Source organism: Neoarius graeffei, chromosome 28 (assembly GCF_027579695.1).
Source record: "Neoarius graeffei isolate fNeoGra1 chromosome 28, fNeoGra1.pri, whole genome shotgun sequence".
NCBI classification, from domain to species: Eukaryota; Metazoa; Chordata; class Actinopteri; order Siluriformes; family Ariidae; genus Neoarius; species Neoarius graeffei.
In genome coordinates, this window is record NC_083596.1 from 48,004,666 (window position 1) to 48,293,023 (window position 288,358).

Consider the following 288,358-nt stretch of genomic DNA (forward strand, 5'->3'; position numbering starts at 1 on the left):
CATACTTTCCACCGGCACCCTGTTGACCAACAGTACCAGAGGCGGTCGTTGTTAACCCGGGCCCCGACCGATCTGGTATGGTATTTCTCTTTTCAATCCGCATATTAGATTTGGCACAGTTTTACGCCGGATGCCCTTCCTGACACAACCCTCTCCAATTTATCCAGGCTTGGGACCAGCACCAAGAGTACGCTGATGCACCCCCAGTGGCTGAATCCCTCTCTCCGATTATATAAATTTTATAAATGAAGTTAAGGACTTCAGTTCTCAGTTCACGCAGGTTGTCTTTATGCTGTGTGCATTAACATGGCTTACTGCTGTTAGCTTAAAGAGACTAAACGCTCGGCCGAATCAACTCTTCAGTGCTTTTTCAAAACATGGTGTGATTGTTACTCAGAGCGAGTGATGGCAATTATTCTGTCTACAAGCACTGAAACCTGTTAAAGCTGTGATTTATGTTTATTGTGAAGTGTCAGTAAATGTTATGTTACTGTTCATTTCAGGAAGAACACAATTATGAGTCCCGTCTGATGAAAATAATCCAAAAAAGGTGAAACGGTGCTTTGACACTCGTTCAATAGTCAACTATTCCATCCAGAGGAATCCTGGGAAATTTTATATTTTTATTCTGATATGATTCTGTATGAGATTCTGATGGAGTCTGGCAGTGGTGTGTGTTATATGCTGCATGTTGTGTCTTTTACTTGACATGGTAAACGTCTCTGCCTCCATTATTGCAGTGCAGTGGGGTTACGCACAGGAGCATTGTGGGAAAGAAACTGACGGATTGAAATGGAATCCATAGATGTTCTTAAAAGGGGGAGATAGAAATTTTATCAGTTTTTCCATTGACAAAAACGTAGTGGATAAATACGTTTAGTTGGATCACGTGTACCACTATCAGCTAATGGCATCAGCTCTCTGATGAGCACAAGTTATTCCTGTGGTACAGCAGAGCAGATTTTTTTAGCCTTGAACAGATGGAAGGACAGATTCCAGATGTGGTTAGTGAGTTTGGTTATTTTTAAGTATGTTTATGTTCATTAAGCTAAAAATTTGTGAATAGGTGGTAGAGGGGCAACGATCACTGGAGGAGTAGCACCTTTCTGGTTGGCCATTTTACATCTAGTCATCCCAGACTGGTCTCCCCATATCCAGTGTCGTGTGAAATGCAAAATAGGCTGACGCAACATCATGGCCCACCATCTAGCCTTCCACATGGCGAAGACCGTCTGCTGTGTGTCCATGTTGGCGCCCCTGGTTTTTGCAGAATGCAGCGGATCTATGGGAGTAAACCCCGTAAAAAAAATTGGAGTCAGTCCCTACTTGGGTCAGCTCACTGGCCCTTCAACAATCAGCCTCTTTGAACAAGATGTGGTGATGTGTGCGACTTTGTCTTTCCACTCCATAATCTACTCATCGAGGAACACGAGCATAGAAGAGGGCAGCCTGCTTGCCCACTGCCTGGAGATAGAAACCCCTTGTTGAAGAAGAAACCTTTATTTGTCACATGCACACTTTCAAGCACAGTGAAATTCATCCTGTGCATTTAACCCATCTGAAGCAGTGAACACACGCACACACACACTCACCCAGAGCAGTGGGCAGCCACACCAGAGCGCCCGGGGAGCAGTCAGGGGTTCGGTACCTTGCTCAAGGGCACCTCAGCCCAAGGCTGCCCCACATCAACCTAACTGCATGTCTTTTGAATTGTGGGGAAAACCGGAGCACCCGGAGGAAACCCACGCAGACACGGGGAAAACATGCAAACTCCACACAGAAAGGCCCTCGCCGGCCGTTGGGTTCAAACCCGGAAACTTCTTGCTGTGAGGCGACCGTGCTAACTACTACACCACCGAGCCGCCCACGGTGGAAACCTTTATCCGCTATGGAGCCGAAAACAATACGTGGTAGGCTACACGCCAGAGCGTAGAGCCGCCGTATATGGGTTCCATCTGTCTCAACACCTCCAACTGTCACTTGTGTCACAAAATGATCATTCTTTCATTTTCCATTGTAGCAGGTGGCATCATTGTTTCCAAGTCTATGGATAAGATGTTAAAGATCATCACAGAGGTCATCGAACTGTTCTGAAACTAATTGTTTTCACAAAATAAGAGTTTGTTCAGGGCACTGAGCCACTTCTCCCAGAGGATTCCATTCAAACAGAACAACCTCTGGTCTCCCCTCGAAAACCCCACAGCTGTTACACCTTTTCACCCAAAGACTGCAATCTCCCCTTTTAAGAACATCTCTGTGGAATCTCACTGACTGATCAGAGTCGTTCATGTAAACGTGATCTGAAAATGCTTTCTGTGTTTCTATTTGATCCCTGAATTAAAATGTAGTGAATGCAATAAGTTTATAAAATATCAGCCGTTACCATTAGTGTGAAGTTGAGTTATTTACTTACCGGTGAGAGAGGTCCGGTGTAAAACAACAGAGAGAAATGTAATGTTAGATAAAATACAAAGAGAAAAACTGATGATTTACAGTCAGAATAGCTGCTAAACAATCTTCACTCTGTGCTTTCAGTACAAAGATGTTCAGCTACAATTTTAACCATTTTAATAAAATATAACAACAGACAGTGAATCATTATAAATAGTTGATATTCAAACAATTAAATGCTTCATGGAGTGTTTTTTCTCAGTGCAGTAACACATATCTGTGATCAACTGTTGAATAAAACACTCCAGATGAAGTGAAAATGCTGAGCATCGCCATATTTTAATCACATTTCTATCTGTATCGGGGGAAAATACAGACAAGTTCTACTGTCTTCCATAAATGTCCATGTCTCCATGTTTCACAGAAGTGCTGGTGTGATTTGGATCAGGATCAGTTTTCTTTTTACTTCACACTTTCCTCTTTTCATCTCTCTGCTACAGCTTAGTCTTCGTCTCATCTGTCCATCATCTACTTTTTAGCAAACTGTAATCTGCTCCTTTGCTCCTGAAGCTTATTTTGCTTATTAAAGTGATATTGAGCCAGTCACTGATGTGTAAAATTTAAAAAATGAAATGAAATGATTCAAAAACTTGTCATTCATATTTATACAAGCTGCTGTTTTTCGGCCCTTGTGCAGGTGTGTAACAGAGTGAAAAACACACTTACTGTTGATTCAACTAAAATGAACTTCACTCCTCATTAGCACCCTGTATACTGAACCTCATACTGAGTGTGTGTTTCATGAACTGAGATGAGAAGCTCAGATGATGATGATGATGTTGAGTTTATGCAGTGTGGAGTTCAGGAACACTTACTCATCTCTACTGTAATCTCCTCTGTTCTGTCTCCATCAGTGACCTGACACAGGTAATGTCCTCTATCTGAACTTTCACAGTCTCTCAGCAGTAAGGAGACGTTTCCTGTCTCCAGCTCCTGAGTGATCAGACTCGCTCTGCCCTCGTAACCTCTCCCCTTTGTCTCCTGTCTGTTCTTATAGACACAAACACAGTCTGTGCCCTTAAACCACCGGATCTCCATGTTAACAGCACTGACTTCAGGAGACAGACGGCATGAGAGAGTGACAGCAGAGAGATTATACAACTCTCTCCGACTGGGACCAATGAGTTTAAACTCATCTGTGTAGGAACACACACACACACACACACACATCAGTTTCATCTTCAATCAATAATTGTGATAAATTTATCTCTGGAAATGTAACTTACTGCTTGCAGCCGCCATCTTTATCTCTTCCTGTCAGTTCAAACTAATAAAATCCTAAACACACACAGAAAGAGAGAGTCATCCTTTTAAACCCACTCACACACACACACATGGTTAGAAAGCGCAGTTCCACAGTGTATTTTAGAGGATTATTTGAACAGATTATTGAGCCGTTGGTGACTAACACGGACTTTAGCATGATGCTAACTCCTCTTACCTTTTCTGTTCCTCATATAAACAGATCTGCTGCTTTAGCTGAAGTGGCTTCACATTTCAGAGCGGCTCATATTCAGTCTTTTCATCTTTACACTTTAAACACCGTGTTTAAATAAATATCACCTGTTTACACACATATACATACCTTCCTTTTTAGTCCTTTACAGCAGGAAGTGTAATGGCGCAGTTACTTTTTTTCTGAGTCCAGAACTACTTTCACTTTCAGCTTCATTCCAGAGCCCCGCCCCTTCACCTCTGATAACCCCGCCCCCTGTGCTGCACATGATCAGTTCGTTATCATCCATGTATGTCCTGATCAATAATAATAATAATAATAATTTCCCAGGATTCTCCAAAGTTTCAGCAGCTTCTGAGTTCTCAGTCCAAATTCCACCTTGGGAACAGACTGTACTCTGGTCTCACATTTATAAATTTAGGACTCGTGTTCTGCATTCATGTTACAGAAACTGGCTTAGAATTAAGAAGCATAAAACACATCCACTCCGGTTTTTATTTTAGAAACAAATAACATTTTGAGAAACAGAACAGCGTCAGACACCAGATTAAGGAGGAAAAGTGACACTGTAACTGGCCACAAAACATGAACAGTAGGCTGTCATTGTGAATGTTTATCATGTTTTAGTCTGTGATTTCAGTTCCTGCATATGTTTTGATACACTGTGTACAGTATGAAGTATTTAATGTGAATTCTTGAATCTGATTGGTCAGAAGGAGTTGATTGATTTTCTATAACAGCAGCTCTGACAGTAGTGCAGCTGCAAATCACTGGATTACCTTCAGGTATCTATCTGTCTTTATATTTATGTCCCTGTCACTCTTTTTTATGATCTATCTGTGTAGATCAGTTCTTCTGTTGATCTTTTTGTCACTTATTTATGAACACATCCATCCATATTCATTTACTTTAGTTTAACATTTACAGAATGTGTTCCAGTGTCAGTTCTTTAAGGTAAAGCTGTTTCTTTAACTTTTCTTCCATGACTTTTGTTCTGCTCTGTACAAGTGCAGATGTTGCCCCCTCGTGGACGATCTAAGTTTAGTCAGTATGACGTAGTTACAGTTGTGGATGATGAACCACCCAGTGGATATTTATTGTATTTTTATGACTGCAGGACGTGCAATTGAGTAAAGCGTGGAGTTTGTTTTTATGCCCTTTCTTGCCATCACGGCCACAAAGCCTTCAACTTTAGTGGGACCTGAACCCACAACCTTTGAACAGCTTCAATCCTGAGCCTCGAAGGCCAGCGCACTATCCATTGCACCACAGAGCCTGAAGGCACACCTAGCATTAATCCTTTTGCTCAAGAATCACTGGTGCTATTTTGATGACATCACCCAATTTTCAAAGTTTGCCCACTGTTCATGAAATAAATAAAATGAAGTTACCTCTGTGGAGTATTTCCACTTCCTGGACACTATAATCACCCAGGACCTTATGTGGGAGATGCATACCTGCTCTCTCACCAAGAAAGTACAGCAGAGGATGTACTTCCTGTGGCAGTTGAAGTAGTTCAATCTGCCAAAGACAGTGATGGTGGACTTTTACACCACCATCATTGAGTCCATCCTCACCTCCTCTATCACCGTCTGGTACGCTGCTGTCACTGCCAGGGACGAGGGTAGACTGCAGCGCATCATTTGTTCTGCTGAGAGGACAATTGGCTGCAACCTCCCGTCTCTTCAGGACCTGTACAAGTCCAGAACCCTGAGGAGAGCAGAAAGGATTGTGACCAATCCCTCTCACCCTGCACACAAACTTTTTGAACCACTCCCCTCTGGTAGGAGGTCACAGTCCATCTCATCTCATCATCTCTAGCCGCTTTATCCTGTTCTACAGGGTCGCAGGCAAGCTGGAGCCTATCCCAGCTGACTACGGGCGAAAGGCGGGGTTCACCCTGGACAAGTCGCCAGGTCATCACAGGGCTGACACATAGACACAGACAACCATTCACACTCACATTCACACCTACGGTCAATTTAGAGTCACCAGTTAACCTAACCTGCATGTCTTTGGACTGTGGGGGAAACCGGAGCACCCGGAGGAAACCCACGCGGACACGGGGAGAACATGCAAACTCCGCACAGAAAGGCCCTCGCCGGCCACGGGGCTCGAACCCGGACCTTCTTGCTGTGAGGCGACAGCGCTAACCACTACACCACCGTGCCGCAGTCACAGTCCATTAGAACCAAAACCTCATGCCATAAGGCCAGATTTTCCCCCCACGGCAGCTGGCCTCATCAATAAGGTCAGAGACCGCACTGACACTAACCTCACACATCTGTGACATTAATGCACTTTGTCTCTGAATTACAATTTTGCACATTTCAAGCCCATATCATACATCTCCATTCTGTGAACTTTTATTGCACATTCCGGCTCACGCTGTACAGCTTGGCTATTGACTTAAGCGGCTACACACATTCTCTTCCTTTCACGCACTCTCATCATATCTCTTCTCCATCTTAATCATCATCATGTGACCTATTTTTGTACGTCCCAGACATACTGTCCAGCTTGGACTCCAACAACTCATGCACATACCCCTTAAATATGTCAACTTTTCAAATTTGTATATTTCAGATTCTTCTATTTCTTATTCTATGTCTATAGCTACTTTTTGTTTTTGCTAAATTCTTCTATCACAAAAGCAAATTCCTTGTATGTGAGAACGTACTTGGCAATAAAAATTGATTCTGATTCCAATAAAATAAAACCAGAACACCACAAAACTTCACAAGGTGAAACTCCCAGCATGCGTCAGGCCATTACTGTGTCCAAAATTGTGCCTAGGAGAGGGTGATATTGCTGAGGACCGCCTTTGTACTAATTGTGCTAATTCCTTTTACAGTTATAAAATGGCCGAACTCCCTAACTTGTGAACAATTTCATGAACAGGGTGTGTTTTGGATCTTCCAACAATCTGATTTTCTTCAAAGATCTTCAATAGCCATTTATTCCTAAATTCCATTTAAGTATGAAGTCAAGTACATGTCAAAATACAAATGTCATACAGAATACAAATACATTGTCAGAATTGATGGTTCTCGGATTTTCCAGTGTTGTGGAGCAGTTTTTCAGCTGTAATTTGGACTATTTCATTAATGTGGCATGGTGTTATGTTCCACTCCACAAAATTTCCCCTGAGAAACAGCTCCAATTACCATTTTTCAATCACCACTAAACATTCGGCTGAAATTCAGGGCAAGTTTCAACGCAAGACAGTAAAACCCATCATTGACCATCTTTTCTTTCTGCTTGAGTTTTTATTTATTTTCTATGACAATCTATTAATTCTAGTAATGAAACGAGTACATTGTGCATGAACACAGTAGTCGGCGTAAGAAAGTGTCAAGGGTCACAAAACAGTAGTAGCTCGTCATGCACATTTTTTGAACAAATACTTATATTAAATTTTATGAACTTTTCTAATGAGCTTTGACTGTTAAATAAAATAATGCTCCTTCCGTCTGGTTTTATAAAACAATTTTAAGTAAGCATTACGCCCGGGAAACACTGACAATCTGAAGTGAAGATTTATCAAAAAGTAATACAATTTCAATTTTGTCAAGATTTCAAAATGGGTTATTTCACTCATGCACTCTCTGTACATTAAGTCAAGTCAGTTAACATTTTCAGTATCCAGATAAAATCAAGCAGGTCAGCAGGACACCTAAAACATGATCTGTAATGAACATAGTCAGGGAAGAAAATAAAAAACAAACACCAAAAAAAAAAAAAAAATCAATAACTGCGCCGCAAAACAAAACCTAAAAATATACTGAAGATCTGCAAAAACATTCAGGTTGGGGTGTTAAACCATAACTCCAAAAAGAACTGCATCTGAAAATCAGTAGTTACAAGATTGATGTTTTTGTCGTTATGTTACAGGCTGTGGGTATTTGTCTCAGGATATCGAGCAGAATTTATTGATGAGAACAACGTGGTTTGAACTGCCCGTCTCAAATCCACTTCTTGAATGTCACTTTCGGCTGAATACAATTCAGTCTTTAAGATGAAATGGTCACTCGTGCCTCGGATGTTATCAAGCTTGTGAGCAAACCAGCATTTACTCCTTGGTGTGGATTCTGAGCACCAAGCAATAAAGACCTGATCTCATAATACAGGTCATCATAACTGCTCAGAGTGGACAAGAATGAGTCTTCATACGTGGACGACCAGTAGAGCCAAGTGAAAGGCATGTTTAGCCAAGAAGCAAGTTGACGAGTGCTGACCAGAGTTCTCTCCGAGCATATGTACTTGAGCATCATTCTGCATTTCTTCTGATAGCAAATCAGCTCGGTCCTTAGGGAAGTCCTTCATCTTGCGGGTTACAATCACCAAGTCTGTAATGGCTCACGCGAGAGCCCTCGGGTATACTTACAAGAATGGTGTCGTCTTCCTTGACTTAGAGAGAACAAGTGGCTGGGTGGTGTCCAGGTTGGGGTTTTCGATTGCGCATCACGTTCAAAGAAGGTACCAAGCGGGACGATAGTTGAGGCGGGTGCGGCTGATGTGTTGAGATGTACGTTGTATATGTATATGTAAAAACTTTGCTTGGATTCTGTCACAATCAAATTTCTCATCTTTTAAACATAATACCTAGACAACACTGAAGTTCTGAACTGAAGAACCTTCAAGAATATTAGCGAAATTTATTAGTTCAACTCGTTTCACTAACGCACTCTGGGTATTAATATCAAGATAATTCATCTGTTCAGTTAACATTTTGAAAGTTCATGTAAACTGGGGGGAAAAAAAAAAAAATCACAGCAGGATCAAGCATGTGTGTTTCGTATTACACTGATTTAATTTGATCAATCGAATATATTGTTGGAAAAACAGAAGGCCTATAAATGCTCCATAAAAACAACAAAAACCCTTATACTGAAGAAGGAAATTAGTATAATCAAAATAATTCAAACACTTTCAACACTGTGTGTGTTAAGCAAAGTGTGATTTCCAGCAAAATGTGGACATGGGGACAGACTTGGAAATTAGTAGACAAAGATGATTTGATTGTTTTCCCCCTTAGTTATGGTTTACGTGTGGTTGGGTCAGGATCTCAAGAGATAGAAGAGAACTCCTTCAAAAGAACATCCTGGCTCAGAGTGTTGAGAGAAACATTCTTCCTCACGTTCAGACTGATGGAGCGCACCAACTCCTTAAAGAATGCTGTTTCTCTGGGCTGCTCTGAATAGCGCTCGAACTGGTCCAAACCATCCTGCAGCTTCAGAGTCAGTGTGTCGTAGTTGGAGCGTACCACTTCCAGCACCTGATCTTCTGAAAGTTGGGAGATATGATTCACGGCAGCATAGGACTCGATCTTTGGGTTGAAATGGTTGATGATGGCTCGGACATTAACCAGAGCATGGGTGACTTTACTGGCCGGCTCCTTCCACTGGCCGACGTTAGTGGAGACCCTGAGCACCATGCAATAAAGGTTATCAAACACCTGGTGCATGCGTATGATCTCGTAATACAACTCATCGTAACTGCTTGGAGTTGGCAGGAACGTGTCTCCGTACGTGATGAACATGTTGAAGAGATGGACAACTTGTAAAGCCAAGTGGAAGATGTTGTGTTTAGACAACAAGGTGGTTTCATTTGACAGCAAGAATTTCAGCAAGTTAATCAGAGCCGACCAAAGTTCTCTCCAAGTGTAGTGCAGTCGAATCCTGCACTTCTTCTGATAGCAAATGAGCTTGTGAATAATCTGAACGCATCGCATGTAGAGATCCATAGGAAAGTCCTTCATCAAGTGTGTGACGATGAACTCGACCATCAGATCCAAGACGGCGCACGCCAGAGGCCGAGACGGGATGTTCTTGTCTGCCGCTTTCTTTCTGTGCCTCATCGGCATTCGATGCAAGTTTACTCGAAAGTTCATGTTGTCGTCATGCAGGAAGGCATCAGCGTACTGGTCTTCGGCTATACACGTGAGGATGATGAGACACAATCGGGCGCTGTTGAGTCTGTGTTCGTCTTTGGTGTCTTGCATGACGATGGAGGAATATTTGAGAAACGTGATTAGCAGGTTGCTCGTTTGAAGGTTGGGGTCCAGCGGGAGTTCAGGGTTGTGCATCACGTCTAAAGAAGGAGGGGTGGTACCAAGCGGGGTTGTGGGTGTCGTCGGCGTGGGCGTGACTTGTGTCACCGCAATGTCGATCTCTGGATGACTTTGTGCGAGAACAGTAATGAAGTTCCTGTTCAGATGAACTGCCTCGTAGAGAGCAAGCAGGATAGCTTCATTAGTCTGCACCGACAGCTTCTCGTCTGCATCAGCAATGAACATGCTGCCTACCATGCTGGTCAGCGTGGAAAAAAATCCTCCATGGTTGTCCTCCTCTTTTTCTTTGTACTGCCTGTTGTATTCTGTAAGAGCCTGCTGGATAACCATACCCATACCCGCCAGAGTTGGTTCATCATCCACTATGGATAACTTCACAATGTAGGGATTCACGGATTCATATTTCCTGTAGTTCACCAAGAGAGCCAAGAGAACCACAGCATCGTAGCCATGCTGCGCTCTGCTCGAAACGTCAGACAAGATCTGTAAAATGGCCTCAAATATGCTGTTGATCATGACGTATTCCAGGATGGTATTCTGACTGATATTATCCGTCACCGTAACCAGACAGAGTAACAACTTTAGGCACAGGCTCTTCAGGCTCTCCGAGCCATCTCCGCAGAGCAAACTGTCCAGGCTTTCCATGAGATCCTTCATCCTGAGCTCAGCCTTGTCAAAGCCCACCAGCATATTAATGATATCGAAGCCGGTAGCTGATTTGTTTTTCTGATGCACACCTCTAAAGAGTGCGCAAAGAGTCTGCAGAGCGTTGACTACTTTAATCTGGTGGTCTTCTTCCAAAGCCTGGACGCAGTGATGGAACAGGCTGTTGATGTTCTCCTTAATCATCATCACTTCATCTCCCTCCAGAACCTCCAGCTTGTTTTCCAGATACTCCAGGTTCACCTTCATTAAGAAGAGCTCGTCCCAGAAGCGAGGGTTCGCCTTAGCAGGGTCGACTTTCGTGAAAATTTCATCGTACATCAGCACCACCTTCTCCTTCAGCGGCTTTTTAGACGACGACGTCCTTTTTAACAGCCCCGTTTTCTTCTCCTGAGACATTTTTCTCCCTGCACTGACACTTTTACATCCACTTTAAACTTGTTTACTCATGACCAGTGCTAAGCGCTAATTCCGTCTCGTCGTAGGATTTTTTTTTCACTTCCGGTCTCAGTGAGAGGAAGGTTCTTTTTCTCTGATTGGTCGGCAGCGACGTGACGTCATCATTCCGCGATTTCCATTTCAGGACAATTCAAAATGGCGGATTGATAATAAAACGTTCACGGTTTATTTTTGTTGTTGATGGAAATCTGTCTTGTAAGTTGCACTGGTTATTTTAAGCACATTAATGGAAAAAAATATATATATATACACACGTTTTTTTAATGTTTATCATTGCTCGTGCACGTTTTCTGGAAGTATCAATTGAACGTAAGCTCGTGCGAATTAGCTTGCTAGTTAGCCTGCTAGGTTAATTAGCTTGCTAGTTAGCTCCATGTTCTCATTATTCCGCTCTGAGGTGATGAAATAAAGGAGACTAAATCGACTTAATTTTGAATTTGCTCGTCCTGTTGTGGGTAGTTTAGCTCGCTAGCTTCGTAGCTCGGTGTTAGTTAGCTCGCTAGCTATTTAGTTAGTTAGCTAGCTAGCTACCTTGCTAAACTAGTTAATGCTTTACCAAGGAGATTTTTTTATGGTTTCCATAGTAACAGCAGACATGGACACTTCTATAACAGAAACAGATTTAAAAGTAATTATTATTTTTTAAAATCTAACAAGCAAAGATAAAATGTATAATTGTTGATATGAAGTTTTCGAAGAGGAGACGTTTGTTTAGTCTAGTCACTTGTATCTAGGACGTTCCACAATATTAATTGTAACGATAAACGGATAAAAAAAAGTATGTCCTGTAATAGGAAAACAGTAATCATGTCAAGATGCTGAGACTTTCACTGGGAGTGACAAAGTTGGACAGGATTGAAAATGAGAAATGTTAGGGTAGTATCTCACTGGGCTACGACAGCCTGCGACTAGTTGGAGACGCAACAGTTGCGGTAAAATATGCGAATCAGCGACAATTTTCACTTGGATTCACACTGAATTGATATTCGCATGTTTTATTGCAGTTGTTGTGTCTCCAAATAGTCGCAGGCTGTCGCAGCCCAGTGAGATACACTTGCACTTCTTGTCTCACGGAAACCGACTTGAGAAGGGTTCATGACGGCTTTGCGGCTATTTTGAGAGAAATTTTGTCGCACAAATTTTTTGGAACATGTTCAAAATTTCAGCGACGAAGGAGCGACACTTTGCGACTCGTGCGAGGAAATTGAGAAGCCCCGCGAATGTTTCAAGACACTTTTGAAACTCTCGCGAATGACGTTCGGAAGCTGTCGCAGCCCAGTGAGATACTGGCTTTAGAGGGACAGGACATGTAGGACGGGTTGGAGAGAAAGTGAGAGAGGTGAGATTGAGATGGTTCGGACGTGTCCAGGGGAAAAGAGTGCTGGAGATGAAGTTGCCAGGTAGAAGGAAAAGGAGAAGGGCAAAGATAAGATTTATGGATGTGGTGAAGGAGGACAATTGGTGCTACAGAAGAAGATCTGGAAGGAATCCTGAACGGGAACAGGCGAAAGATGAAGAAGAAGAACGCTTTCACTTCATCACACAGTACTGTTGTTGATTAGTTTCCCATGATAGCGCAATGTGAAGTTTTTCATTTCGCAGTTACATGATGTTTAGAATTAGGGCTGCAGACTTTTAAGCTTGGTTTGATTATTTTTCTGTTTTTGTATCGAACCATACTCTGTACTTGTTGAATAACGAAGGAACAGCTGTGAAACCAAACACACATTGTCTTGTTGCGATAAGCAATCTTCCATCCAAGATGGCGCCGCAGACGGCTGCCGCGGGACTTTGCTCTCTCATACTTCTGTACTATGAAAGGCTAAGTCGAACCGGAGTCACATTCCTTGTGTGTGTAACATACCTGGCAATAAAGTGCTTCTGATTCTGATAAGCAGAGTTTTGTTCGAAGGGTGTACAAACTTTTTTGCATTTCATTATATATTTGTGAATTTGAAAAATGAATTAATAAAGGAGTCTTAGATTAAACCTTACAGATTTAACTGTAGGACATGCCTCATCACTTAAGAGACAGTGTGATGATGATGATGATGATGATCTCCTTTGCTGTCTTTTCACTTAGTCATTATGGCAGACAAAAAAAGCAAGTCGACAGCAGTGAAGAGGGTGCTGACGAAAAAAGAGCAGGAGGAGATCAAGAAAAAGGTCGGTATCGAATGATTTAAAGAACCCTGGTGTAATTGATCTCTCTACTGATGCAGCACATGATTAGTGACGAGGACAACCTTTTCTAAAATTTGCTTCATGAGTTGGGAGATTTGTTTTTAGTTTTCTAGGATTACACAGAATGTCTTCTTCATCCAGGAGGAAGAGAAGGCTGCTGAAGTGTTCGAGGAGTTCTTGGCATCTTTTGATGGCAGCGAGAAGAGCGGAGTGAAGACGTTTGTTCGCGGGGGAATTGTGAACGCCACGAAAGGTTCTGGAACTGATCTGCGAGAAATATCCTCATATCATATCATGATGCACTTCTTTTCAGATTACATAACACTATAGTGTTGATAGAATACCAAAAAGATTTAGGGTTACGTTATTTAAGAAATGGGAGGCCACGCCTTTATCATTGTGATTGACACACACAGGTTACAGAATTCAAATTTCTTTCACTGTGACTGACACACAGAGGCCACGCCCCTTTCACCTCAATAGAGAGATACAGAGACCATGCCTCCTCCTCTGATTCTGTGATCAATCTCCATTCACTTGGACTGGCACACAGAAGCCACACCTCTTTCACTATGACTGATGCACAGAGGCCATGCCTCTTTGATTGGGAATGACGCACACATGCACAGGCTACGCCTCCTTCAGGGTGTGTGTGCTGTGTGATTTTTAGCTCTATGCCTTTCCTCTTTGCTCTACAGATGAGGAGGCAGCAGAGGTAAAGAAGAGTAAACTCTACAGACCCTCCTCGAAATTCAACCCCGTTTCTCAGAATGCGTCGCCATCGTCTGCCGAGTCAAAAAGATCTGTGAGTATCTGACCAGCACTGAGGCCTGAAGCTACATCTGAAGGTTTTGCACATTCTAGTTGTTTTTGAAATTGAGAATGCAAATCAGAGTCCAGGCGTAACAGTTAGGCAAATCTGCTGAAATTGTTCAGGATGAGCTCTGGCCAAACATACGCCAGCTTGTAGAGCCTGGGATACACTCGCGCTACATCACTGTTAATTAAAAAAAAAAAAAGATAATCACATCATCTCAGAACTTCTCCCCTTCTGCCAAGGTTAAATAGTTTCTGATGATAAATGGCCTTTTTAAAATTGACTTGAAGCTACTTTTACTAGAACGACTGTATTCTACGTTTATTACCACAGCGCTATTAAATTCTCCGTCCTGATTGGTCCAAAGGTGCTGAATTATTTTTTTCCTGATCTACTTGTTCCTAATACATTATCGTTTCTATAGTGATGATTTGCACAAGGACACGGGGTCTGCTAAACGCTACACGTAAATGGGTTAAAAAAAAAGTGGAGAAGTTTTCTGTAATGAGACATTTATTTCATATTTACGGAAGGAGCCTTTGGTGTCCGAGGTAAAGCTGTAACGTGATGTCCACCATGGGAAAGTCTTCAGAACGGACGAGTTTGTGGTTTCTAGGTAACAAGGTTAACACAGGACAAAAAAAATAAAAATTTGATGAGGCCATTATTAAAAAATGTTCTGTTTCCGGTCCACCGGCCGGGTGAGTGCTGTTTGTGCGGTTGAAATTTTTTTTAACACCGGTTTTTCGACATTTTTTTTCGGGTTCGTAAATCTAAAATCGAACTTGACATTTACGCATTCCGCGCAGAATATAGAATCGAATCAGCTCTGCGCATGCACCGTGCGGCACAAAAAAATGGCAGCCACCATGAAGGAAGGACATCCGGAGTTTTCAAACATTTGCTTAAGTGTGAAATCGCAAAATGGTATTCTAGCGAACAACAAAATAGTAAAGATTCAGAAAAACAAATCATTCAGTGATCATTTTAATAGTGTAATTTCATCCGAACTAGGCCTAACGGTTGATTTAGAACTACAAAAAGTCCGTGTGTCGGACCATCATAAACCGTTACTGGAAAATTCGTTTGATCTTGATCCATCCGAGACGTTACAAACAGCTTTTGAGTTTTGTTATGCGAAATTCATTACCTACTTTGTTAATGACCCTGACAGATCTGTAGGAGAACCTAATAGATCTTAATATTTTATTAAATGTTTCTGCTTTTGTAATAAAGTACTGAAAGAAAAAGCAAACACAGCATTGCAATTTCTTATCCATATATAAATAAAATCCCTCCCTCCCTACTGAAAATTTTTTTGCTCACCCGGTGGACAGGAAATGGATTTTTTTTTTAAGGATGGCCTGACAGGAACTTCACAATTAAATATAACTATAAATGGACAAAAATGTAATTCTGTAATAAAAAAAAAATTGTAACTCTTGGCAAATTGCTGTGGTTTAAGAGGAATAAAACACTTCAGAACATGCCGTTATAGGAAAGTAATCGACTGCGGTGTTGATGTAGCACACTGAAACCTGTGATGTTGCATCGTGCGCGTTTATCATACTGTGAATATTTCTGTCGCAGGTCAGTAAAAGGAAAACCGAAGAGAAGAAGAAGAGCAACCTGGAACTGTTTAAAGAGGAGCTGAAGCAGTGAGTGTTGCACTCGACCTTTTAAACACGCATGCCTTTTCCTGTTTCTCTCAGCGCTTCTGTTGTGTCTGAATAATTGAAAGGTGAAGTGATGCTGCTGAAGAGACAACAGCGGAACGTTTGGCCTAACCCCGGCCCCAGGCTACATGCGATTTATGCACAAGCACTATGGAACTATCAAACACTATAATCGTACGATAACAAGCACGCTGCCTCGCTGTGTAGAGATTTTGGGCGGGGTTTTAAAGAATGTCCCGTTTCTAGGCATTTAACAATCGCACAGTTTTGAAGAGAAAGCATGTGATTTGAAATATTTCCATACATCTGGTTCTGATATGGTTAGTTTTTTCATTCCAGGCTTTTGATTGTGTTTTTTCTGACCACCCAGGGCTGCCAGTCGGAACTGAGCTGTTTTGTTTTTTTTGATTAAATGGTAAATTATGATGGATGTAATTTTAAATAAAAGAGGTGTGGATAGTTCTAAGGAAGCAGAATACCAAAAAAAAAAACCAAACTTTTCAGGCTAGAGATACTCTTACAAAAATACAAACGGCTCCTTTAAGACAAAGTCTGTCCAGTGGACCTTTCTCTCCTGAGAATTTCAAATAAAACAAGTGTTGCCAGGCAAAACGAACCTTGCCGGGTAGCACTGATGATGAATATGAAGGAAGATATTGTGAAAAAAAAAAAGGTCCCCTATGGGTCCATGTGGCTACTGTTTATAAATAAAATAATTTTCTAATCCCATGTCCATACAGTAAATATAGCATATATATATTTACTCTGAGGCAGTAGCCACAAAAAAAGAAGCGTAATCTAAAATTGAACAATTTAAAAATCACAGAAATAAAATATAGACCCTTTTCAGTCACGTGACCTTCGTAAACGCGACCACCATTTTGGACATGTAGCGGACTTCGGCTCAAATTGGTTTGAATGCGAGGAAGGCGACAAACGGAGAACATACAAGAAAAAGGAGCGAGATGCAGAAAACACCTTCGCTATCCAGCGACGTAGGGCATTTACAGGGCGAGCAGAGGGAGAAATAACAACAGTAACGACACATTAGCAACGCCGTACAGAAATACCGGTTTATGGCACGGACCCTTTCGGTTCTCGCTCATCTAGCTGCTACAATGACTGCTTAGACTGCAACAATAATACCTAACACACATTTAAGTATCCGTCGTAAAGACGTGAAACTCGTCGAGTGACGAGTGTGTTCATTGATAAGCTAACACGATCTAAAAGTAGACATACCATCACACTGCCCTGGCGCTGTGTACAGTTTACCTTCTATGGTTTGTGCACTCACTATTTGCCATCACTTTCTCCAACCCAGTGTTACAGATTACAGGGAACAGCCTGGATTTAAGAGACAAATACATGTTCCTCTTATTTTGAACACTTAGCCCATGTTTACATTAGACCGTATCAGCGGATTATCAGATTAATGTTTTTAAAACGATTAGTGTGCACACAGCAACGCCAATACACGATTCGTCTGCACACAGCAACGCCGATACACGGATACGCTCGGCTCCGCAGGCATCCTGCGCTCCAAATCACTCCGCCCTGAACAGCGAGTGCCCTCTGGAGGGTGCGCACTCCGGCCCTGCGCAGCTCACAGAGCGCGCGAGTGAAGTGCACGAGCCACGATTCGGGACTGATCTGCTGTGTGTGTGATCCCAGCGCAGATCACTTACCACTCGCAAGTGGAAGGATGGCAAGCCTAAAGACAATCTTTTTTTTTTTTTTTTTTTTGTTACATAGTCAAGAGAGGTGTCGGATCACTGGATCCAGTGTAAATAGCTGCCGGAGCCAACGCCCGAGGTTCCGGAGCGCGCTCCGGCTTGCTCCCCCTCAAATTAAGCGCTGTTTGTAGGACACTGCCTCTGATCTGTCCTACAGTCTACCAACAGCAAAGGAACACAACGCTAGCTAATGTCGTTAGCTAATAGCTACTACAGAAGAACAAAGAGGTTACAATGGGTTATTTTAGCCTATTTGGTTACACACTCGCCGCCACAGAATGTTAACAGCAATGTAATGCCTTTTCTGGCTAATTTTATTCATCTTGCCTCCAACAAAGTGGTCACTACACAAGCGTTGGTATGCCGAGGGCTGCCAATCTGTTAATGGCCGCTATCCATCTTCTCCGTCGGGATCCGATAAAATGATAAACCTTGCCTTGTTTGTTGATGGTTACTACATCCAGGTGCACAACAATATAGTGGCATGATGGAAGTCTTGCTGAAAATAAACACTTTCTTTGCTGCCGTTCCTCAATGTTGGCTGTGGTAAACTATTGGTAGTACACGTCCAAAATGGTGGCCGCGTTTGTCGTGACGTCATGTGAAAAGGGTCCATACCAAGTGTCTGTACTTTTATATTATTCTACTCGTACAGTTCTCGAAACTGAAACTTCCAAACCGAGGCTGACATACACACACTGTCGCCATGACCCAAACGCTTATTTCCCGGACATGGCCCAGCACTAGAGCTCAGTGGAATGCACTTTCCCTCTGTAATAAGCATAAACATGTCGGAAAGTGATTTCTTTCGTCCATTTATTTCGAATGGTGAATCAAATTGTATACACTCACCGGCCATTTTAATCGGAACACGTGTATGCGCAGTGCACTATTGTTACACTCTTACATTCTTACAGCACGATGACGTAGTGGCTACCACGTCTATAAGAGGCAGTAGACACAGCAAAAACGATTTTGACCTTTTTGGTGACCTTGACCAAATGACCCTCAAAATGTTGGAGGTTCTATTTGAGACCAATCCTGAAAGTTTCATGAAGATTGATCCAGCCGTTGTCCTGTAATATAATTTACAAAAAAAGCTACTCCGTAGCAGGCGAGGTAATAAAATTTCACCGACACGGCTTTAACGCCGACGAAGAAAAATGACGGATTATTTTTGCAGGAAGTTTGTATAAAATAATTGACACACATTGTGATGTAGTTATCGTTGTGATTCCTTCCATCTCTGTTGCAGGATACAGGAAGAGAGAGAGGAGCGCTGCAAAAGGAAGAAAAACGACCCAGGAGGAGCGCACACTGATCTTGACCTACCGCTAACACGGCGGTCAAGTGAGACCCCACCCCCTCCTAAACACGCACGCACACACTTCTTACTACTCCAGTACTGAATGCTTTTCAAGCTTTTGTGCACTTAAAATAATAATTATTAAAGAAATATAAGTAAAAGTAAAGCCTTTAAATAACATTTGTGTCTAATTAAAATTATGCTACTGATTTAATGCAACATTTAATATTAAAAAGAATGTCAAATAATTAATAACTAAAGAAAACGAGCCTTAATTTTGACTGAAAATAAGTGTTATATCTGATAAAGAAGTTATTACTTTCATTGGACAGTTGACTGAGCAGTTTGATGACCAGTTTGCTCGTTATTTCATGACAAATTAGAGAGAAAAGATCTGGAAATGATTCCAAGTGTTGAATTTGCATTTGGCTGCTGTTCAATATGTGGTCCAAAGAGGTATTAATGCAAGTGAACGAGGTCATCTTCAGGCTAAAAAAGCAAAATGGACCTATCGGAGAGATGGCAGAAACTTTAGGAGTGGCCATATCAACGATATGGGAAGTTCTTTAAAAGAAGGAATGCACCGGTGAACTCAGCAACACCAAAAGACCACAGAAAACAAGTAAAGTGGATGATCACAGAATTCTTTCCTTGGTGAAGGAAAAACCCTTCACAACATCTTGCCAAGTCAAGAACGCTCTGGAGGAGGCGGACATATCATTGTCAAAGTCTACAATCAAGACACGCCTTCATAAAGGTAAATACAGAGGGTTTACCTCAAGATGCAAACCTTCAAGAACAAAAAGGCCAGGTTGGACTTTGCAAGAAAGCCTGTCTGGTTTTGGAGCAAGATTCATCTCATCTCATTATCTCTAGCCGCTTTATCCTGTTCTACAGGGTCGCAGGCAAGCTGGAGCCTATCCCAGCTGACTACGGGCGAAAGGCGGGGTACACCCTGGACAAGTCACAGGGCTGACACATAGACACAGACAACCATTCACACTCACATTCACACCTACGCTCAATTTAGAGTCACCAGTTAACCTAACCTGCATGTCTTTGGACTGTGGGGGAAACCGGAGCACCCGGAGGAAACCCACGCGGACACGGGGAGAACATGCAAACTCCGCACAGAAAGGCCCTCACCGGCCACGGGGCTCAAACCTGGACCTTCTTGCTGTGAGGCGACAGCGCTAACCACTACACCACCGTGCCGCCTGGAGCAAGATTCTTTGGACAAAATTTAAATTGTACCAGAATGACAGGAAGAGAAGGGTACGGAGAAGGAAAGGAAGGGCTCGTGTTCATGTGTCAAAACACGGTGGACATGTGAACGTGTGGCTACCAATGGAACCAGGTCGCTGGTGTTGATTGATTGATGTGACTGCTGATAGAAGGATGAATACTGAAGTGTATAGAGATAAATATACTTTCTGCTCAGATTCAGTCAAATGCTGCAAAACTGATAGGAAGGCACTTCGCAGTACAGATGGACGACGACCCAAAACGTACCGTGAAAGCAACACTAGAGCTTCTTAACAAATCCGACTGAGCTGCTTTTCGCTTACTGAAGGTAGAAAGACCCACAAGCAAGCAACAAACGGAAGGCGGCTGCAGTAAAGGCCTGGCAAAGCATCTCAAAAAGGAGGAAGTTCAGCATTTGGTTATACCCAAGGGTTTGAGATTCCAAGCGGTCATTGAGTGCGAAGAATTCGTGTCCAACTATTAAAAATGATGCGCATATTTTTAATTTCTAGCTTGTTCAAGTACTTATGGACCTGACTGTGTTTATAATTTTGGTTATTTTAATAATAAAAAATATTTATGTATTTTTATTATTTTAAAGAAGCTATGATTTGATGTGCATGACAGTTTATCGTCAGCCCAGATCTTATTGTTCTAACAGGCTTTGTGTTTATAACTCGTGTGTGTGTGTGTGTGGTAAAAGGCTGTTTTTGGTGTTTTTTGCAGTATTTGATGACGATCCCACAGTGCCCTCGACGACTAACCTTTATATCGGCTGCATCAATCCCAAGGTAGGCACGATATTCCTTGATCTTGCATGCATGACGGCTGCGTTCTCCAGTATGCGTTTTATCGTGTGCTCTGGTTTGCGTAGATGACAGAGGAGATGCTGTGTAAGGAGTTTGGGAAGTACGGCCCGTTAGCCAGCGTTAAGATCATGTGGCCTCGGACGGAAGAAGAGAGGACCAGGGTGACCAACCGGGGCTTTGTGGCCTTCATGACACGCAAGGATGCGGAAAGGGCGCTGGCCGCTTTAGATGGTAACTGACGTTATTTTACTGATAAATTGTTGAAGGATGACGGGATGACGCAAACGTGGTCAGTTAGCCATGACGTGTCTCATTAAATTTGTATTGTGTATGGAAATTACGGAAGCTCTGACTGGGCGTGTCTTGATATCGGGAATTTGGATTGTCAGCTTGTCATGTATGGAAGTCTTAAAGTGAATTTAATGTCCTGAAACCACACTTTTTTTTTTTTTTTTTTCTCCTTGGACAAAGCAGCAGTCATTATGTTGATTGACCATGTGTTTTCGAACTATGGCTGATCCAAAAGGCCATAAATTAATAGAAAATCAATAAACTCTGCCAAGACTGAACCGGAAGATCCTGAAGGGGTGCATGACACCACACGTGTAACAAAAGGGGTGTTCACACGGCACATATTTGCATCGATGCTGCACCGATGTATTTTGTTGCGATATATCTTACACCGGTGTAAATTTTGTGGAGCGTTCACATGTCACAAACCTGCTTACTAGAGAGAAGCATGTTAGCACCGGTGCAGCCCCACTTGCGTTCACACGGCAGTTTTGGCGACCGTGCTATATGATAGTAATAATGCGGAAATGAAATATGCGCATGCGTGAAAATGTACTTCCTTTTCCCGGTTGTCATGGCATCATCAAGCGCCGGGAGAACAACGTGGATGAAGACACCAGTGTTGAACAGTGTATGTTCAAATCCACCAAAATGCACTTAAAACCGCCCAATCTGGCAACACTGGAAGACACGCAGTTCTGTTGTTGTTGATAGTCGCCATTTTGGAAGCGCAAAATACCAGGATGCAAATTATGCAATGCCCGTATGTAATCAGCTCTCCTCACGCGTAGCGAGTCTACCCCTGTAGCGTTCAGACGTCCCGTTTTATATCGGTGCTGCCCCGCAAACTAGCATTTACTCCGGAGTACATTTCTTAAACCACCTCCCGAGCAGGGTTGGATTTGCACCGGTTTAAGCAGCTTTCAGGGGCTACACCGGTGTAACTTTGTACCGTGTGAACGCTCTACCGGGGCAGCCCCGGTGCTACACCGGAGTAAAAGTTGCCGTGTGAACACCTCTATTGATCCAGGTATCAATTTAATTCCCGTCCGCAGCAGTGGTTAGACCAGTCTCAATACGGAATCACGTTTTGGAGAGAATTCTGAAAGTGATTGGGATTCTTGTATGTCGGATGAAGGGCCAGATGATGATCAAGGATATTCCAGAATAAATGGTTATCTTCTCGAGCCCCCAAGACGAGTAACTGCCAGTTCACTCAGTTCATGACAGTCCCGCTCACCGCCGATAGCGCACCACCAGCCAGAGAGAATTGGAAACACAGATTGGTTTGTGGATTTTTATTCTAAGCTGGCTGCTGCAAAATACAGGGGAAATATTTACATGTTCCTCAATGAATGCAGAAATCTAATCTTTTAAAACGTACACTTTATTCAGTGTAATTATTGAAAGAAAATATGAAGTAGGCGATAATGGGGGAATCGACGAACTGTTCAAATGTATTAAATAACGGGCTACTTTTTTCCCCTCCAGTAATTCCCATGTGGTCGTTCTGGTGGTGAATCAGATTTGTTAGTTGGCGACACCAACTCTGCCCACTTCGTTTGCACAAACCTCACCCACTGTCGCTTTAGATTGGTCTCGTTTCTCGGAAATTTGTGAACCAAATGTCCTGTTGTTTATGGATTTGAGCATCCAAACACAATGCAGCACTTTTTCACATTGTAAGATTCCAACAACAATATCCAATTTCAGCGAGTAAACAAGCATGAACCGAAATGACCAGGGTTCTATGCGTGACGTCATGCGAGATTAACCCTGGGGCAAGGCTGCCTTTTTCTAGGATCAGGAAGCCGCAATTTATCGATTAGTTTTGTGTTTGATAATAAAGTAACAAATAATTATTTTTTCCCCTGCTTTATTAATTAATTTTGGTCATTACTCACGATAATCTATATAATTTAATTTTAAAGCACGACAGTAAGGCATTACATACACTTTAAAAAAAAAAAAAAAAACCAGCAACCAGCCCCTCCTCAGCGGGAGTATGTTCATTCTCGTTATTCCTGATTTCCCTGCAGGTAAAACGGTGATGGGTTTTGAGATGAAGCTGGGCTGGGGGAAGGCTGTGAGAATCCCACCTCAGCCCCTGTACACTCCTGTAGGAGTGCTGAAGCCCACAGCTCCGCCTCCTCCTTCAGGCCTGCCTTTCAACGCCCAGCCACGAGACCGCTTTCGCAACGACTTCTCCAAATCCCGCGGCCGCTCGTCTGAGGATTTCTACAAGGTAAAAAGAACAGCTCAATGCTCAGGGGCGTGGCATCAGTCGTGCCACACCCTTTCAACTGTTAAGTGCTTGATGAAGTTTTGAGAAGTATTAGTATCAGAAGCAAGATGAATTTATTCAAGATTAGTTCAGCTGTGTAGTTGTTCACCCCTCACCCCAAAAAGTTTCATTTTCGATCTTGGAAATTGCATTATAGAAACACGGTGTAGGTTGGATGTCTTCAGTTTTTAATCATTACGAAACAAGGAACTACAAAGAAACATTTGTAAAACGTTATTATAGATGTGTCCAAATGTGTTTAAGATATGAAAAGTTGAAATCAGGCATATGAAACCATCTTAGAGACGCTCTACTCTTTTACTCATTAATCCATGCAGTAGATTAGCAATTTATTATTATTATTATTATTATTATTATTTTTCCTCTCTAATCATTTGTCCATTGCATATACAGTGGCATGCAAAAGTTTGGGCACCCTTACTGAAAATGTCTGTTACTGTGAATAGTTAAGTGAGCAGATGATGAACTGATCGCCAAATGGCGTAAAAGTAAAGACGACACCTTTTCTTTTCAGCGTTTTCTGCAAGATTTGTGTATTATTTTTGTATTGTACAAGTGGAGAGTGAAAAAAGAAAAGGAACACCATGCGAAAGTTTGGGCACCCCAATACATTTGAGTTCTCAGGTAACTTTTACCAAGGTTCCAGACCTTAATTAGCTTATTGAGCTGTCGCTTGTTCAAATTCTTTGTTAGGAAAGGTCAGATGATGCTGATTTCAAAGCTGTATAAATTCTTGGACTCCTCAAACTTGTCCCTAAAATCAACAGCCATGGGCTCCTCTAAGCAACTCCGTCGCATTCTGAATAATAAAATAATTGATGCTCACAAAGCAGGAGAAGGCTACAAGAACGTAGCAAAGCGTTTTCAGGTAGCCGTTTCCTCAGATTGTAATGTTATTAAGAAATGGCAGTTAACAGAAACAGTGGAGATCAAGGTGAGGTCTGGAAGATGAAGAAAACTTTCTGAAAGAACTGCTCGTTGGATAGCTAGAAAGGCAAATAAAAACCCGTTTGACTGCAAAAGACCTTCAGAAAGATTTTGCAGACCCTGGAGTGGTGGTGCACTGTTCTACTATGCAGCGACACCTGAACAAATATGACCTTCATGAGAGAGTCATCAGAAGAAAACCGTTCCTGCGTCCTAGCCACAAAATTCAGCGTCTGAAGTTTGCAAATGAACATCTACATAAGCCTGATGCATTTTGGAAATAAGTCCTGTGGACTGATGAAATCAAAATAGAACTTTTTGGCCACAATGTGCAAAGGTATGTTTGGAGAAAAAAGGGTGCCAAATTCCAGGAAAAGAACACCTCTCCAACTCTGAAGCATGGGTGTGGATCGATCATGCTTTGGGGTTGTGTTGCAGCCAGTGGCACAGGGCACATTTTACTGGTCGAGGGAAGCATGGATTCGAATAAATACCAGCAAATTCTGGAAGCAAACATCACACCATCTGTAAAAAAGTTGAAGTTAAAAAGAGGATGGGTCCTACAATAAGACGATGATCCAAAACACACCTCAAAATCTACAATGGAATACCTCAAGAGGCCCAAGCTGAAGGTTTTGCCCTGGCCCTCACAGTCCCCTGACCTAAACATCATTGAAAATCTGTGGCTAGATCTCAAAAGAGCAGTGCATGCAAGACAGCCCAAGAAACTTGTAGAACTGGAAGCCTTTTGCAAGGACGAATGTGTGAAAATCCCCCAGGTAAGAACTGGAAGATTATTATCTGGCTGCTAAGTGTTTACAAGCTGTGACGTTTGCCAAAGGGGGTGTTACTAAGTACTGACCAAACTTTTGCTGCGGGCCCTTTTCCTTTTTTGTCATTTTGAAAATGTAAAGGATGAAAATAAAAAATAGTTTTTGCTTAAAATATAAAGGGAATGAGTCATCTTTAACTTTATGCCTTTTGGAGATCATTTCATCTTCAACTTGCTGAACTGTTCACTGTAACAGCAATTTTGACCAGGGGTGCCCAAACCTTTGCATACCACTGTATCCTTGGGTAAGTGGTATTAATTGTGCTTCACATCCATAATAACTCTAACCTTGACATGATTAGGATGAGGACAGTGAGAATGTGTTGCAGTATTGTGTATGGTTTTATTATTTAACAAACATAAACTTACGTTATTGTTTGTATCTTCATCACGTGGTTTGACGTCACGAACAGACTCTGTACGACGCCGTAGTGACAGTGGTTATCCCATCAGAAAGGTACACGCTCTTTATCCATTTAATATCACAGCATGATTCAGAAAAAGCACACACACACACACTCAGACAGAACAATAGTCTTAGATGGCAATGACTAACATTAAGGTATATAAGGTACATTCTATTTAATAAATGACTGTAATTACTGTTCTAGTGCTGCAGTGCACACACACACACAACACACACAGTGTAAGTAAGGCGTAGATGAATAACCCCCTGCAATGTTGAGTGAACACATTAGAGAGGACTGTACGGCAATCGGGACACACACTAGATACATGATGTATAAGGTTAAGTTCCTTTTCATATCAAAATCAGCCTCACAACAAGATGCCTCGAAATTGCAATCAATAAAGAATAAAGCTGTCAAATTCAGGCGCTCTGCATTTTAACAAGGGAGTAAACTGTTACACAGTACCCCTCAAAAAAAGATTAAATAATGGACCATTTTGGAGACTAATATTAACCGACACCCTGTAAGCCCTGCCCACTCATCCCCATCTCACACTCTTGTTCATCTCGACTCAATTTTTATCCCCCGCTGGCCGAAAGGCCCGAAGGGGGATTATGTTGTGGCGATTTCCGTCCTTCCCGGGAAGAGTGCTCACCTTCTGAAATAAATTCCTCTCTCAATTTTTGGAGGAATTTCACCAAACTTGGCAGGGTTCTTTGTTATATGTCGATAATACGCATATTATAATTTCATTAACTTGGATCGTGTTTTACCAGAGTTACAGCCCTTGATTAACAAAATTATAATTTGACAATTTCATGAGCGTACACATTCTTCTGAAATCAACTCCTCTTACAATTTTTGGACGAATTTCTCGAAGCTTGGCAAAAGGCCTTGTTATACGATGGTAATACGCAGATTGTGATTTAATTTCGTTTATGAAAATTTTACCAGAGTTTTGAGTCTTGATTAAATAACTTTGAGAATTTCATGAAGGTGTACGTTCTTCTGAAATCAACTCCTCTCACAATTTGTGGAGGAATTTCACCAAACTTGGCAAAAGGCTTTCTTATGTGACAGTTATACGCAGATTGAAATTTCGTTTAATTTGGGCCACACCAATTCGATTAGTTGGTTCTCGGAATCGCCGCTTGAAGAAAGTGCAAAATGAAAATCAAACTCCCGCCAACAGAAAAGGTCACGTGACGTCGAAAACCAATCAAATCGCCCCTTTCACTTTCGATAAAGACTTGTGGAAGAAACATGCCTGTGGAGGGGAGTCCTGCAAAGCCTGTGTTTGTGATTGTTAGGATATTCAGCGAACAGAAGCGTAAAATCTTTGACAGGTGTGTTGAAATTCTGTTTACTGGTTTGCCTGTATTGTTTGGTCTATTTCCACCGCTAATTTTACCATCAGAGCATTTTTTTTTTTTTTTTTTTGCCTGCTCGCTTCATATTTTTCCTGAAAAAATCTGAGAACCAACTAATTAAATTGGTGTGGCCTTGGGCAAATTTTACCAGTTATGCCCTTGATTTATTAACAAACTTTGGCAATTTCATCAAGGTGTGCTTGCTTTCTGAAATCAACTTCCCTCACGATTATTATCCCCCGCTGGCCAAAAGGCCCGAAGGGGGATTACGTCGTAGCGACATCCGTCTGTCCCGGGAAGGGTACTCACCTTCTGAAATCAACTCCTCTCACAATTTTAGAGGAATTTCACGAAACTTGACAGGATTCTTTGTTATATGTCGGTAATACGCGTACTGCAATTCCGTTCAATTCAGTCGCATTTTACCAGAGTTATGGCAGAGGTGCCAGCAGGGGATATTGTGCTCTCGGAGCAGTCTTATTCTGAAATTGAAAGATTCTGCCTTGCTTTCTGTCAAGGAAAATGGAGAACATTTCAATATTTTAGCAAATATATACTTAAATAAATGTATACAGAGAGATACAGTATTGTGCAAAAGTCTTAAGCAAGCTTTTTTTTTCATAAAAGCTTTGATTTTTTTTTTTAAATAGATTTCTATTTTATGACTTCTACATTATTGAGTCAAAACATTACAAAAACATTTTAGAGTTCCAAACATTTGTTTTCCAGCACAAAATTAAATGTTACAGAAAAAAAAGCCTGTATCTGAGCAGCATATTCCATAAGGGAGCACTTTTCAGATAAAAAAAAAAAGTAAAGTCACTTTATTGGTCTCCCTAGGGAGAAATTTAGCTTGGAGTCAGGGAACATTGCTGCATCAAGAAAGGGACACAAACACACATCTAATTAACTAAAAGAACATATGTGCAATCCGGCATTTTTGCTCCAGGTGAACTGTGCAAATTAAAAATCCTAACATTGATACATACAAACAGTTCAAACGAGTACCATAAATACATTCATACATACATACAAACATACCGACCTAACATCCACTCAAATAATATCCATACATGCATACCTATTCATACATCCAATCAATAACATCTATACATTCCTAGATATCTCACAAAAATTAATACCATTCCTACAGTCATATATATCGGGTGGGCAGAAAAAAGTGATACCCCTGTTTAATCAAGAATAACTCAAAAACTAGGCTATGCATACAAACTAAATTTGGTACATGTCATGAGCAGCTAGTTTTAGTCAAGTGGTGAAATTTTCAGCCAAAAATATTCATTAACGCAGGAATAATGAGGAAATACAAAATTCAGGTAAAAAAATGCAATGCCAGACGTTCTTATTGTGTCATCCAGTGCATCTACCAGTGCGTCTGCTGCCTGATGACGTAACGTCTGCGCGTGGCAGTCCCTATAACCTAAACATTCTGAACAGCCTGGTTTTGGAGCATTTGATTTTGTAAAGCCCTTGAGAGAAGTCATGGTTTTGAGTGAAGAAGATAAAGCTGTTGTTAAGGCCTGTGTGGAAGAGAAAGGCTGGGGTGCTAAGTGGCTAATAAAGGAGTTCCCTAGGAAACAGTGGAGCATTGCTACTCTTAACAGGTGGATTAAAAGAATTAAAGAAACTGGTTCCACAGATAGGAAGCCAGGCAGTGGACGACCTCGAACAGCTACAACTGATGATAACAAGGCCTGAGTTGAGGAGCTCATCGCATCCCAGGAGGACCAGCCAGGGTCACATAAATCTCAAAGACAAATTGCGCACGATTTGAACATCAGTCGTACTTCTGTTAGAACCATTACCAAGGAACTTAATTTGAAACCATTCAAGAGAATCAGGGTTTCAAGACGTGATACTAACGTGAAACAGAAGCAAAAGACTCGCAGCCGGAATTTAAACGACAGGTATTCAGCCAAGGATGTAAGACGGATGGTGTTTACGGATGAAAAGGATTTTACATATGAAGTTGCACGCAATAGACAGAACGATAGGGTTTATGGAAGAAAGAAGAATGACATTCCTCCCACAAGACTCTACCATGAAACTTCAAGGTTTACCAAGAAAGTCATGGTGTCGGCTGGTGTGTCTTGGAATGGAAGAACTAACATCCACTTTATCGATACGAACAAAGTGAAGGTGAACTCTCAATCTTGCATGCAGCTGTTGGAAAATGGACTTCTGCCAGATTGCAGACAACTCTATCCAGACGACACGTACATTTTTCAGCAGGATGGGGCCACCTCGCATATAAGCCGCGTTACCCAGGAATACCTAGAACAGAACACTCCAATGTTCATAAAAAAGGATGAGTGGCCCCCACAGTCACCTGACTTGAATCCAATGGACTACAGTGTTTGGGATTCGTTATCCGAAAAAGTTTATGCCGGAAGGACGGAAAAGTTCACAGAACAGGAACTGAAGGACAAGATAATAGAAAAGTGGGATGAAATATCAGTTGCTGAAATTCGAAAGTCCATATCTTTCTGGAAAAAGAGACTTCGATTGGTTGATTCCGAGGATGGAGGCCATATCGACCATCTTCTCGATTAAAGCCGTGGTAAGTAAATAATAAGTCAACGTCTGGCATTGCATTTTTTTTTACCTGAATTTTGTATTTCTTCATTATTCCTGCGTTAATGAATATTTTTGGCTGAAAATTTCACCACTTGACTAAAACTAGCTGCTCATGACATGTACCAAATTTAGTTTGTATGCATAGCCTAGTTTTTGAGTTATTCTTGATTAAACAGGGGTATCACTTTTTTTCTGCCCACCCGAGATGTATATATCAGGGTTTTTTCTAGAAAAATTTAGTATGAGGGCGCTCACCATGGCGAGGGAGCGAAGCGGGGGGGAGATGGTGCCGGTTGTCCACCCCCGCCATGCAAAGCCTTTGAAAAATGCTCCAATGGGATATTCTGAGGCTATCTGAGAGGGAAATTGTAACAAATTGTCTGTCAACATTGAAAAAGAAAGAAGTAATCTTCTTCTGCCCCGGACAGTCTTTGGCTTTCTTCCGTTTCGTGGATGACATCTTTAAATGCCCAAGTGTCAACAAAAACAACTCGCGAACTACTTCTGTCAAAAGCTCCCGCGCTGGTGGGTGAAAGGTCATTCAGTCTCGAGAAATCTCGCTCTACAAGTCAGCTGACCTTGTATGTAACCCATGTCAAATCTCGCGAGAGCAGCCGCGACAAGTAAACAACTAAACAACATGGTGCCTCAGTCTGGAAAACGCCAATTCGGATTGTTTTTGCACCGTCTGGCGGTGTATCTACTATGATTGATTGGAATATTTTTGGAGCAATTATAACGTATTTGATGATCAGACACATTGTCACGTAGTGTTGCTGGGATGTTTTCACGGAGTCAGTAAGGGGGCACATGCTGAGAGTAAGAGGGCGCAGCGCCCCTGTTCCCCCGTTTAGACGAAAGTGTGTGTGTGTGTGTATGTGTATATATATGTGTATATATATATATATATATATAACTAAATATATAAAAAAATCTCCTTCTCACCCCCGGTGGGGGGGGGGGGGGGGTATCCATGTCATCCTCATGCTCGGGTCCTCTACCAGAGGCCTGGGAGTTTGAGGGTTCTGCGCAGTATCTTCGATGTTCCTAGGACTGCGCTCTTCTGGACTGAGGCTTCAGATGTTGTTCCTGGGATTTGCTGGAGCCACTCTCCCAGTTTGGGGGTTACTGCTCCAAGTGCCCCCACTACCACGGGGACCACGCAACCCTTGACTTTCCACATCCGTTCCAGCTGCTCTTTCAACCCTTGATACTTCTCAAGTTTCTCATGTTCCTTCTTCCTGATGTTGGCGTCAGCTGGGATTGCCACATCTATCACCACCACTATGTCTGGTTGGTTAGCCAGGATCTGTTTGTCAGTCTGGAAGCTGAAGTCCCACAGAACCTTGGCCCTGTTGTTCTCAGCCACCTTCTGTGGTATGGCCCATTGGGACTTGGGTACTTCTATTCCATACTGGTTGCAGATGTTCCTGTATACTATCCCAGCCACTTGGTTGTGCCTCTCCATGTACGCTGATCCAGCTAGCATCTTACACCCTGCTACTATGTGCTGGACTGTTTCAGGGGCTTCTTTGCACAGTCTGCATCTTGGGTCTGATCTACTCTGGTAGATCCTGGCCTCTATGGCTCTTGTGCTTATGGCCTGTTCTTGTGCTGCCATGATTAGTGCCTCTGTGCTGTCTGTCAGTCCTGCATTATCCAGCCACTGGTAGGATTTCTTGATATCAGCCACTTCCTCTATCTGACGGTGGTACATGCCACGTCGGGGTTTGTCCCTCCAGGTTGTCTGTTCCTCCTCCTCCTCTGCGCTCTCATCAGGGTTCTGCTGCCTGAGACATTCACTTAGCAGTTCATTCTTTGGGGCCATCTTTCTGATGTATTCTCGGATTTTCGATGTTTCATCCTGGACCGTGGTCTTGATGCTCACTAGCCCTCGGCCTCCCTCTTTCCGCTTAGTGTATAGTCTCTGGGTGCTGGACTTGGGGTGGAACCCTCCACGCATGGTGAGGAGCTTTCTAGTCTTGATATCTGTGGCTTCTATCTCCTCCTTTGGCCAGTTTATGATACCAGCGGGGTATCTGATGACTGGTAGTGCGTACATGTTGATGGCTCGGACCTTGTTCTTACCATTCAGCTGACTTTTCAGGACCTGCCTTACTCTCTGGAGGTATTTGGCTGTGGTTGACTTCCTTGTGGCCTCTTCATGGTTTCCATTAGCCTGTGGGATGCCAAGGTACTTGTAGCTGTCTTGGATATCACCTATGTTGCCCTCTGGTAGGTCAATCCCCTCAGTCCGGATCATCTTGCCTCTCTTTGAGACCATCCGGCCACACTTGTCCAATCCGAATGACATCCCCATGTCATCGCTGTAGATCCGGGTGGTGTGGATCAGCGAGTCTATTTCTCGCTCATTCCTGGCATACAGCTTGATGTCATCCATGTAGAGCAGGTGGCTGATTGTTGCCCCACTACGGAATCGTTACTCGTAGCCGCTCTTCGTGATGATCCGACTGAGGGGGTTCAGGCCTATGCAGAACAGCAGTGGTGATAGCGCATCTCCTTGGTATATGCCGCACTTGATGTTGACTTGGGCAATGGGTTTTGAGTTGGCCTCTAGGGTTGTCTTCCACATTTCCATTGAGTTCTGGATGAAGGTCCTTAGGTTCCTGTTGATCTTATACAGTTCCAGACATTCCAGTATCCATGTGTGTGGCATTGAGTCGTAGGCTTTCTTGTAGTCAATCCAGGCAGTGCACAGGTTGGTCTGTCTCTTCTTACAGTCTCGGGCGACTGTTCTATCGACCAGTAGCTGGTGCTTGGCTCCTCTGGTGTTACTGCCAATCCCTTTCTGTGCCTCGCTCATGTATTGAGCCACATGCTTACTCATTTTTGCCGCAATGATGCCTGACAGGGCCTTCCATGTTGTGCAGAGACAGGTAATTGGCCGGTAGTTGGATGGGATGGGTCCCTTCTGGGGGTCCTTCATGATTAGGACTGTCCTGCCTTGGGTTAGCCATTCTGGGTGGGTCTCATCCCTCAGCAGCTGGTTCATCTGTGCTGCTAGGCGTTCATGGAGTGCAGTTAGCTTCTTCAGCCAGTACGTATGGATCATATCGGGGCCTGGTGCTGTCCAGCTCTTCATCTTTGACACTCTTTCTTGGACGTCTGCCATTGAGATGGTTACTGGTTCTTGTTCTGGGAGGTTGCTGTGGTCAGCTCTTAGGTCCACTAACCATTGGGCATCGGTGTTGTGTGATGCCTTTCTTTCCCATATGTCTTTCCAGTATTTTTCCACCTCAGCTCTTGGTGGGTCTGAACGGTTGTTGTTCCCCTGCCACTGAGAGTACACCTTGGCTGGTTCAGTGGAGAACAGCTTGTTTATTCTCCTGGCCTCTCCCTCCTTGGTGTATCTCTTCAACCGGGTGGCCAGAGCTGTTAGTCGCTGTTTGGCAGTTTCGAGTGCCTCTGGTATGGAGAGTGAGTTGTACTTCCTGGGTGCCCCTTTATTCACCATGTTCCCTTTCTGTAGTTCAGCTAGCTGGCTAACTTCTCTCCGTGCTGCCTTTATCTTGGCCTCTAATCGTCTCTTCCATGGTGGATACTGTTTATGTCCCGAGCCCACCTTGTGTCCAAGCATCTCCATGATTACTGTTGCTGTACTGTGTATCAGCTTGTTGGTCTCAGTGATGGTTCTTGTGGAGATTGTCTTCAGAGCAGCATTCACATCTACTAGTAGATCTTCTGAAGGTACTTGGCAACTCGGCTTCGGTATTCGTCGGGGGCTCCAGGTTTCCAGTTGGGTCACAATCTTCCTTCTCAGGTCAGCAGCTCTTGTGTTGAGGCTGTTAGCTGTTGGGGCTTGGTACCCAATCTCTGGTTGTGGGGATGATGATGACATCGCCCCGCTGACCTGTCTTTCTGGCTCCCCCTTGCCGTAGCATCGTTGTTGTATTTCATTAATCTCTAGTTGTGATAGTAGATTTCGATTACGGATGTTGGAACACTGGGCTAATAGCTGTTTCTTTGTTAGCTGTTTCCTTGATTGTGGGTTTCGAAGTATCCAATGGTCCCACATTCGCTGCATGTATCCCCTCTCTCTGGGATTGCTTGTATAGTAGCATTCCAGCAAATCCGTATTTTCTGTCCTCGTCCATCGATGTTTTGTTCCAGTAGCCCATTTCTCATCAGTTTGCCCTGGTTCCCTAGCAACTGACGCAGACCTTGTTGACCCGGGCGACGTCTGAGCCGGTATGACTCTATCATTTATGTCTTCACTCATTCCTGAGGTAGGCTGATGTATCATGAGGGGTCTTGCCTAAGGACCCTTACTGGATGATGATTTGAACCCTGATCTCCTGCGTCGTAGTCAGTGAGCATTACCACTGTACTATCCAGCTGTGTGTATGTGTGTGTATATATATTACATTCATTCATACATTTCCATACATGTACAAAAGAGCCATAGTTCTAAATAACCTGTGCAAAATAGCCAAAAAAAGATAACACATTCTAGTCTTCCATCTATGCATACGTACACCATCCATTTATTAGCCCACATACATTCACCTCTGATCATTCAGAAACTTAATTGAAAGAGGGATGAATGAATGTTTATACCTGTTATAAGAAGCCCTCCTCCATGTCGCCAGCAGAGCAGCGCCATCTTGTCAGAGTCAAAGAAAAAACAATGACGGCTACTGGAAAATTTTTTCAGTGTAGAAGAACTGTGGCTGGTTCTGCAAGATGCTCAGTAAAACTTGCAGCTCGTTTCCTTATAAAACTGCACTCATTGTATCTGAGCCTATTATTATTATTATTATTATTATTATTATTTATTTATTTATTTTTATTTATTTATTTTTTTAAAGAAAGGGGAATTTCCTCTTGCACCAAATTGTGGCTGTTTCATTTATTATGGCTTATTGATTGCTGTTTATTGTAAAAAAAATAAATAAATTTATAAATGTTAACATTTCATTTCATTATTTTTAAGCCGTTTTTGGTCGACAGCATTTTTTAACGTGCCTAAGACTTTTGCACAGTACTGTAGATTTATTAAGAATTCAAAAAAAATCACATTTCTGAAAATAGCTGTAAAAAAGGCAGGCTTTTTTGTCCAAAAGGGAATTTAAAAAAAAAATCCAAGCAAAAAATATTACCTCGAAGGTATGTTCAATATAGCATCTTACAAGTAATTATTTTAGTGATTTTCAGTATGCGCGTGCACCATCTGGTGAACTCAGGCTTTTAAAATGTTTTGTTGACCATTTTAGAAAATTAAACATTAAATGCTGTATGATTACTGTTTTTATGCATTAAAATTTTGGAGGGAAGGAAATCGTCCCACAAATTCACTCGCGGCTACGTTTTCTCACTCCAAATGACATTTGGCAGCTTAAATATTGGCAATGATTTATACAAAATAATTATTACAGCTATTTAAAAAAAAAAAAAAGTATTAAATAAGCACATTCTTGATCACCTGGCTGGAGGTGTGTCTCTTGCATAAAACTGTGGACCGAATGGGTATCAGGGTGAGACAGAACTGACACATTTATAGACGACTGGATGAAGGAGAGAGAGAGAGAAAGAGAGGGAGGAGCGTACACTCATTCATGCTCTCATATCCTTTGTCTTTTGTGCGGCCAGGAACCTGCTGTGCCTCATCCACAGGATGATTGAGTTTGTGGTGAGAGAAGGACCCATGTTCGAGGCCATCATCATGAGCCGAGAGAAGAACAACCCAGACTTCAGGTGAGTGGGGATGCGAGGGTGTTACTGTTTCTGGGATTTTATTATTAAAGCATTGCGCCTTTCAGGCTAGAAGATGCATTTTTCCAAATCTAGCAGGTGCTGTAGTGTATACAGTAATTCAGAAATCTTTCAGAACTTGAAAACTTATCAGAACTCCAAAAACTATTTCAAACTCAATTTTCAGAACTTAAATGTTTCTGGAACTTGGAACCTGTTCAGGGTGAGAGAGCTCAAAATTCAAGAACCGTCAGAACTCGACTCAAAATCTTGTTCAAAACTCAAACTTTATTCAGAGTTCTACTTTTTGGACTCCAAGAACTCGAGAAATTTTATTCAAGAACTTGAAGAATTCAAAACCTTTAATTTTAATTCCAATTCAGGACTCAAACTTTTCAGAAATAAAAGAAAACCCCTTAAAATCCAAGAACCTTCAGAGCTCAAACTCTTGTTTTAGACTCAAGCTTTATTCAAAGCTCAACTTTTCGAAATTGAAGAACTTTCAGAACCAAAAGCATATTTCAAACTGAAAGCTTCAGAACTAAAAAATTTTTAGGACTCAAAATCTTTCAGATCTCAATTTCCTGAATTCAAAATCTTTTTCGGAGCAAGAAAGTGGTTTTGTTTGTTTGTTTAAATAACTTGAAATTTATTCAAGTTATATGGTCATCATAAACCATAGGTACTAAAGAAGGCAACTGGACTTGCTTGAAATCCTTGAAGATGTTTCTCCTCTCATCCGAAAGGCTTCTTCAGTTCTGTCTGACTCGTGGGGAGTTCCAGATGTTGATCCTCTAGTGGACCAAAAGCAACCCAAAGGAGAGTTGTTGAGATCACGTGGGTCGTTGACCCTCTCGGTCATCCTGTAGGCTGTTAGACCCATGTGACCTCAGTGGAAACCTTTTTCTTTTAACTCCGATTCAGAACTCAGCAAGAAAAGAACTCCTTTGGGTTGCTTTTGGTCCACTAGAGGATAAACACCTGGAACTCCCCACTAGTCAGACAGAACTGAAGTCTTTCGGATGAGAGGAGAGACGTCTTGAAGGATTTCGAGCAAGTCCAGTTGCCTTCTTGTATGGTTTACTTCCAGGAACCTTTCGCTCCAGCAAAAAAAAAACCTCACAACTTGTGCTTGGCTACTTCCTGTATTTTGCATTGGGCCAGAATGCATCACTTCCTGTAGTGTAGTGTAGTGGGTGTGTTGATCCCGGGGTAGCATCTTTTAGATGTAGTTAAAACGTGAAATAAATAGAATTTTTTTTTTTCTCTCCCCTTCCACTGAACTGATTTTGTCAAAGCAGACAGAATTTAGGGCCGAGTGTCTCATGTTTCACGTCACCGCTGATCCGGAGAACACATTCATATGTCTCGTAACTTTTCAGTTTAATTATAGATGAATTAGATGCTGATGTCTGTTTAGTCACAGTGTGTGTTTTTTGTTCATTTTACAGATTTCTGTTCGATAATAAGTGTCAGGAGCATGTGTACTACAGATGGAAACTCTTTTCTATCCTGCAGGTACGTGTACGTATATACACACACACACACACACACACACACACACACACACACACACAAAAACCTGCTCCATCAGCTTCATTTCTTTTTCATGAGATTGAAACCCCTTTCTCTTTCGCCACCATTTTTTATTGTCTCGTGCTCTTTTCCTCATTCTTCCTTGTCCTCACACTTCCTTTCTCTCCACCCTTCTCTGTTTCTCTGTCTATCTGTCTCTTGTCAATTATATCTTTCTTTCTCTGCACCACTTCTCTCTCTCAGGGTGAGAGTCTGAATGAGTGGAAGACCTCAATGTTCCGAATGTTCCGGGGCGGCTCCCTCTGGAGGCCCCCTGTCCTCAATCCCTATCTCCATGGTGACGAGGAGCCTGAGGAAGACCCTGCCCCTTTCCAGGAGGAGGAGCTAAAGAAAGGGCAGCTCAAACCTGAGTATGTGTTGCGTTATAACGCTTGTGTTAGAAACACATCGGGAGATTAGTCATGCAATGTGTGTGTGTGTGTGTGTCAGGCACAGGGAGCAGCTGGAGGTGTTACTGAGGGGTTTAAGTCCCCGAAGGGTGGAGATTGGTGATGCCATGCTCTTCTGTCTGGAGAGAGCAGAGGCTGCAGAGGAGGTGGTGTCCTGCATCGCTGAGTCACTCTCGATGATACAGACACCACTGCAGAAGAAGGTACACACGCATGCGCACACACTCCCCCTCCCCCCAGTCCTCATCTGTGTCTCACACACCTGTAAGTCCAAACGATTGGCCCACTTGAATTCTCTGCTCTTACAGCTTCAGTTCCAACTCACTGTTTTTTGGAACATGTGTATCGAGCAAACATCACTTTGTCATGCAGGTTGCGAGGCTTTATCTGGTGTCGGACATCCTGTACAACTCCAGCGCCAAGGTCTCGAACGCATCCTACTACCGCAAATAGTAAGAGCCGTCTCTTAATCTGTTCTCTTCCATACAATCGTCTGCACTTCCGTGTAATTTGGGAATCTGTACGCGTTGTTCATGTGCAGCTTCGAGTCAAAGCTGCCGCAGATCTTCAGCGACATGGGCGAGGCATACCGGAACATCCAGGCCAGGCTGCAGGCCGAGCAGTTCAAGGTGAGCGCAGAGTCACGGAGGAACCGTTTCACTTCATTTCAACTCCTCTTGTTGGCTCATGAGTTCTTTTCCCTCTTTCTCTAGCAAAGGATCATGGCTTGCTTTCGTGCCTGGGAGGACTGGGCCATCTACCCGGAATCCTTTCTCATCCAGCTGCAAAACATCTTCCTGGGGCTCATCAAACCAGGAGAGGAACTGCCTGAAAGCACGGAGGTGACCGACGAACTCGAGTTTGTTACTTTTTCCACAAGTTATAATTGGACTGAAACTGTGTGGTGTTTTTTTTTGTTTTTTTTATGGGGCTGTCAAATACTGCTAAAAGTTGGTTGTGAAATTTAATTAACATTTAGTATGTAAATGCTAACAAGATTAGTCATATCTAACCCTGAAAGATCAAAATGCTTTCTTAATTAAGGAAGGAGAAGAGTAATTTGCTTAATTAAGAAAGCATTTTGATCTTTCAGGGTTAGATAGAAAGGAAGGAGAAGAGTAATTTGCCTGGACGCCTCCCTGGGGAGGTGTTCCAGGCATGTCCCCCCGGGAGGAGGCCCCGGGGAAGACCCAGGACACGCTGGAGGGACTATGTCTCTCGGCTGGCCTGGGAACGCCTCGGTGTTCTTCCCGAGGAGCTGGCCGAGGTGTCTGGGGAAAGGGAAGTTTGGGCTTCCCTGCTTAGACTGCTGCCTCCGCGACCCGGTCCCGGATAAAGCGGAAGAAGACGAGAAGAGTAATTTGTTTTATTTTATTATCTGATCTACATAAATCAGATGGAAAATATGCCACCCCTGCTGACCTGAGAGCACGGCCAATTTTGCGTTCTTGAGCTCCTGGCCACACATGATGGGGCGAACGCTTTTCTGTTACGCCATTCGAGAGCCCAGAAGTTTTTTTACATAGTAACTCAGTTGGTTTGATCATCACAAGTGCAGTCTGGGTAACGTATTAACCCCACCCCCACGTCTCTTGTAGGCCGCCTCTCCAGATTTGGACGGCGCTCCTTTAGACGGCGTCCCTCTGGACGGGACAGAACTGGACGGGACGCCACTAGACGACCTGGATGGTTCTCCTATGACCTGGGATCCGTCGTCCATCGACGGTGTCCCAGTGGACGATATCGATGGTGTCCCGCTCGGCCCTGTGATGGACGACATCGACGGCGTACCATGTGAGTTTGACGGAAATCTGTGTGTTTAGTGTATTATTTTAAAACAAGGCTGCATTATGATGAACAGAATGACCAGTGGATGTTTCCTCTATCCATTCAAACCATCACGTTTGGTTCAAAGTAGAATTGTAGCTCTTGTTGATTCAGATTTTTTTTTTCTCTCAGTGGACGAAGGCTTGGATAAGCCGCTACCGAGCATTGCCTTGTCTAAGTGGGAGCGAGTGGATGACGTGGAACAGTCGGGTAACTACAAACTCTCTTCAGACCTTCATCCTTATTTCATTACCGCTCAGTTTTGACTCTCCTGTTTGATCTCGCAGCAAAATCCAACTCCGAGGACGAGCTGAGTGCGAGGTAAAAGTCTCCTCACCTCATAAAGAGTCATTTCTTTGAACCTACTATCTTTTTTTTTTTTCCTTCAGAGAATAGACCGGTTTCTCTGTTAGGACTCGAGCATTTAATCTCCTGCTCCGTAATCATTCAAACCTTGAATTCATTAATCTTTCATTCGTTAAGTGGTGTGAAGGAGAATGAAGCGGACTCGGATGACGACAGCAGCAGCGACGATGCGGCAAGCCCCAGCAGGTTTGAGGGGGCGGAGTTTAAAAGCAGCCTGCACAACTTCGAGATGTCTGAGAGCAAGCGGACCCGTCTCCGAGAGCTGGAGGTGAGAGATGCGAGACGCACTCGGAAATGAAGTGCGGGCTGAAATACCAGCAAGGCGATCATCATCAACAGGCAGGAGATCTGGACTAAAGTTTTTAGCAGAGCCCTACACATAAAGAAACCCATCGAGTTGTTTTCTGATGGTTTTGGTCCTGTGCGTGCCTAGTACCAGTCATACACACCGCCTAGTGGCCAGTGTTAGTAATTACCAGTCTTATAATACATAGGGCCAAATTACTCAATTCTGATTGGTCAATCAAGGAGGGCTTTTTTTCCTTAACACTGGGCCGTATTTCTGAAATGTTATTGGCTAGTTCGTTGCTTGGTTACGGTTACAAAAATTAGCAAATTTTGTCAACAAAATGGCTTTCGTGAAGAAGTTCCAATAAAATTTTGTAAACCACTTTCAGAATCCTCGTGTCGTGTCGCCGTGTCATGATGAAAGACGCTTTAGAAACTGATTCAAACGTGCAAGATCGTCTCGCGCCCTGATTGGTTCACAAAACGTGAATGACAAATGTTGTGAACTTGAAGGCTTCCGAAGTATGAATTTGGCCCTATATATTTATAAACAAGTAATCGTATTATTAGTTTAATAATAATTAGCTATTAGTTTGTTTATACTGTTTATTTCATGTTTATCTGCTATACCTCAAGTGCCCTTGACTGTTTATTTTAATGTCCTTTTGCTCCAGTGTGTGTGTATATATATGAGTGTTTTTAGTCTATTTCTTATCTATAGTGTTTATATTGTTTATTTCAATTATTCTATTTTTATTTATTGCATTGCCTGTTTGCACCGTGGGTCAGAGAGGACTGAAATTTCATCTGTGCTGTATGTTGAGCATGTATAGCATATTTGATAAAGTTGACTTGTATAATTCCTTGTAAAATTAAGGATCAATTTCACTCATGACTTCAAAATTTTGAAATTGTCCGAGTCGTTTTCAAAACTTCAAAATCACTCGTGAAATTAATCCTTAATTTTACTCGGCCCCATACGATTACCTATACATACGCGCTGCCTTGTGGCCAGTGTTAGTAATTACCAGCCGTACACGCCGCCTAGTGGCCAGTGTTAGTAATTACCAGCCGTACACGCCGCCTAGTGGCCAGTGTTAGTAATTACCAGCCGTACACGCCGCCTAGTGGCCAGTGTTAGTAATTACCAGCCGTACCCGCCGCCAAGTGGCCAGTGTTAGTAATTACCAGCCGTACACGCCGCCTAGTGGCCAGTGTTAGTAATTACCAGCCGTACACGCCGCCTAGTGGCCAGTGTTAGTAATTACCAGCCGTACACGCCGCCTAGTGGCCAGTGTTAGTAATTACCAGCCGTACACGCCGCCTAGTGGCCAGTGTTAGTAATTACCAGCCGTACACGCCGCCAAGTGGCCAGTGTTAGTAATTACCAGCCGTACACGCCGCCTAGTGGCCAGTGTTAGTAATTACCAGCCGTACACGCCGCCTAGTGGCCAGTGTTAGTAATTACCAGCCGTACACGCCGCCTAGTGGCCAGTGTTAGTAATTACCAGCCGTACACGCCGCCTAGTGGCCAGTGTTAGTAATTACCAGCCGTACACGCCGCCTAGTGGCCAGTGTTAATAATTACCAGTCGTACATGCCGCCAAGAGGCCAGTGTTAGTAATTGCCAGTCCTTACACGCCGCCTAGTGGCCAGTGTTAGCTGGTAAAGAAATAAGAGGCTGGCTATGATATAAGAAAATTCTACAACCCAGAAACAGATGGGACCTCCGGTTTTAGGCAGTACCTAAATCTATATATTAAATTAGTGTGTGTGTGTCAGGTGAAGGTGATGAAGTTTCAGGATGAGTTGGAGTCGGGGAAAAGGCAAAAGAAATCCAGTATGAGCCTTCAACAGCAAGTTCAACACTACAGAAACAAACTGCTCCAGAAGGTAGGGGTGTGTATGTGTGTGTGTATATATATATATATATATATATATATATATATATATATATATATATATATATATATAAAAACATGATCAGCTGTCTTTTTTTTTTTTTTTTTTTAAATCAGAACATTTCTTCACTCATGATCATTGGTTTGTTTTTGTTACAAACTGTCTTTTTGTTAAAGTCATCGTCCTCTCCGCAGGAGTTCGATAAGGACGAAGAGGAAAAGAGGGAGAAGTCATCGAGCAAGCAGAAGGACAAGGTGAAGAAGGAGGACAGGAGAGAGAGAGCCGAGGACAAGAGCAAAGGGAAAGAGCGCGATAGAGAGCGGGACAAGGAGAGGGATCGAGAGAGGAGTAAGAAGAGCGAGGACCGAGAGAGGAGCAGGGGACGGAGCCGGGAAGGAGAGGACAAGAGAGAGAGGTACACACGGAGCATGTTTCTTGCTTGAAATTTTATTGAACCCAGTGATCATAGTGATAGTTTAGTTTTTGTCCCATTAGTGTTGCTTTTCTTCACTGCTGAAGCTTTTGCAACTAAACAGATTTTTTTTTTTTAATAAATAAGTAGTTATACTTTTTTTTGTGATGTCAGAGTTAGCAAATTGCTGTGGTGTACAGTGGTGCTTGAAAGTTTGTGAACCCTTTACAATTTTCTATATTTCTGCATAAATATGACCTAAAACATCAGATTTTCACACAAATCCTAAAAGTAGATAAAGAGAACCCAGTTAAACAAATGAGAAAATATTATATTTGTTCATTTATTTATTGAGGAAAATGATCCAATATTACATATGTCAGTGGCAAAAGTATGTGAACCTCTAGGATTAGCAGTTAATTTGAAGATGAAATTAGAGTCAGGTGTTTTCAATCAATGGGATGACAATCAGGTGTGAGTGGGCACACTGTTTTATTTAAAGAACAGGGATCTATCAAAGTCTGATCTTCACAACACATGTTTGTGGAAGTGTATCATGGCACAAACAAAGGAGATTTCTGAGGACCTCAGAAAAAACGTTGTTGATGCTCATCAGGCTGGAAAAGGTTACAAAACCATCTCTAAAGAGTTTGGACTCCACCAATCCACAGTCAGACAGATTGTGTACAAATGGAGGAAATTCAAGACCATTGTTACCCTCCCCAGGAGTGGTCGACCAACAAAGATCACTCCATGAGCAAGGCATGTGATAGTCAGCGAGGTCACAAAGGACCCCAGGATAACTTCTAAGCAACTGAAGGCCTCTCTCACATTGGCTAATGTTAATGTTCATGAGTCCACCATCAGGAGAACACTGAACAACAATGGTGTGCATGGCAGGGTTGCAAAGAGAAAGCCACTGCTCTCCAAAAAGAACAGTTTTGACGAGTTTTGCTCGTCTGCAGTTTGCTAAAGATCAACTGGACAAGCCAGAAGGCTATTGGAAAAATGTTTTGTGGACGGATGAGACCAAAATATAACTTTTTGGTTTAAATGAGAAGCATTATGTTTGGAGAAAGGAAAACGCTGCATTCCAGTATAAGAACCTTATCCCATCTGTGAAACATGGTGGTGGTAGTATCATGGTTTGGGCCTGTTTTGCTGCATCTGGGCCAGGACGGCTTGCCATCATTGATGGAACAATGAATTCTGAATGATATCAGCTAGTTCTAAAGGAAAATGTCAGGACATCTGTCCATGAACTGAATCTCAAGAGAAGGTGGGTCATGCAGCAAGACAGCGACCCTAAGCACACAAGTCGTTCTGCCAAAGAATGGTTAAAGAAGAATAAAGTTAATGTTTTGGAATGGCCAAGTCAAAGTCCTGACCTTAATCCAATGGAAATGTTGTGGAAGGACCGGAAGCAAGCAGTTCTGTATGGAGGAATGGGCTAAAATTCCTCCAAGCCGGTGTGCAGGACTGATCAACAGTTACCGCAAACGTTTAGTTGCAGTTATTGCTGCACAAGGGGGTCACACCAGATATTGAAAGCAAAGGGTCACATACTTTTGCCACTCATATGTAATATTGCATCGTTTTCCTCAATAAATAAATGACCAAGTACAGTTATGTTCAAAATAATAGCAGTGTGTTTAAAAACGTGAGTAAAGCTCAAAATCCTTATAATAGTTTTTATTTCCATGCATTGGGAACACTGCACATTATATTCTACATCAAAACATGAAGAAAAATGTATCAATATTTTAATTACTTTACAGAAAATGAAGAAAAATGAACATTGGGCTGTTCAAAAAAAATAGCAGTGTCTGCATTTTTCATTACAAACTCCAAATATTTACTGTATAAACTGAAAAAATCTTAAGGATTTAGTATTCCTGTGAATCACTAAACTAATATTTAGTTGTATAACCACGGTTTCTGAGAACTTCTGGCACCTGTGAACAGGTATTCCAGCCCAGGATGATTTGACAGCATTCCACAATTCCTCTGCATTTCTTGGTTTTGCCTCAGAAACAGCATTTTTGATGTCAGCCCACAAGTTTTCTATCGGATTAAGGTCCGGGGATTGGGCTGGCCACTCCATAACTTTCATTTTGTTGGTCTTGAACCCTGATGCTGCTCGCTTACTGGTGTGTTTGGGGTCGTTGTCTTGTTGAAACACCCATTTCAAGGGCATTTCCTCTTCAGCATAAGGCAACATGACCTCTTCAAGTATTTTGATATATGCAAACTGATCCATGATCCCTGGTATGCGATAAATGGGCCCAACACCATAGTAAGAGAAAAATTCCCATATCATGATGCTTGCACCACCATGCTTCACTGTCTTGAGAGTGTACTGTGGCTTGAATTCAGTGTTTGGGGGTCGTCTGAAAAACTGTCTGCGGCTCTTGGACCCAAAAAGAACAATTTTACTTTCATCAGTCCACAAAATGTTTTTCCATTTCTCTTTAGGCCAATCGATGTGTTCTTTGGCAAATTGTATCCTCTTCAGCACGTCTTTTTTTTAACAGTGGAACTTTGCGGGAGCTTCTTGCTGATAGATTAGCTTCACACAGGCATCTTCTAATTGTCACAGTACTCACAGGTAACTTCAGACCGTCTTTGATCACCCTGGAGCTGATCATTGGCTGAGTCTTTGCCATTCTGGCTATTCTTCGATCCATTCGAATGGTAGTCTTCTGTTTTCTTCCACGTCTCTCTGGCTTTGCTGTCCATTTTAAAGCACTGGAGATCATTTTAGCTGAGCAGCCCATCATTTTCTGCACTTCTTTACAGTATACGTTTTACCTCTCCAATCAACGTTTTAATCAAAGCACGCTGTTCTTCTGAACAATGTCTGGAACGACCCATGTTTCTCAGGTTTTCAGAGAGAAATGGATGTACAACATGTGCTGGCTTCATCCTTAAATTAGGGCCACCTGACTGACACGTTTTTTCACAGAATGAACTCACTAATTAAACTCCACACTGCTATTATTTTGAACACGTCTCTTTCACTTAATTATTCGATTACACAGACTCAGGAGCATGCATATCATGAATGTTGGGTCTGTTGGTTTTCTATGACTCTACTACACCTACTGGTAAATTATTTGCCATGTAGTAATATAATTTCCACCAAAAACAGTGATTGATCTGGTTAGTCGTGTTGGACTGCTATTATTTTGAACACAAGTGTATATCTTTGTCTCATTTGTTTAACTGGGTTCTCTCTATCTACTTTTAGGACTTGTGTGAAAATCTAATGTTTTAGGTCATATTTCGGTCACGGAGAGAGCATGATGCTCTCGCGGAAGGCGGTCGCATTTCTCTGCCTCTCCCTTCCCTTATCTTCCCTGCTTCTCCTGTCTCGTCTGTCTAGTGTCTATACTTTTGAGAGACTCTCTCCATACTGCTCTTCAAACTAAAAACCATGGAATTGATAAACTGGTCTCTTCATGCAATTGACACAATCTTCTCGACGAGAAGCCTGGGTTCAGGGGAACCGGCCTGTCCTGCCGGAACGTTCGCAGCTGGCTACATGATGGATGTGTGGGAGCGGTGGCGGGTCGTGCGCCTGGCGGCTCTTTCTGTGGAGGACATTGAAGACCTCTACCTATTCGGAACCATGATTACAGGACTTTTGCTGATTGGATTAGGCATTGCCCTGGTTTATCGAGGAAATCAGAAAACGGTGACCGCTGTCCACAGCCCCATGAAGCTGCCCGACATGGTTGAAGCGGTGGGCAGAGCTGTCGGCACTCAGACTGTGGCTATTCAGAACTTGAACCGCAACATGGATAACATCATGGAGAAGCTTTTGGCTTTGCAGAGGAAAATGGATTCGATTCGGAGACCAGAATGGACGGAGTAGTTGTGTAAAGGAATGCGTCTACTCGCCCCAAGACCAAACAATACCAATCTTATCTGCTTTTGGCTCCCTCAGACAGCACTGGCCTTGGTCAAGACCGTTGCTGGGGCAACAATCCCCCCCCCCCCGGAGGTCACTGCTGTTAGACTCTCTCGTATTCCTCCCCCTCTTCCCGCGGTCACCGCTTTTACCCCCAGTATGACAAGTCGGTAAGTGCCATCTGGCTGCAGGACCAGACTGCTTGTTTGCGCTGGGTTACCTATACCTCTGCCCTCTCCCTCACCCCCTTCCCCCTCGAGTAAAGTGTACTGTTATTTTTGTGCTGAGGTGCTTTTTTCTTAATGTTCCCACACTGCACTCCCCCCAGGAGCATAGTGTGGGGGTTGCTTTTTTCTCCTCCCCTTCCCTGTCTTGTCTACTCTCCCTGTGTCAATTGTATGTATGTGTATATGTACGGACAGGTTGACGGTTAATTTCGCTGGTACTTGTGAAAATAAAGGGTCATTCATCATATTTATGCAGAAATATAGAAAATTCTAAAGGGTTCACAACTTTTCAAGCAACACTAAGAGGATTAAACACTTCAAGATGTCCTTTCATAGTGACCCTGCGTCATACCACTGTATCGATGGTTATTTTCCTATAACAGCACCACACCACTTGTCTTATTCCTTACATATTATATTAGTGTGTGGACGAATATAAATGTGCTGGATCTCTGCATTTAGGACACGTTCCCGTTCGCCGCGGAAGTCCAAGCGTTCCCGTTCTCCATCGCCACAGCGCAGGTCCAGACGCTCCTCGTCCCGATCTCCACACCGCTCGCACAAGAAATCCAAAAAGAGCAAACACTGACCTCTGTGACCTTGTGTTTCTCAAGCAGCTCGGTGGATTGCACCCACGAACTGCTCACCCCCCCGTAACACTTCACAACTGGGCTCAGGCCAGGAGTTCTTGTCTGTGCGTCTCCCAGAATCCTCCTCTTCATGGCTGCTCTGGTTCTAGACAAGGCATCGGCCCAAGTTTTTTTTTTTTTTGGTTTGTTTTTTGTAAAATGAAGTTGAAACATTGATTTGTACAGGTGTCTTAGTTTTGTTCTTTTAAGGAAAGTCCCTCTGTAAAGGTTTCTGATGATCGGTCTCTTAATCTTTACAATAAACAGCTCGTGGTGGTAACTGAGTCAGATGGTGTGGAATCCAATCTCAGTGCAGGAAGAAAGTTCACAGGGGGGACAGTACAGATGTGTATCTGGTCCTTGTCAAAAAACTTGACACTCAGAACATGCAAATCAGAAACGCCCATTTCCACTGGAAGACTGGTGTAGTAATGAGTTTATTCCTCTAAAGGAATTAAATTGAACATTTGTGTGTGTGTGTGGGGGGGGGGGTTATAAACTGGTTTACCACTGAGGAATGGCCCTCAGCCGGTCCAGTGTCTAATTCAAGAATCTTGCATTTAGAGAACCACTTTACAGTTTGGCGATTTCTTTAAGACCCTGTTTGTCTCAAAAAAAAAATCTTAATACCGTTCTTGTCCACTTACTCAAACATTTGACCAACATTTGTACATCCAGAAATCTGGACTAAACCTGGCCACTCTAGCAATGTTTTCAGACACATAACTGGTGGAACAGGCGTGATCCAACACACTCTCGCTGGAGGGCAGAGTCTTGGAGATAATTCATGAAGTTGCCTGCTCTATGTTCTTTTAGAAACTCTTAAGTTGATATAACGGTAGGGCTTGACTGGTAAAAAGTTGCCATTGTATTTAATTCCATTTAAAACATTTTTTTATACTGAATTTTCCCCCCTGCTAAAAAACAGACAGACCCAAGCACTTACTGAAGACTTTTTTAAAAAAAAGTTGACAAATACTTTGTTGACCCAAGATTTATCATGTTACATTCGAAAACCATTATACTTTTATTCTTTAATGAATCCTTTAATTAAAAAAAGTGGTTCAATTATTTTTTTTACAAGCATACAGTAACACTGATAGAGACAAATCTGAAATGGTCTTAGGAGCTCAAACACAATGAACAGGACCCGGTTAGGAATTTGTGAGAGTGCAGGGCTCCTAGCTTACATCACTCTGATCAGACATGAATCTGTAATTTATGATATGTGGCTCATACATAACATTCAACACAAACAGGAGAGAGAGAGCGCGAGAGAGAGAGAAACAGCAGCATGGCTTGGGGTTGTAACAAACTGGATAATTCAACTTTTGTCCATTCAGTCAAAATTTCCTGAATATAACATCAGCTCCCAGGAGAGGGGGAAAAAAAAAATCTTCACCCACAAACTTGTCAAGAACCCAACAGCAACCAAAGTGTTTTCTGACCAACACAGATGCCAAAGTCCTGATCGGAGCACGATGTGAAAAATTAGCAAGGTAACTGCGAACGGAACAAAAACGCAGCTGAGATTCAGCATTCATTAACGACAAAAAAAAAAAAAAACTGCAGCACCTTTGGACCTTCTAGCAAGCCCACTCTGAACAGGCAGCGATCAGATTTGACGAATACTTTGAGCAACCTGTTTGATGACGTTAAATGTGGCCCTACGACTTATTTTAGTTTCTGCTGTTAAAACTGAAGTCTCGTAACGCAAGCATTCCGTCACCCGTGGACGTTTTCTTTTTGCTGTTGAGCTCTGGTGCGTTTTTAACAAGCCTCATTTATCAAAATGGATACAAACCGATTTGTTCGCACCAGAAATACACTGCGCAAGAAAATCCAGTTTGGAAATGTGTTCGTATGAAACTTACGTCCAAGTGGTGAAGAGATACTGCGATTTTATTTACAGGCTCCGTTGTGGAGTCGAGTTCAAATTGCTTATTTATTTCAATTACATACTCGAGCACAATGAACGTTTTAGGAAACTTGGTCATACTGAGGACTTGAAAGAAAGCAATTCCAAAGCAAACCCATAAATCTAGCCGTTCAATTAGGACAAAAGTAACGGCACCCTGGAACAGGTGGATGGGTGAGCATGCGTCCATTGTTGTGATGTGCTGCAATGGCTGAGCTGCCTTATTGGAAAATTTAAATGCATGGCAAACGTTTCAGAGGTGCTCTTTCACTGTTTAATTGCTTTTTTTTTTCTTCAGCTTTGCCTTCTTTGAAGTCTTGTGGGCGTGACTAAATGCGAAATGTAAATCAGCTGTACCGTGAGCACACCTAGTAAATTTCCAACTAAATGGTGGTCAATCACAAAGGAGGAGGAGTGCGAAGAAAATTTCTAAATATGACGGCCATCTTTGGTTCCCTGTACGTACAACTTAATGGAAAGTTTGATATATGAGGCTCGTTGTGTGTTCTGTTGCTCCAAGTTAGCTTTAACATTTTAGCTCCCCCTCCAAAAAAAAAAAACCTCGTTTGTAAAATTAATCGCTGCCTGTCAGGAAAAAAGCAAGATGAAAGCGAACAGAAGTGTGTCGTGGTCCGGATATGTTCCTCGATTTTCCTCAAAGTCTTCCACCATGTCCACTTCCTGGGTCCCTGTTCTCTGCACAAAGGGTGGGGCTTGACAACGTCCCCATTCTCGCCCCCTCTCAGAGCACTCACCGGAAGCTGACTGGTAAACGAAGGAGGAGCTGGAGGCGGGGTTTATAGCCCTCAGATTAAAGACATACAATAAAGTGATGCTCTTGGAAACGTCTCTGTTTTTAAAACAAAGCTTCTTTTATAAAGTCTGTCAGATTAAAAGCTCTTAGTATTTTTTCACGTTGACGAACACCTTGATTGCGCCTGTGAAGTCGGCGGAGAGGAGAACTTCCGTGTGATCTGTTTTTAAAGCTCCTAGATGGAAAGAGAGGCGGGAAAAGTTTAATATCGTATATGCTGTATGAAAGCCGGGCAATGCAGGTTGCCAGGGTTACCTGACGGGATGGGCTCCGATTCGTCTGCGGCGTCGCTCTTGCACTCTGTTTCGGGTTTCTCCGCCCCCGGCTCCTGAGGGACAATCAGATCCGGGTGTGGCGCAAAGATGGCTGACGTCACGACTGCGTTATGGGCTACGAGAAACGTTTACCGTGAGAAATTTTACATGAAAGAAAGGACTGGATGAAGAATATTTTCAGACGCCAGCCATGTTGGATAATTGTTCTACCGTCAAAGCCCTGCCTCAAGACTGAAATGCATCAAACACTTCCAAGTTATGCAGATGACTATAAATTTCGTGCTATTTTACAAAAAACAATGCCATTTGAATTAAATATACTTTGACAGACCGTCGTCTTTCATAGTAAAGGAACTTTCATTTCTGCTCAGCTTACCTTTAATGCCTTCCCAGAAGTCATTGCGGTCTCTTCGTACAGAGGTGAATTTGCTCAGGTCGTGGTACGTGCTCCAGATGTACACGTATTTATCCTCCGAGCCGCTCACGATGAATGAATAATCATGACTAGGAGAGCAGGAAATAAGTCCCGGTTACAGAAATGAGCACTAATTCATATTTCAGAGGACACTAGTACTATTCAGATGGTATTCCATTTCCAAGCACATTGTATTTATAAGTGGGCGTGTCTTCATGACAGCACACATGCTCGTTACAAATCCAATTAGACTGTTTCGATTACAAGTTTTTTTTTTATGGGGGGGGGGTCCATGCAAGTTGCACTTGATCAATCGCAGGTCACGTAACATAGCTTGACCTTTACATATCCCACAACTAATTATTCCCTCGCCTGGGACGGCGTCCACCAGGGGGCGAGGTATTGTTTTCAGTGGGGTTTCTTTGTTTGCTAGCAACATTACAGAAAAATGGCTGGACCAATCTTCATGAAACTTTCAGGATAGCTGGGCATCGGTCTCAAATAGAACCTCCAACATTTTGAAGATCAAGGGCACCAAAAAGGACAAAATATATATTTTTTTCACGATATCTTCCTTCATATTCATCATATTTAATTCAAACCAATTCCAAAATGTTCATCTTTTAATTCCGCTTCCATTGATATGCTACATGATGGGGTATCTCTCAGTTTTCTTCGTGGTTGGGGGTCAAGGTCATTGCGAAAATTTGCATACTTTCCATTAAAACTCAAACGGTTAGAGATGGAGAGATAATCATTTTCAACATACAGGAAGTCATGTATAGGCTTTCATTTGGCACCATGACTTTTGACCTTGGGTGACCTTTTGTTTGTGCGCGCGTCTTAACAATCGAGCATCGAGACGGTTGCACGGATTGGCTTCAAATTTTCAGGATAGGTGAGCAATGGGCCGTAGCTTACCTGATTAAATTTTGGGGGTGATCAGGTCAAGGTCACCGGAAAGGTCAATCTTTTGGTCAAAATAGCATATTTTCCATAATAACTCAAACGGTTGACGATAAACAGATGTGAACATATAGGAACTCCCATATGGCCTTTCATTTGGTGCCATGATCTTTGACCTTGAAAGGTCAAACTTAAGGTCACGGATTTTCAGCAGGCTGGAACTTAAACAGTTGATAGTAGACAGATAATTTACAGGACGTGCCATATGGGCTTTCATTTGGCACCATGATCTCGGACCTTCAGGGACCTTGAAAGGTCAAACTGAAGGTCATGAGTTTTCAAAAGGCTATAACTTTAAAATGGCTCATTACAGCCAGATGTTTAGCATTATCAACATATGAGAAGTACCATATGAGCTTTCAGTTGCCACCATGACCTTGAAATGTCAAACTCAAGGTCATGGATTTTCATTGGACTATAACCTGACAGCTGATGATTGAGAAATATTACCATTATCGACATAAGTGCTGCCGGGCAAGGTTTGTTTTGCCTGGCAACACTTACTATTATTTTTTATGCGCCATCACTTTAAAGGAACAGTTCACCGTACTTCCATAATGAAATATGCTCTTACCTGAATTGAGACGAGCTGCTCCGTACCTCTCCGAGCTTTGCGCGACCTCCCAATTAGTCAGACACGCTGTCACTCCTGTTAGCAATGTAGCTAGGCTCAGTATGGCCAATGGTATTTTTTGGGGCTGTAGTTAGATGCGACCAAACTCTTCCGCATTTTTCCTGTTTACATTGGTCATATAAACCTGTGACGTGAAAAAAGTTCAGTTACACAAATTGAAACGTGGCGATTTTCTATGCTATGGAAAGTCCGCACTATAATGACAGGCGTACTAACACCTTCTGCGCGCTTCGGCAGCGCATTGATATCTGAGCTCCGTATTAATGCGCTGCCGAAGCGTGCAGAAGGTGTTAGTATGCCTGTCATTATAGTGCGGACTTTCCATAGCATAGAAAATCGCTACGTTTCAATTTGTGTAACTGAACTTGTTTCATGTCACTGGTCATATAAACCTATGTAAACAGGAAAAACGCGGAAGAGTTTGGTCGCATCTAACTACAGCCCCAAAAAATACCATTGGCCATGCTGAGCCTAGCTACATTGCTAACAGGAGTGACAGCGCGTCTGACTGACTGGGAGGTCGCGCAGAGCTCGGAGAGGTACGGAGCAGCTCGTCTCAATTCAGGTAAGAGCATATTTCATTATGGAAATACGGTGGACTGTTCCTTCAAGGGCGTCGCTCCTCACCTGAAGCTCGCTTTGATCTGACTGCTGCTGTTCACGTAGCCTTTGTACTTCATGGACAGCGACAGGTCTCTCAGGTCGTACAGACGAATGCGAGAGTCGTTTGACGTCACCAGGATCTGAAAATAAAACCGTCTCATTTCACAACAAACGTTTACAGCAGTATGTAATTTAACACTAAACACGTGTCTGAAGCGTGATTAAGACTGCCGTGCTGTGGTACCTTATTCTCTCCAGGCAGAGGCTCGATCCCAGTAATTTTGCGACCCACACGGTTCCTCCCCCTGGTGGAGCGCACGTGGATCTGCGTGTGGTACTTAAGGCGCTGGTGGATAAACAAACACAAGAAAATAAAACAAAACTATGGCTTAGAGATGGCACGCATCAGATGGTGTGTATGCGCAGAAACTTTCCCAGAGCTTATCATCGTAACCAAGCAGGAATTAAATCTGGAATGGAACGTTCAGCAAAGCTCACGAGGTGTCCATAAATTTCCTACTACAGTGAAACACAGACCTCTGTGTCGTAGAAAATGCAGCGTCCGTCGTAGGTGCCGATGACTGCGTATTTGCCGTTCTGGCAGAAGTTGGCTGCAGTGATGAGGCGCGTCTGGCCGTCTACCTCATTCCACAGAGCCACCTTCTTATCCGGAATGTTCCACAGGCGCAGCTTACCGTCCAGAGAGCCGCTCAGAAAATACCGGTCGTCCTACACGACACAGAACGGACACACGTTACCACTTCCTCATTCACACTCTCGGTCACAGGCGTCAGGATTGGACACGCACTCACTCTGGGATGGAAGGCGATCGCTGTGACGAAGTCGATGTGCTGGAAACAGCAGAGGCACTCCCGTCTCGATATGTGCCACAAGCGCACCGTCTTATCCATGGACGATGACAACAGGAAGTAGTTCTGCGGAGACACGAAGGCGTCAGTCAGTATTGCGATACAGTACGGTGGCACGATCTTGGCTTGTTTCTCGTTTTCGTTGCTTTTCTACTCCTCAGGAAAACAAAAATCAGGGGAGAGACAGAAAAAGAGAGAGAGGAGTTGGTGTCAAAATGCTCACCTTTGACCAGGAAAGATCGAGGAGGTCAGCTGTGTGGCCTTTATACTTGCAGAAGGGAACCTGCCTGAAGGGAACGTTTCTGTCTTCAAGGTCCGGGTCCTCCACCGCTGCTCCTGTCAGCTGGCGCACAGGAAAGACACATCTCGATTTATGTTTCTATTTACAGCATTTAGCAGACGCTCTTATCCAAAGGCTTAAAGCTAGACGGCCTTTCGATTTCATCACATCGGTGAAATTTAGTTCCCTCTGAAATTTGGTCACTGTGATATGTTTATCTCAATAAATAAATAAAAGCCTATTCTGTGGCTACCTGGAGCAAAAAGCCCAAGACCGTGATGCCTGGAGATCTCTCGTCGGCAGCCTATGCCCCATGAGGGGCAGTAGCCTTAAAGGGATAGTTGGGGATTTTTGACATGAATCTGTATGGCATCCCCATCAATAGTGTCATGCAAACACACTGACTTACCCCTGACAGCATCCTGTGAGTCCAGTTCTTGTCCAGTTTTGGTCCAGACGAAAGTTGTCCGGCAAGTTTGTTGGGGTCACGAAAGTAAAACGTTTTTCATCTCAAAACAGTATGTGTTCAAAAGAGTGATACATTTGCATCACAAAACCGTTGCCAAATAAAAAGTCAGACCTCGAAATCGCTTGGCACTATTTTCTCTCCCTTCTTATCACTGCGCGCTGCCGCCAGGTGACAGCCACGGCTGTTTCATTCATTGTTTACTAGTGATGGGAATTTCGGCTCTTTTGGCTCTTCTTACTATAAGGAGCCAGCTCTTTCGGAAGATTTTTTATAATTATTTCTCATGACTTGTACATTCACATATCAATGCAAATTAACACGAAGGGATTTACTAGACCAATTTATATCTGGAACTATTTTCAGCCACAGCACAGGCAAAGCACTGCTGCAGGCGCAAAGACACCACGCAGCGCCTGAAAACGGGTGCGCAGCGCCTGAAAACCCGTTTTCAGGCGCTGCGCGGTGTCTTTGCGCCTTCCTTTTCCTACCTATTCCTTTAATTGCTGCAATTAACTAGTTAATTCTGATTCTATTTCTCCTCTCAGTTATAATCTGTCCTGCTTTTGAAAAGATCCTCTCTGGGGGGACAGATGCTGCCACTATACACATCCTCCGTGCCATCACGTGTGTAAGCCGTGGATAGAGTGCAGCCTTGGTCTCCCACCAGCTTAGTGGGTCTGCGTTTCGCTGTCACCTGGCGGCAGCGCGCAGTGATAAGAAGGGAGAGAAAATGGTGCCAAGCGATTTCGAGGTCTGACTTTTTATTTGGCAACGGTTTTGTGATGCAAATATATCACTCTTTTGAACACATACTGTTTTGAGACGAAAAACGTTTTACTTTCGTGACCCCAACAAACTTGCCGGACTACTTTCGTCTGGACCAAAACTGGACAAGAACTGGACTCACAGGATGCTGTCAGGGGTAAGTCAGTGTGTTTGCACGACACTGTTGATGGGGATGCCATACAGATTCATGTCAAAAATCCCGAACTATCCCTTTAAGCAAGTACTCTGTGGCTGGGAAGTTATTTAATTTGAGAGGATTAAAGCAAATAATGTGCGTGAAATCGCTCGCTCCGCGCAGTCGAGCAGACAGAGGAAGTCCGTGTGCGTGCGCAGGTTTCCCTTTGAGCGTGCACGGACAGTTCCATCATTCTGTCGCTAAACGAACAGCTGATCACACCGAGGTGCTCGCTGAGCGCCCATATTTATTAGTTTTGGTCCTAGGGCTGCACAATTAATCAAATTTAATCGAAAATCACGATTTTGGCTGCCACGATTAAATTAAATGAAAACCGCGATTTATTTCCATTTAAAATGCGAGCTCTGCTGCATATCTGATCAAGCACTTTTTGACCAGTACTCCGCCAAACCATTAGGGGGCGAACCGACGCATTTAAGGTTTCATTACTCCGCCTAAATAAGCAAGCAAGCAAGCCAAGTGCGCAGAGCTTCAGTGCGGCGGTATCTTCTTCAAGGGGTGATAGCGTGAGAGTAGGTAACAGATTGAGGTGAGAGAGAAAAGCTAACTATTGGCCCTTTTCCACTACCCTTTTTCAGCTCACTTCAGCCCGACACGGCTCGCGTTTCGACTACCAAAAACCAGCACGACTCAGCTCGTTTCAGCCCTGCTTAGCCCCTAAAACTCGCACCGTTTTGGAGTGGGGCTGAAGCGAGCCAAACCGTGCCGACTGAGGCTGGGGGCGTGAGCAGACACTCCCCTGTGCACTGATTGGTGAGGAGGCGTGTCCTCACATGCCCACACACGCCCCGCGAGCGCGCTGGGATCTGTAAACACCGCAAACCCGGAAGAAGAAGAATTACGAATTACGAGAATTTCTGAAGCCTTATGCGCCTCGCCTCATCTATACGCTCTTGCCAGTATCTGTTGGCGTTGTCGGTGACAACAAGCCACAGCACCAAGACCAGCAACACTAACGACTCCATGTCCTCCATGTTTATTGTTTACTATTCGGGTCGTGAGACTACCGCTTAAAAGATCACTGAATCAGTGACATACAGAGCATCGTGGACGAGTTCGCGGAGCGCAAGGCTCGCCGTATGCCCTTCAAATAATGCGCGCAGTAGGCTATTGATGTTTTATTATGAGCCATGTACAGTATGTCGCCGAATGTTTTTTTGTTTGAGTTACATGTTCGTTTGAAGGACTTAATGTACAAAATAACATAGTTGCACCCCGTAGTGTTGAAATTGGTAAACACAGTGCATTCAGTGAGGTTTGCACCGCCCTCCTTTTATTTCTGACTCTTCCTGTCACCACTCTGAGCGCTCATTCGTATGCCCTTCAAATAATGTGCGCAGTATAGGCTATTGATGTTTTATTATGAGCCATGTACAGTATCCTAATGTTTTTTGTTTCTGAGTTACATGTTCGTTTGAAGGACTTGATGTACTAAATAACATAGTTGCACCCGGTAGTGTTGAAATTGGTAAACACCGCAGTTGCGGACATTTTGTAGCCTAAAATGATGTTATGATAAGCTTTAATAAAGGGCCCGGTCATTTGCCCCGCCCCCGGCCCGGCTCTGACTTGTTCCGCCACTGTCACTGATGTCACTGTTTGCGCTGCTTAACGACATCACCTGACGTCCACCCACTTTCGCTAACTCCACCCAATGTGTCCACCCACTTCCAGCCAGCACGGTTCAGCGCGGTTGTAGTCGAAATGCAACTCCAACAGCCCCGCTCAGCTCGACTCGGCACGGCACGGCTCAGCCGCGTTTGTAGTGGAAAAGCGGCTTATGTCGGAACAACAGAGTCCATCTGCGTCTGAAGAAGCAGGCGGAGGTGAGGAGGAGTTCGTCCCTCGAAAGGGCTCAAGTTCTGTTATTTGGACGTATTTTGGATTCAGCCTCAGTATAATGCTATGTAATTGTTGCAATTGAGTTTTCAGTTCCTTCATCCTTTGGTAATTTCTTGGATAAATTTCATTTATTTGTCATTTGGAAATCAGAATTTCTCTTTTAAAATCTCATTCTGCACTGAAAGCTGTTCATATTGTTTGTTTGAATATAGCGAAATAAAATTTAAGTGATTTCCCTAACATCAAGAATAATCGTGATTAATAATCGTGATTACAATTTTGATCAAGATAATCGTGATTATCATTTTTTCCATAATCGTGCAGCCCTATTTGGTCCTGCGTTTCCTTTCCTTCGTATAGAACATACTGGAACGTCTTTTCTTCTCGCTTTCTTTCCGTTACTGTAGTCGGTCTTTCACGTTTCATTCGCACACTCGCGTCCTCCGTTTTTCTCTCCCGTTTCAAATCTGTATCCCACAATGCCTTGCGCGAACGGAGAAAGCCCACCACGTGACGAGATGTGATGCATGACGTAGTATCTTGTATTGGGTCATGGTGAAGCAGGAAAAAAAAATAGCGGAGAATTTAAGGTCACGTGGCCTTAAATTCATTAATTGTTCTATTTGGAAAAAGCTAATAAAATTGGAAGTCTGATTTGAGTTCAGTAGCTTTCAGTCTGCTAAACAAAAATCATAGGCTGTCGGGGAAAATTATTTTTATGACCTACACTTAAAATCTGAAAGGCAGTCGAGCTTTAAAACGTCTCAGTTATATAAAGATTCTATATTTTTTCCAGTGCATATAAGAAAGAGAGTGCTGTGTGTGTCTTACCCCTCCTTCAGTGTCAGACTTGGAGGAGCACAAACTCTCTTGAGAGGGCGAAGGTGAGACGCGACCTACAGCAAGAGAGTAAAATAATCAACAGTGAAATGCTGTGACGAAGCAGAGTTGCTTCGACTCACTGAACAATTTATTATTTTCCTTTCACAGCACACTGAGCCTCGCGCTGCACAACGGCGGTGTGTGTGTTCGTTTTTACCTTCCGTGTTGTATTTGATCCTCATGTTGTTAAAGTAGTCGTAGGCGTTTTTTAGGACCCAGATGCGAACCACGTTGTCCTGACCGGCTGTAGCCAGGAGCCGGCCGCAGTGAGAGAACTTCATCGTCCAGACCGCTCCCTGAACAACACACGACACGTTATTTCAGCGTCATCAAGAAAACAAACGGCGTACTTCACATGCCCCACCCATTTGGTCTGGTTCCCTCCTCCTCCTCACCATGTGCTCTCCGCTGAGGTCCTGCACCACTCGGATGTGGTCGAAGTCAAACGGACCCTTGAACCCGTGCGCCGCTTTGAATTTGACGGGCCGCGTGTACGGCATGCCCTCGTCATCGCTGGAGGATGGCTCGTCCTGCTCCGAGTGGAACACCTCGTCCCGGACACTCTTCACCTTGTTCACCGCGCGCTCGCCGTACTCCTCCGCGAGGTGCTTCGCCCGCTTCACCGACTTGCCCAGGAACTTCTTCAGCTGGGTTCTGCACGAGGAAGGCAAAAGAACAGGAATAAAAAAGAGAAATCAAAATAAAACGATCATGTGATGAACATTCAATTTTTTTTTTTTACGTTTTCTGTCTGAGTTTTCCTCCGTCCGAGTCGGTCAGCGGCGGCTGACTCTTATCGTCGTCGTCTGACTGAGCGGCGTCGTTCCTGTGGAGAGAGGACAGAATCAGGCTGTAGAACTAAACTTTCTCAAGCGCACAGTACAACATGATCACGCTGGGTTGTTAACGCTCGCCTTCAGTCGTGATTAGCCATTTTGGGAAGAAGTACTCCTTTAAATTCCTTCAGTGCGGTTAAAAATAAAGGAAACAGAAGAGATTAGCGGTGGCGCTTTAGGGACGCAGCCATGTGTTACTGCAGTTCTGCTGTAAAATGAGGACAAATCGGCGTGTGGAGAATGGGATTACGGATACATTTCACTCTGGAAAAGACCCTGGAGACACGGCGCGACAGATATACGGTCCAAAAATTAAAGGCGTGACGGGGAAATAGCTCGTCGCCTTGTTTTGCTGCACTGATGTTACTCTGAGGACTTTTAAAGACGTCTATAAAACCGCAGCTCTTTCCCTATGCCTCATGGTTCAAGTCTGGATTTTTATTCTAAATTGGGTCACGCTCGTCTTCGGGGGGGTGGGGGCCAAAACAAACGAACCTGGCTTTGTCATGTGACTTTTTTTTTTTTTTTTTAATTGCACACTAATCTAAAAGATACGTGTACTGGAGTTCAACAAACCTTTCCATGATTACGTGTGATGAGAAATCGGATGTGGTGTAAACAGTGCACTGGGACTAAGGCTAGTCAATACGATACTAAATACTGTATCGTGATAAACAACTCGCGATACGTTTCCTCTCACATAGCAGAGGTACCTGACAATATCAGTTACATTTTTATATAAATGTTTAGTTTTTTAAAATAGCTGATTAGAAGCAACTTCTGTAATGTGTCTCAAGTCTTTAAAGTAGAAATTAGGGCTGGGCGATATGACTATCACGTCACGATAAACAATTCAGCTGACATTAAAAACACAAAACACAACTGCCTTCGCATAATTCCATTTAGTTAAGAAGAAAAAAAAGTAATGGATTATACATCTCAGAAAAGAGTATCGTGACATTGTTTATCACGATATCGATATCATATGATCATCTCGCCCAGCCCTAATAGACATCATATAAAAGTAGCATTGTTCTCAGCTTTTTTTTTTTTTTTTTAAATGCAACTACTGTTTGTTAGCAAGATGTTCTGTATCAAAGAAATGGCTTCGAGTATCGTGTTAGGATTATCGCTCAGTGTTTAACGTGAACCAGGTGCAGTATGGGTAACATGGTAGCCGTACGTGATGTACTCCTTGGTCCTCCTCATGATGTGCAGCGTGAGTGGGTTGATTCCAGCTGGGAGTTTCTCCTCAGCCTGGTTCAGTGGGATCTCCTCTCCCGTGTCCAGGTTCTTAATCATCACGCTCGCCAAGATCTCCTACATGGACACAGAAAACCGTGAAGAATGACTGGAGATCGAACACCTCTCTCTCTCTCTCACACACACACACACACGCACCTCATCAGTGAGCTCTCTGCCCGAGTTCGAGCGCGGTCTCTGGGGCCCAGGAGTTTCACTGCCACTCGGACTGGGCTCTCGATCATCAGTTTCCTACACACAGACGCACGTTTCCACGAAATCAGAGCTCGTTCGTTTTGAACAACTGAAATGATGATAATATAACAATAAAATCATCACGGACTCTGTGCATGATGTAAAAATTGCAGGAGCAGCTCACCTGCGCAGTCACCACTTTATCCCCGCTGGTGGCGCTAGCGAGGTCCAGAGAGTGCTGCAGCTCTTTCGTGAGTCCTCTCACGCTGGAGTTGGGAGTGACCAATCCGCACAGCTCATCTGCTCCCTCTACAGACACTGACCAATCACAGCACAGCTTATTTTAATATCGTATCTGGCTCAAGTTCACCTCAAACGACAGATCACATGTTTTAATAACAAAATAACAGACGTCTCACCTTCCAGCTGCGTGGGCCGAAGACTTTCCTGAGATTTTTTCCCGGTCGGGAGAGAGGGACGTGCCGGGGGTGGCGGCCTGGGGGGTGGAGCTACGCCGGGAGGTGGTGGTCTCGTGGGAGGAGTTTTCTTGGTGCTCGCTACGATATCCGGCTCTACCGTAATCTGCCTGGGAGGCTTTGACGGGACGGAGGAGTCCGACTCCAACTTGTCTCCGAGCGGCACCTGATCCAAGATGTCCGCCGTTTTGGGCGTGTCCGTGTCGGCGGATTGAGCCGGCCCCAGAGCGCGCGTGATATCCGGAGGAGGAGAAATTCCTTCCTGAGATGCCTGAGCTCCATCGGCAGCCACTTCCTGTGTGTCCTGCAACGTCACTTCCTGTCCGACATCACATTCGGCCGGAGCTAGGGGAAAATCCGGAGCTACTGGAGGGTCCGGAAGTGAGGGGGTGGAGCTTTTTTCTTCACTGCTCAGCAGATCCTCCTCGACTCCGCCCCCTTTCTGACTCTCCTCTATAATACTGTCAATGATCTGGAGACAGAGAAGCGGACGGATTAACGCGGATCTTCGAAGGACGCCGTTTCCAACCTATGGGAAATAATCTCTACGAGAAAAGACGCGGGTTCTGACTGATCCAAACTGCTTATTTGTTGCGCTTAACAGAACAGATATAGTGCAGCTAGTTACATACATCGCAAATAACATGTTTCGCACATTACTGCATTATTATAATATTAATAATGAATTCATCATTATGATTTGTCCATATTTAATCACCCAAACATCAAACACATGCATCCCTTCGATTATTTAAGAGCATTTTATTGGCTAACAGCTGCTACCATGAGAAACAGGATTAACCAATCAGGACTGGGCATTTTTCCAGTTTGAAAGCTACTCCCTATGGCTAGCTAGCACTCCAAGCTCAGGGATATCGAAGCGACCAAGTGTGAAAGCACACAAGGTGTAGATCTAATTTTATTTTTGGTGGAACCGTCAGAAAAGAAAAAAGAATTTTCATTTGTACCCTTGTTAACGTTACTAATACGGACGTACTGCGTGGTGGAATATTATATTGTGCTTTAAATAATAAATGTCTGGTTTTATTTCCTCATCCTCTATGTGAAATGAATTCCTGGCTACGCCGCTGTCTCCTGGGAAACGGGACGTCAGTAGCACTACTAAAGAGGTGCGTGTTTATTAAAGAAACACTACAGGGTGTCTGAAAGCTCCACTGTAGCAACAAATGTGTCTTTTGTTGTCAGATGGAGCGAGCTTGGGACTCGGCCAAAACGCTCATGGATCAGAGCTCTCAGAGTCTGAATCACACACACACACAGGAACAACGCTGTAGAGCAGCATCGTGTTTCACTGCTTACAGACTAACATTCAGCCGTATTCGTGATCAGTTCATCTCTCACAGATACAGATGGAAGGGAGAAACAAGTGTAACCTGGAGAGAGTCGTCATGGCGAGGCTCTGACGAAGCACTTTCTTCTTGTACTGGATTCTCAGGACCCTACAGACAACCGGAAGGAAAAAGGCAGATTAAAAACGCGTGTCGTTATTTACTGTGCTGATTAACAAGCCACACCCACTTCAGGTTCAAGTCCGAATACAGTAATGCGTCGCAATAATAAGATACAGATTGTGTTAATTACACGCCTACTGTAACGACTGCTTTGTCATTCTGACCACCTGCAGATAAACATGTAGTGATGACGCCGCAATACTGGTTTCAGCAGAAATCCTGACACGGTGAACATTTGAGACAGAGTTAGATTACGGTTTGAGCGAGATGTGCTCATTTCAACATGCTGAAACGTGAAATGGTGATCAAACAAACCCGAACCAAGTGACATCATCTTTACCTGAGACTGAGGAAGAACAAACTTCGCAGGTGACCTGAGGAAACAAAAGACAACACGACACGTTTTAGAGCCTACACTCAAATTGATTTTTTTTTCTTTTAAATTAGGAAAAAAAAAGGAGTATATATATGAACGTCATGGCAATATTAGGATTTCAGCGATTTCTCTGAACTCTTCTTTTATGTGGATTGTATACTCTTACGACTGGCCTCTTAACTTCCTATTAAAAGATGACGATCGATTACACCAAGTACTTTCTCTGTGCCAACATAAAAAGGGCTGGTTCGATCAACACACAGTACAAATAGGAAAGACCTAAACTGTCCCCTTCAGCTCAGAGGGAATTGGTTCAGATGGTCAGGAATCACCAAAGCACAAGGCTGGCATCAACTGGAAGCTGCTGGAACACCAGCGTCAGTGTCTACAGTCAAGCGAGTTTTATATCGCCGTGGACCGAGAGGCTACCGTCCAAGAAGAAGAAACCTTTATTTGTCACATGCACACTTCAAGCACAGTGAAATTCATCCTCTGCATTTAACCCATCTGAAGCAGTGAACACATGCACACACAGCGCCCAGGGAGCAGTCAGGGGTCAGGTACCTTGCTCAAGGGCACCTCAGTCCAAGGCCATCCCGTATTAACCTAACCGCATGTTTCTGGACTGTGGGGGAAACCCACGCAGACTTCGAACCCGGAACCTTCTTGCTGTGAAGCGACCGTGCCGCCCGAAAGAAGCCCCTGCTCCAAAATGAACACCTTCAAATTGACTCAAGGCCACACGGGTCAGGAAAAAAACCTTCTGGAGGAAAATTTTCTGGTCAGATGACACACACACAAAAAAATAATAATAATTATATGAACAGGCGGCACGGTGGTGTAGTGGTTAGCGCTGTCGCCTCACAGCAAGAAGGTCCGGGTTCGAGCCCCGTGGCCGGCGAGGGCCTTTGTGTGTGGAGTTTGCATGTTCTCCCCGTGGGTTTCCTCCAGGTGCTCCGGTTTCCTCCACAGTCCAAAGACATGCAGGTTAGGTTAACTGGTGACTCTAAATTGACTGTAGGTGTGAATGAGAGTGTGAATGGCTGTCTGTGTCAGCCCTGTGATGACCTGGCGACTTGTCCAGGGTGTACCCCGATAGGATAGGCTCCAGCTTGCCTGCGACCCTGTAGGACAGGATAAAGCGGCTAGAGATAACGAGATGAGATGAGATTATACGAACACTGTACCAACTCTTATACATCATGCTTTGGAGCTGTTTTGCTCACAGTGTGTCGACTCTCATGATTCACCTAAAAGATCCGACTCAAAGAGCCGACTCTTTTGGCAAATCTAAAGACAAGAGTAAAGGTCATACAGAGATGTTCCTGGACACTATACTCGTGTTAGCCCTAACGTATGAACATGTTTAAACGATTTATTATTCTTCAACACACCGTTTTTACATATTTGAAGCAGCTTTAATGAATAACAGGAGTTTGTTTTGTGTGAACTCGAGTTTTATCTTGTTTTAACCAGTAACCTGTCAGGTGAGTTGGAGACTGATAAAGCCCTGCACTCGAGCAGAGCCTTGCTGTGCCTCTTTTATAACGCAAACAGCTCAAAGATAACCAAGTAAATAACAAATAAAAGGCCAGGCTTATAGAACGAGTCATGATATCAGCTTAACAGATAACAAAAACCACAAGAAGGAAGTCCAAGTCACGACAGGAGTTAATATGAATTAGAACCGCAAGGGCTGCGTTACAAAACACCTCTCTAACGTCCATCAAGTGCACTAGACAGCGCGCGGACGCCATGACGTCAAACCCTAAGTAGTGCAGCTGGGTAGATCGGAAAGCTCGATTTGGCATCCAGCCTAGCTAGCTCGTTTTGCAGCATAATTAGCCACTATTTTTTTACACGATAAAATTCGCAGCGGTTGTCAAACCTTTTCTGAGCTGATGTCAGGAGTGTGTACTCACACATTCGGCGACGGAGACAAGTTGACATCCTCCGCTGCGTCATAAAATTCCTCGGCATCACTCGTATCCGACGCCATTTACAATTCGGCTAGCTTAGCTCCTAGCTAGCTAGCTAGCTACCTACACAAACCAAGGCCTCAAGCTGGATTTAAAGAAAATGTCCAATTGTATTTATTTAATTTCTTTTTAAAGAAAGTAAACAAATAGAAACTTCTTCCAAGTCTCCTGTGACTTGCCTAATTAGCACAAAGCTAGCTTACAGCTAGTCAATCACCCAATAAGAAATAATCGGAGAGGCCGCTGTCACTGCCCGTCTTGCACTGCGCACGCGCACCATTTTGACGCATGCGTACGAGTGACAAATGACAGCCGCCCACTAACCAGCCTGACGAGCGAGGTTAATACGCTGACGCGGTCGCCATATTGGAAAGGGCCAGCCAGATTCGATTGTGAATCAAAACCTACTCTGATAAAACTGGCTGTAATTCGGTTTGTGTTCATTTGACTTCGAAAAGCTTTGGTCAGCTACACACGTCATAAATTTCTCGATCACTGAAATGACATAAATGTAAATACGCATGCACTGAATTTGACATCTAACTCCTGCAAATTGTCCTCAAATCAGTGGTCCGCAAGCGACATGTTCAGTTTCCAGAAATGATCAGGAATCAGGATGCTAGTCTTGAGCAAATCAGCAATGACAAGCAAAGATTGTCGAGTAAAATTATCCAGCATAATGATATAAACAGTAAAGTGTTCTGTATGGTAATGCAACTTAATGATGAATGCAAGGTAACAATAAATGGTTAAAAAATATATACAGTATGTTGTGTTACTCAGTTACAAATCGGATCTGTTGGGGAAAATAATGAACACAGGGATGGTACCAGAAACTGCTTCATCACACAACCCGAAGTTGATTATTTTTCGATAAAAGCACAACCTCAAGGATTTTATTTTTTAATGGTGCAGTTGGTAAGATTTGTGGAACAATAGGCCTTTAATGGGTGGCACAGTGGTGCAGTAGGAAGCACTGTCGTGCGTTTGGACATGTCAGTCCTTTCTGTGCAGAGTTTGCAAATTCTCCTGTTCCTTCCTGTGTGGGTTTCCTCTGGGTGCTCCAGTTTCCTCCCACAGTCCCACTTCGTCCTATACAAAGACATGCGGATTAGGTTAACTCGCTTCTCTAAATGACCCATAGGTGTGAATGTGAGTAGGAATGGCTGTCAGTCTCTCTGTGATCAACTGGCGACCTGTCCAGGTCGTGCCCCGTCTCTCACCCAAAGTCAGCAGGGATCAGCTCCAGGTCATCTGCAATGGAATGGATAAGATGGACAATCTCAAATGGTTTGAACTGAATTGAATATGACTTGGAATGGTTGTTTTACTCTTTGAGTCCACCCCCAGTTCATCCCATGTCAACAAAGCTCCATCTGCAAAGCTAGAGTTAGCATTAGCAAGGACTGTCATGACATCAATGATAAGATAATTCAGCTGCTTGAAAACCAAGTTCCTTGATTGTCCTTTGTGTCCGAAGAAGACTTGTTGTGTTGTGTGATTCATTTGTGGCTTCTCATGTGGCTCTGCAGTCCAAATCTGGAAGCACAGAGTCTTGAACAGATGGAGCACTGGAATTTCGATGCTGTGACAGATGTTGAAAGGCGTCTCTCTCGTGCCTCGATGAGTCTCTGCCGCCATTTGTCCTCAAAATGTGTGCCAGCGACTTCTGTCACTGGCTGCGGCCTCCAGTTCTCTGGGCTCGATGTCGCACCACTGGAGATTCCCCTTCAAGGTGTCCTTGTATCGCTTAAGCCAGTATCTCACTGGGCTGCGGCATCCTGTGACTAGTTGGAGACACAACAATTGCAATAAAATATGCTAATTAGTAACAATTTTCACTTGGAATCACACTGAACTGATATTCGTATATTTTAGCGCAATTGTTGTGTCTCCAACTAGTCGCAGGCTGTCGCAGCCCAGCTTTCCCTCGGCAGGCAGGGAAGTAGAGGAAGCCTCATGGAAACTGACTTGAGAAGGGTTTGCGACGGCTTTGCGACACCGGTGACACATTTGCGGCTATTTTGAGAGAAATTTTGTCACACAAATTTTTTTGAACATGTTCAAAATTTCAGCAACTATGGAGCAACACTTTGCGACTCACGTGAGGAAATTGAGAAGCCCCGCGAATGTTTCAAGACACTTTTGAAACTTTCTCGCGAATGACGTTCGCAAGCTGTCGCAGCCCAGTGAGTTACTACCCTTAGCGACAATTTTCACTTGGAACCGCACTGAATTGATATTTGCATATTTTATCGCAATTGTTATGTTTCCAACTAGTAGCAGGCTGTCGCTGCCCAGTGAGACTCGCACTTCCTGTCTCACGGAAACTGACTTGAGAAGGGTTTGCGACGGCTTTGCGACACCTGCGACGCATTTGCGGCTATTTTGAGAGAAATTTTGTCGCATGAATTTTTTGAACATGTTCAAAATTTCGGTGACGACGGAGCGACACTTTGCGACTCATGCGAGGAAACTGAGAAGCCCCGCGAATGTTTCAAGACACTTTTGAAATTCTCTCACGAATTACGTTCGCAAGCTGTCGCAGCCCAGTGAGATACTACCCTGACGTGGACGACCTTGCTTCCTTCTGCCATCCACAAGCTGACCATACAGCAACTGGCAGGGGATGCGATGGTCTTCCATCCTGATGGCGTGTCCCACCCGACAGAGTTGAGATTTAACCAGGGCCAAGTTACAACTCAGTAAACAAACAGTTCTCATCTCATTATCTCTAGTCGCTTTATCAAGCTGTCGCAGTCAAGCTGAAGCCTATCCCAGCTGACTACGGGTGAAAGTCGCCAGGTCATCACAGGGCTGACACATAGACACAGACAACCATTCACACTCGCATTCACACCAACGGTCAATTTAGAGTCACCAGTTAACCTAACCTGCATGTCTTTGGACTGTGGGGGAAACCGGAGCGCCCGGAGGAAACCCATGCGGACACGGGGAGAACATGCAAACTCCGCACAGAAAGGCCCTTACTGGCCACGGGGCTCGAACCTGGACCTTCTTGCTGTGAGGCGACAGTGCTAACCGCTACACCACCGTGCTGCCCCTAAACATACAGTTTCTCCTCATAAATCCTTAATACTTGTATTTAAAATTTTTAGCATCTCCCCCCGCAACGTATTGTATAGTGTTTCTATATTTTATATTTTTATTATCGTGTTTTTTATTCTCTAATCTGTCGACTGAAAAAGCCCTGCACAAAAATTCCAATGTGTCTGAACTGTTGGTTTATGCACAAATGGCAAATAAAAAAAGACCTTGACCTTAAATCAAGCGTGTCTATAAAATGACTGACAAGATGTCAAAAACATTCCGGACCGGAAGACAGGTTTCCAAAGTTTTTTTTTTAAAGCTGTCTAATCCAGTTTTTTTTAAATAATTTTATATGATTTTCCACATTATTTGTACGATGAATAAATGTTTTAAATTAGTAATAAGTAAGAAATACTGAGCAGTTCTAACTATTATTATGATAATTATGATGATTATTATTATTCCTTTGGCGCTTGTTGAATCCACCAATCGCTGAACCGCATCGCAACTTCTTTTGGCAACGGAAGTTTTGAGCGGCTGATGTTGAGCGACAGCCGAGCGAGCCAATCAGCAGCGTGCGCAGCGCGGCTCCGTCGATGCCGACAGCCAATGAGAATAAAGAGGGCGTGTCCGGCTGAGCTCCATGAGTGGAGTAGGTTTGAGGGGTTTAAAGAAGAAAACAAGGGCGAACCCCGGGGCGAGAGGTAAAGAATTCATGCTTATTAAAAGTTTGCGGTGTTTTCCCGGACATGTCGGGGGTTTAGTCGGAAAGGCAGCGTGCTGTGCTCGTTCCCAGGTGGAGCAGACCCTGCTAATGTGTGTGTGCTACAGAGCTAAACGGAGGAGTCCTCACAGGAACCGAGCTGGGTTTATTTTTCACCTTAAAGCCTCTCCCAGAGCGCGAGCGCTAATTAGTGACTCATTTCCTGTAAATAAATAACACGAATTTTTAATTAGAAGTAATTATTTACTAAATCACACGCATTTCTGTAGCGGTGGTGTTCTGTTTGACTGTTGAGCCTGTTAGCCTAGCCTGCTAACTTTAAGAAGTTGGGAGTAATCATGAGCAGATATGTCGAGATGAAAAATGAGATCAGATTATTATTTTCATAGTGTCACACACACACACACACACACACACACACACACTTCTGTTGGATATCAGGCATGATGGTGGTAGCCAGTGTCATGTTTGATTTTAATTCGTTACAAAGTACACAAATACACAAGCTGTTGTCTTTGCTCAAACTTTTTCCAGATCCTGTTCTAATCCCGGGACAAGAACATAATCTATCCAGTGTTTTATTTCTGAATTTTCCACAGCAGGGACCAGTTACACAAAGTTAAAACGGTCCTGATTTCGCAATATGTTCCTGATCTGGGACATTCCACCGAATGGGTGCCATTTGCTTGTAGTACCACTCCCAAATTAAACTTTAATTTATCTTTTCAACACTAATTATAACAACACACACATTTAACTATTCAAAACGTGTATTGGTCAACCTCAGGCTAGGTTATTTATTTTTTTTACAAGGTTTGGAGCCATACCTGTCAACTTTGAGGTTTGAAAAAAAGGGATATTTCCCAGATTTTTAACTCAAAATAAGGGAAAATTTCGGAAAGTCATACCCTTCACCAAAAGTGGGTGTGTAGTTGAATGGGGGGCGATTTTCTATCTAGTATTTGTGATTTCCTGTACTCTGGTGCATGTTGGTGATAGCCAAGACCCAAACTCAATATGCTTATGGTTTATAGAGTGCATTTGTGAATAAACTATATTTATTTTTATTTGCTTTCAGTGGTACCAATTATTTCCCAAATTAAGGGCTAAAATACGTATCTTGTGTTAAAATAAGAGAGGTCAATAAATTCAATTCCATTGCAATTTATTATGGTTTTACCATAGTCATGGCCTCGGAACACTAGATAGATAGATAGATAGATAGATAGATAGAGTAATATAAAATATTAAACCAAGAGTGATTTTAAAATGGGTAAGTTTCAGATAGAAAATAAAATAGACAATGAGTGGATAAAACAGTTAATACACCAATTAGTTTACACTAGGCTATTTATGAGGTCTTAGCCAGGACATACTTAATGTAAACATGTATAGCTTACCTTTGATTATTTGGGATGCTTTCGTTTTCCCCATGGAAAATTTCTTGGCGATGGAAGAATCTGGGAACATTCCAGCCACGCACTTGTTGAAATCATCAAAGAAAGAGAGGCTAATGTTTTTCTTAGCTATTAGCATCGCCATCTTCACCTCAGACCTAATCAGTGTTGCCAGATACTGCTGACGTTTTCCAGCCCAAAATATGTTCAAAACCCGCCAAAATGCACTTGAAACCTCCCAACTTGGGCGGGAAACCGCCCAATCTGGCAACACTGGACCTAATCACTTGTTCAGCCTCACCTCCGGACGTAGTTATGTAATTACTGATGCCTGAGAGGGCGGGGACGTGAATGGCCCGACTTCCTGCTGTAAACTCCTGTCAGAGGCGCGTCATGAATTCTGGACCTACCGACTTTTTTATATTGTGAAAATACGGGACTTTTATATAATGTCAAAATACGGGATATTTTCGGGAAAATAAAAAAAACGGGAAGACAGCGGGAAATAAGTCAAAATAAGGGATTTCCTGGGAAAAACGGGAGGGTTGACAGGTATGTTTGGAAGTCAAAGATGGCTGCATACTCTTTTTTTTATATGAGTAACAGGACTGAGTTTTTAGCCTAGGATTAGCTAATACATGGAATTAAACCACATGGCGTCATCGCTAATAGCATGACCACACTTGGCACATTCTAGTGATTTACCAAAAATCTGTATTTTTAAAATAAACACACACATCATCTAAGAAACAATTTAAGTAACAGGACAGTATGTTGACATTGACCTTATCAGTCAAAGTAGTTAAAAAAAAATCATCAAAAGTAAATGAGAGCACTAACTTTTGGTCTTCCCATGGCCTTCAGAAGACACAACTGATTTATGGAATGTTCCAGATTTGTCAGATGGGGGTAATATGTTTTGGTAACAGGACTGAGTGAAAACCCAGGGACACGACTAAAATGTGTATTTTAACTAAGATATTGTGGACTTCTTATGAAGAAAATATATTTAAACCATGGATAGGATATGGAGTCACACAACAGTGCAAAAGAAATACTGTTTCTGAAGGATTTTAATCATATTTTATAAGTATGAAGCTAGAGTGTGGGGACAGGTAACACATGCTATTTTTCAGTGTTTTAGGTAGTTTTTATTCATCCTTACAATTATATATCTTAAATTTGAAATCAGATCAATGTGCAGGACATTCTGCGTAATAAGGAAATGTATTTTAAAGTACATTTTTATATGCATTTATACGTATAATTTTTGAGGGAAGGAAATGGCACCGATTCGGTGGAATGGCTCATATCCAAAACCGATAACTGAGCTTTTTTTCTTTCTTTCTGATATTGTTGTGCAATGATGACGTGCTTTCAAGTAGTTCATGCTCCTGTGTGTACATTCGCAATTTATGTAATCGCATCAAGGACGACGTGCCACACTGAAAAGCAAAACCTCCACTCTGTTAAAGTGCATATCACGGGTAAATTCAGGAGCATGATCAATGTAATTCTCCTATTTTATATTAAACTTTGGTCAAATATCTGTAACATTCTGCATTCTCTGCAATTATTTTTATTTTTTTACCTTGCACAATACCAGAAAAATTCAGTTGAAACTGAGCCATTTGAGGTGAATTGGTCCGCCTCTGAAAAAAACTTGGCATTCGGATTTCCCGGGAAACATTGATTTTCGTGACGTTGCGTGCGGGGCGCCTCCTTCTGATTCCTACGTCAGCGCTGGTTCGTTTATGAGAAAACGACCTGGTGGTTTTCTGCAAATTTCTTCAACGTTCTTGCATGATTTATTAAAATAGTTAAGATGTATCGTAGGAGGGTGTAGCAACACCAATCATGATGGGATTAGTACTCATCATTTCCCAAAAGACCGGACAATGAGAGAGAAATGGGAGTGCTTGGTCTACACAGGCTGTGCACTGAAACCGTGCAAAGCTCGTGCAGCCTGCTGGCGCTTCCGCAGGTGACGTCACGAATTTGGCTCCAGACTCCCTTGGGATTTTTCTAGACAAGTTTTATTTAATTTTTTCTGCTGTAGACAGATGGCCTTGTGCAAAATTACCCTTCTGGATGAGTGTGTAAAGGGACATGCTTTCATATTTAAAAAAAAAAAACGAAATTGGTCCAGAATATGCCCTTTAAGGTAGTATCTCACTGGGCTGCGACTAGTTGGAGACACAACAATTGCGATAAAATATGTGAATTTTCACTTGGAATTGCACTGAATTGATATTTGCATGTTTTATTGCAGTTGTTGTGTCTCCAACTAGTCGCAGGCTGTTGCAGCCCAGTGAGAACTGGCTGAACTTGCACTTCCTGTCTCACGCAAACTGACTTGAGAAGGGTTCGCGACGGCTTTGTGACACCAGCGACGCATTTCCGGCTATTTTGAGAGAAATTTTGTCACACGAATTTTTTTGAACGTGTTCAAAATTTCAGCGACGAAGGAGCGACACTTTGTGACTCATGTGAGGAAATTGAGAAGCCCCATGAATGTTTCAAGACACTTTTGAAACTCTCTTGCAAATGACGTTCGCAATTTGTCGCAAGCTGTCGCAGCCCAGTGAGATACTGATTTTACTGAAACAGTACTCAATCTCTTCTTCAGTGAGCATTCTTTCCCCTGGCATGGCGGCTGTCGATCACCTGGTGTACTCATTCCTACGGTTTCCGAGTAAGGCCGTGATGTTTCCACCCAAGCATTTGCTTTTCAGCGTGACACGAGTGCAACGCGGTGATTAAAGTGAAGTCCAGTGGAACAGGGAATTGCGTTCACTTCTGACGTGACACCAGCATTTAAAGGTGTAAGACCGGATTGTGTGTGTTTTTATTTTTTGCTGCTAGTTGAATTTTGCCTGAGCAAAAGTTTTTATAAAGTCAGTGAGAGAACCTGTTTGGAAAACTGACTTCATGTCCGGAACGCTTGTTTGTTTTTGAATGCGCTTCCTGTCAGTCATTTTATAGACCCTGTACTCTACGTTCAACGGGACGTGGTTAGTGTGTCCACCTCTCAACTGGGAGATTGTGAGTTCTACTTGTCATCGGATGGTACCAGAGACCACCATAAAAATGGTACCTACTGCCATCTGGTGAGGCCACAATACAGATTTGAGGAGGTAGTCAAACTCTTGTGGTTATCAGAGGGTTACAAGTCCCCCACTGTAACCCTAGCTATGTAATAGGTGAGAAGCCGACGGCTATAGAAATGAAGATCAGAGCTGCCTGATGTGCCTTAAGGACCTGGTTAGTAGTACTGGGACAGGAGGCTACCTGGAAAGACCAGGTCCTGGCACGGGAGCGACGTCGACTCTACTTTAGATTCTGGGGCGACACTTCATGTTCATGGGTGGGAATCTTTTTAAATATTAATCAACTAATCTGATGGAACACGTTACATTAACAGCATTTAGCAGACGCTTTTATTCAGCTTTAGGTCCCAAAGCTACCATGGCTTCCTCCAAGGTCCAAGCTGACCAACGTTAGGTCCAAGTTGACCTTTTATTTATATGCAGCTTGTGAACCACATCTCTTCATAACCGAGCTGAGATTACACAACCATCTGTCACTAAATTACACGAAACATCACGGACATGATGCTTTATATCCAAATGCACGTGATGTGATTTAGTCCTGATTTCCCTGTTGTTGACTGTACTCGCATGGCAAGCACTCCATATATTGCGAGCAGTACAGTGACATGGTTTTCAAGTTTGAAGCAAGTCTGTTTCCAAGCATGTTTGATCTTCTCAGCCATGAATCTTGTAGTTTGAAGTCCTCAATGACCCGTAGTAAGGACGGTGCCGAGAAACGGCCAGTGAGAGTCCGAGATGAAGGCAAATTCATCTGCGCAGCCACAGCAAAATGTAAACACTACATAATAATACCGTAATAAGTCAAGTCAAGTTTATTTGTATAGCGCTTTTAACAGTAAACATTGTCTCACAGCAGCTTTACGGAATTTGAACGACTTAAAACATGAGCTAATTTTATCCCTAATCTATCCCCAATGAGTAAGCCTGTGGCAATGGTGGCAAGGAAAAACTCCCTCAGACAACATAACTAAGAAGCCTCGAGAGGAACCAGACTCAAAAGGGAACCCATCCTCGTTTGGGAAACAACAGACAACATGACTATAACATTAACAGTTTTAACATGAAGTCAGTTTTGTTGATGTTATAAACTCTTCATTGATGGAAACTTGAGTGCAAAACTGTTCATGACAACTGCAGTCCTAAAGTTAGCAAGTCAACTGTAGTCCTCAGCCATAAAAGCATGACTGTAAGTGTCCAGAGCGTCCTCCAGGTGTGGCCTTTTAACTGTCCACATTGGTGAGACAACTGTCTCATCGCCGTCCTCCACAGGAACGATGCAATGAGACTCCAACCAGACACAGGGCACCAGGATGGATCAGGCAGGTCCAAGGAGCAGAAGAGGTCAGCATCTCGATCCCAGGACCGACATGTAACTCAGAGGGACACATTTGGGGGGGGGGGAGAAAACACAGGTTGTTGGGTATGCCCAATGTCACCTGAATAAGTAGGAACAGTATACATATTGCACCAAGTACAACCCCAGTTCCAAAAACGCTGGGACATTGTGTAAACTGTAAATGAAAACAGAATGTGATAATTTGCAAATCATGGAAACCCTATATTTCATTGAAAATAGTACAAAGGCAACATATCAAATGTTGAACCTGAGAAATGTTATTGTTTTGTGAAAAATAAATGCTCATTTTGAATTTGATGTCAGCAACACATTTCAGTAAAGCTGGGACAGGGGCATGTTTACTACTGTGTTGTATCACCTTTACTTTTAACAACACTCTCTGTAAACATTTGGGGACTGAGGAGAGCAACTGCTGTAGTTTTGAAAGAGAAAATGTCATCCCATTCTTGCCTGATATACAATTTCAATTGCTCAACAGTTCAGGGTCCCCTTTGTTGTATTTTGTGCTTCATAATGCACCTAATGTTTCAAATGGGAGACAGGTCTGGACTGCAGGCAGGCCAGTTTAGCACCTGGACTCTTATTACGGAGTCATGCAGTTTTAATATGTGCAGAAAGCGGTTTGGCGTTGTCTTGCTGAAAGAAGGAAGGCCTTCCCTGAAAAAGATTTTGTCTGAATGGCAGCATATTGCTCTGAAACGTGTTTATATCATTCAGCATTAATGATACCTTCCCAGATGTACAAGCTCCCCATGTCATGTGCACTAATGCCCCCTCATACCATCACAGATGCTGGCTTTTGAACTGTGCACTGTTAACAAGCTGGATGCCCCCCCCCCTTCCTCTTTAGCCTGAAGGAAGTGGTGTCCATGATTTCTAAAAATAATTTCTACTTTTGATTTGTCAGATCTCGGTACAATTTTCCACTTCGCCTCAGTCCATCGTAAAAGAGCTCGGGCCCAGAGAAGGTGGCGGTGTTTCTGGATATTGTTTATATCTGGTTTTAACTTGCATTTGTGGATGCAGTAATGAAGTGTTTTCACAGACGATGGTTTTCTGAAGTGTTCCTGAGCCCATACAGTGATTTCCACTACAGACGCGTGTCTGCTTTGAATGCAGTGTCTCCTGAGGGCCTGAAGATCACAGGCGTCCAGTGTCAGTTTTCAGCCTTGTCTCTTGCACACACAGATTTCCCCAGATTCTCTGAATCTTTTATGATATTATGTACCGTAGATGATGTGATCCCCAAATTCTTTGCAATTCTACATTGAGGAACATTATTCTTAAATTGTTGCACTGTTTGCCCATGCAGTCTTTCACAGAGTGGTGAACCCCGCCCCATCTTTACTTCTGAGAGACTCCACCTCTCTGGTATGCTCTTTTTAGACCCAATCATGTTACTGACCTGTTGGCAATTAACCAAATTTATTTTAAAAAAAAAATTTTTTTTTAGCATTACACAACTTTTTCAGTCTTTTGTTGCCCCGTCCCAACTTTTCTGAAATGTGTTGCTGACATCAAATTCAAAGTGAACATATATTTTTCAAAAAACAATAAAATATCTCAGTTTGAACATTTGACATGTCGTCTTTGTACTATTTTCAGTGAAACATAGGGTTTCTATGATATGCAAATCATCATTCTGTTTTTATTTACAGTTTACATAGCATCCCAACTTTTTTGGAATTGGGGTTGTACAAGCAGGGACTCCGGCAACTAACTATGACGGCATAACTAAAAGGGGAGAGACAGAAGGTAACACAGGCATGAGGGGCCCCGGGACATAAAGCAGCAGCCACTACACCGTCAACAAACTCGAGTGAGCAAGCGAGTGGGGACTGACAGCATCCATACATCCCAGTTTACCAAAACACTCTGTCTGAGGATCCTCCAGATCTACTCCTTTACCTCATAAACACCATTAACAAGGCTTGACTAAACAGATCTGTTTTCAGCCGAGACTTAAACGCTGAGACTGTCTGTGATTCCCGAACACTACTTGGAAGGCTGTTCCATAACTGTGGGGCTTTGTCAGAAAAGGCTCCGCCCCCTTCAACCCTTCACTATACGAGGTACCAGCAGATAGCCTGCACCTTTTGATGATAAAGTAATAAAGCTTCCGTTTGCGTTTTGGACCAAAATGGTTGTTCGGAAACAGAAAACAGACTTGTCATGATTCCTGGTGAGGTATAAAACAGCCGTGTGTTTCAGCTGTACCTCCAGTTCTCTTGGCAGAACAGACGGTCCTCGCTGCCCAACAAATCCTTTCTCTGTGTTTTTTCTCGAGTTCTATTTCTCTTTTTCCAAGTCTCCGTACAAAATTGCCGACCACAGCATGAGTCAGTCACATGGTGAACAACTCGAGTGTTTGTTTTCATGAGGAAAGTTTCAACTAGTGATTCAAGAATTTAGCGCCCCCCCCCCCCAATTTGGTCATCAATAAGACAGTAGGAAAAGATTTCCATTTGGGGTTGAGCGGTATGATATCGATATCTTGTTGATATGTTGCATCATGATTTGCGTCCCTGAGAGATTTTATTTTATTTTAAATTACAAATTCTGTTGAAGCAGCTAATGTGGAAAAATATTTAATTTTATCCTTAAATTTTACAAAAAGATGAAATTTCTATGAATTTTTGAAGTCGTTTTTAAATCTGAAAAACAAGAAGTAAATTTGCTATTAATTTCTTTATTTAATAATAAATATTTATGACACAATGGCTTTTTTGCTGGCATTATGTGTGGTGTTTTGGTTTTATTTATTTATTTATTTATTGGGTCATGTCATCCAGTCGTTAAATGAGAATAAATTTAGGAGAGATTTTTATTGAATAAAACTAGAATGTAAAAGTAGTTGTGTGCTGATTTGTCTCGTCATGTTGGGGAAATAACACTTTTTATATAAAGGAGGAGGGAAGCTGAATGTGTAAAACTTCTTTTCCTTAAGAAATTAACAAACGAAATTAATTAAAGAGGCGAGCACGTGACGCTTGTCCTCTGTAGCACTTGACTGAATTGCAGAAGTGATGAATATAAATATGAGACCCGTCACCTCTGCTGCTGATATTTCGAAACCTCCGCAATGATAATATTGTGCGTGCTAAATATATCCGTGGTAAGAATAGCCTGTATAGCACACATATATATTTTGAGCATGACAACACCATAACTCTGAAATCTAAAAACGAGCTGTTCTACCCGGAGCCGTTCTCCTAAACGGGCCGTGCAGATTAGGAGGAGCGTGTACCGGAGCCGTCCGTCACGTCTGCAGCGCCACCCGATCCTCCTTCTCGACAGATGGAGACGAAAACGCATGACACGTGATCGTCCACAAAAGCTTTTACCTCGTCCCTGCTTTTGAAATGAAGTCATTAATCCGTTTAAGATTTTCGTCTCCTGGACTGGATGGAAGAAGAGACATGATTGAATTAGAGAGGTGTTGAAAATTGAGGATGACTTAACGTCATATTGATTTTTTTTCCTCCCTCCACTTTACAGAGACTGTGGAAGTGTTCAGTTGCATGTATTGGTGGATACGAGCGCTATGTGGTGAAAAGGCGGGAAAATTCTCATAATGGTTGTCTGAAATGTATATTTAAATAAAACGCTGATCATAAATCTCTAACTAGACTCGTCAGGTATCTCTATCTTCTCGTGCGTTATTTAAAGCCTCTCTTCCTCTTCCTTATTTTTCACCGCTTATGTAATGCGTTCTGTCACAGTTGCCATGGGAGTGAAACTGCTTCCCCTAAACGTAGGCCCTCGTCACCTCGTTCACTGCTCCTCAAACATGGCATCTGGTGCCATGACCTGGCCCACGTGCCCGTGTCGATCAGCGAGTGTGTTGCTGGGGAGAAACGGAACGAGCTGAAGGAGGACGTGGAGGCATGCAGGCTGAAGCCGAGCTAAAGCATTCACCTACTTGTTTTGGACTTCAGTCTAAAAACTTGGGAGACAAGAATATCGTCTTCCTGGTTCACAAGAAGTGTTTTGTGTTTTAACGTAAAAACGTGACCATATTTCCCAGTATGGTAGAAGTGATTGCAGCTAGCATTTGACCCCAAGTGGAATTCTCATAGGCAGTTTCGTAGAATTTTACCCACGGGTCAAAGTGAAACGTTAAGTTTTGTTTCGTCTTGACGAAACAAATATTCTTATCCAACAGTTGTATGATCTTTTTTTTTTTTTTTCCCGAATTACCCAAATCGCCTCGGTTGTTCGCTAGCTTGGGCTCTGCGTTTGGTTGTTCAACAGACAGCGTTCTAACAGCAGTGTCCAGAATGAAAAGTCACGAGAAAATACAATGGTGTATATGTATTTGTGCAGCTGTTACGAGATTCCTAGGTCATGTGTTTGCGTACGCAAGCGAAACCCTGACGGAGAGCACGTCGGCACTAAATAAACACTTCAAGGCACAAAATGGTTTCACGCTAACCTTGCGTAATCTGTCGACTGTTTGGAAGGGATTCTTCAAACTTGATTGTAAATCCCCACCCCGAGTGCGGAATATTCGAACCAAATGTGAAGGCGCCCTAAGGGTTCTTAGTTTTACTCTTGGTCATCGTTTGCCTAAAGACCATCTTGGAGGTATTTTATGAATTTGGATAAATTCGGGTTACTCATCACTGAAGACCACATTTTAGCACAGTAATGACTTTCCTGTCAGATTGCAACCTCATTGTCTTCACAGCACTCAAGACTGAAACACCGGGGGGTGTATACATGTACCTCCAAGAGGTGGGGATTTAAAAAAAAATTATTTATTTATAGATTTTATGTGTGTATATATATATTTTTTTTAATTTTGTGACGGACTTGCCAATATCCAGTCCTGATGAGTCAACAGTATACATCGTCCATCTTGAAGATGGATAGGAATGATGACATCTCTGTATTGACTTTGGTATTGAATCTGACAGCAGTGCTGTCTGTCCTATGCCTCAGAACCCTGCAGAAAAGCCGACATACACTTCGGTTTGGGCTTGTAACTCAGCTTTGGGTTCTGGTCGAAGCAAACTATCTTATGTACGCTACACTGCACTGCAGTTTAATTCTTGGTTCAATCCCAAGTGTTTTATTCCTTCTGTAGCCAAAGTTTAGTCAACATCATACAGTAAAGCCACAACATTTGCCACTAGGGCTGGGTATCGCAGTCAATTTCCTAGATCGATTCGATTTCGATTCTTAGGGTTTTAAATTGATTAATCACGATTCGATTCAATCTGAATCAATTCAGTCTGCTCTTAAATAATGAAAATATCTCCATACAGTATGTTGCAAAATACACGTCTTTATTTTGTAAATTTGACAGTTCACACGTAACTGTAAACAAAACTGTCTTATCTTCCTGTAATTAAAAAAGTGCAAATAAAAGTGCAAATGTAAAAAGTGCAAATGACCGTTGCAGCAAATTGTATTAAGTGAAAAAATATTAATAAATATTAACAAAAGTAATAATATTAACAAAACGAAGACAGTAAACTTAAAACTGTCACACTTAAGAGACTGAGAGATTCTTGTTGAGGAAAAGGAGCTCACTGATGTGTTCTGGGGTGATGCAGCTCCTTTTGGCAGTGACAGTTAGCCTGGCAAGCCAGACTAAACGTGAATATTTAGTCTGGTCTCGGTCGTAGACATTTCCGAAGGGTGTGGGTAGGAACAACCCGTTGTCTTTCAAACTGTCTCTGTGCGTATAGGCCAACGCTCTGACCAATCAGCGCAACAGTGACGTAGTCAGAGCGACAGAAAGCAGTGGGGGAGGCCTTGAAATAAATAATTTTCAAAATGCGTATTAATTAATAAACAGGTTCTAGATATTAAGAAGTTTGGAGATGAGGCCAAAAAAAAAAAAAGTGTGTTTCCGGTAACATGAAATACTAAAATAAGGTCGGTAGATAGGACATTTTTTTTATTTATTTATTTTAATTTTGTTCGAAAAAATTAACACAAGTAAACATCTTACAAAATAGTATTTTGGCACAGAATCCTTTATACCACACATAATAAAATAAGTGTTTTAAATCTTTAAACGAATAAAAAAAAATATCGCGACAGTTCGAGTTATGATCTACGGAAGCGTATTGCTGCCACACTCAAAAAAAAATTGGCTTAGAATCAAGTAATTACGTGAAAAGATATTGTTAGTTATCACGTTTTTACAATATATTTATGTAATAACATCACGTAATTTCATGATACGAACTTATCATGTTATTTCATGATATTTTCATGTAATAACGTGAAAACACCTTATCAAGAAATAACGTGAAAATAACGTCCTAGGCTACTTCCATTAAAAGCAGACGGCCTAGCCTACTGTAGAACTTGGGTCGAGCAAAAATATGGCTGAATCCTGAATGACTCCTATTTGTATAAATAGGGGACTACATAGGCGGCAAAACAGTGTTTTTCCCTGCCATGGAAGTGCACTTGTATACTGAAGAGGAAGCAATTTGCATTACAGCCTTGAATGAGGATTCAAAATGGCGGCTCGGCTCAGTTTTCCCTTCCTCCTTCAGTATACAAGTGCGCTTCCATGTTTATGCAGGAGGGCTGATAGAAGTGGCGAAACATTTTACTTTTTATCGTTTCTTTCACAACTTGAATGCGCTGAAACCAAAAATTATGACATTAACGCTGCTTACACTAAAATGTCGAGGGAAATTTGTAATAACTTTACGTTCGGCAATTTCGACGCGGAAATTCTCGATCGGTCGGGTTACCGGAAACACACTACTTTTTTTTTTTTTTTTTTTGGCCTAATGACCACAAGTTTGGAGTCTGTACCACATACTTAACATGCACTCATTTTTTTTTCAAGTGTTTTTCAAGGGTTTGCTTAAACTGTTTTTGAGAGTTTTTATTTAGTGGTGTTTGGTGAAATAATTTCCCTTAAATTTAAAATAACGGGAAAATAAGAAACAATCAAAAAGTAATGTTTCAAAGCTGTTTATTAATTCTTCGTACTGCACAAACTAGCCCCATCCTTTTGGCTACGAGCGGAGCCAGCTGGTAGATCAGACTTTTGCCATAGCCGGTCGGCAAAACAGCGAAAACGTCCTTCTTGAAAAGGAATGAGCGGAGAGCCTCTTCCTGCTCATGTTTCAACGAAAACTCCAAGTCTAAATCTTCTAAAACTGATTCCAAAGCGAGTCAAACGAGCGCTGTTCACTAGCCGTAGCCATCTTTCCTGTTGTGCTTTCTCCAGCGTCGCGCAGCTTTGTCGTCACTCCTGCAAAAGCCCGCCCAAAGAATCCAAACAAAAACCTTGCGTTGTGATTGGCGGGCACGATTTGATGCCCGGGGTGTTTTTGTTGATATGGTGCGAGGCTAGACCCACTCGTAGGCAAAAATATTTTTGGCCGCTAGGCGGGTGGGTCTAGTTTACTAGGCTAAGTGACAGTATCACCCGCAGTGGAAAACACCCTCTCCTACAATAACTGAGCTCTGCTTGGCATATCTTGCAAACTACTTTTTGATTTTATCAAGCTCTTCGTCCTTTGTCGTTTTAAATTTGAAATGATTCCACACGTCAGATTTCATTTGAGACGGCTTGCCATGGCTCTGGCCTCAGCCGTTTTGTGTGCGTGCTTGAACGTCATGACGTACGACTGCGCAGCTGCGTCATCACGCACGAGACGGCTGAGGGAGGAAAATCACACAACACACGAGATTGTGTTGTGGGGGGAAAAAAAAAAAAACCTTGATCTCATGCCCTGTGAATCGATAGTGCGAAATTTAAATGAAATCGATCCAAAATTGATTAAATCGATTTTTTTATTTTAATTTTTTATTTTTTTAAACCCAGCCCTATTTGCCACAGAACTTTTTCACTTCGACAAAAATGGGTCAAGTTTGGTGTTGGGCTGCTTTTTCAGTCTTTCATCCCAAAGACTGACTTTTCTTGAAAATTAGACATATTTTAAAAGTATCAAATGCAATGAAGTAAACCTCTAAATTTACGATGTTCATCCTGACTACCTTGAAAAATTGCCATGTTTGTCTAATGGGTCTAACCACATTTTAATCTCACACACACACATCTGGCAAGTTTGTGTTCCAAAATAAAAACAGCTGCAATGGTATCAAGTTTGCGTCATCAGTTCATGTGCACTCACCAGGCCTACATCCATTACCGTGTTTGGTTTCGACTCTTACAATGCAAACAAGGCACGCGAGAGCGAAGGATATGCAAATTTGTAGAGTGCCGTTTCTTTTCTTGTGCTCAGAAAGGCGGATATCTGAACTATGAGGGTGTGTGCACAGACCATGCATGTTTATATGCTCATGATCCAGCTAGTCTATCCGGTATTTGACACCAATAAAAAAGCACTTAACTTACTTGCATGCTTGTCAAACTTTTGCCAAGTCGCAGTCAGGAAGTTAAAGCATTAATATCTGAACTGGCCAGTGGTAGTTAATGTTCTTGGGTAATTACAAGACTGTGAGGTCTAAACTAGGGCTGTGCGATGTCCCCTTAATTGGCATCGACGATGTTTACAGTGCAAACATCGTGATGGACGATCATATCGTGGGCGGCGGGGGGGGGATTTTAATTTATTATTATTATTATTATTATTATTTAAAAATATTAGATACTCATCTGAGGCTTTGGCACGTAAAGAAAAAAAAAGCGCTCGGTGATGTGGAATATTTGGCCTTGATAACGGATATGTGGTCCAGCTGCAACATGATGCCCTATATGTCAGCTACCGTACATTATGTGGACCGAGAGTGGGCAATGCAGTCCAAATGCCTGCAGACGAGTTTCATGCCAGAGACACATTCGGCGGACAATTTAGAAGACGCATTGCGCGAGACACTTGCCGAATGGAAAATAGAGGAGAAAAAGATCGCCTGCATAACAACGGGGCAAATATTATCACAGCCATCAGGCAATTGAAATGGCCGTGGTTAAGTTGTTTTGGGCACAATTTAAACCTGGCCATAACCAACTCGCTTGCGCAACAGAGGGCCAGTACAGACCGAGCGTTTGGAGTTTGCCGAGCAGTCAACACTGCGTTTGCGCACAGCTGGCTTCGGAGAAATGAGCTGCGCAAAGCGCAGGTGGAAATGAACCTCCCCGAGCACTCACTGATCACGCTAAGATATTAATCTGCTCTAACAATGAAAGACTAGTATTCAAACTATGAGAAGAAACTACACTTAAGCTATTACTCATTGTTTATTTACACCATATCAATTGAAGATGTGTTTCGGCCTTTAGTGCGCACTTGAACGCGCTAATTTTTCCAATTTATTAGTGTTTTTGAATTATTGCACCAGCTTTTAAAATCATGATTTAATATTGTTTTTTTTTTTTTTTTTTTTTTTTTTTTTTTACTGTCTTTACATTTATCAGAATCACCTTCATTCTTCCATTTGGTTTGACATTATGGCTTAGAGTGGACCATTTTGAGTCTGAAAGTAGGCCTATTTACCAGATTAAAGTTGTTTGACTTCTGCCGAAGTCCGCGCTTCACTGCCGTTTGATAAGGTGCAATATTTCCCGACTGAAGTCGTTAATAGTGGCTATTTGTTTGAACAACATGACAAATTTTACATTAAAAGTATAGTGTAGGCTAAAAAATGAAGTCAAAATTTATTATTAGTAGCATACTGTATTTGTGTAACCACGTTATGTTCACTAGCACGTCCCTGCACCATAGCCTACGTGAACAAGCGGTAATATGTATTTATAATTGTTATATAATATATTTATATATTAAACAAAACTAACTAACAAAAAACTAACTTTTTAGGTTAAATAGGCCCAGATGATACCGTATATGCATGATTATGACAGGAGGGCGCGTGGTATCACGATGGTGGCTCTCCATCGTGATGGATGACCACCATCGTCGATGGACGATGGCATCGTCTATCGGCACAGCCCTAGTCTAAACCCAATACTGCCCAATAACTACTGAGGGTCCTATATCAACTTCTGAATTGTATACTCTGATTGGTTTCTGTCTCATTTTGGATACTTTAGGGCTTTCCCCAAAGCACGGATACGCGGCGCTGTGCGGAGTCAGTGCCATATTGTCACTTGCACGCACAAATAAATAAATAAAATAAATGCCATAAATTGAACAATGCCGGGTACTTTCCACATCTAAATATCTCCTATTCCCCTCTGAAAATGAGTAAGTAATAGAAATAGGAAGATACTGTAATATGTACTCTAGACCTGTCTAGACTATCCTGGTACTCAACCCAGAAGTGAAAATAAAGGGTTTCGCTGTGGCTGCCATTCGCAACCATACATAAAACAACGTTCTAGGTGCTGGTCACTAGATGGCGCTGTTGCATGATTTGACCTCGGTTCTGTTCCTGACATCCTGGAATTGGAAAATGAGACGTGCTACGAAATGTTTTCATTTCAAATCTAATTTTGCCCCTTGCGTATTTGACAAGGTAAAAAATGGCAAAATTAATGTTATTCTGCCTAAATCAGCCCCAGATGCCACCAGAATGCACCCCCCCTTTTTTATTATTTTTATTTTTTAAAGTCTCTAATTTCAAAATTTTCAGGGGGTACATGCCCCCGGACCCCCCAAGCAGTCTTCCAGGCCCTCTGGGCCGGGCTCCACATCAGTAGCACCGCTCTGATGTTTTTTCTCTGGAAAGCCGTATACTTGTGCAGAAGCCTAAAGTTGCAAACGATCCCCCTCCATCTACAGTGTTCTGTGATCAAGCTAATCTCAGACACTTAAGATGAGTGTTTCAGTGTGTTTTGCTCTACTGTGGCACTTCTGCAAGCCAACAAACACGAATAATTATTTTGGTTCAAGCAATGTAGGTTTGATCTTTAACCGTGAACCACAAACGACCGTAACCGCAATCTAGAGGAACATAATTACAGCGTAAAATTTGTTCATGTTGCCCGTTGCTTCCTTATCTCAGCATCAGATGTCTTGCCTGCAACCCACGGAATGTCTTTGCACTTGGCTAAGTTTGACACTTCCAACTTTTTTTTTTTTTTTTCCCACAGTCTGCTTCACTTTCAAATGAAACGGCAAATTTGGGTTGCGGGGACATCCGTTGGGATTTGTTGGGTTGTGAAAAGTGGGCGTTTCAACACACAGGCGCTAGGCTTCAGCTGATTGCGGAAGGCAACTTGCTTCCCACTACTCCACTGGGAATTGAGGAGGCGGACAAAATCCTGCTAGAGATGGAGATGATAAATTTTGTCCCAGGAGTGAGGTGCATTCATTTGAGCCTGTTTGCCCAGCTGGCCTAATGGAGCTGGTGACTTGATGGCCAAGTCCACCATTTGTCCTCAGGAGTATCTCAAGCAAGTTGTGGGGTTGAGTGCAGGGAAACAATAAAATGATGGGTTATTATCATTTAATTGTTTTTGCTGCTTTGCCTTTAAAGGTGTAATCTGATTGGCTACACACAGAACTGTGTACACACCTTCGTGCACCGGTTTCTAATTGGAGAAGAAAGTTTTGAACACCGTGTCCTTGAGCTTTTCCGAGCAGGATATGGTCACTGTAATTGGAAAAATTGGATTTTTAAAAGTCTTGTTTGAGCCCCCGAGTGGTGCCCTATCATCAAGAGATTGCAACTTTGAATCCGACAGCCATCTGTAGCTGAGGGTCCAAGGGATGAAACTTGTCCATGCTGTCAGGGTCAGAGGGATGGTATACACCAGGGGCGATTTCTCAGAGACAACAAGGGAAGCCGAGCTTCCCCTAAAATTCTCTCCCCAAACTGCGGCGTCTACGATGTTGAATTCTCATTAAAACAATAACTTGCATAACAATATATGCCCAAGATTGTATTTACATTCATAACTATCCTGTAACTTATTTGAGTGATGTCTGACGAACTTGCAGTTCGCTACGAGAATCACCTTTGCTGCCAGGCTGTAACCTTTCTTATTTCAATGGGCTCTATGGACTGGCAGCAGTGTTGCCAGATTGGGCGGTTTTAAGTGCGTTTTTGGCGGGTTTTGAACATATTTTGGGATGGAAAACGTCAGCAGTATCTGGCAACGCTGACTGGCAGCCGGGTATCCGTTGCAGTCTACGAGACGGCTCTGAACAGCCAATTTTGGCTAGTTGTTGTTGGTTAAAATCAACAAAATCGTCACTTCCAGTGAAGCCGGGCTTCTCTGGGACTAAACGAGACAGTGGGAGGGACAAGAAGCTGGGCTGATAAAGGATTATTGGAGGTAGTATTTGAAAGACATGAGGAGGGCGGTACTTCGGCGAGGAACACGGAAGTGTGATCAGTCAGTCCCTAGCGGATGTCGAGAAAGTGTAGTCGTGTGCCAAAGTGCTGTCCGAATTTCTTTTCATATAAACGTTTCTTCTCATTGATGTTTCTGTACATTACTCTGTAAATAAATGTAAATATTACTCGTTGTGCTCCGTTAACTTTCATCCATTCTATCAGTTTGATCATTCGTGAATTCACTCGTTTATTTCATTTGTAGTTCAATCTGGTTGTAGGCTAGCTTGAGCCTTATTGGGATCTGCAGTGCTAGCTGCTAACAGAAATTGGTGAAGTCTCTGGAAAGCACAACCAGCTGGTATGACAGGGTCACAGACCATTTTCTGGAAAAGGAGCGGAGGGCAGAATTTGTGTATAAATAGTGTTCATGTTCATGAATCTGAAGTGTGTATATTGTTCAGTAATGTTAAGAGAATGGTGGGCTCTGTGTTATAGGTTATACCTGGGTATAATATTCAAGGTTCTGTGTGTTGCATAGCCTACCTGGTTATGAATTTCCAGACTGTGTTGCAGAAGATGTTCAAGGATGTGTTGCACAGCTGGGTGTTGTGTTAAAGACTCTGTGTTGCATATCAGGGTATGATGTTCAAGGCTCTTCGTTGAATAGCCAGTGATTTTTGGATGTTTGATATTTTTGATTAAGGATATGAGGCACTAGCCTGGCAAGCCAGACTATAACATGAAATGTACAAGCAAAAATACTTTCTGCCACTAGGTAGGGTTGTCTAGTTCACTATGCTAATGGGGCACGCCTTTCTATGCTTTGATATCCGGCCTACAGGTTTTACGATGAATGCGTAAAATGGGCTTCCCCTGTTTTAAAAACCAGCAGCCGCCACTGGTATACACTCTGTCTGAAAACTGGGTAAAAATTAAACAATTTATTCCTTAAAAGAAGGATTTTTTTTTTTGAAGCAGTTGCAAGAAAGTAAGCGAACCTCATATATTTGCCAGTGGGATACAGGCAAAATAAATGGTTGGTTATTTGAAATGTGAATCAGATGCTGTCGTCTTGTGGTTCTTGGTCACATTTAGTAGCAAAATGTACAAGACTCACAAGCCATGTTGATAACCCTTGCTTGAACAACTTGATTATGGATTTGAGGCTATTGGACTCTGCTTTCTTTGATTTTCCCCTGGTGACCCCATTTACAACTTGACCTGGACTTGAGTATGAGCGCAGACCTGCATGTGAGCTTGAAGTGATGGCAGCTCTTGAGAGCAAGGCAGGGCTGACTTGAAGCTTGACTTGGACAGTGGGGCAAGTGAATGTCCATTAATGCAGATTATGTTGCTGGAACATTCTAACAAACCGCTTCCTGTTTGATCCTGATCTCGTGCCGTTTCCCTTCCTCTGACCAGAGACATGGCTTATAAATAAAGCAGCCAGTTATAACGGTCCATAGACGCGCCTCTAAATTACAGATTATCACCAGGCATCCAAAGGGTCAGGGTTCAGGGCCAAAAAAAGGCAATAGAACTCAATAGTGGGCAAGTGCTTTGATCAGGGGTGTTGTGCAAGACATTATGGCCGTGTTTTAATTTTCCTTCATTTGTTCTTGAATTAATAATGAGCATGTGTACGGTATATGCTTTCTTATTCAAACACTTGTAGTAAATAAGGAATTTTTAAATGCAGTATTGCTTTAGTGATCAAATGTCGGGCAGTTAGGAGTTGAAATGAGGCTGAACTGGTGTAAACGGAAACTTCTAGATGGGTTCGGATATGAATGTTTGTTTGGGTTTCCAAGACGGCTGCAGTGTTAAGATCTTAACCTTGCAGTTTAAAGCCTCTTTCATGCTTGGAATGTGGGACATGATGGATATGTCCTTATCTATTGTTTTACATCTTTCACATTTGCCTCCTTACCGTTTGTACACTTTCACACTTGCCATGAAAGTCTGGTGAAGAACACCAACTCAAGAAACCTGGTAGAATTTACGTCAAGAACTTTTTTGAGGAAGTATAACCAAGACCAAGTTTCAGTGAGGTCACTTGGCATTGGTTGGTGACGTAATCAAAGTTGAGTGCTTTTTAGCTTTGTTTAATTACCGCAGAGTCGTTGGACACTCTCTCCTTCCCAAACATGGCTTCTCTTTTTCTCTCTCCATGCTGAACCATGCTTGTGTAACCCAGCAGGGTGTTTGGACTCCCAGATGGCAGACAACGCCCCAAAATATGAGCAGCAAAATATTAATAGAAGTGCCATATGCTGTTCAGGGTTCCAAAATAAGCAAAGCCAGAAAGGGGAAAGGGATCATTGAGAGAGAATGGTGGGGTCTGAATTGTTGTTGAAGCTTACTATAATCAATGGTGTGTGTGTGAATTGTAAAGTGTGAAAAGTTGAAGTGCTGATTTCAGGTTTAACAGCCTTGAGGCCAATCTTGCAGCAAATGCGCTTGTACCATGTTGTACACCGTAGGTTTTTCTGGTATAAATTTAAGAACGTTGCACAAACTGCTCATAGAGTGAATTGTTTCCAAAACTGGCAGGAAAATTTGCTCTTGCATCGGAGAAACCTACTGATTAAGTCTTGCCACAGTTTTGCACGGGTAGGATATTTGGCGAAGTTGCCTCAGATTATGGCTTGGAACGTCATTTTTCATCCGTTAACATTTCATGCCAGTTTATTTCCAAATTGAGTTGTTGATTTGTTTTTGCCTTTATGGGCCTTTTCAGCTCACTTCAGCTCACTTCAGCCCAACACGGCTCGCGTTTCGATTACCTCAGAGCAGCATGACTGAGCTCACGTCAGCCTTACTCAGCACCCAAAACTCGCACGGTTTTGGAGTGAGACTGAAGTGAGCCAAACCATGCTGAGTAAGGCTTGGGGCGTGAGGAGACACTCCCCTGTGCACTGATTGGTGAGGAGGAGTGTCCTCACATGCCCCCACACGCCCCGCGAGCACGCTGGGAACCACCGTCTGTAAACACCGTAAACCCGGAAGAAGAAGAATTACGACAAATTATGCGCCTCGCCTCATCTATACACTCTTGCCAGTATCTGTTGGCGTTGTCGGTGACAAGCCACAGCACCAAGACCAGCAACACTAACGACTCCATGTCCTCCATGTTTGTTGTTTACTATCCGGGTCGTGAGACTACCGCTTAAAAGGTCACTGATGTCACTGTTTGCGCCGCCTAATGACATCACGTGACGTCCACCCACTTTCGCTAACTCCACCCAATGTGTCCACCCACTTCCAGCCAGCACGGTTCAGCGCGGTTGTAGTCGAAATGCAACTCCAACAGCCCCACTCATCTCGACTCAGCCGCGTTGGTAGTGGAAAAGCCCCATTAGTAGTAGCTTAATTAAAATGTTCAGTCCATCAGTTTGTTCAACAACTGAGGGAACAAGCTGGTCATCCGTATCAACCTTAATGGGGAAGTGCTGAGTTCTGGTTAAAGATGCAAATTCCCCAATAAGGATTAATGATCCATTAATCACTAGCGTCGCGCCAAAGTAGAGAATGATATATATATATTTTTTTTCCCCCTTCATCTGGTCATGAATCCTTTCTCCTCTTGCTTGTCTTTCTTGCACACCCTCTCTCTCTCTTACCCCTTTTCCACCAAATCACTTCCAGGGCTGGTTCGGGGCCAGTGCTGGTTCACAACTCGTTCAACTTGCGAGCCAGCTGAGAACCAGTTTGCTTTTCCATAGCTCGCGGTGCTAAGGGAAGCCACATCGTTACGTCATTGTATACGTCATTACGTCGCTGTATACGTCAGTTACGTCGCTACGTTTGCATAAACCTTGGCGCGAATATCGAAGCAAAAACAACACGGAAGAAGCAGCAGCAATAACAATAATAATAATGGATGACTTCGCGTTTGTACAGCTGCGGCTTCTCGTCGCTTAAAAATGGTGATCTTTCGCGGTCTTGTTATTGTTGTTGGTCTTAACAACTCCGCCCTCCCGCTGACGTAAGCGGTTCTTTCCTCTGGCCCAGCAGAGAGCTGGTGCTAGCCTGGAACCGGTTTTTCTGGCCCCAGAGCCAGTTCTTTGTCAGTGGAAACAGAAAACCCGGTTCCAAACTAAGCACTGGCCCCGAACCAGCCCTGGAACTGCTTTGGTGGAAAAGGGGCATCTGTGTCCTGATTTGTTCTGCCTCCTGCCAGTCACCATGTACGACCATGGACGACTTTTGTGCCTAAAGCTTGGTGTATCTGAGCTGGTATATTTTTGAACAAAAATTAAACACACTGTAGCTTTTAAGTTTTTGTTTTCAGTATTTAAGGCTGAATGAAAAATAAAAGGCTTGTGACAAACGAACCTGATCCATAACTTTTTTTTTTCCCCGGGTTCTAGAGATGTACTGCTGTAGTTCTTTTCTTGTCTTTGAAAGCCTTTTCATTCTTGTCTTTGGAGTTAGATACAGCATTATGCTATGGGGGAGGCGACAGGTTACGATATGACTGTGCGGACTGCGAATCAGTTTTGTGAGTGCTGTTTCTGGCATGTGATTGGCTGTTTTTGCATGTGCTCACTAGTGTTTCTGTTGCAGAGGTGCGCTGTGGTTGAGTGCGCGGGAATGGACTACCCTGTGCATCGAGGGGACATCATGGCCTTGGGGCTACACGACAGGTACTGTGCAATGTATGTGGAGGTTTTGTTTTTTTTTTCCCCCTCTTCTCTCGCTCACCATATCATGCTCTTAAGCTGTGTTTCTACTTTATGAATTTCAGTCTGATTTTTGCAAACGTCGCACTATAAGTGACGGGTCTGTGGTAAAAGGATCTTCATCATGTAATCAGACCTGGAGAATGAACATGGGGTAATTCCTGTTCTAGAATTCGGGCAAGAGTTTGTGTTCATTTTATATACTGTGATGTATAATAATCTTCAAAGATGAATAACTTTTATTTTTTTTTTTTTAATAATCATGTTGCACTCCATATACCTTATTATTAGGCTAGTGTTTTTGGTTTTTTCCTTTGCAAGCTTGTACACACCTACTTCACATATGGACACGGACACAATTTTAGATGTTACCGTAGCAACTATTGGTGGCCATGTTGACCAAGAATCAAATTATTTATGCGATGCTATTGGTTAAAAAGTTGGATTGAAATGTTCCACAGTATCAGCTGTGGAAATGCGAAGGAAGAGATCGTTCAGATTTTGACTTGAGCTTGGAAGTCGTGCTGAATTTGATATACATCATTTTCGTATGATTTATGATTAAATGATCACCCATAAGGCATTCGGTCACGTTTCAAGAGCTCACTTTGATTCCCATTGAGAAGGACGGGGGGAGAAGCAAATGCGTTTATTTGAACAAGGCCCAAGTAAATTGAGCCTCAAAGCACTGATTACTGTTTATCCTTTACAGTGGGTCGAGATGTTCTCCAGTGTAGGATCTGTGTGTGGGTCTTCCTTTTTTCAAGTGGTGACTCAGACCCTTGAGGGGGCTGTGTGTAAGTGTGAGAGTGAGTGAGTGTGTGTGGGATTATTTATATCTTGAGGAGTTTAGTGTGCTTGAAGGTTCGGTGTGAGTGGACTGATTAAATGGTCAGTTAGCTGTTTTTCCAACAGTGACACCATTGATGGTGAACAATGCTGGGTACTTTTTTTTTTTTAAAGGGACTTCATAATCCAAATAAAGTAAGAAACAATTGTTTAAAGCTGATGTCATGATACTTAGTAACACTGACTTTCTGGGCAGTGCAGGTTATGTGGGTGTGGCTTTGTTTGCATGGGTGGGAACAAGGAGTTTAAAAAATATTCCACTGTTTGCAGAACTCGACCTACTTGACCACGAATCTCAATACTTTTTCTTGAATGCACTTAAGTTCACGAAGATGAGAAAATAAGCTTTTGTTGATTTTTAAAAAATGTATAATAAATAAAACATGCAGTACTTCAGCTTGTATGCAGCATTGTTTGTCACACTTGTGTTCTAACCAGAGCAGCTGACTTCTGCGATCTGTTTGAGATGTGTTGAAGTTGGATGATGTGGCGTCACTTTGTCTTAAATATTGTGAACATGTTCTTCTGTACAGAAGGTGTTGGTCAAAAGAGGAATCGAGAGGCCAAGGGTAGTTCTCAACATGATGCTCCCACCACCATGCTTCACTCAGTGTCCCTTTCAGGCCCTGTCCACACGGCAACGGATTCAGGTGAATCTGATAAAATTGTTTATCGTTTCAGCCTGGCGTCCACACGGCACCGGCGTTTTGGGTGCCCCAAAACGAAATCTTTTGAGAACGGGTCCCAGAGTGGAAAAATCTGGCAACGGCGCCGTTGCGAAGTCGTCTGGATGAGTAGAACGGATTTATTTACGATGACGTCACAACCACATGACTGTCAGTGCTTCACGCCGGGTAGAAGTGTAACGAACTCGATGCGAGTTGTCAACAAATCCTATAACTAGTCCAAACACTGCGGAAGCAGTATAACCAAAACCGCGCACCACCCGTGCGCTTTCCAAAAACAAAACCAATCCCGCCAGCAAAAATAGGAAAAAAAAGGAGCGATCCCACCTCTTCAGATGTTGGTTTAAGTCCGACAATACATTCCTCAAAAAGGGCGTAGAAGAACAAAGTAATCCATCAACGTGTAGCATTCAATTTATTCCGGACCATTAAAGAATTCTGGAGGATCTCAGAATGTTGGCGTACTGGCTTCCATCTACCCCCATTCATTCCTCTCTCTCTCCATCTACCCCCATTCATTCCTCTTTCCGCGTCTTTCGTTTTACGCTACTGATTAATAATCAAAACTTTGTGGCTAATGCTACAGAAGAAGGGGTTTATGCGCATGCGTCTACTTCTGTTGTTCTGGTGTCTCCGATGGGACCGTCTTACAGCGCACCTAGAGGTGTGGCATGTGTATTGCATCGTTTTCAGCAAGCGTTGTGTTGCCATATGGACCTGAAATGTAACTGATCCGTTGCCCATGTGGACGCGATATTTAAAAAAAAAAAAATCTCGTTGTCGTGTGGATGTAGCCTCAGTCTTTTCAGGTGGTAACATTACAACATGTGGGGGAGGGGAGGAAGGTGTCGATGGTGCTGAATATTGATGCAAAGCATTGGCTGGCTGCCTCATCCTTCCTTCCCTTTTTTTTTCCCCCCCCCAATTCTCAAAAGTGCTTGTTCAGGCTGAACAAGAGTTACTGTCATCACACGAATGAGTCTCTCTCTCTCTCTCTCTCTGCTGAAATGCTTTGAAAACCCTAAATGCAGATTAATGGTGGATTTCCTTTGAGCCCTGCCAGAAATACTCAGCCGGCTCAGTCGGCCAACACGCTGCATGTTCCCGCTTTCCAACACGTCGATCTGAGCTCCGTTTCTTTGCACGAGGCTTGTGCTGATGTTCCGTTTTCACTCTGATCGCCTCTGAACGTTTCCCCCATGGTTCCTGATGACGATGGAAAGCTGTCTTTTCATGTGACCAGACTTTTTGGATTGAGATCTTTTGCGCCAAAATGTTTATCGCAATTCTGCGGAATCTCCACGAGAGCGTTTTCTGTTAAAAACGGTTTCGTATTTGAATCTTAATTAGCCTATAAATGAGAATACACAAAATAAACGAGCACAATCTGCACATGGTGTTCATGGAGAAAATAATCGAGATACAATGTCAATGTTTTTGACTCCCGTATTCAAATATTCTTTTTAGATTCATCATTTTCCATTTCCTTGTGGAATATTTTTTTAAATTGAGTTTTGGGGGTTTTAAAATAAATAAATAAATAACTGCACTGTAGACTCTGCACATGTATCCAGTGAAAGGTCATTGGAGAATCTTGCACTTCCTTTTTATGTTTTAATCAGAAATTTGATTTTAAAAAAAATAATAAAAGCCATGCATTAACTGATCGAGTGACGTAGCCAAAAAAACTTTTGAAAACCTCAACTCTTAAGTGTATTTATTTATTTTTTTAATCTGTTAAATCCACAACCAAAATGTTTCTCCACGTGAAATCTGTTTGTTGTTTTAAGTGAAGCATCTTGAACATGCCGCATAGGGGTTTTAGAAAACATGAAAGTTTTAAACAATTTTTTTTCATGCGTTTGTTTAGGGAGTTGGGTGTTTTGCTTATTTGTTTATGCTTACAATCCGTAAATAATATAAACGACTCGATCAGATGATGTAGCTAAAACGTGGAGTCGTCAGTGTTGTTCTTTATGATAAAATTTGTTTTTGTTTGTGTTTTCTTTCTTTTGAATCCATAAATGCTATTACAATCAGGGGTTTTTCTAGAAAAAAGTAGTATGAGGGAGCACACATTCGCACGGATGCGAGGGAGCGAAGCAACCGGGGGGAAGGGGGGGTCCCCCCCCTTCCGCAGTGTGAAGCCTTTGAAAATTTGAAGCTTAAATGGGACATTCTGAATATGTTCAATGCGGGCGTTTTCTGTTGCCTGCGCCGTTCGATGTTGTTTGGATTTTGCATGATCCCACGCCTTGTCAACCCGCAAGCTAGTGCAGGGAATCTTGCTCCAGATATATTCCCCATTTTGTTGGCACTGGTTGTGCCGCTTACAAATGTGGCACATCATCCCTGTTTTATTGTTGACAGGATAAAGCCAGGGGTATCCCTTCTCCCATGCCTCCTGATATCCAACCAGATGTCCTGAGTTCTTTTTCTTGGGCCTTCGTTTCATATTGGTAAAAAGAAAAAAAAAAAAATCAGCTTCATTGTAGACCCCATTATATCGGGTCTTCGGAGTCTCAGTTTATGTTACTATGTACAAGTTGAAAACAAACCAAAAAAAATGGACATAGCTTCACTGTAGACCTGGGGTCTTTGTCTATTTTGTCAACATTGGAAATTTAAATAACACTTTGACACAAACTAAAAACAATACTCAATTCAAATTACACACAACTACAACTACTAATTCCTCACTATTCAAATTGTGACTTACTCTACTATGATTGAAATTGAAATTTATATTTAGAATTCAAATGCATTCAAGTTGCACAGAAATAAACATTCATTAGAGAAATCTGATGTTTTCTTATACTTAGGCTACGTTTACATTACGTCGAATCAGCGGATCATCAGATTAATGTTCTTAAAACGATTCGCGTTTACACTAAAACCGTTAGCCGTGCACATAGCAACACCAATACGCGGATACGCTCGGCTCCGCAGGCATCCTGCGCTCCAAATCACTCCGCCCTGAACAGCGAGTGCCCTCTGGAGGGTGCGCACTCCGGCCCTGTGCAGCTCACACAGCGCGCGAGTGAAGTGAACAAGCCACGATTCGGGACTGAGCCGCTGTGTGTGTGATCCCAGCGCAGATCACTTATTACTTGCAAGTGGAAGGATGGCAAGCCTAAAGACAATCATAACTACACAATGGGCAGTATTTGCATCAGTATTTGCAGTATTTTCATACTTTTATACTCTTTAATGAAAGGTGATACAAGGCGGAAGTCCGCGCCGTTTTTCAGCAGTCGCGTCACATGACCAACGCCAGCGAATCAGGAAGGTGGATGTCACAGTGATGTTGTCCAATGAGACACCAGCTAGAGCTCAGCACAGCGTATTCGCGTATTCTGAATGTTTACACAGCACCGGACCAGATACGATCTAGATTGAATACGTGGACGCTGGCGGATTCCCGTTTCCTGGCTTTTCCAGGGGGTTTAATGTAAACGGACAGTGCATCCGCGAAGAAAACGAGACAGATACGGTCTAATGTAAACGTAGCCATAGTTAGTTGTTCATAATGAATGAAAAAATTAATTCCAGAATTATTTTCTCTAAAAGGAAACTGTTATAAATAAAGTATATTTTGTAAAGTTGGAATCTAACTCAATTAACAAACTTTTAAAGTTTGAGACCATGCAAAAAAAAAAGTATTTAAAAAATACATACTTGAACTTTTCCAGGAACTTGGCCCAGTCATCATCATCTGCCCCGGACATTCTTTAGCTTTCTTCCGTTTTGTACCACGGGATGACATCTTTAAATGCCCAAGCATAAACCAAAACTCGCAATCATAAGCGCCCGCGCTAGTGGGTGAAAGGTCATTCAATCTCGAGAAATCACGCTCTACAAGTCAGCTGACCTTACATATTACCCATAGACATAAAATCTTGCGAGAACAGAAAACATGGCGACTCGGTCGGGGAAACTCCGATTCGGATCGTTTTTGCACCGTTAAACTTTTGGATCGGAATATTTTTGGAGTAATTATAACACATTTGGGGAACAGACACATTGTCAAGTGGTGGTACTGGGATATTTTCACGGAGAAAAGATCGTTTTGAGAAATATTGTATGTTGTACGGCAGCATGTACACAGCCCAAGTGTGACTTAGGTTAAATCGGCATTCCGGTAAGGGGGCGCAAGCCGGGAGTATGAGGGCGCAGCGCCCCTGTTCCCTTATTTAGAAAAAACCCTGATAATGCTAATGCTAGGTTAGCTGTGAAATTCGACAGCCCGACTCTTGGACAAAATCCGATGCTGTTTTTGTGCCCAAGGTAATTTTCGATCTCAATCCCAGCCTCGCTTTGACAAAATTGTGTGGAACGTGACAAAGCGTTTTTATTTCTCTCGCTCTTTGACGTCAGACGCAAACTGTCACTTTCTCTAACGAGGCTTCATTCACGGTAATTGCTTGACAAATGGCTACCAACTCTGTCAACCAATGTATTTTAACGTGGATTCTCACTTTCGATCTGCGCAATCTAAAGTTGACGAACGTTTTATTTGTCGATCGAAGACCACGTTATAAACCGTCGTGCTGTCTTGTATCACGAGAGATCGTGGTATCGGTTCTGTTCTCTGATGCTGACAAGACCTGTGATGATGGTGTACGTTTCATACTATGGCTGATGATAGGATCACTGATGGCTTCAAAGAAGAAAAGAAGGGGGCGTGGTCAGGCACACAACTCGCATCATGTACACGTTGCATCGTGACAGCAGAAAATATACCCTAAGGGCGGCACGGTGGTGTAGTGGTTAGCACGGTCGCCTCACAGCAAGAAGGTTCCAGGTTCGAACCCAGCGACCGGTGAGGGCCTTTCTGTGTGGAGTTTGGATGTTCTCCCCGTCTCCGTGTGGGTTTCCTCCGGTTTCCCCCACAGTTCAAAGACATGCGGTTAGATTAATATGGGATGGCCTTGGGCTGAGGTGCCCTTGAGCGAGGCACCGAACTCCCAACTGCTCCCCAGGCGCTGTTAGCATGGCTGCCCACTGCTCTGGGTGTGTGTGTGTGCTCATTGCTCATGTGTGTGTTCACTGCTAGGAAATTTCACAAGTGTGTGATGAATAAAGGTGTCAGAAAACAGAATCCAGGGACACATGTCTGCCCGGGGGCATTTTGAGTTATTGACAGATTCAGAAAGTACAGTTTCTAAGCTTTCCAATGATGCCTTCCATGTGGAAATCTGACAATATTTGAAGAATGTGTGGCCTTTTGAAAGTGTATACTACTTAAAACAGAAAAGGGAGAAAATCGCCCTCAAGGTTTTCCATCTCAGCTACTCTGGGTGCAGGGCGGGCACATAATGCTGCTCATCTGCATGATATTAAGGAAAGCCCTACCCCCTACTAGCTAGCACGATACTACTTTCATGTAAACAAAGATCACCACGTCAATTTTCCTTCCATGCAAAGTATGCCCAACACAATTATGAAGTACAAAAGTCGTAAAGTATACTTGAACGTTTTGTGGTTGAAAAATTACTCGCACCGTTAGAAAGATAGCACGATGATGACACAACTAACACAACACTAGTTTCATGTAAAGCCTCGGTCACAACCGGCCGTACAGTACGCGCTCCTACAGCCGGTCTACACGCAAAAAACGCAAGAAACGCATGAGCGCGCGCATGAAACGCACGAGAGCGCGCGTGTGACGTGCTGATTTTCGAGCCGCAGACCGGCCGCAGAGGTTCTTTGTCATGTCAAACTCTACGGGCGCTTACGTTTTTTTCAGGTTGCAAGACAAACTTACGGCCAACGCGCGTCTTTCTCCGTGAAAAAAAAAAAACGCAGCGATTTGGGAAACGCCAAAAATCGCACGGCCAAAAAAATCGTACGTCCGGTTGTGACCTCGGCTTAACCAAACCACAACACTCCGTTACATGCAAAAATAACCACACAGCCTTAGCTTAATAAACTTACCCCATCAGAAAGAGAAACGGCGCCTTGCACACACCAATGCCTCCGATGGAATGTAGTCCTAGAACGGTCCGTGTATCATCCGATCATTCAAGTATTCCATTCAATCTGGAAAACGAGGTTGCGGGGTTTTTTGCTAGAAATGGTTATTTCCGATGTAAATACCATGTGTCTGTTTGCTTCACGGTGTTTCAGCTCCTCTGCGCTCTGTTTAGCTTGCTCATTCCATAGTGAAATGACACGCCTGTATGCAGGTTAAGTAGCCATGCGCTCAGCTCGCATCATACAGCTGATTCGCGAAAAAAAAAAAAGACTTGGGCTACATCCACACGACAATGGCAACGAGATTTAAACAAAAAATATATCGCATCCACATGGGCAACGGATCAGTAAAATATCAGGTCCATATGGCAACGCAACGCTTGCTGAAAACGATGCAATACACATGCCACACCTCTAGGGGCGCTGTAAGACGTCCCATCGGAGACACCAGAATAATAGAAGTAAGGACGCATGCGCATAAACTATTATGCGCAAGACTTCATATTAGCCACAGTCAGAAAAATCTGTTTGTAAAATTACGTTATAATGACCAAATACAATGAAAAGTATTTTTCCAGTCTCACCTGTGAAAGGTAATCCCATGTGATCTCGTTTGGACGGCAAACCTGTTGGTACAGTTAAACGCAGCACATGAATGAGGCATCTTTATTCTCCGCTTTGCCTCATCCAATATGGCGGCGAGGATGACGTATGATTCTACGCGGAAGGCGGCGTCTTTAATGGTCCGGAATAAATTGAATGCTACACGTTGATGGATTTTGTTCTTCTATGCCCTTTTTGAGGAATGTATTGTAGGACTTAAACCAACATCTGAAAAGGTGAGATCGCTCCTTTTTTTCCCTATTTTTGCTGGCGGGATTGACTCTGCCCTAACACTCACACTCTCTCTCTCTCTCACTTTGCACCATTACACAATAAATATTCACAGTGAAAATATTTTGTAAGCGCGTTTCATGAACCAAGTTATAGGATTTCTTGACAACTCGCATCGAGTTTGTTACACTTCTACCCGGTATGAAGCACCGACAGTCATGTGGTTGTGACATCATCGTAAACAAATCCTTTCTACTCATCCAGATGACTTCGCAACGGCGCCGTTGCCAGATCTTTCCACTCTGGAACCCGTTCTCAAAAGATTTCGTTTTGGGGCACCCAAAACGCCGGTGCCGTGTGGACGCCAGGCCGAAACGATAAACAATTTTATCAGGTTCACCTGAATCCGTTGCCGTGTGGACAGGGCCTTAAATCATCATGTGAATGGCCCATATGGTAATTTACCCACACCCCCCAGCAGGCTACAGTCCTGACAAAAACGAGACAATTTGCAACAAAAAATGTATGCTTTTCCAACAAAGCAATCTATTATCTGAAATACTGATTGCATTCTTCAAGATCTCAACTTGCACATGATGGAAAAAAACAAATCACAAATTTCGAAAAAAAAATACTTCTTTTGCGATTATCTCGGATTCGTTTCGGCCGACGTGTGTCCCTGGATTCGGTGAGGGGTCACAGTTGTGCTTTTCTTTCTTTCTAAGCTGGTGCCAATCACCTGTAGCTACGTTATCGGATTTTTTTTTTTTTTTTAAATGCATTACGTTGACCTTATTTATAGACGTACTGACTTGGATAAGGAAAAGCATGGGTTGTGGGTGGGACGGGACCTCGGTCATGCTTCACAGACCGTGCTTTGAGAAACGGGACTCCATATGGAGTCATAATGCACTTGGAATGGATCTAGGAATCGAGTTTCTCAGGTGTTCCTTGGGGAGGGGAAGACACGGCAGCCCATTTTCCACCTTTTGACGAAACCAGGAAAAAAATTGCTCGAGTGTCGATGAGGCAGGGTGGTCGGGTTGAGATAAAGGACAGGCGGGTGCTGTAATGGGGGTCTTTTAGTGTTTGGAGCCGTTTGGTGTTTCTTGCGTTGTCCGGCGTGCCCCCTCTGCTCTTAATTACCCCTAATAATAGACTGCTAGGAATAGACGAGCCTCTCCGCACCACACATTTAGCACTTAATTAAGCGGAAGAGAACGGAGCGCCGCGTGCACCTCGGAGTCCTCAGTGCCTCGTATGTCCAGTAGAGGGTAGACGCTCTGAATCCATGTCATAGGTAAGTGTGTGGACACTTTTTTTTTTCCCCTCCTCCTTCTTTCTTTCACTTTTAGACTTTAAGTGCGTGGAAAAAGGTGGACTGTTCATCTGTCTCTCTGTCTTTCTCTTGATAAAACTCACTTTGAGTCCTGACCCTGCTGCTTCAGATTCAGAGCTCAGTTTGTCTTTGCTTGGTGTTTGTGATTGATGCAGTGCACTTGAGTTGCGTGTGGGTTTTTGCTTTATTTTATTTTTTTTGAAACATTCCTCTGAGATGTAAATGGAGACAGTCCTGACACGCATCACGTCACACACCGCTCGCACTCGAGAAACAGCGTCTCCCCTGACGTGCTGTCAGCTCTTGGAACAGAGATGGATGTAATCGCAGAAACGAGTCCTTATTCTCTCTCTTTTTTTTTTTTTTTTTTTTGGGGGGGGGGGGGGGGGGGGGTATACGTTTTGGACACCTCCCTCTTCTTCCTCCTTTGGAAGATCACTGACCCAGCAGGAGGGAAGTAGCCAGAGCTCTTAGCTATATTCCTCGTGTACAGCCGGTCAGCTCTTTACATCAGGCACTTTAAAGGAAATTGTATTTGTTTTAAATTAACAATTAAAAAAAAAAAAGAACCGTCTGTGTTACCGTAATGACAAGTTGTCGATAAATAATTGGTCAGTAGTCAAATAGTGTTGATAAATGGTTGTCGATTCAGTGAATCATGGCTGATTTTAACTGAATTATTCAATGAAATAAACTCAGTGTAATAAATTAGTCCAGTTAAATAAATAATGACTAAATGGAGTGGTCAGTAAGCGAGTTGGTGAAATGGTAGTAAATAGTATTGACTCGGTGTTGAAGTAAATGGTAATGAATACAGAAATCAAATGAAGTGCGAGCAGCTAAATAAAATGCCAATAGATAAATTGTGTTGATAAACACGGTTTGTGTTGTTTGTAATCCCCGCTGGCCGAAAGGCCCGAACAGGGATTCTGTCGTGGCGATGTCCGTCCCGGGAAGGGGACTCGCCGTCTGAAATCAACTCCTCTCTCAATTGTTGGAGGAATTTCACGAAACTTCACAGGATGCTTTGTTATATGTCGGTAATACACTGAGTGCAGTTTCGTTCAATTCGGTGGCGTTTTCCCAGAGTTCCAGCCCTCAATTAACAAACTCGTACAGTTTCATGAGAGGATGAAGCTCTTCGAGCACAGAGATGGGTGCCAGTGGGGCAGATTGTGCTCTGAGAGCACTCTCATTTTCCTTCTGTTTCTCCTCTTTCTGTTTCTCGTTTACCCCCTCACTCTTTCTCTCACACGGTCTCTCGTTTATTCTCCATCTGTCTATCTCTCTTACTCTATCCTTTAATGATTTTTCTCATTGTCTCTTTTATTCTGTGTGTGTCTCTGTGTGTGTGTGTGTGTGTGTGTGTGGCTCTCTGTGTGTCTGTGTGTGTCTCTCTCTCTCTCTGTGTGTTGCTCACTTGTGCTCTCTCTCTCTCTGTGTGTTGCTCACTTGTGCTCTCTCTCTCTCTCTCTCTCTCTGTGTGTCGCTTGCTTGCGCGCGCGCGTGCTCTCTCTCTCTCTCTCTCTCTCTCTGTGTCTCTCCGCTGCAGCGCCGCTTCTCGTTGCGCCTCCGCTGCGCTTAATATTTGATCTTGTTGTTGTTGCTGATGGTTTGTGTCCTGGCGGGTGTGAGCTCCTGGGGAGAGGTGCTCTGGTGCTCTGGGTGTTGGGGATGTTGGTTCAGTCTGAGCTCCGTGCTGCAGGTTCGGCTAATCACTAGCACGCGCTGCTAAGATCAGAGCGGAGCCGCCTCGTGCAGCGACACCGAGCACCTGCTTCCTCCTCTTTCTTCCTCTCCTCTTCCTCTCGACCGGGGGGGATGGAAGCCCTGGCCGGAAGCTTGGTGTTTGTCCGCAGCTCGTGACACATTGTGTTTCTTCTTCTTCTTCTCCTCCTCCTCCGGAACATGCCGCTGAAATGGAAAAGCGCTTCTCCGGTCAGCTGGAAATTCCCCGTGCCTGTGCTTAAGGGCTCACGCTCCTCTCCGTTATCACCGGCTTACATGTGAGTACCTGCAGCAAAGATTACAGCGTGCTGCTTCCGCCGTTTATTTACAGCCACCACATCCCAGAGAGAGAGAGGAAGAGAGAGAGCAGGGGGAATAAACCAGAGAGAGAGCAGGGGGAATAAACCAGAGAGAGAGGGAGAGAGAGAGCAGGGGGAATAAACCAGAGCGAGGGGGGGAATAAACCAGAGAGAGAGAGAGAGAGAGAGAGGGGGGGGGGGGAATAAACCAGAGAGAGAGGGGGGGGAATAAACCAGAGGGGGGGGGGGAATAAACCAGAGAGAGAGAGAGAGAGGGGGGGGGGGGATAAACCAGAGGGAGAGGGGATAAACCAGAGCGGGGGGATAAACCAGAGAGAGGGGGGGGGGAATAAACCAGAGAGAGAGAGAGAGAGAGAGAGAGAGAGGGGGGGGGATAAACCAGAGGGGGGGGGATAAACCAGAGAGAGAGAGAGAGAGAGAGGGGGGAATAAACCAGAGAGAGAGAGAGGGGGGAATAAACCAGAGAGAGAGAGAGGGGGGAATAAACCAGAGAGAGAGAGGGGGGGAAATAAACCAGAGAGAGAGAGGGGGGGAAATAAACCAGAGAGAGAGAGGGGGGGAAATAAACCAGAGAGAGAGAGGGGGGGAAATAAACCAGAGAGAGAGAGAGGGGGAAATAAACCAGAGAGGGGGGGGGGAATAAACCAGAGGGGGGGAATAAACCAGAGGGGGGGGGATAAACCAGAGAGAGAGAGAGAGAGGGGGAAATAAACCAGAGAGAGAGAGAGAGGGGGGGAAATAAACCAGAGAGAGAGAGAGGGGGAAATAAACCAGAGAGAGAGAGAGAGAGGGGGGAATAAACCAGAGGGGGGGATAAACCAGAGGGGGGGGGGATAAACCAGAGAGAGGGGGGGGATGAACCGGGGGGGGATGAACCAGAGGGGGGATGAACCAGAGAGAGGGGGGGGGGTAAACCGGGGGGGGGGGAATAAACCAGAGAGAGAGAGAGGGGGGGGGGGGAATAAACCAGAGAGAGAGAGAGAGGGAATAAACCAGAGAGAGGGAATAAACCAGAGAGAGAGAATAAACCAGAGGGAGAGGGGGGGATAAACCAGAGAGGGGGGGGGGGAATAAACCAGAGAGAGAGGGGGGGGGATAAACCAGAGGGGGGGGGATAAACCAGAGAGAGGGGTGTGGAATAAACCAGAGAGGGGGGGGGATAAACCAGAGAGAGAGAGAGAGAGAGAGGGGAATAAACCAGAGAGGGGGGGGGGAATAAACCAGAGAGAGAGAATAAACCAGAGAGAGGGGGGGAATTAACCAGAGAGGGGGGGGGGGGGAATAAACCAGCGAGAGGGGGGGGGAATAAACCAGAGAGAGGGGTGTGGAAATAAACCAGAGAGAGGGGGGGGGGGAATAAACCAGAGAGAGAGGGGAATAAACCAGAGAGAGGGGGGGGGAATAAACCAGAGAGAGAGGGGGGGGGGATAAACCAGAGAGAGAGGGGATAAACCAGAGGGGGGGGATAAACCAGAGGGGGGGGGAATAAACCAGAGAGAGGGGAATAAACCAGAGAGAGGGGAATAAACCAGAGAGAGGGGTGTGGAATAAACCAGAGAGAGGGGTGTGGAATAAACCAGAGAGAGGGGTGTGGAATAAACCAGAGAGAGAGAGGGGGGGGAATAAACCAGAGAGGGGGGGGGATAAACCAGAGAGAGGGGATAAACCAGAGAGAGGGGATAAACCAGAGAGAGGGGAATAAACCAGAGAGAGGGGAATAAACCAGAGAGAGGGGAATAAACCAGAGAGAGGGGAATAAACCAGAGAGAGGGGAATAAACCAGAGAGAGGGGAATAAACCAGAGAGAGGGGAATAAACCAGAGAGAGGGGAATAAACCAGAGAGAGGGGAATAAACCAGAGAGAGGGGAATAAACCAGAGAGAGGGGAATAAACCAGAGAGAGAGGGGGGGGGATAAACCAGAGAGAGGGGGGGAATAAACCAGAGAGGGGGGGGGGAATAAACCAGAGAGAGGGGGGGAATAAACCAGAGAGAGGGGAATAAACCAGAGAGAGAGGGGGGGGGATAAACCAGAGAGAGAGAGAGAGAGAGGGGAATAAACCAGAGAGAGAGAGAGAGGGGAATAAACCAGAGAGAGAGAGAGAGGGGAATAAACCAGAGAGAGGGGGGGGGATAAACCAGAGAGAGGGGGGGAATAAACCAGAGAGGGGGGGGGGGATAAACCAGAGAGAGGGGGGGAATAAACCAGAGAGAGGGGAATAAACCAGAGAGAGAGGGGGGGGGATAAACCAGAGAGAGAGAGAGAGAGAGAGGGGAATAAACCAGAGAGAGAGAGAGAGGGGAATAAACCAGAGAGAGGGGGGGGGATAAACCAGAGAGAGGGGGGGAATAAACCAGAGAGGGGGGGGGGAATAAACCAGAGAGGGGGGGGGGAATAAACCAGAGGGGGGGGGATAAACCAGAGAGAGGGGGGGGGGATAAACCAGAGAGAGGGGGGGGATAAACCAGAGAGGGGGGGGGGATAAACCAGAGAGGGGGGGGGGATAAACCAGAGAGGGGGGGGGGAATAAACCAGAGAGAGGGGTGTGGAATAAACCAGAGAGAGAGAGGGGGGGGGAATAAACCAGAGAGGGGGGGGGGAATAAACCAGAGAGGGGGGGGGGGATAAACCAGAGGGGGGGGAGATAAACCAGAGAGGGGGGAGGATAAACCAGAGAGGGGGGAGGATAAACCAGAGAGGGGGGGGATAAACCAGAGAGGGGGGGGATAAACCAGAGAGGGGGGGGGATAAACCAGAGAGAGGGGGGATAAACCAGAGGGGGCGGGATAAACCAGAGAGAGAGAGGGGAATAAACCGGGGGGGGGGAATAAACCAGAGAGGGGGGGGGGATAAACCAGAGAGAGAGAGGGAATAAACCAGAGAGAGAGAATAAACCAGAGAGAGAGAGAGGGAATAAACCAGAGAGGGGGGGGGGGAATAAACCAGAGAGAGGGGTGTGGAATAAACCAGAGAGAGAGAGGGGGGGAATAAACCAGAGAGAGAGAGGGGGGGAATAAACCAGAGAGAGGGGGGGGGGGGGGGAATAAACCAGAGAGAGAGGGGGGGGGGGATAAACCAGAGAGAGAGGGGGGGGGGAATAAACCAGAGAGGGGGGGGGATAAACCAGAGAGGGGGGGGGGGATAAACCAGAGGGGGGGGGATAAACCAGAGGGGGGGGGATAAACCAGAGGGAGGGGGATAAACCAGAGGGAGGGGGATAAACCAGAGAGAGAGGGGAATAAACCAGAGAGAGAGGGGAATAAACCAGAGAGGGGGGGGGGGAATAAACCAGAGAGGGGGGGGGGGAATAAACCAGAGAGGGGGGGGGGATAAACCAGAGAGGGGGGGGGGGATAAACCAGAGGGGGGGGGATAAACCAGAGGGGGGATAAACCAGAGAGGGGATAAACCAGAGGGGGGATAAACCAGAGGGGGGGGGGATAAACCAGAGAGAGGGGGGATAAACCAGAGAGAGGGGGGATAAACCAGAGAGAGGGGGGGGATAAACCAGAGGGGGGGTGGATAAACCAGAGGCGTGGGGGAATAAACCAGAGAGGGGAGGGATAAACCAGAGGGGGGGGGAGATAAACCAGAGAGGGGGATAAACCAGAGGGGGGGGGGGAATAAGCCAGAGGGGGGGGGGGGGGGGGATAAACCAGAGGGGGGGTGGATAAACCAGAGGGGGGGTGGATAAACCAGAGAGAGGGGGGATAAACCAGAGAGAGGGGGGATAAACCAGAGAGAGGGGGGATAAACCAGAGGGGGGGGGGATAAACCAGAGGGGGGGTGGATAAACCAGAGGCGTGGGGGAATAAACCAGAGAGAGGGGGGATAAACCAGAGAGAGGGGGGATAAACCAGAGAGAGAGGGGGGGGGATAAACCAGAGAGAGAGGGGGGGGGGATAAACCAGAGAGAGGGGGGGGATAAACCAGAGAGAGGGGGGGGATAAACCAGAGAGGGGGGGGATAAACCAGAGGGGGGGGAATAAACCAGAGAGAGAGAGAGGGGAATAAACCAGAGGGGGGGGGGAATAAACCAGAGAGAGGGGGGGGGGATAAACCAGAGAGAGAGAGAGAGGGATAAACCAGAGAGAGAGAGGGATAAACCAGAGAGAGAGAGGGATAAACCAGAGAGAGAGAGAGAATAAACCAGAGAGGGGGGGGGGAATTAACCAGAGGGGGGGGGGGATAAACCAGAGAGGGGAATAAACCAGAGGGGGGGGGGATAAACCAGAGGGGGGGGTGTGGAATAAACCAGAGAGGGGGGAGGATAAACCAGAGAGAGAGAGAGAGAGAGAGAGGGGAATAAACCAGAGAGGGGGGGGGGGAATAAACCAGAGAGAGAGAGAGAGGGAATAAACCAGAGAGAGAGAATAAACCAGAGAGAGAGAATAAACCAGAGGGAGAGGGGGGGATAAACCAGAGAGGGGGGGGGGGGAATAAACCAGAGAGAGAGGGGGGGGGATAAACCAGAGGGGGGGGGATAAACCAGAGAGAGGGGTGTGGAATAAACCAGAGAGGGGGGGGGATAAACCAGAGAGAGAGAGAAGAGAGGGGAATAAACCAGAGAGGGGGGGGGGGGAATAAACCAGAGAGAGAGAATAAACCAGAGAGAGGGGGGGAATAAACCAGAGAGAGGGGGGGGGGAATAAACCAGCGAGAGGGGGGGGGAATAAACCAGAGAGAGGGGTGTGGAAATAAACCAGAGAGAGGGGGGGGGGGGGGAATAAACCAGAGAGAGAGGGGAATAAACCAGAGAGAGGGGGGGGGAATAAACCAGAGAGAGAGGGGGGGGGGATAAACCAGAGAGAGAGGGGATAAACCAGAGAGAGAGGGGATAAACCAGAGGGGGGGGATAAACCAGGGGGGGGGGAATAAACCAGAGAGAGGGGAATAAACCAGAGAGAGGGGAATAAACCAGAGAGAGGGGTGTGGAATAAACCAGAGAGAGGGGTGTGGAATAAACCAGAGAGAGGGGTGTGGAATAAACCAGAGAGAGAGAGGGGGGGGAATAAACCAGAGAGGGGGGGGATAAACCAGAGAGAGAGAGGGATAAACCAGAGAGAGAGAGGGATAAACCAGAGAGAGAGAGAGAATAAACCAGAGAGGGGGGGGGGAATTAACCAGAGGGGGGGGGGATAAACCAGAGAGGGGAATAAACCAGAGGGGGGGGGGGATAAACCAGAGGGGGGGGGATAAACCAGAGGGGGGGTGGATAAACCAGAGAGGGGAGGGATAAACCAGAGAGGGGGATAAACCAGAGGGGGGGGGGAAATAAACCAGAGGGGGGGGGGGATAAACCAGAGGGGGGGGGGGATAAACCAGAGGGGGGGGGAATAAACCAGAGAGGGGAGGGATAAACCAGAGGGGGGGTGGATAAACCAGAGGCGTGGGGGAATAAACCAGAGAGGGGGGGGATAAACCAGAGAGGGGAATAAACCAGAGGGGGGGGGAATAAACCAGAGGGGGGGGGGGGATAAACCAGAGGGGGGGGTGGATAAACCAGAGGCGTGGGGGAATAAACCAGAGAGGGGAGGGATAAACCAGAGGGGGGGTGGATAACCAGAGGCGTGGGGGAATAAACCAGAGAGGGGAGGGATAAACCAGAGGGGGGGGGAGATAAACCAGAGAGGGGATAAACCGGGGGGGGATAAACCAGAGGGGGGATAAACCAGGGGGGGGGGGGATAAAGCAGAGAGAGAGAGGGAATAAACCAGAGCGGGAGGGGGGAATAAACCAGAGAGAGAGAGAGAGGGGGGGGGGGAATAAACCAGAGAGAGAGAGAGAGGGGGGGGGATAAACCGAGGGGGGGGGAATAAAGCGGAGAGAGAGAGAGAGGGAATAAACCAGAGCGGGGGGGGGGAATAAAGCAGAGAGAGAGAGAGAGAGAGGGAATAAACCAGAGCGGGGGGGGGATAAACCAGGGGGGGGGGAATAAAGCAGAGAGAGAGAGAGAGAGAGGGGGAATAAACCAGAGCGGGAGGGGGGAATAAACCAGAGAGAGAGAGGGGGGGGGAATAAACCAGAGAGAGAGAGAGGGGGGGGAATAAACCAGAGAGAGAGGGGGGGGGGAATAAACCAGAGAGAGAGGGGGGGGGGGGAATAAACCAGAGAGAGAGGGGGGGGGGAATAAACAGAGAGAGAGGGGGGGGGGAATAAACCAGAGAGAGAGGGGGGGGGGAATAAACCAGAGAGAGAGGGGGGGGGAATAAACCAGAGAGAGATAGGGGGGGAATAAACCAGAGAGAGAGGGGGGGGGGAATAAACCAGAGAGAGAGAGGGGGGGAATAAACCAGAGAGAGAGAGGGGGGGGGGGAATAAACCAGAGAGAGAGAGGGGGGGGGGGAATAAACCAGAGAGAGAGAGGGGGGGGGGAATAAACCAGAGAGAGAGGGGGGGGGGAATAAACCAGAGAGAGAGAGGGGGGGGAATAAACCAGAGAGAGAGGGGGGGGGGAATAAACCAGAGAGAGAGGGGGGGGGGGGGAATAAACCAGAGAGAGAGGGGGGGGGGAATAAACCAGAGAGAGAGGGGGGGGGGAATAAACCAGAGAGAGATAGGGGGGGAATAAACCAGAGAGAGAGAGGGGGGGGAATAAACCAGAGAGAGAGAGGGGGGGGAATAAACCAGAGAGAGAGAGGGGGGGGGGGAATAAACCAGAGAGAGAGAGAGGGGGGGGGGAATAAACCAGAGAGAGAGGGGGGGGGGGAATAAACCAGAGAGAGAGAGGGGGGGGGGAATAAACCAGAGAGAGAGAGGGGGGGGGGAATAAACCAGAGAGAGAGAGGGGGGGAATAAACCAGAGAGAGAGAGGGGAGGAATAAACCAGAGAGAGAGAGGGGGGGAATAAACCAGAGAGAGAGAGAGAGGGGGGTGAATAAACCAGAGAGAGAGAGGGGGGGAATAAACCAGAGAGAGAGGGGGGGAATAAACCAGAGAGGGGAATAAACCAGAGAGAGAGAGGGATAAACCAGAGAGAGAGAGGGATAAACCAGAGAGAGAGAGGGATAAACCAGAGAGAGAGAGAGAGAGAGAATAAACCAGAGAGAGAGAATAAACCAGAGAGAGAGAGAGAGAGGGAATAAACCAGAGGGGGGGGGAATTAACCAGAGGGGGGGGGGATAAACCAGAGAGGGGAATAAACCAGAGGGGGGGGGGAATAAACCAGAGGGGGGGGGATAAACCAGAGGTGGGGGGGATAAACCAGAGAGGGGAGGGATAAACCAGAGGGGGGGTGGATAAACCAGAGGCGTGGGGGAATAAACCAGAGAGGGGAGGGATAAACCAGAGGGGGGGGGAGATAAACCAGAGAGGGGGATAAACCAGAGGGGGGGGGGGATAAACCAGAGGGGGGGGGAATAAACCAGAGAGGGGAGGGATAAACCAGAGGGGGGGTGGATAAACCAGAGGCGTGGGGGAATAAACCAGAGAGGGGGGGGATAAACCAGAGAGGGGAATAAACCAGAGGGGGGGGGAATAAACCAGAGGGGGGGGGGGGATAAACCAGAGGGGGGGGTGGATAAACCAGAGGCGTGGGGGAATAAACCAGAGAGGGGAGGGATAAACCAGAGGGGGGGGGAGATAAACCAGAGAGGGGGATAAACCGGGGGGGGATAAACCAGAGGGGGGATAAACCAGGGGGGGGGGGGGAATAAAGCAGAGAGAGAGAGGGAATAAACCAGAGCGGGAGGGGGGATAAACCAGAGGGGGGGGGGAATAAACCAGAGAGGGGAGGGATAAACCAGAGGGGGGGTGGATAAACCAGAGGCGTGGGGGAATAAACCAGAGAGGGGAGGGATAAACCAGCAGGGGGGGGGGGGGTGGGGGGGGGGAGATAAACCAGAGAGGGGGGATTAAACCGGGGGGGGATAAACCAGAGGGGGGATAAACCAGGGGGGGGGGGGAATAAAGCAGAGAGAGAGAGGGAATAAACCAGAGCGGGAGGGGGGAATAAACCAGAGAGAGAGAGAGAGGGGGGGGGGGAATAAAATAAACCAGAGAGAGAGAGAGAGGGGGGGGGATAAACGGGGGGGGGGGAATAAAGCAGAGAGAGAGAGAGAGAGAGAGGGAATAAACCAGAGCGGGGGGGGGGGGAATAAAGCAGAGAGAGAGAGAGAGAGGGAATAAACCAGAGCGGGGGGGGGATAAACCAGGGGGGGGGGAATAAAGCAGAGAGAGAGAGAGAGAGAGAGGGAATAAACCAGAGCGGGAGGGGGGAATAAACCAGAGAGAGAGGGGGGGGGAATAAACCAGAGAGAGAGGGGGGGGGAATAAACCAGAGAGAGGGGGGGGGGGAATAAACCAGAGAGAGGGGGGGGGGGAATAAACCAGCGAGAGAGGGGGGGGGGAATAAACCAGAGAGAGAGGGGGGGGGGAATAAACCAGAGAGAGAGGGGGGGGGAATAAACCAGAGAGAGAGAGGGGGGGAATAAACCAGAGAGAGAGAGGGGGGGGGGAATAAACCAGAGAGAGAGAGGGGGGGGGGGAATAAACCAGAGAGGGGGGGGGGAATAAACCAGAGAGAGAGGGGGGGAATAAACCAGAGAGAGAGAGGGGAGGAATAAACCAGAGAGAGAGAGGGGGGGAATAAACCAGAGAGAGAGAGAGAGGGGGGTGAATAAACCAGAGAGAGAGAGGGGGGGGGAATAAACCAGAGAGAGGGAGAGAGAGGGGAATAAACCAGAGAGAGAGAGAGGGGGGTGAATAAACCAGAGAGAGAGAGAGGGGGGGAATAAACCAGAGAGAGGGAGAGAGAGGGGAATAAACGAGGGGGGGGAATAAACCAGAGAGAGAGTCAGAACTACTTTTGAGTTTCAATGACCAGCGTGCGCGAGCTGAAAGAAAATGTCTATTCATGCAGTGTTTATATTTTTGGCCTCTCTCTCTCTCTCTCTCTCTCTCTCGCGCGCCCTTTCAGCCCGTGTTGACTGATGGGAGGGTGGGGTGCGGGGGTGTTTCTCAGTCTGTCTCGTGTGCAGCGGCTTTTATCGCATTTTGTGCGCGCGGTTGAACCGGTCAGTGTGGGGCAGTGATGAAATGCCTGGTACGCTCTCTCTCACACTCTCTCTCTCTCTCTCTCTCTCTCTCTCTCCTGTGTGTTTCTCTCTTGCGTGCTCTCTCTCCCCATATGGGTGTGTGTGTGTGTGTCTCTCTCTCTCTCTCTCTCGCTCACTCTCTCCCCATGTCTCTGTCTCTTTCTCTCTTCCTCACACACATGCTTGCTCTCTCTCTCCCTATGTCTTGTGCACTCTGTCTCTCTCTCTCTCTCCCCATATGTGTCTCTCTCTCCCTATATCTGTCTTGTGTTCTCTCTGTCTCTCTTGCTCACTGGCTCTCTCTCCCCATGTGTGTCTCTCTCTGTGTGTGATGTATATAAAATATATCCCCTGTCTGTCTGTCTCTCACTCGCATGCTCTCTCTCTCCTTATGTCTTTCTCTCTCTCCCAATGTGTCTGTCTCTCTCTCTCTCTCTCTCTCTCTCTCTCTCTCTCTCTCTCTCACACACACACGCTTGTGCTCTCTCTCTCTCCCCTATGTGTCCGTCTCGCTCTCTCTTACACACACACACACACACACACACACACACACACACACACGCTTGTGCTCTCTCTCTCTCTCTCTCTCTCTCTCTCTCCCCTATGTGTCTGTCTCTCCCTATATCTGTCTTGTGTGCTCTCTTTCTCCCCCATATGTGTCTGTCTCTCTCCCTACCTATATTTATCTTGCACTGTCTCTTTTTCTCAAATCTCTCTCTCCTACTGAAATACACGCATGGATCCCTGTAACTGAAAATGAACTCTGTAGGACAGAATTGAATTGGATGCCTTTACTGTCCTTGTATACGAGCACACGGGAAATGAAGGTGCACTTCCTGTTGTATAAAAAGAGTTGTTTAGTTAATAAATAATGATTTCAAATCTAGGCGAGACTCCAACTCCATCCAGTTAAACCGTCTCTAAGGGTACGTGTCCTGCCCCTCGGGAGACGGGGCTGTTTTGCTCTACAGGTCCAGCTTGAACTCCATCACATGTCTGAGGAAAAACATGGTTGGAGTTTCTTTGTTTTAAAGATGGAGGAATGTGTACAAGGTCGTGGTCATGTGACAGGTGTTTCCCGGAGGAGGGTTTTACTGAAGCGTCCCTGACTGAGAACTTGGTTCCTTCTTGAACGCCGTCTGGGCTCGTTAATATCTCTGCTGTTCTCGGTGTATAACTAGTTTGCTATGTGGCTGTTGGATTCATTGTACAGGTGGGGGTGGGGTGTCATATCTCAAGGCTTATTGGCTTTTGCGTAAATGGGTCAAGCACTTCAACGCAAGGTCACACTGACTTCCTGTTTCGGAAGGAAATGTGCACTAATTAGCGAGGACTTGCATTTCACAAATCTGGAAAAATCTCCACCAATACCATTTGGCTCATATCTTTATTTCCCCACACTCCGTGTTTGACTTGTAAACTGCTGGAAAACAGAAATTTCGGTAAAATATATCGTGCAAAAGTATTCTGATGACAGATTTCTGTGGTGTTTTTTTCCGCTCAGCCCAAGATGGAATTCATAGAAGGTGAAAGAATGTAGGATGCGAAAGATGGCTACTTTCACTTCATGCAATGTTATTGATGTTGACCGTAATGGGGCCAGTAGAAAACAGGTGGGTGGGGCTTGGGCGTCTTAAAAATAGAGGGTCTTCGTCATTGTCTTCACTCATGACAAATGTTTACTTGACTGATCCATGGCTGAAAAAAATCATCTTTGATGTATGGCAAGGATTTCATGACAGGCTTCGGGTTTTTTTTTTTTTTTACTCTCTCGACTTGTTAGGATGTCCATGTTGGCAATGCCGGCACATGTGCTACTTTGCCAGTTTGGTGTAGAAGGCTGTCTTTCAGGGATGTGTTAATTTTTTTTTTTTTTTTGGGGGGGAATGGATGATTTGTACGCTGAGGAATTGGTGGTGATTCCCCCCCCCCCCCCCCACTAAAATATGACTGCAGTCTGCAATTATATCCAAAACCCTACCGTTCGCTGTGTGTGTTTAGGGTGATTGTACACAGGTTGCGAGGTCAGTGTGAGAAAAGCAGCCCAACGCCAAAACTTGAAACCGTATTTGCCATGATATTAGCTTTTTTTCCCCTTTAAATACTTGTATAGACACTGAAACATTCAACTTCAAGCACTTTGCACATGAAAAACAGACCTGGCAACCTGGATTTACAGTATTCCATTCACTTCCCATTACACTACTGACTGGGGATCAGTAATGTTTTTAAACACGTGTGTGTGTGTGTGCGCGCGCTGATCAGGGACTCTCAGATCAGGTTTATTCAGCAAACCCAGCTGTGGCCTTAGCTGTGTGTGTGTGAGAGGAGAGAGAACTGCTGTAGGGTGCTTTTGTCCTCTCCCTGTCCTCGCACTGCGTCTCTGAACATTGCCTCTTCTGCTGCTGCCTACACTGTGTGTGTATATGTGTATGTGTGTGTGTTGGGGGAATAGTAGGCTAGGTAGGTTATATTTAGAAAGCTCAATCTACTGGATCTCTCTCAGCTTCATACACACACAGCTAAATTAATTCTTTCTCTCTCATGCATGCACGCGTCTAAATTACATGATGGCAAATAAGGCAGAGTCCCCTGAAGTTCTGTTAGCAGACACCGCTAAGTGTGGCATTTTAGTCACATGGAGGTTTTTTTTTTTTTTAAATAATCTGTCGACATATCTGAGTGAAATGTTGACATTTCAGACATTTTGGTCACCTTTTTATAGAGATTCTGCTTTTGCAAAGCCTTTGTCTGAAGAAAACAGAAGCTAGCTAACTGCTCATAGTTAGCTTATGCTCTCAAAAGGTATTAACTGGTTACCTAGCAACACAATTCTCACAGCTTTTGCCACTTACACAGCAAGTGGCTCATTTACTGTCTCTTGCTTTTAAATTACAGTCTCTCTTTTTTTTTTTTTTTTTTAAACGCACACACACCAGTTTGATAGGCCACTGCAGCTCCATTATAGTACTTGAGTCTTGGTTGACGCACAGATAACAATTGTAATATTATTTTGTCTGCGTGTGTAAAAATAAATAAATAAAGCTAAGTGAGACGGTTTTAAATTGCAAACACCGCGAATGATCCACTTGCTGTGTTCATGTGCTATGGGAAGATGATATTTTCCAGTTGGGAAGTGGTATTTACCAGTGTGTTGTGTTCACATGCTTTTGTTGTTGTTGACAAAGGACGCGGACTGCTAGTTAGCAATAGTTAGTTAGCTATCATTAGCAATAGCGTCTGCTCTGGATAGGTAAAAACAAACCATAACACATTTTTAAAGGAAACGGATTTCTAACGTATTATATTACACTTGTTAATGACGCAACATTGCTTAGACACCAAAAACTACCCACTAGTACTAGTAAAAAAAAAAAAAACTTTAGTAGCGTACAATGCTTATCATTCAAGTGTCTTGTACCGCTCGCCGCCATGTTGAAAAGGTTAAAGTTCATCTCATCTCGGCAACTCGTGTATCAAAATTTTCTACGAGTTGCCCAGTGGAAAATACCACAAGAGGGGGCGTTCATGTGTGCTTTCCATGTCGGCGTTTGGTATTTACCATAATTCCCATAGCACATGAACGCAGCATCTGTGGCTAAAGCTGTGAGAATTGTGTTGCTTGGTAACTAGAGCATAAGCTAGCTATGAGCCATTAGCTGGCTAGTGTTTTCTTCAGACTTAGGTGGGGTTTACATTAGACCGTATCAGCGGATTATCAGATTAACGTTTTTAAAACGATTAGTGTGCACACAGCAACGCCAATACACGATTCGCGTGCACACAGCAACGCCAATACACGGATACGCTCGGCTCCGCAGGCATCCTGCGCTCCAAATCACTCCGCCCTGAACAGCAAGTGCCCTCTGGAGGGTGCGCATTCCGGCCCTGCGCAGCTCACAGAGCGCGCAAGTATAGACCCTTTTCAGTCACGTGACCTTCGTAAACGCGACCACCATTTTGGACATGTCGCGGACTTCGGCTCAAATTGGTTTGAATGCGAGGAAGGCGACAAACGGAGAACATACAAGAAAAAGGAGCGAGATGCAGAAAACACCTTCGCTATCCAGCGACGTAGGGCATTTACAGGGCGAACAGAGGGAGAAATAACAACAGTAACGACACATTAGCAACGCCGTACAGAAATAACGGTTTATGGCACAGACCCTTTCGGTTCTCGCTCATCTAGCTGCTACAATGACTGCTTAGACTGCAACAATAATACCTAACACACATTTAAGTATCCGTCGTAAAGACGTGAAACTCGTCGAGTGACGAGTGTGTTCATTGATAAGCTAACACGATCTAAAAGTAGACATACCATCACACTGCCCTGGCGCTGTGTACAGTTTACCTTCTATGGTTTGTGCACTCACTATTTGCCATTACTTTCTCCAACCGTTGTTACAGATTACAGGGAACGGCCTGAATTTAAGAGACAAATACATGTTCCTCTTATTTTGAACACTTATTTGTAGGCAGTGCTTAATTTGTAAAGTGGGAGGTCCCAGAGCGCAGAGGATGAGCGGCTCCGGTGTGGAAAAAAAGAGAAGAGAAGAGGAGAGGGGCGCGGCGCTGCGCTTCTGGGCATGTTTTGTAATAACACTGCAAATTAAGTTCATCTGCAGATATTTTGTGGATGTCGTTTCATGAGAGAAATCACCAACAAGACAGATATCAAAATCAGACATTAACACTAAATAAACTTGCATTTTTTAATTAAATTATTATTATTATTATTATTATTATTATTATTATTATTATTATTATTGTTACATAGTCAAAAGAGGTGTCGGATCACCGGATCCAGTGTAAATAGCTGCCAGAGCCAACGCCCGAGGTTCTGGAGCGCGCTCCGGCTTGCTCCCCCTCAAATTAAGCGCTGTTTGTAGGACACTGCCTCTGATCTGTCCTACAGTCTACCAACAGCAAAGGAACACAACGCTAGCTAATGTCGTTAGCTAATAGCTACTACAGAAGAACAAAGAGGTTACAATGGGTTATTTTAGCCTATTTGGTTACACACTCGCCGCCACAGAATGTTAACAGCAATGTAATGCCTTTTCTGGCTAATTTTATTCGTCTTACCTCCAACAAAGTGGTCACTACACAAGCGCTGGTATGCCGCTATCCATCTTCTCCGTCGGTCAGCATCTACCGGGATCCGATAAAATGATAACCCTTGCCTTGTTTGTTGATGGTTACTACATCCAGGTGCACAACAATATAGTGGCATGATGGAAGTCTTGCTGAAAATAAACACTTTCTTTGCTGCCGTTCCTCAGTGTTGGCTGTGGTAAACTACTGGTAGTACACGTCCAAAATGGCGGCTGCGTTTGTCGTGACGTCACGTGAAGAGGATCCATAGCGCACGAGCAGTGATTCGGGACTGAGCCGCTGTGTGTGTGATCCTAGTGCATGTCGGGCATGCGCGTCACTTACCACTTGCAAGTGGAAGGATGGCAAGCCTAAAGACAATCATAACTACACAATGGGCAGTATTTGCATCAGTATTTGCAGTATTTTCATACTTTTATACTCTTTAATGAAAGGTGATACAAGGCGGAAGTCCGCGCCGTTTTTCAGCAGTCGCGTCACATGACCAACGCCAGCGAATCAGGAAGGTGGATGTCACAGTGACGTTGTCCAATGACGACACCAGCTAGAGCTCAGCACAGCGTATCCGCGTATTCTCAATGTTTACACAGCACCGGACCAGACACGATCTGGATTGAATACGTGGACCCTGGCGCAGGGCTCGAAATTAACTTTTTTTCTTTGTGTCCCCCAGTGGTCCCGAATTCTGTGTTGTATTGTCCCGAATGGAAGCAATAGTGTCCCCATTTTTTTCCTCTCTGAAATAACCAGTGGTTAATATTATCATATGAAGTTACTATTATATTTGTAACTATGTGATTTTGAACCCTTTAAATCATTTTTACAATAAGTCACAAGCAATGCCGGGGTGGCCCTATATTTAGCCGGGACCATCCCCGGCCCAAACCATCAATGGTGGCCTGCTTGGAGCATGGGGAAAATAATTTTCACTAATTTTGGTCACTGATCTTATTCTTGCATTAATCATCAATTCAACTGCACTCTGCATTTTCACATGGCAGCCCAGACGCCGACAGCATCGCAGCAGATTAAATAGGCCCTACCAAATAAGGAAATTCTCCCCTCCCCTCTATTGCAGTTGGTTTGGTCCAAGACTCCTCCTCTGTATTGCGGGGAACTTAAACAACATTGGCGCGAAACAGCGCGCATCAGTGATGGAGGGCAGAAAGAGGCCAGGTGGAACCGAAAGGGCGAAGCTTAAAAAAAGGAAGGAGGTGGCAGCAAAATGTGCCAAATTGACAGATATGTTCTCAAGACCAGCTGGTAGGTTGCGAAAGATATGGAGTATGATAACCCTGTTTGTCGATTTTATCAGTCTATGCTAGGCCTATAATGTGTCGATAGTTTGCAATGTCAATTCAGCTTTTTGCTGTCATGTGAAATCTCGCAATTTACACGGTATAGATGTGGTGTATGTCTTAATTCTAAGAAGAACCGGACATTGCTTTAGATCCCAGTTATTAACAATTTTAGATGAACAGGTCCCAAATGTGCTGTTGCGCGTTATTTCCTCATCCAGCCTATTTCATCTCGCTGTCACACCGTGCATTTCCACAGGCATGCGCACATTGTGGTTATGAACACATAGGCCTAGAAGTCATATTTGATGTTAAATAATTGTTGTTAAATATATAACTTAGAAGAGGTGTATGCGTATGCCAATATTCTAAGCAGAATCGAACACTTGCTTTAGCCTACATTTCATTTAACCATTTTTGAGTTGCCTAATGCGCCCTCACGCTTTATCTGCCGGTTGCTGAGTACCCAGCATTGTTGATTTGCCATTATTTTCGAGGCGTATGCGGCATGTAATGCACAAGCATTGGTTCAAATGCACGCGAGATGGGTGCTTTCGTTATTTTAAGACTATGTGACTAAAAATGTGTTGTGTAATTCGTCTTAAATAACGCGAAACAATCAGCCATACTCGCTGCTTTGCTATTTGGAGTGGCAGTCAGCTGGATTTCGCCCCCCGACGTAAAAGTTCATTCCCACACCCGGGCCGAAGATGCCGATTTCTGAAGATGCATGTCCTTTGGATGTGTTTTCAAATATTTTCACTAAGGAACTTTGGGACATGTTGGTGACACAGATAAATGTATATGCGGATTAGACACGCGGCCACACACCATCCAATTTTAAGTGGAGCCCCGTCTCATACTAGATGAAATCGTTCGTCGGTCTCTGCATTACGTTTGTGGTCATTAAACTACCGCGTAATGGAAGTTTTTATTAACCCTAAAGTAATGCAGAGAACGACGAACAACATACATTGTCACTACCTGAATTTAAACCAAATAAAAAGCATTGTGAAAGAACAGTTATTTGTTTTATCTTTTTTAATGTACTCAAATTCCTCCTCCATTTCAAAGTGGCCTGAATGTGAATTAAACTCCCGGACTGAAAACAGGGCCCAGTCCGGCCCTGGTCACAAGACACAAGCGACACATGTCCTATACATCATCTACTTCAAAATTACAGTTATTGCATTTTCAGTTTATTAAACTTTGGCGATCTCACTGTATGAATAGATACCCGTTTATTTAAAGGGGCCAACTAGCTCATTCAGAAAATGTTTCAACTCCCTACATCTGCAGTACACTTTAGCTGAAAATAAGACCCCTTTTACTGTATGTTCATTTCATCTACTTATACCTTGAATATCTGTTGGCACTTATAAGGCCAACTTATAATTTTCACCATTACCGTTATCCATTTTTATGAACTTTCCGTTATCCATTTTTATGAACTTTCCGTTATCCATTTTTATGAACTTTCCGTTATCCATTTTTATGAACTTTCCGTTATCCATTTTTATGAACTTTCGCTGCCGGGTGCAAATGTTAGCAACATCAGCATAGTGCCAGGTCCGAGCCTAGTTGTGCTGCTGACTGACTAAACTTTCTGAACTAGAAAGACACCAAGAAAACTCACTTATTCTGTTGAACGGTATCTTCCGTCAATATCATCCACATCATTCCTGTTGTATTTTATAACGTGTCTAACAGTGTTCATTCAGTTCATTCAGTTGCTCGCGTTGCCTGCAGACCAGGCGATGACACTTTGGATCCTGAAGGTCCCGGAGACGTTATGTCTGGGCTTTCAGTTTCTTCCCCGCGGTCGGTCCGCTTCAACCACTTAAGCATTTTTGTTGTGGCAAGAGTCGGCGCAGCGTGTGCGGTAGCAATTCCATTCCAAGTCCATATAATGCGGACTCCGGCCGAAGATTCTAGAACAGAATGCGCCGCTCTGTAGCCTACGGATGCAGGTGCATCGAAAGTGTAGCTACTAATGTATTTTTCGCTGTTAACGTTTTAAAATTAAAATTGACAAATTAGGTGAATGTCTACGTATGTGTTACGGCTTTGTAAATAATATTAATGTAGAACTTTTTTTCTAGATCTATTTTTTTTCCATTGTCCCGGGATTGTCCCAGATATGATAATTTTGTGTCCCGATGACATTTTTTATGGTCCCCGGGACATCGGGACACCGTTAGTTTCGAGCGCTGCCCTGGCGGATTCCCGTTTCCCGGCGTTTCCAGGCGTTTTAATGTAAACGGACAGTGCATCCGCGAAGAAAACGAGACAGATACGGTCTAATGTAAACTTGGCCAAAGGCTTAGCAAAGGTGACCAAAACGTCTGAAATACGAACATTTCACTCGGATGTGTCGATAGATTATTAAGAAAAGACTCCGTGTGACTAAAATTACACAGAAAATACACTTAGCCTTGTCTGCTAACAGAATTTGAGTGGATTCTGCCTGCTTAGTTGAAAGATGGAGGAAATACCACGTGTGTGTGTGTGAGATTTTTGAATCTTGCTGTAAATACTGTGACCTCTAAAAGGAATGATGCAATATTGTTCTCATGAGCATGTCTGGTCATGTCAGAAATGAACGCTTGCCTGAAATGCAGTGTTTTTGAAGGATTATTTTCTTGTCTTGTTTTTAAAGGCAGCATACACGCGACGGTGAACGTCCTTCACGTCTCATCATTTCCTGTTTCAACCTGTCAAACCTTCACTCTGCTGCTTCTATTGAAATCTATATGTTTCTGATTGTGGTGCTCATGTTGGTTGGTGCTTTCGTTAATCCTGTGAGAAGTTCCAGCTTTGATGTCAGGCTGGACGTTATTATTGCTGGTGCGATGGAGTTTAATAGAAGAACGTTTTTTTTCCAAAGCAGTAGCTTTTCAGGGTTCGCAGTTGGCTCCTAAAAGCAAATGGAAAGCGCTACAGTGAAGTTGTCATATATTCATGAAAAATTCGGCGTGTTTCAACAATCAACTTGGCTCCGCTAGCTAGCAATCTGCGAGCTGACTTGAGCGCGATAGCTTTGATCGTTTACTCTCCAGTTACTGCATATTTTTGTAATTTCAACTCTAGATTCCATCCACATTTATATACTACTTTTAATTGCCTCACAGGCAATTCCATGTAAATGTCAACCTCACCATGCAAAAATAAAGCAACATGTAATACATCAAAACCACTCCGGGAGATCTCACCTAGGCCTGTATTTTACAGATGTGAATAAGTTGAACCAATTTGTAACCAACCTAATATGTCACTGTCAGTCTTTCTTTCTTATAATGTAAAACCCAAGCTAAAATCAACTTTGATCATGTACAATTCTATATTATTGCCACAAGCCACAGAAATGTATGCTAAAATCCACAAAACAGCAAAACAATAGCCATCCTAAATATTATTTAAGAACTTTGATAGTTTTAGCTGATATTTAGAGAGTTTTTCAAAGGGTTATGGTGGTTAAATTGCTGATTTTCTAAACATATGCCATGTCTATTTCAGACGCGTCACATCCATAACGGAATTTCGTCACATCCATAACGCTGACTTTTCCTTCCGAAACTCTGCATGAAATACAAAATATTTTAAACAAAGATTTTTTAATATTCACCTTGGACCCCTCTATCAAATGGATATCTCCATTTCGACATTAGGTTTACAATTTCACAGAGTTTGATAAAAATGTACAGTCACCCAAGAAAAGTGATACTTTTTCTGTCACGTCCATAACGCATCTTTTATTGGCGTTTTCTGGCATGCCCTAGATGTACTATGGGAATTGTTCTTGCTCTATCACTTCTCCAGTATGGTACAGCCTTAAAATATGCAACACCTGTTTAAATACTGGGAGACAATAAAACATGCACTGGGTCATTTGTTGCCATTTTGAGTTCAAGTGTCACGTCCATAACGCTGGAATTGCTCTCACCCAGGACGGAGTCCATCAGGGGGCGAGGTATTGTTTTCAGCCGTGGTGTTTTTTGTTTTGTTTTTTTTTCTTTCGTCGTCAACAGTATTATGGGAAAATGGCTGGACCAATTTTCATGAAACTTTCAGGATAGATGTAGCCTGGGCCCACCCATCCTAAGCGTGACGCAACACGAGGGCCTGTTGCGAGCTTTAGTCTGGCCAGGCAAGCTATCTACAGCTCTTCCAAGCTCCCGAAAAATCGGGAACCAATCAACTTTGAGCTTCTCCAACGGCCCTGGGTAGAGGCGTGTTCAAGGCAATGACGTAGTAGAACTGCGACCGGAAGCCATAGATTGTTTACAGAATCTATGCTGGAAGCGCTTCATTCACATTACGAACATGGAGCAGCGGCAAGCCTTTAACACAGTGGTAGATGCTGTATTGAAAGCATTCAACGGGAAGTTCTCATTGAAAACGGAGCAAAGAGCAGCCCTGGAGGTATTTATTGAAAGGAAGGCCGTTTTCGCCTTGCTCCCGACCGGCTTCGGTAAGAGTTTAATCTACCAGTTAGCCCCGTTGCGTCACATACGTCAGAGGAAAGAGTGATGTGATTGGTTTAAGCTTCGTCACAGCCTTTTCTGGCTTCAACCAGTAGTAAACTGAGGCATTTCAGGGAGGCGGGTCAACCACGGGCTCTGGGAAACGGTTGGGCTTAATATCTTGGCCAGACCAAATGCTCGGAGAGCTTTAAAGTCGCGTTAGCCAGACTAGGATAGATGGGCATTAGTCTCAAATAGAACCTCCAACATTTTGGGGGTCATCCTGTCAAGGTTTTTATGGCTACTGCCTCATATAGAGATGGTAGCCACTGTGTCATCGTGCTGTAAGAATGTAAGAGTGTAACAATGGCGTACTGCGCATACGCATACACGTGTTCTGATTTAAAATGGCCAGTGAGTGTATACAATTCGGTTCACCATTTGAAATAAATGGATTGGACCCAAAGAAATTGCTTTCAGATACGTTTATGTTTATTACAGAGGGAAAGTGCGTTCCACTGAGCTCTAGCACCGGGCCATTTCCGGGAAATAAGAGTTTGGGTCATGGCGACAGCGTGTGTATGTCAGTTTCAAAAACTGTAAGAGGTCAGAGTAGAATAATATAAAGTACAGACCCTTGGTATATTTTACTTCTGCGCTTTTTTTTTTTTTAAATTACGCTTCATTTTTTGTGGCTACTGCCTCATAGAGTAAATATACATATGCTATACTTACTGTATAGACATGGGATCAGAAAACTATTTTATTTATAAGCAGTAACCACATGGACCCATAGGGTACCTTTTTTTTTGCAATATCTTCCTTCATATTCATCATAAGTGCTACCGGGCGAGGTTTGTTTTGCCTGGCAACACTTGCGGGTTTTTTTTTTTTTTTTTTTTAATTAAGAACATATGCTGATTTTGTTTAATTTGTCACATCTTTGTTGAAACGTGTATTTAAAACCGACTTATGGGATTCATGCTCTTGCTATGCTACATAAGCAGCACAAGGAAAGCTGTCCTCGATGTGAAGAAAACTTTATTTCTCCCAAATATTAACACCAACTCTGCCCAAACTAAGCTAACACTCCCTAGCTTGGCATCCTCGTCCTGAATATAGATGTGCGAAATTGCCACGTTTCAGCTGACTGACTGTCACATAACCATTTTAGCATAATTCCCATAACTGGTGTGTGTGTGTGTGTGTGTGTGTGTGTGTGTGTGTGTGTGTGTGTGTGTGTGTGTGTGTGTGTGTCATCCTCTCATCACTTCTTTGCCCTCATACACCATTAAGTAACAGAAAATGGATTTCTTGTGAGCAAGAGCCACTCTCTTACACACACCGTATTATTCCTCTAAAAACACATTTATCATGTAATGGGCCTTTTCGTCCTCCATCATTGCTCTGGCAGGGGGGAGAGAGAGACAGAGAGAGAGAGAGAGAGAGAAGAGGTGGATGACTGATGCATCACGCACATACATTTTACACTCAGCTCTGGTGTCATGGGCTGAGGTGTTTAATCTTGCAGTGACAAAAGGAAACACAGGGATTTAATTTTCACCTCAGCGATGTTGACATCAGAAGAAAATGTGTCCCCACACAAGGCAGTACAGATCTAAAAATGGTGACTTATTATTCCATGGGGTCTCGTTCTCGCTCCGTCATGCGTTATCCATGAATGTGACATTTTATCACCTTACATTCACTTTCCCAGGTCAAAATGAAATGTATCAGCGACAGAAATTTGAAGCTTCCATGATTGATATTGAATGTGTTGAAAATTTGCAGTATCTTCAAAACCATCAAGATATGCTAGCACGTTTTTTTTTTTTTTTAAACAGATTTGGTGAATTCTCAATTCTGATTGGTGTTTGACGGTTCGATTTGCAAGGCAAAGCTTGGGATTTTCCAATCAATCTACGTTCCAACCCTCACCTATGGTCATGAGCTTTGGGTAATGACCGAAAGGATAAGATCACAGGTACAGGTGGCTGAAATGAGCTTTCTCTGTAGGGTGGCTGGGCTCATCCTTAGAGAGAGGGTGAGGAGCTCCGATATCCGGAGGGATCTCCGAGTCGAGCTGCTGCTCCTTCGTGTCGAAAGGAGTCAGCTGAGGTGGTTCAGGCATCTGATTAGGATGCCTTCTGGGCGCCTTCCTTTGGAGGTTTTCCGGGCACGTCTGACTGGGATGAGACCTAGGGGTAGACCCAGAACATGCTGGAGAGATTATTTATCTCATCTGGCCTGGGAGCACCTTGGGATCTCCCAGGAGGGACTGGAAAGCGTTGCTGGGGAGAGGGACACCTGGAATACCCTACTTAGCCTGCTGCCACCGCGACGCAACTTCGGATAAGTGGAAGAAAGTGGAAGGGGGTCACCAGGGTCAGCGCTCTGTAACAGGCAGAGGAAGTGCTCTAACATTACACATTTACAGGACACTAGAGACTTAAAAAAAAAAAAAAAAGGTTACCTTTTGGCAAATTCCTGTCGTGTAAGAAGAATAAAACTATTCAGGATGTGTTGTCATAGGAAAATGATCAACTCCAGGGTTGTAACAGTAACTTAGAGCATCCTATCGTTGATTTGATTGTTTGTTTTCCTAACAACATGCACTCAAGTTTTATTTTTTACATAAAATTTGTGTATGATGAGGCAAAAATGTTTCACAAAATTGCTCTTTAGATTTAAAATTCCTTTCGGGTAAAATTTTATGGATGAATCATACAATAGTGGTGCGGTAGACCGATAGCTGATTAGATGGAGTTGCTGTGATCCTTCATAGAGTAGCAGATCCAAAATGCAGCAATGTGTTATCTTGGCATGAATACAATGTTGGATTTAAAAAAAAAAGGAAATGTTTAGGTTCTCCCCCCATTTTTAGGGTGGGAATTCATTAAAATTATAAATAAAATATAGCCTCCCCCCCCCCCCCCCCCCCCAACATGCTAAACTGGTGTAAATCAGCTCTAGGTGTCATCAGAAACCACAAATTGAACCCTTATATTTGAAAATTTTCCAGGGGAGCATGCTCCCGGACCCCCTTAGCTTCCACGCTGCCTATGGCGGCATGCTCTTTACACCTTGCTGCGCTCGGGGGGGGCCACTACTCTTTCCAGTTTTTCTAGGGGAAACCCTGCTTCTGCCTATACTATATTAATGGACAAAACTCGAGTTTAATAGTTTGACTTGGACTGGAGGAACTTGTCAAAACATTGAGCAGTTTATTAAAAGGTACGACAATTACAAGTTTATGTAATGAAAGAGGAAGGGGATTACCTTGGTATTCTACCTGTTGTGCTTAACAACGATGAACAAATCCAATATATCTCATGTTTACAGCCTGTGGCACAGTAATCACATGGTAATAACCTTGTTGGCAGGCCTTGAGAACAGCACAGATAAAGACTGGCCTGTTGCCAAACTGATTTGCTGACCCCTGGTGTATGGTTTCTTTGTACAATTAGGCCCTTGTGAAAAATTTTACCTCTGCAAGCTGTTCAAACTAAAAGCACTGACTGGCAAATTCCACCAAAAGTTAAAGACCTGTCACCGTTTATATCCAGGTACCATTACGTATCTGGGTTTGCCTCGAAGTGCACCAAGACTGCAGACAGGTCACAAGTTTTCCAGAAGGTGTGGTAGCATGGCAGTTAAGGATCTGCAGTAGAGACTGGAAAGTTGTGGGTTCAAATCTTAAGACTGAAAAAGAAGCACTATGGGGTAAACCCTTTAACTGCTCAACTGGGTTGGGTTGGATTGGATTGGACCATTGTTGATGAGGTGGTTCTTCACTAATAAATGGAGTTCTGGAATAACTGAAGTTTGACAAACCGTACCAGAAGCTCTATTTTCTTCATAGTTAACTTGGTATAAAATCCTACCACCTCCCTGTCTCCTACCTAGTCTTGAACAACTACCCAAGAACTGATAGTGGGCATCCTGATTGTGTAAAAGTTGCCCAGAACTCCAATTCTCCCCACTTCTTCTTACGGTTCCACACTTGGTCTTCATGTCCTCTAGTTGAGGATGTGGTCTACACTCGCAAAATGTAACTTGGTATTTGGTAGCTGTCACGTGTCTTCTCTGGTTGGTAGCTGTTGTGTGACAGGGGAGGCCTAGCTTGTGGGTTGGAATTAGCCACATGAAAATTGGTGGTGGTGGTGGGGGATCCCTCAACTGTTCAGTTCTATAAATAAAAAATTTTAGTTCTGCAAGTTGCTCTGTATACAGTAGAGGCATCTACCAAAGGTAAATATCCTGCAGAAAAATGCAGCAACGTGAGTCTTTCTTTCAAGCGCCAGAAATACAAACGCAATCTTCCACCATACTGGTAAGATGTGTAATTTTTTTTTTGACAACATGAAGGTCTACAATTATTGTGACCCTCAATCTGTACCATTTTGAGCAAACAAAACTTACCATCTGGTGGGGGATAAATCAAGTGAAGCACTTCCAACTAGTTCTGGAGTGGTGGATATGAAAGGGAAAGGTGGGCGGATGGAGAGAGCTTCTTGAATGATGGTGTGCGAAATGGACATCAAATGTGAGGGGTCATGGTGACCACGAAGAAGCAGAGAGTACTTGAGTATCTCATCCATTTACATAACGTGCATCTGTTAGGGTGGATGCTGTTAATGTTGCCTCTTTCATGAATGCAAAAGGAAACAAATATCTAAGTAAACATGCTCGATACAGAACAGATATTGGACATCAGAACAAGGAAATGGTACAGTTCATGTGTTGCTAATATGGATATTCAGTTTTATTCATATAGCACTTTAAACGGTACAAACTCGTAAATCAACATTTGTTGAAATCAGGCAGTGGATTAAAGATAAAAAGGTGACACTTGCTTTGCTATCAAGTTAAATTGCAAGGAAAAGATCTTTATTGGAATTGGTGATGGGCGTGGCAATTTGTATATCCAGTCTTGGTATTCAAATTGGATCTGTTGTTGTCATTTTAGACTATAATAAGGTTTTTTGACCAAATTTGTGGTTCTGTAGTCTTCCTATTGGTCAACCAGCTCCCTTTAGTTTTGCATTTTGGCAGGGGGTTGGTTGGGGTTTTTATTATTATTATTATTATTTTTCATTAATTTTTTTTTAACCTGCCTGCATTATTTACTAAAGCAGTCAACTGGTCCAGTTCCAAACTTTTCACTGGCAGCCTTTAAGCCACTTGCTTTTAGGGTGATGTAAGACACCATAGTCAGGATTTAATACCAAAATTGCATACCTTCTTATTCAGACCTTGGACAGACCTACAGACTTGTATGCGACTTGGACAGTTGTATGAGACAGCAAAGGGGGGAAAAAATAAAGCTTTCCATCTCTTCAGTCTGCATCTTCTATTTCCTGTCTTCCCCCCCAGGCTTAAAGGCAAGTGCTCATTTCAAGGTTCTGACTGCAAAGTTGAATTCTGGGCAAAATGTTCTATTTCTATTGCTATTGGAGTTTCGAGACATTGCGCTGCTGCACACACTGTGTATCCTGTGTAAGTGTTTTGCTGAGATAAAATGCGTCCCGCGTTTTACAATTCTGGAGATTGCTGAAGCAAGTGAGCAACAAGATCACGTGACCACCGTGGGGTGTGTTTTTTAACCTGCTTTTGACCAAAACAAGTGGGCGTGGGCAAACATGGTGGACTCCGCTCTCCCGCCAGCTAAATCTAGCGGAACAGAAAAGGAAAGCCTGCCTAGTCAGTGTAACTGCAAGACAACTGAATCATTCTAGCTAGCGCTTAGCTATCTTAGCCTTAGAATGCATGGCCTCGACTCCACGGTAGCGAGTATGGAGTTATGCACCTAATGTTTCGATATGAACGTCAACCACAAATTACATCCCCGCGACTCAAAACTCTCCGAGGTCGATGTAGGGTCGTGATGTTTTCTGCGCGTCGCAATTTTGGTGTTGCACAGTTCATTAGTTATGCTAATTAGTTAAAGTTCCTCGTGTTTGGCTGTTTCCTGTTTCTGCAGGGCCAGACTGTTTACCGAAAGAGGGAGGAAAATGGTCCCAAAACAAAGAAAAGCGACCCTCAGGACATCAAAACGATCACATCTCGTCCATATGATATTGTTCTTGTGAGACATAGGAAAATGCCATGCACAATTTAAAAAAAAAAATATATATATATATATATATATATATATATATATATATATATATATATATATATAAAAATAATAGGGCTGTAACAATATGCGTATCGAAATCGCGATACACAGAGCCACGATCCGTGTCGCGATACAAGAAGGCAGAATCGCGGTACACCCTTTCAAACTTCTCAGCCCAAAAACAGAGGTGCTTCCAAACTTCAATTTATAAATACTTTACTTTTTATTTAAATTACATTTTAAACTTACTTAAATTACTTTTATTTTTTATATCTATTAGTAAGTTGTTTTTTCGCCGACCTGCGACAATCTTCTGTGAGTCACGCAACGTCCACACTCTCCACTGGCAGAGCATTCATTTCTTTTAAGCGGTCGCCATTCTGGTTGCGACGCGGGGAGCGAATCTGTAAACAAGCAGCTCATTGGCTGGCTAGGTGTGCCACAAGCCAATCACAATCACTTGACCGGAAAGGCATGCAGTGTTGCCAGATTGGGCGGGTTTAGGTGCTTTTTGGCTGGTTTTGAACATATTTTGGGGTGGAAAATGTTAGCAATATCTGGCAACACTGAAGGCATGTCTGCTTGGGCGGAAGCCTTCTGCGGCAGTTACATTTTGACACGCGAGCAATGTTTCACTATAAAAATTCCGTAATTTCCATCTGTTTTCCGCGATCACAGAAAATCATTGGCCCTATGAGAGTGAGACAGTGAGAGAGCCCCCCCCCAAAAAAAATCTTAACGGATTTACATGATTTGGAAAAATGACTTTTTCAGAACCAAAAAAAACAGAGCTTCCGGCTCAACAGTATTATTTTGAGAAATAAAACAGTCTTTGGATATACATTTGTTCATTTTTGCATACATATTACTCATTCTCTGCAGTGTCTTTTGCGATTATCTCGGATTCATTTCGGCCGACATGTGTCCCTGGATTTGGTGAGGGGTCATATATATATATATATATATATGTATAATAATAATACTAATAATGATAAACTGAACACCTCTCGCATCAACAACAAACTGGTAAGTTAGGAGGAGGATTCTTTCGCTGACGTCATATAGCCCCTCCTCCTCTTTCGTCTCCTGGGTGCTGCAGCCCCGTCAAATTTGCCCAGATAGCCGCGTTTTTTATCATAACTTGTAAAATAGGCGCCTTCGTGAATTAATATATGGATCATCGGGAATTACTTTTTATGTTATAAAACATCGCCAAAGATGTCAAAAACGTGTCATCAGCACTTTGTTTTGCAGATACCGAGATATGCCCGCTGTTTTTTAATTGAATTAATAAGCTTTAAAAAACCCAAAACAAAAAAATCGTTATGTGGGATTGAGCTGAAGAGTTTATGGTATAAATTTATATTTAATAGTAGCTCTGAACTTTAGATTTTTCTGCTTGTGGCACGACTGCAGTGAAAAGCAAGCTGGGCAAGTCCTGTTGGATTTTAACAGGGCGTGGGAACTTTGTGCATCAACATAAAATCCTGTAATCCCAGACCGTGCTGTAGACTACGTGTTAAGGATGTGCGCCATCCTTTTCTGTTTATGGTGTCGTTAACACACTCATGTTCACAAGCCAAAACGATGATCAGCTGCAGCAGGCTTACTGCGTACACACGCATGTTGGCTGTCTGGCTACTGCCCCTATTCATTAATAGGGTATCCCTGTACTCACTATACCCTGTGTACGTACGTGGTACACGTGCTGTTTTGGGCCGAGCCTCACTTTGTCATAAAAATCAGCGGCTGGATGGGTCAGTGAGAGATGCTTGATTATTGCAATGGCTCTGAAGAAAATCTGCTTGAAATCCCCCAACTCTTGAGGAGCTAAGACTTGTTCACATGCAACTCACATAGTCTGAGACTCGGGAGCTCAGATTGTAGTTACTGACTTTGACTTTGTATGATGGACATGGAACTCTTGCAGTCTATGTTTATAGTTATCTCAGTATTAAGCTCTGTCTTAAGTGGCCACTTGCGTTACCTCAGTTTACCTGGGTATATTCACTGAATACGTCTAAGAATATAAGAATACGTATAGTCTGACTGTCCTGAGCAGGAACTCGGAATGCAGTTGCTAAAATAGTAATAATTTATTGATAGAAGGTGTTTTGTGGTCCGTGTACTACACTGTAGTGTGTCATGTGGTAATGCATTATATGGCAATGCAATTTTGATAAATATTACCATATATCAGTTGGAATTATGTTCCACACATATACCTGCAACTCTGACCATATCATTTTCAGTGACACATAAAATGGTTTTGAAAGTTCCTGGTTTTAAAACGTATTTTTGATATGGTAATTTTCTTTCAGAGATTTTTTTTTTTATTTGCAACATGTCTCTGACAGCTCAAAATGCATCTCCAGGCATTTCAAAACTGCAGAGCTTCCAGGGGCTTCTAGCAGCCCCCGGACCCCTGGCTTTATTGGGTTGAGGTCCCTGTGGAATAGAGATCTTGCATGTGACGTCACAGCCGATCCAGATTGTAACAGACGCCATCTTGTCGGTCAAATGCCATATTTCCGCCTTCTACTTCTGGTTCTACTTCTGCTTCTACTTCTCCTTTTTTTCTTCTGGAAAACCCTACTATATACAATTCTACTACAACGGCTGCGGCTACAAGCTCTCCCTACCTGTGCACGTTTTTTATGTTTTTTGTGTGCATTTTTGCGTGTTCGTCTGTACCGGACTTCAATATCCACTACAACCGTATGGACTTACTGGACATTGGTTTCCAGCAGAAAATGACGGTTTGTAGCGATTTCCATCGCATGCACAACATTCCGGATGAGATAGCGAGACCAGCGGGGCCTCCGTGGATTGTTATCGGGTCTGGCAGGCGAAGGAGGCGGCGTCGGGAGCGGAAGCAAAAGCGAGGCTGCAGGCAGAGCCGGCCTGTTGACTAAGCTCAGAAAACAGCCACTCAAATCTCCACTGCCAAGCCTCTACCTCTCCAACGCCAGATCCATGGTAAACAAGACGGACGATTTGGAATTACAGCTGGAATTACCTTATTCTATTCTATAATCGGCTGGTCAGTGCTATACTAGATGCTACTGATATATCTAGTATCAGTACTAGTAATACTTAAGTGACTTACCGTCCAATGAGGATTGTTATTTTCTTGTTTACAAGATGCCACATCTGAGGGCGGCTGACAAATCCTGAATTTCTGTAAAGATAACTGTCCAGAGATTTATAAGCACGCAGTGCTTCACCACTGAACAGCGAGGGAAAGTTAATGAGGTAATTATACACGTCTGGGTATTCCACCTCTGGCAGTTCCATATCCACTGACACGGTCGTGAAAACTACGTCCGGTAATCGATAAGGGTCACTAATCTGTAGGTCGTTTATTTTAGACATGCATCTAATTATCTGTTCATTAGAAAAATGAGCCGTGTAGTCTGTCGGTTGAAATCGATCCATTTTGTATACGAGTGCAGCAGTATTCAGCTGTGTTTTTTACCGACAAGATGGCAGCTGTTTACATTCCGGTCATGTGACTGCAAGATCTCTATATGGTTTAAAATGGTTAAAATGACCATCCTGATTCAGTAAACAAGTGGGCTAAAAAACTAAAGGTTCTCAAGCTCCACGGTGATGGTTACCATGGTGATGTGAAGGACTTCTTGAAAGTCCAGTGCTGAATGTCAGCTGGAGCTCAGGACGTGGACTCAATCATGTATCGTCTGAAGTGTAATACAGTTTCGTGATCATCAGTTCTCCAGTCTGCTGAGGAAGGAGGCTTAAAAAAAAGGCTAGTTTTCTCATCAACAAAACCTCCTACTCTTTCTCTCTCTCTCTTGCTGTTCTCTCTGATGTGGTTTTTTTTTTGGTGGGGGGGGTCATTTGCATTTACAAGACAACCATCAAACACGTCGACATTTTGCTTGGAGAACACCTGGACCCGGCTGGTCGTACCTCATCCCATTGCCTCGAGTTGAAAGAGAAAAGAGCAAAAGGTGCGTTAGTGTGCCCAAGCTTGGAAACGTTCCAGCGGGGTTGAAAGGGATGTTGGGTAATAAGCAGAATGTGTCCAGGTCAGTGCGAGTGTGTAATAACAGATGTTCTCGTGGCCAGTACTTGCAGCACCCTTCCTGCACCTCCTAATGACAGTCTGGGTGCGAGCGTCCCTTAATGATGAATTATTAAAGGAATATGTTATGCTAATGCCACAGTGGGAGAGCAGGATGGAGTGACTGGTAGAGGGAGGGAGGGAGGGAGGGAGGGAGATCTCATTTCAGCCACTCTTCAGCTTGTCAAGGAGCAATTCCCCTTCCTTTCTCTTTCTGTCATCAGCAGTAGACCAGCAACTGTTGGCTGTTAGACATGTGCTAATTATTGCTTACGTGATATTCAGCCTGCACGGCATTATTGATGGGGCTGACCCTGGGCAACATTTTACAGATTTTGAATATTCATTGGTGTTACCGAGTATTTACGTTGGTATACCATCTAATAAACCTTTAGATGGATTGCTAACATTATGTATGTGGCGGAAGCAAACCAAGGCTACATCCACACGACAACGGCAACGAGTTTTTTTTTTTTTAAATATCGCGTCCACATGGGCAACGGATCAGTAAAATATCAGGTACATATGGCAACGCAACGCTTGCTGAAAACGATGCAATACACATGCCACACCTCTACGTGCGCTGTAAGACGGTCCCATCGGAGACACCAGAACAATAGAAGTATGACGCATGCGCATAAACCCCTTCTTCTGTAGCATCAGCCACATAAAGTTTTGATTATTAATCAGTAGCGTAAAATAGTATCTATTGTCTAAGACACTTATTTATATTTCATATTAAAACGTCTATGTAAATTAATACATAGAAAGCCTGGCCAGGCGCTGAACGTTCTTCTGCCTTCACTTGAAGAGAAATTCAGGGTGAGCATGAGCCTAGGTTCTTCCCTGTCACTCACCCGGTCACTGTCACACGCACACACCTTCTCACTCCCTATCCTATGGATATAGTCCCTTTAAATCACGTGCTCGTTTTTTGAATGGAGATGAGGAAAGAGGAATGAATGGGGGTAGATGGAAGCCGGTACGCCAACATTCTGATATCCTCCAGAATTCTTTAATGGTCCGGAATAAATTGAATGCTACACGTTGATGGATTACTTTGTTCTTCTACGCCCTTATTCTTATTCGCTCAGTCACTTCGTCCACCTCGGGCCCGAGGGAAAGGCATTCACGAAGGAATCCAGGGTCTCTTTCTGGGCGAACTCAACAGCCCTTTTTGAGGAATGTATTGTCGGACTTAAACCAACATCTGAAGAGGTGAGATTGCTCCTTTTTTTTCCCTATTTTTGCTGGCGGGATTGTTTTTGCTTTTGGAAAGCGCACGGGTGGTGCGCGGTTTTGGTTATACTGCTTCTGCAGTGTTTGGACTAAAGACTCTGCCCTAAGGGCTATTCTCTCTCTCTCTCTCTCTCTCTCTCTCTCTCTCTCACACACACACACTTTGCACCATTACACAATAAATATTCACAGTGAAAATATTTTGTAAGCGCGTTTCATGAACCAAGTTATAGGATTTGTTGACAACTCGCATCGAGTTCGTTACACTTCTACCCGGCGTGAAGCACTGACAGTCATGTGGTTGTGACGTCATCGTAAACAAATCCGTTCTACTCATCCAGACGACTTCGCAACGGGGCCGTTGCCAGATTTTTCCACTCTGGAACCCGTTCTCAAAAGATTTCGTTTTGGGGCACCCAAAACGCCGGTGCCATGTGGACGCCAGGCCGAAACGATAAACAATTTTATGAGATTCACCTGAATCCGTTGCCGTGTGGACAGGGCCCAAGATTTGTCCAACAATGCAACAGGAAAGTCCTGTACTGTATTGTACCTTAACAAAATTTGTCAAATAATAGAAAATAAAGAAGTCCTTTATATCTTGCAAAGATTTATTGGACAGCAGGAAAGTCCACATCATTTCAAGCATCATAGCGAATCTTGACGGTATCTTGGGTGCCTTTTTTTTTTTTTTTAAATCCTATGTCCAACCTAATACTTTTTTTCCCCTCCCCCGTGCTTTGTCATAGTGGCTTCATTTCTTTCCTTTTGTATTACTATGGACTTCCTTTCAGGCTGCAGCTCATTGCAGTCACTCTTTTGAATGTCAAACCAGGAATTGCACGGGGGGAAAAATGAGCGTTTCAGCATCCTCATTATTGATCTGAATGCTTTCTTGTTTGGTGGAGACCTGATGCTATACCCTGCTACTGGAGCTTCACTTCAGATTAGACTCGGTATTGATGCTCGAGCCAGCCATGCACAGATTAATGTGGATTAAATGTCCTTGCGAGCATCATTAGGGCATTATCTCAGTAATACAGTAACGATCGGAGCAGGACAGACTTTATTTTTCTGGACCGAAGACATCAATAGCACCATCTGTTGATTTTTCGAGTCTATCTTGCTGCCGAAACGTTTCATCAGCTCTAATCACTCGTGAGGAATTAAGGCGTGCGTTTTGCCTTTGAAATGATGCAACGGGTGAACGATCGAGGATAAGAAGTCATTCGCTTCAGTATGAGATGATGAAGCGCTTTTGATCAAGCTGTGATGCAATTTGATTTAATGTTCATCCAGCAGTTTGATTTTTAATTGAAATAGTGTTTGCCTTCAGGAAAGGAAAATGATCTGTACAGAGAACACCTCCATCGCAGGCACTAAGGTCACTCCCACTTTACGAAGCCGAAGAACTACAGAGGCCACGCCTCGGTTTGTGGAATTGCGAGAAACTTGTCTCTCTTGCCCCTTTTCCACCAAATCAGTTCCAGGGCTGGTTCGGGGCCAGTGCTTAGTTTGGAACCGGGTTTTCTGTTTCCACTGACAAAGAACTGGCTCTGGGGCCAGAAAAACCGGTTCCAGGCTAGCACCAACTCTCTGCTGGGCCAGAGGAAAGAACCGCTTACGTCAGCGGGGGGGTTGGAGTTGTTAAGACCAACAACAATAACAAGACCGCGGAAGATCGCCATTTTTAAGCGACGAGAAGCAGCAGCTGTACAAATGCGAAGTCATCCATTATTATTATTGTTGTTGTTTCTGCTGCTTCCGTGGTGTTTTTGCTTCGACATTCGCGCTAAGATTTATGCAAACGTAGCAACGTAACTGACGTATACAGCGACATAATGACGTGGCTTCCCTTAGCACCGCGAGCTATGGAAAAGCAAACTGGTTCTCAGCTGGCTCGCAAGTTGAACGAGTTGTGAACCAGCACCAGCACTGGCCCCGAACCAGCCCTGGAACTGATTTAGTGGAAAAGGGGTATCTGTCTCCTTCGCAGCGACTGGCGGGTTCGCCGGACACGCCTCTCACCTCCTTCACTAAGACTTGAAGAATCATGTTGGAGAGATGAACACACTCTCTTGAAAGCAAAGGATTCCCATACTATAGTGTTTTTTCAAAATTTTAAACACCAGCCATAAACGATGGTCTGTTGTATCAGACGAGACAGATGCACTTGGTCACAGTCGTCTGATTTTACCCAGTACGTGCTGCATCAAATATTGAGACTGGAGCACTGTTTTAAATCAGAGAATCTCTACACTTCCAGTGTATTTATTTATTTATTTATTTATTTATTTATATCTTTTCTCCCTGTTTGTGGACAACAAATAATGGTCAAGGCCAGAGCAGCAGCTTGTTATGTGACAGGGTATGCTGACGAGGCGTAACGGTGATGATGATTTTACTTTTGGCTGATTAGTCCTGTGTTTATTTTGCTGATTAGTAGATGGACATCATCATTGGCCTGATTAGATCTGTCCTTTATGTCTAGGGATTGCGGTAATTACAAGACGGTTGACTCCTATGGAAACGTGTGCTATCCTTCAACGTCTTTCTAATAGGGAAAACTAAACTGTACTGCCTTTTTTTTTTTTTTTTAAAGTTAGACACTTGTAAATACCATACCTCTGACATGATGTGAAGGAGCTGTAGCTATTTTGGGTGTCATTATGGTGTATTGTCTTGCTGTATTGGAGTTGTTGAATGATGTGTTCCTTAGTCAGCACTGTCACAGTTATGGACAACGTCTCACCTTTTATCCTAACCAGGTGTGTGTGTGTGTGTGTGTGTGTGTTGCTTTCTGTAGATCCCTGGTGGAGGATGATGATGCTCATATGAAGGTGTCTCTTGGCTGTGGTGAGATGGGGCTCTCCGCCCACCTGCAGGCATCAAAGACGGGCAACACCCGCTTCTTCACCAGTAACACCCACAGCTCCGTTGTCCTACAGGTAAGTGTGTGTGAGAGTGAGCGAGCTGTTCATACTAGTAAGCCACAAGCCCCTCCTGTCACTTGCTGTTTATCTTTTGTCAGCAATGAGCGGAAATGACTGTTGTTGCTGGTAGGGGTTTGGTTTTTTTTTTTTTTTTTAAATATTACGTTCAGTGGCGGCACGGTGGTGTAGTGGTTAGCGCTGTCGCCTCACAGCAAGAAGGTCCTGGGTTCGAGCCCCGGGGCCGGCGAGGGCCTTTCTGTGTGGAGTTTGCATGTTCTCCCCGTGTCCGCGTGGGTTTCCTCCGGGTGCTCCGGTTTCCCCCACAGTCCAAAGACATGCAGGTTAGGTTAACTGGTGACTCTAAATTGACCGTAGGTGTGAATGTGAGTGTGAATGGTTGTCTGTGTCTGTGTGTCAGCCCTGTGATGACCTGGCGACTTGTCCAGGGTGAACCCCGCCTTTCGCCCGTAGTCAGCTGGGATAGGCTCCAGCTTGCCTGCGACCCTGTAGAAGGATAAAGCGGCTACAGATAATGTGTGATGTGATTACGTTCAGTAGGAGGAGACAATGTTCAGAACCCCTGGCTTATGCTTTCGAGTTTCATGGGGCCTTATTTAGTGAACCGTGGCCACTGATCCTGCGAGTTGTCGTCCTTGCGTGTAGCAGAATATTTCTCCAGCGTCACAGTGAGTTTCGGCTCTAATCAAAACGCCGCGTCATGGCACGCGGTGGACAGAACGCGACCATCTGCCTTCACGGGCACCCTGCCACAGGGATACATTGGGGTGTGTGTGTGTGTGAAGGTCGTCACATGCAGTCTGGTGTCCTGATGCACATGCCTCAACCTTTCTCATCATCAGTATCCTCATCATGGCTGGGTTTCACGTGAGAAAATTCATTAGCAACGGACAGCAGGTCACCTGGCAACCGTGTGTGTGTGAGCGAGAGAGAGAGAGAGAGAGACTGCCCTCAGGCTAATTATGAGTCTGTGTATTATCCTTATAATGTCAGAGTTAGTGGTGGTGCCGTTTCCATGATGAGTTTACACCAACAATTGCCATGACGACGGCATTGAAAGCTGTCACGCTCCATTACCATGATGGAAGAAAGTGGAAAAACAAACATGTCTCGTTCTTCCTCAGAAACAATGACGGACAAGGAGGCGTGGCCTCTTTGTAACTCTCTTGGGAAAGGAGGTGTGGCCTCTGGAACCATTTCTCAGTAAAGGAGGTGTGGCCTTTGCATGTCAGACCCAGAGCGCAATAACGGAGGCTTGGCTTCTGTGTCATTCTTGGTAAATGGGGTGTGGCCTCCCTCGGTCACCATTCTTGGTAAATGGGGTGTGGCCTCCCTCGGTCACCATTCTTGGTAAATGGGGTGTGGCCTCCCTTGGTCACCATTCTTGGTAAATGGGGTGTGGCCTCTGTGTCTGTCTTTTTATTCATTTACTTGTCACACTACAACATCTGTACATCTCTCTGATGCTCATTGTCCTGGAAAAAACACACACCGCTGCACTGAACGTGTGTGTGTGTGTGTGTGTGTGTGTGAGAGAGCGAGAGAGCAGAGATGGATGTGGCCTAATGAAGTATTGAAACTGAGCTCTGTGTTCGCACACAATTATTGGCCGCTTAATCAGAGTTTAATTGAATCAATATTAATCAACAGAACGTGTGTGTGTGTGTGTGTGTGCGCGTGCCTAGTTCAGCAGTTTTTCACAATTGGGAATAAAATGGCCTACATAAAGACACACAGACCCGAGTACATGTATTGTGGTGTCGGGGATGAAGGCTGACGTTATGCGAGCGCTCTAATCTCTGTGACGTGGAACTCACACTTGAAGGTGTGTGTGTGTGTGTGTGTGTGATGGTGAAGATAGCCATCAAATCTTGCTGACCTTTTCTTTCTTAGCCTGCAAATGAATCTCAGTTTGACTTTTTTTTTTTCCCTTCATTTCCCCAATTATGGTTTGTTTGGAGCTGGGAGAGCGTTTTCGTTAAGGGAACATGTGATGGTTATTTTCGTCCTCTACTCGCATCACGTAAAGAAACAACAGGATGCTCCTCGACCTCCACCGAGTTCTCCGGAGGACAAACATAAGCAGAAAAAGCGCTGCCTGCGTACATGGGCGGAAAAACCTTAACCATGACGACACTGTCTTCCCAGTTTGAGCAAGTAGACCAGCACGTTATCCTCCATGTTTCTTTTCACCTCCAACTCGCGACCTCGTTGGTCAAGACCAACGTTGGAAAAATTTTCACTCGATGTTTTTCTTAAAAAAAAAAAACCTGCTTCCACATTTAAACACGTGCACGCGGAGAAACGCTTCGTTCGCAGTTCTTCACACATCCTGAACCGCTTGTGCCATTCATTCGTTCTAATCATGACACACAAACTAGGACATCTGAATTATTATGGCCTGGTTTCCACGGCGACGCAATCGCAAAGTGGAATTGGGCCAGCGGCGCATGCTTCACTCTGCTTCGTTTAGTCAGCGCTACGGACCTTCGTCAGGGTGGAGATTTGAAATCTGTTTGACCTGAAATGGACCCCAGACTTCCGTTATGGAGAGAAGGGGCGGAATAAAACCCAAACCGATTAAGCAGCTTTTCAAAGAGGTGTGTTGAAAGTTTCCATTCCTCCAGTACACGGGGAATAAAATGTGACCAGGCGTGGCATCATGGGAAAACGATCCACACCAGTGATGTGATGGAGTCAAACAGATTACGACCAGAGAGTGAATTATTTTCCTCGAACAGCATGGTCCGTAGTGTGGTGGTGGTGGTGGTGGTGGTCTCTACTTTTATTATTTATGTAATTGTCAGGGGTCTTTTTTGTTTGTTTGTTTGTTTGTTTGTTTGTTTTTTCGGTAACGTTCCTCCTCTTCTCTCTGTCCGTGTCTCAGGGATTTGACCAGTTGAGGATAGAGGGGCTGCTGTGTGACGTGACGTTGGTGGCAGGCGACGGCGATGAGGCATTTCCTGTCCACCGAGCCATGATGGCGTCATCCAGCGACTATTTCAAAGCCATGTTCACAGGTGAGTGAGTGAAGCGAAGTGGGTTGTATTTATAATTAATGCATCTTCTCTTTCATGACCTCACCCTCTTTGATAGAGATGTAGCTCCGCCCACCAGATAAAACTTGCTTGTTGTTTTTGTGTTTTTTTTTTTTTCCATGCTGTGCGCGTGTGCGGTGGCGGCGATCGTGCTGTGATGTGACGCGATGCAACGCGACACGATGTCTGATGTCTCGCACTGCTTTTGATGAATAATAAAACACAGGGTTCACTTCATAGGCCGGCTCGTTCCTCTCGTCTCTGTGCGGACCTGAAAGATGGAGACTCGAGCCTCAACAGGCTTTTTTTATTTATAGAAACTAATCTAACGATTTTCTGCTTCGATAACGATGATGAAGCGTTTAACTGACAAATAAGGAACTCTAACCAGAGCTGCTGAAGACTTGATGTGCATCTCTTCCTCTAAATCCGTAGCGTAAACATGCCGTTATCTCTGAAACGATACGGAACATAACGCTAACGTCAACATTATCTCTTGTTTACGAGTTCCATCTGATCGCTACTTTCCATGTTATTGTTTACAAGTGAGGGCAGCTTTGCTTTTGCTTACGTAAACAACAACGGATCAACTAATTTAAAAATAAAAAAAAGTTGTGGATTGTTAACAAATACCAACAATCAGTTAACCTGCAGCTTTTTAAACATCATCTCATTTCACATTCTTTCTCCTTCCTGTCCCCCCCGCATCGTTCTCTCAGGTGGGATGAAGGAGCAGGACCTGATGTGTATCAAGCTGCACGGCGTGAACCGCATCGGCCTGAAGAAGATCATCGACTTCATCTACACAGCCAAGCTCTCGCTCAACATGGAGAACCTGCAGGACACGCTGGAGGCGGCCAGCTTCCTCCAGATCCTCCCAGTGCTCGACTTCTGCAAGGTGTTCCTCATCTCCGGGGTACGAAGAAAGCATTTCTCTCTCCAAACACAAATCGGATGATTTCCTGTTTTCCTTCGGGTTTCGGTCCAAAACTTGGCGCGTCTCTTAATTTCTCTCTACGTTAACAAGACAACGCAGCTCGTCGCGTTACTGAAAGGGCGCCGACACTGGAGACTCCTTACCTCAAGCGTACCAAAGCGAACGTCTCGTCACAGTGAGCTGTTGCTATAGAAACATGTATAATTAACGCAGTCGAGTGCATCAATATTAAACATGAACTTTGCTTTGTGGTTTCTCGACTCTAACGAGCTTTATTTAGGTCATCAGCTAATTATCAAGCCCTCCGTGAGCCGAGGCAGATCGTTAGAGACCACATGCGGCGCATGTTTATGCGCTTTCCTCGCTCCATCTCTGGGTGTGAGGTTGAGGGGTTTTTTTTTTGTGTGTGTGTGTGTAGACACACGGACCAGGCTTGCGCTGATATTACATTTTCATATCCAGCACTGCTTTTAATCCAATTTTGTTGGGACGCGTTCAATTATCATGATACGAGCTCAATAACAGCCATGGCGATAATTAGGGGAAATTTATTCGCGCGGCGCTTTATTATCCGAGTTTGTTTTCTCATAAGATGAATCATGAACCCGTCCTGCTGAGCGCTTGCAGTACGGTGTATGTTTATCTGAAAGGAAGTAAAAATATGATGTGCAGTTGGTGGTTTTTGGAAGCGGCAACATGAATGAAGGGTTTTGGTTTTATTTGGGAAATAAATGAAACGGTTTCTAAGGAAAGCATTGAACATACTCTTGAGAAGCAAGCTTTATTTATTTATTTATTTATTTATTTATTTTTTCCTTTCTCCATTCAATCAAGTTCTCTATTCTGATTGGTCAGATGGTGTTGTGTTGATTTTGATTTACTCCCAGTTAACTCAGCCGGTCATTCTAATCAACTCCTCTTTCGAATCCATCTGTCCAAGTTTATATCAATCTACTATGTTTTAAAAATCCAGTTTATTTATCAACACGTAATCATTGATATGGTGACTGTTCCTTGAAGGAGATCTTTCCTTCCATGAATGTTAAATAATCTCCAGTCTCGGTGTCGGCGCATTTTTCCACCACTGGCAAGTCTTCGTGGTTTTACGGTTTCTTGTAGCAAAAGAATATATCGTGAGGATGTGAAAATGTAGGGGGTTTTTTTTCCATGTAGTAAAATTAATTCTGAACCTACCTCCTTCCTCGGTAGGTGTCTCTGGAGAACTGCGTGGAGGTGGGGCGCATTGCTAGCGCATACAACCTGGCCGAAGTCGACAAATACGTGAACAACTTCATCCTGAAGAACTTCCCGGCGCTCCTTGGGACGGGCGAGTTCGTGAAGCTTCCTGTGGAGAGGCTCGCCTTCGCTCTGTCCTCGAACGGTCTGCGGCGCTGCAGTGAGCTGGAGCTGTTTAAGGCGGCGTGCCGCTGGCTGCGCGCGGAGGACGGGCGCATGGAGCACGCGGCACGCCTCATGCGCAACGTCCGCTTCCCGCTGATGAGCCCGAGCGAGCTCATCAACCACGTGCAGACGGTGGACTTTATGCGCACGGACAACGCGTGCGTCAACCTGCTGCTGGAGGCCAGCAACTACCAGATGATGCCCTACATGCAGCCAGTGATGCAGTCTGAGCGCACGGCGATCCGCTCCGACAGCGCACACTTAGTGACTCTGGGTGGCGTCCTGCGCCAGCAGCTGGTCGTCAGTAAGGAGCTGCGTCTGTTTGATGAGAAGGCGCACGAGTGGCGCGCGCTGGCACCAATGGACGCGCCTCGCTATCAGCACGGCATCGCCGTCATCGGCAACTTCCTGTACGTCGTCGGAGGCCAGAGCAACTACGACACCAAGGGGAAGACCGCAGTGGACACGGCGTTCCGCTACGACCCGCGCTACAACCGCTGGATGCAGGTGGCCTGCCTCAATGAGAAAAGGACCTTCTTCCACCTGAGCGCGCTCAAGGGCCACCTGTACGCCGTCGGAGGCAGGAACGCCGCTGGAGAGCTCGGTGAGTCACAGCCGTCTGGGGGCGTGGCCTGTTGTCTAAGCATGTTTTCCGTTCTGGTAGACAGCCGGTAAATTTGTGAGTACAGAAGAGGGGGAAAAAAAAAGTCCAGTGGGTTGGGTTTGTGATGTCACAACTAGGGATGGCGAAAACTAAAAAAAATCTTGACCGACCACCGAGCCTCATTAGCAGGTTAAAGTCGGTTAACCTATGAGTTTAAACAGGGATGCAAACGGCGCGCCTTTTTCACGGCTCGTGCAGATCCGATTTTTTTTGGAGCGTCTGAATAATTTCATCAGAGTAAATTCTGTATTAAAATTACTACATAAGCAAATGCTGTTACAGTCCGTGAAAAAGCTGTGAAAAAGTCGGCATGAGGGCAATTCCATGTAAATGTCAACCTCACCATGCAAAAATAAAGCAACATGTAATACATCAAAACCACTCCCAGAGATATCACCTAGGCCTGTATTTTACAGATGTGAATAAGTTGAACCAATTTGTAACCAACCTAATGTGTCACTGTCAGTCTTTCTTTCTTATAATGTAAAACCCAAGCTAAAATCAACTTTGATCATGTACAATTCTATATTATTGCCACAAGCCACAAAAATGTATGCTAAAATCCACAAAACAGCAAAACAATAGCCATCCTAAATATTATTTAAGAACTTTGATAGTTTTAGCTGATATTTAGAGAGTTTTTCAAAGGGTTATGGTGGTTAAATTGCTGATTTTCTAAACATACGCCATGTCTATTTCAGACGCGTCACATCCATAACGGAATTTTGTCGCATCCATAACGCTGACTTTTCCTTCCGAAACTCTGCATGAAATACAAAATATTTTAAACAAAGATTTTTTAATATTCACCTTGGACCCCTCTATCAAATGGATATCTCCATTTCGACATTAGGTTTACAATTTCACAGAGTTTGATAAAAATGTACAGTCACCCAAGAAAAGTGATACTTTTTCTGTCACATCCATAACGCATCTTTTATTGGCGTTTTCTGGCATGCCCTAGATGTACTATGGGAATTGTTCTTGTTCTATCACTTCTCCAGTATGGTACAGCCTTAAAATATGCAACACCTGTTTAAATACTGGGAGACAATAAAACATGCACTGGGTCATTTGTTGCCATTTTGAGTTCAAGTGTCACGTCCATAACGCTGGAATTGCTTATCTGCGCCTTTAGTTTGTGTGGAGAGATATGATCTGCAATAACATGCATTGTTGGCTACAGACCGAAACATACTTTCAGAATGCACTGGCCAAGGCAGGACTAAACTCCATGTGCCTTCTAATAATAATTAAAAAAAATAAATAAATATATATATAGTAATTTGTAAGCTAAAAAGCCTGTGTCTACACTTTTTTTCTTTCGCCGAGTGGCAGCTGTGTTCAACTGGGGCGGGACGTGACTGAATGGGTGTTTCTGATTTGTCAGCTGTCTTTAACTGGGGCGGGAGGGCGGGACATGACTGAATGGGTGTTTCTGATTTGTCAGCTGTCGTCCTTACACCGCATGGCATGCCCCAAGCGTTTACAACACAGAATTCCAGGTTCTCCGCTCCAAAATCGGCAGCTTCAAAACGATTGATTTTTTTTTTTTTTTCACCGACAACCAAAAAAAAATTAACCGGTTGACGTTGATTCGGTCAACCACCGGTCAAACGGTCATCGGTTAACATCCCTAGTCACAACACGACACGCACATCTGCTGATGATTCAAGGATACGAATTCAAGACCTTGAGAATAAAGATCATTCGCGTTTAGCTCCGGAACCTGCATGCTATGCTCGTTAGCTTTGCTAATGTTGGTGATTTAAACAAAGACTCGTTGTTACGGTAACGTTGCATTTCGACAGATTTGCAAGTTGAGACTCCGATACCGAAAATCACGTTAAAATCTCCAAATCGGTGACCGAGTGTTTACCCCGGAATCTGTTCCGGATATCACATCTGTATCGTTTCACTTTGACCCAGCTGCTCCAAACCCCTGGAGGTCACCAGTTCGGTTGCCGTGGTAACAGCTAGACATGGAGGTTGTAGTCAGGATGAAAAGCTCCAGAGGAACAGGGGTAATGTAACAGAGGAATGTCAGGATCTCTCTCTCTCTCTCGCGCGCACACACACACACACACACACACACACACACAGAGTGCCGCTCCTATTAAATTACACCGAGATGCTTCTGTGGAAAGAATACCACAGCAGCTAAATAAAGGACTGAAGTTCTCCTCAAACCAAAGGAAGGGCTTTTTATTTTTTTTTAACACACACACTCACACACACACACTCCTGTTCCACTGAGCCACGTTTCCAAATTCTGTTACCATGGCAACTGGAGTCATGCTGGTCAAGTGGATTTTATTACTCTGAATGAAATTACTTTTCTGCTTTTTGTTTCTTGTTTGTTTGTTTTTTTCCCCCCTCCCTTCTCCTGGCACGGTACCTTGAGCTCACGTGCCCCACACACACAGAGTTGGAAAAACAAACTGCGTGCAACTCTGCGGTGGTCACATCATCTTCGTGTCCTCGATGCTGTGCACGCAGAGCGAAAATAATCCAAAATTCATTAAAGCAGAAGCAACTTCAAATCGGTGACGTTTGATTTGAAAAAGTTCAAAGGCGACGATTAAACCAGCAGAATTTTTATTTTTCTAAAATGTGCACAAGCCGGTTCTTGTTCACAAATTACTGTTGATGTGATGCATTTAAACCGTTCATTTCCTCATTCTTTCTTCTTTTTTCTTTCAAAGTTGACTTTATTGTAGTTACTTTCTTTATTTTTTGTTTGTTCTTTGTTACTGGTTTCATCTCTTCCTTTTTTTTGTGTCATTTTCTTTGCCGTTCTGTCTTTCTTTCTTTTCTTGTCCACTGTCTTTTAATGCAGACTCAGTTTCTTTCCTTCAGGTTTACTTTTGGTTCGTTCTTTCATAGTGTTTTCTTTATTGAAGAACGGCATGTACGTTTTATCCGTTGAGTTACTTTTACTCCTGCAGAATGTCCACAAAACAAGGTCATTCAAAAAGCACACACGTGTGTGGGTGGGTGTGGGTGGGGGGGTCTTATCGCCACATCAATTGTTTTTTCTTTGTTCATCAGCAACTTTTATTTTTTAAAATCCCTCGAGTATCAGTCTGAGATTATTTGGAGCCCCTGCCGTACAAGTCCCTGTGTATGAGCCGTTACTATAGAAACGGTAGCGTATTAAAACGGGCTCGTTAATGTCCACCCGTCGTTCGTGTTGGTGCTGGAGCTCCACGTGCTGTTGTATGAAAACTATGCACACCTTCTGGCCAATCAGACTCGAGCTTCTAACAGCACTGTGGTAACGTAACCTTCATCGAGGAACAAACTGCAGCGTGAACTCCTTCATACTGGAGAATTTCACGTGTTTTGTTTTTTTTTGGAGGGGGGGTTCATCATCATCTTTAGTCTAGTTTGTTGCATTAAATGCGAAGTGTGTGTGTGGTGAGCAGTGCTGTATAAATAAAACATGTCATTAAAGTGAGCAGATTTCCAGCTCATCATCTCCCAAACCTGATGTTTAAACGTTATTAACAAGTGACCTTTGAGGTAATTAACACATTCACCCACTTTCTGACAAACGACTTCTGACCATCTGTCCCGATTAGCGTTCTGTCGACGTAAATTAAGACCGTCATCAATAAATCCCAGGAAAAGTCCAGAGAGGACGGTCTGGAAGAATGTGTTTTGATTTTTTTTTAAAACGATGAAATTTGGAATGTGGTATTTTAAGACGTGAGGTCGTTGGCGTCGTCGGTCCGTCAGGGAGGACGAGGTCATCGTTATGGGATGGCACGACTGTGTTTAAAGAGCTCTCGGAGATGTTTAAAGGAGATGCGCAGAACCATGGCCTCCCTTTTTGTTTATAAATGCCTTGAGATCTCAAGAATGGCACAGGCGTAAACAAATCTAATGTAGTAATTTTTACGATTAAAGTGATTTCATACAGGTAGCGGTCCGAGTGAATGACCTTGACATCTGTGATGTCTATCGGTCTCATCGCCGTTTCCGTTAGACTAAAACACAGAGCTGACTGCAACTCCGATCCTCCACTTTGAACTAATTTATCGCCATGCCATGTAGATGTGTTTCTGGCCGGTGCAGCAACACGACAGAAGGTGGATTTATGTTGCATTCACGGTCCAAGAATGTTCAAACTGCAAAGATTTGGACGCGTTTTGCGAGAAGTTCACGGGCACATTGGGTGCCTACGAAGTGGTCTCTCCTCTGATCTGCACATTTTACTGAAGACTCGTACGAGACCTCTGATCTGTTGAGGAGCGTTGGCTATTAGCCCGTATTGAAAGAGGGTGCAGTACCAACAATTAAAGAAAAATAAAACAAGAAAAGGAAAGTCAGTTCAGTTGCACCAGTTCTCCCGGAGCGTGAGCCGAGGGTTGTTGCTAAAACCCGGGATGGAATGGGACGTGACATCACTCAGATAGTGACCTCCCCGCGGTTGTTGCTAAAACCGGTGACGTCCCATCCCGGGTTTTAGTAATTGCCTGAGCCGAGCAGTAATGGCGGAGTACTCCATATGGAGAATGAGTGGACCAGCCGTCTGATTTCTCTGCTCAGCAGCTCGCCTCAGCAGCAATATCTCGCCCTTATGTGGAAGAAGCGAATGAACGGAGAACCGAAAGTCAGATTGTTTCAAAACAATCGGCCTTCAAGAAGCGAGAACACAGATGGGTAAGCTCCGACTCTTATTTGGATAAAAACAGGTTGTTTACCTGCATTTAGATTAATACATGTAACTTGTATTGTGTGTTTAAGTTAGCGGTATAAGATTATTTAATTTGCTTCAGAATGTGATTGTCTCAGTTCATCTGATTATTTAATGAGCCTTTTATGTTTTATCAGTGAAAATGCATGCATGTACATGTATGTTGCATAAGTTATAACACCAATCCTGTTTTAATGAGAGTCAACCCACAATCAGTGAAGTCAAATCAGTCTTAGTTGAGCAAGTCGGCAACGCTATTTCTTACTTTCACCGTAAATTTTTATTGATATGACTTTGGTCTATAGCTGTCCAAGGCTTCAGCCTTAAAACCGGTTACCGCAGTGACGTCACGCACTCAGGGCTGGCTGGCTCAGCGGGGCAGCTCCAATGACAACTTTTGCGGTCGATTTTAACTCTCAAAAAATATATATATTTTTATTCCCATCTATGCAACATACAAGAGTCAAGGATGGAGATACTATCCACTCAGAAATTTATTTAAAAATGAAGGTTCTGCGTACACTACCGTTCAAAAGTTTGGGGTCACCCAGACAATTTTGTGTTTTCCATGAAAAGTCACACTTTTATTTACCACCATAAGTTGTAAAATGAATAGAAAATATAGTCAAGACATTTTTCTGGCCATTTTGAGCATTTAATCGACCCCACAAATGTGATGCTCCAGAAACTCAATCTGCTCAAAGGAAGGTCAGTTTTATAGCTTCTCTAAAGAGCTCAACTGTTTTCAGCTGTGCTAACATGATTGTACAAGGGTTTTCTAATCATCCATTAGCCTTCTGAGGCAATGAGCAAACACATTGTACCATTAGAACACTGGAGTGAGAGTTGCTGGAAATGGGCCTCTATACACCTATGGAGATATTGCACCAAAAACCAGACATTTGCAGCTAGAATAGTCATTTAGCACATTAGCAATGTATAGAGTGGATTTCTGATTAGTTTAAAGTGATCTTCATTGAAAAGAACAGTGCTTTTCTTTCAAAAATAAGGACATTTCAAAGTGACCCCAAACTTTTGAACGGCAGTGTAGTTCCTTTAAGTGTGGTGCACTGAAGTCTCTGTGGATCGTAGCTGATTTTTAATTAAAGAGATGGTAAATCATAATGCTGGCTTGTTATTGCTAACCTGGAAGATTTTAATTATTTATTAATTATTATTACTACTACTGTTCTAGTAACGGCACATCCTGATGTTTTATTCCAGTAATACCACAGCAATTTGGCAACACACAAAACTTTTTTTTTCTCTTTTCATCCCTCCAACAAAAACCATAAACCATTAAAATGAGCAACGTGTCATTTGTTAATAAATTAAACATCTTAATCGTTGGCTGTTCACTGCAGTATAAGCAGAAGAACAAACTCCAGACTGCATTGATATGAAAATAATCCACTAAAGAGGGATAGTGGCACTCGGCTGCGCACGTCGTATCGCAACACCCTGGCTCCCCCCCCAAGTACATCAGCATGGTCACCTTTTAATGTTGTCGAAGTTGGTTTCTGTTCCCTGTTCTAATGCAGCGTGGTCCGAAATGAAGCGCGAACAGTTTTGTAGGGTTTTGCTGATATGATTCCGATTAACTCCGTCTTAGACATGTGGAGGATAAAAGAATTAATAATTGAGTAAATTGATTCGGTTACCCACAGAATCTCTTCAAAGAGTTACTTAAAGAGCTTTTTTGTTTATATATATATATATATATATATATATATATATATATATATATATATATATAAAAAGCTAAAAAAGCGAGCAGGTTGGGTTTGGTCGCTGTCCGTGGTGCTGAAATCATGGGGTCACCATCATACACTACGTTCAGACTGCAACCTGAAACGACCCATATCCGATTTGTTGTGAAATCCGATTTTTTTGTTAGGCCGTTCGCATTACCGATTATATGAGACTTGTATGCGATCTCCAATATGAACGGAAAACAACCCAAAAGTGTCCCGCATGCGCAAATTGACACGTAATAAGCACATCTACGTAATACGTAAACTAAAAAAAAGCGTACTCTTCATGTTTAATGATTTCTTTTTTTTTGTTTGTTTGTTTAATTATCTGGTTAGTGTTAAAGTGTGAGGTCTCGTGTGTGTTTTTGTTTCTGAACTGAAATGAAAACGTGTAGCCTGGTAACGAGGGTTGACTCCTAAATGTCTCTCTAATTTCTATATAAGTGCACTACATGTTACTAGGAAGTAATGGATTTTTAAACTCTATATAGTGCACTCGAGCTTCAGTAGGCAGTCATTTGGGATACGGCCGCTGTATTACCAAACTCTTAATTCACGCTTAATAATTTGCACATATTTATTTCGTCATATTAATAAACTTTTTCTACATTTTTATAAATATTTATTTAGATTGTTTATAGCCAGCTGAATTCTGCAACTTCTCTCAGCGCTGGCTCAAGGTGCAGAAAAACCAGTGCAGTTTGCGATGGAGATGAGGCGAGACCTGGCGATGTGGTACAGGATGGTTTAAGTTATAAATCAGTTATAGAAACTGTTTTATTTAATGAGGCTAACAGATCAACATCCAGGTCCCTACCAAATCCACCATTAGCTTGATCAATTCTATAAAAGTCTATTTAAATTCAGAAAACTGTACAAATGTTGTTGTTTTCCACCAAAGAGGCGGGATTAGCCAACGCAGAATAGTGACGTTTGTCTCTTGTTGATGACGTGTAGGTCACATGAATGCGACCTGTCCGGTCAGACTGCAGTCGCATGTGAAAATATCGGATATGCATCGGATTTAGGACCACATATCCAAGCGGCCTGGGTCGCATGTGAAAAAATCGGATCTGTGTCGTTCAGATTGTCAATAACAAATCGGATACAGGTCGCATATGGGCAAAAAAATCGGATATGGGTCGTTTCAGGGTGCAGTCTGAACGTAGTCATAGAGTTTCTAAGACAAAAATTTGGAACGTTGTTGTCAAATAAACAAAATGATAAAAGTCCACTGACGATCTTTGGGCTCTGCTGCGGTCCAGGGAAATAAATCAACACCTTCTGACCAATCAGAATCCTGGATTTAACAGTCCTGTGGTTTAAGGCTAATACAAATCCTACCCTTCATACATCAGGGAACTGTCTTTAGAAATTCCTGCTGAGAGAGCGATGCTGCTTTTCTTGTCGTTTATTGCTGCTGTATATCTCTCGGATGATTGAAGTCCTTGTGCTGTTCTTTCCCTTTTTTCCTCTCTCGCTCTCGCCCACTGCTTTGGCCTTTCATTTTTCTTTCAGTCGTCGTCTTTCACTTTTCATTTGTTTGTTTGTTTGTTTGGGGTTTTTTGTCTTTTCATGTCCTCTTTCTTTTGTCTTTCATCAAATAGCTCGTCTCTTCTTCTGTCTTTCTTTTATTAATGCTTTTCTTTTTTTGTTGTTCATTCTCCAGTGGACTTCCCCCCCCTTGTCATTTCTCTTTTTTCCTTATGCTTCCTTTTTTCTTCACTCACTTGCTTGTTCTTTCTTTCTTTCTCTTTTTGTTTTAGTTTTTCAGTTTTAATATTACAATAAGACCCTGGTCGCAGCCTCACAGTCCTCAGGTCTAGTTTGAGAGCTCGAGTGCTCATGTTCCTGTCTGTGTGGAGTTCCAGATGTTCCTCACGCCTGAGGTTCTCCCCATATCCAGGAGGCCCCTCACACTGTCTTGTGCTCTGGGCTTCAGTGCAGGTTCAGAGTTCAGTGTTCACTCGGGACAGTAAAGGAGTTACTGAAAACGAAATGAGGCTCTGAAGTGAATAGTTAATCTCTCTCTCTCTCTCTCTCTCTCTCTCTCTCTCTCTCTTTCTCGGTGCAGCAACAGTGGAGTGTTATAACCCCAGGACGAACGAGTGGACGTATGTGGCCAAGATGAATGAGCCACACTACGGTCATGCAGGAACCGTCTACGGAGGTTACATGTACATTTCAGGTAAGACTTGTACCATAAACACACACACACGCAGATGCCACGCCCATATTAGTATTATGACATCCAGCATTGAGGATTTCTCGGTCTGTCCAGGTCTCTGTCCTCATGCGCTCTTTATTTAGCGAGGTTGATTTTTCTCAGTGTGTGGGTGTGACATACAAGAAGAGTGTGAAATGTGTCCTCTCTCTCGCTCTCTCTCCTCCTCCCCATCTTTCTCTACTCCTCCTCCTCCCAATTTCTCTCTCTCTCTCTCGCTCTCTCCCATACATACCCATGGTTAAAGTAGGAGTGTGTGGTTTGTAACCTTTCCTCACGCTTCCTGTGCTGAGGTGCTGCTTGTTGCTGCGGTTTCCCTCTTCACGTCTGGCCACTGAAACACACTACAGTACTCCGTGTATTAATCTTGTCTCACTGTAACAGTTATCACTCGTTCTGTTTATCAGATTGCAGCTTAAATCCTATGTTTCTGCATCACACACACCCACATGCGCACACAGAGAGAGAGGATGGAAGGATGTCGGGTAAGGGAAACGAGCCTGAAGGAGTGAGATGAGAGCTGCTGAAGTTAGAGTGAACACTGTGTGGGAGTGTGATGGTGTTGTGCGCGCGCATGTGCACACTCGAGCATGTGATATCCTGTTAACAAGGCTCAGTTTAGCATGAAGCAGCTTTGAGTATGAGAGAACGCGAGCGCAGACAGGAAGCGCATCCAGAACTCAAATTATGCGTGCGCGCGCACACAACCATGCCTTCATGTCTTTCTTTGAAGCAGCCTGAAGCCTGATGCGATGCAAAGATGGAAAAGTAGAAAGGGAGTAATAAGAACGACGGGAAGGAGGGTGGGGAGGCGGGGCCGCTCGGCCAGCACCCAGATGCCTGATGGGAAAGTTCCGTACTTTATTTTCAGCCCTCCCTGCAGACATGTCCCGTTTTTCTTTTTTTTTTCCTTCCCTTTAATTCCCCCCCAATGCAGACTCCCATTATTTGTCTCCCTTCCTTTGTCTCGGTCAGTTTGCGGCCTCATCATGAGTGCATTACGCACGCAGAGAGGACTGTGGGTTTATGCATTATTTATTATTGCCTTTACACAGCTGTGTGTGTGTGTGGTTTTTTGTTTTGTTTTACATGTGTATGGTCCAATAGCTATTCAGTGCTCATGGTCTGTTAACCTAATGGTAGCCTTGAGTGTGTAATGTGCAAGCAGCACACACACCACCAGACACCGGGTCTGTTCCCTGGTGATGCTCGGCCAGGCTTTTACTGCAGCCGTCTTCATTTCCTGCTTGTTCTTGGGTCGTTTTGCCTTCAGTGAGTGAAATCTATGCTCCGTTGGATTCAGGTCAAGTGATTGGCGCAACATTCCACTTCACTGCCTTATAAAAAAGAAAAAAAAAAGTCTTGGGTTGCTTTCAAAGGATGCTTCAAGTCATTGTCCATCTACACCGTGAGGTGCTGTCCAATGGGTTTTAAACCTTTTGGCTGGATGTGAGCAGATACAGTGGGGCAAAAAAGTATTTAGTCAGTCACCAGTTGTGCAAGTTCTCCCACTTAAAAAGATGAGAGAGGCCTGTAATTTTCATCATAGGTATACCTCAACTATGAGAGACAAAATGAGAAAAAAAAATCCAGAAAATCACATTGTCTGTCTGATTTTTAAAGAATTTATTTGCAAATTATGGTGGAAAATAAGTATTTGGTCAATAACAAAAGTTCATCTCAATACTTTGTTATATACCCTTTGTTGGCAATGACAGAGGTCAAACGTTTTCTGTAAGTCTTCACAAGGTTTTCACACACTGTTGCTGGTATTTTGGCCCATTCCTCCATGCAGATCTCCTCTAGAGCAGTGATGTTTTGGGGCTGTCGCTGGGCAACACGGACTTTCAACTCCCTCCAAAGATTTTCTATGGGGTTGAGATCTGGGGACTGGCTAGGCCACTCCAGGACCTTGAAATGCTTCTTACGAAGCCACTCCTTCGTTGCCCGGGCGGTGTGTTTGGGATCATTGTCATGCTGAAAGACCCAGCCACGTTTCATCTTCAATGCCCTTGCTGATGGAAGGAGGTTTTCACTCAAAATCTCACGATACATGGTCCCATTCATTTTTTCCTTTACACGGATCAGTCATCCTGGTCCCTTTGCAGAAAAACAGCCCCAAAGCATGATGTTTCCACCCCCATGCTTCACAGTAGGTATGGTGTTCTTTGGATGCAACTCAGCATTCTTTCTCCTCCAAACACGACAAGTTGAGTTTTTACCAAAAAGTTCTATTTTGGTTTCATCTGACCATATGACATTCTCCCAATCCTCTTCTGGATCATCCAAATGCTCTCTAGCAAACTTCAGATGGGCCCGGACATGTACTGGCTTAAGCAGTGGGACACGTCTGGCACTGCAGGATTTGAGTCCCTGGCGGCGTAGTGTGTTACTGATGGTAGCCTTTGTTACTTTGGTCCCAGCTCTCTGCAGGTCATTCACTAGGTCCCCCCGTGTGGTTCTGGGATTTTTGCTCACCATTCTTGTGATCATTTTGACCCCACGGGGTGAGATCTTGCGTGAAGCCCCAGATTGAGGGAGATTATCAGTGGTCTTGTATGTCTTCCATTTTCTAATAATTGCTCAAACAGTTGATTTCTTCACACCAAGCTGCTTACCTATTGCAGATTCAGTCTTCCCAGCCTGGTGCAGGTCTACAATTTTGTTTCTGGTGTCCTTTGACAGCTCTTTGGTCTTGGCCATAGTGGAGTTTGGAGTGTGACTGTTTGAGATTGTGGACAGGTGTCTTTTATACTGATAACGAGTTCAAACAGGTGCCATTAATACAGGTAACGAGTGGAGGACAGAGGAGCCTCTTAAAGAAGTTGTTACAGGTCTGTGAGAGCCAGAAATCTTGCTTGTTTGTAGGCGACCAAATACTTATTTTACTGAGGAATTTACCAATCAATTCATTAAAAATCCTACAATGTGATTTCCTGGATTCTTTCCCCCCATTCTGTCTCTCATAGTTGAGGTATACCTATGATGAAAATTACAGGCCTCTCTCATCTTTGTAAGTGGGAGAACTTGCACAATTGGTGGCTGACTAAATACTTTTTTGCCCCACTGTAATACCGGTCTGTACACTTCAGAACTCCTCCTCATGCTGCATTTGTCAGCCGTCACATCATCGATAAATACATGGAAACCAGTTCCATTGTCAGCAGTACTTCAGCTTATGGCGTGGGCGTGTGGTGCACTTCGGATCACGAGCGGTTCCTTTCCTTCTCCGTCCTCTTCTCTTGGTCTTTCTCTCATCTGTGGGCTTTACTTTAATCTGATCATCCTGTTTTTCAGGCTGATGAATGGTTTGTATCTTGTGGTGGTGAACACCTTGTATTTACTCTGGTGAAGTCATTTTTTGGGGAGTTGACTTTGGTACAGTACCAGTCAAAAGTTTGGACACACCTTCTAATTAAATGTTTCTTTATTTTATTAATTAAAAGTCGCTTCATGTCATGGAGTAATGATGGATGTCGTTTCTCTTTACAACCCCAATTCCAAAAAAGTTGGGACGCTGTGTAAACTGTAAATAAAGACAGAATGCGATAATTTACAAATCATGGAAATGCTATATTGAATTGAAAATAGCACAAAGGCAACATAACATGTATATTGAAACTGAGAAATTTTGTTTTTTGAGAAATATATGCTCATTTTGAATTTGATGTCAGCAACATCTTTCAGAAAAGTTGGGACAGGGGCGTGTTTACCGCTGTGTTGCATCACCTCTACTGTTAACAACACTCTGTAAACTTTTGGGAACTGAGGAGATCAGCTGCTGTAGTTTTGAAAGAGAAGTGTTGTCCCATTCTTGCCTGATATACAATTTTAGATGCTCAACAGTTCGGGGTCTCCTTTGTCGTATTTTGCGCTTCATAATGCACCAAATGTTTTAAAAGGGAGACAGGTCTGGACTGCAGCAGGCCAGTTTAGCACCCGGACTCTCTTACTACGGACCCATGCAGTTTTAATATGTGCAGAAAGTGGTTTGGCGTTGTCTTGCTGAAAGAAAGAAGACCTTCCCTGAAAAAGATTTTGTCTGGATGGCAGCATATTGCTTTGAAACTTGTTTATATCATTCAGCATTAATGCAGCCTTCCCAGATGTACAAGCTCCCCATGTCATGTGCACTAATGCTCCCTCATACCATCACAGATGCTGGCTTTTGAGCTGTGCACTGATAACACGCTGGATGGTCCCTCTCCTCTTTAGCCTGGAGGACGTGGGGTCCATGATTTCTGAAAAGAATTTCTACTTTTGGTTCATTAGACAGTTTTCCACTTCACCTCAGTCCATCGTAAAAGAGCTCGGGCCCAGAGAAGGGGGCGGGGTTTCTGGATATTGTTTATATCTGGTTTTAACTTGCATTTGTGGATGCAGTAATGAAGTGTTTTCACAGACGATGGTTTTCTGAAGTGTTCCTGAGCCCATACAGTGATTTCCACTACAGACACGTGTCTGCTTTGAATGCAGTGTCTCCTGAGGGCCTGAAGATCACAGGCATCCAATGTCAGTTTTCAGCCTTGTCTCTCGCATACAGAGATTTCTCCAGATTCTCTGAATCTTTTATGATATTATGGACCACAGATGATGTGATCCCCAAAGTCTTTGCAGTTTTACATTGAGGAACGTTATTCTTAAATTGTTGCACTGTTTGCCCATGCAGTCTTTCACAGAGTGGTGAACCCCGCCCCATCTTTACTTCTGAGCGACTCCGCCTCTCTGGGATGCACTTTTTTTTTTATACACAATCATCTTACTGACCTGTTGACAATTAACCAAATTAGTTTTTTAGCATTACACAACTTTTTCAGTCTTTTGTTGCCCCTGTCCCAACTTTTCTGAAACATGTTGCTGACATCAAATTCAAAATGAGCAGAAGTTTTTCGAAAAACATTATAATTTCTCAGTTCCGACATGTGATATGTTGTCTTTATACTATTTTCAATGAAATGTAGGGTTTCCATGATTTTGCAAAACTTCTCATTCTGTTTTTATTTAGATTTTACACCATGTCCCAACTTTTTTGGAATCGGGGTTGTACTTAGTTGAGTGGTTCTTGGCACAATATGCATGGATTACTCCAGTTGCGGATAGAATGGGGGCGTTTTATTATTTGTCTGTTCGTTATTTGATCTCAAACAAGAAACTCGTCCACTAATTACCTTTTGACGAGGCCCACCTGTTAACTGAAAAGCATTCCAGGTGACCTACCTCATGAAGTTAGTTAAGATGATGCCAGTAGTGTACGAAGTATCATCAAGGTAAACGCTGGATACTTTCGCTACGTTCACACTGCAAGGCTTAATGCTCAATTCCGATTTTTTGGTGAAATCCGATTTTTTTGTGAGGTCATTCACATTAACAAATATATGCGACTTGTATGTGATCCTCAGTATGAACGAAAAGCGACCTAAAAGTGTTCCGCATGCGCATTGCAGGATACGACGACGTCACACGCAGTGAGCATGGCCAGTGTTTACGGATGTAACCTAAAGTTTCCTGTGTATGACAGTAGCCAGCATGGAGTACCTGGCGATGATGCAGTTGTTGTTGCGACGGAGCCAGAACATGCACAATAGCCTGATGTTAAGGAGGAGGTTGAGAAGGAAGAGGGCAAGGGTTTTGGCTCAGGCGTTCTGCGGGGTAGTGACTGCAACCTCCGTTCAAAGGAACGTGTCATGCGCCATGTTTTTGTAACTTTTTTTGAGAGACCCGCCGCCTACTTCAGCGCAGAATAGTGACGTTTGTGGCTTGTTGATGACGTGTAAGTCGGATGAATGCGACCTGGCGGTTCAGACTGAAGTCGCATATGAAAAGATCGGATAGGAATCGGAATTAGGACCACATATCCAAACGGCCTGGGTCGGATTTGAAAAAATCGGATCTGTGTCGTTCATATTGTCAATAAAAGATCGGATACAGGTCACATATGGGCGAAAAAATCGGATTTGAGTCACTTCAGCCTGCAGTGTGAACGTAGTGTCAGAGGCGTCTAAAATGTGTTTGTTTACGCCATAATTCCATGTGTTATTTCATAGTTTTAATGTCTTCAGTATTGTTCTTCAAAGTAGGAAGTTGTCACAATACAAAAACAAGTGTTGCCAGGCAAAACAAACCTCGCCCGGTAGCACTTATGATGAATATGAAGGAAGATATCGCGAAAAAATGATTTTGACCTTTTTGGTGACCTTGATTTTTGACTGTGTGTGTGTGTGAACATACTTGGCCAATAAACATGGTTCTGATTCTCATTTGCACACCGTACTGCTGTCAGCCAATCAGAACACATCTGAATGAACATGAAGGAAGATATCGCAAAAAAAACGATTTTGACCTTTTTGGTGGACCTTGACCTTGATTTTGACATTGTGTGTGAACGTACTTGGCCAATAAACATGGTTCTGATTCTCATTTGCACACCGTACTGCTGTCAGCCAATCAGAACACACCGTACTGCTGTCAGCCAATCAGAACACATCTGAATGAATATGAAGGAAGATATCGCAAAAAAAAAAAAAAGATTCTGACCTTTTTGGTGGACCTTGACCTTGATTTTGAACTTGTGTATGAACATACTTGGCCAATAAACACAGTTTTGATTCTGATTCTCATTCGCATACGGTACTGCTCTCAGCCAATCAGAACAGACCATACTGCTCTCAGCCAATCAGAACAGACCATACTGCTCTCAGCCATTAAGAACACATCTGAATGAATATGAGGGAAGATATCGCGAAAAAATGATTTTGACCTTTTTGGTGACCTTGATTTTTTTGACCTTGTGTGTGAACATACTTGGCCAATAAACATGGTTCTGATTCTCATTCGCACACCATACTGCTCTCAGCCAATCAGAATACATCTGGATGAACATGAAGGAAGGTATCGTGAAGAAAAAGATTTTGACCTTTTTGTTGACCTTGACCAGATGATCCTCAAAATGATGGAGGTTCTATTTGAGACCAATGCCCACGTATTCTGAAAGTTTCATGAAGGTTGGTCCAGCCGTTTTCCCGTAATATCATAAACAAACCAAGAAACCCCACCGAAAACAATACCTCGCCCCCCTGGTGGACTCCGTCCCAGGCGAGGTAAAAGCTATGAATGAGGTAGGGGTGTACAAACTTTGTTGACTGGTGCCTTACCTCCTTGAGGGAGTTGTTGAACTGTGAAGTTTTTTTTCCTGCAGCAGAGAAAGAATTCTCGTCATCCACCCCAGTTTTTCCATAGTCTTCCAGGCCTTTTGGTATTCCTGAGCTCACCAGTGTATTCAGTTTTTTTTAAGAACGTACCAAATGGTTGATTTGGCCACGCCTAATGTTTTTTTCGCTCGAGTTTGTTTCCATTGTTCAGCCTAATGATGGCTGTTGGGACTTTGTATTGACCGTTAACAGCAACAGACTCGAATTGCGATGCCACACTTAAAGGGGTACCAAATATAATATATACAGTTGCTGATGTGACAAAGTAACGTATTCTTAAGTATTCTATCAAATTTATATACTAGAAAACAACGAAATATCTTGGTAATTGTAAACATAATAGTCGGTACGCTAAACGGCACAAGAGTCGCCATTTTTAAAAGACCGTGACGTCAGCCCTACCCACTGCACTAGGAGAGAAGCGTGTAATCATGGCGTCGGGCGCATCAAGTGAAAGCGACAGCTCTGTCGAATCATACGAAGAGATCCCGCAAAAGACACGTCTGGAGGATCGTTATGCTTCCCATCGGTCCTGTTATTACACCCGAAAGCAACACACTGTGGCACTGTGTAGCCGATCACTTACAATTCATCCTACTTTCCGATCCACACGTGCTATTCCCAACCTCAATGAGCCAACACAACTGGGCACATACATACGTCATGAGTGTTACGCAGAGAAAATGAACGTGCATTCTGATTGGATAAAATTAATATCATGGCGGGCTGTTCAAACTGCGGAAATAGTTTGCTCGAGCTACTTTCAAAACACTATAACTTTCCAACCTTAGAACAAAAAACTTTTGTAAGTCTTGAATAAGGTTCGTTAATGTGCGTTTTATTGTTATATTTACTCTATATATTGCCCTGTGTTCCCCTTTAAGATCATCTCTCGAAATCAAGCTGGTTTAATAAAATTTTCTAACAGCTGAAAACTCGTCTTCAGAGCTAATCAGCGTTTGCGTCAGTCGTAGATGTTGTATAAATGTGTACTGTGTGCACAGTTATAAGGCGAGTGAGTACTCTGACCCTACTGTTATTTCTATGCATATTTTCCAACCCCAAGCTATATACACTTGAATGCTAATTGGATTTAAACGTTCTCAGGTGGTATTTATTTGTGTAATGATGGAGGGAGGGTGTGGCCTTAAGTCCTTAACACCCTATATTAAGGTGTGCGTTGTTATTAGGCAGCTTCTTTATCTCAGGCTAAATGGGCCAAAAGAATAAACAGACCCTGAAAAGACCAACATTGTAAAATGCCTGTCTGAGGGATGCAGCGCTATTGAAACATGACCACAGAACAATCAAACGTTTTGTTGCAAATGGTCAATAGGGTCGCGAAAACCGTGTGGAGAAGAAAAGACGCAAATTAACCGCAAAAGACTTGAGAAGGATTAAACATGAAGCTACCAGGAACCCGTTATCCTCCAGTGCCACCATATTCCAGAACTGCAACCTACCTGGAGTGTCCAGAAGGACAAGGTGTTCGGTGCTCAGAGACATGGCCAAGGTAAGGAGGGCTGAAACACGACCACCACTCAACAAGACTCACAAGTTGAAACGTCAAGAAATACAGTAGCTGAAGACAGATTTTCAAAGGTTTTATGGACAGATGAAATGAGAGTGACTCTTGATGGACCAGATGGATGGGCCCGTGGCTGGATAACTAACGGACACGCAGCACCACTTCGACTCCGACGCCAGCAAGGTGGAGGAGGGGTTCAGGTATGGGCTGCTATTATTAAGGATGAGCTAGTTGGACCATTTTCGGGTTGAAGATGGACTTGAAATCAACTTCCAAGCTTCTAGAAGATACATTCTTCAAACGGTGCAGGAAGAAGTCTGCATCAGTCAAGAAGGCCGTGATTTTTATGCAGGACAATGCACCATCACGTGCATCCAAGTACTCCACTGCTTGGCGAGCCAGCAAGGGCCTTAAAGATGACCGAGTAATGACACGGCCCCCTTCCTCACCTGACTTAAACCCCGTTGAGAAGTTGTGGGCACTTCTTAAATGTGAGATTTGCTGTGAGGGAAGACGATACACCACTGAACAGCATTTGGGAGGCCGTGGTTGCTGCTGCACAAAAAGTCGATCGTCAGCAAGTCAAAAAACAAACCGACTCCATGGATGGAAGGCACATGGTAAGTGGTTACTGAAAAGAAGACTGGCGAAATTGCTCACTGAATATTTTTGAAACGCCAAAGGTGCTTATTTGTTAATTCAGAGTTATTTGTTACACTTGCTCTAAAAATTAAAATAAACGAGATGGGAAAATTTTAGCTTTCCAGTTAGATGCGTAGTAATTCTTCACACCAAATGTTGCCTAATTGTGCACACTGATGTATTCCCCTGAGAAAGCCGAAACTCCCTTTTCCTTTGTTAAACATTCAGGTTTTAGGTTTATTAACAGTTTGGATTGACTGAGAGCACAGTGTGTTCAGCAATAAAATTAATCCTCAGGAATACAACTTGCCTAGTAATGTGCACACAGTGTATTTATTCTATCCACATTCAGTGGATACGAGCAATCGCGCGCTCTGATTGGTGACTCGACTGCTCAGATATCAGCTCGTTTACCGTGAGAAGAGAGAAACAAAATGGAGGAGCCTGTTGCTGAACCAACCAAGGACGAAATAAAAACTCTGTTCGAAAACAAAACCCAAAAAAATACAAAAAAAAAGCAACAAAATATGGATTAAAAGTATTTGATGGTAAGAACGTATCTTCTCCCCAAGTATTATTATTATTATTATTATTATTATTATCGCATTTTCACAAATTGTTCCTGTCATTTTGCCGGTTTGTTCACATTCCAAGCGGAAATGATTTTGTCTGACGTCTTGTATTAAGTTTTTATTTATCGAATTTGCGAAAAATAAAAATGCTCTGTTTTCTCAAAATCTAGTGAATGTGGATAGAATAAAACAGTTATTCCACTCAATCTCGTCGTACATGGCTTATCGCCAACGGGGTGCTACACGCCTCATCGGCTGTCAGCTCATGTACAACTTGATTTTGTGGAATAACTGTTAATTATTTTTTTCGCGGTCCGGTTTCCCTCAAATCCTGCGCTCTGATTGGCTGGCGAGCAGTTACGGTCCGGTCCGGTTACGGACCTCTGGCGACTTGCTCGTTCACAACAACAGCAAACATGGTAGCAATTTTTGTCAACATTTATTTTCACGTGCGGCACGGTGGTGTAGTGGTTAGCGCTGTCGCCTCACAGCAAGAAGGTTCTGGGTTCGAGCCCCGTGGCCGGCGAGGGCCTTTCTGTGTGGAGTTTGCATGTTCTCCCCGTGTCCGCGTGGGTTTCCTCCGGGTGCTCCGGTTTCCCCCACAGTCCAAAGACATGCAGGTTAGGTTAACTGGTGACTCTAAATTGAGCGTAGGTGTGAATGTGAGTGTGAATGGTTGTCTGTGTCTATGTGTCAGCCCTGTGATGACCTGGCGACTTGTCCAGGGTGTACCCCGCCTTTCGCCCGTAGTCAGCTGGGATAGGCTCCAGCTTGCCTGCGACCCTGTAGAACAGGATAATGCGGCTAGAGATAATGAGATGAGATTTATTTTCGCATTTCTCAGGAGAATAGCATTAATTTTACAGCATGGATCGTGATAACGACAGTGTTCACAGCGAAAGCGAGTTTTACTACCCTGAGGAAGAAGAAATAAAAGAAAACATTTCAGGAGAAAGCTAAAAACCTGTAATTGTTGCTAACGCCGAGCAAAAACATGGCTGAATCCTGAATGACTAAATTTTGTATAAATAGGGGACTACATAGGCGGCAAAATGTATTTTTTTTTTTTCCCCCTGCTATGGAAGTGCACTTGTATACCGAGGAGGAAGCAATTTGCATTACAGCCATGAATGAGGATTCAGAATGGTGACTCGGCTCGGCTTTCCCTTTCGGGCGCTCTCGTTTTCTGTTAGAATTTGGTAAAGAAAATAATAAATATTTACCAGCTTAAGGTCGGTCCGTATGGTGAAATACCGTGACCTTGGCCTTGAATACTGACCTCGGCCCAGAGAGCCCCTCGCTCAGTACTTTCAAGACCTCGGTCGCGATATTTCACGATCCCCAGTGCTGTTAAATTCATGATTCCGGTTGGTCAGAATGCACTCGTTGTAATACGTTATCGTTTCTGTTGTAACTTGTACAGTGGACACACGGCATAAGATGCGCAGATGTTTTGTTTGTTTAGCATTCATGAAAGGAGTCTCCAGTGTGACTGCTTTGTAACAGCTCTAGCGTTTATTTCCTCCACAGGAAAGTCTGTCTTGGTAATGCAACAAGCTGCATTTTATAATTTTTTTTTTTTAATTACTTTTTGCAGGTGGCATTACGCATGACACCTTCCAGAAGGAGCTGATGTGCTTCGACCCGGAGGCGGATCGGTGGACGCAGAAGGCCCCCATGACGACAGTGCGCGGGCTGCACTGCATGTGCACGGTGGGTGACCGGCTCTACGTGATCGGCGGCAACCATTTCCGTGGCACCAGCGACTACGATGACGTCCTGAGCTGCGAGTACTACAGCCCGGCGCTGGACGTATGGACGGGTATCGCGGCCATGCTGCGTGGCCAGAGCGATGTGGGCGTGGCCGTGTTTGACAACAAGATTTACGTGGTGGGCGGTTACTCGTGGAATAACCGCTGCATGGTGGAGATCGTGCAGAAGTACGACCCAGACAAGGACGAGTGGCATAAAGTGTTCGACCTTCCCGAGTCGCTGGGGGGGATCCGGGCGTGTACGCTTACTGTGTACCCTCCAGACGAGCTGGCGCTACCAGGGTCACCCAGCCGAGAGTCACCCCTGTCCGCCCCTTGAAAACGGAGGGGGGAGAGATGGAAAGAGAGGGAGAAAGACGCTGAAACACAGACACGTGGACAGCTCGAGGGACTTGCAGTTTTTGCTCGGTTTGCATCTCTCTTTCTTTTTCTCTCCCTCTGTCCCTCCTCACTTTCTCTCTCTCCAGGAAGAATAAAGACAATGTTTGCACTTCATCCCTGCCCCCAATTTTTGTCTGAGAAGCGTCTGTAGTGAGCCCCACCCCCCCCACACACACACCCTCCCTTTCTTGTTTTTGAGATGGGGAAAGGAAAATTGGGACACCACCTCGGTTGGGCAACCTAATTCTATCTTGATGTTACTTTTTTTTTATTATTGTTGTTTGTTTTTACTCCTCACCTTGTTTGGCAGGAATAATCTTTGCTTGGGGGGGAAAAAAACAAACACCAAGCGACTTTGCAATTCAACTTTTCTACCTGACACCTCTGGAGTTTTCAGTATGCTGGTATCCTCGTCCTTTCACTGACCCCGGAGTCCGACACTACAGCACATAACCCCACCCCACCCCACCCCAACTATCTCACTCTCTTTTTCATTTTCTCCCCTCATTCTCTTTCTTACTGTTTTATTTCTCTTTCTCATCACTCATTCCTCATCTCTCTGTCCTCCACTTTTCCAATCTTCCTCCCCCCTTTCTTTTTTGCATCACATGTAAGCTCTCGGGGGGGGTTAGATGACCTTTGACTTCAGGAAGTGGAAACAGATTTCAACTCAGGGGCTGGCCTGCCCCCCCCCCCCCCCCCCCCCCCAAAAAAATCCCCCAAAATGACATTTCATTATTTTGTTCCTGCTGTTATGAACCGTTAAGAAAAATTGTGTTTTCTAAAATTTAATAAAACCAGATTTTGAGCAAAGTCTGTCAGTGCAATAATCGGGTCTGTTGAGTATCCACACCTGCTTGCGCTCTCTCTCTCGCTCTCTCTCTCTGTGTGTGTGTGTGTGTGTGTGTGTGTGTGTGTGTGTGTGTGTGTGTGTGTGTGTGTGTGTTGTCCAGGTGCGCTCTGACCGTTCAGGGCGACAGCGCAGTCGACAAGGTGACTCCCGCCATCTGTCCCCCTGTGTGTGGGCGGTGGCCTTCGTTCAAGTGCATATGGTCACTAATCTACAGCACACACTCAACCAGACCGTGTGGCACACACCTTATGGTGCCCTCTGAAACTGGGTTATGGACCAGCTGTGTGTGTGCGCTGAAAGGTAAGAGTGTATGGAACGGACACGCACGCTGTCTTACACCATGATATAGATTCATAGGTGTCGGTCTCCCTCTTTCAGATGCTGCAATACAAAAGAATTTCAGTTAAATCATAATTATTCTGTACACTTCAGTTTACTCCTGATCCAGCGTGACTCATCACAACAGATACGATTTGATTCAGCATTGATGTGATTTGATTCCTCACCAATATGGTTCAGTTCAGTATTGATGGTCTTTAAACACAGATGAGATTCAATTAAACTACTCGAATCAACATCAGTATGATTCTGTTTAGCATCATTGCAGTTTGCTTGAAGCCTTGAAACAATTTGATTCAGCACAGATAGCATTTGATTCAGCATTGATACGATTCAACTCGATACCAAAAAGATTCATTTTTATAACAGGTTTGTTTTGACAACTGTACAAATTTGATTCAGAATTGAAACGATTTGATTCAAAATTGATGCGATTCTCTTCAGCACGAATACAGTTCGTTTCAGCAGTAATACTATTTGATTCAACACCGATATGATTTGATTTAGCATGAATAGTATTTGAGTCAACACCAATTATGGTTTGATTCAACAATGATGATTCAATTCAGCATGAGTAGTATTTGATTCAACAGATATGATTTGATTCAACACCAATATTCAGTTCAGCATGGATACTCTGATTCAACACTGATATGATTTGATTCAGCAATAATACTCTTTGATACAACACCAATAGAATTTGATTCAGCATTAATACTATTTGATTCAATTCAGCAGAGTAGTATTTGATTCAACACAGATATGATTAGATTCAGCAATAATATTGAGTCAACACTGATATGATTCGATTCAGCATTAATACTATTTGATTCAGCACCGATATGATTCGATTCAGCATAATACTATTTGATTCAACACTGATTCGATTCGGCAATAATATTATTTGAGTCAACACTGATATGATTTGATTCAGCATTAATACAATTTGATTCAACACCGATATGATTTGATTCAGCAAGAACACTGATTCGATTCAACACTGATTCAATTCAGCAATAGTAATATTTGAGTCAACACTGATGATTCAATTTAGCATGAGTAGTATTTGCTTCAACAGTGATATTTGATTCAGCATGAATAGTATTTGATTCAACACCGATATGATTCAATTCAGCATGAATAGTATTTGATTCAACACCGATATGATTCGATTCAGCATGAATAGTATTTGATTCAACACTGATTTGATTCAGCATGGATACTATTTGATTCATCACAAATAGTATTTGATTCAGCATGAATATTTGATTCAACACTGATTAGATTCAGCAATAATGCTATTTGATTCAACAATGATATGATTCGATTTAGCATGAATACTGTTTGATTCAACAACGATATGATTTGATTCAGCATTAATACTATTTGATTCAACACTGATTCAATTCAGCAATAATGAGTCAACACTGATGATTCAGTTCAGCATGAGTAGTATTTGCTTCAACGCTGATATGATTTGATTCATCACGAATATTATTTGATTCAACACTGATGTGATTCTGTTCAGCATGAATACTATTTGATTCATCACAGAGATGATTCAGTTCAGCATGAATACTGTTTGATTCAGCACAAATAGTATTTGATTCAACACCAGTATGATTTGATTCAGCAAGAACACTGATTCGATTCGACACTGATTCAATTCAGCAATAGTAATATTTGAGTCAACACTTATGATTCAATTTAGCATGAGTAGTATTTGCTTCAACAGTGATATTTGATTCAGGATGAATAGTATTTGATTCAACACCGATATGATTCGATTCAGCATGAATATTTGATTCAACACTGATTAGATTCAGCAATAATGCTATTTGATTCAACACTGATATGATTCGATTTAGCATGAATACTGTTTGATTCAACACCGATATGATTTGATTCAGCATTAATACTATTTGATTCAACACTGATTCAATTCAGCAATAATGAGTCAACACTGATGATTCAGTTCAGCATGAGTACTATTTGCTTCAACGCTGATATGATTTGATTCAGCACAAATATTATTTGATTCAACACTGATGTGATTCTGTTCAGCATGAATACTATTTGATTCATCACAGAGATGATTCATTTCAGCATTAATACTATTTGATCCAATACCGATACGATTCTGTTCAGCATGAATACTGTTTGATTCAGCACAAATAGTATTTGATTCAACACCAGTATGATTTGATTCAGCATTGATACGATTCAATTCAACACCAAAAAGATTCATTTTATCAGGTTTGTTTTGACATTATTATTATTATTATGATTATTATTATAAAAACGTTTCAACAATTTTGGTTCAGCATCGAGACTATTTGATTTTGCGTTCATGTGACTGGATTGAGCATTGATGCAATTAGGTTCATCGACATGATACGATTCAACACTAGATGATTCAACATTCACATTTAGCATTGATGCAATTCCTTATGATTTGATGAAGCAAGAATTTGATTCAGCGCTGTGCAGTTCAGTTCTGGAACGCAGTGACGGTGCGAGTGTATGAGACACGGCAGCACACGGGGTACAGGACGGCTGACGAAGTAGCAGCAGTCAGTAAATATACACTTATGAAGTGAGCTTGTATGATGAGTTTTATTAAGGTAAGGAAATATACCCATACTTTCCTGTCGTTTTCTACCAAATTTTTGTAACATTCTTCATCTATTGAATATATTCCTCTTGGGTTTTTTTTCTTTCTTTCTGAAGATCATCTGTGAAAGGCCAGAGTGAGTGGGAGACTGTAAAGCTTGTTTTCTTCATCGAAGGGTCTGATTATGAAAGCACTGGAAATGAATGCAGGAAAGTTTTTAGCGGAGAGTGTCAGGGTTCTTTGGGTTCTGACCTTGCCGTGATGTTGTTGATTATTATTAAACAGCAAAAGCATAACGCGATGACGAAGCATGAAATAAAAATAAGTCAGTAATAGAGTAAGTAAATGTTACGCGGTATATTTCAGAGGAAGTTCATTTCCATTCACTGAAGACAGAGTTAATTTCTTTTTCTTATTGTATTTATGTAAAAATGTATAATGCGATGCCTGACACATTGGGTTTGCTGGGGTTGAGCTGTGGAATGACTGGGTTCATTGGATTATCGAACTACGAAAGAAGGCACTCATCCCATACCCAGTATCAGGATCGAGCCGATACCAGTGAAAATGGTGGATCTGAGATCAGGATCTTTGTAACAAAAGGCAAAGATTGGAGTTGGCTTTGGAATAGAAATTAATTTTGCATCTGGAAATGTTTGCATAAAAAGACACATGACCACCTTTTTCTTTTGATAGGATTGATTTTTATTTTATGCAAAAGTGACTGAATTGAACTGTCAAGTGCTTCAGTTTTTTTTTTAATATATATTTTTTCCTCAATGTTGGCTGATACTGAAGGTTTCTGCCTGAGTATCTATTAACCAGGTAAATATTTGTGTGAGCTTGAAATGTCTTTAAGTACACTTCGGGTTAAGTTTATTTTATCAAGTATGACGACACATGCTGGGGTAGTTGGCAAAAAAGCGTCCTGTAGTCCAGAAACTTTGGTAAACAGTTGGAGTCCGTAATTGAGTGTTCTTGAAGACCATCAGTATCTGTGTGGTGTTTGCAAAATGACATTTTTCTCCAGGGTACACCTTGAAACTGTCTGAAATCCAAAATGCCAGGTGAAGACCTCCAAACCCCCCCAGAAGGAAAGCAGGCAATTACAGGTTGTGATGGACTCTAATTGATTTCAGCTGTCTGTCCGTGTTGGTATTCGGTGTGGATGAGGATGTGATAAGTCGGTAATTGATTGATTATTTTTGGCTCGCGGCCGCGTTTTCCGAGCTGCATGATGTAGTCGTAAACCGCCCGTTAGATTGGATGTAATGATGATGACAGAGGTTAGGCTGATTAGCGTAATTAACAGTGAGCAGGGTAAACAAAGGCGTGCTGTGTTTTTTTAATAAAAAGGTAGAGTGGCAGGAGGGCACTAGCAGGGTGTGGAGTGAATTAATCAGCAGAAAGGTTTCTGAGGACGTGGTTTAACATCCGGGGGAAGTTTCACTGGGAAACAAATATCTTGCTGAACTGATCCTGCGTGTGTACCTTCTTACTTCGTGAGCTGATTGCGTGTGTATACCTTGGTGAGCTGATCCCCCGTACGTGTGTGTGTGCGTGCGTGTACACCTTGGTGAGCTGATCCCCCCCCACGTGTGTGTGCGCGTGTACACTTTGGTGAGCTGATCCCCCGTACGTGTGTGTGTGTGTACACCTTGGTGAGCTGATCCCCCCCCCCATGTGTGTGTGCGTGTACACCTTGGTGAGCTGATCCCCCCCCCCCCACGTGTGTGTGCGCGTGTACACCTTGGTGACCTGATCCCCCGTACATGTGTGCATGTACACCTTGATGAGCTGATCCCCCGTACGTGTGTGTGTGCATGTACACCTTGGTGAGCTGATCCCCCGTACGTGTGTGTGCGCGTGTACACCTTGATGAGCTGATCCCCCGTACGTGTGTGCGCGCGTGTACACTTTGGTGAGCTGATCCCCCGTACGTGTGCGTGTACGTCTACACCTTGATGAGCTGATCCCCCGTACGTGTGTGTGTGCGTGTAAACTTTGGTGAGCTGATCCCCCGTACGTGTGTGTGTGCGTGTACGTCTACACCTTGATGAGCTGATCCCCCGTACATGTGTGTGTGTACGTGTACACCTTGGTGAGCTGATCCCCCGTACGTGTGTGTGTACGTGTACACCTTGGTGAGCTGATCCCCCGTGTGCGCGCGGGCGGTTACCTGGTGAGCTGATTTTGTGTGTGTTTGTTACACCTTGGTGAGCTGATCCTATCTGTCTGGTCACTTGGCCAGGCTGATCGTGTGTCTGCATGCATGCGCACGCAGTTACGTGACGAGCTGATCCTGTGTGTGTGTCTACATACCTTATTACTTGGCCAGCTGATCCTGTGTCTGTCTGTGCGCGCGCATGGTTACCTGGTGAGCTGATCCTGTGTGTGTGTGTGTGTGTGTGTGTGTGTGTGTGTGTGTGTGTGTGTGTGTACATACCTTGTTACTTGGCCAGCTGATTTTGTTTGTGTGTGTGGTTACTTGGTGAGCTGATCATTTTGGTGGGTTTATTTTTTTTCTTTTTGGAGCAGTGCATCCCCCCCCCCCCCCCCCCCCCCCCCCCCCCCCCCGGGTCTTGAGTGTGATGGCATAGTCCTTCGAGTCGCTCATGTTAATGACACACACAGACAGACAAATGGGGTTGGTGGTGAGGGTTACACACACTGTTAAATATGCATGTCGAACACGGATTAGCGCCAACACTCATTTACACCACATGCTTTGCTTTGAAGCTAACTGCTTGTCATCCAATTCATTACCACAACGTTCCTGCTTGGATAAAGCAAGGAGGCTGGATTTTAGCGCCGTGTGATGTTGACACAAGAGAATTCAAATCCTTTCCATTTGAAATGTGCACACCTCGATTCCCAGCCACTGTCGAGGTTAACATGGGGGAGTTTTGGGGGATTAAACGGAGTAAACTGCACACCGAAGCAGTGCTTTCACCCAGTGGCAGTCCTGCAGACGGTTTCGCAGCATAATAACACCCTTTATAGATGATTACACCGCTTTAGTGTGTCATCTCGCATCGGTGCGTGAACCTCGCAGCTGCTGTTTAAATATAGATCCACGTTTCTATGCGTATGAGAACGTGTGATGGCAAGTGAGTCGGCTTTTGATAAGTCTTGACTGTCGGGCTGGAAATGGATTGAAAGTTCTCTGTCGTGTTGATCTTATTTAGGTGAACCAACAAAGTTCGGGTTCAAATGTGATTGTTTTATATCTTGATATTATAACTTCATAATCGTATTAAAAAATACAAATCACAGCCATGTCGTCTTGGTGGGAGGGTGATTTATATATTTATTTCCTTAATAAGGTATGGCTATCCAACCAAACCCCCCCCCGAAAAGTTTCTCTAAAAAGAATGCTTGACAGGAAGGAGAGCTGAAGCAGATGGAGAGATGTCAGTTTGCAACAGCGCCATATGTGCGGAAAAATCCCGAATGACATTCGGAGGATGAAAAGCCTCCAGAGATATTTCACTCCTAAACACAGCCTGACACATGACACACGGGCTTGTATCTTGTATACCGCCTCGCACGTTGGGGAGCACCTGCGCAGACATAATTAGGTACCATGTTCTCCGCTGTGATGATGAGCTCGCCATCATCGGCTCCCAAAATATTTCCAAGATGTTACCCGTGAAACATGGGTTGAAAAGCATGAGGAGAACCAAATGAGACGAGCAAAAAGTTTTGCCGTGGCCCTAGATGATATTTGAAGGATATCGTGTATGACTTCTTGCGTAATTATGACAGACATGTCAGGAAAAATGGGCGACGATTGGACTGGCCAAGCCCTGTAGCAGGGAGATGTCAGGATGAATTGTTCAGAGATGGAGGTGATGGAGCACAAATGAGCACATCCAAAGTTGGCTTGCAGGATGTGCAGAAAGGGGGACCATGATGGAAGCCATGGCCTAATGGTTAGAGAAGCAGCTTTGGGACAAAAAGGTTGCCAGGTTGATTCCCTGGACCAGCAGGAATGGCTGAAGTGGCTTTGAGCAAGGCACCTAACTCCCTAACTGCTCCCCAGGCTGCTCTGGGTGTGTTGTATGTCATTCTAGATAAGAAATGCCTCCAGAAGAGCATCTCTAAGCCAGTTGTTAAAGGGGTCACCTCCTTCATGTATAGTGGCGTAGCCCCCTGGCACTGCTGTTACTGGGCAATGCAACACTAGGTGGTCAGTGTCTCCTGGCATATAGGGGACTCTATGTAGCCCCAACGATGCAAACTGGCGGCTGTTCTGGCACGTCCTTTTCATGATGCTCAAAGGGTGTGGGACCAGGTGTAGGATGGTTGTCCTAGTCTGGTCACCGGATTTGGATCGTTTTTAGTCTTGGACCAATCCGGTTTGGTTGGCCCTACTGGGAGATTAGTCTCCCACAAGCATAGCTCTTGGGTTATTGATACACGCAAGCCCCCAACCTACGACAAGGTCCTTACGGGTGTAATAAGGTAAGAGTCGTTTCTTTTTTAACTTTTTGTACGATAACATTTTACTTCTTCAGGAGCCAGTTAACCAGGTGTGGCGTTTTACATTTTCTCCAAATGTCCACTCAGCCTTTTTCACCCTGGTGTACAGTACTGTACAAAAGTCTTCACCCCCTTTATTTATTTTTTCCAGACAAACTTTTGTTATATATTTCGATTTTATGATATCCAGTCAGAACATTATAAAAAACGTTTGAGTTCCAAAAGTTTGGGGCTTTTTTTGTCCCCCCCCCCCCCCCCCCCCCCCCCCCCCCCAGCACAAAATTAAATGTTACAGTAAAAAAAATTGTAAAATTCTGGAGGAAATTGTAAATGTAAAATTAAGAAGGAAGTGTGACAAAGTGTCCAGAAGAACTGTGACTGGTTCTGCAAGATGTTCAGTAAAACCTACAGCTCATTTCCTTATAAAACTGCACTCACTGGACCTCGGACTACTATTTTTTTTTTTTTTTTTTTTTACACAAAGGGTCTCCTCACACCAAATATTGGCTTTGTTTCATTTATTATGGCTTACTGCTTCCTGTTTTTATAGTTTTTTTTTTTTTTTAACCATGTTTGGTCTACAGCATTTCTTTAAGAAATTTCTTTGGTCTACAGCATTTCTTGTGTGAGATGTATGAATTGTATTGTATTGTATGTATTTATTTATTTATTTATTTTTACAGATTTCTCCATTTGTCCACCTCGTTCCATGATAACGGAGTGTCTTTTGCAGTCGTGTGCATTTTGAGCGTAACTGATTCAGTGATGTTGCTTGGAGACCGGTGCTTAGCGGTTGATTTAGCTCAGCGTGTCGGGTCAGTGCTCAGTCACGGATTCATTAGCGCGTACGCAGCGGTGACCATCGCCAATTCATTTCACTTATCCCACTCCAGATCACTCACCCATCCTCCTGCTGATTTCATTACATGGCTCCAACGACTCGCATGGACTCGGGGAACAGAAGCTGCTGATTCGTTGGCCTCAATGAGCGAGTTCCTTGATGCTCGTTCCTTTTTTTTTTGCATTTTCTTAAAAAGGACGTTTTTCTTTCAAGCACTTTAGGGAATTCTGTAAACTTGGAAAGAAAAAGATCATGATGTGATCAAAATGGTGCTCAAACATCAGTCCAAATGGGTGTGGCTTAATATGCTAATGTGCACCCCTGATGACAGAAAATGATTCACATGACTCTTCATGCAGGAGCGGAGCTAAAGGAGGGGGCGGGTGGGGCCATTGCCCCTGGGCCTTGGGCCCTCCTCCTAGCCATACAGGGCCCCACCCTTTGACATTCAGGCCCTCCCAATAATGTGCCTTACGCGATTTCATTGGAAATTCCTTGAAACCTACAAGTTTTCACATGATTACAGACTAGTTGACCTATATATCTCTCATTTTTGCTATACATTCTTATCATGGTTAAAAAATAAAAAAAACCCTGTGAAATCAGGATAGTTGAGGCTTTTCTTGGATTTGAGATAACTGTGAACGCATCTGCTTCTGAACTGGAGGCTGAATGATTAGCTGCATTGAAGCATACATGTCAACCCCTCACGGCTCTCACCTGTACTCCCTGGTAAAGAAATTCATAATTTCCATACCAAATCCCTAGTAATATTTCATGCATAATAAAAATGTATCAGATCTTACCTAATACCCAATGTCAGATACAACCTTTGTTGGCTTTTGCGTGAAGAAATTAATTGACGGCTGTCTCTTTTTCTGGTTTGCATTCTTCACATGCATTTGAGATTTCATGTGTTCCCTCACGTCGTAAATTCCAGAGGCAAACACTTTCACGTCTCTACAACAAATTGTGCAGTTGACATGCTCGGCACCCATTTTAGAAGCGATAATTATTCCATTGAATGTTTCTGTCCATTCGGGAAGAAAGCGACCTCCAGTTTTAGATGTTTTGAGTTTTTTCTTCGGTGGTGCCGACATCTTGACCTCTTGACCTGTCTATTGTTACGCTACATGTGCTGTTATTTCCCGCTCGGTGTGCAGGAAAATCACAATTGCGCATGCTCAGACATTCGGAATGGCTTGTTGGTACTAGCGGAAGTACCGGTTGAGTAATTCTAAATGTAGAAAATGGCGGCTCCCATGCATTTTCGTATTTCATGACGATTTTTTTGATGGTAATAAATCAAAATAATTTTAAGGTGAAAATGTAGAAAAATCCGTAGTTGAATACCACTACGCCTGTACCATTTTTAAAATGCCAAAATCCGTAGGGAATACGGGAAATCCGTAGGGGTTGACATGTATGTTGAAGGGAATGGCTTAGATCTCTCCAGATGCCATGGACGGGGTTATGACTGCGCAGCAAACATGAGCGGAATTTATTCTGGCGTTCAAGCGAGAATAGCGGAGTGGGAGCCCCTTGCTTTGTACGTGCACTGTGCGGCTCATTGTCTGAATTTGGTACTAAATGATTGTCAAAACTATCCCAGAGATTACAGTTTTATGATGTGGTTGTTAAGAGATGGCCATTACTTGGTGACTTATTGAGCCCAGAGAGCAGGGACATAACCTTGAAACGCCTCTGCCCAACCCGCTGGTCCTCCCGCTACGATGTGCTTGTTGCGTTAAAGTACAGATTTGGAGACGTCATTAAAGCTCTCACTTACAAGCGAGAAAATGAATGAATGAGATGAGGCAGATGCACTGAAAAAGGCCATTACTAAATTTCAGTTCATATTTTTAATCCGCCTTCAGACAAAGATTTTGGAGTGCACTAATGCCATCTCAAAGTTACTGCAGGAGAAGACCACTGATCTCCTCAAAGCGTCTGCATTATTGCAGAATGCTGTACGAACTCTACAGGAGTACAGGGAGCAGTTTGATGAGGCAGAGGCTTCCACTCTGGCACTGGCTGTGAAATGGGGCAGTCAAACGCAATTTGTAGCCACCAGGTTGAAAAAAGTCGAGCGCCACTTTGATCACCTTAGCGAAGACAGTCGGCTTTCCGATGCAGAACATTATTTCCGGGTGAATGTGTTCTATGCATGTCTTGACGTAATCATTCAGCAGTCGTCACAAAGGTTTGTCAGTTTAAATCGGACTGCTCGTTTGTTTGAGGCTGTTCATCCAAATGCGCTCCAGCAGGCCAAGAACGAGGAGCTATACGAAGTGGCCTGTCGACTGTGTGATCACTATAGTCGGGATATTGACTCCAGCTTTCCTGGTCAACTAGTGTCATTTAGGGCTTGTTTCAAGGAGCAGATAGCGAGACGCACATCTGTGCTTAGCCTGGCCAGGTTGCTGGTAGTAGATCATCCAGCAGTAACTTCTACATTTAGTGAGGTGTGCACGGCCTTCTTGCTTTTTCTCACTCTCCCCGTCTCAGTTGCGACAGCAGAGCGCTCCTTCTCCAAATTAAAATTGATAAATTATCTCAGGAGCGCAATGGGTCAAAAGAGACTCTGTGGATTGGCCATTTTATCAATTGAGAATGAGTGAGCAAGAGCGCTTAACATCCCTCAAATAGTCGACGACTTTGCGGAGCGCAAGGCGCGTCGAATGCCTTTTTAATCACGAATGCAATGAGGGTGTATCATTCATGATTGCTGGATTTTTGTTGTTTAGTGTCTATTTGGAACATAATAAAGAATGAATGGAAAATACAGGCTATGTAGGCCTATAAAAAATAATAATAATAAAAACTTTGAGCAAGTTGTGTTCTAATATAGCCTGATTATATGCCACAGGCCTTCTGTTTGTTTGCAATTTTGCCATGGCTAGGTCCAAAGGCTACGTTCTTAAAAACTGCTTTTTGTTAGATATAGCCTGAGTAGGCCTATATGCCGCAAGCCTTCTCATTTGTTTGTTTGCAATTTCGCCATGTGAGGGGGGGCCCCTGATTGGTGTTTTGCCCCGGGGCCTTGTGTGCAGTTGTTCTGCCACTGTCTTCATGGTCATATTTCCTGCATTGGATCGCCTCATAAAATCACATGGAAAACCATTGTTTGTTTTTAATAAGGGATGATTCGGATGGATGAATGACATCATCTTCATGAAGAGCTGAAGTTCACAATCTTGCGTTTATAGAATATTACAATATTATTATGCAGACTTTGTGTCAAAAGGCGGAAAGAAATCAAGACGAGTCACTAATTGCTCAGACTTTATACTGCGTTGTGGCTCACAAGAGCAATGTTAACATTTATTATTATTATCTGGGTGCGATTTGCTGGGGGGGATGGTGGGGATCATCCCCCTTTCTGGTGTTTATCTCTGCTGAAAAAAAATCCTCGGGGACAACCCCGTCAATAAAACAAACAAACCAAAAAAAAAAAGTTGACATGACAGGCATGTTGTGACACAGTTTTCTATGGTCTACATTGCACTCACTTTCAAAATGACCCGAAGTGGCAGCTTTGATGTTCACGAACGTCCCCAGCAAATAGATACATTGTAGATAATAACAATATCCAGAGTGTGAACGTGGATTTAGCGCCATGAATCACATCCTTACTGATGAGCGCAACAGAATGAATGTATCCACACTGACAGCCTTCTTTTCCTCGCTGTCAATGGGCCAGACGTGCGTTCCTTCCCTGCTGAGAAATTCGCAGAAGGGCGAAACGCGGCGGATAGCGCACCGACGGGAAAGCAGAAAAGGCCACATGAACTGCGCCATCAGAGCAAACTGTTCATTTAGTATTCATGTATTTCAGTGATTTTCGAGTCACTGTCCATTTAATCCGGAGGGAGAGAAACATCACAGCAACGCGACAAGCAATGCGAACTTTGTTGTGTGTTAGTGTTCGTGTATTTAGTCAGAGAGATAGGAAGATGAATTTACTATCTCTGGTTTAGTGTTCGTTTTCATTTAGTGTTATTCATTTGATATCATCGGATGTTATTGAGCTGTTAGCCTAGCCTAGTAAACTAGACCCACCCGCCTATCGGCCAAAAGTATTTTTTGCCTGCGAGTGGGTCTAGCCTCGCACCATATCAACAAAACACCCCGGGCATCAAATCGTGCCCGCCAATCACAACGCAAGGTTTTTGTTTGGATTCTTTGGGCGGGCTTTTGCAGGAGTGACGACAAAGCTGCGCGACGCTGGAGAAAGCACAACAGGAAAGATGGCTACGGCTAGTGAACAGCACTCGTTTGACTCCGCTTTGGAATCAGTTTTAGAAGAATTAGACTTGGAGTTTTGGTTGAAACATGAGCAGGAAGAGGCTCTCCGCTCATTCCTTTTCAAGAAGGACGTTTTCGCTGTTTTGCCGACCGGCTATGGCAAAAGTCTGATCTACCAGCTGGCTCCGCTCGTAGCCAAAAGGATGGGGCTAGTTTGTGCAGTACGAAGAATTAATAAACAGCTTTGAAACATTACTTTTTGATTGTTTCTTATTTTCGCGTTATTTTAAATTTAAGGGAAATTATTTCACCAAACACCACTAAATAAAAACTCTCAAACAGTTTAAGCAAACCCTTGAAAAACACTTGAAAAAAAAATAAGAGTGTATGTTAAGTATGTGGTACAGACTCCAAACTTGTGGTCATTATCTCCAAACTTCTTAATATCTAGAACCTGTTTATTAATTAATACGCGTTTTGAAAAATTATTTATTTCAAGGCCTCCCCCACTGCTTTCTGTCGCTCTGACTATGTCACAGTCACTGTTGCGCTGATTGGTCAGAGCGTTGGCCTATACGCACAGAGACAGTTTGAAAGACAACGGGTTCTTCCTACCCACACCCTTCGGAAATGTCTACGAGCGAGGCCAGACTAAATATTCACATTTAGTCTGGCTTATCAGGCTACTGTTAGCCTATTGTTACCTTAATTTTGTGACGTTTCATTATTAAAAAAAAAACATCCCCCCCTTCTGGTTTTTTGACAAATCGCACCCTGATTATTATTATTATTATTATTATTGGAGCTCATGAATTTTGCTTCCTTGGGGTTTCGAATTACTGTAATTTAATACATGTGTGTGTGTGGGGGCAGTATTAAAGAAATCCAGGCTTAGGTCTAGATCCCTAATGAGCAAGTCAGAGATGACAGTGGTGAGAGAAGTTATATATTTTGTGACACCATGAGAGGGAAAGCTTAAAAGAAACTGAGCTAAAAAAAAAAAAAGAAAAATCTGATCTTGCTTTATGGTTGAAGCCTCATTCGATCTTTTCATCCAGCTCGAGCCTTCAGTTACTTCTAAATAATCAGTTTGTAGTGGAGGTCATCATTTTTGCAGAAGCGCTCAATTGGTGGTTCGAAGGTCATGTGATTTGGTCAGAATAAAGCCACTGTACCGTCCGAGTCAGAGGAATCATTGTCTTCAGTGTAATGATTTTATTTGGGTGGTGTTTTTTTTTTTTTTAAAGGCAGAAAATGAGGCTCAGCAAATGTAATACCTGCTGTGCGGTTGTATTCATTTACAGTCATCGTCCCTGAAGTCATTTTCAAGCTGCAGTAGGTCATAATGCAGGGATGGATGGATGGATGGATAAATAAATAAGCATGGGTTTGTCATGATGCACTTTCATGAATATTAATTGGGGGGGGTTGTATGTTAAAGTGAAAAGTTCAAGGCGGAGTCGATGCAACTCCATTGAAATCCTAAACAATCTGATTGTAAATAATCTGATGAAATCAATGCTGAAGGGTTTTCAGAATTTCTTTGGCATTGTTGAGATTTTTAAATGGTGTGTGAGAATCAGAGAGCGGGAGGAAGATGGAGAGAGAGAAATATGCATGCCATTGTTGTTTACTGTGTGGCTGGAAGCAGACCGGTAAAATTGTGTGTGTGTGGATTCAGCTGACTGACCTCTTTTTCTGGATGCTTCTCGTTGTTGGTGTGCGTTTGTCGTCTTGAGATTTAACATGATTCAGTACTGTGAAAAAGGTTCATTTCGAACTGAGAAAAGTGTTTTAACATGAGTAGTCTGGGACTCGAACACAGATCGCCTCATCTCTCTTATTTTTGGATTTTTGTCGAAACAAGTGCAACAGCGGCGGCACGGTGGTGTAGTGGTTAGCGCTGTCGCCTCACAGCAAGAAGGTCCTGGGTTCGAGCCCCGGGGCCGGCGAGGGCCTTTCTGTGTGGAGTTTGCATGTTCTCCCCGTGTCCGCGTGGGTTTCCTCCGGGTGCTCCGGTTTCCCCCACAGTCCAAAGACATGCAGGTTAGGTTAACTGGTGACTCTAAATTGACCGTAGGTGTGAATGTGAGTGTGAATGGTTGTCTGTGTCTATGTGTCAGCCCTGTGATGACCTGGCGACTTGTCCAGGGTGTACCCCGCCTTTCGCCCGTAGTCAGCTGGGATAGGCTCCAGCTTGCCTGCGACCCTGTAGAAGGATAAAGCGGCTAGAGATAATGAGATGAGATGAGATGAAGTGCAACAGCACCACTAATGGTCATTAAAAAGAAACAGAACAGTATGAAAGAACAAAACGCGAGCCTGGGGCTGAGTTCTTTCGAGCCCAGACTGTAGATGGTCATGGTAGTCAGGTGATTTCACAGAGAGACGCCCCCTAGATCTGTTTTTGAGTGCTGATTTTCACGTCAGTAATGACTGACTGACTGAGAAGCGGCGTGTGCAGGACAGTTGCAGGTGTAATGAGGTGGATTATTTCCTCTGGCATCTTTTGGAAGAAACTACAAGTTTATAAATGATGGACACTTTGTGAATATCACAACCAGCTGTCACTGTGCGCTCTCTCTCTCTCTCTCTCTCTCTCTCTCTCTCTCTCTCCGTCTTGTACTTTTTAAGCTCTGGAACTGGGACAGCTCTTATCTCTGTCCCTGATTGGCTCCTGGCACTGTTGTCATGGTTCCTCGTTTCTGAATCCTGCCTTCGCCGAGTTGGCAGATGCCAAAAGCGGCCAACAAAACGTCGGTGAATTATTTAGCTGCTAGCCTGTGCCAAGATTTCAGATTTTAACCTGGTTTATTAAAAAAAAAAAGTGGAAGTTTGTGTGTGCACGCACATCGACCCTGTGCTGACTTGATTGACAGGAGGTGTATTTATATACTTGCTGACGCTCAAGGCCATTTAGAAAACAGACTGGGACGCCATTTTATCATCCTTTTTTTTTGCTTTCATTCCTGATCCCTTACTATTCTCCAAGTACACATCAGGATACTGAAAGTGAAGCGTGTGAGAGAGAGAGAGACTCTAAAACACACATCTTAATGATCCTCACATTTATATGAGGAACTTGGCTTTGTGTGATTTAATAGACTGAAACAGAAAATGGGGGGGAAATGCAGGTTTTAAAGTACAGCTCAGGAATTTTTAAAACGTCACCATAGCAACTGTGATTTGTCTCTGGGGATAAAGGAGGGGTTTTGAACGAATGTTGTTGGACTTTACAGCTCAAATCAAGAACCATCAATCAAAACCCCACCGGACTGGTGTAGGCGCTCGACTGATAACGAGAGGCGTCGACCTTTTTTGCTTGTTGTCAACGTGCTTCAAATTATTAATCTCTATCATTTTTCTTTCCTCTATGGAGTGATGTTTGTCCAGACCTGTTTGTTTTTCTTTCTTTATTTAAGCCTATGTTTTTAATTTATCTATTTTATTTATTTAGCTGTCTGTCTGCATATCTTTTTTACAGTATAAACAAAGATGGGACTGCATATATTGTTTTGCTTGTTTTGTCTATCTGTACTTAATTTTTTTAAATTTGTTTTCTAACAAAGACAGGACTACACATCTTGGTTTTATTTATTCATTTATTTATTTATTTTTGATTGGTTTCGTTTGGGGCGGCGCGGTGGTGTAGTGGTTAGCGCTGTCGCCTCACAGCAAGAAGGTCCGGGTTCGAGCCCCGTGGCCGGCGAGGGCCTTTCTTTCTGTGTGGAGTTTGCATGTTCTCCCCATGTCTGCGTGGGTTTCCTCCGGGTGCTCCGGTTTCCCCCACAGTCCAAAGACATGCAGGTTAGGTTAACTGGTGACTCTAAATTGAGCGTAGGTGTGAATGTGAGTGTGAATGGTTGTCTGTGTCTATGTGTCAGCCCTGTGATGACCTGGCGACTTGTCCAGGGTGTACCCCGCCTTTCGCCCGTAGTCAGCTGGGATAGGCTCCAGCTTGCCTGCGACCCTGTAGAACAGGATAAAGCGGCTACAGATAATGAGATGAGAGATGGTTTTGTTTGTTTGTTTACTGTTCTAACAAAGATGGGACTGCACATCTTTTTTTTTTTTTTATTGTTTTGTCTTTAATACATTTGCCTTACCTTACCTTGTACCTTGATCAGGTCTTCATTTGTCTGTAGACAAGTCTGCCTGCTCATACTCAACCAAACGACATTTGGCGACTCTCAGGAGGTGGCACCAGTTCGAGCGGTCTAGCGTGAGGAGTTTCCCCATAGAGAAATTGCAGCCTGTGAAGGACTCTAGGTCTTTCTCTAAAGTCTTGCGTTGGCCCAATATTGGATGTCCGACCCCTCGGAAGCCATGTGCAGGCACCCAATTGAATTCAAAAGAAACTTAAGAAGTCTGCCCTCAGACACCCTCACTACATGTCCGAAGTAGAGAAGACGGGTGTACCTTATGATGTCTAGGCGACAGCAACCAGCTCTTTTGGTTTGATATGTGATCATGAAACTGAACTTGCAGAATCCTACAGAGACCGGTATGATTGAAGGCATCTAAACAGTGTAGCTGCTGTTGCTTTAAAGCCCAGGTGGCACATCCATAGAGTAGTGGTGTAATAACGCCGTACTTGTAGATTTTGGTTTTAGTGGTGATGGAAATCCCACTGTTCCTCCAGATGTTGTTGAGGGAATTGAAGGTACTTAACGCTGTTTACTTTGTCGACGGACCGGTCACTGGATGATGTTGAGCCGAGGTATTTGAAATTTACTTGCTCCAGATCTTCATCACCTATTTTTGATCTCAAGTAACTCGGAGAGGTTGTATGGTCGCTGTGTATGGGACTTTCCAATGAGCATGGTCTTGGTTTTGTTAGTACCAATCTGTAAACCGGCTGCCTTGCTGCGATCCGCAATATGAGTGGTTGTCTCCTGAAGTCCAGCAAGAAAGCTGTCCAGAGCAGCTATATCATCAGCATAGTCTAGGTCAGTAACGTAGACTGCTGAGTACCGAGAACTCCTACAATTCTGCAGCAGAAAACCTTCGGAGGCAGGTTTCGCTTCGGTTGCTTGTTCTAGTACCCAGTTTAGGACAATATTGAAGGGGGGGGGTTTGAATGTCCCCTTGCCCTGTGCCAGCCTTTACCTCAAACCAATCTGTCAGCTCATCTCCAACATGCACTGCACTGACTGCTGTAGAATACCTTGAAGATGTTAATGTACTTGGCTGGAATACCATAGTGCTTGAGGATGGCCCAGATATAATCTCAGTTCACCGAGTCAAACACTGCTTTCAAATCTATAATTGCTTTTATTTATTTATCCTCATTTGTTTGTCTAACAAAGATGCACCTGTGTTTTTTGTTGTTTTTTTAAACAGCACAAACATGGGACTGTATGTGAAAATGCAGTAAAAGTTTTGTTACAGGTATTCCAAAGCAAAAAATATTAATTTTGGAAATGGGGAAAAAAAAGCTAACATTATAAAAAAAAAAAAGGAAAAATCTGTCGCCAAATTTGTGCTCAAGGTGCCCTGGGCCAACCATCCATTAGAACTAAAGTTCAGAGAAAACGACTGACTCAAACTGACGACTCTTAAGAAGGGGAAAAACTTTGTAGGAGTATATAATATAAGCTTATGCTCCCTTTAAAGGTGCTACATGTAAGAACTTTAGTTGAACACATTCAAAAATCAACTAAACATCAACAGAATGTGAAGAAACCACCGTTTTTATGTTATTTCAACGATGTCCATGTATCCTGTTGCAGCGATATCGACTGATGTTAGCATGCTAACCAGCTAGCCCCAGCCTGTCGGTCCCGTAATACCACTTTGTACTTCAGGAGGCAATACTGAGTCACTGTAGTGTCCAGTCTGTCCTCAGTCCAACCACGCTGAAGGTTCTGCCCCCTGTTAAGGCCAATTTATGCTGACAACCCAGTCCTCGCAGATAGTGTCGCAGACAGTGTCTGCGTAGCCCCCCCACCTTCGCAGATGCTCTGCGCGCACCTCCCAAAAATTGTGACCACCGCAGAAGCCTCGCAGACAAGAGGGCTCTGATTGGTCCACTCTACATCCGCTGTACACGCACTTCCGCTTCCCAACTTTCCCGGTTTGGTTTGTTTTCACTACCGCCATTTTTAAAAACACGAGCGAAGATGGAGCAGCACGAAGAGCAGTTGATCGAGGAAGTGAGGAAGTACGTACATCTATACAACTCCAGTTCTAGTCATTATAAGTAACCGGAGGATAAACACTCCACTAACCACACCCACCAACTACTCCTAGTGATTTCGCGACTTCACGCCCCCTTGCGTTGTGGCGGTGAATAACATCGCGCACGCCTATTACTCCCCACTCAACGATAAATTACAACTGTCTGCGAAAAGCTATCTGCGAAAGCCTTGTCGCAAGAGCATGCAGAGGCCTTTAGAAAGGTAGTCACTGAATGGAACTGAAAACGCAACAATGGCTGAGCGATCATCATCACCGGCGACAAACCATGTTCAGCGACTAAGAATAGAAGCAAAACAAGAGTTAACATTGGCATTGCTTCTAGGCTGACAAGTAAACAGCTGTTGATACTAGCATTGGCTTTTTAGCTTATAAAGGGAGCTCATTGTGTAACATTACCGACAGCGTTAATGTTTTCTAAGCTAGTTGTTTCTCGACGCGCAGTTCAGAATGGTTAGAACAGCTGTATGCGACTAGCTATAATTAGTTTGTCTTCCAGCTAGCTATCAATCTGAGGCAATTGTATGTAGCAAACAAACCAAATGCACTGACTGACTTTCTTTAACTAACGACAACACTAACGGTACCAAAAAACATTAAAAATGGCATCGATAATGGAGGGAATCTGTACTTAAGGTAAATGGAAAGACGTTTTTAAAATCAGGTGACATTTCCTTCAAACTAAAAAAAACCCCAAACAGCCGTACTTATTTCAAATAAGTAAATCAACTTAAACCCTCCGAACTTGTACGGCAGTGTACCTGCCCACGATAACTACACTTTGCCTTTAGATATCATTTAAAATACTTTTGTAAATGTATGGAGCCACTTGACATTTTGTGGTTGAATCATAATTTTTCCTCAAGTTATCTGTTAGAGGTTATAAAAAAATATTGAAGGTTAGCGCCTTCTCTTGAATATTCACCCCTCTGAAATATTTGGTCCATTCCATAAGTCACATATTTAGCACTAATTTTTCACATTCTTTCTTAGTGTTGTAACATGTGACATCTGTTAATGAAATTACAGACAGAATATTTGTAACTGAGATGGATTAATACATTTCAAGTTGAAATTCAGGTTTTCTTAAATTGTTGGCGTTAAAAGGGCTAAATGGCCCCACCTAATGGTCACCTTTTTATTTCCTTGTCTTATTGTATTTACTGATTTACACTACCGTTCAAAAGTTTGGGGTCACCCAGACAATTTTGTGTTTTCCATGAAAAGTCACACTTTTATTTACCACCATAAGTTGTAAAATGAATAGAAAATCTAGTCAAGACATTTTTCTGGCCATTTTGAGCATTTAATCAACTCCACAAATGTGATGCTCCAGAAACTCAATCTGCTCAAAGGAAGGTCAGTTTTATAGCTTCTCTAAAGAGCTCAACTGTTTTCAGCTGTGCTAACATGATTGTACAAGGGTTTTCTAATCATCCATTAGCCTTCTGAGGCAATGAGCAAACACATTGTACCATTAGAACACTGGAGTGAGAGTTGCTGGAAATGGGCCTCTATACACCTATGGAGATATTGCACCAAAAACCAGATATTTGCAGCTAGAATAGTCATTTACCACATTAGCAATGTATAGAGTGTATTTCTGATTAGTTTAAAGTGATCTTCATTGAAAAGAACAGGGCTTTTCTTTCAAAAATAAGGAAATTTCAGTGTGACCCCAAACTTTTGAATGGTAGTGTATTTATTTTTTAATAGAAAAGGGACCACCACTGGACCACCATTATGCAGATTTTACTTGATGTCGATGCACATCCTGAGAACAGCAGTGACGGCGACATGGTGATATCTGGCGCTGGAATGAGTGCATCAAGTACTGCAGTGTTACTGAGGTTTTAAACGCATCAGTGCCAGCTTAAGGAAAAGTGTCTTTCTCCAGCCAAAAGCAGCTGAACTTCAAAAGTAGCCAAAAATACACTTGAATGAAATGAGTCACCTTGAAGCGATTTTATTGTATAAAATAATTCAAGCACTGAGCAATATCCAGGATACATACTGAAGTCTAAACTTCTAAACTTCCACCAGTAATTTTTAAACTCTGTCCTGCGACAAAGGACCAATCCAAGAACTGCCACAAAACAAAATGGCAGCTCCTATTAAAATCATTTGTAAAAGGACTTTTCTTTGTTTGAACACAGACTTCTGATTAGCTGCCCAATGCAAGCTTCTCATTGGCTCAAGCATAACTTCAGCTGAATTTGAAATAAAACAGACCCGCTCGTAATTCCCATCATGTGACCTCTTAAGGTTTTAACTACACAATGGTGATTGTGTTTTAACACGCTAAGAGCATTTACGGTGATAACAAGTGGTGGTGAAACACAGTGATCTTCTAAACATTCAAACTCGTAAATTGTTCCGAGGCTCAGCTTAATGGAGCCGAGTCTCAGAAAACCTCCAAAGTATAGTGATATAAATTCAGGCTAAGTAATGCAACATAATTTCTCCATGATTTTAGAAAAATATTTATCGCAAGTTAATGCAGTTGTGTGTCATGCCCATAAAATAGTGAAATAAGAAAGTTACTAACTTTTTTTTTTTTAAACTGGCTTTAAAAAAGCTGCATTCCCCAGTCTGACCTCCTGACCCTTGTAACATGGAGCCTGGCACAAAGATAACCCTGGCCACAGAAACAGAAATCCTACCACATTCTGAAGCTCTAAACAGCAATTTTGAGGTATAAAATAAACTGACGAGCTCTGGGGTGAAAAACGGACCATGAGGAAGGCTAGAGAACATTTTAAGATGCACTGCGCATGGAAAAGCAGATGGACCAGGACTGCGCTCGGCCACGGAGTGGCCTTTCGAATCAACACTGATGGTCAATAACGTGTGTGTGTGTAATAGTGTATGTATGTTATTATTCCTTGGTATTGGTGGTGGCAGCAGCGGTTGTGGTGTCACACTTCCTGGAATAGATTTTGCCCCAATTTTATGTAACCTTACATAATGTGTATATATGTGTGTGTGTGGTTTTTTTTTCTCCTGAAAATACTGGTGTTGACTGATGATTGGGGCGAAATCTATTCCGGCAAGTATGACACACCACCACTGCTGCCACCAATACCAATGAATTCGAAAGAAGTTCAAGTTCAAAGTGTTTGTCATATGCACAGTAAGGACATGTACCGTATCTGTGAAGAATCTCAGTCATCCAGGTACATAGTAATCAGTGGTTGGTAGAAGAGAGCAACTGGACTTGCTTGAAGATTCTTGAAAACGTTTCACCTCTCATCCGAAAGGCTTCCTCAGTTCTGTCTGACTAATAGGGAGTATCAGGTATTTATCTGATTAAGTATTTATTCTGATTCGGATTCTATGATGATCCATGAGAGGATAAATACTTGATACTCCCTTTTAGTCAGACAGAACTGAGGAAGCCTTTCGGATGAGAGGTGAAACGTCTTCAAGAATCTTCAAGCAAGTCCAGTTGCTGTCTTCTACCAACCACTGATTAGTAAGGACATGTCCACTTGCGCAATGAAATTCTTTGTTTGCTGTCCACCATGAATGCCAATTACAAATAAATAAATAGGCGGAAGAAGTAATGCAAAGTAAAGGCAATATAGTGCACAAAGAAAAGCAAAAGCAACAAAAACACCCAGTGTAGTACAAAATAAAGGTAAACGTAGTGCAAAATAGGTAGTGTAACAGAAAAATAAAGCAATAATCAGACGTAGCAGCAGAAGGGCAGTAACGTGCAAATGTACAAACAATGTAATCAGGTGTAAACAGTCAAGGAACAGCAGCAAAAAGGGCAGTAATGTGCAAACAAATGTAAACAGTCAAGGACAGTTTACAGGGAGGTAATCCATGGTTATAGACTCCTGTCAGCTGTTCAGGAGTCTGATGGTGGTGGGAAAGAAAGAGTTCTTTAGTCTGACAGTCTTACATTTCACACTTCTGTACCTCCGGCCTGAGGGGAAGAGTATGAACAGTCCGTGCTGGGGCTGGGTGGGGTCTTTTGAGGATGGAGGTAGCTCTCCTGTGGACTCTGTGGTGGTAGATGCTCTGCAGAGAGGGCAGTGAAGTTTTGGTGATCCTCTCAGCAGTCTTCACCAGCCTCTGCAGGTGTTTGCGGTCCATTGCTGTAGCGCTGCTGTACCACACAGTGACGTAGTTGGTCAGGATGCTCTCAATCACGCAGCTGTCGAAGTTGCTGAGGATCTTGGGTGACATACCAAACTTCCTCAGCCTCCTCAGAAAGTACAGTCGCTGTTGAGCCTTCCTAACCAGCTGTGTGGTGTTGAATGTCCATGTGAGGTCCTCACTGATGTGAACAGCCAGGTATTTGAAGCTGCTGAAGCTCCCGGATGAACAGTGGCAGATGAGGTCTCCTCTCCTTCCTCATGTCCACTATCATCTCCTTCGTCTTGACCGTGTTGAGGGTGAGGTTGTTGTCCTCACACCATGACACCAGACTGGCCACCTCCCTCCTGTAGGCCGTTTCATCATCGCCAGTAATGCGTCCCATCACTGTGGTGTCGTCCGCGAACTTCAGGATGATGTCCTTGTGGGAGGCGACACAGTCGTGGGTGAACAGAGTGTAGAGGATGGGACTGAGGACGCATCCCTGTGGGGTGCCAGTGTTTGTGATGATGCTGGATGAAGTCCTATTACCAATCCTGACAGTCTGGGGCCTGCCAGTCAGGAAGTTGATGAGCCGGTCACAGAGGGTGGGGTGCAAACCAAATGTGGACAGTTTATGGATGAGTTTTTGGGGGATGACCGTGTTGAAGGCAGAGCTGTAGTCAATAAAGAGCATCCTAACACTTAAGGGTGTGCCGTTAATGGAAAATGATCAATGATGGGGTCATGTGATGCAGCCTGACACAATTTGGAGTTACTGTGGTTATCCCGAAGTTGATTAGTTCTCATTAACAGCATGTCGTGGATGTTTTATATCTCTTACACCGCAGCAAGTGGAAAGCATTAAACTGCGATAGTTTGCACTTTAGTGGGCGCAATTCCGCCATATTGTTTTAAGTGGGGGTTCGGGGCGGCAGCCCCTGTATTCTCATCTCATTATCTCTAGCCGCTTTATCCTGTTCTACAGGGTCGCAGGCAAGCTGGGGCCTATCCCAGCTGACTCCGGGCGAAAGGCGAGGTACACCCTGGACAAGTCGCCAGGTCATCACAGGGCTGACACATCGACACAGACAACCATTCACACTCACATTCACACCTACGGTCAATTTAGAGTCACCAGTTAACCTAACCTGCATGTCTTTGGACTGTGGGGGAAACCGGAGCACCCGGAGGGAACCCACGTGGACACGGGGAGAACATGCAAACTCCGCACAGAAAGGCCCTCGCCGGCCACAGGGCTCGAACCCAGACCTTCTTGCTGTGAGGCGACAGCGCTAACCACTACACCACCGTGCCACCCAGCCCCTGTATTATCAATAATAAATAAAGAAAAGCTTACCTTGTTCTATTAGATGTCAAAGTCATTAAAACTCTGTTTGTCTGTGCTTTGGGATTGGTTGTTTGAGGGTTAGGGTTAGCGTCAGCGTGACTTTTTTTTTTTCCGCACATTTTAGCGCCCACTAAAGTGCAGTAGTCCCCTAAACTGTTCTGTCTTGTCAGTGTTGTCGAAGCTTAGCTTACAGTGTTACCTCTGACTGTTACCGAGCATCGACACTGGAGACTCCTTCCAAAAACAAATGTTAAACTGCTTGTGTGTAATTTTACCCCATCAACAATGACTAGGTTTTTTTAATAAATAATATTTGTGGTGTGTCTGGGGTACAAGTTCCTGTGTAAATTGTTGCTCATGAAATATGGTAGAAGAATGAGCACGCTCATAAACCTGTGAATTGCAGCTGTGTTACCTTCAGAAAATGAATCAACACCTTCAGCATCAATGCGATGGCAGTCGTTATAGAATCTAAATTGTGTTCCTTTACCTTATAGCTTGTAAAGGGGAGAAAAAAAGTGTATACACAATATGATGTGAGCTGATATCTAATTAGCAGACTGCTGCCCTCTGCTGGTCACATGTAGAGTTGAAATTTAATGAACTTTTAATGATGTCATTAATCAGTCTATTATTTGAGTGTGTATATATATGAGAAAGAGAGAGAGATGCAATGCATGACCAATATAAGCTTTACAGAAGTTAAAGAAATAACCATTAATAGCATTAATTCAACAAGTACATAATCTCAGACATAGGCTATTGATGGTAGGATTTTTCCACTTTAAACGTATATTTTTCCACAAATCTGATCCCACCCCTTTCCCCAATGACTGGATGACCAGAATCCTTGGAGCAACCCCTGTACATCATCTGTATATTCCAAATATAGACTTTTTATATACACTTTGCACCAAGTGTGTCTAAGTGCAGTCTGAACTCATTTTTTCCGAGCACGCACAAAAAAAAAAACCCACAACAAATTCCAGCGATTTGGACGACGAGACTAATCTGCTTGGAATTTCACTCCCACCTCCTGTTACTGACCGTTCTGTTATCTGCAGGGTTAGCACAGGTCCGCGTACCGATGTTCTTTCTGCAGCGAGTTTTATAAGCGGTTGCAGGTCTGTGGTCATTGTTCTCCGGTAGCGATCTGAAGGTTAGGAGTTCAAATCCCAGCACTGTCAGTGATGAGACCATGAAACTCTGAACCAGTATTCGTGTCCTGGTTACAGTTTTTACAGGAATTTACAAAAAAAAAGAAGGAATGCAGCACTGGATGTCCCATTCTGTGCTGTTATGATCATTAAAGCTTAAATCAGTAAAAATAATCTGCTCATCTCCAAGATCCTAAATTCTCAATAATGAGCATCCTGCTAAATCATAATTGTTATCAAGTGAGGGGGAGGCAGAGATGAAGGGTTTATTTGACCCATGCGCACACAGAGTGAAATTTGTCTTCTACGTTTAACCCATCTGAAGCAGTGATGCATGCATGTGTGCACACACGTACCCAGAGCGGTGGGCAGCTATGCAGGGGTTAAGTGCCTTGCTCAAGGGCATTTCAGCCCAAGGCCTCCCCATGTTAACCTAACCGCATGTCTTTGGACTGTGCAGGAAAACAGAGCACCCGGAGGAAATCCACGCAGACACAGGAAGAACATGCAAACTCCACGCAGGAAGGCCGCCGTTGGCCACCGGGCTCGAACCCAGAACCTTCTTGCTGTGAGGCAACAGTGCTAACCACTTCACCACAGTGCCGCCCTGAAAATAAGTCTGATTTTTTTGCTTCATAAAAAACACACTGTCCAGTTTGATATGGTCTGCTGTTGTAGCCCATCCACCTTAAGGTTCTGTGTGTGCCGAGATGCTTTTCTGCTCACCACGGTTGTAAAGAGTGGTTAATTGATTTTTACTTGAGCTGAATGTAATGCGTAGTGTATACATGGTTATTAGGTTGTAATGCATGGTTTATGGCCCAGCAACAGTGCAAGAAGGAAGTAGGACCTTTGTACACACTTCTGTGTGTGTGTGCATGCTCACTCGCGCATGCGATCTCTCTCTCTCTCTCGCTCCCCCCCCCCCATGTGCAGAATGAGCAAGTTCATGATTCAGACTGAATGAATAGGGTCGGCACACCTCAACCTGTCAGCATAGTGTACGATTCTGTCTCTGTCTGTCTCCGTCTCATTTTGTCACTGTCTGTGTTCCCCGACATCATGAAAACCCCCTGTCCTAGAGTGATTCACGTCCACTCAGTACAAATTAATCCGAAACTCAGTCACTGCTTACAGCTCCTCCTTTATTCACTCTTATAAAACCATCAGCTTTTAATATGGAGCCTCTTCTGACTCGTGCTCCCTTCAGGACTAAAACCATTTTACCCAAGTTGAGGACAGAAATCCACATTCCCTAGTTTATAGATTTTCATATGGATCAGAATCACTTGCACCATAAGCACAAAAGGTTTCCTTGGCACCATGTGAAACTACGAGGTTTAGTTGGAGTAATTTCTACATTACTCAAGATCTCATCTGACAAATTGCTACTGATCGCATGTGCTGATCAAGTGTAGGCACTGTGATGATCAAGGATTGGAGGAGAAGTTACAGAGAGCCTGTTAAAAGCAGAATGGAAATTCATCATTCTTGTATTGCAGAAAAATGTACCGATACGTCATCCACACTAATGCACAGGCTCATGGACATAACCCTGAACGCCCATTCTGTAATACTTATGTCAACCCTCAGCCATGGTGCGCGCACACTTTTTTTGACTACGCCTAGAATCTTGTATCCCAGTAGTGGGTCAGGATGTGTAAAACGGAAGAATTTTCCCAACAGCTGCACTCGACTATTATACAAACACACACGCCAGCTAACCACTCACAGATGTGCTGACAGGGAGGGGGAATAAAAATGGGAAACCAGAGTAAGGGGGAGAGATGCGCAGAAGGACAGGAAGGAAGGAAGAAAGCAAGGAAAGAGTCAAAAGCTCGGATTTAATAAGTAATGAAAGATTGAGAAGGGTCAGACAGCGAGTAAGTTCAAAAACACGCAGATAGAATTGTGATGCATAAAACAATGAGGTGGTTCTGTTCAGTCTCGAATGAAAGGCATAAAAAACATGTCCTTTTAGAGCAAGACGCACCAAGAATCAAGCAGTAAGTCCATTTTTTTTTTCTCTGTTTTTGAAATTGGTTTGCGTTCAGAGCAAATGTCCCCCAATGAGTTTCCATTCATACCCCAAGCATTCTATAAATTTGAGATCGGTCCCGTTGGGCCTTGGCGCTCTTTACTATTTAACATTCCTTTGATTCAGACATATACTACATAACCTCGAGGGTTATTTCTGGAGTTTGGAATATTCCAGACTCCTCTGCGTCCATATATCTCCCCACCAACCCAGCTTTCTCACAGAAATGATGCCACCCCCCTGAGAGTCCCACTCCCTATGGGGGTTAGTAAAGATGTACAGCTGTCAACTTGGAGACAGAAGACTGGGGAATGCCAAAAACATTGGGTGATTTTTACAGGTCACTGGAGAAATGATTTTCCAGAGGGGGTTGGCAGGTTAACATGGAAACAATTTGGCTTTATACTCTTGCCAATGTGGATTGACGAGACCTGTGAAGCTGTCTGGGGTGATTTTGTATCCTTTTGTGCAATACCAATTCCAAAAATGCTAGCATCTCATCTGCATACTGTAGGTTTTGTTCCTAATGGCTGCTGCTGCAATCATAAAAATTGAATATCCTTTCAACACATTTTGTCTTTACTCCTCCACTCCTGTATCCTATAATGATTTAGAATCTTACCCAGAAGAAGATGGGCTCCTTTTTCAGTCTGGTTCCTCTCGGGTTTCATTATTAGGTCATCTCGGGGAGATTTTCCTCGCCAAGTTTGCTTCTGGTTTGTTCATTAGGGATAATCTAAATGTCAGTGCTTAAAAGCACTCTAGGAAAAAAAAAATGGAATGCCATGGAACATTCTGTTTGTTCTAGGTTTCAACAGAGTCACTGTGTCTGGTTCTGGTAGATTCTGATGCAACTAAGAGATGGCTTATGAATATTATGTAACCACATCAAGTATGTTATTGATCCAGATTTATGGTCAGAATAGCGAGTCTTGCACAATTAGTTCATATCTCTTCTTCCCCCCCCAAAAAAGTTTTCCAAAACAAACTTCTGTAAAATTGAGTTTTCTGCTGCTTTTGAACCAAAAGGTCCCACCTCCAATATAATCTTGATGCATGCACTCAAGTGTCTAAGAGGTTCAAACTAATTCTTCAATTCAGTCCAATCCTTGTGGCAGTTAATTACACCAGATTAACACTTCTATTATTATGCACTTCAATCCAGCGTTAACAAACGGTTAGCTTTCAGCTTGTCATCTGCCTAAGAATAAAACCCTGCAATCATGGAGAGACAGTTTGGGGAAGTTGGCAGAGCCTCATCCTATTCAGTCTGACCAAATAACACTTGGTCCATCATCGCTAACTGCAGTGTAGATGCAGAACCAAAGCAAATCACTCCTGCTCTTTCACTTTGTATTTTGGCGAGCCAGTCAGGAGGGCAGTCAGCTGATTTGTTTGACTTCAGAAGTAATTATTTGTATCATTTTCCCAGCAGCTTTTTGAAATAAAAAAATAACCTGATCATTTACAACTTTTCCTGTGAGTTAAATCTACACACTATTGCGAATTTATGCTTGATCTATTCATCCGTCTTCAGTAACTGGTTTATCCTGGGTAGGGTTGGAGTGAACCTGGAGCCAATCCTGGTACACTGGGTGCAAGGTGGGGACATGCACTCCATGAAACATCAGCCCATCACTGGGGACCATGTGCACATGCAATTTAGTCACCAACCCACCTCCCAGGAAGGTGGAAAAAAACTTGCCCAAGAACATGCGAAAATCTTCACAAACAGTGACCTAAGCTCGAGTCTGAGGATTGAACCCTGCAGCTGTGATGCAGTGAACACTCCCCACTTTGCCATTATGTCAGTCAATACACAGTTCAAGGAACATTAAACCAAAAACAGCAGCATTCCATTCTGGCAAGTGCATGAAGTGGAACACTGGTGAAATATCAGGAAATATCCCAGGTGATCTTTTAAAGTACTCCTGCTTAAGCAGGTCAATTGGCCCACTTCCTTCAAATATATATATATTGTGTGTGTTAAAACAAGCCTGTTTGGTCAAAGTTTATGTGATAAGTTCATAGCTGTGGAGACGCACACTCAACAAACCAGCTCACACACCCCCACTGATACACTGTTGATATTCAGTGGTCTGAGTTTCAAATTTTGTTTAGAAAAGCACTGGCAAGAATGAACAGATATTTGAGAACTGTGCTGACACATGAACAACAATGTCAATGCGGCTCTGGAATGGAAAAATGTTGCTCATAGGGGTGTAACGATCCAGCCATTATGGACTGATTCACTACTTTCAAAGGAAATGACTGAAATGCTGTGTAAAAAATAATTGATATTTTTAAACTCATCTCATCTCATTATCTCTAGCCGCTTTATCCTGTTCTACAGGGTCGCAGGCAAGCTGGAGCCTATCCCAGCTGACTACGGGTGAAAGGCAGGGTACACCCTGGACAAGTTGCCAGGTCATCACAGGGCTGACACATCGACACAGACAACCATTCACACTCACATTCACACCTACGGTCAATTTAGAGTCACCAGTTAACCTAACCTGCATGTCTTTGGACTGTGGGGGAAACCGGAGCACCCGGAGGAAACCCACGCGGACACGGGGAGAACACGCAAACTCCTCACAGAAAGCCCTCGCCGGCCACGGGGCTCGAACCCAGGACCTTCTTGCTGTGAGGCGACAGCGCTAACCACTACACCACTGTGCCGCCCATTTTTAAACTGTGATGTATAATTAATTTAGAAACAAAGTTCAGATATCAGTTAAATGAACTATATCATATCCTAGCAGATCATAGGTATCGTCAAGTATAGAATCAAATCAAATCAAATCAAATCAAGTTTATTTGTACAGCGCTTTTAACAATAAACATTGTCGCAAAGCAGCTTTACAGAATTTGAACGACTTAAAACATGAGCTAATTTTATCCCTAATCTATCTATCCCCAATGAGCAAGCCTGTGGCGACGGTGGCAAGGAAAAACTCCCTCAGACGACATGAGGAAGAAACCTCGAGAGGAACCAGACTCAAAAGGGAACCCATCCTCATTTGGGCAACAACAGACAGCCTGACTATAATATTAACAGTTTTAACAGGTATAACCCTCAACTGTCCTCATGGGGCCGTCCTTCACAGGAGTGGGGCGATAAAACTCCGACCAGACACAGGGCACCAGGATGGATCAAGCAGGTCCGAGGGGCAGAAGAGGCCAGCATCTCAATCCCAGGATCAACATGTAACTCAGAGGGACAGATGGGGGGGGAGAGAAAGAAAACACGTTGTTAGGTATGCCCTAAAAATGACAAGTATTAAATCTGTGTGATAGGCTCACAGAGACGAGAGTCTTTACATCAGGCATGACGCACAATGGCATGTTAATATGGTAAAAAATATATCATGACCTGCTCTGGCTGGATGCTTGATTGGGTGATGGGAGCACACTCCTCAGCAATGATGAGATGCAGATGGGACCCTTAGGCCTGGCCAAGACAATTCAGTTACATTTCACCGGGTCTGGGACATGCGACAGAACGTCTGACGGCCGATTCCCTGCAGGCTACGATAGCCAGTCGAGGTCCCCACCGTCTCCACCAAAAGATTTCCTGTTGACTCCATGTAACTCAGAGGGACAGATTTGGGGTGGGGGGGGGGGGGGGAAGAGAAAGAAAACACAGGTGGTTAGGTATGCCCAATGTCACCTGAATAAGTAGGAACAGTATACATATTGCACCGAGTACAAGCAGGGACTCCGGCAACTAACTATGACAGCATAACTAAAAGGAGAGAGCCAGAAGGTAACACAGGCATGAGGGAGCCCCGGGACATAAAGCAGCCAGCCACTGCACCGTCAACAAACTCGAGTGAGCAAGCGAGTGGGGACTGACAGCATCCATACATCCCAGTTTACCAAAACACTCTATGTCTGAGGACCCTCCAGATCTACTCCTTTACCTCATAAACACCATTAACAAAAGGCTTGACTAAACAGATATGTTTTCAGCCTAGACTTAAATGCTGAGACTGTGTCTGATTCCCGAACATTACTTGGAAGGCTGTTCCATAACTGTGGGGCTTTGTAAGAAAAGGCTCTGCCCCCTGATGTAGCCTTCACTATACGAGGTACCAGCAGATAGCCTGCACCTTTTGATCTAAGTAGGCGTGGCGGGTCATAGAGGAGCAGAAGTTCACTCAGGTACTGTGGTGCGAGACCATTTAGTGCTTTAAAGGTCAATAGTAGTATTTTATAATCAATACGAAATTTGATTGGGAGCCAATGCAGTGTGGATAAGACAGGCGTGATGTGGTCATATTTTCTAGTTCTAGTAAGGACTCTTGCTGCGGCATTTTGAACTAACTGGAGCTTGTTTATGCACTTATTGGAACATCCAGACAGTAAGGCATTACAATAGAATAGAATCGTTGCCTTATGCCTTATAGGATCCTCAGACATAGTGTTTTTGGTAAACTGGGATGTAGTCCCCACTCGCTTGCTCACTTGAGTTTGTTGACGATGTAGTGGCTGCTGCTTTATGTCCCGGGGCCCCTCATGCCTGTGTTACCTTCTGGCTCTCCCCTTTTAGTTATGCTGTCATAGTTAGTTGTCGTAGTCCCTGCTTGTACTCAGTGCAATATGTATACTGTTCCTACTTATTCAGCTGACATTGGGCATACCTAACCACCTGTGTTTCTCTCCCTCTCCTGCCCCCCTCCCCCCCCCCCCAAAAAAAAATCTGTCCCTCTGAGTTGCATGTCAATCCTGAGATCGAGATGCTGACCTCTTCTGCTCCTCGGACCTGCCTGATCCATCCTGGTGCCCTGTGTCTGGTTGGAGTCTCATCACATCACTCCTGTTGAGGACGGCTCCCATGTAGATAGTTGAAAGTCACACCTGGAGGACGCTCTGGACTCTTACAGTAATGCTTTTATGGCTGAGGACTACAGTTGACTTGCTAACTTTAGGACTGCAGTTATCATGAACAGTTTTGCACTCAAGTTTCCATCAATGAAGAGTTTATAACATCAACAAAACTGACTTCATGTTAAAACTGTTAATGTTATAGTCATGTTGTCTGTTGTTTCCCAAATGAGGATGGGTTCCCTTTTGAGTCTGGTTCCTCTCGAGGTTTCTTCCTCATGTCGTCTGAGGGAGGTTTTTCCTTGCCACCGTTGCCACAGGCTTGCTCATTGGGGATAGATTAGGGATAAAATTAGCTCATGTTTTAAATCGTTCAAATTCTGTAAAGCTGCTTTGTGACAGTGTTTATTGTTAAAAGCGCTATACAAATAAACTTGACTTGACCTTATGAACACCATCATATTGTATCGTAGCAGATTCAGTCGTATCATCAAATATAGAATCACTGCTTTATGGTTTGAAATATTAACAGAGCATGGCACTCACTGGTATCGTCAAATATCAAATTGTATCATATCGTTAGGGCTGTCAAAGTTAAGGCGATAATAACGCGTTAACGTGATCTCAATTTATCGCAATTAAAAAAAATAGTGCCGTTAACGCAAATTCTAATTTGGCCCTGCGAGTCACCCGTAGTTCCTGTTGAGGCTTGTTGTGTGCTGCTTCAATAAGAGTAAGTGTGAGTGATGGAGAAAGGCATAGACATATAAACATAGACGCCGCTTTCTGCGTAGAATCATACGTCATCTTCGCCGCCATATTGGATGGGGCAAAGTGGAGATTCTTCAACCGTCTCTGGTATAGCGTCTAGACAGTAGCCGAGAATAAAGATGCCTCATTCATGTGCTACGTTTAACTGTACCAACAGGTTTACCGTCCAAACGAGATCACATGGGATTATCTTTCACAGGTGAGACTGGAAAAATACTTTTCAATACTGTTCCTTCAGTCTTCAGTTTCCCAGCTCATCTCCACCGGGTAGGTGTAGAGTTATAAGCAGTGAGAATCAGATAATACAGTGCCACACTATGATGAACGTTTTTGAACGTATGATGAATGTTTTTAACCTTTCTGAATGGGAAGGAATCAGTGATGTATCTTGTTTTGGTATGGCGTTAGAACCTGGCCGAACTCAGTTTGGCGGTCATTCAGCTCACTTTATTCAACGAGAGTAGGTCTGTGTGGTGACTCAATAAATAAAACAGTAAATTTTTTTCATTCACTATTTCCAGTTTTTCCCCACTATTTCCATCATTTATCATATTCAGTCTTGTAGGTTGGTTATTGTGGCCTCAGGTTTTGGTAGCTTGCTACGGTATGCTGACTGATTAGCTTACCTGAGCTATCTATCGCGTATCTGTCGCTAGTTTGCAGTGTACAGGGTATTTCGCACACTATTTATAACCATCACATTAAAAGTTGTGTTGTTTTGATGCCTGTTTGTTTCCCAAATATATACGTGTGTCTTAATGGGTGAATAAAAGGCATCGAGTTAAATATTATTGTAGAAAGGGGCTTTATGAAGTTCAGTCCATTTACTTGGATTGGTTTACGGGGATGATTTGCCACATCCAATATGGCGGACACTCTGATGTATCCCAGCAACGGGCCACCAGCTCAATGCGGCGTCTAGTGAAATTGTAACATTTCACTTTAAAAGCCTTATTCATTTACATAGATTAAAAAAATGCGATTAATCGCGATTAACTATATGAAATCCTGAGATTAATCGCGATTAAATTTTTTAATCGTTTGACAGCCCTACATATCGTATCTGATTCAATGGTATTGTCAAGTATCAATAGCAGATTTCAGTGGTACTGTCAAATATTGAACAGTTGCTTTATGAATCGAAATCGTATTATCTGGAAGCCCGAGGTTTACCCCTAACTGTGCAATTGATCTCATGTTTGTTTTCAGAGGAAAAGATTTCCAGTGTTGCTGAACACACTGTTCCGTCTACATATAGAAACTGATTTCAAGTTTTATCATCAGGTGGCCTGTTTAAATATTGCTATACTCACATAAGTTATTTCATCTTTAGACAAAACATTTCTTGACATACAATTATCCCCCCCCCCCCCCCCCCCACACACACACACACACACAGAGTCTGGGCTTCAACCACCCAGCTTTTTACATTAGAGCGTCATCATTTTAAACATTTCAGGATTGCATGAAAGATGTCATCTGCTGGTAGTCATACTTCCACATAAGATGAGGAAGCCAGTCTTTTATTCCTGTTACACATAATGATATGATGACACAGCGCAACACATAAGTGAGACCACAATGATGCACTCCTGGACCTGATTTTGGAGTGGCTCCAGGCAGGGTTTTCTGATGACTTCTGCTCCAGCTCACCCTGATCTCTTCTCAAAGCATACTCCCTGAAAGAGTGTCTCTCATATCTGAATGCACTTTCATCACCTTTCTCTGTCTCACACTCTGTCTGTCTGTATCCTTTTCTCTCATTCCACCTCATGTACAGCTCACCAGTTTTTCCCAGCATTCATTCAACAAAAGCTGCTCAGTGAAGCATTTGACCCATAATGACCATTTTGTCTGGGCAGCGATGGCTTTTGTCGCTGACGCATTGTTGTGAAAGTGCTCTAAATTCGGTGTCTTTAAAGTGGGTCAGTGGAAGGTGTTATTCAAAAAGCTGTCATTCTGAAAAAGGGAATAAATTAGAGCTAATGCTGTCACAGCTGCTCTTTTAGGAAATCAATCAACTGATCGTTTTGTACGAACGAATCGAACAGTGTGGTGATGCGCTTAATCAGAACTTTCAACAACATACTGCTTTCAACACTTGCAAGTCTCTGACATACAGGAAGAATGATTGACTATACACTCGTTTCACCCAGGAAATGTCACCCAGACTCAGTCTGTTAAGTCATACTGGCAAACTCTATAGCTGATCCAGAAATCTTTGTGGAACTGAAATGGAAATATTGAGTCAAATGAGATGTGTGGCAACCCTCGGTGAAAGAACTTCCTCTAATATCTGAAGTAAAATTTCCTCTAATTCTTAATCAAAAAATGTTGCCACAATGACGCGAGTGAAAAATGATGTGTTAGTTGTACAGTACCACTTCCTGCAATGATTTAGCTATTGAGCAAGTAATAAACAGAGCTGGGGCTGGGGTTTTTTGTTTGTTTGTTTTCTGAGTGCCTTATCACAGCAGGTTACATTACAAGAACATTGCAATGATCATTGAACTATCTACCCTAGCTTGATTTTCTAGACTAGCTTCATTATTATTATCAGTAATGCTGATCAAATAAAGATTGGTGTAAATGGTGATGAGGAAGTTGTTTGTTTCTTTGCTGGAAATTTGGAGGCAGAAAATCCAAAGAATGTGCTTGTATGGTTTGTTGAAATGTAGCTCCAGTTAAAGTGGGATATCACGTGGTGGCTTGGTGGAGAAATTCCCAAAAAATACACACTACTCACGCTGTTGGAATATTATTAATGAAATAATTTTGCCGTAAAATATCTTCACTTGGGCGGCACGGTGGTGTAGTGGTTAGTGCTGTCGCCTCACAACAAGAAGGTCCTGGGTTCAAGCCCCGTGGCTGGCGAGGGCCTTTCTGTGTGGAGTTTGCATGTTCTCCCCGTGTCCGGGTGCTCCGGTTTCCCCCAAAGACATGCAGGTTAGGTTAACTGGTGACTCTAAATTGACCGTAGGTGTGAATGGTTGTCTGTGTCTATGTGTCAGCCCTGTGATGACCTGGTGATTTGTCCAGGGTGTAGTCAGCTGGGATAGGCTCCAGCTTGCCTGCGACCCTGTAGAACAGGATAAAGATGATGAGATGAGATATCTTCACTCTCAAACGTCTCTCTTTGTCCTTCATTTTGGAGGTTAAAAAAAAAACACCTGGAACGAAAGCTCCTTTAGCAGATCTGTGTTTTTATATCTGGGCCGAGTACATGACTTTGTTAAAGTGAGAATACCCGTTTGGTGGGAATTTGACACCAACCATTTTGCTGAGCTTGAGTCAGAGGCTCGTTGTAACTCGTAGTGCATCTGGAGTCTTCATTCTTTCTGACCGGAGTAAAAGCCAGATCATTCCAGTACACTCTAATGAGGGCAAATCATTAACTCTGCAGCATTACTGAAATGGGAATTCTCCCATTTACTACTACTACCAGTAAATTGAATGCATTCGACAGTTTGTCACCAAAATGCTTCCAGGTGCTGTTCGTTCTTATACAGGGGTGTTTACTCTTGAAAGAACGAAAGCACCATGTGAAAATGAGAGAAAACATCACTGTTTTCCTGAACTGCTTAAGATTCAAGAACTCCTTGCTAAAAATATTTTTTTTTTACCCAGTCATTCAGTATCTTCAGCTGCTCCAGTGGTACATGGTATTTGATGTCCTTCTTGTTGGATGTTTTTAGACTTAGACAATCTTTATTGTCATTCAGTATGCAACAAGTGTACACCGAACGAAATTTCGTTGCAATTTGGCTCAGCACAGAAATAAATATGAAGTGTATTCAATTAAATTATGCAGCAGCAAAAATATTATAAAGTGCAATAGTATAAAATGACCTGTGGAATTAGGAATGTTCAAGTTATAAATAGAAGTTTAGAGTTTGGGTTTGGAGTTCAGCAGTCTGGTGACCTGGGGGGAAAAGCTGTTACAGAACCTGGTGGTCCTGCACATAATGCTGCGGAACCTCTTTCCAGAGGCCAGAGGGGAGAACAGTCTATAGTGAGGGGTCGCTGATGATGTTTCTGGCTCAAGACATGCAGCGCCTTGGTGCAATGTCCTGAATGGAGGGAAGAGAAGTCATGTTCATGATCCATTTTCATCCTGAAATCCAACACACTTAAAGAAGGATGTTTCAAGATTCAAGAGAGCATTATTGTCAATCAGAGCATTTTTTAACATAGTTAATGGGAGACCAAATGGTCTCCCAGTGGCCAGATTTGGTCTCCTAGTCAATGCCAAACCAGCTTTACTGGGAGACCAAATTTTAAACTAAGTTATGTTAGATTGATGCTGAAAGGTAAAACTGAAATGGGATTATGGGAGATGCTTGAATTGCTGGTCCAAATTCATAAGACTGTTTTCTTTGGATTGGAATGTTTAAGAAATATTGAAGTTGGGTTGTCAAGACTGTGGGTGGTAAAAGAGAGCAACTGGACTTGCTTGAAGATTCTTGAAAACGTTTCACCTCTCACCCGAAAGACTTCTTCAGAACTGAAGAAGCCTTTCGGGTGAGAGGTGAAATGTCTTCAAGAATCTTCAAGCAAGTCCAGTTGCTCTCTTTTACCACCCACAGTTTACCATGACCTGGATGACTGAGAATCTTCACAGACAGGTTGTCAAGACTGTTCCAATTTCCAATTTATAGACTAAATATACAGTTATTTGATACTATGTTTCACATTGAGCAATAAAATTGAAGATTTTCTTATTTCTTATTTTTCACTGTTTCTTAAAATACATAATATTATGAAAGTTGATAAAACAATAACTTAAACTCAGTGTAATTTTAGTATTTTACCATACTTATGATGAAGTTATGGTAACTTGGCACTGCATTAACTATGTTGATATTATGCTGACTGAAATGAGGATTCGTAATGCGGCAATTTGCATCACAGAATATGCCGCAGCGGTGCAGCCACATGGACTCTGGGGCCTGTGATTGTATTGCCCAGACCAGTTGGTCTCCTAGTGGAAAATCCTTAAAAAATGCTCTGTTGTCAATATATCCATATACCGTACAAGCATACAGTAGATTAAAATACCGTTTCCCTCAGGTTCCTCATGGTGCATTTATAGAGAAAATAGATCATTAGAAAATAAGGTATATAAACAGCTATCTATAGCTATCCAAGTAGACATTTAGCTCTCTAACACAATAAACAACATAAATAACAGGTGGCAATTGTGCATTTGTGTACAAATGTTTTATATATCGTTTGCAATTATCTGTTTCACGCTTAATACTGTGGACAAGTCTGAGACGTCCAAAAGATAATGTCAAATGGAATCTGTTCATGGTTTTGATTTAAAAAAAAAATTGTTCTATGGATGGAATAGTTCAGAAATCCATCCAGACATCCATTATCTATACCATGTATATGTCAGACTTGTGGAGGAAGCTGAAGCTGATCCTCGCCGACGTCTTTGAGCAAGAAGCGGGGTTCATCCTGGGCAGGTCACCAATCTATCATGGAGTTAAAATAAATCTGTACTGAGGGCGTCCGTGAGTTGTTTTACAGTCAAAGTGTTGTCTGACTGACTGTAAAAAGCGTCAGAAATCCTGAGCCAAGGGAATAGTTGAGCTCACAAGGGTGTGTGTGTAGTGCAAAGACTAGAAATCCCAAGTTTCCAGACTCCGGAGTTCATCCCATTAAACCGTTTTGGCCTTGCACGTTCCATATTCCTACTATTACTTTGTTCTTGCACGTCGGTCTGTTTCTTTCATAAGTATCTGCACTTCACCGAAGAAACCTTCTGACTCGCTGAAAGGGGACAGTTGAAGATGGAACAATTTTCACTGCATCTTTTTTTGTACAATCTTTATCTGCCTCGTTTGGGTTTTTGGTGCTCATTGCAGCCTTGGATTCCTGTTCTTGTCTGACACGAGTGGAACCAAATGCCATCTTCTGCTGTTGTAGCCTGTCTGCCTCGGAGTTGTGTGTTCTGACATGCTTTTCTGCTCACCACGGTTGTAAAGGGTGCTTATTTAAGCTGGCGTAGCCTTCCTTTCAGCTCGAACCTGTCCTTCTCCTCTGACCTCCTTCTCTTATCAACAAAGGTATTTCCACCTGCAGTCCTGCTGCTCACTGAATGACTTTTGGTTTTTCGACCATTCTGTGTAAACTCGTGTGTGTGTGTGTGTGTGTGTGTGTGTGTGTGTGTGTGTGTGTGTGTGTGTGTGTGTGTAAGAAGATTCCAGGAGATTTTCTGAAATACTCCAAGGAGTATTGAGCCATCTGGCACCAAGAACCCGTACATTTTTACTGAGAGGGTGGAGAGTCAAAGTATTAGGTGAAAAAAAAAACACCCGAGTACAAATAAAGGCAGAATTACAATGTAAACTTGTAACCTTTGCTATGTAGTGACAGGTTTGCTAGTTCCACAGGAATGTGGGTGTAAATGTTTCACATTGGCCAGCGTTCAGAACAGCACTAATCACCATACACACACACACACACACACACGGAGAGTGCACTGGATGCAGAAATTTGGAGCATGACGGTGAGAGAATGGGGAGAAAGAGAAGTGGAGGAAAGAGGGAGAGGGAGGACTCTGGGGGGGGGATGAGGGAGGAGGGAAATAAGGAGGCGATTGTTAGGGAGTCGGAGATGTTTATAAAGGCTGGAATGAGAGAGAGAGAGACAAATTCATCACACACATCCACAAACAGGAAGAGAAGATCACAGAAGATTGCCTGCACTGATAATCACACAGGTAAGTCAATCTTCTAACCCTTTTATTTCAACATCAATCCGTCATTCAGCAGCTGAGAGCAGTTTTCACTTGTAAAACACTGAACCTCATTTCTTTGACACAACTTCCAAAGATCATTTACCACTTGGTGATTTTTCTGCATTTTTTTTTTTTTTTACTCAACATTCACACTTTTCCAGATCTCGAGCAAAACTCCGAGCTTACCCTTTACTGAAAACTGATCTGGAGGGCACACTTTGCTCTGTCTGTAGCTTGCAACACATGCTGGTTTTTAGGTCTGAATCTATTCCCCTCGCTCCCTGTATTTGCTTTCTGTAAACTGTTTGGACTGTGTTGCAAAACACGGCATAAATATTCAAAGCACACCAGTTCGAGGATCTCAACATTGTAGAATGGTGGAAAATAAGCACCGGAAACTTGTACACATTTTGGATACACTTTTAAACTTTTTGATCGTTTTTATGATGGTTTGGCCCTGAAATCATGAGAAGGTTATAACTGTGATTTTGAAGTTAAATCGAATCGGATGCATCTTTTGACACAGTATTCAAGAGGAAAATTGGATTAAACGTTTGAACGTCCATGACGTGTGTGTGTGTGTAAATATCTTTCTGAGCTGAGGTTTCATTTTGACATGTGGTGCCAAATGTGGTCAGGCCACAAGTTTTTAATGGAAGCAGACAAACATACACTACCGTTCAAAAGTTTGGGGTCACTTTGAAATATCCTTATTTTTGAAAGAAAAGCACTGTTCTTTTCAATGAAGATCACTTTAACCCTTTGGTGACTGACCCCTTGAAAATGGTTCCTCCAGGAACCATGACGGTTCAGTTGTCAAGACAACGGAAAAACTAAAATACAAATACAAGAGCATTTTGTTTTGTGCACAAGAGCATTGTGACGTATCTTTCTGTTTTTGTATTTTAGTTTTTCCGTTGTCTTGACAACTGAAACATCATCGTTCCTGGAGGAACCATTTTCAAGGGGTCAGTCACCAAAGGGTTAAACTAATCAGAAATCCACTCTATACATTGCTAATGTGCTAAATGACTATTCTAGCTGCAAATGTCTGGTTTTTGGTGCAATATCTCCATAGGTGTATAGAGGCCCATTTCCAGCAACTATCACTCCAGTGTTCTTTTTTTTTTTAAAAGATATTTTTTTGGGCTTTTTTTCACCTTTATTGGATAGGACAGTGTAGAGACAGGACAGGAAATGAGCGGGAGAGAGAGACGGGGAAGGATCGGGAAATGACCTCGGGTCGGAATCGAACCCGGGTCCCCGGATTTATGGTATGGCGCCTTAGCCACCTGAGCCACAACGCCCCCCACTCCAGTGTTCTAATGGTACAATGTGTTTGCTCATTGCCTCAGAAGGCTAATGGATGATTAGAAAACCCTTGTACAATCATGTTAGCACAGCTGAAAACAGTTTAGCTCTTTAGAGAAGCTATAAAACTGACCTTCCTTTGAGCAGATTGAGTTTCTGGAGCATCACATTTGTGGGGTCGATTAAATGCTCAAAATGGCCAGAAAAATGTCTTGACTATATTTTCTATTCATTTTACAACTTATGGTGGTAAATAAAAGTGTGACTTTTCATGGAAAACACAAAATTGTCTGGGTGACCCCAAACTTTTGAACGGTAGTGTATACACCCATCTGCTCTGTGACGAAGCAAAAAAAAAAGTGATTTTGCCCTCAGTTGGCTAACTGGCATAAGAATGTCTTGAAAATAAGTTTGTGTGTGTAAATGTAAGTATTTTTTGTTCAATTTTTTTTCCTGAAAGCACCTTTTGTTAAACTTGTATTTCACTTGGGTTTGACGTTCTCCATTAGGAGATGTTTTGAAATCTCATGAGCATCAGCGAAACGTCTTTGTGGTCTGTGGGGTTTTAATGTAGCTTCAGGCACAACGTGTTGTTCATTTTCCAGCATTTTTTCCTCTTATGAGTAATGTCCTTGGTTTACGCCATGGATCCAAAAATGTGCTTCTGAATGTCTAGAATTTTGGTTTATAGGCCATGTGTGTAATGACTGTTCACAACACAGTCATTGTACAAAGAATTATACACACTGTTGTGATATTACTTCTGAAGAGGTGTTACAGATCACAGCAATAATACAAAACTAATTTTAGAAATTGTTCATGGAATGCATTATAATAGCCCCCAAGCATAAATACGTCATCACTTGTTTATCGCAATGCATTATGGGGGCTTGCCGGGGTCGGTAGCTGTGCAATATAGCGGATGTCAGATTAATTTTATGCGAGAGCGATGTGAGGGGAGCGATTTTTGTCATGGAAAACAATGAAATTGATGATTTAAAGAGGAGGTGGATAACATGCCGAGGGTTTACAGCAGGAAAATCTGAAACCAAATCAAGCTTGGTGAGAAGGTAAGACATAAGTGACAAGAATTCGTACAAGCTAGAGATTGACAGTCTACCGCACCATACAACAACAACATCATCAAATCTCAGAATGTCTTACCAAAACATTTTATAAATGAGTGATTTAGTTAAATAAAACTTATCAGGAAACATAACAAAAAAAAAATCTTTATAGAGCCTAACCTTTTGTTCCAACACATAAGGACTCGGACTTACTCGAATTTTCAACTGGCTTACTCCAGTCCTTGTCAAGAAATGACCCTCTGCTTCCGGCACATGACTTTACATGATTGGAGCAGAGGGTCAAAGGTCGTTGATAACCGGAACCTCCCCTGTCTTTGTTTAGAGTAGGTTGAAGGTTCCTGATGTAGATGGCTTCTTTTACTCCAGTTCACTCTCCAGTATTTCCACTGTGTCGAGCATGACTGTATGTCCCGGTGATTCTAGATGGATGTGTTGTGATACCTCTGACATTGTCGAGCTGGGTCGTTCATGTTCTGAGAACCTGGTTTTCAATGAGTGTTCTGTTTCTCCTGTGTAACTTTCTCTACACTGGCCTTTTGGAAGTTTTTCCCCTGCAAGGAATCCGGTATACAATCCCGCACTTTTCCTCCTTGGGAGTTCTATTCTTGGGGGCAACAAGAAAACTTCTCAGGGTGGAGGTGGGTTTTATGCAAGTTTTTATATTTAGACAATGAACCGGATTTCTTTGCTAGAGGAGTAAAAGAAGCCATCTACATCAGGGCCCTTCAACATACTCTGAACAAATACGGGAGGAGGTTCCGGTTATCGACGACCTTTGACCCTCTGCTCCAATCACGTAAAGTCACGTGCCAGAAGCAGAGGGTCATTCCTTGACAAGGACTGGAGTAAGCCAGTTGAAAATTCGGGTAAGTCCGAGTCCTTTTATGTTGGTACAAAAGTTTAGTCTCTATAATGTCGTTTACCAACACAGATGAGTCTACATGTGAAAAAAAATATTTGGAAACCCACTGGTCTGCCATGTCATGTTCAGTATAAATGCATTTACTTCAATAAATGGTGCTAGTGAGGTACACCTGAACATTATACATACCCGAAAGAGAACCCTTAGCGGTTTGGGAGTTTTATCGGTCAGACAGGCTCATTCGGCTGTCGAGTGCTTCGGTATGTCGAGAGGCAAAGGCTGAAGAATGCTGCTTTGTTTTACAAGCTTTGGAATATCGCTAGTTTCAGATGATGAACAGTGTTGATTATAATCTTCTATAGCCGAAGGCCATTCCGCAGACCATGGAAATATCACTGGGTCACAGTTTAAGTACATCTTTTTCCCACCAGAGAAATGTAAGCTACAAACACTTGTCCATTTCGATTCAGTCAAAGGTTTTCATTGTGGATTAAACTTATCCATTTCTTTCTTCTCTTCTCCTCAACTGGCAGCTGATAAAAGCTCAAATTCAGTGTTCTCATTATTGTGGAGACAGTAAGGCACACAGCAATTCACTTTAGGCACGGTTAAAACCGGTTAGACACAACAATGCAGTGTTTAACAAAGGCAAAAGTAAATAATACGGTGGAGCTGACCCTGGGTATCGCCCATAATGCATTGCAGTAAACAAGCGATGACGTAGTCATGGGTTAGGGTCATTTAAGTTATTCCACGAAATCGAGTTGTATGTGAGCTGATGGCGATAAGCCATATACGGTGAGCTTGAGTGGAATAACTGTTTTATTCTATCCACATTCACTAGATTTTGAGAAACAGAGCATTTTTGTTATTTTTTGCAAATTTTGATAACTTTTATACAAAACGTCTGATAAAATAATTTCCACGTAGAATGTAAACAAACCGGCGAAATGATGTAGCAATTTGTGAAAAATGCAATAATAATTCTTGAAAAATAAAAATGATATACTTTCTTACTATCAAATAATTTTATTCCATATTTTGTTGCTTTTTTTGGGGGGGGGGTGTTTTTGAGTAAAGTTTTTATTTCGTCCTCGGTTGGTTCAGCAACATGCGCCGCCATTTTGTTTTTCTCTACTCACTGTATATGAGCTGATAGCCTAGTAGTAGAGTAGCCAATCAGAGCATGTGATTGCTTATATCCAGTCAGTGTGGATAGAATAATAATGTTTATCGCCAACGTCAAAGAAATTCAGGGTCGTTTTGCTAATAATGAACGTTATGATTGCATCATCACGGTTTTATTTCTCGTCACTTTATTCAACAAGCTTCACTTTCAATCAGAAGCTTCCTGATCATCTGTCCACTCTAATTCATTTCTTGAAAAATAAAAGACAGGTCTTGTGACTTTTGCACTCTACAACCTTTTGGAACGCATCATCACATGATGTGAATGTTTATCGTTCTTCCATTACTCTAACTGCTTCTGTTCTTCATTTACAGACACCATGTTGAGAAAGCGTCCTGCTTCTCCACTCCTTCTTTCTGTTGCCTTACTAATCACCTCCATATTTGCATCATCAACGCCATCGCTGTCAGCATCACGACACAGTCCCACCCACCAACCCAGCATTCCCAATCCTCGTTTATACAATCCCAGTGAATACTACGAAGATGATTATGAAGACTTATTGAGCACAGAAGTGACACGCAAACCCGGGGGTTCTCCATCTCTGCCATGCCAGTATGACATTTGCAGGGACCAGCAGGAGTCATGTCAGAAGCTCTCACTCATTTTGTTGTGCTCCTGCCCTGGTATCAGCGGCCCCTTTGACCCTCCAGACCCTCCTTCTCTCCACAGTCTGTCTTTAGAAAGCAGGGGAGTGGTGGTTGTGCGGTGGTGCGAGCCACCCTCCACGGTCACACAGTACCGCGTGTATGTGGAGGGTGAGGATGAGGTGCGTGAGGCGAGAGAGAATAGGAGGATGATGGAGCTGGGAGATCTAGCTCCTGGCACTAAGGTGTGTGTGGAGGCGGTGAACAATGTGGGTGTCAGCACCCAGGACAGAAAATCGTGCGCCCGCTTCGAGCCCAGCAGCTCTGAGACAAGGCTTGCTGTGAAGTTGGTGCTTATCGGAGCAGCAGTGGTACTGGTGATAGTGATCGTGTTGTCACTGTTGGTCTGGTGGTGCAAGAGACGCCAGAAAACTCCAACACGGACAGCAAACGAAGGAACCGCCGGAGTGCTCTGAGGGAGAAAAAAAAAGGAAGCAGGAGATCTCAAAGATCTGGGGCTGGAAGGGATTTTTACTGAAGTGACTGTAGAAAAGCACTTTAATAACATGTTAATATTGTTTGAGTGTTTAATTGTTGGGTTTTTTTGTGTGGCTTTTTACTGTTATGACTATTATTGCTATTATTAGTATTTTTTTTTTTCTTAGAGATGTATTTTTTGGAAGTTGATCTCTTGAAGTATTTTATGTTGAAATTACTTTTTTTTCTAACTAATGGAGTGAAAGCCTAAATCTTGCCTTTGCACAAGACTCTGTGCTCATGTTGATAATCCAGGACATGTTAAACTCTATCCCTGCTGATGATGTGCTTGTACTTTTGTGTCACAGAACGAACAATGCTGAGGTTCTTAGTCAGTCATAAAACTTGTTTGTCTTTGAATTTTATTTGTTCCAATGATAATACGATGCTGGAGGGTGACCGATCGGAACCAACAGGTTCAGAACTAAAAGCTGATCTGCTTGAGCAATGAGTGATGAACCATGCAGTGTGGATTTACTTTTTTTTAATAAAATGATATTTTCTTATTAGTGTGATGCCTAACTGGGGGTGGGAGTGGGGGATTGATTACAATTGCAGTGACTGCATTACATAGGGTAGCCATTCGGGGTTAGAGCTGAGCAACTTCATTCTGAGTCTTGGTCTAAAAATGAAACAAGTACTGCCTGATAAATTCCATATTACAAATCACAATTTTTATGCATCTTTGTACCACAGCCCTGCTGAGTTCTCAATTCTGATTGGTTAGAAGGTCTTGATTCATTTTGTCTAAGGAGATGTTTATTTGACACTCACAGAAAGAGTTTCTACCAATTGGGAACGGGTTCTTGAGCCAGTTCCATTCAGGATTCTTTGAACCTTGGTGCCATGAGAACCGGTCCATGTTTTCACCAGTTTGGAACAGAACCATTGTAATCAAAAATGCGTCATGAACAAAAGGTGTTGCACAATGCACACCGGGAGTAAACAGGAGGAGCAAGGTGGTGGTGCACATTGATTGATTGATTGATTGATTGATTGATTGATTGATTGATTGATTTTCCTGAGAGATTTTGTTCTGTTAATCCAGATATTTTTCTTCATTCAAATTTTTTTCTGAAGCTGTTTCCTTTTCGTTCTCCATTTCTGCGCTCTGCTTCCTCTCCAAACTGACATGCCCACTGATGGTTTACACTGGAAAAGCCAGCAATCTTTTGGTTTCAGCTGGGAGACAACTTATTAGGTTCCAAACCCATTTATTATTGGTCAAAATGGTCTGGGGTGGGTTTCCCAAAAGCTTTTTAACACTAAAAGCATATTAACTAGGAGAGAGAGTGAATGTTTATTGTGCTGCTCGCTTGACCATTTAACGATGATCTTTATACTACGATGCTTTTGGGAAACTTGGCACTGAACGGTTCAAAGTTTGGTGGGTGAACAAGAATGGAACCTTTTCCTTGTTGGTTGAAATGAGGTAACAGAGGTAAAGTTTTCTGACATCTTTGACACCGAGGAGGTTCCACTTTGCAGTTTCTCGGTACCATGACGAGCTGTGGGTTTTTTTTTCATTTTATTTCCAGAGAGTGTAAAACAGAGGCTGGGGAAGGAATGACTGTTGATAGCTGCTATAACAGAAGTAATAACAGGAACTTGTTTCATGGATGTTCTATAATAATTGTGGTGATAAATACATAAAATGTAAGTGTCATTTTTAGCAAATTGCTGATATAGGACTAATAAAAGACTTCAGGACGTGCTGTTAATTAACAATTACTTGCCTCAGGCTCAGTGAATATCGGTGAATGATAATCGAAATGAAGCTGAAGTTATCATTCACCGATGTTCACTGAACCTGAGGCGGATAATTGTTTTAGTATAAATACACAGGTGGTTATTATTTTTTCAATCATACACTACCGTTCAGAAGTTTGGGGTCACTTTGAAATGTCCTTATTTTTGAAAGAAAAGCACTGTTCTTTTCAATGAAGATCACTTTAAACTAATCAGAAATCCACTCTATACATTGCTAATGTGGTAAATGACTATTCTAGCTGCAAATGTCTGGTTTTTGGTGCAATATCTCCATAGGTGTATAGAGGCCCATTTCCAGCAACTCTCACTCCAGTGTTCTAATGGTACAATGTGTTTGCTCATTGCCTCAGAAGGCTAATGGATGATTAGAAAACCCTTGTACAATCATGTTAGCACAGCTGAAAACAGTTGAGCTCTTTAGAGAAGCTATAAAACTGACCTTCCTTTGAGCAGATTGAGTTTCTGGAGCATCACATTTGTGGGGTCGATTAAATGCTCAAAATGGCCAGAAAAATATCTTGACTATATTTTCTATTCATTTTACAACTTATGGTGGTAAATAAAAGTGTGACTTTTCATGGAAAACACAAAATTGTCTGGGTGACCCCAAACTTTTGAACGATAGTGTATTTTTAAAAAATGATTTGTTTCAAACTTCAAAATCAGCATGTAAATGTAATAATTTTGCGGTGTAGACTTGTCCCTTATCTAGGCCAAGTCACATAAAATACTTTGTTTTGAAATCGATAAAATAAATCACAATCCCACCTCACCTCTAAATAGCTTTAGAGCAAACTTTGTAGCATTTTAGTGCTTTTAGGAACAGCATTTTCTTGTAATTCTTCCTCACTAATAGTGAAGAAGCGATTGGACGCCATTTTGCCGAGTTGCTCAAGGGGATTAGCGAGGAATAGTCAGAAACTCTCAACCAATCAGCGCTCGTGATTTTCTATAATTACCTGTGTATTTATACTAAAGGAAAATAATCCACTTCAGTGTGATGATAGTATCTCCACTTCCTACCTTCATGTAAATAGCATGTCCCCAGATATTTTATTCTTGAGATGGAATTCTTGGACTATTACAGGTTTGGCTAAATATAAAACATTTACTTTTTTTTCTTAAATCCACGTCTGTCAGACTCTTTCCGACTGCTCTTGATGTTTGTGACTCAAGTGAAGGTCGAAACACACAGTGGCACCAACTAATCAAGTGTTTTCAGCTAACAGGTTGACGCTGGGATGAGGTAACGCAATCTGGGGACTTTCCATGGAATACAGAGACATCGGATTCCTCTATGCTCTTTACAGACCGGAATATTTATTACTCACTGAGCTAGTGCTTATACTGTTTTCTAGTGAGAATGTGTGTACGTGTTTATTCATGGTCTGAGAATGTGATTGGAGTGGATTAAACAGTTACTCAATCACAGTATGCTGAAATCACTGATGGCATTAACCACAGAACCACATTTCCGTCATTGATTCACTTCACACCATCTCACTAGTGGCTATAAAAAATGATTAAACTTCCAGCGAAATGCTAAAAAATTATCAAACTCAATGAACACGTTGTTTTCAATGGTTTTTAAACAAAAACTGTTGATTGGGATTTTTTTTCTTTGTATAGTTTCAACTTTTTTGAAATACAGGAGTGTATCCATTTTGATGAGTTTCTCAAAATATGTTGACCAGCGAATTGTTCAAACTCGTAATTACATGTTGATTATTCCATTTGTAAACTGTGACTCTCATGAAATCCTCTCTCAATAAACAACCTTTATTCCTGATCTTGATCTAACATGGTGCCGATACTTGAATTTAATCACTGGAGTTATTAATTGGGCAGCACGGTGGTGTCAACCACTGTTAGCAGTGTTGCCTCACAGCAAGAAGGTCCGGGTTCAAGCCCAGTGGCTGACAGGGGCCTTTCTGTGTGGAGTTTGCATGTTCTCCCCGTGTCCGCGTGGGTTTCCTCTGGGTGCTCCGGTTTCCCCCACAGTCCAAAGACATGCAGGTTAGGATAATTGGTGGCTCTAAATTGACCGTAGGTGTGAATGTGAATGGTTGTCTGTGTCTATGTGTCAGCCCTGTGATGACCTGCTGGCTTGTCCAGGGTGTACCCCGCCTTTCGCCCGTAGTCAGCTGGGATAGGTTCCAGCTTGCCTGCGACCCTGTACAGGATAAGCGGCTACAGACAATGGATGGATGGAGGGAATTATTAATGGTCAGTGACTGTCACAGTAACACCAGTGACAGGAATTTCCATGAAAGATTTACTTTCCAAGCCGACGTCAACAGATAATTGAAAGGTGTAGCTGCACAGGGGTGCGTTTCCCAACACTAGGAGAGAGAGTGTTCATTGTGATGCTTGCTCTACCAGTTAACAATGATCTTTTATGCTACGATGCTTTTGGGAAACCCACCCCAGCTTGACACATCTACAGTCCATCATCCACATGAATAAAAACCGAACTTAAAATTGTACATGGTAATAAAGAGTCAAAGACGCATACAGACAACATTACACAGTGATGTCTGATATACGGGATATTTTTGAAAAGTTTATCACAATATTCCGAGACTGACTGACTCTCGAGTTTCTCTTTCTCTTGAAGGGGAAAGCCTCGATGAACCAAACAACCAACAGGATCTTTGAAGGAAGTCACAAAAGCTCGCCAACCAGACTGTAAGAGTGTTACCTGTTACAGTATTTACAGCTGTGTTCAAAATAATAGCAGTGTGTTTAAAAACGTGAGTAAAGCTCAAAATCCTTATAATAGTTTTTATTTCCATGCATTGGGAACACTGCACATTATATTCTACATCAAAACATGAAGAAAAATGTATCAATATTTTAATTACTTTACAGAAAATGAAGAAAAATGAACATTGGGCTGTTCAAAAAAATAGCAGTGTCTGCATTTTTCATTACAAACTCCAAATATTTACTGTATAAACTGAAAAAATCTTAAGGATTTAGTATTCCTGTGAATCACTAAACTAATATTTAGTTGTATAACCACGGTTTCTGAGAACTTCGGGCACCTGTGAACAGGTATTCCAGCCCAGGATGATTTGACAACATTCCACAATTCCTCTGCATTTCTTGGTTTTGCCTCAGAAACAGCATTTTTGATGTCACCCCATAAGTTTTCTATCGGATTAAGGTCCGGGGATTGGGCTGGCCACTCCATAACTTTCATTTTGTTGGTCTTGAACCTTGATGCTGCTCGCTTACTGGTGTGTTTGGGGTCGTTGTCTTGTTGAAACACCCATTTCAAGGGCATTTCCTCTTCAGCATAAGGCAACATGACCTCTTCAAGTATTTTGATATATGCAAACTGATCCATGATCCCTGGTATGCGATAAATGGGCCCAACACCATAGTAAGAGAAAAATTCCCATATCATGATGCTTGCACCACCATGCTTCACTGTCTTCAGAGTGTACTGTGGCTTGAATTCAGTGTTTGGGGGTCGTCTGAAAAACTGTCTGCGGCCCTTGGACCCAAAAAGAACAATTTTACTTTCATCAGTCCACAAAATGTTTTTCCATTTCTCTTTAGGCCAGTCAATGTGTTCTTTGGCAAATTGTATCCTCTTCAGCACGTCTTTTTTTTAACAGTGGAACTTTGCGGGAGCTTCTTGCTGATAGATTAGCTTCACACAGGCATCTTCTAATTGTCACAGTACTCACAGGTAACTTCAGACCGTCTTTGATCACCCTGGAGCTGATCATTGGCTGAGTCTTTGCCATTCTGGCTATTCTTCGATCCATTCGAATGGTAGTCTTCTGTTTTCTTCCACGTCTCTCTGGCTTTGCTGTCCATTTTAAAGCACTGGAGATCATTTTAGCTGAGCAGCCCATCATTTTCTGCACTTCTTTACAGTATACGTTTTACCTCTCCAATCAACGTTTTAATCAAAGCACACTGTTCTTCTGAACAATGTCTGGAACGACCCATGTTTCTCAGGTTTTCAGAGAGAAATGGATGTACAACATGTGCTGGCTTCATCCTTAAATTAGGGCCACCTGACTGACATCTGTTTTTTCACAGAATGAATGATCTCACTAATTAAACTCCACACTGCTATTATTTTGAACACGTCCCTTTCACTTAATTATTCGATTACACAGACTCAGGAGCATGCATATCATGAATGTTGGGTCTGTTGGTTTTCTATGACTCTACTACACCTACTGGTAAATTATTTGCCATGTAGTAATATAATTTCTACCAAAAACAGTGATTGATCTGGTTAGTCGTGTTGGACTGCTATTATTTTGAACACAAGTGTACATCTTTATAGCTTGATCTAAAACCCTACTGCATCTCCAGGGTTTGCTCACTGGTGAAACCTCACCTCAGTCATGATTAGGGAGTTTGAGAGTGACTGGCTGAGAGCTGAGGCACCAACTTATGGCAAATTTCCCTCAAGCCGGAGTGCTGAGTGAGTGGAGAGCTCTCCAGAAAGGTAATACTGGATAAGTGTATCCCCCTCCCCCCCAAGGATTAGGTCTCAAACAATTATTAGGGTTCAGGATTTGAATGTTCACAAAGTTCCACCCTCAGGATCTCCAGTGGCTTATAATGTCTTTAAAATGATTGACAGGAGACGCAGCCAAACTCAAGAGTTCTGGGCTGGAAGTCAGTTTTCCAAACAGGTTTAGCCATTTAGCACACTTGTCCTGAGGTCATGGCTTAAACCAAAATATATATATCATGTTTTAAAGATCTTCTAGGTTATTTGTACAAGTAAGAAATAATATAATAGTAAAATTACACTAAAATATTCAAAAAAAAAAAAAAAAAAACCCAGCCACAGGTGCTGCTTGCTGACCGCCAGGAATTATAATCAAGACAGTGCTCTCTGGATCCCTCTGGTGGCAACAACTGGCATAGCACTATTCCTGCTTGCTCTCTGCCTCCCTCTAGTGGTGGCGCTCTCATGAACTTTTGGTCCTGTCTGGTTTCTGATGACTTGGGTTTACAAAAAATGGTGGATCAGATATCTGATAATGTGTAACAAATGGCAAAGACTGGAACTGGATTTTTTTTTTAAAAGAAATTTGTTTTTGGAACTGGAAATGTTTACATAAAACACGACTTGACTGATCTCGGCCAATGCGCAAGGTTTCATTTTTGGTATTGGTGTCGGAAAACAGGGCGGCACAGTGATGTACTGGTTAGCACTGTCTGTCACCTCACAGAAAGATGGTCCTGGGTTCAAGCCCAGCGTCCGGCAAGGGCCTTTCTGTGTGGAGTCTGCATGACACGGGGTGTCTGTGTGGTTTTCCTCCGGTTTCCCTCACAGTCCAAAGGCATGCAGGTTAGGTTAATTGGTGGCTCTAAATTGACCATAGGTGTGAATGTGAGCGTGAATGGTTGTTTGTCTCTGTGTGCCCTGCGATGACCTGATAACTTGTCCAGGGTGTACCCCGCTTCTCACCCATAGTCAGCTGGGATAGGCTCCAGCTTGCCTGCGACCCTGTAGAACAGGATAAGTGGTGACAGATAATGGATGGATCGATGGAAGGGTGTCAGGAAAACAAAACACCACTTTCTTTGGACTTGTACTTCAATATAGCCTTGATCAAACTGTCCCAGACATGGTGTAGAGATGTTAGAGGGAGTTATTTGTAACTCAGCAGATTTCAGGATGAGATGAACTTTCTGAGCTCTATTTATATCAATATACTTACCAACATATGACCAATAATCGAAAGGTGGTGAAGAGAGTGTATATTATGCATTTATGAGTAAACGGTACAAATTTATTTGATACAAAAAAGGCTCTGTATCTTCCATAGGGTCCGTGTTGGACCTTGAATTTGGGACGTGCTGTTAAAGGAAAATAATCTCTCCTCTTTAAAAGCTTAATGATGTTCATTTTTATTTAATTTCATTGCCTTATTTGTATTGAGTGATTGATTGAAAAAACAACCAAACCCACATGAGAATCACATGGGTAAATGTTCTCTCAGGGTTAATGTAGTGCTTGTTTTGTTTGTTTCAAATCAATTATGTTTGTAGGCTGTTATAAAGATATCAGTGTTTATTGTTGCATGTCTTGCTGTGTATGAATTTGCACACACACACACAACCCCGATTCCAAAAAAGTTGGGACAAGGTACAAATTGTAAATAAAAACAGAATGCAATAATTTACAAATCTCAAAAACTGATATTGTATTCACAATAGAACATAGACAACATATCAAATGTCAAAAGTGAGACATTTTGAAATTTCATGACAGCAACACATCTCAAAAAAGTTGGGACAGGGGCAATAAGAGGCTGGAAAAGTTAAAGGTACAAAAAAGGAACAGCTGGAGGACCAAATTGCAACTCATTAGGTCAACTGGCAAAAGGTCATTAACATGACTGGGTATAAAAAGAGCATCTTGGAGTGGCAGTGGCTCTCAGAAGTAAAGATGGGAAGAGGATCACCAATCCCCCTAATTCTGCGCCGACAAATAGTGGAGCAATATCAGAAAGGAGTTCGACAGTGTAAAATTGCAAAGAGTTTGAACATATCATCATCTACAGTGCATATCATCATCAAAAGATTCAGAGAATCTGGAAGAATCTCTGTGCGTAAGGGTCCAGGCCGGAAAACCATACTGGGTGCCCGTGATCTTCGGGCCCTTAGACGGCACTGCATCACATACAGGCATGCTTCTGTATTGGAAATCACAAAATGGGCTCAGGAATATTTCCAGACAACATTATCTGTGAACACAATTTACCGTGCCATCCGCCATTGCCAGCTAAAACTCTATAGTTCAAAGAAGAAGCCGTATCTAAACACGATCCAGAAGCGCAGACGTCTTCTCTGGGCCAAGGCTCATTTAAAATGAACTGTGGCAAAGTGGAAAACTGTTCTGTGGTCAGACGAATCAAAATTTGAAGTTCTTTATGGAAATCAGGGACGCCGTGTCATTCGGACTAAAGAGGAGAAGGACGACCCAAGTTGTTATCAGCGCTCAGTTCAGAAGCCTGCATCTCTGATGGTATGGGGTTGCATTAGTGCGTGTGGCATGGGCAGCTTACACATCTGGAAAGACACCATCAATGCTGAAAGGTATATCCAGGTTCTAGAGCAACATATGCTCCCATCCAGACGACGTCTCTTTCAGGGAAGACCTTGCATTTTCCAACATGACAATGCCAAACCACATACTGCATCAATTACAGCATCATGGCTGCGTAGAAGAAGGGTCCGGGTACTGAACTGGCCAGTCTGCAGTCCAGATCTTTCACCCATAGAAAACATTTGGCGCATCATAAAACGGAAGATACGACAAAAAAGACCTAAAACAGTTGAGCAACTAGAATCCTACATTAGACAAGAATGGGTTAACATTCCTATCCCTAAACTTGAGCAACTTGTCTCCTCAGTCCCCAGACGTTTACAGACTGTTGTAAAGAGAAAAGGGGATGTCTCACAGTGGTAAACATGGCTTTGTCCCAACTTTTTTGAGATGTGTTGTTGTCATGAAATTTAAAATCACCTAATTTTTCTCTTTAAATGATACATTTTCTCAGTTTAAACATTTGATATGTCATCTATGTTCTATTCTGAATAAAATATGGAATTTTGAAACTTCCTCATCATTGCATTCCGTTTTTATTTACAATTTGTACTTTGTCCCAACTTTTTTGGAATCGGGGTTGCCGATTCCAAAAAAGTTGGGACAAAGTCTCATCATCTCATTATCTCTAGCCGCTTAATCCTTCTACAGGGTCGCAGGCAAGCTGGAGCCTATCCCAGCTGACTACGGGCGAAAGGCGGGGTACACCCTGGACAAGTCGCCAGGTCATCACAGGGCTGACACATAGACACAGACAACCATTCACACTCACATTCACACCTACGGTCAATTTAGAGTCACCAGTTAACCTAACCTGCATGTCTTTGGACTGTGGGGGAAACCGGAGCACCCGGAGGAAACCCACGCGGACATGGGGAGAACATGCAAACTCCGCACAGAAAGGCCCTCGCCGGCCACAGGGCTCGAACCCGGACCTTCTTGCTGTGAGGCGACAGCGCTAACCACTACACCACCATGCCGCCCAGTTTGGCATTGTCATGTTGGAAAATGCAAGGTCTTCCCTGAAAGAGACGTTGTCTGGATGGGAGCATATGTTGCTCTAGAACCTGGATATACCTTTCAGCATTGATGGTGTCTTTCCAGATGTGTAAGCTGCCCATGCCACACGCACTAATGCAACCCCATACCATCAGAGATGCAGGCTTCTGAACTGAGCGCTGATAACAACTTGGGTCGTCCTTCTCCTCTTTAGTCCGAATGACACGGCATCCTTGATTTCCATAAAGAACTTCAAATTTTGATTGGTCTGACCACAGAACAGTTTTCCACTTTGCCACAGTCCATTTTAAATGAGCCTTGGCCCAGAGAAGACGTCTGCGCTTCTGGATCGTGTTTAGATACAGCTTCTTCTTTGAACTATAGAGTTTTAGCTGGCAACGGCGGATGGCACGGTGAATTGTGTTCACAGATAATGTTCTCTGGAAAGATTCCTGAGCCCATTTTGTGATTTCCAATACAGAAGCATGCCTGTATGTGATGCAGTGCCGTCTAAGGGCCCGAAGATCACGGGCACCCAGTATGGTTTTCCGGCCTTGACCCTTACGCACAGAGATTCTTCCAGATTCTCTGAATCTTTTGATGATATTATGCACTGTAGATGATGATACGTTCAAACTCTTTGCAATTTTACACTGTTGAACTCCTTTCTGATATTGCTCCACTATTTGTCGGCACAGAATTAGGGGGATTGGTGATCCTCTTCCCATCTTTACTTCTGAGAGCTGCTGCCACTCCAAGATGCTCTTTTTATACCCAGTCATGTTAATGACCTATTGCCAATTGACCTAATGAGTTGCAATTTGGTCCTCCAGCTGTTCCTTTTTTGGACCTTTAACTTTTCCAGCCTCTTATTGCCCCTGTCCCAACTTTTTTGAGATGTGTTGCTGTCATGAAATTTCAAATGAGCCAATATTTGGCATGAAATTTCAAAATGTCTCACTTTCAACATTTGATATGTTGTCTCTGTTCTACTGTGAATACAATATCAGTTTTTGAGATTTGTAAATTATTGCATTCCGTTTTTATTTACAATTTATACTTTGTCCCAACCTTTTTGGAATCGGGGTTGTGTGTGTGTGTGTGTGTGTGTGTGTGTGTGTGTGTATATATATATATATATATATATATATATATATATATATATATATATATATATATATATATAATCAGTATTGAACATATGATTTAAAGAAGAAACACACCAAACAAAATCAAATCTCAGAGAAAACTACATTTCTTTATTGTTTTGATAAAGAAAATAAAAAGCGGATTTCACATGATTCAACAGAGAATGGAATGGAAATTAAAATGCATTGAAATGATTTTATATTCAGTCCAACCACCTCAGAGATTCATGAAAGTAAAAATCAGATCAATCAGCATGTTTCAGGATCATTAAACATCAGCTTCACTGTGAGGTTCAAAGTTTCATTGGTATTTTTTAAGAGCATCAATAAAGACGGGACCTTTTACATTTCTCGGTGGGACGTAGTGCATGGGAAAACCTTGTGAACATGCTACTTTAATGACTTCACTGATGATATTTTGGTGATATCTGAAGCGTGAATAGGTGCCTCCTTGATACCTGCATCTGACCAGTTGGAAATTTCCACTGCTCTGAAAAATGTTTCCATTTCTATACAGACATGTGCCTTGTCCCCGACACATGTTTCTGATGTTGATCTGAGAGTCCAGTATGAAGGTGTTCTCATCTTTGCAGTTTCCTCCACTACTTTCTATTTCCTTACTCTCCATCCTTTGGTCACAGGAGTTCCAGTGGTGGGGATAACAAATATGCTGAGACTTAAATCTCTCACAGTTCTGGGCTTCATCAGGCAGTGAGATGCACAACACCAACAGAACCAGGCCAAATACGCGGATCTCCACAATGACACTCCTGGGGAGAGATACAAACAAACTGAACAGTTTCTTTTTTTACTTTTAGTATTTTAGCCCACATTCTCTTTCATGACATGAGAAAGGGGCAGACGGAAATTAAAATTTGCACAACAACTGAGAAATTTGATAAATGCTCCATTGATTTGCAGGAAGAGTGAAATTTTAAAAAGTGTCTTGGCTGGATCTCTGAAATGAAATCAGTGCCAAGTTGAGCCTGTCTTAACTGAGATTGCAGTAAAAATGCATCTTCTAGACTCTTGTTCACCAATGAAACATAACATCTATCCATCCATCCATCCATCCATGCATCCATTATCTCTAACACTTATCCATTAGAGTCATGGGGGAAGCTGGTGCCAATCCCAGCTGACTCGAGGAGAGATCAGGGTTCACCCTGGGCAGGTTGCCAATCTATCACAGGGCGAACACGAAGACGAACAACCATCACACTCACATTCACACCTATGGGCCATTTACAGGAGCCAGTGGACAGTCGTTCTCTCACCAGCCTTTGTTTTTCTTTTTTTCTCTTGACATTAGTAAGGACAAAAAAAATTATGATATTCATCTTTATTTTATTTCATTGCCTTATTTGTATTGAGTGACTGATTGGAAAAAACAAACAAACCACAAAACCCACGAGAATCACAAGGGTAAATGTTCTCTCAGGGTTAATGTAGTGCTTGTTTTGTTTGTTTCGAATAAATTATATTTGTAGGCTGTGATACAGATATGGGAGGAGCGACATATTCTGTTGTCGTGTCTCGTCCTGCACTTTATTGTTCAGTGTACTGTTTATTGTTGATTGTCTTGCTGTTTACTGACATATATTTCAGATATGATTTAAAGAACAAACACAATAAGCAAAATCAAATCTCAGATAAAACTGCATTTTTTTATTGCTGTGAGAAAGAAATTTAAAGACAGATTTCATGATTCAACACAGAATCTCATCTCATCTCATTATCTCTAGCCGCTTTATCCTTCTACAGGGTCGCAGGCAAGCTGGAGCCTATCCCAGCTGACTACGGGCGAAAGGTGGGGTACACCCTGGACAAGTCGCCAGGTCATCACAGGGCTGACACATAGACACAGACAACCATTCACACTCACAGTCACACCTACGGTCAATTTAGAGTCACCAGTTAACCTAACCTGCATGTCTTTGGACTGTGGGGGAAACCGGAGCACCCGGAGGAAACCCACGCGGACACGGGGAGAACATGCAAACTCCACACAGAAAGGCCCTCGCCGGCCCCAGGGCTCGAACCCAGGACCTTCTTGCTGTGAGGCGACAGCGCTAACCACTACACCACCGTGCCGCCCCCTCAACACAGAATGGAATAGAAATTAAAATCCATTGGAACAATTCATTTAAATCATATTTTCTTTATACTGTATTTTTTTTCCTGTTGCATTAGCACAGTGTGTTACACATCTGAGCAAAAACCGTATGTAAGTGAACATCTGTCATTAATACAGAGAAATAAAAGATCATCAAAATGATTAAAATGTCTTTTTGGCTTCAACACGACCACCTCAGAGATTCACAATCAAAATCAGGTCAATCAGCGTATTTCAGGATCATTAAACATTAGTTTAGCTGCAGAGTTGTTGGATAAGTACTTTAGAAGAACATCACCAAACATTTGAGCTTTTAAAATTTCAGCCGACAACAACTGTGTCTTCCTGGTAATGCACGGGCCAACCCCGATCACATGCGATTGAAATGTATCGAGTGCTCGCATGACCTTTTTTGTATTTACAGTCTGGTCGTCTTTTACCACTGTGTAGTTTGCAAGTGACCACAGGGAAAGGCTTGCTACTTGTAACCGGACCCGTGATTCCTTGACACACAGCCTTGACAAGATTTGGGCTGGCCTTTATGAAGGTGTTCACGGGTTTACAGTTGTTAGTGTTACCATCAGTGATTTCCCTCTGAAAGATCACACTGTTACACCGAGTCTCAGCCATTTTCTGATAAACATGCTGATTCAGGAACTTTTTGTAGCGAGGTGTCACGTCAGGGGTCTGGGCTTCAGCAGGCAGTGAGATGCAGAACACCAACAGAACCAGGCCAAACACACAGATCTGCATGATGACGCTTCTGGGGAGAGACACAAACAAACTGAACAGTTTTTTTTTAATGATTTTAGCCCGCATTCTTTTTCAGGACATGAGAAAGGGGCGGACGGAAATTAAAATTTGCAGAACAACTGAGAAATTTGATAAACACTCCAGTGATCTGCAGGAAGAGTGAAATTTTTTTTAGGTGTCTTGGCTGTAAATCTGAAATGAAATCAGTGCCAGGTTGAGCCTGTCTTAAAGGTAGACTGCCTTTCAGATTTTTCAAGTTCAGGTCATGAAAAGAATTTTCCCTGACGCCCAGTTATTTTTGTTTAATGGACCAAAAGCTACTGAATTCACATCACAGACTTCCAATTTTATTAGTTTTTTTCTTCTTTTTTTAATAGAACAATTAATACATTTAGAGACACGTGGCCCTAAATTCTCAGCTATTTTTCCCAGCAAGTCGAGTCCGATTTGTGCGCTAATTTTAAGGACTCATGACTTGACTTGGACTCGGACTCGTGCATTAACTGCATTCAGACTCGTAAATTGGAGACGAGGACTCCGATTTTTTCTTTATTTTTTGTAACATGCCATCATAATTTGCCATAGGATATTTATATCAGGGTGGCACGGTGGTGTAGTGGTTAGCGCTGTCGCCTCACAGCAAGAAGGTCCGGGTTCGAGCCCCGTGGCCGGCGAGGGCCTTTCTGTGCGGAGTTTGCATGTTCTCCCCGTGTCCGCGTGGGTTTCCTCCAGGTGCTCCGGTTTCCCCCACAGTCCAAAGACATGCAGGTTAGGTTAACTGGTGACACTAAATTGAGCGTAGGTGTGAATGTGAATGGTTGTCTGTGTCTATGTGTCAGCCCTGTGATGAGATATTTATATCGACATTAAATTTTTATACTAATTTTGTTCAAGAAAATGCACATTCACCTGTTCATACGTCATGTTCAGGAACAAAATAACATTAATGGCACTAAAATGCCTGGAGAGAACGCCCCTAGGATTGTCCGCTTTGCTTACAAAGTATTGTTGGGCACCTATGAAGTGGTCTCTCCTCTGCTCTGCACATTTTACTGAAGACTTGTACGAGACCTCTGATCTGTTGAGGAGCATTGGCCCGTATTGAAAGAGGGTGCAGTACCAACAATTAAAGGAAAAGAAAACTACAAGTAAAGGAAAGTCAGTTCAGTTGCACCAGTTCTCCAGGAGTGTGAGCCGAGGGTTGTTGCTAAAACCTGGGACAGAACGGGATGTGACATTATCACTCGGGCAGTGACCTCCCCACGGTTGTTGCTAAAACCGGTGACGTTCCGTCCCATCCCGGGTTTTAGTAATTGCCTGAGCCGAGCAGTAATGGCAGAGTACTCCGTATGGAGAAAATGGAGAATGAGTGGACCAGCTGTCTGATTTCTCCGCTGGATATGCTCGCCTCAGCAGCAATATCTCGCCCTTACATGGAAGAAGCGAATGAACGGAGAACTGAACAAACAACTGAAAGTCAGATTGTTTCAAAACAATCGGCCACAAGGTCGGCCTTCAAGAAGCGAGAAGACAGACGGGTAAGCTGTGACTCTTATTTGGATACAAAACAATAAAAACAACACCACTCTTTGTTTACCTGCATTTAGATTAATACATGTAACGTGTATTGTGTGTTTAAGTTACTAGTATAAGATTATTTAATTTGCTTCAGAATGTGATTGTCTCAGTTCATCTGATTATTTAATTAGCCTTTTATGTTTTATCAGTGAAAATGCATGCATGTACATGTATGTTGCATAAGTTATAACACCCATCCTGTTTTAATGAGAGTCAGCCCACAATCAATGAAGTCAAATCAGTCTTAGTTGAGCAAGTCGGTAACGGTATTTCTTACTTTCACCATAAATTTTTATTCATATGACTTTGGTCTATAGCTGTAAAAGGCCTCGGCCTTAAAACTGGTTCCCGCTGTGACGTCACGCACTCGGCTGGCTGGCTCAGTGGGGCAGCTCCAATGCCAAATTTGCGGTCAATTTTAACTCTCAAAAAATATATATTTTCATTCCCATTTTTGCGGCATATAAGAGTCAAGGATGGAGATACTATCCACTCAGAAATGTACTTAAAAATAAAGGTTCTGCGTATCTCCTTTAAGATATGATTTAAAGAACAAACACACCAAGCAAAATCAAATCTCAGAGAAAACTGCATTTCTTTATTGTTTTGATAAAGAAAATGAAAAACAGATTCCACATGATTCAGCAGAGAATTGAATAGAAATTAAAATGCATAGAAATGATTTTAGCTTCAGTCCAACATCTCAGAGATTCATGAAAGTGAAAGTCTTAAAGGTTGACTGCCTTTCAGATTTTTCAAGTTCAGGTCATAAAAAGAATTTTCCCTGACACCCAATTACTTTTTTAGTGGACCAAAAGTTACTGAATTTGAATCACAGACTTCCAATTTTATGAGTTTTTTCTTTAACTAGAACAATTAATGAATTTAGAGACACATGGCCCTAAATTCTCGGCTATTTTTTCCTGCTTCACCATGACCCAATTCAAGATACTATGTCATGCATCATGTAGTGGGCTTTCCCCGTTTGCGCAAGGCATTGTGGGATACAAATTTGAAACAGGAGAGAAAAATGGAGGACGTGAGTGTGCGAACGAAATGTGAAAAAGCGACTACAGTAACGGAAAGCGAGAAGAAAAGATGTTATGTTATATATGAAGGAAAGGAAACGCAGGACCAAACTAATCAATATCGGCGCTCAGCGAGCACCTCGGTGTGATCAGCTGTTCGTTTAGCGACAGAATGATGGAACTGTCAGTGCACGCTCAAAGGGAAACCTGTAGATGGCAGTAATGCAACACTGTGGATGCCAGCTGCCGTAAAACCCAAAAGAAGAAGAAGAAGAAGAAGGTAAACCTGCATATGCGCACACGGACTTCCTCTGTCTGCTTGACTGCACGAAGCGAGCGATTTCATGCACATTGCTTTAATTCCCTCCAATTAAATAACTTCCCAGCTACAGAATGGCCTGATATGTTTTAGGTATTACAGAAATAAACATATATCACAATGACCACATTTCAGAGGAAACTAAATTTCACCGATTTTATGAAATCGAAATGCCGTTGAGCTTTATTTGAGAGTGCAATCAAAATGCATTTTCTACACTCTTGTTTGCCATTGAAATATAACATCCATCCATCCATTATCTCTAATGCTTATCCATCAGAGTCATGGGGGAAGCTGGAGCCAATCCCTGCTGACTCAGGGAGAGATCGGGGTTCACCTTGGGCAGGTCGTTAATCTATCACAGGGCGAACACAGATATGAACAACCATCACACTCACATTCACACCTGTGGGCCATTTACAGGAGCCAGTGGGCAGTCATTCCCTCACCAGCCTCTGTCTTTTTTCCTCTTGACATTAATAATCCAAAAAATACCCCCACACAACTGGTCACGTTACTGCAAAACTGCAAAATGTAAACTCCTCTGCCTTAGAAGTTAAGATGTCAAAATTAAAATGCATAAAAATGATTCTGAACTTCAGTCCAACCAACTCAGAGATTCATAAAAATAAAAAATCAGATTAATTTGTGTGTTTCATGATCATTAAACATCAGCTTCACTGCGAGGTTCAAAGATTAACTGGTACTTTTAAGAGCATCAATAAAGATGGGACCTTTTACATTTCTGCATTAACAACTGATCAGTGGATAAGTTAGCGTACATTATGTATAACAGTACAATTGTGTTGCTATAAAAAATGATCTGGACATATTTTACAGGACGACCCAAAGGTTGCTAAGGTGTGACAAACGCTTGACAGGACAAAAATCAAATTACCTTAAAGCGTAGGAATCTCGTACGTTGTAAAGCTGTTTCCTTGGAATCACTCAAGTGTCTTCTAGTTTCGTATTCAGAGAGATCGCAGCATTCGCTCCTCTTCTTTCCCCCAGAATGGTTCAGTTTTATATCCGGTTTCAACCGCCCACTTTCACAACACGCTTTTTTTTTTAAAGCAGTTTCCAGTAAGTCTGACCTTATCAAGACTGAAAAGTGTGACAGAGATAAACACAGGATTCTGTCCAATTTTTGTGGTGAACTTTGGGGTGAATCAAGGGTAACACTACAACAAAGTCAATGTCCAAGACTGCAGAGCAAATCACAATAAAATAATGTTGTACATGAAGTACTAACAAGGGACACACTGCTGAAGTAGCCATGTTTGTCATGCTAGCATACTCTTTAGCCTGCCCCTAATCCTGGCCATGTGCACAAAGCTTCACCCCCAGAATCTTTGACTCATCGAATTCAACTAGCAAGCGAGAAAGTGTAAAAAGTGCATTGATGTACCTTCAGGAGCAGCATTGCTAATTCTGCATTCCTTTGCTAGTAATAAATTACACCGCCTTGGAAATGCGTGACCAGTTTTTTATCCCCTGCTGGCCGAAAGGTCTGAAGGGGGATTATGTCGTGGCGATGTCCATCTGTCCATCCGTCCGTCCATCCCGGAAAGCTTCTGAAATCAACTCCTCTCACAATTTTTGGAGGAATTTCATAAAACTTGGCAAAAGGCATTGTTATATGTCGGTAGTATGCATACTGTTATTTTGTTCAATTCAGTCACATTTTACCAGAGTTACAGCCCTTGATTAACAACCTTGTACTTTCACAATTTCATGAAAGTGTGCTTGCTTTCTGACATCAACTCTTCTCACAATTTTTGGATGAATTTCTCGAAGCTTGGCAAAAGGCCTTGTTATATGACGGTAATATGCATACTGTGATTTAATTTCATTTGTGAAAATATTACAGGAGTTTTGACCCTTGATTAAATAACTTGTACTTTGACAATTTCATGAGGGTGTACGTTCTTCTGAAATCAACTCTCACAATTTGTGGAGGAATTTCACCAAACTTGGCAAAAGGCTTTGTTATATGACAGTTATACGCAGATTGAAAGTTCATTTAATTTGGGTAAATTTTACCAGAGTTATGCCCTTGATTATTAACAAACTTTGGCAATTTCATCAAGGTGTGCTTGCTTTCTGAAATCAACTCCCCTCACAATTTTTGGAGGAATTTCATGTAAGTTGGCTTAGTTTTTTTTTTATCCCCTGCTCACTGAAAAGCCCAAAGGGGGATTATGTTGTGGCAATGTCTGTCCATCCATCCATCCATCCATCCATCCCAGGAAGGGTACTCACCTTCTGAAATCAAGTTCTCTCACAATTTTTGGAGGAATTTTACAAAACTTGACAGGTTTCTTTGTTATATGTCAGTAATACGCATATTGCAATTTTGTTCAATTCAGTCACATTTTACCAGAGTTACCAGCAAAGGATATTGTGCTCTCAGAGCACTCTTTTTATTGTGGTTATAGTTTTTATTGTTTTTTTTTCTCATGGGGAATTATCTGGCTGTCATATTTTTCTTTCTGAACAGAATAAGATGGGGTAGAGTGAGTGAAGGGCCATTGGAGTAGTGTCTACAAAATGACCAATTTGTATACTTAAACTAGAGAGCTGTGCAAGTCTGTGCTCATCCTTTTATATTGATGCCAAGATTTGAACTGACATTGCAAAACCCATTCCTTTCCTAGCCAGCACTCTAGGCTGCTCAGCCACAGAGGATTACATCATGAATTGAAGTTATGTAACATGGCACTTACATAGTCAGTTCACAGTGGCCCCCACACCACAACTGTGGAATCACTACCAGAGGCTGGCACGCCAATTCCATTCTTAAACACGCTTGAATTCGGTTAAACACACACATATAGGCAGGTGCCTCTATTGGCTTCAGCCAGCAAGCAGTACAGACTGTAGTGCAGTTTTACAAATGTATTTCAGCCATGGCTTCAACAATTTAGTATCATGTTCAACACATTTTTCAAGTTACTTGTAAGAAGTTTGACCATTTTTTTTCACCATTGCACCTACAGTAGCTATTTTTCATGATACACCCACAAACTCTATAATGTTCACACACACCTGTACACAATCCCAGCTCCAGTATTTAAGGACTTCCTCACCACCACATCACTGAGATACAGTTGACACACAAAAAAAAGAAGTCAGTCCCTCTCACACCATGATCTGGTCTTCCCAGGCAGTCTCCTGTTCCAGTACTAACCAACTCTTTTGCCTCTTTTCCACCAAATCAGTTCCAGGGCTGGTTCGGGGACAGTGCTGGTGCTGGTTCACAACTCGTTCAACTTGCGAGCCAGCTGAGAACCAGTTTGCTTTTCCATAGCTCGCGGTGCTAAGAGAAGCCACGTCATTACGTCGCTGTATACGTCAGTTACGTCGCTGTATACATTATTACGTCGCTGTATACATCAGTTACGTCGCTACGTTTGCATAAACCTTAGCGCGAATATCAAAGCAAAAACAACACGGAAGAAGCAGCAGCAACAACAACAATAATAATAATGGATGACTTCGCGTTTGTACAGCTGCTGCTTCTCGTCGCTTAAAAATGGCTATCTTCCACGGTCTTGTTATTGTTGTTGGTCTTAACAACTCCGCCCCCCGCTGACGTAAGCGGTTCTTTCCTCTGGCCCAGCAGAGAGTTGGTGCTAGCCTGGAACCGGTTTTTCTGGCCCCAGAGCCAGTTCTTTGTCAGTGGAAACAGAAAACCCGGTTCCAAACTAAGCACTGGCCCCGAACCAGCCCTGGAACTGCTTTGGTGGAAAAGGGGCATTTGAGGCACATGGGTGCAGCATTAATCTGTGTTTCGGTAGCCCTCGGCTTCTTGCCTATTATACAGCTAGAGTTCCAGTGGGGGCTGGTCCTCTGGTAACCACAAGAGTTTGACTCATCACTCACATCTGTATTGCCTGAAACCATTCTTATAATTTTTATAATCAGTGGCTTATTGTTCTGTTTACTTGCCTTTACTTTACCTCCTAAATCAATTGTCAGTGGAATTTGAAATCATGTTTACAGTCAGCAAAAACACATACACATCTAGTGGTCCTCAACCAGATCAAATAAAGCGCTGCCAGTTCTACAGGACTTTGGACCAGCAGACTACTTTTCCAAGGAATCAAATTGGTCATTAAATTTTGATATGAAAAGACATTTATTTTTTATTTTTTTAGGAAGGAGTCTCCAGTGTCAGCACTTTGTAACAGTCAGAGATAAAGCTGTGCCTTGACGTTTGCCAGGACAGAATGAGTTTACACTTTACGGTTTCTCTGGCTTCACTTCGGGATGTGATGTTGCTGGAAAATAATCAACTTCAGCGTGGTGATAGCAGTAACTCCACCTCAACACACAACTCTGAACAATCCTTGATTATTTTATGAGTTATGATGCAATGCATAAGTAGTGAAAATATTTTTAAGGGTTAGTGAATGTAAAATAGTCAGCTTGTTTCAAGCAAGATTCAAAACTACAGGATATAATCTCATAATATCCTACATATGAAGATTTTAACTCCCCCAAACCATTCTCTGGATATATATTAAGAGTAACATTTAAACACTGGCCTAAGTTTGTTTACACTGGTGTACAGTACTGTGCAAAAGTCTTAGTCCCCCTGTGTTTTTTTTTCATACAAACTTTATCAATTTCTATTTTATGACTTCTACATTATGGAGTCAAAACATTACAAAACATTTTAAGGTTCCAAACATTTGTTATTTTTCCAGCACAAAATTAAACGTTACAGAAAAAATGTAATGTCTGAGCAGCATATTACATAAGAGAGCACTTTTCAGATTAAAAAAGAAAACATAATGAAGGCTACTGGGTTTTAGTGCAAAATGAAGAAGCAAGTATGACAGTCAAAGTGTCCAGAAGACCTGTGGCTGGTTCTGTATGATGCTCAGTAAAACCTGCAGCTCATTTCCTTGTAAAACTGCACTCATTGGACCTGAGATGAGAGCAAAGGGTCGTCGCACACCAAATATTGAGTTTGTTTCATTTATTATGGCTTACTGATGACTGTTTATAGTATTTTTTTAAATGATGACATATTTAATTTCATTATTTTTAAGCCATTTTTGGTCTACAGCGTTTCTTTACATGTGCCTAAGACTTTTGCACCAGATTGTACATTCCTGCACCATTTTCAAGCGGCGTTAATGGAATTACTGACAAATATCCTTTTTATCAGGTATATTTGGAGATAAGGTTTATTGCTTTGAGAGGGAGGTGGTACCTTCTGGTACAGAGCTTCTAGCCCTTGCTCTGTTTGAGATTAGAGAACTTATTTAACCTATCTGAGAGAGAGATATGTTTTTTCTTGTACATAAGTTATAAGTGCTGTTTTTTTCTGAATCAGAGCTAAAATTATCTGAATCTGTTCCCTGAAATGTTCAAGAAAGTGAACCAAAAATGTGGATTTTTTTTTTTCTCTCATGATTTTGTACTCTCCTGATAAAGAGTTACAGTTAATTGTTTGCACACTGAATAAAAAGGCAGAAGGTTGGATGTCTGGCAGCATTTAGCAACCAACCTGCTCCCACTTTATGCTAATCTTAACTGACTTTTTTAACGATCTTAATTAACATGAAACTTAGCATTAAAACACCATCAGTAGCATTAAGAAAGTAACAAACTTGGCTCAATTTATTTTAATGCTTTTTACGCTGACTAAACACCTGTATTTACCAAACATTCATACTATTAAGGAGAGAAATTAAACCCATGACCATGTGGCAAAATTCAGAACTGAAGCAAGTTTGAATATTTAAACCTGAAGACCAAATTTCAGCATGTTATTATTTTATGTGAATTCATACGGACTTATTTTTGTTCATGGACTGAATAAGCATGAGTCCATGCATGTGTATTGAGTTCACATGCAAACAAATGTGTTGACTTAACTTACCCTGTAACTTTGTTTACATTGCTTATATAAGCAACGTGAGCTGGCCTAGTGTTGTCCGCCTCTCGATTGGGAGATTGCGAGTTCTACTTGTGGTTGAGTCATACCAAAGACCATCATGAAAATGGTACCTATTGCTATATTGCAGCATGCCTTGCCAGACAGATGTGACTGGGGAGTTAAACTCTTGGTTACCAGAGGACCAGCCCCCCACTGTAACCCCACCCATGTACCGTAATAGGTGAAAGGGCTACAGGAACGGAGATTGGTGCTGCCAAATGTAGTGTGGGAAGGACTTTTGTCGATATAAGCAATACAATACTTCACAGTGTGCTGTTATAGTAAAATAATCAGTGATAACATGGTGTGGTTCCAGCTTGACCATGATAAAAATAAATATTTTCCAGAATGTGCTTTCACAGGGATGTTTTATTTCTCTTTTTCAAAAAATCCAAAAATCTAACACCTTTTTCCTCACACAGCCTTGACCTGGTCCTTCATGGCCTGTTTGACATAGTTGACAAGGTTACAATTGTTGCTGCCATCTTCAGTGATTTCTTTCCTTCCTTCTTGATCTCATTGGTACACCAATCCTCAGCCATGTAGATCCTCAGGGAGCTCCTGGACAGCCAGGTCACTGAGACACAAAAACATCAGTTTTAATATCATGCCAATGCCACCAGAGATGTGCAGAGGAACCTTACAGATCATCATCATTATAGTTTGCCACTTGGCACAAGATCAGCCTTGGGGCACGGTTGCTTGAAGCAAGGAAATCTGATCCCCAACAACTGCATGAAGTCCTGCTTGACCATCATTGTCTTTCGGGCCTGCTTTTTATTGACCCCAAGCAATTCTTCCAACTCCTTCTCTTATCGAACAGTACAACTTTCTGTCTTGTATCATTTGGCATTCGGCACACGTGTGCTATGTATTTGAGGTGCTGAACGTGACATTAGTCCTCAAGTGACTGTGATCTGGTTATACAGATGTGTACCTCCTTCAAGCTGAGGACCCTCTGAAGTACCGAAGTGCCCATAGTGCTGTTTATTCCCACTGTAATGCTCTGACCAGTAAATATCTGGCTCTTACTGCTATAATTTTCTTTAACAAAAGGGTGGCATGGTGGTGTAATGGTTAGCACTGTCGCCTCGCAGCAAGAAGGTTCTGGGTTCGAGCCCAGTGGCTGGTGGGGGCTTTTCTGTGTGGAGTTTGCATGTTCTCCCTGTGTCTGTGTGGGCTTGCTCCAGTTTCCCCCACAGTTACAGTAGGTCAACATGGGGTGGCCTTGGGCTGAAGTGCCCTTGAGCAAGGTACCTAACCTCTGGGTGCTGTAGCGTGGCTGCCCACTGCTCTGGGTGTGTGTGTGTTCACCGCTTCAGATGGGTTAAATGCAGAGGATGAATCTCACTGTGCTTGAAGTGTGCATGTGAAAAATAAAAGCTGCTTCTTCAAATTCAACAAACATTTAAAAATTAGGAATAGCCAAGCAAATGGAGTCATGAAACCTCGGGGATTTATTAGCATGCTCAAGGCATGAAAGTTTTATTTAGAAGGTGAAGAAAATAACACGTTTTGTGAATAAATGGGATATATCATTCAATACAGTGTTTCCCCTAGAAAATGTTTGAAGGTGCGGTGGCAAGACCTGCGCTCAGACGTCCCACCCCAGTATGAGGATAAAAACAGCCAACAGCACAGAAGGCTATACATATATTAATCCATCGGTCATGACTTTAGCCCACAACATGCCAGCACATAACTGCGCAGAATAAAATGCTAAAACAGCCAACAGTACACAACAAAAGCACCTCGGTAGTAGGCTAACTCAACTTAAACAACTTGCTTGTATCAGTACCAATGCAGTATAGAAACACTGAAAACAGAGGAAGCAGTGCACTCGGCGGTGCTAACAGAAGTAACCAATGACTTACCCATAAAACTTCCCAAAGACCTGCCTGCATCTGTCATTGGCCTGCACGAACTCCTTTGCGATGGCTGTCATGTCAGTTTGTTCCAGAATGTCACGGTGAATATGGCAGTTCATCAAGTCATTCAGTCTCTTTTGTGTCATTGTGGATCGGAGGTATGATTTCAGTCGACGAAGTGTGGAAAACGAACGCTCTGCTGATGCCGAGGGCATGAAGGCCAAAAGCCAGGGCACCGAGGCCATAAAATAAAACAATGATTTTAAGTTCATGTCTATAATGAATTTAATTTAAGGACTAATGACTCTTCTGAGGAAGATTGGAGTCCCGGTCAAAACTATCAAGCAGGTAAAGAAACATCTACAATATTATGCCTGAAGATAAGAAAATATTGAACACATCTAAACTTATCAATCCATCACTCACTTCAAAAATTGTAAAACTTATTAAATCTATATCCTCCCATAATTTTTGTTCAATTGACACCAAATGTACAAGAACATCTTCAGACTGTACTACTACTACGCAGATTTTTGATAAATCAAAACTGAGCCTGGAGTTCATCAAAATGTTTGACTGTAAATGGAACATATACTAGCATGCAGGCTACTGATTAACCCATAAGAGCCCAGACCGATTTCTCAATCAAGGAAAATTATTGAGGAAATAAAATGAACTAAATAGACGACAAAGAAAACATTTCTGACCTTTTATTTTTTAAAATAGCACTTTCATGTCTCAAGATCTGAAATATTAAATTGCAGATTTGCAGAACACTGCAACACTATTACACTGTTAACCCCAAAGCTCATTCTATGCAAACAGTTTGAGTAAATTCCACTTTTAAAGATTAGTTTTATTGCATTACTTAAACAGTGTGAGTATATGAAGAGTATATGAGAGAGTCATTGGGTGTACTCATTTTTGTAATTTAAACAAACTAAAACTATCATGTTTTACCTCAGGCCACAGTGCTGCCCTGTTGTGATCGGCTCAAAACAAGTTGAGGTGACGGCTACAGAGGAAGTTGCGCCATTTTCTAATTTACACAGAGCAATTTAAGGTCTTTGTACTTTTGACAGCAAGCTAATTAGCATGTTAGCTGCTACAGTCGGTACTCGGCACGTTAAAAGTGGGTCAACGTTGTAACGACATAACGTTACTGTACAAGCAATGCTTATTTAATGGTAACAAACTTAAGCCCTATATGTTGAAATTCCTCTCTTATTCGTTCGTTAATTTATCACACAGTCTTACCTCAGTCAACTTCTTCCCTCCTTCCGAGAAAATTCAACGTCAGACGCGGACACAAGTGGGCGGGGGATGCGTTTGATTAAGTCTCCTGATTGGCTGGTGATAGATTGGTGGGCGGGGGATGCGTTTGATTAAGTCTTCTGATTGGCTGGTGATAGATTGGTGTCATTATAGCGCGTCGGAGCGGTTCATGCCAGGCTCGAGTCCGCTCAACGTCAAAAAAATATTGGTTTAGCCTATTTTTTAAATAGGACTGCCTAGGGGTGCTACAGATTTCCTGAAGGTGCGGCGGCAAAAATCAAGGTGCGGCGGCCCGCCGCAGCCAGTTGTACATAGCGGAAACCCTGCAATATATCGCAACAAATGAATCTTAAATGTATGTGTTCCAGACTCAGGAATGACGCGGTTGGTGTAGGAATTTTTACTAACCACTATGTCGCAGTGGAGCAAAGTATCAAAAGCTTCGAAGCACCAAAGCATTTTGGCTGCAGAAGCATCAGTGTTTCAAAAGCCTTTTGCAGCACATGCTTGCTAGCTAGCTATAGCTAGCTAGATTCTCCTTTTACCTATTTATACTTTCATTTATTGATGTATTTAATGCCGAAATAAATACAATGTCAGAAATAGGGGTACAGTAGGAGTCCATTTCTGTCCCCCAGGTACAATCTACATTAATGTATGCTCTAGGGCTCATTATTGGACCTCAAGGCAACTATGTGTACCTTTTTAGGGCCAAAAAGCTATATATGGTCCCAAGCAAATAAGTACCTTGGAGGGTGTCGCCCCAGTGACAAGCCATTGTACCCCTAAAGGTACAGTAATGTACTTTATTTTCTAAGAGTACATATTTATAAACTCAATATTTTAAAATAGATATGTATATGTATTTTCATATTTTATGACTGCATAAACATGTTAATAAATATTATGACTTACTATATAAATATTATGAGCTATTTATTTCAAATGATTTTATTGGAATAAGAAATGTATCCATAAATAGAGCATCAGCTACAATTACCCATATAAACAGTCCATAATTATTGACACCTTTTCAGATTTACCAATAAAAAGCAATTTTACAAAGGTGAGTTTCAGTTACAACAGTGATTACTGGTTAATTAATCAACCGGAAGACCCCTCCTTGCCCTTTGATCTTGTCATCTAATGACACAGCTCGTTACCTGCGATGGAATTTTTTAGCACGATCAGCAAGTTGAGGAAAACCCGGACGTTATCATCGCAGGTAAGCATGGTGAAAAGATTATGGACATGTTTTTACTGATCAAATTCACCGATATTTCATGATCTCCTCATCGAAACCTACTTTGTTTCTTACTCTTTCATTTGACAGCCACATCGAAAGGAGTCTGTTGAGGTGGTTCGGGCACCTTGTTAGGATGCCTCCTGGACGCCTCCCAAGGGAGGTTTTCTGGGCATGCCCCACCAGGAGGAGACCCTGGACACGCTGGAGAGATTATATCTCTTGGCTGGCCAGGGAACACCTCGGTATTCCCCCAGAAGAGCTGGTGGAGGTGGCTGGGGAGAGGGAAGTCTGGGCTGCTCTGCTTGCGCTGCTCTGCTTAGGCTGCTACCCCCGTGACCCAGATCCAAATAAGCTGTAGAAGATGGATGGAGTATTCTGTATCTAAATGTGCGTTTGAGAAGTCATATGAGGTGTCAGTAATAGTGATCACTTTCACCAGTGTCCACCATTATCAATACCCTGTGGAATTAAGTGACATTTACAACTGTTATGGATTGATCTTTGTGTAACATTATTGAAGTAGATGAAGTACTTAAAAAAAGTGCTGTGATTTATAATATTTTTTCTGATTCATAACAGAATGGAATGTTTATAGAGTATTTGGAATCTGATTGCAGTAAATAGAATTAGACCATAATTAAATTCCTCGCATATAAAAAAAAATTACATGCATGAAATATTCAGATTTCTCTATTCCATTCAGAATTGTTTTTTCAGTTTGTTGTTCATATCTACCACATATTACAATATCAGTAGACATTTTATATTTTGGTTCGAGGAATGACATGCGACCTTTGACCTACAATGTCAGTTGCCTGTCGACATTTATTGGGAACGATAAATTAATACAAACAACAACGAATGATGAACAAAATGTGATCTATGAAAATACTTAGAAAGTGGAACAAAAAGATCTTTGGACACAGGTTCAACATTCTCAGTTCATTGTTTACAAACATTAGAATTACTTCCTCATTTACATAAACACTGACATCAATATATTTATATAAAAGATATTTTGGACTAAATATAAGTCTTTGTAAAACAATTTTTAAATAAAAACTATGTTTTGTTAGCTTAATACCAAAGACTGATTATTTTTTATAAATAATCATCTGGGTGTCTAATTGTGGAATGGTGTCGACACCTGTGGACAAACGTGTCGATAATTGTGGAACGGTGTCGACAACTGTGGACAAACGTGTCGATAATTGTGTGTGGCAGCAGGGGCGTGGTCAAGCGGCGGTCTGTGAATGCAGGGCAGAGTCAGGGAAGGTAAGTGGTAGAATCACTGCACCTGATGGGAATTAACCTGTGTTTGTGTGTCTTCCCCAGTGACTGCGCCCTAAAAGAGGAGCGGGAGAGCAGAGGAAGGGAGCTCTCCCCAACCTGAACACTGGTGTGCATGCGTGTGGCTGGGACAGTGAATGCTGAAACGCTGAAAAGCGAGCAAATAAAGAGTTTTGTAAGAAGTCAGTTCTGGCCTGCCATGCTTCTGTGCTCCACCCACCTGCTCAGATTCTACATTGTGGAATGGTGTCGACAACTGTGGACAAACATGTCGATAATTGTGGAACGGTGTCGACAACTGGACAAACATGTCGATAATTGTGGAACGGTATTGACAACTGGACAAACGTGTCTAACTCTGGACAAATGTGTCGATAATTGTGGAATGGTGTCGACAACTGTGGACAAACATGTCGATAATTGTGGAATGGTGTCGACAACTGTGGACAAACATGTCGATAATTGTGGAACGGTGTCAACAACTGTGTACAAACGTGTTGATAATTGTGGAACAGTGTTGACAACTGGACAAAAGTGTCTAACTCTGGACAAATGTGTCGATAATTGTGGAACGTGTCGACAACTGTGGACAAACATGTCGATAATTGTGGAACGGTGTCAACAACTGTGTACAAACGTGTTGATAATTGTGGAACAGTGTTGACAACTGGACAAAAGTGTCTAACTCTGGACAAATGTGTCGATAATTGTGGAACGTGTCGACAACTGTGGACAAACGTGTCGATAATTGTGGAACGGTGTCGACAACTGTGGACAAACATGTCGATAATTGTGGAACGGTGTCAACAACTGGACAAACGTGTCTAACTCTGGAAATGTGTCGATAATTGTGGAACGGTGTCGACAACTGTGGACAAACGTGTCGATAATTGTGGAATGGTGTCGACAACTGGACAAACGTGTCTAACTCTGGACAAACGTGTCTAATTGTGGAACGGTGTCGACAACTGTGTACAAATGTGTCGATAATTGTGGAACGGTGTCAACAACTGGACAAATGTGTCTAACTCTGGACAAATGTGTCGATAATTGTGGAACGGTGTCGACAACTGTGTACAAATGTGTCGATAATTGTGGAACGGTGTCAACAACTGGACAAATGTGTCTAACTCTGGACAAATGTGTTGATAATTGTGGAACGGTGTCAACAACTGGACAAATGTGTCTAACTCTGGACAAATGTGTTTAATTGTGGAACGGTGTCGACAACTGTGGACAAACATGTCGATAATTGTGGAACGGTGTCAACAACTGTGTACAAATGTGTCGATAATTGTGGAACGGTGTCGACAACTGTGGAACGGTGTCGACAACTGTGGACAAACGTGTCAATAATTGTGGAATGGTGTCGACAACTGGACAAACGTGTCTAACTCTGGACAAACGTGTCTAATTGTGGAACGGTGTCGACAACTGTGTACAAATGTGTCGATAATTGTGGAACGGTGTCAACAACTGGACAAATGTGTCTAACTCTGGACAAATGTGTCGATAATTGTGGAACGGTGTCGACAACTGTGTACAAATGTGTCGATAATTGTGGAACGGTGTCGACAACTGGACAAACGTGTCTAACTCTGGACAAACGTGTCTAATTATGGAACGGTATCACGTGATATGATACACTAAGTAATCAGGAATCTACTCATTTTTTTTCCAGTGGAAGTTTGAGTAATTATTCATGCCCAATTTACGTACTGAAAGTTGTTTCTACTTTTGCAACGGCCAAAAGATCATTACGGGGTCGATAATTGTAGCCGCCGCTCTAGTTATTATTTACTCTTTATTTATTTATATGTGGAAGCTCCCTCGTGTTTATTTCTATGATTTTTTAAAAAATATATTTCCCTTCTGCGTATATTATTTTTAATCACACATTTACGACTCCCAGTTACTCAACTGCTTATTTGGATTTTATTTTCGTGTTTTATGTTTTTAATTAACTAACTGACTTCACTTTCACTTCCTCCGGGGTTTTACGTGCCTGGAGGACCGGGCGGAACTTTTCGTTCCCAGAATTCCACAGAGGAAGAACTCTGCCGTGTTTGTGTCGAACCGCGGAGTAAAACCTGCGCGCTCCTGTTCCTAAAAACCTACAGAAGACCTTCGTGCTTTAAAAAATACAAATAAAAAATACACCGCGACATCTTGTTAAAACGCGTTTCTCTGCTTTCTTTTCCTTTAATAGCTGATTTACATCAACTCGCTCGTAGCTAACGTGCTAACTCGGTACTTGCTAGCTGCTTCCGTCGCATAGTGACTCACGGCACGGTTTGATGACGTAACGTTCGAGCTAATGGAAATGTTTATGGAAAAGCTGGTACTGATTGCTAACTTGTTTCGGAGTTGGTAGTTTGTCAGGGAGCTTTACTGGAATGTCCTGAGATACAAAACACCAAAGCAAAGCGGCAATTTGGTCGCGGTTTGAGCGGTGAGGTCGACGTCATCAGCCCGCGACGAGATTTTCGCAGTCAAATCCGAAGTCAGAAGTGGCCTTCTGCGGTTTTATTGTGGGGGACAAAAAGGGGGTCGAGAGAGAGAGAGAGAGCTTCTGGTGAACTGGTGTATAATAAACAGGTTTTGTTTACTGTTTATGACAGGACTGTGTGTTAGAGTAACTGACGCCTGTGCCACTCAGTGAGTGATTCATCGCGCGCCTGAATAACTGAATGGGTTGATATCGATGTGTGTTGCATCGCGGTAACATTTTAAAATATTATTAATAATAATAACAACAACAATAACAGCGAAACCGATCTCGAGTAAACAATCGGATTGACCGGATATCGCGATGAACTCGAAGCGAAACAATGCGGGAGAAAATGGAGGAGGAGGACGCATGAACCCGGGGAGCGAAACGCACCGGAAACCGAGCATCGCGAGCGCTCCCGGTAAAGCTGGAGCGCGAGCGGACAGGGGCGATCACGCGCACGACAGCAGGAGCACCGTGACCGTGTCCTCACTCCGGTCCCGTCTCGGTCCCACCATCAGGTACGGGTCCGGTTTGGGCTCTGTGACTATCAACTTTTTTTTTTTTAATCATCAGTCAGTACAAAGTCAGTCCAACCCACCAGGTGACGTCACAACAATTTTCATATCGATGAAATAGGAAGGTTTTTCTGAAAACATACCTCATTCTCATTATCTCTAGCCGCTTTATCCTGTTCTACAGGGTCGCAGGCAAGCTGGAGCCTATCCCAGCTGACTACGGGCGAAAGGCGGGGTACACCCTGGACAAGTCGCCAGGTCATCACAGGGCTGACACATAGACACAGACAACCATTCACACTCACATTCACACCTACGCTCAATTTAGAGTCACCAGTTAACCTAACCTGCATGTCTTTGGACTGTGGGGGAAACCGGAGCACCCGGAGGAAACCCACGCGGACACGGGGAGAACATGCAAACTCCGCACAGAAAGGCCCTCGCCGGCCCCGGGGCTCGAACCCGGACCTTCTTGCTGTGAGGCGACAGCGCTAACCACTACACCACCGTGCCAACCCTGAAAATATACAGAATGTGAATTTTTTTTTTATTTTATTTTTTTTTTTATTGTTAGACTTCCATTATGGCATTTCATTGGGCTTGTGGAGTCTTTGGTACCGCCAATCTTCTCTCCAAGTACTTAACTGGCAAGCAGCCAGCCCCTCGCAGCGTTTCGCCCGCCAGCAGAAGCGGTGACTGGGGTGTGGCTGGGTTAAGGACCTGGAGCCAGTTGTAAGAGTTGGGTGTCGGGTGAGGACCAGTGCTCCTGGCCATCCTAGTGGATGCTGCCGCCAGAAGTCAAAAACACTTCCTCTCCCATATGGCACCCCTCATCCATCCATCTGTCTTCTACCACTTATCCGGATCCAGGTCGCAGGGGACCCCATACACCCCTTATTGTTAGAACAGAGCAGCAAATGAGTAAGGAATAAAACACTCATTATTGTGCTGTAAGAGGAAAATAATCAGCACAGTGGTTCCATGCCCACTCCAAAGTTGGTTAGTTGATTGTTTTTCGAATAACAGCATGTCCTGAAATCTTTTCTTCCTCTTATACTGTTATCCGTTTATAGCTACGGTGAAATATTGTGGAACGTCCACGAAGCAAGTTCGTTCTGACACCGGGAACTTTCCGTAAATAGTGTTGTCTTTACAGAAATGTTCGCGATATTGATGGTGTGTGTTTTTTTTTTTTTTTTTAAATAATTACACGGTTTATATTTGTTTAGTGGGACAGCCAATCAGTGATTGGTCAATCAGAGTAGTGATGGTGATTAGTAAATGCAAGCCTGATGATGATGATTATGATGATATTGCCACCATCAGGTCTGCTCTGTCCTCCGCTGTGGAGACGCTGCTGGGGGAGATTGCAGCGGTGATGTCAGAAACCGAGGACGAGTTGCTGTCCAAGGAGCGCGAGAATGAGAGGCTGAAGGCACGACTGGACACTTCAGAGCGCGAGCTGAAGACGCTGCAGGAGTGCTTGTGCAGCGCTCAGAAACTGATCGATCAGCTGCAGGGTCCATTCAGCACCCACCCTCTTCCTCCACCCATTCCCGGGCAGCATGGCTACACCAACCAGGCGCCGCCCACAAATGCGGCTCGCCTGAGTCACCGCGGGGCAGGAGACGATGCCGACCCACGCTGCTTCGCCAACAGTGAGGCGGAGCTGAGTGGAGCGCTCGGAGATGCCATCCACGGCTTTGAGGCCAGAGACGAGTTTAAAAGCTGCCACCTGTCCATCCAGGCAGACGGCACCGTCACCAACAGCTACTATGACCCCATGGCCGTGCACACCGCCGGCATGTGCCATGACGTCAACAGGGCAGGTGAGAGATTATACTTTGATCCCAAGTATTATTTGTAGATAAGAAAATTAACAGTGACTCGGCTCCGTTTTAGGAGAACGTTAAGGTTTTGTTTTCTCCGTTTGCAGGTGAGATGAGTGACCGGCGACTGTCTCATCCTCCCTCACACTCTCCTTACGGGGTGAAAGAAGAGCAGGCTCCCACATCAGGGCCGGTGCGTGTCCGAGGCGACGCTGAACATGGTGGCCAGAGTGAGTGTGACCAGGGTTTTGTCCATGTGGTGGAAGAGCAGAGTGTTCCACGTTCCCGGAGACACACCACTAAACACGCGTCCTCTTCCGGCTCGCATAACGGCCCTTCTTCGTCCTCCGCTGGAACACCTCCGCAGGGGCCGTCGGGTCTCCGCACCTCCTCTCGAGCCATGTCCGCAGCAGCCTCTAGGCAGAGCCCTGGCACAAGTGACTCCTCCCCTGATGCCCGCCGGCGTCGACGCCCACCTTCTGAGCTGATGGGTGAGGTAGCCGGTGAGCGACCACACCTCTGCCTGGAGTGTGGCAAGACATTCCGGCTGCTCTCGAGCCTGAAGAAGCACCTGCGCATCCACACGGGAGAGAAACCGTACCCGTGCAGCGTGTGCGGGCGACGATTCCGTGAATCCGGCGCGCTCAAGACGCATCTGCGCATCCACACAGGTGAGAAGCCATATGCGTGCAGCGAGTGTGGTGCGCGTTTCCGCCACCTGGATGGCCTGCGCAAGCACGGACGCACGCACACAGGCGAGAAGCCGTACGCCTGCGCGGTGTGCGGGAAGCGCCTCAGCCGCCTGCAACACCTCAAGCACCATCAGCGCATCCACACAGGCGAGCGACCATGCCGATGCCCTCTGTGCCAGCGCTCGTTCCAGGACGCCGCTAGTCTCAGGAAGCACCTGATTAGCGTGCACCAGGGAGAACCAGGCGCTGAGGAAGCCCACGAGAGGCTGGCGACCACCGAGATTGGAGAGCACGAACTTCAGGGCTCTGTAGAGGACGAGGAGATGAGGTTCGAGATGTGGGAGGAGGAGCGCGAAGAAGGCGACGCTGCTGTAGACTGCGTGTAGGATTGCTGAGAAAATTACCCAAGATACTGATGGTGGCGAAAGTTTTCAAAATGTAAAATTCAAATTTTGGGTTTGTTGATTCTTGCGTCATTGACACATTGAGCTGTGAAAAATTAACATCTGCCAAGTTGGAGAAATCCATTCTAGCCCTAATTAAAAATTCCCAGTTTTCCAGAGCGTCTGTGCAGAGCTACGTTTGTATCGAATCCTGATGAGGAACCAAAATCCCAAGAGCCGCTGATGACCGAAAGCTTGAACGTGGACAAAAGGACTAATGCTCTTGGGGATTGGCTTGTTGTGACATGGATGTCACGTCGTCAGAATGTATTTCTGGGGTCAGTATTCCCACAAACGATCTTCTTGCTTCTCTGGATGCTCTGGGTCACGTTCCTGATTCTCCGTTGTCGTTAGTAATAATGTAGTATAGGTACTGTGGGGAGTAGAACCATGACCATCGTGGATATCGTTAGGAGTTCTCTCTCTTTCTCTTATGCGCACGTGCACACGCGTTTCACCCACAAGCATAAATCAGCTGGGGAAAAATTAAAGTGTGCTTTTAAAAAAAAAAAAGGAAAAAAAAAAAGGGAGAAATCACTTTGGCAATAAATATTTAACTTCCCACAATATTATATTTAAAGGTTCGGTTTGCAATTTAAAATTTGTAATATTTTTCGATACCTTTCAGAAACTGATTTTGCTCATGGCAACTTTCTTTGTTTCAGTTCCTTTACATGTACATTTTTCTGTCCCTGAAATGACCTGTTTAGCTTGGCTTTTATTTCTTTTTTTTGTCCACAAAACAAAGCGTTCATAATTTTGACAAAGGAGATGAAGCCAGTGATCCAGAAACGGATAAAGCATGTCAGGGGAGGGCTATATTTGTAACCATAAAAATGACACACTGCTGCTTTAAAAGGGAAAAATGATAACATTACTAAATATTCACTGGTTGGAGAAACAGCTGATGATTAATCAATAGTAGCCAATAGTCATTTATAACACGTTAATTTGGGATCAGTTTACCGCAAAAAAGTTACATTGACACAATTATTTTTAAACTAATTTACATTGTGTGGTCAAGCGAAGACATGTTGAAGATCGTGATTGGCTCCAGCGCGAAAGTAAAAGAGCCAAAGTCAGGCTTCGGACACGCCTCTTGGCTGACTGGCTGCTTTTCTGGCCGTCGAAGCTGTTTATTCTGAAATGGAGCTACAGTAAATAAAATCCTTCGAGAGAAGGAATGGAAAAGAGATGCGTGGTGCTGCCCTCTTGTGGTCAGGCTGATGAACTGCAGGTTGGAGATTTATAAAGAAGAAGCGACCTTGTTTGTTTGTAAATTTTTATTTCAACATTTTTAAACCTTTACCTCCTTGCTTACTGATCTTTCTGTTTCTGTACAGTTTATAAAATGAACAGGAAAATCAAACCTTTTAGAAATGCCCTCTTCTGGTCAAAATGAGGAACTGCATGATCAAGTTTTTTCACACAGGCATTAGTTTTATTTTTTGTTTGGGATTTTTTTTGTATGTTTCCTGTTTACCCAGTTACCTTTACGCTTGTTGATTTTTATTTCTACTGTGCATTGAATAAGTAAATACAGTATAAAAAAGAACAGGGACATCATAATGTTTAGAAATGCCCTGCCCCCTTCTGGTCAAATCCAGGAACTACATTTTGAATGTTTATAAAACAAGCGACTTTCTTTTTTCCTTTGTTTACCTTCATTCTTATTAACATTTCTATTGTGTATTGCTGAAATATAGTATAAACAGAAGAGGGATGTCGAAACTTTTAGAAACGCTCCGCCCCCTTATGGTCAAACTGAGGAACTGCAGGACGGATGTTTACTTTTTGTTGTTGTTGTTTCGTTTATTTTATTTTATTTTTTTTTTTTTAAGCCGGACTGCTTTGTGTTTTAGCCCCTCACCTGCAGTCCTTTAGACATTTGTGAATATAGCGTATAAAACCATTTTCAGAATAGCATTTTTTTTTTTTGTTCTCCATTCCCACTTTTGTTGCATGTTTGACTTTTTATGGATATTATAACATATCACATGAGTTTGTAAACCTTTTTGGACTTTGTTTGTATTTACAGCCTTTTCTTTTTTTGTCTAGTGTATAAATAGCTCTGTAGTAGATACTCTAAAACTAATACCACCGTAAGGTGTGTTTTATTAACACTTCCACATGTAAATAACCTTTTAGATATAATCTCATTTTAGTGTTTGAGTAAATGTGAGTCAATAAAAGTTTGGTAAATGTTCCGTAAACTGAGCAAATTAGTTTTACTGTTACTGTTTGAGATGCATCACTTTTTTTCTTCCAGTAAAACCAAGCATGCGTTTTGTAAACCTGAAGCAATGTTTCCCCTCATAAAAATGCCTGTTAAATGTCTTTAGCCTTCCTTTTTTTTCACATACATGTTCATGTGCTCCACTGTGATGTAAATATGTGTGCGTGCACGCACACAGTATGACAATTTACTGTGTGTTAAGTCTTTTTTTTTTTTTTTCCTCCTCAACTCTGACCACAGCCATCCTACACAATGAGGAAAGACTCGACACACCCATCACACACTCTGAGTGAGAGTGACACACATGCGCTCGCACACGTTTGTATGTGAGTGATTCTGACAGCGAGACAGTTTCTGACTCACTGGATTTCAGAAACCTCAACCCCACGCGTCTGATTTTCAACAAACCAGATTGAGAGTAAAGGCGCCCCCTGTGGGCAAAAATGTACCACAAACCACACGGAGAGTCTCGGGTAGGCGTCCCTGACGTAAGAGAGAAATTCTTGTCCCTTTTTTAAAAAAAAATTTATTTTAAATCTAAGACCATAGGTTGTTATGACGACATTCCTGTCCTTGAGCCCATACACTGATGTCTCATCTCATTATCTCTAGCCGCTTTATCCTGTTCTACAGGGTCGCAGGCAAGCTGGAGCCTATCCCAGCTGACTACGGGTGAAAGGCGGGGTTCACCCTGGACAAGTCGCCAGGTCATCACAGGGCTGACACATAGACACAGACAACCATTCACACTCACATTCACACCTCCGGTCAAATTAGAGTCACCAGTTAACCTAACCTGCATGTCTTTGGACTGTGGGGGAAACCGGAGCACCCGGAGGAAACCCACGCGGACACGGGGAGAACATGCAAACTCCACACAGAAAGGCCCTCGCCGGCCACGGGGCTCGAACCCGGACCTTCTTGCTGTGAGGCGACAGCGCTAACCACTACACCACCGTGCTGCCCATACACTGATGTAAAATAGAAAATATTTAAGAATATCTTGATTTGTATCAGTGGGGATAATTAACAGTTATTCTACAAAATAGCGTTGTACATGAGCTGATAGCAGACGAGGCGCGTAGTACCGACTTGTCTATAATCCATGTATTGGATTGAGTGGAATAACTGTTTTATTCTATCCACATTCACTGGGTTTTGAGAAACAGCATTTTTATTTGTTTTTTGCAAACTCGATAAATTAAAAAGTTTATACAAAACGTCAGATGAAATAATTTTCGCTTAGAATGTAAACAAACCGGTGAAGTGACTGGAGCAATTTGTGAAAAATATGATAATTCTTGAAAAATACAGCTTTTTTCACAACATTTAATTGCATTTTTTTTTTTTTTTTGGAGTTTTGTTTTTGAGTAGTACTTTTATTTCGTCCTCGGTCAGTAACATGCTCTGCCATTTTCTTCTTCTCCTTTAGGGTTTTTTGTTGTTGATTGGCAAACCAACTTAAAGGTGCATTACTGCCACCAACTGGACTGGAATGTGGAACAGGAGATACTGGGGTGGAAAATCTATTCTTAGTGATTTCTGTTTCTTTTACATACTTGAAAACAAAGTGATATATCTGACTTGATGCACACCACCATTTTGTTTTTCTCTACTCATGGTATATGGTCTGATGTTCTAGTAGTAGAGTAGCCAATCAGACCACACAATTGCTCATGTTTAGTGAACGTAAAGAGAATAATTCCTGTGTAGGGAGGGGTTAAAGGGCACATCTTGGGTATATTTAGGAGCAAGATCAATGTAATTCTCTTATTTTATATTAAACTTTGCTCAAATATTTGTCACATTTTGTGCAATTTTTTTACCTTGCACAATACCAGAAAAATTCAGTTGAAATCAAGCCATTTGAGGTGAATTGGTCCGCCTCTGAAAAACTTGGCATTTGGATTTCCCAGGAAACATTGATTTTCATGAGGTCACGCGCAGGACGCCTCCTGAATCCCATGTCAGCGCTGGTTTGTTTATAAGAATACGACCTGGTGCTTTTCTGCAAATTTCCTCAACGTTATCACGTAATTATTAAAATGGTTAACGGATGTATTGTAGGAGGGTGTAGCAACACCAATCATGATGGGGTTAGTACTCATCGTTTTCCAAAAGACTGGACTATGAGAGAGAAATGGGAGCGCTTCGTACGAGGCACCCTGAAAAATTGGTAACATGCAACAGACCATGCGGGGCTCACTTCATAAAGCCTGACGACTTTGAGAACTATTTGCAGTGGGAAATGGGCTTCAAGAAGCAACTTGATCTGAAAAAAGATGCAGTTCTATCTGTCAGAATGCCCAAAGCAACACCGTCTCCATCTGTGCCAGCGTCACCAAAGGAGCCAGCCGTGTTCATCTCCCCTGACAAGGCGAAGTGCCGCATCCACTGAGGCCCTCGAAGCCGAGGACCAAAGCAGAGCCGAGAAAAAGACCAAGAAAATCAGCAATTCACAAACTGACTGTTGCCAGGGTAAGAAATAAGAGAAACTATACTCTAAATTAGGTGTTCCTGTGTTTGTGTGGTACACGGATAATGTTATTTATTGACACACACAAAAGTAAACAACACGAAAGTGCTGGATGATAATACACTTACTTCACATGTATCAAGGGATCTGCGTGTCAGGGCTTGAGATCTTGGGACCCGTCAAACACATTAAATGTATAAACAACCCTGCTTAGCCGATTCCATGTGTGTAGCTTATGAAATCTTTCTCCTACAGTAACCAGTACTCTTCTAAATGAAGACGTATATAAATACATAATAGTAATTAGAAAAAATATGATTTATGTAACAATAGATAGATGAAGGTGAAGTAACATTGCGCTCAGGTGACAATTCCATATTTCAATGCAAAATCGCTAGCTGCTAAACTTGGTCTACACAGGCTGTGCACTGAATCCATGCAAGCTCTCGCAGCCTGCTGGCGGATCCGCATGTAACGTCACGAATCTGGCTCCAGACTCCCTTGGGATTTTTCCAGATGCGTTTTGTTATTTAATTTTTTTCTGCTATAGACAGATGGCCTTGTGCAAAATTACCCTTCTGGATGAGTGTGTAAAGGGACATTCTTTCATATAAAAAAAAACGCCACTAAATTGGTCCAGGATATGCACTTTAAGGATGGTTCATGTGGCATAAAATAGTTCCACTATTGATTAAGCAATGCATCTTATGCCATAAAAAAAAAGGATATGGTGTGAGTCAGTCATGCCCTGTGTCCAAAATCACTCCCGACTCACTATATAGTGGACTGTATAATGAGGACGCCATTTTGCCGTGGTGTACGAATGTATAGTGAGGATTATTACACTATATAGTGAATGAATGAATGAATTTATTTTTTATTTCGAACATGTATAAAAAAAAGTAACTATTTGTACATACAAAAGAAAGAAAACGAGAAATTAACAAAAAATAAATAAAATAACATAAAAAGCTAAGACATTCCAAAACACCGCACATTGTTCGAAAAAGGAGTGGGAAGAAGTACAATACTTTTTTAATTTCCCACCCTTTTTTAACTACCCCGAAATCCAAACTACATTAATACACCTATAAAAATATATTGCATATATACACTGCATGAATATCTATATAATTACAAAAATAAATATATACTACATACCATATATATATATATATATATATATATATATATATATATATATATATATATACACTTCATAAATATCTATATAAATATTTAATTACAAAAATAAATATATACTACATACCATACACTTCATAAATATCTATATAAATATAATTACAAAAAATATATATATATACCATATATACACTTCATAAATATCCATATAAATATATAATTACAAAAATAAATATCTACTACATACCTATCCCTGTAAATATGAATATATAAACTATCCCTATAAATAAATATATACCATATATACCATATACTAAGTTAGTTCTAATATAACAATCATCCCTATTCTATTTATCCCTCATCATCCTCTATTAACATACTTCCTCGTCTATATACTTCTCTCTCTTTCATTATCTCTAGCCGCTTTATCCTTCTACAGGGTCGCAGGCGAGCTGGAGCCTATCCCAGCTGACTATGGGCGAGAGGCGGGGTACACCCTGGACAAGTCGCCAAGTCATCACAGGACTGACACATAGACACAGACAACCATTCACACTCACATTCACACCTACGGTCAATTTAGAGTCACCAGTTAACCTAACCTGCATGTCTTTGGACTGTGGGGGAAACCGGAGCACCCGGAGGAAACCCACGTGGACACGGGGAGAACATGCAAACTCCACACAGAAAGGCCCTCGCCGGCCCCGGGGCTCAAACCCAGGACCTTCTTGCTGTGAGGTGACAGCGCTAACCACTACACCACCGTGCTGCCCTTCTATATACTTGTTTAAAAATATTTTTTGTACCTTTTTTTAAACAGATTTATATTTGCACTTTGTTTTATTTCTGTCTCCAGTCTGTTCCATAAAGTCACCCCACAGCTCGATATGCACATGCTTTTCATATTTGTTCGAACCTTTGGTTTTTCAAAATTTAGGTCTCCCCTTAGATTATATCCCCCCTCTCTCTCACTAAACAATCCTTGTATATTTTTTGGCAATAGATTATTTCTCGCTTTGTACATTATTTGTGCTGTTCTGAATTTGACCAGATCCATAAATTTCAACATGTGTGATTTTATGAATAGTGAGTTTGTGTGATCTCTGTATCCTGTTTTGTTTATTGTCCTTATTGCTCTTTTCTGTATTGTACATATCGTCTGCAGAGTGGTTTTGTAGGTGTTTCCCCAGACTTCGACACAGTAAGTCAGATATGGCAAAAATAATGAGTAATATAGAGTACGCAAAGATTTGCAATCAAGAATATCTTTTGTTTTCCACAGAATTGCCGAGCACTTTGCCAGTTTTGCTCGTACGTATCCTACATGAGGTTTCCAGCAGACTTTATGATCCAAAATCACACCAAGAAATTTAATTTCCTGTACCATTTCTATCTTAGTATTGTCTATTATCAATTCTACATTACAATCTATTTTGTGTCTCCCAAACAACATGATCTTTGTTTTGCTTAGATTTAATGATAATTTATTTTTGTCAAACCATAGTTTTAGTTTATTTATTTCAGTTGTGATTGTCTCCAAACTTTGGAGACGCACCACGGGAGAGCACATACTTAAATGATTAGCCTACTTAAATAATTATTATTATTAGGTCTACATGCTGCCATTTCAACATTCCGAATTCAGAAACAAGGTAAATAATAACAAATGTGAACGTGAGCTGTAGATATTTATGCTCAAATCCACTCAAAGTAGGGGGCGGGGCACCATCACGCTGTGTCAAGACAAGAACTTTCCTGAGAAATAACGCGAACGTCTGCATCATGCGGGATTTGTGGGCGGGAGCGGGACAAAATATGGCAGGCGCGGGTGGGAGTGGGACTGAAAATCATAATTCTTTGCGGGCGTGGGCGGGACTGAAAAATCATAATTCTTTGCGGGCGGGAGTGGGACTGCACAATGAGGGCGCGCGCGGGAGTGGGACTGAAAAATCCGACCCGCGCAGACCTCTACTCCAAAGTCTGCTGCAAATTCTCACCGGAACAAAAAATATTGGTGTTGTCTGCAAACAAAACAAATTTCAGTACTTGCGAAACTCTACATATGTCATTGATATATAATATGAATAATTTCGGACCTAATATTGACCCCTGTGGTACCCCGCATGTAATGTTCATGAAATCAGATTTATGGTCACCTATCTGCACAAACTGTTGCCTGTTTCTTAGATAGCTCAACAGCCAGCTCCACCCAACTCCCCTAACACCACACTTTTCTAGTTTACTTAATAATATACTGTGATCAATGGTATCGAATGCTTTTTTTAGGTCCACAAATACTCCAATTGCTATTTTTTTTATTGTTTATACAGTTTGTGATTTCCTCTATTAGTTCCATTAGTGCCATCGATGTTGATCTGTCCGTTCTGAATCCATATTGACTGTCTGTAAGGAGGTTGTGTTTTTCAGTGAATTTGTCCAGTCTATCTGAAAAAAGTTTTTGAGTATTTTGGAGAATTGGGGGAGAATTTTGGAGAATTAGTGCACTCATAGTATCCCACAACGCATCATAAAAAGTAGTGTACAACCAACGGTCACTAACCAAGCAATGTATACCATCATGCATTGCGGTAGCACTGAAAGAAATCAAATCAAAAGCCTCAAATTTGATTTAATAAATAGGCAGTGGCAAAGAAAGAAAGTATTCAGCCTTGATTTAAAAGAACTGAAAGATGCAGGTACTTTGTATTTATTAATGTGGGAAATACGCTCAGTATAATATGGATTTATCACAAAAATACCAGAGGCTCCAACCAAGCTCAGTGAAAAAGGAGATCTCCCTCCACTCACCCCAGAAAATAGGGAGAATTTTTTTAAACCTTGAATGACAAACACAAAGCTACAGGAAAATGTTAAATGATGCACATACCGGTACAAATGATTTAAAACGTACAAACAAACAAGATTTCTGTATCAAAATAACATCTCATCTCATTATCTGTAGCCACTTTATCCTGTTCTACAGGGTCGCAGGCGAGCTGGAGCCTATCCCAGCTGACTACGGGCGAAAGGCGGGGTACACCCTGGACAAGTCGCCAGGTCATCACAGGGCTGACACATAGACACAGACAACCATTCACACTCACATTCACACCTACGCTCAATTTAGAGTCACCAGTTAACCTAACCTGCATGTCTTTGGGGGAAACCGGAGCACCCGGAGGAAACCCACGCGGACACGGCAAGAACATGCAAACTCCACACAGAAAGGCCCTTGCCGGCCACGGGGCTCAAACCCGGACCTTCTTGCTGTGAGGCAACAGCGCTAACCACTACACCACCGTGCCACCCCGAAATAACATCTATTTATTCAAATTTTGTTATCTGTCAGTTGGGTGAAGTACAATCATATTAAGGAGGAAGTAATAAAATCTTGAAAAAAAATTAATTGTAAATAAAAAATTCCAAAACTAAACCATTTATCTTTTTGAAATTTAGAATTATGATAAAATGATATCAAGAATCAAATTTATAACGGCATTAGGCGACAAATAAAACAATGTGGATGGATCACTGTAATAGGATCATTAAGTTTACTCATTGCAGTTACTGTCCTTTTTTCAATCACAGAGTTTCAGTATCACAGTCTGTTTATTCAGGAACTCTCTTCTCCATAAACTCAGTATTACACTGGACTGTTGCCTTCTTAGCCAAAGTCAAAGGAGTGACTTTATAAGAGTGTTGGCAGAGAGGTTTGCAATATGGGAAACACAGCCGAAGTCAAATACTTGGGAGCCTGTCGCTTGTCTTACACGGGGGAGTACAGAATTGTTCTTGCCCACCATGACACTTGCATTGCCAGATGAAAATCCTTTGACGCTTGACCAGGGTATATTGTGATGTCTGTAAAATATACAGCAAATAATGTCTTTAGCACAGAAAAAAAATTAATAAGAAGTGGTAGGCCTATCATTAGATTGGCATAGAATTTAAGGACTGGAATAAAAAGCTATCCTCTTATCTGTTAATAATTATTATATTATGGGAAAACTGCTGACTGTAGTGTGTCTTGTAGAGTTGTGAACAAGTTTTGAGCATTCGGTATATTGCACACTGGAATGCCTAGAAATCTTTTTTCCACTCTGAAGGTCCTTTTGTCAAGCAGTCTGACCATGATGGCACAAGCTTTGTCATCTGACCTTTTGTTGGACTCCTCCATCATGATGGTGATCAGTCCCTCTTGAGCAGTTTCCACAATGTTTTCCATATAGCAAGGAGCAAGAGCCTTATTGATTATAGCTGTGGTTTTTGTGTGTCCACACTGATATTTTTCTGCTATCCTGCTGTCTGGAAAAGCTGCCTTCACAAGCCGAGTTCTATGGTCGGTGACAGAAAATGGTAAGTTATGCTCAGCTATAAACTGGCGAAACAGTACCTCAGCTTTTGTCACTTTATCATCCACAGTTTCAGTTACTAATATTGACTGACGTAGATCAGTCAATCTTGCTTGAGTACCACTCTGTTTGGCAGAACGTTCACCGTCTTTGTGTTTTTGTCGATCGGAATGTTTTCGAAGATCGTTTTTACCTCCATAGGCTACCGAGAAAGTCTCAAAACAGTAAACACACTCGGCGAACGTCAGTCCTTTCTTGTTCTCTCTGACCCATGGATACTCCGTTTTCCAACTAGACTGATACTTCGACAAGTACTTCGTTGACTTCTTAGGCAGTTGAGAGCCATCAGGTTCTGTATTTTGTCGTTTTGGCATCTTTAATGTACTCCTTTTTGTTGGTCAATGCAAAAAATGCTGCCGACTGCAGAAAACTGAAAGTACACAGATTTACTTCTGGTGGAAGGCGGGAACTAGACTAGTGCCTCTTTTCCACCAAAGCAGTTCCAGGGCTGGTTCGGAGCCAGTGCTTAGTTTGGAACCAGGCTTTCTGTTTCCACTGACAAAGAACTGGCTCTGTGGCCAGAAAAAATGGTTCCAGGCTAGTACCAACTCTCTGGTGGGCCAGAGGAAAGAACCGCTTACGTCAGCAGGGGGGCGGAGTTGTTAAGACCAACAACAATAACAAGACCGCGAAAAATCGCCATTTTTAAGCAATGAGAAGCAGCAGCTGTACAAACGCGAAGTCATCCATTATTATTATTGTTGTTGTTGCTGCTGCTGCTTCTTCCATGTTGTTTTTGCTTCGATATTCGCGCCAAGGTTTATGCAAACGTAGCGACGTAACTGATGTATACAATGACGTAACTGACGAATACAGCGATGTAATGACGTGGCTTCCCTTAGCACCGCGAGCGATGGAAAAGCAAACTGGTTCTCAGCTGGCTCGCAAGTTGAACGAGTTGTGAACCAGCACCAGCACTGGCCCCACGAACCAGCCCTGGAACTGATTTGGTGGAAAAGGGGTATAGGTGAGGTGACATCTTACGGTGAAAATAGTAACCGATGATCGAGTGGCGCTGCAATCACTTTCCGCGGAAAAAAATTGCATAAAAATAATTTTCAACTTCAGTCAACGAAATGTCGGGAGGATTTTTAGAAAAGTGCCAAATGACGGGAGATCTTCCGATTTATCGGGAGACTTGGAGCCTCAGAAATACATGCATGTGTTTATTATTTTGAAAACCCACCAGCTGACTGATCTGGCACGTTTTCATTTCAGCAATGACATAAATAATGGCGCAGCAGAGTAGTGTCCGAAAGTGTTTTTTCATTTTACCAATGAGCTCACTATATAGTCCTCTATATAGTAATTCCCTATATAGTGAGTAGGGATTAGTGAACAAGTGAGCAATTTCAGACACAGGGATGGTGTGTCCTGGATATACTATGAACTGACGTCACAATTTCAAGCTATACAGCTACACGACTCGAGTCACACCTGTGGCTCCGTGAGCATTTGTGTGTGTGGATTGACGTATTGTGATCACACCTAGCGAGGCAGGCAACAGCATGGTACACTGCTCATGCGCAGGTTGAAGGTGGCGCCGACCTCAATAACAAACATGGCTGCCTCCAGTGAGTTTATGCCGAGATTCAATCTTAAAACTTTTAGTTTGGAATTTCTTGATGAGGGTTATAAATCAAATATACCATGCACTGAGAGGCAATGGGAATTATGGACTCTCTTCAGCGACTGGCATCATACTGCAACCATCACAAAATAGTGCTGTACCAGTCACCTCAGAGAATCCATCATTTCAACTGGAGCCTCGCAGTGCATGGTATATTAGATTATTAAACTTGGAATAGAGAGGCTTAATGTTAATGTGGATTATTAGACATACAGAACACTTTTTCCATGGAATAAAAACGTATTCTATTCCCTTTTATTGTTAGCATAAAACTTATCCTACATGTATTATGCCCGTCTTCCCAATGGAGAATGGGCATGCAATATTGTTATAATATTGCACATTGTCAAGACAACACGACGTCACACATCGGAGCTCATGCAAAGATCCAATGACAACTTTTCTGCTGAGCATGTGCACAATCATTTCTTTGTCAGCCGGGAAAGAGAGAAGACGGGGTTAATCCAGTGCTAGGTTTAAGCAATAAATAAACTGAAACTAAAGATGTGCTGAACACCCGAAAGGCTTGTATCATTTGTACCATTTTTATTGTTAGAGCTTTGACTTTGTACAGTACAATCCCGATTCCAAAAAAGTTGGGAGAAAGTACAAATTGTAAATAAAAACGGAATGCAATGATGTGGAAGTTTCAAAATTCCATATTTTATTCAGAATAGAACATAGATGACATATCAAATGTTTAAACTGAGAAAATGTATCATTTAAAGAGAAAAATTAGGTGATTTTAAATTTCATGACAACACCACATCTCAAAAAAGTTGGGACAAGGCCATGTTTACCACTGTGAGACATCCCCTTTTCTCTTTACAACAGTCTGTAAACGTCTGGGGACTGAGGAGACAAGTTGCTCAAGTTTAGGGATAGGAATGTTAACCCATTCTTGTCTAATGTAGGATTCTAGTTGCTCAACTGTCTTAGGTCTTTTTTGTCGTATCTTCCGTTTTATGATGCGCCAAATGTTTTCTATGGGTGAAAGATCTGGACTGCAGGCTGGCCAGTTCAGTACCCGGACCCTTCTTCTACGCAGCCATGATGCTGTAATTGATGCAGTATGTGGTTTGGCATTGTCATGTTGGAAAATGCAAGGTCTTCCCTGAAAGAGACGTCGTCTGGATGGGAGCATATGTTGCTCTAGAACCTGGATATACCTTTCAGCATTGATGGTGTCTTTCCAGATGTGTAAGCTGCCCATGCCACACGCACTAATGCAACCCCATATCATCAGAGATGCAGGCTTCTGAACTGAGCGCTGATAACAACTTGGGTCGTCCTTCTCCTCTTTAGTCCGAATGACACGGCATCCCTGATTTCCATAAAGAACTTCAAATTTTGATTCGTCTGACCACAGAACAGTTTTCCACTTTGCCACAGTCCATTTTAAATGAGCCTTGGCCCAGAGAAGACATCTGCGCTTCTGGATCATGTTTAGATCCGGCTTCTTCTTTGAACGATAGAGTTTTAGCTGGCAACGGCGGATGGCACGGTGAATTGTGTTCACAGATAATGTTCTCTGGAAATATTCCTGAGCCCATTTTGTGATTTCCAATACAGAAGCATGCCTGTATGTGATGCAGTGCCGTCTAAGGGCCCGAAGATCACGGGCACCCAGTATGGTTTTCCGGCCTTGACCCTTACGGACAGAGATTCTTCCAGATTCTCTGAATCTTTTGATGATATTATGCACTGTAGATGATGATATGTTCAAACTCTTTGCAATTTTACACTGTCGAACTCCTTTCTGATATTGCTCCACTATTTGTCGGTGCAGAATTAGGGGGATTGGTGATCCTCTTCCCATCTTTACAACCCCGATTCCAAAAAAGTTGGGACAAAGTACAAATTATAAATAAAAACAGAATGCAATGATGTGGAAGTTTCAAAATTCCATATTTTATTCAGAATAGAACATAGATGACATATCAAATGTTTAAACTGAGAAAATGTATCATTTAAAGAGAAAAATTAGGTGATTTTAAATTTCATGACAACAACACATCTCAAAAAAGTTGGGACAAGGCAATGTTTACCACTGTGAGACATCCCCTTTTCTCTTTACAACAGTCTGTAAACGTCTGGGGACTGAGGAGACAAGTTGCTCAAGTTTAGGGATAGGAATGTTAACCCATTCTTGTCTAATGTAGGATTCTAGTTGCTCAACTGTCTTACGTCTATTTTGTCGTATCTTCTGTTTTATGATGCACCAAATGTTTTCTATGGGTGAAAGATCTGGACTGCAGGCTGGCCAGTTCAGTACCCGGACCCTTCTTCTACGCAGCCATGATGCTGTAATTGATGCAGTATGTGGTTTGGCATTGTCATGTTGGAAAATGCAAGGTCTTCTCTGAAAGAGACGTCGTCTGGATGGGAGCATATGTTGCTCTAGAACCTGGATATACCTTTCAGCATTGATGGTGTCTTTCCAGATGTGTAAGCTGCCCATGCCACACGCACTAATGCAACCCCATATCATCAGAGATGCAGGCTTCTGAACTGAGCGCTGATAACAACTTGGGTCGTCCTTCTCCTCTTTAGTCCGAATGACACGGCGTCCCTGATTTCCATAAAGAACTCCAAATTTTGATTAGTCTGACCACAGAACAGTTTTCCACTTTGCCACAGTCCATTTTAAATGAGCCTTGGCCCAGAGAAGACGTCTGCGCTTCTGGATCATGTTTAGATACGGCTTCTTCTTTGAACTATAGAGTTTTAGCTGGCAATGGAGGATGGCACGGTGAATTGTGTTCACAGATAATGTTCTCTGGAAATATTCCTGAGCCCATTTTATGATTTCCAATACAGAAGCATGCCTGTATGTGATGCAGTGCTGTTTAAGAGCCCGAAGATCACGGGCACCCAGTATGGTTTTCTGGCCTTGACCCTTACGCACAGAGATTCTTCCAGATTCTCTGAATCTTTTGATGATATTATGCACTGTAGATGATGATATGTTCAAACTCTTAGCAATTTTACACTGTTGAACTCCTTTCTGATATTGCTCCACTATTTGTCGGCACAGAATTAGGGGGATTGGTGATCCTCTTCCCATCTTTACTTCTGAGAGCCGCTGCCACTCCAAGATGCTCTTTTTATACCCAGTCATGTTAATGACCTATTGCCAATTGACCTAATGAGTTGCAATTTGGTCCTCCAGCTGTTCCTTTTTTGTACCTTTAACTTTTCCAGCCTCTTATTGCCCTGTCCCAACTTTTTTGAGATGTGTTGCTGTCATGAAATTTCAAATGAGCCAATATTTGGCATGAAATTTCAAAATGTCTCACTTTTGACATTTGATATGTTGTCTATGTTCTATTGTGAATACAATATCAGTTTTTGAGATTTGTAAATTATTGCATCCCGTTTTTATTTACAATTTGTACTTTGTCCCAACTTTTTTGGAATCGGGGTTGTACATTGGATTGACAGAACACTGAATTACATCCGATCAGAATCAGCATTCGATATTGGTAAGTTACCGCCCTGTTCTTAACTTTTTGTAAAATCTGTAATTGTTCCATCAAATGTGTATGTATAATCTCATCTCATTATCTGTAGCCGCTTTATCCTGTTCTACAGGGTCGCAGGCAAGCTGGAGCCTATCCCAGCTGACTACGGGCGAAAGGCGGGGTACACCCTGGACAAGTCGCCAGGTCATCACAGGGCTGACACATAGACACAGACAACCATTCACACTCACATTCACACCTACGCTCAATTTAGAGTCACCAGTTAACCTAACCTGCATGTCTTTGGACTGTGGGGGAAACCGGAGCACCCGGAGGAAACCCACGCGGACACGGGGAGAACATGCAAACTCCGCACAGAAAGGCCCTCGCCGGCCACGGGGCTCGAACCCGGACCTTCTTGCTGTGAGGCAACAGCGCTAACCACTACACCACTGTGCCGCCCCTGTATGTATAATCATAATATTAATAATAATAATGGCTGGTTTTTTTCGTGGTATATCAGATATATTCCATTCAGCTACTCATCTTGAACTCGTTCAATATCATGCTTGCTGAATGGAATATATCTGATATACCATGAAAAAAAGCCAGTCAATATTATTTAAATATTTGTCCCTCTCTCTGTATGTCTATTTTTTATTGATTCATCTGAGTACAGTAAGCAATAATGTGTTTGTGTGTGTGTGTGGTGGGGGGTGCATGGCCAAAAATGTAAGCTATGTTTATGAGCTTGCTCATGCATGTTTGTGTGTGTGTAAGGCTGTCCAGACTCATGCAGTCATTTCCGTAGCGACTGAAAGCAAACATTCTCACTTTTTTCAAAGGAAGTGACTCAACTCATTCTCTCTCTCTCTCACACACACACATGCACCAGCATGCTTTTCCTCATTTCATCCATATCAGCCTTGCTTTCTTTTCTCTCTCTCTCTCTCTCACACACACACACACACACACTAGACTTACGTAGGTTCCTAAATCAAAAGATATTCCTTGTGTGTGTGTGTGTGGTGCTGTGTTATTAAATTGACCACCAGCTCTGCTCGTGAGGTCAGCCGTGACGCAGGAGACGCTCTTCACGCACCACCACCACTTTCCCAAACACAGGCCTCAGCTTCTGTTCTGCAGGGAAATTTTTCCTCCTTCCACACACACGTTGCTTCTCAGTGCTCATAATGTCACTTTTCTACACTAAACATCTCACATACTGTCTGTAGAAGCTTCATTATGGAGTCAGATTGGAGTCTCTCTCTGTCACACACACACACACACACACACAAGTGGAAAAAAATCACATTCCATTCAAGAAAATATATTTCCATTTGCTTTTACGTTGATGGAACTTATTTACAAAATGTTTTTGACGTACTGCTGCTGCTGCTGTATCAATAACATAACTTCATGTTCCACGTCTTTCATTTCACAAAAAAAAGCACCATGTGCAAGTCACATGGGATAACGAGCACGACCCTGTGTGATGTGTGGAGGTGCACTGGGACATGTGATACCCCTGAAACTGCAATGTGATGTCACGTAGTGAGTGATCATGTGTGAAAAAGGAATTGTTCTTGAAAGAGTCTGAAAAGTGAAACCGTGTAAAAATCAAAGGTGAAAATAAATTAAATGTTACATGAGAGTAAAGTGGGGCGGCACGGTGGTGTAGTGGTTAGCGCTGTCGCCTCACAGCAAGAAGGTCCGGGCTCGAGCCCCGTGGCCGGCGAGGGCCTTTCTGTGCGGAGTTTGCATGTTCTCCCCGTGTCCGCGTGGGTTTCCTCCGGGTGCTCCGGTTTCCCCCACAGTCCAAAGACATGCAGGTTAGGTTAACTGGTGACTCTAAATTGAGCGTAGGTGTGAATGTGAGTGTGAATGGTTGTCTGTGTCTATGTGTCAGCCCTGTGATGACCTGGCGACTTGTCCAGGGTGTACCCCGCCTTTCACCCGTAGTCAGCTGGGATAGGATCCAGCTTGCCTGCGACCCTGTAGAAGGATAAAGCGGTTAGAGATGATGAGATAAGAGTAAAGTAAACAGGTGGAAAAAAAAAGTGTGTGTGTGTTTACCAGTGACGAACTGTTACTATAAGAGCTGGGATTTGAGCTCAGCCAAAAACGCAACAGGGTAAAGGATTTTGTAAGGGATTAGTGGCAGGCTGCCATGTTGCACCATTGTGTGTAGCTGTCGATGTCGATTTTAAAAGTAACTGAATAAATTACGCAGCGAAAAGAATCCATAAGTCTGAGTGAAAAATGCTGGGGCGAGTGTCTGTAACCGACTCGAACCAGTCAGTTACTTTAATAATAACTAAAAGTCTCTGTGTGGATAAGAGATGATGCCGCGGAGGCGAAGAGTTCATCTACCTGTCGGCATTTATTCTGGAAAATGATGAATGACAGGACGATCAACACACGGAGACAGGGGAAAGAGTTCCGGCATCCCGACAACATCATACACCAGTTAGTGCCCAGCCAAAGGGCTACTCAGATAAACACTCAACTTTTCACACGGAGTTTTACGACACTAATTTACATGTTTGATCCGATACAAACAGCAGATGGGTGTCAAAACATTCTTACATCAAAAAATAAACATCATATGTTGGAGAAATATACACACACGAGGTGTGTCAGAAAAGTAACAGGACTTAGTGTGCTTCTTCAATATGAGGGGCAAATTGTCCACATAGAGTTCTTGCCACAGGGCCAGACGATCAACCAGCATGTCTACAAAGAGATCCTGCGGCGTTTGCTTCGTTCAGCGCACGAGTAGAGGCAAGAGTTGTGGCAGGATAACTCACAGCTGCTTCACCATGACAACATGCCGGCTCACAACGCCCTGAGCGTCCAGCAGTTCCTTGCCAAGAAGAACATCGCCATCCTGGAGCAACCTCCCTACTCACCCGATCTGGCTCCGTATGATTTTTTTTTCCTTTTCCCCAAGCTCAATGGAGTCATCAAGGGACCTGTTTTCCAGACATGGAAGCCATCAAGAGGTCCGTGACGACGGTGTTGCGGAGAATCCCGGGAGAATCCTTCCAGGAGTGCATGGAGGCGTGGTGGAGAAGGATGGGAAAGTGTGTTAGACTCAAGTGAGATCATTTTGAAGGGGAAAACTTCTGGTTTGTAGTTTGGATTTTACATAAATTTGTTGTGACCCCAGTCCTGTTTCTTTTCTGACACACCCTGTACACTGTATTACTGAATATTGTCCATGCAGGATTCACGAAGCCAGCTTAGCCCTTTCCAGACATCCCAAGCACGATAATGTCCACAGGTGTGTTACACAAATTAACGCCTCATCAGAAACAATAATGGAACCCAACCACTGAGCTCTATATAAAATCTGGAGAGCTCAGAGCCTAGTCCCTGCTGTAGAGACGAGTGAAGCCGTCTGGCCGCCATCTTACCACTCACATCGCGTGTACTTGGTTCATGTGTTAAAGTGTCGTATCTGATCAAATTTGCCCCGAGAAAAGTATTTCCTGACTTTTTATTCTCTTTCATTACCTCCTCTTATTTTCTCACCTTTACCCCCATTCTTTATATATCTTTATAGCGCTCCGCTTCACTGTTATTGTTTTTTTCCTTTTCCAGTTCAGTTTCTGATCAGTTTTTTTGAACGGCTCTTTTACAACTATAATTATTTTTACGGAGATTATTTCAGTTTTTCTCTTATACGGTGCATCTTTCTCTTTCGTGTATTTATTCTTCCTTTCTGTTTCGGACAATTGTTGAAACAGGATTATTTTCTCACGTTCTTTGCCATTTGTCCAATATTTATTGGTCGCATAATTCACTATCACAATATTCATGCAGGCGGCACGGTGGTGTAGTGGTTAGCGCTGTCGCCTCACAGCAAGAAGGTCCTGGGTTCGAGCCCCGGGGCCGGCGAGGGCCTTTCTGTGTGGAGTTTGCATGTTCTCCCCGTGTCCGCGTGGGTTTCCTCCGGGTGCTCCGGTTTCCCCCACAGTCCAAAGACATGCAGGTTAGGTTAACTGGTGACTCTAAATTGAGTGTAGGTGTGAATGTGAGTGTGAATGGTTGTCTGTGTCTATGTGTCAGCCCTGTGATGACCTGGCGACTTGTCCAGGGTGTACCCCGCCTTTCGCCCGTAGTCAGCTGGGATAGGCTCCAGCTTGCCTGCGACCCTGTAGAACAGGATAAAGCGGCTACAGATAATGAGATGAGATGAGAATATTCATGCAGCTTGAGACCAATAAATATTGTTAAGACGTGACTGTGAGAATGAAGTGAAAATGGCAAAGAACGTGAGAAAATAATCCCGTTTCAACAATTGTCCGAAACAGAAAGGAAGAATATACAAAAGAGAAAGATGCACTGTATCAGAGAAAAACTGAAATAATCTCCGTAAAAATAATTATAGTAGAGCAGTGGCTATGATTACCGACAGTCCATAATTATTGACACCTTTTCAGATTTACCATCTCATCTCATCTCATCTCATCTCATCTCATTATCTCTAGCTGCTTTATCCTGTTCTACAGGGTCGCAGGCAAGCTGGAGCCTATCCCAGCTGACTACGGGCGAGAGGCGGGGTACACCCTGGACAAGTCGCCAGGTCATCACAGGGCTGACACATAGACACAGACAACCATTCACACTCACATTCACACCTACGCTCAATTTAGAGTCACCAGTTAACCTAACCTGCATGTCTTTGGACTGTGGGGGAAACCGGAGCACCCGGAGGAAACCCACATGGACACGGGGAGAACATGCAAACTCCACACAGAAAGGCCCTCGCTGGCCACGGGGCTCGAACCCAGGACCTTCTTGCTGTTAGGCGACAGTGCTAACCACCACACCACCATGCTGCCCCTAGTAAAACAAATTTTAAATAAAAACTGTTTTGTTAACTTAATACCACATACTGGTTATTTTTTATAAATAATCATCTGGATGTCGATAATTGTGGAACAATGTCACATGATCTGATATGCTAAATAATCAGCAATCAACTCATTTTTTTTCCAGTGGAAGTTTGAGTAATTATTCATGCACAATTTACGTATTGAAAGTCTTTTCTACTTTTGCAACGGCCAAAAGATCTTTAAGGTTTCGATAATTGTAGCCGCCGCTCTAGTAAAAGAGCCGTTCAAAAAAGTGATCAAAGACTGGACTGGAAAAGGAAAAAAAAAAACAATAACAGTGAAGGGGAGCGCTATAAAGATATGGAAGGAATAGGGGGAGTGAAGGTGAGAAAATAAGAGGAGGTAAAAAAAGAAAGGAGGGGGAAAAAAGGTCAGGAGATACTTTTCTGGGGGCAAACTCGTTCAGATATGACGGTTTAACGCACAAACCAAAGCCACGCGATGCGAGTGGTAAGATGGCGGCCAGATGGCTTCACTCTGACGAGCCCATGAGCTCTCCAGATTTTATACAGAGCTCAGTGATTACAATAAATTAACATATTTTACAATAGAGAGATTTGAGGAAGTTAAAAAAAAACTTTATTCAAATGAAATTATGACATGTGCGTAGGAGAAGAATCTGGAGACAGAAATCTTAGCTTCTCAGTCATTAGCCTGTGCTACTTGGTCTCGATTCACGGTTAAGCTCGCGCTGGCCTTCAAGAAGGCCGAGGGTGATAAAAAATTTTGGTCCCTCCCACTATAACTCAAAATCTGATTGGTTAATTAATGAATCTGTCACTTCCGACATAAACATACACTGCCATGGCGTTCTGTCCGGGCAGCGAAGTCCGAACCAATGAGTGAGCAGCTTTAAATTCTTCTCAGCCTAGAGACAACAAACAAACAAACAAATCTAACCCTAACCCTAATTGCATAACTCTGTTTTAATGTCCTCAGGACAGTAACCCTTTCATTTCTGAAGGAAATTTGATAGAAAATGAGGCCTAATTCGAATTAGAAGAGAATAATTATAATGAAATGATGAAAGAACGAAAGAAATTAAATATAACATTTGAAATGCTGATATGTTTGGGCTTTTCAAATTTGGGCAAGAAAACAACAAAGCACTGCTGCTCCTGCTGGTGATGTGCAGCACGTGAACTGAACCGATTCTTCTTTTTGAACTGATTCGACTCCACTGGATCACTTTCAAAAAGACTCGGTGGTAAAAGTGAACTCAGAGCTGAAGTGCCAGGACAGGGAAGGAGGAAAAAAAAAAGGAAAGTCTTCAATTATTAGAAGAGTTTAAAAATGACTAAAATAACATCATGAATTAATTAATTAACAATATGTACGCTACTACTGTGTATATGCTAGCATTTTTCTGGCAGAATGTGTCTCATCTCATTATCTCTAGCCGCGTTATCCTTCTACAGGGTCGCAGGCAAGCTGGAGCCTATCCCAGCTGACTACGGGCGAAAGGCGGGGTACACCCTGGACAAGTCGCCAGGTCATCACAGGGCTGACACATAGACACAGACAACCATTCACACTCACATTCACACCTACGCTCAATTTAGAGTCACCAGTTAACCTAACCTGCATGTCTTTGGACTGTGGGGGAAACCGGAGCACCCGGAGGAAACCCACACGGACACAGGGAGAACATGCAAACTCCGCACAGAAAGGCCCTCGCCGGCCCCGGGGCTCGAACCCAGGACCTTCTTGCTGTGAGGCGACAGCGCTAACCACTACACCACCGTGCCGCCGGCAGAATGTGTGAGAATGTGATTTGAAACACACCATCATCACAATGTGTCATTATTCCCTCCATCACTTCATCACTACGTCAACAGGCTAGTTAGCTTAGCACGCGGTTAACGCAGGGAAAAGTGTTCACGTGTCACGTAATCATTTAATCGTTGAATCAATGATGGGATTGGTCCAAAGCCACAAAATGTCTGGTTGGAGTCTCATCGCATCGCTCCTGTGGAGGGCGGCCCCATATGAACAGTCGAAAGTTACACTTGGAAGACGCTCTGGACACTTACAGTAATGCTTTTATGGCTGAGGACTACAGTTGACTTGCTAACTTCAGGACTGCAGTTGTCATGAACAGTTTTGCACTCAAGTTTCCATCAATGAAGAGTTTATAACATCAACGAAACTGACTTCATGTTAAAACTCATCTCATCTCATCTCATCATCTCTAGCCGCTTTATCCTTCTACAGGGTTGCAGGCAAGCTGGAGCCTATCCCAGCTGACTACGGGCGAGAGGCGGGGTACACCCTGGACAAGTCGCCAGGTCATCACAGGGCTGACACATAGACACAGACAACCATTCACACTCACATTCACACCTACGGTCAATTTAGAGTCACCAGTTAACCTAACCTGCATGTCTTTGGACTGTGGGGGAAACCGGAGCACCCGGAGGAAACCCACGCGGACACGGGGAGAACATGCAAACTCCACACAGAAAGGCCCTCGCCGGCCCCAGGGCTCGAACCCAGGACCTTCTTGCTGTGAGGCGACAGCGCTAACCACTACACCACCGTGCCGCCCATGTTAAAACTGTTAATATTATAGTCAGGCTGTCTGTTGTTGCCCAAATGAGGATGGGTTCCCTTTTGAGTCTGGTTCCTCTCGAGGTTTCTTCCTCATGTCGTCTGAGGGAGTTTTTCCTTGCCACCGTCGCCACAGGCTTACTTATTTGGGATAGATTAGGGATAAAATTAGCTCATGTTTTAAATCGTTCAAATCCTGTAAAGCTGTTTTGCAACAATGTCTATTGTTAAAAGCGCTATACAAATAAACTTGACTTGACAAAACTGATCTCGCATGTAACTGTAACTCTCTGCAATTAATCTGTCATCAAATAGAATCCTAGAATTCTTGCGTCGAGGACGAGTCACTTGTGGTTCTGCGTTCGGATGTTGTTTTGAAACTGGATCAAATTCTGGGACGAACAGAAACGGTCAGTCGCACTGAATTAAGTGTGATTTTCAATTCAATGTCAGATTCATTCATCCATTTTATGTTCTGTTTATCCATTGAGCTGGAGCCAAGGCTGAGAGGCAGGACACACACACACACACACACACACACACACACACACAGCCTCTCAGATTCACATTCACACCTGTGGCCAATCGAGAGTAACCTGCATGTCTTTGGACTGTGGGAGGAAACCTACACAGGCACAGAGAGAAGAAGAAGAAGAACTGTATTCGTCACACGCTTGTGAAATTCCTCTCTTCATTTAACCCATTGGAAGCAGTGAACACACACACGTGAGCAATGAGCGCACACACATACCCAGAGCAGTTGGGAGTTAGGTGGCTCGCTCAAGGGCACCTCAGCCCAAAGCCGTCCCATATTAACCTAATCTTTGAACTGGAAACCGGAGCACCCAGAAGAAACCCACGCAGACACGGGGAGAACATGCAAACTCCACACAGAAAGGCCCTCGCCAGCTGCTGAGCTCGAACCTAGAACCTTCTTGCTGGAAGGCCACTGCGCCACTCAAACACAGTGGTGTAAAGCCAGTATCTCACTGGGCTGCGACAGCCTGTGACTAGTTGGAGACACAACAATTGTGGTAAAATATGCGAATTAGCGACAATTTTCACTTGGAATCGCACTGACTTGATATTCGCATATTTTACCGCAATTGTTGTGTCTCCAACTAGTTGCAGGCTGTCGCAGCCCAGTGAGATACACTCGCACTTCCTGTCTCACAGAAACTGACTTGAGAAGGGTTTGTGACGGCGCTGCGACACCAGCGACGCATTTGCGGCTATTCTGAGAGGAATTTTGTCGCGTGAATTTTTTGAACATGTAAAAAATTTCAGCGACGAAATTGAGAAGCCCCGCGAATGTTTCAAGACACTTTTGAAACTCTCTCGCGAATGATATAACGTTCGCAATTTGTCGCAGCCCACTGAGATACTGGTTAGCATGGAACACGCAAACTCCTATTCAGCTGCGAGATTTGAACCCACAACCTTCTTGCTGTGAGGAGACGGCGCTCAACATTGCCCCACCAGGTTATACGCATGTTTCATCAATCATGTACACTACCGTTCAAAAGTTTGGGGTCACCCAGACAATTTTGTGTTTTCCATGAAAAGTCACACTTTTATTTACCACCATAAGTTGTAAAATGAATAGAAAATATAGTCGAGACATTTTTCTGGCCATTTTGAGCATTTAATCGACCCCACAAATGTGATGCTCCAGAAACTCAATCTGCTCAAAGGAAGGTCAGTTTTATAGCTTCTCTAAAGAGCTCAACTGTTTTCAGCTGTGCTAACATGATTGTACAAGGGTTTTCTAATCATCCATTAGCCTTCTGAGGCAATGAGCAAACACATTGTACCATTAGAACACTGGAGTGAGAGTTGCTGGAAATGGGCCTCTATACACCTATAGAGATCTCATCTCATTCATTATCTCTAGCCACTTTATCCTTCTACAGGGTCGCAGGCGAGCTGGATCCTATCCCAGCTGACTACGGGCGAAAGGCGGGGTACACCCTGGACAAGTCGCCAGGTCATCACAGGGCTGACACATAGACACAGACAACCATTCACACTCACATTCACACCTACGGTCAATTTAGAGTCACCAGTTAACCTAACCTGCATGTCTTTGGACTGTGTGGGAAACCGGAGGACCCGGAGGAAACCCACGCGGACACGGGGAGAACATGCAAACTCCGCACAGAAAGGCCCTCGCCGGCCACGGGGCTCGAACCCGGACCTTCTAGAGTGTATTTCTGATTAGTTTAAAGTGATCTTCATTGAAAAGAACAGTGCTTTTCTTTCAAAAATAAGGAAATTTCAAAGTGACCCCAAACTTTTGAACGGTAGTGTAACTCCAGTGAATATCAATGAATAAAAGATTCGATTCCTTTTACTGTACGCGTCTAGATGAATCGACTCAGTAAAAAAAAAAAAAAATTGCACATCACTGGTTGTTGGGTCGAGCCAGAACGGCCTGCACCGGATTGGTCTCCTCCTCTCCTCCTCCTCCTCCTCCTGCAGCTAACTTTCCCCGAGACTTTCGGATGCACTCACACTCACTCACTCACTCACACACAGCTGGAACAGCAGTCCAGTGAGGAAGGGCGCGCGCGGTTCTGCTCTGTTTCCCGACCACCAGCTTTTGGGTTGGACTTCAGGATGTCTCGCGCGCTCCGGTTTATTTGACCTCCCTCATGTTGCTATAAGAGAAGGAGCCAAGTGTTTTTGTTTTCTTTTCCCGTCCGCACTCTTAACGAGCCGAGCGCGCGCGCGAGATGCCAGCATGCGCCCGGTGACGCTTCCGCTGCTGCTCCTGGCCTGTCTCGCGCTCCGGAGGCCGGCGGCCGGCGTGGAGCGCATATCCGCGCGCGAGCGCTTCAAGGTGGTCATCGCGCCGCTCATCTGCAAGCGCACGTGCGAGCGCAACGGCCAGTGCCGCGACACGTGCGAGCAGGGCGACAACACGACGCTGATCGGGGAGAACGGGCAGGCCGCCGACACGCTCACCGGACACGGCTTCAGAGTCGGTAGGTCCATCCGCACCCGCGCGCCTCCTTCACGTGCTGCAGACCGGACGCCGCTTGCACGCGTCACAAATAGGAACTCTGTATACTTCTGACGTCACACTTACACACTAACACACGCTGATTGGTTGCTTCATTAGCCTGATTTACCTGTGCCCAACAGGTCATCTTCTCCCTGCAGCAGTGGACAACTCTTTCTCATGGGCGCAGATAGAGGGTGGGACTCGTCCCACCCAGATTTAAATTCACTTCGTTCGGTCCCCCCCACTTATAGGGAGGAAAAAACGTCTATGCTGTCTTTCTTTGCATAAGGCAAACCTCACGGAAAAATCAAAAGACTAATTACCATTCGGTTTATTGAGGTGCACAGCAGTACATACATAGTTGCAACAACTCACATAAAACAAAACAAAGACTGATATTCGGTTGGTTGAGCTGCGCAGACTGCACAGGTTGTGAGCTCGAGCTTGGTTGCTATAGTAACCCACAACAAGTTTGACAGGCATATCGGGGTTGGTTTGCTGGCAGCTTTGTCCCCCCCCCAGTTTTTTGTCCCCCCCAGTTCAAAAAACGTATCTGCGCCCCTGCTCTTTCTTCATGTATCGCTCTTATTAAAGGGCTTCTCAATTTCGTCGCTGAAATTTTGACCATGTTCAAAAAATTCGTGCGACAGAATAGCCGCACGAAAATAGCCGCAAATGCGTCGCTGGTGTCGCAGAGCTGTCGCGAACCCTTCTCGAGTCAGTTTCCATGAGGCTTCCCCTACTTCCCTGCCCACCAAGGGAAAGCCGGGCTGCGACAGCCTGCAACTAGTTGGAGACACAACAGTTGCGGTAAAATATGCGAATATCAATTCAGTGTGATTCCAAGTGAAAATTGTCGCTAATTCGCATGTTTTATCGCAATTGTTGTGTCTCCAGCTCGTCGCGGGCTGTCGCAGCCCACCCTTACACCACAAAACATCTACATCGGATGGTGTGGAGAGTACAGAGCCAACACGGCTACAATTTGGGAACGAGTAAAACGTAGCTACGAATTGTTAAAATGAGGGAACGAATAGATATCACGGAAAATAATTACTAAAATGAAGTCAGGATTTAACTAAAACTAGAAAAGCACTCGGAGAGCGCAGACCTCCGCCAAGAAACCTTTAAAAAAATCCAGGATCCAGAAGGTGATCCGGATCACCGCCAAAATTTAATGGATTGTTACTTGTGCCCAGTCACACCTCTGGAAAAAATTTCAGAGCAATCCGTTCATTACTTTTTCCGTAATGTTGCTAACAGACAAACAAACAAGCGCTACTGAAAACATACCCTCTTTGGCAGAGGTAACAATCAAATCAAAGTCCTTCCCATGCCATGTGGCGCAGATCCCCGTTTCCGTAGCCACCTATTACATAGCTTGGGTTACAGTGGGGGGCGGGTCCTCTGGTAACCGAGAGAGTTTGACTCCCCACTCGCATCTGTATTGCAGCGTGCCTTGCCAGACGGCAGTAGGTACCATTTTTATGACGGTCTTTGGTATGACCCAACCATGAGTAAAACTCACAGCCTCCTGATCAAGAGTCAGACACGCTAACCACTAGGCCAACCTGCAGTTTAACTAAAGCAAGGGAACGAATGATTAAAATATAGCCGCAAATTAGTAAAATCCAGCCATGAATTATAAAAACATAGCTACAAATTAGTAAAACATAGTCACAAATTACTGAAACGTAGCCACAAATTATTAAAACGTAGCCACGAATTAGTAAAATGTAGCTACCAAATTAATAAAACGTAGCCATGAATTATTGAAACATAGCCACAAATTCGTAAAACATGGCCACGAATTAGTAAAATGTAGCCATGAATTATTAAAACATAGCCATGAATTAGTAAAACATGGTCATGAATTAGTAAAACATAGCCACGAATTATTAAAACAGCTACAGATTAGTAAAACATGGCCACGAATAAGAAAAATGTAGCCACAAATTATTGAAATGTAGCCAAGAATTAGTAAAAGATGTCCATGAATTATTAAAACATAAGCACGAATTATTAAAACGTAGCCATGAATTCATGAAACCTAGCCACGAATTAGTAAAATATAGCCACAAATTATTAAAACGTAGCCATGATTTATTGAAACATAGCCATGAATTATTGAAACAGCCACAGATTAGTAAAACATGGCCACGAATAAGAAAAATGTAGCCATGAATTATTGAAATGTAGCCAAGAATTAGTAAAAGATGTCCATGAATTATTAAAACATAAGCACGAATTATTAAAACATAGCCACAAATTATTAAAACGTAGCCATGAATTCATAAAACCTAGCCACGAATTAGTAAAATATAGCCACAAATTATTAAAACGTAGCCATGAATTAAGACCTAGCCACGAATTATTAAAACATAGCCAAGAATTAGTAAAACATGGCCATGAATTATTAAAATGTGGGAACAAATAGATATCTTAGGAAAGAATTATTAAAACCTGGGCACGATTAAACTAAAACAAGGGAACAAATTATTAAAACAAAGCCACAAATTAGTAAAATATACCAGTAGCCATGAATTAGTAATACGACTGAATGAATAGATATCGTTGGAAAGAACTAATAACACATGGCCACGATATAAATATTTTTTCTTTTCATATCATGAGCAGCGCTTTGCAGGAAAGGGACCACAACTGTGCGGATACTTTTTTTGCGTAGTCAGTCATTCTCAGTGACAAACATCGTAGCATATAGCATGAGCATTGTAGCGGTTTATAACCTGCTGAAAAACAGCACAAGAACATCTTCAGCCAACCGAAACATACGTTGTATGATTTTCCACCAGTTTTTTCTGTGGTAGACAAAATTTGCACATCGTGAAGCAATTCTTTGGTCATGTGTTGAGATCAGTGGACCTAAAACACGTAATGTGAGGTTGTTTTCAATGCCAAGAGCGGTCCAGAGATCAAAGACCTTCAAGTCCTCTGGGAAACGACGGTGTGGTGTTTGCTTCGACTGACCATCCGGACCATCAGCGTTATGTGCGGAAGCTGTTGGGTCTCGGTGCCGCATGATCGGTTCAAGTTGTCAGGTTACTTCCTGCTCCTACTCTGCAGAAGGGGTTGTTATGGTTACTGATGTATAAGACCTTCATAGCACTGGAGCGCTGTAGTTGTGGTGGTGAGAGCATCGTGAAAAATATGATAGTGACTATTTTGGGAAATTTTTTGCTGCGAAAAGACTTTTATAAATCCACCAGTAGGAGGACGCCAAACTCACGGCACAGCGAGAAGTATGGTCGTGAAGATGATGTAAACGAAACATGTCCTGCAACAACAACCTGAGAGTACTTGATACACTCCCCCCCCCCCACACACACATACACACACACTTTCATAATCTCCATCAAGTCACTTGTAAGTTTCTACAGCAGAAGCTCTGAGGTACAAATCTACATCTAGTCAGTGGAGGTCTTCAGGTGGTTTCGAGGTGGAATCATGTACAGTATCATGTACAGCAACAACTGGAGGACAGGAATGATATTTTAGCTGAATCTGAGAAAGCGGCCACTGCGTTTCTCTTTCCAGGAGCATTTACGCTGGCTACGTTTCAGCGCATTTGTAGCAGAAATGAAACCCTGTGGTTGCTCTCTTCTTAAAGAGGTAATGCAGTGTGGCAGAGCTTTAGTTCTTCAGCCGACAGTTTCATGCTAATCGTCAACCATCATCACGCTCAACATCTCATCAGTTGCTAACTAGCCTGAGACTCAGCATCGTATAGCATTCTGGGATGTTGAGTCCACAATGTGCACCAAGATCTCCACTGGTTCTGTTCTGGAATTTTTTCGTTTTATCTCAGTAAAACCCTGAGGATCGGTTATATTTGAGATCGTTGAAAGTTTTTCTCCTGTTAAACAACATTAGTATAAATACGCAGGTGATTTTAGGAAATCGCGAGCACTGATTGATCGAGAGATTCGGACTATTTATCGATAATCACCTCGAGCGACTCGGCAAAATGGCGGCCGATCGCTTCGTCACCGTACGTGAGGAAGAATTACAAATGATGAAAGAAAATGCTGTTCCTAAAAGAAAGCACTAAAGACGCTACGAAGTTTGGTCTGAAACTATTCAAAGGGAAGGCGGAGATGTGATTTATTTTATCGATTTCAAAACGAAGTATTTTATGTGACTCGGCGTAGATAAGTGATAAATTTGCGCTGCGACTTTATTACATTTACATGCTGCTTTTGAAGTTTAAAAAAAATTCCATCCATCCATTATCTCTAGCCGCTTATCCTGTCCTACAGGGTCGCAGGCAAGCTGGAGCCTATCCCAGCTGACTATGGGCGAGAGGCGTGGTACACCCTGGACAAGTCGCCAGGTCATCACAGGGCCATGAGCATGCAATATTGTTACAATATTGCACATTGTCAAGACAAAATTACGTCACATGTTGGAGACATAAAACTTCCATAATAATAATAATATAATAATAATATTTGGCTTGACTGCGCTAGCATTGGCCTTTGCTAACACTACACCAGCTGGAAGGTAATTAGACTGCCGTGCTCACAGCACCGAGTCGTGAGTAAGCTAGCACTGGCCTTCAAGAATGCTGATATGAAGAGTGTGTATGTATTATAATAATAATAATAATAATAATATAGGGGTCGCACGGTGGTGTAGTAGTTAGCGCTGTTGCCTCACAGCAAGAAGGTCCGGGCTCGAGCCCCGTGGCCGGCGAGGGCCTTTCTGTGCGGAGTTTGCATGTTCTCCCCGTGTCCGCGTGGGTTTCCTCCGGGTGCTCCGGTTTCCCCCACAGTCCAAAGACATGCAGGTTAGGTTAACTGGTGACTCTAAATTGAGCGTAGGTGTGAATGTGAGTGTGAATGGTTGTCTGTGTCTACGTATGTGTCAGCCCTGTGATGACCTGGCGACTTGTCCAGGGTGTACCCCGCCTTTCGCCCGTAGTCAGCTGGGATAGGCTCCAGCTTGCCTGCGACCCTGTAGAACAGGATAAAGCGGCTACAGATAATGAGATGAGATAATAATATTGGCTGGCTTTTTTCATGGTCTATCAGATACAGAATATTCCATTCAGCTACACGCCTTCGACTTGTTCAATATCATGCTAGCTGAATGGAATATATCTGATATACCACTCAACGCCAGCCAACATTATTTAAATATTCTATCCACATTCACTGGATATGAGGAATCGTGCGCTCTGATTGGCTACTCTACTACTAGGATATCAGCTCATTTACCATGAGTAGAGAAAAAAATGGCGGCACGTGTTGCTGAATCAACTGAGGACGAAATAAAAACTACTCAAAAACAAAACCCTAAAAAATAAAAAGAAAGCAACAAAATATGGAATAAAATTATTTCATGGTAATAACGTATTTTTTTTCAAGAATTATTATTATCATCGCATTTTTCACAAATTGCTCCTGTCATTTCACCAGTTTGTTTACATTCTAAGTAGAAATGATTTTGTCTGATGTTTCGTCTAAAGCAGGAAGAAACTCAGTGCTATGCAACTCATCGGCTATCAGCTCACGTACGACTTGATTTTGTGGAATAACTGTTAAATAAGGTGGCACGGTGGTGTAGTGGTTAGCGCTGTCGCCTCACAACAAGAAGGTCCTGGGTTCGAGCCCCGGGGCCGGCGAGGGCCTTTCTGTGTGGAGTTTGCATGTTCTCCCCGTGTCCGCGTGGGTTTCCTCCGGGTGCTCCGGTTTCCCCCACAGTCCAAAGACATGCAGGTTAGGTTAACTGGTGACTCTAAATTGACCGTAGGTGTGAATGTGAGTGTGAATGGTTGTCTGTGTCTATGTGTCAGCCCTGTGATGACCTGGCGACTTGTCCAGGGTGTACCCCGCCTTTCGCCCGTAGTCAGCTGGGATAGGCTCCAGCTTGCCTGCGACCCTGTAGAAGGATAAAGCGGCTAGAGATAATGAGATGAGAACTGTTAAATAATAACCTCGACTTCATGTCGGTTATTATTCACCGATACTCACTTAGCCTTCGGTGAATAATTGTTAATTGTAACTGTGCTAATAATAACAATAACAGTGTGACATCAGAGTGACACACAGCTACTAACTTCCCACAGGAATAACGATAATCCGGTACTAAGCAACAAATTTTCCTTTAAATCTATGGTTTGTACTTTTGGTTAATGATCTTCTTTTCTTTCTTGACAGTCTCGTCTTTGTGTTATAAAAAAAAACATTTTTTTTCAGTTTCATTTCCAGGTCATAATTCCAACTTCCACAGTCACATATATCCAAGTTTTATGAGGAGCACATAAACACACAGAAGGTGTTTGACGTCTGAGTGAATAAGGTCCAAGTGAGATGTTTTGAGTGAGTAATAAAAGTCGGAGTTAGAATAACTTCAAATTGGACGGATAAATGAGGATTACGCTTGCCAGCTTAGCGTGACCTTATATGCCTGCTGCAGAAGCCCATCTGGTCTGGCTTTGGAGTTTTGTAGGGAAAATGCTTTTTTGGGGATTTTTATTTTCCCCAGCGTTTTTCCTTCTCAGCCACAGCGCCGCTTTAGGAGTTTCAGCAGCGCGGATTCGTTCCACTCTCTATCAAGCACTACAATTACGCCGGGTTTGATTGTTTTTTGGGGTTCGAGTACGTCCAGATGGACAGGATTTCACTCCCAGGCCTAAACGTCGGCTCCTTGTGGACGTTGATGTGAGGCACTAAATGGATGCTGGCTTTTAGTGCCAGACTTATAAAAATTTCAGATGAGAAAAAAAGATGTAAAAGATTAAGAAGGATAATAATAGAGTCTGTCGTTTGGTCGTTTCTCTCTCGCGCTCGTTTCGTCTTTAATGCTTTCTCCATATTGTGACTCTTTCTGCACTGTATCTCATTGTGCTCGTGGTGAGGCGTGGTGCCATAGAGTCTACCCAGCAGGGTCTATAGTCTTTAACACACACACACATGCGGCAGGCGCACTCGTTTTCTCCCTTAAACATTTATCTCCATCTCCCATTCTCTAGAAACAGTTTCCACTCTGGAGTAATAGAGTAATTCTTCTGTTTATATCTGCGTCGGGAGAAAGTTCATGTCCGAGCTAATACGTATCCAAGGTAATTTGTTATTTAAAACCAAGAATGTCTGGGACAAATGGGGCAAAACGATTGTGTGTGTGTGTGTGTGTGTGTGTGTGTGTGTGTGTGTGTGTGTGTGTGTGTGTGTGTGTGTGTGTGATTTTGGTTTGTGCTCTCACACAGGGTTATTTTGGAATACTTTTTCTGTGTCTCACTCACTCACACACACACACATGCACACACACACACACACGGATTTAAATGTGAACGGAGCCCAAAATAAACCAATGTGGCAAAAATAAAAGAGGAAGCTGATTAATGGTCAAGGGAAAGCTACATTTATGGACATGAAAGGCCAGGACACACACACACACACACACACACAGGGGAAAAATCTTCCTGCTAATTAAACCAGAAAAGAAAACGTGTAGCTCGGAGACAAAAGGTAGCCGTGATGTTAGTTGAAAATTTTGAAACATATCTCTATCAGGAGCAAAGACACTGTTCAGAAACGCTGCCTCGTTTTACGCACATTGTGGACGAACCTAGCTAGCTACAACTAGCTAGCTAGCTAACTAACATGAGCTAGCATGTTACAGTTCATGTTCTGTTAGCTAGTTATACTTGTCCATTAGAGTGACCTTTGGTAGTCTATGAAACACAAATATTAATCAAAACAGTAAAGGAAATGTTAGTTGTTAGCTGTACTGTTAGCTATAAGTTTAGCTATTATGTTAGCGACAGAAGAAGACTGCATACACAAACTATCTCAAGACCACAAACAGTTCAGAAACGCTGCCTGGCTTTTAAAAACATGATTAAATCGACTTAAATCATGTGACAAAATGCAGGATAACATAATTAGCCAGTTAGCTAAAAAAAAAAAAGCTAGTTTGTACATACAGTGCCTCTTAGATGAGTTAGCTCAATTTATCCATGATAACCATTTTTGGTGTTCATCAGAACAGAAACTTTAACCGTGAGAGAAACCATCGCTGTAGTATTACAAATAAATTATTAATAAATATAAAGCAGGGAGTGTAAACACAGTCCAAAACTGGCTGCCTAGCTTTTTAAAATGTGGATAAATATTGAGCTGGGCGGCACGGTGGTGTAGTGGTTAGCGCTGTCGCCTCACAGCAAGAAGGTCCTGGGTTCGAGCCCCGTGGCCGGCGAGGGCCTTTCTGTGCGGAGTTTGCATGTTCTCCCCGTGTCCGCGTGGGTTTCCTCTGGGTGCTCCGGTTTCCCCCACAGTCCAAAGACATGCAGGTTAGGTTAACTGGTGACTCTAAATTGACCGTAGGTGTGAATGTGAGTGTGAATGGTTGTCTGTGTCTATGTGTCAGCCCTGTGATGACCTGGCGACTTGTCCAGGGTGTACCCCGCCTTTCGCCCGTAGTCAGCTGGGATAGGCTCCAGCTTGCCTGCGACCCTGTAGAAGGATAAAGCGGCTAGAGATATTGAGCTAGCTCTTGTAACAAAGCGCAAGCTAGCATAGCTGACCGATTAACAAACTTTAGCTAGCAAGTTATATATAGTCAGGACAAAGACAAATGTGTTAAAGCTATAGTGTTAACTTGAAACACAATTTGTTTTATAAGTTTATAAGTCAGTGTGGTCGCTAGCTAACACGCCAGCTATGTTATGTTGTAAATGCTGGCGACCAGATCACATCACATGATGCTAGATATTTCGGTCTAGCTATCAACTGGAATGACTTTTCGCAATCTTCGAATTCTGTTATTTGAATCAGTAAAAAGTTAGCAAAGAAACAAACGTTTGCTGTAGCATTAACTTGAAAACAATTTGTTTGGGTGTATCAGTGCTGTCCAGAAGTCTTGCCTAGATTATTTTCAACATGTTTGAACAGGGTTCTGTCGAGCTAGCGTGGCTAGCCAGCTAATTTTAAATAAATGTTGCCTGTCAGATTATATTACGCTAGTCAGTTACTTTGAACAGCTGGACTGGCAATCTGTGAAACAGAAGTACAATTTTTATTCTAATCAGTAAAAAGTTAGCTATGAGACAAATGTTAGTTGTCGCGTTAAGTTTATAAACATTGACGGGAACGTAAATGCTGTCCATAAACGGTGTCGAGCCTTTTATAGTGTGGTTAAATAGGCAGGGTTCTTGGTGGTCTACCTAGCCAGCTAACAAATTTTAGCTACAACATTGTGCTAGTTAGTTAGTTAGTTAAAGTTATAGCAATCTTTGAAACACAAATGATTATTATTCAAATCAATAAAAAAAAATAACAAAGAGGCCAATGCTATAGCTATAGTATTAACTTTAAAACGTTAGCTAATGTTAGATACAGTACTGTGCAAAAGTATTAGCCCCCTATTTTTTTCATACAAATTTTGTTATAGAGTTCTATTTTATGATTTTTATATGTTATCAAGTCAAAACATTCCAAAAACATTTTAGAGTTCCAAACATTTGTTTTCCAGCACAAAATTAAATGTTACAGAAAAAAAACGTTTGTAATATGTCCGAGCAGCATATTACATACATAAGAGAGCACTTTTCAGATTAAGAAAGAAAACATAATGAAGGCTGCTGGGATTTGGTGCAAAATGAAGACGCAAGTGTGACAGTCAAAGTGTCCAGAAGAACTGTGGCTGGTTCTGTAAGATGCTCAGTAAAACCTACAACTCATTTCCGCGTAAAACTGCACTCACTGGACCTGAGACTAAAGCAAAGGGTCGTCTCACACCAAATACTGACTTTGTTTCATTTATTATGGCTCACTGATTACTGTTCATAGTATTTTTTTAATGTTGAAACATTTAATTTTATTATTTTTAAGCCATTTTTGGTCGACAGCATTTCTTTACATGTGCCTAAGACTTTTACCCAGGACTCTGTGTATATATATATATATATATATATATATATATATATATATATATATATATATATATATATATATATATTCTAAAGTATTAAGACAGGAGCATAAACACTGGAAAAAAATATCATAAAACCCTTAGTGTATCTGTTTATTGCTCTATTTTCCCCTTTAAAGCATATGATTCAGTCACTACTGTAAATAAGTCAAAAATGAATGGTAAAGGTGTGTCACTCTGAGTGTGAGGAATGTAAGTGTGGAGTTTAAGGGGTTAACTTCCAGTCATCTGTGCAACAGATTATACACTACGTTAAAATCTTCCATTGTGCTTTGCATGGTGCGTTTGATGTTGCCGTGGTCTGAATAAGCCATCATCATTCTCACCGTGATATCTGGAGACGGTCCAGGTTCTCTCCATGACCTCTATCTGACAGCAATCTGATCTGGAAGGACTTGGTCTCTTTTCTTTTTTTGGGAGTTCCAGCTTCCATGTTTGAGGTTGTTAATCCGGTGGTCAAATAGCACGAAATTGTATCGACACCATCTTGGTAAAGTGCTACTTTAACGTTGCGATGCTTGGCACACAGGAGTGAAGTTTATTTATTCTTAAATTACTTGGAAAAAAAATTCGACCAGTTAAACTGTAAGCTTGAGCCATGCAAGGAAGCCAGACGAATCCTTTTTGAAAAACGTTTTAGTGCACTCCATTTGCGCTATGGATGCGAATCTTTGTGGCGACAGTGACTTGATTTGATTCATGAGTCATTGTTTTTTTTATTCAATTCCAAAGCGATTTTTTTTGTGTGTGAATTACGAACAATTCGACTGAATATACAACACACTGAACAGGGATTTGACGAAGCGATTCAATTCAAGCTTTGGAACAAACATCATTATGAGAGAAACTCAAATTATACGAAAGTTTTTGGATGATTTATTATCATTATTATTCTTATCATCATTATTATTTTACTTCTGATAAGATCAATACCATGGGCGGCACGGTGGTGTAGTGGTTAGCGCTGTCGCCTCACAGCAAGAAGGTCCGGGTTCGAGCCCCATGGCCGGCGAGGGCCTTTCTGTGCAGAGTTTGCATGTTCTCCCCGTGTCTGCGTGGGTTTCCTCCGGGTGCTCCGGTTTCCCCCACAGTCCAAAGACATGCAGGTTAGGTTAACTGGTGACTCTAAATTGACCGTAGGTGTGAATGTGAGTGTGAATGGTTGTCTGTGTCTATGTGTCAGCCCTGTGATGACCTGGCGACTTGTCCAGGGTGTACCCCGCCTTTCGCCCGTAGTCAGCTGGGATAGGCTCCTGCTTGCCTGCGACCCTGTAGAACAGGATAAAGCGGCTAGAGATAATGAGATGAAATGAAGGTCAATACCCTTGAAATTTGAAGAATTTCCAATGGCTGTATTGAGAAAATCAAAGTATTAATCAATCATTACACCCCTTAACGACTGAAATAATATGACTGTACAGAATCTGAAACTCTTCCCCCTCCCCCTCCCCGGCCCCCAAATCGAGGCCCGATCCTGGTCCGGAGGTCTGGAATAGCGAGGCTGCCGCCCAGCTGCCATTACCAGACGTTGACTCACCGTAACTAAACACGAGAAAAGCTCTTTCGAATCCTCGCTGTCATTTCTCACACGCTGAGTGCATTAGTTCTCTCACACTTAGGAACGCAGCGCTGACACACCACGCTCACTTTATTAGCCTAAGAGCTTCATGAGGTCCATCGTGTATTAATTATTCTTTATTTGCAAAATTGTTGCGTTTGTCTACGGGAAAACGCACTGTCCTGAGTTTCATTTTCAATTTCTGGGTTTAAAATTGTAAAACAGAGAAAGTGACGGGATCAATATTAAGAGCTCTCTGATATATTGTGATAAATATCCTGGATTTTGTGATGTTTTTTGGATTAAATTAATTATTTTGGATTCAAACTGACTAGAAACAGCTGATGTGAATTTTAAATGTTGTACTTATACTTTAAAATTATAAAACGGCCCATTTGTTGAGATTTACAAGTGGATTTTATTCTTCTCTATATGTTCGCAAAATATTGCAAAATATCATCACACATATATTGCGCATCGGAGAAATATCGTTAAGGTGAAGTTTTTCTCATATCAGCCAGTCTTAGTATTCGATATCAGAGTAACATTCACAATATTTTTATTTATTTAATTAATTTCTTATGTCTTTATTGATTTGTTAATTTTATTACCGTTCATTTATTTTTGTCGTATCGAGTATCATCAAACACAGTTTTTCACAGTCTTTTATTTGTTTAAGAGCATTTTAAAGCTAGACTGCCTTTCAGATTTTTCAAGCGTAGGTCATAAAAAGAATTTTCCCCGACACCAAATTATTTTTGTTTCGTGACTTAAAGCTACTGAATTCAAATCACAGACTTCCAATTTTATTATCTTTTTTAACAGAGCAATTAATGAATTTAAGGCCACATGGCCCTAAATTCTCCACTATCTTTTCCTGCTTCACCATGACCCAATACAAGATATTACGTCATGCATCACATCACGTGGTGGGCTTTCCCTGTTCGCGCAAGGCATTGTGGGATACAAATTTGAAACAGGAGAGAAAAATGGAGGACGTGAGTGTGCGAATGAAACATGAAAGAGCGACTACAGTAACGGAAAGAAAGTGAGAAGAAAAGACGTTATGTTATATACGAAGGAAAGGAAACGCAGGACCAAACTAATAAATATCGGCGCTCAGCGAGCACCTCGGTGTGATCAGCTGTTCGTATAGCAACAGAATGATGGAACTGTCAGTGCACGCTCAAAGGTAAACCTGCGAATGCACACACACACGGACTTCCTCTGTCTGCTTGACTGTGTGACTGCGTGTCTGCTTTCACGCACATTATTTGCTTTAATCCCCTCAAATTAAATAACTTCCCAGCCACAGAATGGCCTGATACTTTGTGAGATATTACAGAAATAAACATATATCACAATGACCACATTTCAGAGTGAACTAAATTTCACCGATTTTATGAAATCGAAAGGCCGTCTAGCTTTAAATTATTGTTTTTTTTGTTTCTTTTTTTGTCATATTATCTCCCGCATTTTCTCCCATATGGTCTTGCCAGTTCCCATCCACTACCTATGGTGTTATCATAATACAGTAGCTACAAACAAACATCCTCTAACACACACGAAGAAAAGCGCTATCCGCCCTCTTCTGCATACATGAGCTCACTTTTCTTTTGCATCACTCGGAGCCTGTATTATTGACTTTTATTTTGTATTTATACTGAATAAGTATGATTCTGGCGAACTCTTAAGTTGTCCAAGAGATGGTTCGATCACTACATGTTGTGTCTGAGGGGAAGAGAAAGTGCTGTTCGCGGTCATCTGTGTGTATATGTGTGTGTGTGTGTGAGAGAGAGAGAGAGGGAGAGAGAGAGAGAAAGAGAGAGGACGTGTCCATGTTGGCAAGTTGAGGCCTCTTCGAACCCCACGCAGGGGCTGAGGTTAGGAGACACAGTGTGGTTATTTAGCGATTCAGCCTCAGGCACAGGATGATGAGTCGCCTGAGGTTTTTGCTGAAGTGGGTGATGTTTGGGTTGGTCAGCTGGAGTTCACACACACACACAGACTGGAAGACACTGAGTGAATGTTTGGTGAGGCTTTCAAGTATGCACAAGCTGCCCACATACACACACTCCTTTTTTTGTGTTCTTTCCTTCCCTTGTTTGTGCAGATACAGCCATGGTACACACGTTCTTTTAGGGTGTGTGTGTCGAAGGGGTTTGTGTGAGCGTTTCACGTTTCCTGAGCTGCGGTTAAACTTGTAGTCAAGCCCACAGCGATCGTCGGTAATGTGTAGCTGGGTGTCTTCTCCTGCTGCTGGAAATCCCGTACGGTTCAGGAGCGACATACGCGTGCATAAGGAATCATGCCGTTATAGAGAAATAATCAACGATGGCATGATGCTAGGAAGCAAGAGTTACTCTCACCATTCCGATTTTCCAATTTATTAAAGGACACGTACTATTTACGCATTTAAAGTCACGTTCAGTGTTGCTCTGCATCCACAGAAAAGGTTAGTTCCTGTTTTCACTTGTGCTATGGACAGCTATAAACGTTCGTTCTCTCACGAGCCTCTTGTCTCTCTATCTTTACAAGTTAAAAAGACGAAAACAACGCAGCTCGTCGTGTTGCTCATCGAGAAGCCACAAAGTGTAAAAAAAAAAAAGTCGGAAAAGTTACAGCATCACCTCTGACACTGGCAACTCCTTCCATCAATGTGAAATAAACAATAATTACGAATTTTTAAAAAAAATTTCTGTCCGCCATACGAGTCCCTGTGGATGAGCTGTTACTATAGAAACGATAACGAGAGCAAGCCAGTGTTATTGAAAGCTCATCAGATTCAAGGAACTTGAGCAACCGCGGTATCAAATTTGTAACACGTTTTGGGAAACCGTTCAACCCGAGAAGCAAGACGCAACCATTTTATCAGCCGATGGCCAAATTCAGCGATGTCATTTGGCTAAATGGAGGCTAAAATGGGTGTGTTTAAAAAAACAGAGCCACTCTATTTCATATAAGTGGTTTCAGGTGTTTGTGTGTAACGGCCTTACAAAGTCGCCCTGTCTCCTTTCGTCACAGAGTAAGTCATCGGAGAGGACAAACAGCCCGCAGTGTAGCTTCTGCTTCTGCTCTTTCTGTTTCACTCTCCTCACTTTCACACACATACGCCACATATTTTTGTCCTTTTTTGCCTTGCATTTTTCCAGCTCTGGTCCTCCTTCCACGCTTAACTCCTTCGCGTCTCTCTCTCTCTCTCTCTCTCTCTCTCTCCTTTTTTCATTACCTCCTGTGCGTTATTTCATATGCATCTCTTTCATCTGTTCTTTTTTTCCCTCAGTAATATCCATGGAAAAAGCTGTAGGTCATGGCTCAGCGTGGGCTGAGTATTGAAAAACCACAGCTAAAATATGCCCGTGTGTGAGTGTGTTTACATATGCCCCCATGTGTGTGAGAGAGACTCTTTGAGACGAGTGTTTTGCTCCAAATGATCTGCCGTGGGTGTGCTGCGTCATCAGCTGGTCGTGATAGCCTGTGTTTAAGGTCTTTATGAGAATAAGCTTACACACACACACACACACACACACACCACACACACACAGAGTCTTGACTTTTACAATCAGCGGTGGCTTATATTCATTTATGTTTACTCACTGGAGCATATAGCTAAGGTTCGAGTCTGTCTCTGTCTTTCACGGTTTCTCTTTCTTCCTGATATCAGATCGAGCTCGCGATCCATGCCAGCTCATATGAAGCTCCGTATTTGTTCAGGCCTTAAAGGGGATTTCTCCGCTTGCCGCGCTCCCGACCGCAGCCCCATCAGCTGAAGGACGGAAAATTTCTACTGGCTCTGATAAAAAAGAAAAGTAAAAAAGGAGGGGTTGGAAATTTTCACCAATCCCACACTGACCTAAGCTGCAAAAAGTGTCAAGACCAGAACAAACATTCTGGAGGAGGGGGGGGGAAAAAAGGAGGGAAACGTGTGTTTTAGTGAAACTCAGAAAGGTCACGGCCTTGTTGCTAATGTTTTCTCACCGAAGCCAATTTTCCCTGCAGTGAAAGAGGCCAGTTATTTACAGCTCTCATTAGAAAGTGCTGCAACGGGCACAAATAACAGTTTCTCCTCAGAGTTAGCGGACACGCTAACACACTTTCCACTCAGCATGGAGTGGAGTGCTACAGGTGTGGAACCGTAATCAAAAACACACTGAGTTCGTGAAGTGATTCATCACCTCAGCTTGGATTCTGCTCCCTAAACTCTTTTTTTTTTTTCAATTCCTGTATTTATCTAGTTGTCTACTTTTAGTGTGCTGTAATCGAGCTAACTGCCGAGCAAGCAGCTAGAAAGGGCAACAGTTTCTCCTCAGACTTAGCGGACATGCTAGCACATTTTCCACACTTCTCAGTGTGAAGTTTAAGAAATCATAATTTTAAAAAAACAGCATGGGCATACATGTCAACCTATACGGAATGTCCGTATTTTATACGGATTTGATTCAATAAACGTAGTATACGGGCGTATAAATAAAGTTATACGGATTCTTTAAAAAAAATTCAATATTTATTTAGAGCTATAATCAATTCCCACGATGATAAAAGAGCGCATAACATTTACAAACGTACTGTACACCACAGACAGCCAGTAAAGAGTCTTATGAAATCGCGTGTTATCTTGTGGTAGCGAGACTTCGTTCCACTTTTGATCATGCGCACACCGCATTGCGAGAATCCCGACAACCGGGAAGTCATAGACATATAAACATAGACGCTGCCTTCTGCGTAGAATCATACGTCATCCTCGCCGCCATATTGGATGTGGCAAAGTGGAGATTCTTCAACCGTCTCTGGTATAGCGTCTAGACAGTAGCCGAGAATAAAGATGCCTCATTCATGTGCTGCGTTTAACTGTACCAACAGGTACCGTCCAAACGAGATCACATGGGATTACCTTTCACAGGGGAGACTGGAAAAATACTTTTCATTGTATTTGGTCATTATAACGTAATTTTACAAACAGATTTTTCTGACTTTGTGGCTAATATGAAGTCTTGCGCATAATAGTCGCTCGGTGAAACCTGTCTCCAAACAACGAAGTATTTCCTTCGTAACTACGCTGATAACACTTTGTGTTTTTGTCAAACATTGGAGCTTTGTATTCATTCTGAAGGTTTATTGTTATTAATATTGAATAAAAAGCAACTGGGATATATCATTGTTAATTATCATTCAAATTTTAGGTAAATTATTTTAATTTGCATCTTATATGGATTTTATAAGGGAAATACGGATTTTGGAGGTTGGTTATACAGGTTTGATTGACCAAAGGTTGACATGTATGATGGGGAAATTGTAAAATAAAGTTGATGTAGTTCCTGAAGTCATTAATGATCACACATTGTGTTTTTAAAGCTGTTTTTATGTCACTGAATCCTTAAAACTCAGAGAAATCAGGTGAAATCACCTCAGGCTGCATTCTGCTCTAAACATTTTTGTTTCTTCTTCATGTTCTGCATTCATACTTGCATAGCTGTCGAGTTTTGGACTGTTCTCTTCTAGCTAACCGGTTAGCAAGGTAGCTAGCAAGCTCTGTCAGGAATGTTATTTTAATGATTAGTACATTAAATGCAGTTCTTTTTTATTTTTTGGTTATTAATTGATCTAATTTTTATCTACTGTATTATACTGTAAGTAGTTGTCTAGTTTTAGTGTACTGTAAGCTCACTAACTGGTTAGCAAACAGCTAGAACCTGCAGGGGCAGCACTACAACGGCACGGTGGTGTAGTGGTTAGCACGGTGCGGCACGGTGGTGTAGTGGTTAGCACGGTCGCCTCACAGCAAGAAGGTTCCGGGTTTGAACCCAGCGGCCGGCGAGGACCTTTCTGTGTGGAGTTTGCATGTTCTCTCCGTGTCTGTGTGGGTTTCCTCCGGGTGCTCCGGTTTCCCCCACAGTCCAAAGATATGCAGTTGGGTTGACGTGAGTCGGTCTTGAGCTGAAGTGCCCTTGAGTGAGGTACCGAACCCCTGGCTGCTCCCCGGGCGCTCTGGTATGGCTGCCTACTGCTCTGGGTGTGTGTGTGTGTGTGTGTGTGTGTGTTCACTGCTTCAGATGGGTTAAATGCAGAGGATGAATTTCACTGTGCTTGAAGTGTGCATGTGACCAATAAAGGTTTCTTCTTCTACAACAGATAGAGTTTCTCCTCAGAGTTAGCAGACGTGCTAGCACATTTTCCACACTTACATACTCAGTACTTTTTTTGTTTTGTTATTAATTATTAATTTGCTTAAATGCTGGAGTTGAAGCTTTTATTCAAGAGAATATGGATGTGACTTGAGAAAGCTTTTTTTTATGCTGGCTAATCAGTTTCCTAGACTACATCAAGTTAATCAAGGTAACCAGCTAGCTTATACCGTCATATACCCCTTTTTGACCAACAGGGAACGGGTTATTGAACCGGTTCCGTTCAGGATTCTTTGAAGCTTGGTGCCAGCTCGCGAACCAGCCCACATTTTCACCAGCTATGAGTGGAACCGTTGTAATCAAGGATGCGTCACGAATGGAGTTTGTTGCACAATTCACAACGGGAGTAAACAGTAGGAGCAAGATGGCGGCGCGCACTGATTACCTGCGAGCTTTCGTCCTGTTATTGCACATATTTGTTTACATTCCATTTTTTTCTGAAGATGTTTCCTTTTCCGTTGCGTTCTCCATTGCTGTGCTCTGCTTCCTCGCCAAACTTATGACACACCCACTGATGTCATGAT

The 288,358-nt window shown here is 43.0% G+C and overlaps 9 protein-coding genes across 15 annotated transcripts in view; 5 read left to right on the forward strand and 4 right to left on the reverse strand.

Annotated features, from left to right (window-relative positions):
• Window positions 1–2,660: 2,660 nt before the first annotated feature.
• LOC132875869 (butyrophilin-like protein 2) lies at window positions 2,661–4,130 on the reverse strand. 2 transcript variants are annotated; one of them, XM_060912990.1, is made up of 3 exons: window positions 4,037–4,130; window positions 3,678–3,729; window positions 2,661–3,587 (listed from the first exon to the last, which is right to left on the reverse strand). In XM_060912990.1, exons 2-3 carry the CDS (start codon window positions 3,691–3,693, stop codon window positions 3,253–3,255), a joined length of 351 nt encoding a protein of 116 aa, XP_060768973.1. In that variant the 5' UTR covers window positions 3,694–3,729; window positions 4,037–4,130; the 3' UTR covers window positions 2,661–3,252. The 2 variants fall into 2 exon arrangements, with proteins under 2 accessions (XP_060768973.1, XP_060768974.1); XM_060912991.1 differs by lacking the exon at window positions 4,037–4,130 and adding an exon at window positions 3,893–4,028.
• Window positions 4,131–6,837: 2,707 nt separating this feature from the next.
• Window positions 6,838–11,137, reverse strand: armh3 (armadillo like helical domain containing 3). Its single transcript, XM_060912396.1, has one exon. The coding sequence runs from the start codon at window positions 11,040–11,042 to the stop codon at window positions 8,976–8,978; it is 2,067 nt and encodes a 688-aa protein (XP_060768379.1). The 5' UTR covers window positions 11,043–11,137; the 3' UTR covers window positions 6,838–8,975.
• Window positions 11,138–11,220: 83 nt separating this feature from the next.
• Window positions 11,221–47,154, forward strand: zgc:163098 (uncharacterized protein LOC100037380 homolog). Of its 2 annotated transcripts, none has more exons than XM_060912460.1 (24): window positions 11,221–11,297; window positions 13,186–13,268; window positions 13,428–13,539; window positions 13,985–14,091; window positions 15,694–15,761; window positions 18,771–18,865; window positions 20,793–20,857; window positions 20,941–21,106; window positions 23,206–23,411; window positions 25,644–25,687; window positions 35,219–35,323; window positions 36,772–36,844; window positions 37,100–37,266; window positions 37,346–37,508; window positions 37,678–37,757; window positions 37,847–37,934; window positions 38,019–38,147; window positions 38,904–39,099; window positions 39,265–39,342; window positions 39,420–39,453; window positions 39,616–39,766; window positions 41,569–41,679; window positions 41,883–42,103; window positions 46,703–47,154. In XM_060912460.1, exons 2-24 carry the CDS (start codon window positions 13,191–13,193, stop codon window positions 46,827–46,829), a joined length of 2,664 nt encoding a protein of 887 aa, XP_060768443.1. In that variant the 5' UTR covers window positions 11,221–11,297; window positions 13,186–13,190; the 3' UTR covers window positions 46,830–47,154. The 2 variants fall into 2 exon arrangements, with proteins under 2 accessions (XP_060768443.1, XP_060768444.1); XM_060912461.1 differs by having other exon boundaries at window positions 36,772–36,838.
• Window positions 47,155–47,894: 740 nt separating this feature from the next.
• On the reverse strand, window positions 47,895–64,671 carry wdr44 (WD repeat domain 44). Its single transcript, XM_060912462.1, has 19 exons — window positions 64,338–64,671; window positions 62,380–62,413; window positions 61,962–62,027; window positions 60,511–61,039; window positions 60,276–60,409; window positions 60,056–60,148; window positions 59,838–59,974; window positions 58,561–58,644; window positions 58,214–58,472; window positions 57,976–58,114; window positions 57,768–57,832; window positions 53,587–53,706; window positions 53,307–53,429; window positions 53,032–53,223; window positions 52,739–52,840; window positions 52,519–52,634; window positions 50,253–50,380; window positions 49,857–49,991; window positions 47,895–49,776 (listed from the first exon to the last, which is right to left on the reverse strand). Exons 1-19 carry the CDS (start codon window positions 64,412–64,414, stop codon window positions 49,688–49,690), a joined length of 2,622 nt encoding a protein of 873 aa, XP_060768445.1. The 5' UTR covers window positions 64,415–64,671; the 3' UTR covers window positions 47,895–49,687.
• Window positions 64,672–68,066: 3,395 nt separating this feature from the next.
• On the forward strand, window positions 68,067–164,586 carry klhl13 (kelch-like family member 13). Of its 2 annotated transcripts, none has more exons than XM_060913476.1 (8): window positions 68,067–68,149; window positions 90,792–90,883; window positions 136,806–136,947; window positions 139,838–139,970; window positions 140,708–140,904; window positions 142,135–142,930; window positions 151,521–151,634; window positions 163,218–164,586. In XM_060913476.1, exons 2-8 carry the CDS (start codon window positions 90,819–90,821, stop codon window positions 163,709–163,711), a joined length of 1,941 nt encoding a protein of 646 aa, XP_060769459.1. In that variant the 5' UTR covers window positions 68,067–68,149; window positions 90,792–90,818; the 3' UTR covers window positions 163,712–164,586. The 2 variants fall into 2 exon arrangements, with proteins under 2 accessions (XP_060769459.1, XP_060769460.1); XM_060913477.1 differs by having other exon boundaries at window positions 90,792–90,871.
• Window positions 164,587–204,173: 39,587 nt separating this feature from the next.
• LOC132875552 (LRRN4 C-terminal-like protein) lies at window positions 204,174–213,476 on the forward strand. The gene is made up of 2 exons (XM_060912415.1): window positions 204,174–204,314; window positions 209,097–213,476. The coding sequence occupies exons 1-2, from the start codon at window positions 204,209–204,211 to the stop codon at window positions 209,843–209,845; spliced, it is 855 nt and encodes a 284-aa protein (XP_060768398.1). The 5' UTR covers window positions 204,174–204,208; the 3' UTR covers window positions 209,846–213,476.
• A 7,980-nt stretch (window positions 213,477–221,456) lies between these two features.
• LOC132876014 (ribonuclease-like 3) lies at window positions 221,457–227,721 on the reverse strand. 2 transcript variants are annotated; one of them, XM_060913218.1, is made up of 3 exons: window positions 227,612–227,721; window positions 223,443–223,798; window positions 221,457–221,689 (listed from the first exon to the last, which is right to left on the reverse strand). In XM_060913218.1, exons 2-3 carry the CDS (start codon window positions 223,786–223,788, stop codon window positions 221,529–221,531), a joined length of 507 nt encoding a protein of 168 aa, XP_060769201.1. In that variant the 5' UTR covers window positions 223,789–223,798; window positions 227,612–227,721; the 3' UTR covers window positions 221,457–221,528. The 2 variants fall into 2 exon arrangements, with proteins under 2 accessions (XP_060769201.1, XP_060769202.1); XM_060913219.1 differs by having other exon boundaries at window positions 223,443–223,819.
• Window positions 227,722–240,388: 12,667 nt separating this feature from the next.
• si:ch1073-224n8.1 (zinc finger protein GLI4) lies at window positions 240,389–247,796 on the forward strand. The gene is made up of 3 exons (XM_060912221.1): window positions 240,389–241,357; window positions 242,681–243,183; window positions 243,291–247,796. The coding sequence occupies exons 1-3, from the start codon at window positions 241,158–241,160 to the stop codon at window positions 244,259–244,261; spliced, it is 1,674 nt and encodes a 557-aa protein (XP_060768204.1). The 5' UTR covers window positions 240,389–241,157; the 3' UTR covers window positions 244,262–247,796.
• A 21,836-nt stretch (window positions 247,797–269,632) lies between these two features.
• The window catches only part of ltbp3 (latent transforming growth factor beta binding protein 3), an 82,155-nt gene continuing 63,429 nt past the window's right edge, over window positions 269,633–288,358 (forward strand). For all 3 annotated transcript variants that reach the window (XM_060913006.1, XM_060913008.1, XM_060913007.1), the window contains exon 1: window positions 269,633–270,120. In XM_060913006.1, coding sequence (XP_060768989.1) covers window positions 269,877–270,120 — 244 coding nt within the window. In that variant the 5' untranslated portion in view covers window positions 269,633–269,876. The remainder of the gene's footprint in view (window positions 270,121–288,358) is intronic.

Coding starts and splice junctions, on each gene's coding strand:
- si:ch1073-224n8.1 (XM_060912221.1), top strand. CDS start 241,158: ATGAACTCGAAGCGAAACAATGCGGGAGAAAATGGAGGAGGAGGACGC. Junction 241,358..242,680: donor CGTCTCGGTCCCACCATCAG/GTACGGGTCCGG, acceptor TGCCACCATCAG/GTCTGCTCTGTCCTCCGCTG. Junction 243,184..243,290: donor CCATGACGTCAACAGGGCAG/GTGAGAGATTAT, acceptor CTCCGTTTGCAG/GTGAGATGAGTGACCGGCGA.
- zgc:163098 (XM_060912460.1), top strand. CDS start 13,191: ATGGCAGACAAAAAAAGCAAGTCGACAGCAGTGAAGAGGGTGCTGACG. Junction 14,092..15,693: donor CTGCCGAGTCAAAAAGATCT/GTGAGTATCTGA, acceptor TTTCTGTCGCAG/GTCAGTAAAAGGAAAACCGA. Junction 39,100..39,264: donor CGACATCGACGGCGTACCAT/GTGAGTTTGACG, acceptor TTTTTCTCTCAG/TGGACGAAGGCTTGGATAAG.
- wdr44 (XM_060912462.1), bottom strand. CDS start 64,414: ATGGCGTCGGATACGAGTGATGCCGAGGAATTTTATGACGCAGCGGAG. Junction 58,645..59,837: donor AGGACCAAGGAGTACATCAC/GTACGGCTACCA, acceptor CTCTCTCCACAG/GAACGACGCCGCTCAGTCAG. Junction 52,635..52,738: donor CTCTGCCTGGAGAGAATAAG/GTACCACAGCAC, acceptor TTTTATTTTCAG/ATCCTGGTGACGTCAAACGA.
- klhl13 (XM_060913476.1), top strand. CDS start 90,819: ATGGACTACCCTGTGCATCGAGGGGACATCATGGCCTTGGGGCTACAC. Junction 140,905..142,134: donor AGGTGTTCCTCATCTCCGGG/GTACGAAGAAAG, acceptor CTTCCTCGGTAG/GTGTCTCTGGAGAACTGCGT. Junction 142,931..151,520: donor GAACGCCGCTGGAGAGCTCG/GTGAGTCACAGC, acceptor TTCTCGGTGCAG/CAACAGTGGAGTGTTATAAC.
- LOC132875552 (XM_060912415.1), top strand. CDS start 204,209: ATGTTTATAAAGGCTGGAATGAGAGAGAGAGAGACAAATTCATCACAC. Junction 204,315..209,096: donor CTGCACTGATAATCACACAG/GTAAGTCAATCT, acceptor CTTCATTTACAG/ACACCATGTTGAGAAAGCGT.
- armh3 (XM_060912396.1), bottom strand. CDS start 11,042: ATGTCTCAGGAGAAGAAAACGGGGCTGTTAAAAAGGACGTCGTCGTCT.
- LOC132876014 (XM_060913218.1), bottom strand. CDS start 223,788: ATGCAGATCTGTGTGTTTGGCCTGGTTCTGTTGGTGTTCTGCATCTCA. Junction 221,690..223,442: donor AGACTGTAAATACAAAAAAG/GTCATGCGAGCA, acceptor ATCTCTCCCCAG/GAGTGTCATTGTGGAGATCC.